General features: G+C 43.0%; 2 protein-coding genes across 3 annotated transcripts; both read right to left on the reverse strand.

The window, feature by feature from the left end:
• Window positions 1-16,986: 16,986 nt before the first annotated feature.
• FAM8A1 (family with sequence similarity 8 member A1) lies at window positions 16,987-29,110 on the reverse strand. Its single transcript, XM_075826603.1, has 5 exons — window positions 28,727-29,110; window positions 26,596-26,716; window positions 25,196-25,319; window positions 22,259-22,398; window positions 16,987-18,855 (listed from the first exon to the last, which is right to left on the reverse strand). The coding sequence occupies exons 1-5, from the start codon at window positions 29,052-29,054 to the stop codon at window positions 18,714-18,716; spliced, it is 855 nt and encodes a 284-aa protein (XP_075682718.1). The 5' UTR covers window positions 29,055-29,110; the 3' UTR covers window positions 16,987-18,713.
• A 45,207-nt stretch (window positions 29,111-74,317) lies between these two features.
• On the reverse strand, window positions 74,318-195,228 carry CAP2 (cyclase associated actin cytoskeleton regulatory protein 2). Of its 2 annotated transcripts, none has more exons than XM_075826605.1 (13): window positions 195,010-195,228; window positions 158,410-158,542; window positions 156,088-156,188; window positions 125,418-125,495; window positions 98,802-98,945; window positions 96,123-96,208; window positions 91,387-91,489; window positions 85,569-85,743; window positions 82,856-83,031; window positions 80,724-80,847; window positions 80,471-80,553; window positions 79,311-79,451; window positions 74,318-78,251 (listed from the first exon to the last, which is right to left on the reverse strand). In XM_075826605.1, the coding sequence occupies exons 2-13, from the start codon at window positions 158,531-158,533 to the stop codon at window positions 78,168-78,170; spliced, it is 1,419 nt and encodes a 472-aa protein (XP_075682720.1). In that variant the 5' UTR covers window positions 158,534-158,542; window positions 195,010-195,228; the 3' UTR covers window positions 74,318-78,167. The 2 variants fall into 2 exon arrangements, with proteins under 2 accessions (XP_075682720.1, XP_075682719.1); XM_075826604.1 differs by having other exon boundaries at window positions 85,569-85,755; window positions 195,010-195,226.
• Between the last annotated feature and the right edge of the window lie 93,130 nt (window positions 195,229-288,358).

Genomic DNA, 288,358 nt, shown 5'->3' on the forward strand with positions numbered 1-288,358 from the left:
CAGACTTTGCACCTCTTTTGACTTTTTCCCTTCTTGCCAGTTTGGGGAACTTCTCCTGGAAAGTGTTGCCGCCCTGGTACGATGCGTGTGGCCTGGCTTCCAGAAGTACTGGGTGCCCCCCCTTCTTGGTCCCTAAAGATTAGGTTCTTGATAATCACCTCTTGAAATTCCAGGAAAGTTCCCGTCTGGCCTGCACATCGACGTAGCACGTACGCATTGTACAAAGCCATCTGTATGATGTGCCCGGCCAGCTTGTTATGCCACACCGCATGGCGCTGTAGGGCTTCAGGATTTGATCTTACAAGTCCATCCCTCCCATGTACCTATTGTAGTCCAGGATGCAGTCTGGTTTGGGGGTGGCCTTTCCTTCATATATCCTAAACCTGTAGGTATACCCGGATGCACTCTCGCAGCTTATACATCTTCACGCCATACCTTGCCCTCTTACCCGGCAGGTACTCGCGGAATTGAACCCTCCCTTTAAAATGTACCAAGGACTCATCAATACAAATACACTTCTCGGGGTGTATGCTTGGGAAAACCGGGCACTGAAACGGTCTAATAGGGGTCTCCGTTTATACAAACGGTCAAAACTGGGGTCATCTCGGGGTGGGCATGGCTCATTATCAGTATAATGTAAGAAGCGAAGTATTGCCTCATTTATTTATTTTTTTAGGTTCCAGTTCAGTTCTGAAGTTGCTTTGAGGTACCCATATATTAGAAACCCCTATCAAATACCCAATTTTAGAAACTAGACCCCTCAAAGTATTCACAACAGCATTTAGAAAGTTTATGAACCCTTTAGGTGTTTCACAAAAATTTAGAGCAAAGTAGAGGTGAAATTTAAATTTGTTTTTTTGTCAGAAAATCCTCTTTATACCATTTTTTTTATAACACAAAAGGATTTATCAGTGAAACGCAACTTAATATTTATTGCCCAGATTCTGCAGTTTTGAGAAATATCCCACATGTGGCCCTAGTGCGGTAATGGACTGAAGCATCGGCCTCCGAAGCAAAGGAGCACCTAGTGTATTTTGAGGGCTCTTTTTTATTAGGTACCATGTCCGGTTTGAAGAGGTCTTGTGGTGCCAAAACATTGGGAACCCCCCAAAAGTGACCCCATTTTGGAAACTAGACCCCTTGAGGAATTCATTGTAGTTTTCTTGGGGTGCATGCGGCTTTTTGATCAGTTTTTATTCTATTTTTAGGTGGCGTGGTGACTAAAAAACAGCAATTCTACTATAGTTTTTTTATTCTTTTTTTTTTACAGCGTTCACCGTGCGCTATAAATGACATATTCACTTTATTCTGCGGGGCGATACGATTACGGCGATACCAGATGTTTATAGTTTTTTTTAATGTCTTATGGCGTTTGCACAATAAAATAAGTTTTGTAAACAATCATTCACTTTTTGTGTTACCTTATTCTAAGAGCAAGAACTTTTTTATTTTTCAATCAATAAAGCCGTGCGAGGACTTTTTTTTTGCGTAACGAACTGTAGTTTCGATCAGTACCATTTTTCAGTACATGCGACTTTTTGATCTCTTTTTATTCCATTTTTTGGGAGGTGAAGTGACCAAACAATTGTCATTGTGGTACGGTTTATTATTATTTTATTTTACGGCGTTCATCGTGCGGGATAAATAATGAAATAATTTTGTAGTTCAGGCCGTTACGGACGTGGCGATACCAATTATGTATAGTTTATTTGTTTGTTTATATATTTTTATTAATAATAAAGGACTGATAAGGGAAAAGGGGGGATTTTTACTTTTATTACTTTTAAATCTTTTATTTTCTTATTTTTACACATCTTTTTTTAACTTTTTTTTTTTCTTTATTACTTTGTCCCACTAGGGGACATGAGGGCAGGGGGCCCTGATCGCTATTCTAATACACTGCACTACATGCGTAGTGCAGTGTATTAGAACTGTCAGCTACTCACTGACAGCAAGCATAGTGGGTCCTGACGTTGTCACCATCGCCGGCCGCTATCGTGTAGCAGGCCGGCGATGGCAGCTTAACCCCTAAAAAGCCGCGATCTCTATAGAACGCGGCTTTTAAGGGGTTAATCAGCGGGGACACAGCGATCGGTCCCCGCTGTAGGAGCTGTGACAGCTGCTGAACAAGACAGCAGCGTCACAGCTCCTGTATGTGTCGGGAGGACGGCCGAAACGGCCGTTACTCCCGTGACGTACTATTACGGCATGGAGCGCGAACGATACAGCTGCCATGACGTAATAGTACGTCAAGGAGCGGGAAGGGGTTAAGGCTCAGAGCCCATTTTTCAAATCTGACATATTTCCCTTTATGTGGTAAAAACGTCGGAATGCTTAAACCTATCCAAGCGATTCTGAGATAGTTTTCTCGTGACACATTGGGCTTTATGTTAGTGGTAAAATTTCGACGATATATTCAGTGTTTATTGGTGAAAAATTGCAAAATTTATAAAAAATAGCATTTTTCAGAATATAAATGCATCTGCTTGTAAAACAGATGGTTATACCACCCAAAATTGTTACTAGTTCACATTTCCCATATGTCTACTTTAGATTGGCATCGTTTTTGGAACATTCTTTTATTTTTCTTGGACGTTACAAGGCTTAGAACATAAACAGCAATTTCTCATATTTTGAAGAAAATTTCAAAAGCCTTTTTTTTAAGGTACCTGTTCGGTTTCGAAGTGGCTTTGAGGGGCCTATGTATTAGAAACCCCCATAAAACACCCCATTTTGAAAACTAGACCCCTCAAAGTATTCAAAACAGCATTTAGAAAGTTTATTTAACCCTTCAGGCATTTTAAAGAAATTAAAGCAAAGTAGTAAATTTTTCTTGCTGAATTTCAATTGTATTCAATTTTTTTCTGTAACACAGAAGGTTTTACCAGAGAAACACTACTAAATATGTATTGTCCAGATTCTGCAGTTTTTAGAAATGTCCCACATGTGTCTCTAGTGTGCTCGTGGAATAAAACACAAGCCCCAGAAGCAAAGAAGGACCTAGTACATTTTGAGGCCTCTTTTATATTAGAATATATTGTAGGCAGCATGCCAGGTTTGAAGAGGTGTTGAGGTGCCAAAACAGTAGGAATCCCCCAAAAGTTACCCCATTTCGGAAACTACACCCCTCAAGGAATTAATTTATTGTTGTTGTTACCATTTTGACCGCACAGTTTTTACACAGCACGTATTTGAATTGGGCTGTGAAATTTAAAAAATGAAATTTTTTCCAATAAGATGTCATTTTTCATTAAAATGTCTTATTTTCACAGGGAACAAAATACCCCATTTTGTTGCCCAATTTCTCCTAAGTGCAGCAATACCCCATTTGTGGTGATAAACTGCCGTTTGGGCCCATGGGAGGCCTCAGAAGGGAAGGAGCGCTGTGTGTTCTTTGGAGTCCAGATTTTGCTGGATTGGTTTTCGGGTGCCATGTTGCATTTGCAAAGCCCCAGAGGTATCAAAGTCATGGAAACCCACCAGAAGTTATCCCATTTTGGAAACTACACCCCTCAAGGAATTCATGTATGGGTAATGTGACCATTTAGACCCCATAGTTTCTTCACAGAACTTATTTGAATTGGGCTGGGAATTAGGAAAAAAAATAGTTGTTCCAATAATATGTAGTTTTAGCTCAAAATTTCTTAGTTTCACAAGAAATAAAATACTCCATTTTGTTGGCCAATTTTTCCTGAGTGCAGCAATACCCCATTTGTGGTGATAAAATGTCGTTTGGGCCCATGGGAGGGCTCAGAAGGAAAGGAGTGCTATTTGTTCTTTGGAGTCCAGATTTTGCTGCATTGGTTTTCGGGTGCCATGTCGCATTTGCACTTATTTGAATTGGGCTGGGAATTGAAACAAAATTAATTTTTTCCAATAATATGTAGTTTTGGCTGAAAATGTCTTATTTTCACAAGAAATAAAATACCCCATTTTGTTGCCCAATTTGTCCTGAGTGCGGCAATACCCCATTTGTGGTGATAACCTTACGTTTGGGCCCATGGGAGGGCTCATAAGGAAAGGACCACCATTTGGCCTGCTGGAGATTTTCTGGTGCGAAGTCATGTATGCTGAAGCCCCTGAGGTACCAGTACAATTGAAACCCCCTAGAAGTGACCCCATTTTAAAAACTACACCCTTAAGGCATTTATCTAGAGGTGTAGTGAGCATTTTGACCAGAGACATACACCCCATGAACTGTAATATGGGTTCTCACGGGTATGGCAATATCCTCAATGTGGCTGTTATCAGCTGCCTGGGCATGCAGCAGGGCTCAGAAGGGAAAGATGAGGGGGGATAAGCTGTGCGGAGGGCATCAGGGTAAGTAAAATTGGGGTAGATTAAAAATCAAGGGATGTATGATACATTTTTAAACACTCTTTCATACAGAGCATTAGTTTTTCAGGACACGTGTCACATTGATATATTGTGTCCTCCCTTATCCCCCTCTTATAGCAGACTTTGTACCTCTTTTGACTTTTTCCTTTCTTGCCAGTTTGGGGAACTTCTCCTGGAAAGTGTTGCCCTGGTACGATGCGTGTGGCCTCGCTTCCAGAAGTACTGGGTGACCCCCCTTCTTGGTCCCTAAAAATAAGTTTCTTGATAACCACCTCTTTAAATTCCAGGAACGTTCCCCTCTGGCCTGCACATCGAGGTTGCACGTACGCATTGTACAATGCCATCTGTATGATGTGCACGGCCAGCTTCTTATACCACACTGCATGGCGCTGTAGGGCTTCAGGACTTGATCTGACATGTCCACCCCTCCCATGTACCTATTGTAGTCCAGGAGGCAGTCTTGTTCGGGGGTCTCTGTACTGGTACCTCGTACAGGTACATGGGTACTGGTGTGGCCATGTATTTTTGTCAATACAAGAACATCTCTCTTGTCCTTGTACTTGACACACAATATGTTGCTGCTAGAATGTGCCCTGCTCTCACCCCTTCTTGTTTGCGCAAGCAGAGTCTTAGGGAGCCCTCTCACATTTCTTCTAGCAGTGCCGCATGCCGCAGTACTTCTGGAAGCGAGGCACTTGAAGAGTGGGACGCTGGTATAAAAATTATCCAGGTAGAGGTGGTAGCCCTGGTCCAGCAGTGGGTGCACCAAATCCCACACAATTTTTGCATTAACTCCCAGTAAGGGGGGCATTCTGGGTGCTGAATACTAGTGTCCTTCCCTTCATATATCCTAAATTTGTAGGTATACCCTTATGCACTCTCGCACAGCTTATACATCTTCACCCTCTTACTCGGAAGGTACTTGCAGAATTGAAGCCTCCCTTTAAAATGTACCAAGGACTCATCAATAGAAATACAATTCTCGGGGGTGTATGCTTGGGAAAACCGGGCACTGAAACGGTCTAATAGGGGTCTCCGTTTATACAAACGGTCAAAACTGGGGTCATGTCGGAGTGGGCGCTGCTCATTAGGAGAAGCGAAGTATTGCCTTGTTTGTTTTTTTTTAGGTTCCAGTTCTGAAGTTGCTTTGAGGGGCCCATATATTAGACACCCCTATGAAACACCCCATTTTAGAAACTAGACCCCTCAAAGTATTCACAACAGCATTTAGATAGTTTATGAACTTTACATATTTATTTATTTTTGTCAGAAAATCCTTTTTATACCATTTTTTTCTATAACACAAAAGGTTTTACCAGAGAAATGCAACTTAATATTTATTGCCCAGATTCTGCAGTTTTGAGAAATATCCCACATGTGGCCCTAGTGCGGTAATGGACTGAAACACCGGCCTCCAAATCAAAGGAGCACCTAGTGGATTTTGAGCCCTCTTTTTTATTAGGCACCATGTCCGGTTTGAAGAGGTCTTGTGGTGCCAAAACAGTGGAAACCCCCCAACAGTGACCCCATTTTGGAAACTAGACCCCTTGAGGAATTCATTGTAGTTTTCTTGGGGTGCATGCGGCTTTTTGATCAGTTTTTATTCTATTTTTAAGTGGTGTGGTGCCTAAAAAACAGCAATTCTACTATTGTTTTTTATTCAATTTTTTTTACAGCGTTCACTGTGCGCTATAATTTACATATTCACTTTATTCTGTGGGGCGATACGATTACGGCGATACCATATGTCTAAAGTTTTTTTATGTCTTATGGCATTTACGGAATAAAAATACTTTTTGTGTTACCTTATTCGAACTTTTTTATTTTTCCATCAAGAAAGCCGTGGGAGGACTTGTTTTTTGCGTAACGAACTGTAGTTTCGATCAGTACCATTTACATGCGACTTTTTGATCTCTTTTTATTCCATTTTTTGGGAGGTGAAGTGACCAAACAATTGTGATTCTGGTACGGTTTATTATTATTTTCTTTTACGGCGTTCACCGCGCGGTATAAATAACAAAATAACAAAATATTCTAATACACTGCACTACATGAATAGCGCAGTGTATTAGAGCTGTCAGCTACTCACTGACAGCAAGCATAGTGGGTCCTTACTTTGTGGACACTTTTTCAGCACCCTCCCCACCTATACCTCACACTCTAAAGAAACGCGTGAATCTGCTACGCTCGTGTGAATGTAGCCTCAACATATTTAAGCAACTGAAATATAATCAATATTGAGCTTAACTTTGCGATCAGGAGATCACAGTAAAGGCTGCAGACTGAGCCAACACTGAACACATCAAGCAGCTTGTAATGTATTCTAGAAGCAAACAGTGTAACATTTGTAAATAAAACCAATTACAGAAATGTGTGTGTTGTTGTTTTTTTTACATAATAATTTTAATGTAATAACAAAATAAGCTGCAAAGGTGTACACAGACTTTATGTCTTCCTTTGGAACTCAAAAATATTTATTACAGTGATAAGTACTATATATTACATCCAATCTATCATCTTATCACAGATCCTCTGATAATGGGTTTGGTCAGATAGAACTATAATAATATGGAAGACAAGGATCATGGTCACGAAGTAGATCCAAATAATATGGCCACATACAGCTCAAATATACAGGGCCCTATTTCCCAGTGTGTACTGTTTTATTGTTTACTCATTGCCAGAAGTTCGTCATCTCTCAGAGCTTTTGCAGGATCTCTTCAGAGTGAACGCTAGGCTTTCTGTGTGTCAAGTTTTGCGAAGATGAGTTATGGCTGGAATAAGTCGTCACAGTAGTGTGGGCTGGATGGAGAAAAAAAGGGAACTACTCTAATCAGAGAAAACATCACCTGTGAGTCACTAGATATAAACATGCTGCAATTACTTATATCTTCTGCAGAGCTCCTGTGTATAGCTGGCATCTACCACTGTATGGCCACTATGGTCTTTGTATAGTGTGTTTTTATTCAGTAAAATATATATGTGTATATATATATATATATATATACATATATATATATATATATATATATATATATATATCTTCAACGGTTACATTTTTGTTTTTTTAATAGTCCCACTCGGGGACTTTACAATGCGATCTTCTACCAAAGCATTATTGCCTGTCTGGCACGGCCTAATAGACATACAGCCAGGGATAGCCTGGGGGATCACATCTGTGCTAGGGCTCCGTTCCGACGTTCCATCAAATCTTTCCGTCGGGACCGGGCACTGATAGACATAAACAGAAACCATAGGTTTCCGTTTCCATCACCATTGATTTCAATGGTGACTGATCCGGTGCCAATGGATTCCGTTTGTCTCCGCTGTGCAAGGGTTCCGTCGTTTTGACGGAATCAATAGCGTAGTCGACTAGATGGATAGACTTAGTAGATGGATGGATGGAGGGAATAGAAGGACTGACCATGGATATATGACATGGGTATAGGACAGTGCATTTTAAATCATACTACTATAAAATACTTTAGTCATTTATGGACAAGTTCTTATTTACCAGATGAAGTGCAGGTTACATATAATATTTCCTATATAAATCTGTATGCAGGAGAGAAGCATGGACGTGTCATTGTGTCCTGGCATTATCAAAACTGTCTAATAAATAAAACAATAAAACTGCCGTTCTTGCCCATAGCAACAAATCATTCCTTAAGCTGCTCCAGAAAAAATTAGCGCTGAGATGGGATTTATTGCTATGAGCAAAATGGACAGTTTCATTCTTTCTCAGGTATTATATACTATAGACTAGTGTACTGAGTGGTCCCATAGATTCATTTTTACAGTAATTTTAGAATATTCCATATAAGACCCTATATAGTCAAACTCCAATAATCCGGTATGTTTAGCAGCACTAAGGCTCTGGATTTGTAGCAAATATGGAACTGTTGGAAGTTATGATACAGTAGATGCTGATATACAATCTGTGCAGGCTTTAGATTCTGTGTAGGCCGCAGCATTGATTTTACGACTTCAGTGGCATAAATGGCCTTGTGCTACAATATTGCATAGGTTTCAGACAGGGCAGAAATTCACAACCGTGTTTTCTATTGATGATTAATAAGAGTCCTTACTGTATGTCCATAATTTGCGACTCATAGTGGAACTTCCCCCTCCTTGACTGGTCAGGTAATCATGGTTTATGTTCTTTGCAGTACAGAATACCCCCCAATTGTAATGATTTTTATCTATACTTTTCATAACATACTGTTGACTGTTAGAGCCGATACCTCACTGAAACGGCAAGGGCGCCCCCCCTTCAGAGCGATCGCTAAGTGCCGATGGTTGTCATAGCAGCCTAGGGGCCCGATGAAGGTCCCCAGGTCTGCCATGTTTCTGCTCCTAATAATAGGAGCCGGTTAAAAGTATCATACACTGCATTACATAAATATTGCAGTGCATGGTAGCGGCAATCAAATGATCGCTTGCTTAAGGCCCCTAGGGGGACGAAAATAAAAGAATAAAACTTAGATAAAGGGTTCTTTTAATATACAATAAAATATATTAATTTTATATGGTGCGCACTTGCTCTGCCAGATAAACCCGTTCTCGGGATCGGTGGGGGTGCCAGCGGTCAGACCCCACCAATGAGATATTTATCTCTTATCCTTTGGATATATGATAAATATTGATTATGGGAAAAAACACTGAAAGGCTATGTTCACACTGAGTATTTTGCCGAGTTTTTTTACGCGGAAACCGCGTCGCAAAACTCGGCAAAAACGGCCCTAAAATGCCTCCCATTGATTTCAATGGGAGGCATCGGCGTCTTTTTCCCGCGAGCAGTAAAACTGCCTCGCGGGAAAAAGAAGCGACATGCCCTATCTTCGGGCGTTTACGCCTCTGACCTCCCATTGACTTCAATGGGAGGCAGAGAAAGCGTATTTCGCTGTGTTTTATGCCCGCGGCGCTCAATGGCCGCGGGCGAAAAACGGCGTGAAAATCGGCGTGCAGGGAGAGGAATATCTGCCTCAAACTTCCAAACAATTTTGAGGCAGATATTCCTCCTGCAAAATACTCCGTGTGAACATAGCCTAAGGCTATGTTCACACGGGGTCTTTTGCCGAGTTTATTGACGCGGAAACCGCGTCGCAAAACTCGGCAGAAACGGCCCGAGAACGCCTCCCATTGATTTCAATGGGAGGCGTCGGCGTCTTTTTCCCGCGAGCAGTAAAACTGCCTCGCGGGAAAAAGAAGCGACATGCCCGATCTTCGGGCGCTTCCGCCTCCGACCTCCCATTGACTTCAATGGGAGGCAGGAGAAAGCGTGTTTTCTGCCCGCGGCGCTCAATGGCCGCGGGCGAAAAACGGCGCGATCATTGCTATTCACACGGAGTATTTTGGGGGAGGAATATCTGCCTCAAAATTCCGTTTGGAGCTTTGAGGCAGATATTCCTCCCCCAAAATACTCCGTGTGAACATAGCCTAAAGAGTAACTGTCTTTTAAAGTGAGGCCCTTTTCCCACTGTGTTTGCAGTGTATATTTGCACTGGGAAAGCTCCCGGCGAATATATTTTAAACAAGCATCACACAAAATATGAAATCGAATCTAAAATATTGTTTGTATAAAATAGATAAGCGCAAACAGACCAATAGTCAAATATCTGAACTTGCCATTTGTGCTGGTAGATATTTTTATATGTGGAGATTTTAATTGTTTGATATCTTGAAATTCTATGACTTTTTCTCTCCATTTTATATTTTCTTTTAGCAAGGTTGGTATTTTTTTACGTTATAATCTTGAGTCCATACCGGAAGGGCCGTGTGGTGGACACATCATCATCATATTTACAATTGCTGTGTTGTCCATAATGTATTTTAGTTGGATCCTTCTAGTAATAAGTGTATGTTAGTTTGTTATTATAAGTATGGATTGAATACTAACCAAACAAATCAACCGTTATATCAATACAATATTTTACATACGATTCATATTTTGTGTGACGCCTGTGTGCCGCTACCAGTTTGTATTTTTTCTAATCTGATTAAGATTTCCATGGAATATAGGAAATCCCCAGTGCACTCATACACACAACCATTGCAATTTAACAAGTAAGTCACCCTCCAAAGATTTGTATACGTTAAACATATTCATGGCCCCCCACTCACCAGACGTAGACAAAAAGGGTGATACAGTGATACATCAGAGATGCCTTTTTTTTTTTTTGCTGAATGGAATAGCGCAAAATACAGCGCTATTCCATAAAATGGCATCCAGTAAAGATATGTATACCGTATGGTACACGTTTTTCTCAAAGGTTTCCATCAGGGAATCCACCCAAAGGAAATAGACAGGCACTGCAAACACAGTGTGAAAAGGGCCTAACTTTTCATAAATCATTAGTTTAAGGCTAGATAAGGAACTTTGTAATAGATCTTATTACAAAACAATGCCTTTATCTCCACTTTATAGTCGACTCTTCCCCCTTTTCTGCTTCATGCATTGATCATTCATTCTCAATTCACTGGTAAACAATTTCATCAGTCAGGCAGTGATGAATACAGATGATCAGTCCCACTGAGAGATCAGGTTACAGTTTCTTTCTATAGATGTCTATGGAGAGGGGAGGGGGAATAGGGAGCTGAGGCTGAGAGAAAGGCTGAGATACACACTTCTATTCAGTGTCCTACCACCTCTCCCCGTTGCTCGCTAATCAGGTGTGTGTGTGTGTGTGTGTGTGTGTTAGGAGAGCAGGATCTCTGTGATGTGTATGGGAGACATCATTGCAGCTACTCTCCATCCCTTCTGTAGCTCAGTTCAGGAACAACTGACAATTAGATGAGGAGACTGCAGAGGGGGGAAAAAATGCAAAATACAATTCATATAATGGTCAGGAGTAATGTTATTCCTCATGCACACACACATCACGGCATATAGCGGCTTATCTTGAAAAGTCAATTGAAACGACAGTTATTATATGACATTCTCACAATAGATATATATTAATAAATTGCTATAAATGCAATCCCCTACTGTAGAAGTGTAGGGTCACCTTTCATTGTAACACAGGCTTTCATAGAATTTTGGTCATGCCACTTTCTTTAGCGTTTTCCATGGATAGTGATTTATCTTGTTTTGTGGCTTATTCTGTGGCAGATTGAAGGAATTTTATTGTAGTTGTGTAAAATAAGAGACCGCACTAATGGATCATTTATTAACAAAGTGTTCAAGAGATTTTATAAAAGACACAGACACAATGCAAAAAATAGAATAGTTTCTTATTACTATTTATTATTACATTTTTTCAAATTTTACCCATCCAGGACAATTTTTAAGATTTACGGCTTAATAACGGTGTGAACCAGGGGAAGGCGAAACATAATCCCCATGTGGGGAAAAAATTCCAAGTATTGGCGATCGGCATAAACTGGATGGGGCCCTGTTACTGTTTATTTATTAATGAAATCTTATATATAATCTATCTTATATATCTAATGCATTATATCTATGTTACTTATATAGATATTTATATAATAAACTTTTGTTTCTTATTTATCTTTTCTTCCTTATATTTCTTCCTAACAAATATACAAACTTTGTTGACTACGCTATTGATTCCGTCAAAACGACAGAACCCTTGCACAACGGAGACAACGGATTCTTTTCTACCTCAATACTAATAGCTTGTGGAACTAAACAGGTTTCCCCTTTCTGTTTATTTTAACAATGGAACCCTTGGCCCACTTGATCAGGATGAATGATGATACCAAGGAAATCCACATATGGGGACATTCCCATAAATGAACACTTTTTGCCAACGACATCTTATTTGTCCTGTCGTCTAACTTCTTTCCCTTATCTATATCACATTCTTAAGAAGTTCTCTAATATAGTCAGATCTTAAATAAATCAAGACAAATCTTCTATACTAGAAAATGCATTGTAAAACGTTGTATTGTAGTTATCGCTCGATCAATTGACGAAGATTACTCTGCAAAAAAAAGCGTTCTTTTGACTAGAGGTAAATTGTCAAAATGAAGCACAAAACTGGGAAATATGGTGACACAAAGCTGGAATATGGTGGAAGAAGAACTTGCCATCTTTAAAGGATAACCAGTTTGAGGAGAAGGAAGTTGGTCTATTTTTTTCTCTGTCTTTTGTTTTTAGGTGAATATATTGTTTTTATATAGTAAAGGATATATCTTACTTATATAATACCATATAATTAATAAAATATTTAGCTGAAAAAATGTATTCTGGAAAATGGTAATGCTTGAACATGCTTTAAACATCAATATCCCACACAATATGGCTAGAGTTAGTTAAACAAGTTGCGATGGAGGGAAGACCAGATACAATTTCTGGGAATCCATTAAACTCCTTCTATTCAATCTCTTTTAAAAGCCAATTTCATACCCTTCTAAGAAACGAATGATGGACAATTTGACTGTATAGGCATCAATAAACCTGGCATGGTTAGGTCATATAGCAGCCATAAAAATGACCTTCCTATCGTTACTTCTTCCGTACTCTGCCAACTGATGTACCGGACACTTACTTGAAACCACGACCCAAAGTCTCTGGTGGACTGGGTCTCCCAAAATGGACTACATATTATTTATATATTAGTAAATGTTATTATGTGTCTCGCTTGGCTCCTGTAGTGTTCTTGCATAAACGTTCTGCATTACCATGATAGATTCCTATAGAGCAAGCTGATACTCCTTTTACACCAATTGATTGGCTCCTGTGGATGAAGCCCAGGACTCGGCAGGTTATCATGCGCTCATTCCTATCTTCTTCACTTGCCTTGGAATACACTTAGAAACAGGTTCTATTTTGTATCCCAGCATACTCCTAATGCTAATACTGTATATTCCAAAATCCTAATTTTGAGCCTTGTACGCAACCCCAAACTTTTAAATGATGGTTAGATAAGAATCTGTATTGAATAAGTAACTTCTTTGATTGTTTCGTCATTCGGCCCTGACATGATAATTTCAGGCTACACATACAATACCATACAATTTACCACTTTTTACTCTCATTAAAGACATGGTCTGCAGATGTTACAGTTTATACCCCTTTTGAAGGTCTCTGCTTGCATAATCCTAATGGTCACCATGTCCTGCCAGTATTTCATTTTTATTGGTGTCTCCTGTGAATAAGTTGACTTATAGGACTATGGAAAATTGAGACGTCTCGATCTTTTTCTACACGTGAGTGGCAAGATATGGCTTAAAGAACAACCAAGATATCAAACCATATGCACTTAGTTGAAGCTAATTACTGTATAAAGTGCTTTTGACACGGTACTTAGTGCCTGCAAGATTGGATAAGATATTCCCTTCGTCTTCTCCATTAGGTTTTAGGAATTATGGGGGGTGGGAACTCCCCTACATATCTGGTGGGAGTGTCCTAAAATACGTTGATTTGGAGGCGATTATGTAACATGCTATCTTCCATTTCTTTAATAATTTATGATTGTGACCCACTCAAGCTTTACTAAATGAGACCGTCCAGTGGACATCAAAACATGACCATCAGTTTGTTTCTCTTCTGTTCTTAGCGGCTAATATTGCTATTGCCACTTCATGGAGGAAGGCCGTGGTCCCACTGGATCTAGTCAAAGTCAAATTAAACTGGATAATGATCCCTTACACAGAACGGCTTCCGACAGGGAATATTTGTTCCTTTAAGTTTGCCAACCCTGGTGGGATTACTTAAGGACGGTCCTGCAATATGATGCCGGGTGGGGTAGAGATGGGGTTGGGGAGAGGTAGTTGTTTTTAAATGTCCTTTTAATTCTGCTTTGTTTTTTTTTTTAATGCTATGACACTGACTAGGCTATTATCGTGTCTGCGAGTTATTGGTTTCTGTAACATCATTATTTTTCTATTGAAAAATTTAAATAAAACTTATTGCAAACAAAGCAGATTTAATGATTTTATTTCACATTTTGAAAGGATAAAATTACAAACTCTGCAATGATGTGTATATTAATGTGTAGTTTAACAGTACATGTTTTTGTTTTTTTTATACCAAAATACTGCACATGGTAAATTATTAAAGAATACCAATAATGCCAAACAAACTTCTTCAACATCCTGGAACATTCATGCAAAAAAACTCTAAAAACATTTGAAGGAATTGTAGCCTGTGTAAATTAATTATTTCCCTTATTAAGTGAAAAACAGGAAAAAGCAGAATCCTACACAACAGTTCAGTGATGCTGGTGGCTGTATATAAGTAATGCTTGTGGAGTGTGTCTTATGGAAAGAAATAAGATGCACAAATCCCTGCCCTCCACAACAAAACATTTTTGCAAATTTACAATTACTATTTTTTTTTTAGCAGTGTAGTGGGAATGCCGCATTTTTTTATGCAGTGGTTTCCATCCAAGGCATTCCAGCTGTTGCGCAACAGCTGGAGAGCCACTGGTATAGTGTTATTTATATGTGTAAGACAGATATCTATATATATTATGGATATCGCATAGAGGCAGGTCTACGAACACTTCTTCAAATGTTTATTGGCAAAAAAATAAACAACTTCCTCCCCTCCCATTTCCTAAAATCAGTTTAGAACATTACCCATTGCAGTAATGTGCCAAATCCAAATCAATGGCACACATTTACTAAGAATGGTGTTTTTTTACACAACTCTAAGTTAAAGTGGCTCGGTCACCACATTAGAAGTGCCCTATAATGTGATCAGCGCTGTAATGTAGATTCCAGCAGTGTTTTTTATTTAGAAAAACTATCATTTTTGACTGAGTTATGACCTATATTAGCTTTATGCTAATGAGTTTCTCAATGGACAACTGGGCGTGTTTTACTTTTTGGCCAAGTGGGCGTTGTACAGAGGAGTGTATGACGCTGACCAATCAGTGACCAATCCGCATCATACACTTCTCTCCATTCATTTACACAGCAGATAGTGTTCTTACTAGATCACTATGTGCAGCCACATACGCACACATTAACGTTAATCAAGTGTCCTGACAATGAATATACAGTACATTACCTCCAGCCAGGACGTGATGTCTATTCAGAATCCTGTCACTTCTGTAGCGTCTCTGTGATATTTATAGCAAGGCAAGCGTAATCTTGCGAGATTACGAAGTAACCTGTCATTTCAAACGAGATTACGCTTGCCTTGCTGTAAATATCACAGAGACGCTGCAGAAGTGACAGGATTCTGAATAGACATCATGTCCTGGCTGGAGGTAATGTATATTCACTGTCAGGACACTTCAGTAAAGTTATAGTGTGTTTATGTCGCTGCACATAGAGATGTAATAAGATCACTATATGCTGTGTAAATGAATGGAGAGAAGTGTATGAGGCTGATTGGTCAGAGTCATACACTTCTCTCCACAACGCCCACTTGGCCAAAAAGTCAAAATCAAACTACATTTATAATAGTTACATAAATGTAGTTTTTACAAAATAGCTCCTCCCGAAAAAGAAAACGGTCTCTCTAGTGCCACCTAAAAGTAGCCTTTCAGTAAGTCAAAGTCCAACCTTTTAAAGAGCCCTAAAACATGAAACAGGCTATCCGCCAAACCAGGCACACCCATCCGTAGACAACACTGTTTCAGAGTAGCTGCTCCTCATCAGTACAGAGTAGGAATCTGGTTGGCTATGTGAGATGCCATATGTACGGACTGCAAATATGTCAATGTTGTCTGCATCTCCAAATACAGTAGGGGAGATATATGAATACAGACACCAGGTTTCTGATGTAATTAAATAAAATTATTCCACATAACATATGTATGGAGAGGGCCCCTCTTTCCAGTCTAAACCAATTTGACTGATTAGTTTATCAACTATCAAGTTTTTGTTCATAAGGGTGGTGGTGGTGGTGCGGAGTGCCAGGTACAACATGGTATTGCTGTAAAATAATAATTAATGCCCCATTGTACTTTGGCATAGTGCATCTGGCTCCTTATTAATGTCATTGCAGGTGTGGACCACATTGACCTGTATTTGCAGCGATGTTTGTACGCTACACACCCCTGAGGTTTGTCAGTACTAAACGTGCCGTTTGTAGTATATAAAATTGTTGATTATCCACCAACAATCTAATGTGAATAGGCCAGTCTGGCTGTCTTCTTCAGCAGGATCCAGGATCAATATGTTGCTTTCTTTCCCAGGTTGTTAGGGGTCTAGTTGCCACTTAGCCACCACCGAGGCAAATTACATCCAAGCAAGCATGTTAATAAGTGGGGTGGGGGGGGGGGGGTGAGTATTAGAGTCAGGGCAGATAGCAGTCAGGGTCGAGCTTATGTAAGGGAAAGAAGTTATACACATAAGAAAGAAATGATCTGTTCTTGACTTTAGTCTCTAAGACAGATCAAGTTTTCTAATAGTACAATTACTTTTCAAGCTCTGCAGCTCCTCTGCAGCGCAGCTTCAGTTCACCTTCTGTGCTTGGAATTGCAGCACAGCTCCATTTACTTCAAAGTTCCCCTGCACAGCAATTACACCAGAACGGCTTCAGCACTTTAGTTCTTGGGATCGGTCGGGGTCCCAGAGTTTGGACCCCATTAATCACTTCTTAAACTGGCACTACCCCTTTAATTGACACATTATATTGGCTTTTACCTCTTTCCTTTCCAAGCACAGATATCTTTCTGCTCAGTCCCTTATAAAACTATGAAAAAATTAAAAAAAATGTAAATAGCGTTTGATAAACTGACCAAATAACATGTGTAATTTACTTCTAATTTGACCAAAATACATTATTTTCATATCTCGGTGGCTTTGGGACACTTTAATAGAGCCTGTCACCTTTTCCAACAAGTCTGTTTTTAGTAAATAATTGTATTTCCCAAAGAATAAAAACTTCTGGAACATCTTTTCTTAGAACTCTGCGTTGTGCCATTTCACGGTTATTTCTCCTACAATTTTATGGTCCTCTTTAAACTAGACAGACTTCATAATCCACTTACATACCTTACCAGACACGCTAAAGTGCAATGCAAAATCGTGAACCTTAAAACTACAAACACGTCACAGCGACCTCCAACGTACAACCTCATAAAAGGCTTGCAGGGGTTTATCTGATCAGAAATATTGTATAAGCATGTGTATATCTCACATATATATTTTTTAACACATACTCCCCTAACATAGGTCTCTGCATCACATGGATCTTACTGTTTTATAGTTCTGCATAAAATATCTAATTATTTTTTTTCATGGTGTATTTAGAGCCGTATCCACTAGAGATATTTGTTTGCAGCGACATACAGATAATTTCAGCCAGTTACATAATCTGTGTCAAATAAAATCTGATGCAATGAAAGGAAAATCTGAAAGAACACCAACTGGAGTTACATGATTATCACTGGCCACAGGGGATGGAATAGGTTAGAATGATTAACATCGATTATAAAGCATGCCACCGTTTCAGAATAAGAGTTTGACAATCTGTCCCGATATCTTTAAAGGGTTAAACTAAGTTCCCACTAGACGCCTCCCAGAACCAGAGCTTGGGGGTCTTGGTATCCAGCTGATACCTTGGGAGGAGTATGGTGAGGTACGTCAGTCATTCAGAATTGTGGGAGAAGGGTCTCCTCAGACTGCGGCATCCAAATGTCCCTTTCAGCTGGATGCCAGACACCGCATACAGCCCCGCACCCAAGCTCAGCGCTTTCACTAGCTTAACTCTATATGGGCACACTATATGACCTAGTTTAATTTATCTCTGCCGGATGAGGGGCTTTAACGCCGAGTTCACAGCGGGTGCAGTGCAGCTCCTAATATCATACACAAGTTTTTCCTACATTTGTATCCCACATTTTTTATTACTCAAAGAAGATGAATAGCGAGAAAATGCCAAGGATAGGTCATGCTTTAAATTTAAGAGGCAGTGTCAACCCGGCCTTGCTGCCAACAAGGTTTAAAAATGGTAAAATTGTGCTTTTGCCTGCAGATAAGTTACACACATGTGCTAAAAATAATCTTTATTATATCATTTACACTTTAATATTATTGTCTTGTTGTGGATGTTACATATTACATATATGTGCATCATTTCTAAAAAGAAGCATCAGGAGGTTTTGGTGTTTGTTTTTTTTACAAAAGTCAGACTGTGCAGGATTTTCTGCTCCATACTATATGCCCTCTGTAAAAACCCTGAGATGGTCCTTCATTAGAAAGCATTAGAAGTACATTGTATTTTTCCACTTAACAATACTGATCATCTGAAGAGATTGGTGACAATGAATAAGATCATTCTTCAAGTAGTTGTATGAAGATTACCTTAGGTATGACCAATCAATAACACCTCTTGTGGTTAGCAAAGATTTAGAAAAGCCCTTGACAATAAATAGCCTCTCAGAGGAATCGAGAAGTAAATGATCCAATCACACACAGTGTTTTGAACACACGTTTTTCACACGTTTGCATCATCTTATGTTCCGTCTTACAACTATGGTGCCTGCTACAATGTCGTAGGCTGTTCTGTTATGCTGAAAGAATAGCAAGGTAATGAATGCAGGGAAAAAGAACGCTATGGAGAAGTTCTTGATCACAGCTCGCACAGTCGACCTAGGGAAAAATATAATAAAGACATATCAAAGAAAAATTCTAAATTTCCAAAGCAAATGTTGATATATGTTCAAAGACTTTAGTACTTGAACCCTCAGTAAGGCTATGTTCACATATGCGCCGTGGCATCCGTTCATAAGAGGCCACGATACTACGCTGGATCTGTTGTGTGATGGATACCAATGGACCCCATTGACTTAAATTGGGACCTGCCAAGATTCAAATCGTTTTTATGGCATGAAAAGCATTGTATGCTGCGCTATTCTTGCCATCAAAATGTGACAGCACAATGTTATCTCTGTATGGGGAGATTGACAATCAATGAGGATATCGGTTGCATCTGTATAACGTACTACTCTCTGGAGTTTTTGTTTTGGACTTTGGGTAAGGGTGGGGGTTGGTATGGGATTGTTTAAAGAGTCTCTGTCACCACATTATAAGTGTCCTATCTCCTACATAAGGAGATCGGCGCTATAATGTAGATGACAGCAGTGCTTTTTATTTTAAAAAAAACGATCTATTTTTACCACTTTATGAGCGATTTTAGCTTTATGCTAATGAGTTTCTCAGTGGACAACTGGGCGTGTTTTACTATTGACCAAGTGGGCGTTGTACAGAGGAGTGTATGACGCTGACCAACCAGTGACCAATCAGCGTCATGCACTTCTCTCCATTCATTTAGGCAGCGCATAGGGATCCTTTTAGATAACTATGTGCTGTCTTATACTAACACATAACGATACCGAAGTGTTTAGACAGTGAATAGACATTCCACGGGATGTCTATTCACAATCCCTGCACTTCGTTACCGTTTCTGTGCTAGTTACAGCAGAGGAAGCGTAATCTCGCGAGATTACGCTGTAGATGACAGGTTACAGCGAGATTACGCTTTGTTCTGCTGTAACTACCACAGAAACGTTAACGAAGTGCAGGGATTGTGAATAGACATCCCGTGGAATGTCTATTCACTGTCTAAACACTTCGGTATCGTTATGTGTTAGTATAAGACAGCACATACTTATCTAAAAGGATCCCTATGCGCTGCCTAAATGAATGGAGAGAAGTGCATGACACTGATTGGTCAGCGTCATACACTCCTCTGTACAACGCCCAGTTGGTCTAAAGTAATACACGCCCAGTTGTCCATTGAGAAACTCATTAGCATAAAGCTAAAATTGCTAATAACGTAATGAAAATGGATGTGTTTTTAATAAAAAGCACTGCTGTCACCTACATTATAGCGCCCATCACATTATGTAGGAGATAGGGCACTTATAATGTGGTGACAGAGCCTCTTTAAATGTTTGTAACATAAGAACCGATGCAAAACACTGATCCAATCAAAGGGATATGTTTAGGATATCACAGGTCAAAAGAACCACGTATAAATCAAAATATAGCACCAATAGAGAAACTGCATGCTTAACCCATAGGAATAAAAGTAACATGAATTTTATTGGTATACATTAAAAGCCAAATACAAATAGTATATAAAAAATACACCGTACAAATCACATAAGACAATGGTGAGTATGCAGGGCAAAAAATATGGTTGAAAACCAAAAGGGAATGAATTTTTCACAAACCACCAGACAGTTAAATAACTCAAATCAGCAAATCAAGACAGATGAAGCGGAGAAGTGCATATAGTATAGGATACAGGGTAAATAAGCTGGTATTCCTGAATGAATAAAGAGAACCAAAAATCCAGTGACCATGCATACCCACCCAACCCGACGCACGTTTCACTCAGAAAGCTTCGCCTGGGGTCCCTCCCCTTTTGTTTGTGACCATATTTTTGCCCCGCATACTCACCATTGTCTTTTATGTAATTTCTACGGTGTCATTTTTTATATAATTTGTATTTGGCTTCTAATGTATACCAATAAAATTCATGTAACTTTTATTCCTATGGGTTAAACATGCGGTTTCTCTATTGGTGCTATATAATGTTTGTAACATGTAACATAATTTTTGATAAAATAAAAATGTGCATATATGAAAAAAATCAATAAAATACAAATAAAAATTTGATGCCAAAAAAAAGCTACAGTGCAAACAGAACCTTAGAAAAATGGCAATGCAATTAAAGTGTATTACACACGAGGCATTAGTCAGTGTTTTTGAATATATTGGCGCATTGAGAAATCACAAAAGCGTTAATGCCAAAAATGCATGTATTTCACAGCCGCTCTAATCTCAACGTACTACCCCAGAAAAGGCTTGGGTGGGCCTATTTAAATTGGGCAATTATCTTTACGATTCATTTTCGAGTGAAAAGAAAATCAACAATTGACATTGATCGTGCATACATAAAAATAGTAGTCGGTGGTATTAGTAAACATAGGTCACTAAGTAGCGACATTTCTGAGCGCACATGTCTAGGCAACAATTACGCTTCCCTCCGGCCAGAAAAGAAGGACATCACTGTTGATTGTTCTGATGGAACTTTAGGTACTATCTGGTATGGAAAATCATTCCGATCATTGGAAAATTGCATGTAAACATGCCTTAAATTAGGATTAAAGACAGGCTGGAAAGGTTGGATGCCTTATGTTGTTAAAATATAGGACCGGTGCAATAGTTGTGATTCCACCCTATATCTTGAGTTCTTTTGGAATTCTAGTGCCCCACAGGGGTGTAAATAGATTGTTACCTTCCAAATAGTACAGTGACTTAACTGCAACCCATACTAGAAAAGTGTGACAAAGTTGGGTGGGAATGAAGGTTTAAAGCTATGCTACAAGTTTCAACAAAAAAATAAATTTAAAAAAAATAAATAAATTCGAGATGGAGACATTACGTTTTGTCTTTAGGTTTTGGGAGCAGTATCAGGTGAGATTATGAGGTTAGGAAGCGGAGCAGCTCAACAGTATAAATTAGGATATGCAATCGCGAATCCACACCTATCTCAAGACATGTAAAGGCCTTCTGGCAGAGAAAAATCAAACAGCACAAATGACAGTAAAAAGTTTGACTTTTGTACCATTTCTTTCTAAAAAGTGGGCGGCGCTTAGAAGGGTCGGGGCAATTTATATATTAGGCGCATTTTACTCCAAGTCTCTTTATAGTACGACAGGCACTAAATCCCCCTTGCGCCTTTATACTGATGGCTGAATCTTTTCGAGGAGTTCCCTGCACCAACGTTACCAATGTGGGCACATTTTAAATGTCACTAATGTGATTCCATCTAAATATTGATCCATAGTGTCTGCAAAACCTTTACCTCACACCAGTATATTTTCACTCAACAGGTTACCCAATAAGCCACAATTCTTTACATTACCTCAATATTCATTTGCATTGATGACAAAACTCTTCAGACGAATCTTCTTTATAAAAACCAACCACAAAATCAGTGTAATAACGTACTAAGAAACAAAAGATCCCAGCGAGTACTTACGCAGTCATATTTACATTTGTGGAAGGGATCACTAACACTCTGTTTGGTGCAACCAGCACAGAGCTATCACATGTCACAACTCGAAGACCAAGAAGGAACTTTCCCGGAGTTGCTCCACCAGCTCCCCAAATGCAAATAATCTTACAAATAAAACGAAACAAAAAAAAGGAATTGTAAGCACAGGTTTCCACACTGTAAAAACTATCATCTCAGCCTAGTCTTAATATTTGCACTATAGTAAATTATGGTAGAGCATGATAACTTTGACTTTGTGTCTATACCTGGTTGTTCTGTTAATGCCATTGACCTAAAGGGAACTTGTCACCAGCATTTCACCTATTAAACCAGCAATACCTGGTGGAAGTGGGTGAAAAATCATTTTTATGTAGCCTATAATTACCTTGTAAATAGGCTCTGTAACTTTAGTATTCCGTTTTTTGGTGTCCCCGTTCCACATGCTAATGAGCATAAGAGTCATATTTGTTTGAAAAAATAATTTCTTCATTCCTCAAGCCTGAGTTAACTCCACCGCCTTACTTTTGATTGACCGCTCCTCGCCTCCCCCCAGCACACACAAAATCCCACGCTTGCGCAGTAACTAGATTTGAGACCCGGGCAAAGCAGGGACGGGCGTCAGACCATACATGATGGGTGCACGTGCTATCTGCTATGTCAGCCGGGCTTTCAGTGCAGGTCAGTTTTTGGCGGTAGACGGGCATAAGAAGAGGAACGAACGAACGAGACTGATGGATTATTACCATAAAAGGCACTAAATGTTTGCAGACCGTTATTTACGGCCGGAGGAGGAGTTTAGGAGAGGGGATAACCGTAATGAACTTTTGACAGCAACGGCCAGCGAGGGGTGAGAAGAGTTCAATAGGTGAAATGCTGATGACAGGTTCCCTTTAAGACACTTAAAGTGTGCTTGCTCCATTTACGAACATTCCACATTTTGACACTACACCATATCTTTGTAGATTTGAGGATATTTAGTGGTCGCAGTAGGTACGGATTTAGAAGATGCCTTTATTTTATAGCTTATCGATGGGTTTGCCTTAAACGTTTACATTGTTTGGTGTTGGAAGGGTAGTTAGCTATTGCTTGTGACCACTGTAGCAACCAAAAAGGCCAATGGAGTACTTTTTCAACCCCTCTTACAAATATTAAAAGTGCAGTCTGATAGGCTCTGCTATATTTGTAATGTAGTTTTTGTCTTCTAATGGTCTTTATAAAACAACTCCAACTTTATATTTTACAAGAAATCCTTTTGTTACGAGGACTTAAATTCACACGTCCTTATCACAAATGCTAAAGTGCCCGGGACCTCAGCAGTTAACAGAGCAAAAATAATAATGTTGGATGCAACAACTGTAGAACTAGATGCTTCTTTATATATCAATTACAAAACAGGAGAAATGAGAGATTTAAATTGGATCAGAGAGCTGAATATGCCGCCCTAGGTAAGGGCAGCATATAACCGAGACAGGTCCATTCTCTTATTAGCCAAAACTGCACAAAAAATATTGTTTCGTTTGGCAAATGGGAGCGTTCAAAGAATACACCGGACTTCTAGTTATAAATGGTATATTCATGAGAGGAGTGCTCCAGCCTCTCTCAGCAGTGATTGACAGCCAGCTATGTATGGACAGCAGCCCATCACTCACTGTGGAGGGCAGGGAGAAAAACCTTCCTCATGAATATACCGGATTCATAACTTTAATTTAGGTGCATTCTTTGATTGCTGCTCTTAGCCAAACAGATAGGAGAATGGATTTGTCTTTGTAATATGTAGCCCTTTAATAGGGCAGCATATTCAGCTGACAGACCTGCTTTAAAGAGGCTCTGTAACCAGATTTTGCAACCCCTATCTGCTATTGCAGCAGATAGGCGCTGCAATGTAGATTACAGTAACGTTTTTATTTTTAAAAAACGAGCATTTTTGGCCAAGTTATGACCATTTTCGTATTTATGCAAATGAGGCTTGCAAAAGTACAACTGGGCGTGTTGAAAAGTTAAAGTACAACTGGGCGTGTATTATGTGTGTACATCGGGGCGTGTTTACTACTTTTACTAGCTGGGCTTTCTGATGAGAAGTATCATCCACTTCTCTTCAGAACGCCCAGCTTCTGGCAGTGCAGATCTGTGACGTCACTCACAGGTCCTGCATCGTGTCGGCACCAGAGGCTACAGTTGATTCTGCAGCAGCATCAGCGTTTGCAGGTAAGTAGCTACATGGACTTACCTGCAAACGCCGATGCTGCTGCAGAATCATCTGTAGCCTCTGGTGCCGGTGTCCTCGCTCGTCTGACACGATGCAGGACCTGTGAGTGACGACACAGCGTGATCTCTGGAGAACACGGCTGTGTCTGCACTGCCAGAAGCTGGGCGTTGTGAAGAGAAGTGGATGATACTTCTATACACAACGCCCAGCTAGTAAAAGTAGTAAACACGCCCCGATGTACGCACATAATACACGCCCAGTTGTACTTTTACTTTTCAACACGCCCAGTTGTACTTTTGCAAGCCTCATTTGCATAACTACGAAAATGGTCATAACTTGGCCAAAAATGCTCGTTTTTTAAAAATAAAAACGTTACTGTAATCTACATTGCAGCGCCGATCTGCTGCAATAGCAGATAGGGGTTGCAAAATCTGGTGACAGAGCCTCTTTAAGGCTCTGTTCACACTTTCAAGGCTTCCCGTCAAAACAGAGTAATGACAGCTGCGACTGACTTATGATGGGGTCCGTCAGGTGCCTTATTTTTAACTACAAAAATAGTGCTGCAGATTATGCAATTCTTGCCGTCTGAAGTAACGGGAAGGGCATAAACTAGTAATGTGAACATAGTCTAATATGATTTCAGCAGCTGACTAGTCAATTCTATTGTACACCCATAGCCTATGTACAACAGTTGAAATACACAATAAGTGACTCACTTCATAGAAACAGACCAGTAGCCTATATATGAGTGCTACAACCATCATTTTCTGTAAGTCTTCCATTGATGTATCTTCATCAACTTCTTCAATTATGTAGTGCATAGCAAACTTAGAAATATCTCTGAGGATTTAAAAATAAATAAATATAAAAAAATACATAAAAAAAAAAAAAAGTTAGAATTAACATATTAAAAAAAAACCTAAACAAAACAATTATATGTTTTCATTAACTGGTTCCAGTATATTAAAAGGAGTTGTCCACTTTGGACAATCCCTTTTTGTAAGAAGGGTCCCTCGAGAATATGCCGATCACAGTGTCCAGCAGCACCACCGCAGTGGAAATGAAGCATTACACTGTTCCCATTGAAACTAATTGGATGTCCATGTAATGCATAGCTGTGCCTGGTCCTCCAGAGTGAGAGACCCTCTCTGTAGCCGCTCTTCCTCTGGTTAAAGGAGTCAGAATTCAATAATTGGTTTAGAATAGCCATTTATTTATTTTTAAATACCCAGGCAACCCCTGTAATGATGGGCAATCTCCATATGGTTTAGGGGTGGGACTGTTTGTATTTGCTCTTCTGTCTTTCTAAAAGTGTTCAATATCTATATTAAATCAAGAAAAACAATCTACTTACTCGACTTTCTTGAACTCTTTTTTTCCATTATTTTCATAGTATTATCACAATCTGACAGCAAGAAATAGAGGTTCAGGGAGGGATCAATTAAGCAAATATAGGTTGGAGAATGTAAAATAATGCATTTCTCCTTGTTCTAAACAGTTCATAATGCATACCCTCCCCCACTCAGTCCACAGGCTATTGGCTAAGCACAGCTACAGGGAGAGAGATTGATTCACCCATCCGCTATTTCACCTAGCATACTGGCAGAGAGATTAATTGTATATTATGTGGGAGACCAGTATTATAAAGTTATTTGTCCGACACATCGGAGTGTATACAAACTCCACCTACAAATAATTATTTGTTCTTACGAAGCCTTAGAATGTTTCTTAGAGATAAAACGTTTTTTTTTGTTTGTTTTTTTTCATAACAGTCAACCTAACCCCTACAGACTACCAGAGTGAGAGGCGCTGCATGTTCGCAGTTCTCCACCCTGGTTGATAGAGGGTGGGGTCCCGAGAAGGGACTCCTCCCCCCCCCCACTATAATGTCCTTATGCCCTATTAAATGAGGCAGCCTCTTTGCTTAAGAGAACGGGTGATAAATCTGCTGTGATCCATTGACAATCTAATATGCGGCATGAAATAAATCAGTTCCATCAAGGGAATTGTTCCATTATAACAAACCACTAGTGTGAACAAGCTCCGAGCTGTAGAATCATGTTTGTCATGCTGCTCTTGAGTTCCTAGTACTAATTTGCCTATAAAACACACTTACTTGATGCCACTGAAGTGCATTATGGTTAAAATAACAGCTGCTTTGATGAAAAACAGAATGAAGAAATCCACCATTTCCGCACGGAACCTTTGTGCCAAGGATGGAATAATATATTCACGGCCTACAACGAGAGATCAACAGCTCTAGTTAATGAGATTTAAAGTGATAAGCATTCAAATACCATACTAATGTGAATACTTGTAGATGTGAATGTTATTTCAAGCAAAAGGTGTCAATTTCTGACCTATCAGAACACGAGTGTAACAGACAGGGGTACCTCAGTCAGAACCCCCATTAGTCAGGGTGAAGAGCCACTGCAACAAGTGTAACCTGGAAAAAGTCCTGGACTCCCTGCGACCGGCCCAATGCGGGGGACTTTCTGGACCGCTGCTCTATTCATTGTCCTCCTTACTGCAGTCGAGCAGTGAAGAGAATCTAGGGGTTCGGGACTCACGATCGGTGGGGGTCCCAGCGATGAGAAAATTATCACAGGATTTTGGAATACCCCTTTAAATTTTCCCTTCCTCGTTCCTATTTTATCCGCCAGAGACAAGTGGCACTAGAGTGGTTTGTCAACGTCTTATCTCACCCTGCTCTATAGTAATAACATACACGTTCTGCTGTTAATGTGGGAGTCAGATATCGAAAAAAGATTTTGTCACCAGAAAGATCTCTTCAGAGCAGGGCAGCGGGTTCTATTGGTGAGCTCTTTGGGACAACACACTTATTGACGGAGACAAATCATCTGCCCGGCTTCCATGACTTATTTTTAGAGCCATGCTGAGGGGCACATGCTCCGTACCATAGAGCACGGACTCCTATAACACCCGAAGGGAATTTTGGGGGCAGTTCAGTGGATCCAGGAGCAACTTCTAAATTCTGCTCATTAGGGCCCCTAAAACAAAGAGGTATTCTCATCTTAAACATTTATGGTAGATCTGCAAGATGCATGATAGGTCAGGGGCCCAGAGGTGAAACCTGCACCTGTCCGGAGAACGGGATAGGATATGCCGTAAATGTTTAAGATGGGAATACCCCTTTAATCAGCAGAGGTAAAGAAAATCATGTAGACTTTAGAAACAGATATGACTTTTTTACTGAACTGATAACACAGAGACGAATACCAAACCACCCAAAAAGTTAGACACCAGAAGCAAATTTTTTTTTTAGTCCTGTTAAAGAGTTATTACAGTGCTAAAAGACATTTCCGACATTGACAACAGACTGACATAAGAATAGGGGGGGGGGGGGGGACGACAAAAAACAGTACATGCACAATACTAGCTAGCAGTCACTAAAACTCATGCTGGCCGTAGATAGGAGCTAGAAACAGCCATCAGATGGATGACCAAATAATAGCACAATATACACAACCATACACAGAGAAAGATGGTCAAATCCAGAAATGAAACAGGAAGTGCAGTTTTGTATGGTCTGATCGCCCACATCCTAGCCTTTTATTACATAAACTTCAGCTTAGGACTACCAGACAAAGCCTTTCATGACTACGACCAGCATATAGCTCCCTATGGACATTACATTGTCAGCAGAACGATCTCAGACCTTTCCATAGAGGAATAGATATAGCAGATATAAATTTGTTCTTAAAGGGCTTGCCCTGTTTGGACAAGCCCTTTAAAGCAGCTAGCTCTCATAGAGTACTGCCGATCACAGGATCCTGACCCGAAGAGAGGAAAGAGCAGCCACAGCATTACACAGCACCCAATGGAATCACTGATCTGCGGCTAAAAGAGGGGGTTCCTATCCCCCTGGAAAGAAGTGGTTTGAACCAGACAACACAGAACACGTCTGCTCAGGATTCCTGAACTGCATAGTGCAAATAAACAATGCACTCGTGATGTTTCACATCCTGAACGTCCCTAGAAAGCCATGTCTATAGTGTGTGCAGTGACATACCCCTGCAACCAATGTCCTGGGGACGGGTCCTATTAGCAAGCGCACCCCCTAAGTATACGCCATTATCTGAGCCCGATGTGCATCAATGTATAGCGGTTGTGGCACTGCCAGTCTTATGCTGGCACAGCGCCACCGATAATCAGTGCCGCGTCTATCAGCACTACATTCCCACTGACAGCTTGTAGTGAGCGCGCTCTGTGGAGTGACAGGTCACCTGCAGCTGGCGGTGCAGTCGTCGTAGAATTGGTATTGACAGGAGCTGTGCTGGGGGCACCTCTTCCGGCCGTACCGCTGGCCACCCTGCTGTGATCCCCGGAGTTGCCTGCGTTCATCATAACCAGTGCCGCTGCGGTAGCGCAACTGTTCTGCCAGCACATAGAGCCGCAGTAACACTGCCATAGCCATTCCTGGAGCCTCCGAGAATACTCCGCCGCGCTCATGCTGGTGCTACTAGTCGCAGGGTTTCCTCCTGCAGAAGCTTCACCCGCACTGTGAATCTTCCTTCCCCGCAGCTCTGCAGCTACTTGTGGAGCCTCCGCCATGACTCGACTATGCAGAATCCATCCACAGCTGCGTCATCAGCACTGACTGAGGAACCTGCCTGCGCACAATGATGACGTCAATGACTAGTGAGGACTGTGAGCCTGTCAGGCCGCCTTCACTGGTACTGAGGGCGATTGGGGACTCTGTGTGGTCGCTGTATAACACGGAGTTGCTGACTTTTAAATGGCTAATAAATAAAGTACAAACCTTCCAAAACAAAAGCCAATACCAAACACACATAGTATAGAAATGCAGATATAGTGGTCATGGGGCAGACGGTTTTCCGGACTTCATGCCATATGTATAGTTGCCAACATTTGAAAGATTTTTCCAGGACCCTCTTGGCTTTGACAGGGCATCTTTTACCGGGGTGTGGCTTGTAATGGGGTGGGGTTTAGTTGGGCGTGGTTTGTCAGAATGTCAATTTTTTTCCCCAAATATTGCCTGTATATTGTCCTTACCACAGGGAAACGGAAAAAAAATTCTGGAATTGGAAAATACTTTGATTCCTCCATTTCTTTTGGTGTTTTTTTTTAACATCTTTCACCGTGAGGTAAAAAGGACAAATTAATGTTATTCTGCTGGTCAACACGATTACGGTTATACCAAAGTGATATCGTTTTTTTAAAATATTTTAAAAAACTAATTGTTAAAAAAAATATATTTTGTGTTGCCATATTTTGAAAGCCATAACTTTTTCATTTTTTCGTTGATTGAGTGGTGTCATGGCTTATTTTTTGCAGGACAAGCTGCAGTTTGTATTGGTAGAATTTTTTTGATACGTACGACTTTTTGATCACTTTTTCTTAAAAAATTTTTACATTAAGATTCGGGGATTTTATTTTTTTAAGCCGTTCACCGTGCGAGTTACATAATGTTATATTGTAATAGTTCAGACTTTTATGGACGCTGCAATACCAATTTTGTTTATTTTTTACATTACTTTAGAGGAAAAAGTTGTTCTAACGGCTTAGATGCCGTGATTGCTGTTCCTGGCCGTTAGTGCAGGGTGTCAGCTGTAATGCACAGCTCACACCCGCAGCGTATGGCGCGGGCTCAGCGCGTGAGCATGCTCCTTCTCCCCTGCACCATGACGTAGCGGCACGTCATTGTGCGTCAAGGGGTTAATCCACACTAGACCAAAACCCATAGTTCAGATTCCGAACCAGACCCCATTATTCAGACCCCAGGCCAGCCCCTAGATCCCAAAATTCAGACCCTTTAATCACTTCTCATCACTCCTGGCTTCTCTTCTGCAGGTTACTTTCCTCTCGGCTCTGGGCACCCCCGATGGGCAGCGTCAGGACATCATGTGCGCATCGAGCCGTAATGTGTTGTCATATGTATTCCTTATTGGCAAGTTCATCCTTCTTTCCCACCTATTTTTCATGCAGTCCGGCTGATAATCGGCCCATGTAAATGAACAGAGCTATCACACATCATAAAATGTTATTTGTGCACTATGGGTAGATCCCCCCCCCCCCCCCCCTTTGCTCTGAGAACAGATTGAATTCCTCATGGTATTTATTTAGAAAGGTGCGAGAAACATTCCGAGATTATGGTCCACATTGACACGATAATTTTATACAATTGCGCTCGGCTGTTTCCGTTATTCCCATAGACTTTGTATGAAGCTCCATTCAATGTCCTGTGGTCAAGCAGTGAGGAGTATCTGGGGCTTCAGGACCTTTGTGATTGGTGCAGGGTCTATGCGGTGGGGCCCCCAGCAATCAAATGATCACCCATCCTGTGGATAGGTGATCATTTATGATTTTGGGACTACCCATTCAATGCTCTCACTCCACCAAATCCAAAGGGATTTAGATCTGCTGACTTTGCCGGCCATGGTAGTAGACGGAACTCATTGTCATGTTTGTACAACCAGCTGGAGATGATTATTTGTGGGTGAAATGGGCAAAATACAGCAACACCGCCATTGATTTTTGAGTTTTGTTTTTACCGCACAAAACCCAAAAATCAATGGCGGTATTGCTGTATTTTGCCCATTTCACCCACAAATAATGTTTACTTTATTCTACAAGTTGACACGATTATGGCGATACCAAATTTATATATATATATTTTTTATGTTTTACCATTTTTACAAATAAAAAAACTTATTTTTTTACAGCGTTCACCGTGCAGGTTAAATAACGTTTTCATGTAATCGTTTGGCCTTTAACAGATGTGGGAATACCTGTTTTGTTAATTTTACATTTTTTGAACATTGCTGTAGGGAAAAATGGTAAAAGGTCTTATTTTAAAACTTTGAATATTTTTTTTAGTATTCATTTTTTCTTATGTGACTGCTTTTTATTTTTGTATAAGTCCCCCAAGGGGACTTAAGCCCCCTAAGGGACTTAAACTTAGATTGCTAGCACTATATACTTCAAAACTAAAGTAATGTAGTATATTGTGATTTTGAGAGGCTTCTATTAAAGGGGCTTTATTTCAAAAATTGTCCACGGTAGGGGAGGATGCAAAAAAAACCCAAAAAACATTGCTCACCTCACAGATCCACGTCGCTCCAGCGCCACTGCTTCCAGTCCTCCCAGCCACTGTGTATTGACGTAACTGCAGCGATGATGTGCTTGTATACCCACATGATCTCTGCAGCCAATCACTGGTCTCAGTGGGTATATCGCACAGGATCGCTAAGGCCAGTGCTTGGCTGTTGCGATCACATGGGTATACTCAGGGGTGGGATTCAAATTTTTAACAACAGGTTCCCTGTTTTGCAGACAAAGACATATGCGGGGGGGGGGGGGTCGCGGTGTTTTGCGGTATATCGCGCCATGGAAAATAATTCTAATAATATAGTAAAACAATGACAATATTCCAAATACACCCTATTTTAAAGTGGACTCTAAATAAAGAAATTCGCTGTCCAGAATGTTTAACTGGATTTCCACAGTATGTATATACAGTGAAGGAAATAAGTATTTGATCCCTTGCTGATTTTGTAAGTTTGCCCACTGTCAAAGACATGAACAGTCTAGAATTTTTAGGCTAGGTTAATTTTACCAGTGAGAGATAGATTATATAAAAAAAAAACAGAAAATCACATTGTCAAAATTATATATATTTATTTGCATTGGGCACAGAGAAATAAGTATTTGATCCCCTACCAACCATTAAGAGTTCAGCCTCCTCCAGACCAGTTACACGCTCCAAATCAACATAGTGTCTGCATTAAAACAGCTGTCTTACATGGTCACCTGTATAAAAGACTCCTGTCCACAGACTCAATTAATCAGTCTGACTCTAACCTGTACAACATGGGCAAGACCAAAGAGCTTTCTAAGGATGTCAGGGACAAGATCATAGACCTGCACAAGGCTGGAATGGGCTACAAAGCCATAAGTAAGACGCTAGGTGAGAAGGAGACAACTGTTGGTGCAATAGTAAGAAAATGGAAGACATACAAAATGACTGTCAATCGACATCGATCTGGGGCTCCATGCAAAATCTCACCTCGTGGGGTATCCTTGATCCTGAGGAAGGTGAGAGCTCAGCCAAAAACTACACGGGGGGAACTTGTTAATGATCTCAAGGCAGCTGGGACCACAGTCACCAAGAAAACCATTGGTAACACATTACGCCGTAATGGATTAAAATCCTGCAGAGCCCGCAAGGTCCCCCTGCTCAAGAAGGCACATGTACAGGCCCGTCTGAAGTTTGCAAATGAACATCTGGATGATTCTGTGATTGGGAGAAGGTGCTGTGGTCAGATGAGACTAAAATTGGGCTCTTTGGCATTAACTCAACTCGCCGTGCTTGGAGGAAGAGAAATGCTGCCTATGACCCAAAGAACACCGTCCCCACTGTCAAGCATGGAGGTGGAAACATTATGTTTTGGGGGTGTTTCTCTGCTAAGGGCACAGGACTACTTCACCGCATCAATGGGAGAATGGATGGAGCCATATGCCGTCAAATCCTGAGTGACAACCTCCTTCCCTCCACCAGGACTTTAAAAATGGCTCGTGGCTGGGTCTTCCAGCACGACAATGACCCGAAACATACAGCCAAGGCAACAAAGGAGTGGCTCAAAAAGAAGCACATTAAGGTCATGGAGTGGCCTAGCCAGTCTCCAGACCTGAATCCCATCGAAAACTTATGGAGGGAGCTGAAGATCCGAGTTGCCAAGCGACAGCCTCGAAATCTTAATGATTTACAGATGATCTGCAAAGAGGAGTGGGCCAAAATTACATCTAACATATGTGCAGACCTCATCATCAACTACAAAAAATGTCTGACTGCTGTGCTTGCCAACAAGGGTTTAGCCACCAAGTATTAAGTCTTGTTTGCCAAAGGGATCAAATACTTATTTCTCTGTGCACAATGCAAATAAATATATATAATTTTGACAATGTGATTTTCTGTTTTTTTTTTTTTTTTTTAGATAATCTATCTCTCACTGGTAAAATTAACCTAGCCTAAAAATTCTAGACTGTTCATGTCTTTGACAGTGGGCAAACTTACAAAATCAGCAAGGGACAAAATACTTATTTCCTTCACTGTATCTACATAAGCGAACGTACCTACCTAGCCACACATTATATTAAATGCACCCATTACGTATAGACCTACATGCGCACATTCAATATCCTTAGCGTGCTCAGCCCATTTAGTTAGGCTGTGCACTGTGAGAAGGGTGGAGGACAGTGCGGCGTGAGCAGTAAGCCGCGACAAATTCTCCGGGCTAATACACAGATACGGTGCTAGAACCCAGCTCATTACATATATGCAGTACCAGATTCAAGCTAAGTACATATATACAGCAACAGAACCACGCTCACTACATAAATACAGCACCAGAACAAAGCTCAGTACATATATACAGCACCAGATTCAAGCTCAGCACATATATACAGCACCAGAACCATGCTCACTACATAAATACAACACCACAACCAAGATCAGTACATAAGTACAACACCACAACCAAGATCAGTACATAAGTACAACACCACAACCAAGCTTAGTACATATATATAGCACCAAAACCAAGCTCAGTACATATATATAGCACCAGAACTAAGATCAGTACATATATACAACACCAAAACAAAGCTCAGTACATGTATACAGCACAAGAACCAAGCTCAGTACATAAATACAGCTCCAGAACCAAGCTCAGTACATAAATACAGCACCAGAACCAAGCCCAGTGTTACGTCCATGGCCGGGGATCGCCGTTCTAACTCACCCCCTGACGATCCCGGCCATGGACACCTCTCTGCTCTGCGTCCTCCTCCCTCTGGCAGACGCTGGCACTGTCTTTCGGGTCCTCGCGCCGTTCCCTGCAGGGCGGGCGCGCCCGCGCGTGCACGGCCTTAAAGGGCCAGTACGCGTCCAGCTGCCAGTAATCAGTTATCAGCCCAAATGGCTGCTGGACTATAAAATGGGGCTCTGCCCAATGGTTCCTTGCCTGAGCGTTGTTGTATACCCTAGTCTGTCTTGCTAAAGGTCTCCCAGTGTTTTCCAGTTCCCAGTGTTGCCCGTTCCTGCTGCCTGTACCCTGTATCCCATACTATCGTTACCTGCTGTAAAAGCCAAGTCGTGTCTTCTGCCTCATCCGCGGCGTCTCCTGCTGCGAAAGTCAAGTCGTGTCTTCCGCCGCATCCGCGGCGTCACCTGCTGTGAAAGCCAAGTCGTGCCTTCCTGCTGCATCCGCGGCGTCACCTGCTGTGAAAGCCAAGTCGTGCCTTCCCGCTGCATCCGCGGCGTCACCTGCTGTGAGAGCCAAGTCGTGATCCTGCCACTGTCTACATTGCCTCAGGTACCCGTTTTGAACTATAGACATTGTTTTGTACCTAGTTGGCCAGCTGCTACCCCGCTACGCGGCAGTAGACTCCATGGCGCAGCATCTTGGTGCACTAGTTTCTTCCGTCATCGCCCCTCGTGAGGCTCCTCCGATCGACCCTCCAGCTACACCTCCTGGCAGCTCCAGTTCGGACTCTCGGTTCTCGCTGCCATTGCCACCACGGTTTCATGGTTTCAAGTTCGTGCAGGGGGTTCCTGAACCCTCGTCAAGCCAGATGGTCATTGTTTTTTGCACGGTTCCGGTTCGAACTCCACTACCGACCTGCCGACAAGAATGTGAGGGCCAAAGCCTTGTCCAGGTCTTTTGAAACAGAGGACACTGTGGAGTCCCCACAGAATATTATCGATCCCTCCTGCATCTACTCTGTCAACCCTCTGCAGGTTAGAGGCATTCCCCCAGGAAAAACTTTCGTACGGCTGGCAGACAGAGGAAGAATCCTTCGCTGGGGTCACTGTTCCAAGCTGGCAGGACATGCGGGTGCCCGTAAGACCCGAGACCTGATTGCCCGTCAGTTCTGGTGGACCACGCTGCCCAAAGATGTCATAGACTTTGTCTCCTCCTGTACGGTGTGTGCAGCCAACAAGGGTGCCCACTCCAGACCAGCCGGTCTGCTCCAACCACTGCCGGTGCCCGAGGCCCCCTGGCGGCATATTGCTATGGATTTTGTTACGGATCTGCCTCCCTCTGCAGGATGCAGCGTGATCTGGGTGGTGGTGGATCGTTTTTCAAAGATGTCTCATTTTGTTCCCCTGACTGGCCTGCCTTCTGCCGCTCGACTGGCTGACCTCTTCATGCAACACATCTTCCGTCTGCATGGATTACCTCTGCATATTGTCTCGGATCGAGGGGTCCAGTTCACCTCTAAGTTCTGGAGAGCACTCTGCGGCCTACTCGGGGTAAAGTTGGACTTCTCCTCAACTTATCACCCTCAGTCCAATGGGCAAGTTGAGAGGATTAATCAAATTATGGAGAACTACCTACGGCACTTTGTTTCCAGAAGACATGATGACTGGGTGCAGCTGCTTCCGTGGGCGGAGTTCTCTTATAATAACCATACCAGTGAGTCCACCACTTCCAGTCCGTTCTTTATAGTCTATGGCCAACACCCTCAAATACCCCTGCCCGGCTCTACTATGTCTCAGGTGCCTGCAGCCGATTCTACCTTCAGGAACTTTCTGCAAATATGGCAGCAGACCCGGTCTTCTATTCTGCTGGCGGTGGACCGCATGAAGAGAAAGGCAGACACTAGAAGACGAGAACCTCCCCAGTTTCTTCCAGGTACAAAGGTCTGGCTGTCTTCCAGGAATATCCGGCTGAGGGTGCCATCTTGCAAGTTTGCCCCCAGGTTCCTTGGACCCTTCGAGATTCTGCTGCAGATCAATCCTGTGTCGTACAAGCTTCGACTGCCTCCTACCCTCAAGATCCCTAACTCCTTCCACATCTCCTTGCTAAAACCCGTGGTTCTAAACCGCTACTCCAGGACTCCTAGTTCCGCAGTGGCTCCTGGCAGTTCATACGGAACTTTCGAAGTGAGGGAGATCCTGGCCACCAAGAAAGTAGGAGGCAGGACATTTTACTTGGTGGATTGGAGGGGATTTGGTCCAGAGGAGAGGTCCTGGGAGCCAGAGGAGAATATCGATGCCCCTGTCCTCGTGAAGAAATGTCTTTCCCGCTCTGGTTGCAAGAGGAGGGGGCATAAGAGGGGGGATACTGTTACGTCCATGGCCGGGGATCGCCGTTCTAACTCACACCCTGACGATCCCGGCCATGGACACCTCTCTGCTCGGTGTCCTCCTCCCTCTGGCAGACGCCGGCACTCTCTTCTGGGTCCTCGCGCCATTACCCGCAGGGCGCGCGCGCCCGCGCGTGCACGGCCTTAAAGGGCCAGTACGCGTTTAGCTGCCAGTAATCAGTTATCAGCCCAAATGGCTGCTGGACTATAAAATGGGGCTCTGCACACTGGTTCCTTGCCTGAGCGTTGTTGTATACCCTAGTCTGTCTTGCTAAAGGTCTCCCAGTGTTTTCCAGTTCCCAGTGTTGGCCATTCCTGCTGCCTGTACCCTGTATCCCGTACTATCGTTACCTGCTGTAAAATCCAAGTCGTGTCTTCTGCCTCATCCGCGGCGTCTCCTGCTGCGAAAGTCAAGTCGTGTCTTCCGCCGCATCCGCGGCGTCACCTGCTGTGAAAGCCAAGTCGTGCCTTCCCGCTGCATCCGCGGCATCACCTGCTGTGAAAGCCAAGTCGTGCCTTCCCGCTGCATCCGCGGCGTCACCTGCTGTGAAAGCCAAGACGTGATCCTGCCACTGTCTACATTGCCTCAGGTACCCGTTTTGAACTATAGACATTGTTTTGTACCTAGTTGGCCAGCTGCTACCCCGCTACGCGGTAAGGCCCAGTGGGTCCACACTCCGCGCCGTGACACCCAGTACATGTATATATGTTTTGAGCTTGGTTGTTATGATGTATATATGTAAATACAGCAACAGAACCAAGCTCAATACATATCTACAGCATCAGAACCAAGCTCAGTACATAAATACAACACCAGAACCAAGCTGAGTACATATACACACCTCCAAAACCAAGCTCAGTACATAAATACAGCTCCAGAACCAAGCTCAGTACATAAATACAGCACCAGAACCAAACTGAGTACATGTATATATGTTTTGAGCTTGGTTGTTATGATGTATATATGTAATGAGCTTCGTTCCGGTATTGTATTTATGTACTGAGCTTTGTTTATGTACTGAAATTTGTTCTGGTGATGTATATATGTACTGAGCTTAGTTCTGATGCTGTATATATGTACTGAGCTTTGTTCTGGTGATGTATTTATGTAATGAGCTTTGTTGTGGTGTGTGTATATATATGTACTGGGCTTGGTTCTGAAGCTGTATATATGTACTGAGCTTTGTTGTGGTGCTGTATTTATATGCTGAGCTTGGTTCTGGAGTTGTATATATGTTCTGAGCTTCTCTTTGGTGCTGTATATATGTATTGCGCCTGGTTTTTATGATGTATATTACTCCAAAACCAAGCTCAGTACATATATACAGCACCAGAACAAAGCTCAGTACGTAACTACAGCACAAATACAGCTCAGTACAGAGATCATTTGCAAATTCAGTGTAACTCTTGCCATATAAATTTGTACGACATAAAACTACAGTTTACAGTCTAGCGAGAACGATGGTAATGATATGCTGGGAGTTGCTGTTTCGCAAAAAGGAACCATACACCCATCATCAATTGATTAGTGGTAAAGATTCAATTGATTTTATATATATGTATGTATATATATATATATATATATATATATATATATATATATATACACACACACATTTAGATACAATTATTTTTCCCTATATTTTACACTTCTATTAATTCTAAATGGTAACTAATTGATTCATTGTTAGGGTTGTTCATAAATTTATTGATCAATTAATTAGTGGACTTTTTCTTTGTTACTTTTATTAAAATTGTTATAAAAAAAGGTAAAAAAAAATACATTAAAAAATGTCACGCAAGTTATATACTGCTGAAGAGGCATTTGCTCTCTTTTATTCTGACAGTGAAAGTGCTGTATCAGATGATAGTCCCTTCCAGGGTTTTGACGATTGTGACACAGACAGCACTGAAAGCGGTGGGAAATCTGGTCCATCCGTTTAACATCTGAGATGCAGTGACAGCCCACCACAAGGAACTAGAAGAAATGCACATCAGGATATTGATACGTCTGATATGCCAAGTACAAGTGAGGGAGCGCAAAACATTTCACAGAATCTAGCAGGCCAAATTATTATTCCAACAGAAATAGCATCTCTCAGATGGGAGCCTCCAAATTCTGCCACCCCATTTGTGTCAGATTTTAGTGCCGTCGCTGGAATTAATGTCAATGTTGAGGGCTTTGGCCCAATTAATTTTTGATTCAGTATTTAGACAAAAAAAACCCTCAGTCATCTTCTGCCAAACGAAATGCGTGGACCCCAACTAATATTTATGAAAAAAAAGGATTTTTTAGGTCTAACGTTGGCAATGGGTCTGGTTAGAAAATCGACCATCAGATAATACTGGGCCTCATGCTCCGTGCTCTGTACTCCCACCTTTTCCGCAGTGATGAGCAGAAATCATTATGAAATCTTTTTCAAATTCTCAATTTCAATGATCATAGTAATTGCCCACAAAACAATGCTGCAGACTTTGACCGGCTCAATAAATTCAGACCTCTTCTCAGCATGTTTTCAGATAAATGTTTGACCCACTTTACCCCCACACAAAACATCTCAATTGACAAATCCCTGGTTAAGTTCAAAAGGAGGATATTTCAATATCTCTCTGGAAAGCGGGCTCGATACGGAGTAAAATTATATAAGATGTGCGAAAGCTCATCAGGCTATACATCTGCTTTCAGGATCAATGAGGGCAAGGATCGAAAGCTAAGGTCCCATGCACACGAAACTGCTTTTGCGGCCGAAATTCCCCCAAAAATCCACGGGAGGATTGCGGCCCCATTCATTCCTATGGGGCCATGCACACGACCGTGGTTTCCACGGTCCGTGCATGGCCCCGGAGCTCGGACCGCAGAAAGAACGGACAAGCCTTATTACGGCCATGTTCTGTGGTCCGGGCTCATTGAAAATAATGGCCACGGCCATGTGCACATCCCACGATTTGCGGGCAGCTCGCGGCTGACACTCCGTGGCCGGCCGACCCGAAAATCACGGCCGTGCACATGGCTACGGTCGTGTGCATGAGGCCTAAGTCCACTCCTCATATGGGGACAAACTGCAAAATTGTGTGGGAGCTACACAGCCTATTTCTGCAAAAGGGGTATAAACTATACATTTTTTAAAAGTCTGTAGGCACAAAATACGGGGGCTTGTGGGACCATTCGAAAAAAATTGCCTGGGGTTCCCACAAACACTTGGGAGCCTTAATTTAAAAAAGGGGAAGTCAAGTTGCCTCCGCAGTTGTGAGCTTCTTGCAGTCAGGTACAAAAACAAAAAACATGTTTTTGTTTTAAGTACCATACACTCAGATGCCGCCATGGGAGTAACAGAAAGGGGTTCCACCACTCAAAAGAAAAAACCTGTTTTTATTTTAGATTATAACAAGTACATTGGTGGTGTGGATCTGGCTAACCAAGCTATCCAGCCCTACCTAGTAATGAGGAAGTCGTACACTTGGTACAAAAGAAATTGCAATCTACCATTTTCAATTAGCCCTATACAAATCCTTTGTGCTGCCAAAAAAGTCTGGCACTACTGACACATTCCTCGTTTACCAAAAGAAACTGATTGAGGACCTCTTGTTTAAAAAAATTTCCCCCTTACATCCACTAGATTGTGAAGATGCTAAAAGACTCACAGAGAGGCATTTTGTGTCCACTATTTCCTCAACGGACACCAGAAAATATCCCCAAAGAGCGTGCCGTGTGTGCTCCAAGAGGGGCAAAAGAAGTGACACTCGCTATTTTTTGTCCAGACTGCCCATCAAAACCAGTATCTAAGAATGCTATAAAATTGACCACACAATGCATAATTTTTAATACCTTTTCCTTTTGATCTTTGATGTCACTGTGAAATATTAAGCCAGCCACGTAAATGAAGACTTTTTTTTATTTTTTGCCACAGATATATAACCCTTTATATATATATATATATATGGTTCCTTCACAACTATGGACCCCCGTGAGACCCTGGCTCAGCAAATGCAGGGTCTCTCCCTATGGGTCCAAGCCCTGGCTCAGAGGTGCAACCAGCGTGATGCTAACCAGGTAGTGCCCTCCACTTCACCTCTTGAACCCCACCTCAAGTTGCCTGACCGGTTCTCAGGGGACCGGAAGACTTTTTTCTCCTTTCGGGAGAGTTGTAGGCTCTATTTCCGATTAAGACCCCACTCCTCAGGTTCTGAGAGCCAGCGAGTGGGTATAATTATGTCCCGGCTCCAGGACGGCCCCCAAGAATGGGCCTTCTCCTTGGCCCCTGACGCCCCTGAACTTTCTTCTGTTGACCTTTTTTTTTTTCTGCTCTCGGGCTTATCTATGACGAGACTGACAAGACTGCCTTTGCCGAGAGTCAGCTGGTGACCTTACGTCAGGGTAAGAGACCCGTTGAGGAGTACTGTTCTGACTTTAGGAAGTGGTGCGTAGCTTCTCGGTGGAATGACCCTGCCTTGAGGTGCCAGTTTAGATTGGGTCTGTCGAACACCCTGAAAGACGTATTAGTTAGCTTCTGACTCTCTAGATCAGGTTATGGCTTTAGCGGTACGTCTTGACCGACGTCTCAGGGAACGAAGACTTGAACGTTTTTGTGCCTTCTCCTCTGGCTTCCCCATGATGGCTCCAGAGGTTCCGTTGCTTCGTTCTTCCACGGGAATCTCGGATGAACCAATGCAACTCGGGGCCTCCGTGTCTCCCCAACAACGTAGAGAGATCCGCAGGAAGAATGGTCTCTGCTTCTACTGTGGGGATGATAAGCATCAAGTGAACAACTGTCCAAGGCGTAAGAATAAGCAGCCGGAAAACTTCCGCGCCTAAGTGACCATCGGGGAGGTCGCTTGGGCGCACAGGTATTTCCCGTAAATATGAAACCTAATAAGATCGTGCTTCCCTTTCAGGACTCTTTTGAGGGTAGGTCTGCCACCGGCAGTGCCTTCGTGGATTCAGGGTCTTCTGCTAATATTATGTCTGTGGAACTTGCTATGTCTCTAGCTATGACATTGATTGATTTGCCTAAACCTGTCCCGGTAGTGGGTATCGACTCCACTCCACTTACTAATGGTTATTTTACGCAGCATACCCCTGTTTTTGAACTCATTGTTGGCTCCATTCATTTGGAGCAGTGCTCTGTACTGGTGATGCAGGGATTATCGTCCAATTTGGTTTTAGGCCTTCCCTGGTTGCAGATGCATAATCCCACGTTTAACTGGAATACTGGGGATCTTATCAAATGGTGTAATGAATGCATGATGTCCTGTTTTTCTGTTAATTTTATCTCTCTCCCTGAGGAGCAGAACACTCTACCTGAGTTTATTCAGGACTTCGCTGATGTTTTTTCTAAAAAGGCCTCCGAAGTGTTACCTCCTCATAGAGAATACGATTGCGCAATCGATTTGGTACCAGGAGCTAAGCTCCCTAAGGGTAGGATTTTTAATCTCTCTTGTCACGAACGTGAGGCCATGAGAGAATATATCCAGGAAAGCCTAGCCAAGGGTTACATTCGCCCCTCTACTTTTCCGGTAGGTGCTGGCTTCTTCTTCGTAGGGAAGAAGGATGGTGGTCTTAGGCCGTGCATCGATTACCGAAACTTGAATAAGGTTAAATTGCGGCTGATCAAGGTTCAGCTCCCGGGAACCTTCCTGAGAACAAGCTGTTTGTTCCCCTGCAATTCCGGCTAAGGGTACTCAGGGAAAATCATGACTCTGCACTATCTGGCCATCCAGGCATCCTGGGCACCAAGCACCTCATTGCTAGAAACTATTGGTGGCCTGGGTTGTAGCTTGTGAAATTTGTGCTAGATCCAAGACTCCCAGGTCCCGACCAGCGGGCTTACTATGTTCTTTGCTCATTCCCCAGAGACCTTGGACCCATATCTCCATGGATTTTATCACCGATCTGCCTCCATCTCAAGGCAAGTCGGTGGTGTGGGTTGTAGTAGACCGCTTCAGTAAGATGTGCCACTTTGTGCCCCTCAAGAAACTACCCAATGCCAAGACGTTAGCTACCTTGTTTGTCAAACACATCCTGGGTTTTCATGGGGTTCCTGTCAATATTGTTTCTGACAGAGGGGTACAATTTGTTTCATTGTTTTGGAGAGCTTTCTGTAAAAAGTTGGAGATTGATCTGTCCTCCTCCTCGGCCTGCCATCCTGAAACTAATGGCCAAACTCAGAGGACTAATCAGTCTCTAGAACAATATTTAAGGTGTTTTATCTCCGACTGTCAATATGATTGGGTCTCCTTCATTCCCCTCGCCGAATTTTCCCTTAATAACCGGGTCAGTAACTCGTCAGGGGTCTCCCCCTTTTTCTGTAATTTTGGGTTTAATCCACGGTTCTCCTCCGTTTCACCTGGTGGTTCCAACAATCCCGAGGTAGATGTAGTTCATCGGGAACTGTGCACAGTCTGGGCCCAGGTTCAGAAGAACCTAGAGGCGTCCCAGAACATACAAAAGACTCAGGCAGATAGAAGACGTTCTGCTAACCCCTTGTTTGTGGTCGGGGATCTGGTGTGGCTATCTTCAAAAATGTGCGTCTTAAAGTTCCATCCAAAAAATTTGCTCCCCGGTATATAGGGACGAACAAGGTCATTGAGGTCCTTAACCCTGTCTTCTTCCAGGTGGAGTTACCCCCGTCTTTTCAAATACACAACGGGTTTCATGCCTCCCTCCTGAAATGCTGCTCGACGTCCTTGGCTACCTCGAGGAAACCTCCGGTCCCTGTTCTCACCCCTGAAGGGGTAGAATTCGAGGTGGCCAAGATTGTGGATAGCAGGATGGTCCAAGGCTCCCTCCAGTACCTGGTCCATTGGAGAGGATACGGGCCTGAGGAGAGGACTTGGGTACCCGCCCGGGATGTTCACGCTGGGGTATTGCTCAGGAGGTTCCATCTTCGGTTCCCCAATAAGTCAGGCCCACCTAGGAAGGGTCCAGTGGCCCCTCATAAAAGGGGGGGGGTACTGTAAAGGATCTGCCAGACACAGCTTCTGTGTAGACGTCCATGGTTAATCAGTCTGCATCTGCTCCTAGGTCTGATAGAGTGACAAGATCTGCTACCACTCATGCTGGTAGACTAAGGAGTTGGAGAACCTATCACAGCCTGGCCAGACGGAGCTAGCTCCCGCCCTCGGTCTATTTATACCTTCATTTCCTGCTCTTCCTTTGTCTGTGATTCTGTCTGGTTTCCTGGCTCTGCTGTTCCTGCTAGTGCTATTGACCTCTGCTTCAAATTGACCCTGGCTTTACTGACTACTCTCCTGCTCTGCGTTTGGTACCTCATACACTCCTGGTTTGACTCGGCTCGTTCACTACTCTTGTTGCTCACTGTGTTGCCATGGGAAACTGCTCCATTTCCCTTCGCTTTTGTGTACCCTTGTCTGTTTGTCTGTCGTGCACTTATTGAGCGTAGGGACCGTCGCCCAGTTGTACGCCGTCGTCTAGGATGGGCCGTGCAAGTAGGCAGGGACTGAGTGGCGGGTATATTAGGGCTCACCTGTCTGTCTCCCTACCCCGACATTACAGGCACTCCTTCCCTTCTGAGCCCTGCCGTGGGACCAAAGAGCAGTTTATTACCACATATGGGGTATTGCCGTAATTGGGAGAAATCGCTTTACAAATGTTGGGGTGCTTTTTCACCTTTATTCCTTGTAAAGATTAAAAGTGTCTATGTTTTTCCAGAAAAAACTTTCGATTTTTAATTTCCCAGACTAATTCCAATAAATTCAGCAAAAAAACATGTGGGGTCAAAATGCTAACTATACCCCTAGATAAAATCCTTGAGGGGTGTAGTTTTCAAAATGGGGTCACTTTTTGGGAGCTTCCACTGTTTTGGCACCACGAGACCTCATGACATGGTGCCTAAAATGTATTGTAATAAAAAGGAGTCCCCAAAATCCTCTAGGTTCTCCTTTGCTTCTGAGGCCTGTGTTTCAGCCCATTAGCACGCTAGGGCCACATGTGGGATATTTCTAAAAGCTGAAGAATATGGGCAATAAATATTGAGTTGCGTTTTTAATGTAAAACCCTCTGTGGTACAGAATTTTTTTTTATTAAAACCGGTTTTCCAAAAAAAAAAAAAAAAAGAAATGTATAAATATCACCTCCACTTTGCTGTAATTCCTGTGAAACGCCTAAAGGTTTAAGACACTTTCTAAATGCTTTTTTGTGGGGTGCAGTTTTTAAAATGACGTGATTTATCGGGAGTCTCTAATATATAAGGCCCTTAAAGCCACTTCAGAACTGAACTGGTCCATCAAAAAAGTAGGTTTTGGAAATGTTCTTGAAAATGAGAGAAATTGCTGCTAAACTTATAAGCCTCGTAACGTCCTGGAAAAATAAAAGAACGTTTAAAATATGATGCAAACAAAAGGTAGACATGTGAAATGTTAACTAGTAAGTATTTTGTGTGCTATTACTATCTGTTTTACAAGCAGATACATTCAAATTTATAAAAAAGCAAATTTTTGCACATTTTCTCAAAATGTTGTTTTTTTTCACAAATAAATACTGAATTCATCAACCATATTTTTTCATTAACTTAAAGTACAATATGTCAAGAGAAAACAATCTCAGAATCGCATGGATAGGTAAAAGCATTCCAAAGTTATTACCACATAAAGTAACATGTCAAATTTGAAAAAAATTGACTGTGTCCACAAGGCCAAAACAGTGTCCTGAAGGGGTTAAAGAGACTCTGTCACTACATTATAAGTGGCCTATCTTCTACATAATGTGATCGGCCCTGTAATGTAGATTACAGCAGTGTTTTTTTATTAGAAAAACGATCATTTTTGATGGAGTTATGACCTATTTTAGCTTTATGCTAATGAGTTTCTTAATAGACAACTGGGCGTGTTTTACTTTTTGACCAAGTGGGCGTTGTGGAGAGAAGTGCATGACGCTGACCAATCAGCGTAATACACTTCTCTCCATTCATTTACACAGCACATAGTAGTCTTACTAGATCACTATTAGACGCCTAATGGGTAAATTAAGGACTATAGGTTTAGAAAATATAGTTTGTAATTGGATTGAGAATTGGCTCAAGGACCGTATCCAGAGAGTTGTGGTCAATGATTCCTACTCTGAATGGTCCCCGGTAATAAGTGGTGTACCCCAGGGTTCAGTGCTGGGACCACTATTATTCAACTTATTTATTAATGATATAGAGGAAGGGATTAATAGCACTATTTCTATTTTTGCAGATGACACCAAGCTATGTAATATAGTTCAGACTATGGAAGATGTTCATGAATTACAGGCAGATTTAAACAAACTAAGTGTTTGGGCATCCACTTGGCAGATGAAGTTTAATGTAGATAAATGTAAAGTTATGCATCTGGGTACCAACAACCTGCATGCATCATATGTCCTAGGGGGAGCTACACTGGCGGATTCACTTGTTGAGAAGGATCTGGGTGTACTTGTAAATCATAAACTCAATAACAGCATGCAGTGTCAATCAGCTGCTTCAAAGGCCAGCAGGATATTGTGGTGTATTAAAAGAGGCATGGACTCGCGGGACAGGGATGTAATATTACCACTTTACAAAGCATTAGTGAGGCCTCATCTAGAATATGCAGTCCAGTTCTGGGCTCCAGTTCATAGAAAGGATGCCCTGGAGTTGGAAAAAATACAAAGAAGAGCAACGAAGCTAATTAGGGGCATGGAGAATTTAAGTTATGAGGAAAGATTGAAAGAATTAAACCTATTTAGCCTTGAAAAAAGACGACTAAGGGGGGATATGATTAACTTATATAAATATATTAATGGCACATACAAAAAATATGGTGAAATCCTGTTCCTTGTAAAACCCCCTCAAAAAACAAGGGGGCACTCCCTCCGTCTGGAGAAAAAAAGGTTCAAGCTGCAGAGGCGACAAGGCTTCTTTACAGTGAGAACTGTGAATCTATGGAATAGTCTACCGCAGGAGCTGGTCACAGCAGGGACAGTAGATGGCTTTAAAAAAGGGTTAGATAATTTCCTAGAACAAAAAAATATTCGCTCCTATGTGTAGAAATTTTTCCTTCCCTTTTCCCTTCCCTTGGTTGAACTTGATGGACATGTGTCTTTTTTCAGCCGTACTAACTATGTAACTATGTAACTATGTAACTATGTAACTATGTGCAGCCACATACACACACATTAACGCTACTGAAGTCTCCTGAGAATTAATAGACATCACTTCCAGCCAGGACGTGATGTCTATTCAGAATCCTGACACTTCGGTAACGCTTGTGTGAGATTTGCAGCAAGGCAAGCGTAATTTTTTTTGTGTTCTACTACTTGCACAATAATAGCACATTTCATGGGAAAAAATATATATTTTTTATATTGCTGTAGCTGGTCATTAAGGTCCTTTTAGGCATGGTCATTAAGGGGTTCAAGGGAATGTCTTATATATTTAATGCTAGTTTAATTAATTAGATTAAATATGTAGAAGAGCAATAATGTTTTTGTTCATTTTTTTCAAATGTAGTCATTTATTTATTTTTGAAAGACTTCCTGGGGGCGACTATATTGGAGACACGCACTTCCTCCCTGTCTGTGTATATATAGTATAGCAGGGGTGTGTGTTTTATGGCAGTTGCATTGAGTAGGATTAAATTTAATTAAAAATGTAATAGATTATTACTGTCTCCAGGAAGTGATGGGGTGCAGCGCCCCCAGAGACCAAGGACTGACAGGAAAAATGTATACAGAGTCTTACTTCTGTGTATACTGATGCTATCTTTATCTAGGCCTCCAGCAGTACAATTAAGCTGTCACTAAGCCCTTTGCCCTCTAATGATAATGAGATGACTCATTCTCTCCCAGTTTATACAGCAATTCAGAAAAGAGGAAGCATCAGCCGATTGTGTTTGCTCTAGTGGCCAGTGTGAAAACTGTAAGGTTAAAAAAAGTAAAATACCATAAAAATAAGTACAAAAATATGTTTCTAATAAAAGCCTAATTAAAAAAAATATTTTTAATAAAATTTTATGATGGTACATTCCCTGTAATGTTGTAAAGGTTTTCAACTCCTTGTGGCACTATGACATATATGTACGTCATGTATTGCCATAACTTAAGTCTCCATGACGTACATGTATGTCATGATAATCGCGTGCGCACAGGAACTGTGCCCATGCAATTATCAGCAGGAGCCCAGCTGTTAATTACAGCCTGGATCAATAGCAACTGGGGTAACTAAGGAGCTTGACAGAGGAAAGGGACTCCCTCTGTCTGTCCATCGGCGCCCCGGACGTAAATGCGGGGTAACAAAGGCCCCAAGGTCTGCCATAGGCATAAGCTTATTTTGACATGACTCATTTTCTGGGAACCCTCACTGAAAAATCTCAGAATGAGTATAGCGTGTCCTCAAACCATTGGAAAGAAATCCAGCCAGCTGTCCCCAGGATACCACCGACCTACTGAACAAACTATCTACTAGAGGTCCCCTCCCCAATGGTGCCATCCCAGTCACCATGGATATGGAATCCTTGCATTCCAACATCCCATACAGGAATGGACTAACCACCTGCCAGGTGTATCTTGAGGCTAATGGGATTGCTTCTGAGTTTGTACTACAACTCACTAAGTTTATCGTTATGCACAATTATTTCTCTTTTGGCAAATAAATATATCTAAAAAGCCCCGAAACCGCCATGGACAGTAAAATGGCACCGCAATACACCAAGCTTTCCATTGGAAGACTGGAAAGTGACTTCTTGGTCTCCTGCTTCATCAAATCCTTGGCCTACTTTTGCTGCATAGATGATATCCTAATCATCTGGACTAACTCGGGACAAGAATTAATACAATTCTATGAAATTCAATCATTTTCATCCCACCATAAACCTAACATTGAACCATTCATGTGCGGAAATTAACTTACTCGACACCACCATATAAATTCAAAACAGCTCAATACAGACATCGCTGTATCAAAAAACTATTGATCGGCCTACATACCTCAGATGAGACAACTTCCATCACAAACACATCAAAAAGTCCATTGTCTACAGCCAGGCTATCAGGTATAAACATATCTGTCCTAGCCCAACAGACAGGGATGAACATTTAAACAATCTTAAAGGGGTTATCCACTACTGAACAACTGATGACCCCTCCACCGGATAGGTCTTCAGTATATGATCGGTGGGGGTCCGACACCCGGACCCCGCACCTATCAGCTTCTCCGGCTGCCTCCGGGCACTGGACGTTCATGCCGAGAGCAGATGGCTCCAGTCACGGAATAGTGACCGAGCTGCAGTACTGCAGCTCTGTTCCTATTCATGTGAATAGGAGCAGAGCTGCAGTTCGGCAGCATGGCCGCTATGCATTGGATGGAGCCAACTGCTATCGGCTTCGTATATTGCATACTGTGCAATGACATTCGGTGCCTGCAGGCAGTTGAAGCAGCTGGTCAGTGTGGGGTCCGAGTGAGTCCGATGATGATATACTGATGACCTATCCGATGGATAGGTCATCAGTTGTCCGGTAGTGGTGAACCCCTTTAAAAGGACATATTTAAATGAGGATTACCATCTGACTTTTTTTGATGGCCAAATCATCAGAGCCTCCAAGATACCCAGAAGTCAACTTCTCCGATACAGAGAAAAAGAAGATATTAATCGTGTACCTCTGGTAGTGACCTACAATCCACAGCTAGAGGTACTAAGGAAAACTGCTAGAAAACTTCATCATATCTGAGTCAGTATTTGAAACCAGAAACTCCTGTGTCCCAGGCAGCAGCTCTTCTCACTGAACTAACAGGTGCTGCTGGACAATTCACTCCACTGCTGAATCTGCTCTCTAGTTTCTCTTGATTCTTGCCTCTTGAGATTCCTTGCCTCAATTGCCTAATTAATCCTCACCCTTTTGGCTTCTTATCTAAGCCTGGACCTTGCACTTCCGCCTTGTCAGGCTATTGAGCTATTATCTGTAGTCTTGTTCTTCTATGCCTCATGCTACAACCTATTGCTTCTCATCTGTGTAATGAACTTTTATCATTTACTGACGATGTCTCTGTTTCACGCTTCAACCTATTGCTGCTTATCTGTCTGTCAGGCTTGGATCGCCTCCTGACCATGTCTCTGTCTCATGTTACAACCTGTTGCTCCTTATCCGTGTACCAAACCTGGACTGTTATTTGACTACTATTGCTATTTTCACACCCCGGCCAGATTGTTTTAGTCTCCGGACTCTGAATCTGCTACAGACCTTGATAGAATAGTCTATTCCAAATATGGAGTCTGCTGGAATAAGTCTTTTTACAACTATGAGGCAACAAATTGCCAAACTACAAGCATTTGCCGCAACCTATCAAGAAATTCAAGATATAATCTAGACATAGAGCTTACAGAAATATCCACATATCATTGACTTGCCCTTGGAACCTCTCTGGAAGAGGAGTACACCAGCACCGAGAGAGGAGGCGTCCACCTCCAACGAGAACTGTAGAGAAACATCTGGATGATGGAGGATAGAGGCTGACGTGAAGGCACTCTTCAAGCTATTGAATGCGGAATCTGCCTCAGGAGTCCACACCTTGGAGTTCATGCCCTTCTTGGTGAGGTTAGAGATAGGAGAAGTCAGTGAGGAGAAGTTTCGGATGAACTGTCTGTAAAAATTGGCGAATCCCAGAAAGCGCTGTATGGCCCTTAAGCCTTGAGGGTGTGGCCATTCCAGGACGGACTTTACCTTTTCAGAATCCATCTCGAGACCCCGAATCGAGACGATGTAGCCCAGGAAGGGTAGAGCATCTTTCTCAAACACGCACTTTTCCAACTTAGCGTACAGACGATTCTCCCTTAACCGCAGAAAAACTTGATGGACATGTCTCTGAGGAGTCATAGGATCTGGAGAAAAAATAAAGATGTCATCTAGATAGACCACAACACAAACATAGAGGAGGTCACGGAAGATGTCATTACCGAACTCCTGGAAGACCGCGGGCGCATTACACAGGCCTAAGGGCATTACTAGATATTCATAGTGTCCGTCAGAGGTGTTAAATGCAGTCTTCCATTTGTCACCCCGGTGAATCCGGATTAGGTTGTAAACGCAGGTCTAGTTTGGAAAAAATCTTGGCACCTCGTATACGATCAAACAGTTCTGAGATTAATGGCAACGGGTACTTATTTTTCACCGTGATCTGGTTGAGACCCCGGTAGTCGATACAAGGATGCAGGGAACCATCCTTTTTCTCGACGAATAAAATAACCCGGCTCCTGCCGTGGAGGAAGACTTCCGTATGAAGCCCATCTCCAAGTTCTCTTTAACATAGGCGGACATGGACAGAGTTTCTGGCAAGGAGAGAGGATATACCCTACCACGGGGAAGGGATGCACCAGGAATCGGCTCAATAGGACAGTCATACGCCCGGTGTAGGAGCAGCGTCTCCGCCTTCCTCTTGCTGAAGACGTCGAAAATGCAGCATAATGACCAGGTAATCCTGCCAATGACTGAGACAGACGAGGCTGAGCCGAACAAATCTGTACCAGGCAATGGTTGTGACACTCGGTGTGCAACTGGAGAACCTCTCCAGAGTTCCAGTCCGGGACTGGGGCATGTAGTCGGAGCCAAGGCAGGCCCAGCAGCACGGGGTTAATTGCTTTGGACAAGACAAAGAACGAGAGGAGCTTGGAGTGGAGAGCTCCTACTTGGGGCCTCAGCGGCTTGGTCACAGCAATAACTGGGTCTGGCAGAGGTAGTCCATTCACAGATGCAACCACCAATGGCCTCTCACGAGGGGTATTGGGCAATTGGAGACGATCCACCAGGTCTCTACGAATGAAATTAGCAGCGGATCCAGAGTCCAGATACGCAGAGACCCCATGCGTTTTCTCGCCGGACACTATGGTCACGGGGATGGATATTTCAGACGGAAGTCCTTCTTTACCTAAGGTTGGCTCTCCTATCAACCCTAGGCTTTGGGGCTTTTGTGGACACAGACGCACAAGATGGCCTCCGAGGCTGCAATATAGACAGAGTCCCAAAGTGCGTCTGCGTTGTCCCTCCTGGGTAAAAAGCTTACACTGGTCCATCCTCACAGACTCCTTAGGAGGGTCGGCATCAGAGGACAGCAGGGGTCGCTGCAAGGTAGAGACCGGACTAGGGAGGCCTCCCTCCCGACGAGCTTCTTGGAGCGGTTCTCGGATCCTTATATCAATCCGGGCGGCCAGAAGGATGAGGTCATCCAGGGTAGACGGTAGATCTCGTGCGGCAAGTTCGTCCTTAATCTTAGGAGACCGTCCCTGCCAGAATGTAGCCACCAGGGCCTCATTGTTCCACAACAGTTCTCCCGCCAGGGTGCGGAAGTGGATGGCGTACTCGCCCATGGAGGTGTCTCCTTGGCGTAGGTTCAGCAAGGAGGCCACGGCAGACGAGACTCGTCCATGCTCCTCAAACACAATGCGAAATGTCCGGAGGAACCCCTGGAAGTCACGGGTCTCTGGTCCTTGTCTCTCCCAGATAGGATTCGCTCATGCAAGAGCCTTGCCAGTGAGGAGAGAGATGATGAAAGCGACCCTTGCACCATCAGACGAAAATGCCCTTGCATGCAGACTGAAGTGAATATGGCACTGGTTCAAAAATCCACGACAGGTCCCTGCGTCTCCATCATAGCGGTAAGGAAGTGGCAAAGAAAAACGGGGATCAACACTGCCAGGAGGAGTAGTAGGAGGAACGGCAGCTAGCGCCTCCTGCCGACGTGCGATAATGTTCAAAGCCTGGAGGAGTTGGTCCTGTCGAGACCGGAGGTCTAGCATATCCGTCCGCATCTCTTGCGACGTCATCTTGGTCTTGGATCGATCAGCGGGGTCCATGGCCTGAGCGTACTGTCACGTTGGGTTCTTGGACCCACTGGGCTGTACCGCCTTGACGGTATGGCAGCTGGCCAACAGGGCGCAGGTCACAGTCTATAGTTCGTATAGTGTACCTGTGGCAGCTCGGACAGTAGCAAGGCAGGCTCGGCTGGGACTAGGCAGCAGGTAGACGTCAGGCGTGGAGTAGCAGGACAGGCGTGGAATACAGCACAGCACGACTACAGCTCAGCACGGCACTTGACCAGCATAGCAAGGGATACAGGATACAGGTACGGGGAACACTGGGAACTGGAAAACACTAGGACCATTTGCATAGACAAACTTTGGATACGACTTTGGATACGACAAACAACGCTCAGGCATTGCAGGGAGGGGCTGAGCGTTGGACTGAGCTCGCAAGCGCACCCTGGTTGTCACTGTGGAACAGGACAGCCATATGTGCAGACATCTCTGGAGAGAAGGGCGTTGACTGGATGGAAGGAGTTCGTGGTCAGTGACCACGGACGTTACAGCAGGAAGTTATAAATAAACTTCAAACTCATGGTTTTGCATTAAACATTGCATGTGTCTGGGTTATTCTCCAGACGTATATTGAAATGTATACATGTATACTTGGAAATTTATCAACCTATGAGAGCAACTCTAATACTTGTTATATACGTTAAGTGTGCGGTAGTCTGCTGCTATTCTATAATGTGCTCACATAGCTACTTGTCCTAATGCTAGAGGATCCATAAGAAAACTATAATTGTTCAGGGAGCATATCTCCAGTAATTTGTGGTCGATCTATACCAATGAAATCTGAAAGTAATCAGTGATTCTTTGGCTAAATTATTAGTGATGCAGTTACATCAAAATGTTAATTTTGAAACATTTTTAGGCACTACTAGTTATTAATTAAAAGTTATATTTTAGAGAACTTAGAAATATAGGGATCTTTCTCTTTCCCCAGTGGCTTCCTGTTAATATACGGTCTAAAAATCCTTGTCTAATCTCAAGGCAATTTGTTGTTTGTGAAACTGCTGTTTGGGCAAACTGCCAGGCTCAGAAGTACCACCATTTGGCATTTGGAGTCCAGATTTTGCTTGGTAGTAGTTTTGTTTGGATTTGACTGGTATTTCAATTTATAATGTGGGGACATATGTAAGCTGGGCTGGGGTATATCAGGGCATAATAAGGTGTTATAATAATAGGGGAAATGAATAATAAAATAAATAATCCATGGATGTTGTGGTACGCTTTGAAGTAATCCTTTATGCACAGGCCAGGATTTTCAGGTCAGGTGTCGCACTTATAAACGTCCATTCTTATCCCTTTTTTGGGTCCTTCCCCTCTTTGCAGTTTGAGGAACTTTGCTAGGAAAATGTTGCTCTGGTACAATATGGACGACCTTGCTTACAGCGGAGATGATGAAGTTTTGAGGTAGATGTGCTTAGGACCTCCCCTACTGGTTCCCAATTATTGACAACCACAAATTGAAACTGAAGGAAAGTTCCTGCATATCAGGATAGCACGACGTCAATGTTATACAATACTATATGTACAATGTCCACGGCCATCTTTTTGCACCATGGGACATGGCTATGCAGTAGTTTCTAGGGTAAACAGCACTCCAGAATTTAAATTGAATTTTCATGCTTTATTCCAAACTTAACAGTCCGAAAAATGCGTCGTTTCGTACCAATCAATGGTGCTTCATCCGGCTATTAACAGTACAGTGGACAACATTAAGTATGGGTAAGTATAATACAAATCTATCTATCTATCTATCTATCTATCTATCTATCTATCTATCTATCTATCTATCTATCTATCTATCTATCTATCTATCTATCTATCTATCTATCTATCTATCTATCTATCTATCTATCGAAAAATACACTTTATTAAACCATATCTATAGAGATGCCAAAGGTGGGGAAGTAGGTGAGCAAGATCAGATAATACAAAAAATATTTATATGGCTATGAAGTAAATTGGGTATTGTACAAAGTATCCACGCTCTAGTATTGCCTAATCTTTGGGTTCTTCACTAGCCCCATATGGAGCACAAGGCCCCAAAACGTCATCATCTCCGCTGCATCTACCGGGTCTACTAGCAAATAATGACATGGGGTTTTGGGTGAAAAACTGCTGGGAGTATAAATTACTGTGGGCCATCATTTGGGATCATCGCGTTCCGCGAGTCATAATGTTTTAATTTTTCCATCGACATCGCCATATGAAGGCTCTTTCTTGTTTTTTCGTGAGATGTGTTGTAATTTTTAATACCATCGTTTTGGGGTACATATACTGTTTTGAAAATGTTTTATTCACTTGTTTTGGGGGGGAATTGAAAATAAACAGAAATTCTGCAATAGATTTTTGGGTTTAGTTTTTATGGCATTCAACATGCGATATAAAGTAAATGTTAAATTTATTATCACCAAAACAAAGTTATAAAGTTTTTTTTATGTTTTATCACTTTTACACAATAAATTTTCTTTAAATAAATGTTTTTGTGTCGCCATATTTTGAGAGCCATAACTTTTAGATAGCTCCACACACAGCCCCCCTGTAGGTAGCGCCACACACAGCCCCCCTTTTGTACATAGCGCCACACACAGCCCCCCTGTAGATAGCGCCACACAACCCCCTCCCCCTTGTACATAGTGCCACACAACCCCCCTCCCCCTTGTACTTAGTGCCACACAACCCCCCTCCCCCATATACTTTGTGCCACAATGCCTCCAGAGCACAGAGCGGTAGAGGTAGCCTACTGCTGCCAGTCTCCTCTCTGCTTTGATGTCACTCACCGTCAGAAGAAGGCAGGAGTCCTGCAACGGCGTTCTCACTGGTGTCGATGCCGGCCTGGGAGTGGACCAGTCCACTCCCGGGCAGGCATCGATCCCAGTCAGAACACCGCCGCAAGACACCTGTCTTCTTCTGATCGCTGCTGCAGACGTCTGGCATGCAGGGTGCCTGTCAGCAGCAATCAGCTGTTTTGATACAGCTGCAGCGCCCAGCGGGACAATTTTCAGACCGCCCGGGACTGCGGTGAGAAACCAAGACTGTCCCGCCGGATCTGGGACGGTTGGGAGGTATACCTTAGCAATAATTTTAATATCTACTGGTAGTAAAGATATTGGCCTATAAGAGTCTGGTAACAAGAGGTCTTTACCAGGTTTCAAAAGAACCACTATCACCGCCTCTCTCATAGTGTCAGGTAAACTCTGGTCTCTAACAGCAGATGTAAAAACATCCAAAAGATGTGGCAGGAGTATGTTACCTAGTTGTTTTTACAAATTTCTGCCGGCAGGCCATCCGATCCTGGAGCCTTGCCATTGGCTAAGGATGCCGCCGCCGCCTCCTGCAGCTCCTCCAGCGCCAGAGGTGTCTCTAAAAATTCTTTATCGCTAGAAGCTAAACATGGTAAGGAGATAGCCGACAGATATGTATCCAACTGAGTCTCAGACACATGAACATGCGAACTGTATAGAGATGCGTAATAAAATCGAAATACCTCCGCTATCTTCGCATTACCATATACCAGGGTCCCATCCTTATTCTGTATCGTTGCAATATATGTTTGACCAAACTGTGCTCTTGCCACCATTGCAAGCATATGTCCCGCCTTCTCCCCTTCTGCATAAGAACGCTGTTGCTATCCTCTTATTTGCCGCCATGTCCAGTAGATGCTTCCGCAGTAATTCCTGAGCTTCACGCCAATCAGCCAGAGATTGGGTGGTATTATTCAAAACATGAATCACTTCAGTCTGTTGCACTCTACTCCTAAGAGTATCACCCAGCTGTCTAGTCTTCCTCTTGACCCGACTTATTAACTGAATCAAGCACCCTCGTAGCGTAGCTTTCATAGCGTTCCAGACAGGGGTGTAACTAGGAAAGAATGGGCCCCATAGCAAACTTTTGACTGGGGCCCCCCTCCCCTGGGTATTACACAACCCCCCTTTGTAGATAGTGCCTCCCTGTAGATTCCGCCACACAGCGCCCCTGTAGATAACGCCATACAGCCCCCCCTGTAGATAACGCCATACAGCCCCAAACACCCCCTGTAGATAACGCCATACAGCCCCAAACCCCCCCTGTAGATAACGGCATACAGCCCCCCCTGTAGATAATGCCATACAGCCCCAAACCCCCCTGTAGATAACGCCATACAGCCCCAAACCCCCCTGTAGATAACGCCATACAGCCCCCCTGTAGATAACGCCATACAGCCCCCCTGTAGGTAACGCCATACAGCCCCCCTGTAGATAACGCCATACAGCCCCCCCTGTAGATCACGCCATACAGCCCCCCTGTAGATAACACCATAGATCCCCCTGTAGATAACGCCATACAGCCCCAAACCCCCCTGTAATAACGCCATACAGCCCCCCTGTAGGTAACGCCATACAGCCCCCAACCCCCCCCCCCCAAAAAAAAGGCCTATAGTTTGTCCTATAAAAGAGATACATGTGTGATCAGTGATCACTGGCAGCGATAAGGAGTACAGGGGCCAGAAAGTCCCCCGAAGTTCTCCATGACAAACCTCGGACTTCCGGAGTCTGCGCAGTTCAATAAAAATGAAAGGAGCGCTGGTCACGCATGCGCACAGGCACGACCGGTGCACAATTCATTTCTATGGAGCTGCCGACAGACCCCGGAAGTCCGAGGTTTGTCATGGAGAACTTCATTATCGCTGCCAGCGATCACACATGTATCCCCTATCTGGGATGCATGTCTTTTGTAGGAACAAACCCTTAAGTGGTGTCGCGCTGTAGCAGCCATAGCGGCTGCTAGCGGAGCCTCCGGCCATGTGGGGGGCCTGTGCCGGCGGGCGGCGTGGGCCCCTCATGTTGCGGGCCCCGTAGCAGCCGCTACGGCTGCTACAGCGGTAGTTACACCACTGGTTCCAGACCATACCCATGTCCGCCGTACCCACATTCTCCAAGAAATAGTCTCCCAACACCTTAGAGATAACAGAAGCATCAATAATAGTTAACCAAAAGGCATTCAACCACCATAGTGTTCTATGAGTAGTAGGACCTTGAGATATTGCGATAGCCATCAATAGGGGAGAATGATCAGAAAGCGCCCTAGGTAAGAATTCAATAGTCATAACCGCTCTGCCTACAGTTTCAGGACCCAGACCAAGATCTATACGGGACAGGCTGTTATGTGAGCTTGAAAAACATGAATAATGCCTATCGTGTGTATGCTTCAGTCTCCACAGATCTAACAACTGTACCTCCTGAAGGAAAGATCTGAAAGCAGTAACCGGGCCATCCACGCCTACTCCAGCATTATTAAATTTGTCCCAATAAGGATGTACATAATTATTAAAATCCCCCAGCAATACAAACGGTGTACCTGGCCTAGCACCAGTGAAATTTAAAACCTGTCTAAGCACTTCATAGTTAAAGGGAGGCGGAATATAAACTCCAACAAATATATATTGTATAGAATAGTGCAATGTAGACAGACATATCTCCCCTCAGCATCAATATCCGCCTGAAGACACTGGAAAGGTATCAGACGATGTATCATCAGGCTGATACCCCTCGAATAACTGGTGTGAACACAGTGATATTCATGGCCCATCCATGCACGGTGTATAATGGAACGTTTTTCCCTGGAGAGGTGAGTTTCTTGCAGACATAGTATAACAGGAAAGTGTGACTTAATATATTCAAAGATAGCTGTACGCTTTATAGGGTCCCCAAGGCCCCGCACATTCCAGGATATAATCTTGATATTAAAGAGAAGGTGTCATGAATTATTATTTTTTTTTTATAATATTGCTTTTAGTATGATATTAAAATAAATGTTATTTATTTGTGTTCTTGTGTTCTACTTATTTTTTTTTCTTACTTTTACTTCTCTATGGAGGATGCGATTTTTTTTTCATCTCTGTATGTGTCGATTAACGACACATACAGAGATGGAATACGGCACATACATCCCCATAGAGAATGCGAACAGGAGCCGTTCCATTCCCTGCAGCATGCGCCGCTCCCACACAGACCAAAACTAAGCTCGTTAGCAGAGCGAAATCCGGCGCCATTTTCATGTGGACCGGAAGCTGCTGCCGGACAGTCAGATGACGATTTCCGGCAGCGGCTTCCGGCCATATGTTCAAGGAAGCGAAGACGCAAAGAATAGGAGCAGAGGCGGCAGCGGCGCCAGGAGCAGGTAAGTTATGTTTGTGTATGTGATGTTTGTATTATGTTCGTATATGTTCGTGTTATACTGTCTGATTAGCACTGTATCTAATCCTCCTACACTGTGCATTCGCTCAGAAAATGGCGGCACACAGTGTAGGAGGTTTGAAGATTCAACCCCCTCCTTCTCCTGGCACTAGCCAGAATAAGGGAGGGGGGATTGTGTGAGGACACTAAAGCGAGTGTGTCTAACCCAAATTTGCAGCATAAAGCAATGAGGTTGCTTTACCACATTGTCACTATGACATGTGAAACGTTTTTTAAAAGTTTAGTTACACTTTAAATATATATTAATCAACCCCAACACCTCCGCGAAGCTACAGCAAAATTTGTGCCGAGGTGTTGTAGTAGTCAGTGTTCCGTATAAGGTGCGCGGCCGCGCACCTTCCACAGTCTGCCCGCTCACTAACGTTTCAAGCTTGCGCACTGTCACGGGTGGCTGGCGGATGCAGTGGCTTCGCTAGCACCGGAGGGGGCTCCGATGCTAGCAACAGCCACATTCACTTGTATGTGCATCCCCAGAACGCAGATACAAATGAATACTATAGGCTGCAGGCCACGTTAGGCCTGCAGCCTACGAGGCACTTGGAAGACTCCCTGCGCAGGCTGGCGTGATGACGTCACATCATCACGCCGGTCTGCACATGCGTCCCGCCCGAGAGGCAGTGCAGTGCTCCATCCGTCGTGGGGTAAAATAAGTACAATCTTTTGTTTTTTGAGGAGGCTGTGTGGTAATATACAGGGGGGGGGGATTGCTGTGTGGCAGTATATACAAGGGGAGAGGGGGGCTGTGTAGCATTATATACAAGGGGAGGGGTATTGCTGTGGTGTGGCAGTATATACAGGGGGGATTGCTGTGTAGCACTACACCGTGTTCCAAATTATTATGCACATTGGATTTAAGTGTCATAAACATTTAATTATTAGTTTTTCAATTAAACTCATGGATGGTATTGCGTCTTATGGCTCTTTGGATCAATGTAATCAATCTCAGACACCTGTGATAATTCGTTAGCCAGGTGTGCTCAATCAAAGGAAAACTACTTAAGAAGGACGTTCCACATTATTAAGCAGGCCACAGGTTTCAAGCAATATGGGAAAGAAAAAGGATCTCTCTGCTGCCGAAAAGCGTGAAATAGTGCAATACCTTGGTCAAGGTATGAAAACATTGGATATTTCAAGAAAACTTAAGCGTGATCATCGTACTGTGAAAAGATTTGTGGCTGATTCAGAGCACAGACGGGTTCGTTCAGATAAAGGCATAATGAGGAAGGTTTCTACCAGACAAATTAATAGGATTAGGAGAGCAGCTGCTAAAATGCCATTGCAAAGCATCAAACAGGTATTTGAAGCCGCTGGTGCCTCTGGAGTCCCGCGAACCTCAAGGTGTAGGATCCTCCAGAGGTTTGCAAGTGTGCATAAAGCTATTATTCGGCCACCCCTAAACAATGCTCACAAGCAGAAACGGTTGCAGTGGGCTCAGAAATACATGAAGACTAATTTTCAAACCGTGTTGTTTACTGATGAGTGCCGTGCAACCCTGGATGCTCCAGATGGATGGAGTAGTGGATGGTTGGTGAATGGCCACCATGTCCCAACAAGGCTGCGACGTCAGCAAGGAGGTGGCGGAGTCATGTTTTGGGCTGGAATCATGGGGAGAGAACTGGTAGGCCCCTTTAGGGTCCCTGACGGTGTGAAAATGACCTCTGCAAAGTACGTAGAGTTTATCACAGACCACTTTCTTCCGTGGTACAAAAAGAAGAACCGTGCCTTCCGTAGCAAAATTATCTTCATGCATGACAATGCACCATCTCATGCTGCAAAGAATACCTCTGTGTCATTGGCTGCTATGGGCATAAAAGGAGAGAAACTCATGGTGTGGCCCCCATGTTCCCCTGACCTCAACCCTATTGAGAACCTTTGGAGCATCCTCAAGCAAAATATCTATGAGGGTGGGAGGCAGTTCACATCAAAACAGAAGCTCTGGGAGGCTATTCTGACATCCTGCAAAGATATTCAAGCAGAAACTGTCCAAATACTCACAAATTCCATGGATGTAAGAATTGTGAAGGTGATATGAAAGAAGGGGTCCTATGTTAACATGTAACTTGGCCTGCTAAGTTTTTTTTTTGATTGAAAGAGCTTTTGATTTCTGTAAATATGACCTCCTGATGCTGCAAATTCAACAAATTAGCATTTTAGTTCTCTTTACAACCTTTACAATGTTTTGATCTCTGTTGTGCATAATAATTTGAAACAGTGCATTTTGAGTTTTTTACTTTAAAAAAAAATAAGTTTATCATTAGGAGATTTGTTCAATAAAGTTCGCATTATACTCCAACGGTTGATGGCTTGAAGATTATACTGACTGTCATTTGCATCGACTATTTAGGAAAATCAGCGAAAAATAACATTTGCATAATAATTTGGAACGCGGTGTATATGCAAGGGGAAGGGGGGCTGTGTAGCAGTATATACACAAGAGGAGAGGGGGGCTGTGAAGCACTATATACAGGGGGAGATTGCTGTGTAGTACCATATACAAGGGGAGGGGGATTGCTGTGTGGCAGTATATACAAGGGGAGGGGGGATTGCTGTGTGACAGTATATACAAGGTGATGGGGGATTGCTGTGTGACAGTATATACAAGGGGAGGAAGGATTGCTGTGTGACAGTATATACAAGGGGAAGGGGGATTGCTGTGTGGCAGTATATACAAGGACAGGGGGGATTGCTGTGTGGCAGTATATACAAGGGGAGAGGGGGGCTGTGTAGCACTATATACAAGAGGAGGGGGATTGCTGTGTGGCAGTATATACAAGGGGGGGGGGGAATTGCTGTGTAGCACTATATACAAGGGGAAGGGGGGGGCTGTGTAGCAGTATATACAAGGGGAGAGGGGGGCTTTGTAGCACTACATAAAGGGAGGATTGCTGTGTAGCACCATATACAAGGGGAGGGGGATTGCTGTGTGGCAGTATATACAAGGGGGCTGTATGACATTATCTAAAGGGGGTTGCATGGCGCTATCTATAGGGGGGGGGGCTGTGTGGTGCTATCTACAGGGAGGGATGTGTGGCGCTATCTACAAGGGGGCTGTGTGGCACTATCCTCAGGGAGGCTGTGTGGAGCTATCTACAGGGGGCTGTGTGTGGTTCTATCTATGGGGTGGGGGGCTGTGTGGCACTATCTACAGGGGGCTGTGTGGCAGTAGCTACAGAGAGGGGGTGTGACGCTATCTACAGGGGGTCTGTGTGGCGCCTTCTACAGGAGTCTGTGGTGCTATCTACAGGGTGGTGGTGTGTTGCTATCTACAGGGGGTCTGTGTGGCGCTATCTACAGGGGTCTGTGTGGCGCTATCTATAGGGACAGTGGTGTAATGAAGGATTCTTTCATTGATGCTTATAATTGGTGTTTATAACTGTCTATTTTACTGCTGTACTTGTAATATTATAGTATTTAAAAAAAGTAATTAAAACTAATTTAAAATAAGTTTTCTTATTCTCTTATTTAGTCGCTATATTAGCATTTACTGGAGGTATTACGTTTTGATCGTCAGATCGCCCAACTAAGCAGTAGATGGAGACATGCGCTGCTCCCCAACTGCCCCGCTCAGTAGCTGCCAAGACTTAGAGGGAACATTGGTTGTAGTGACAGCTTGTTCTTCATCCCCAGCAGTTTGTTATCTCAGGGTATATAACACTATCGATACAAACATGTTTTTTTATTTGTCACTTTTTGGGTATTCCGGGTTTTCCTCTAGATACTATTGCATGTTTTAGTATATTATATGTACTGCTTAGTTGGTATGATACTGCCATCTAGTGCTTGGTATTAATAATTACATCTTATGCTATTAGTGCTGCATATAATTAATTGATGCCTTTTTACCATTATTATTTATACAAATAATAACATTGATTATGGTTCTATTCATACTTCCATCATTACCTAAATGTGAACCAAACCTTATTGAAATTATACATTGTATTTATTGATTTGGTGGAATTATACAAATTACTTACAGTTAGTTTCTGATATCTGACTATGCAAGATGTTTCTGTGTTCTATATATAATACCGTGAGACTATATAATTTGGATGTTATAATACGTTTGTATTGTATTTAAATAAAAATAAAATAAACAATTGAATTTCAAATTACTTACTGTTAGATTTTCCTGGATGGCTATCACCCTGCTCTATTTTGAAACTTCTTTAAATATCCCTTATGATGATTATTTTGTAGGTAGGATTTTAAAACATGTCAATAAAGATGTTGTTTTATGGATTTGGAGTGCTGATTTACATGACACAAACCAAGATGAAACCGCTCCAACAGCATAGGAGTGGAACGGATGTGATGGATGTAAATTTGTCAAACCAGGATGGTTCCTTAATTCGGGAAAATGAACAAGAAAAGAGAAGAGAACGACAATTCATCTTTAGTAGATCGGCCTTTTTCTCAAGCTTCCATTGCTGTCTGAGAACTTGACATTTCCATCCTTTCCCCTGTGAATCCGTCAGACTATAGCTTCCCATTGAATTCAACCTTATGCAGAGCTGCCCAGTCCTAAATGAACCCTTTCTGCTATGATGAAGTCCTGGAAATGGGGTGCGGAAATGGTAGAAAGCCACAAGTTCAAATTTTGAGTACTGAGAATTGGTTTATGATTTACTTGCAGGCACCTACTGCCCTAGGACCCCATAGTGGTGACCTGTCCCATCAGTATAACTGGTACCCAACTAATTATGGAATAATTGCTAGACGGAACAAGAACATCTATCTGTTAGGCTGTGTTCATATCACGTATCATTGATCCTGTAAAACCAAGTCCACTACGCTGGTGTTAACACGTCAAATGATGGACAAATGTGATGTCAAGATAGCTTAAAGGGAACCTGTCACCAGCAATTCACCTATTGAACTTTACTTATCCCTCACTGGCCGCTGCTATCAAAAGTTCATTGCCGCTATCCCCTCTCCTAAACTCCTTCTCCGACTGTAAATAACGGTCTGCAAACATTTTGTGCCTTTTATCATAATAATCCGGTGTCCCGTTGTACACACCCCAGAAGAGGACATCAATGCACAAGCGTGGGATTTTGTGTGCTGGGGGAAGGCGAGGAGCTGTCAATCAAAAGTAAGGAGGCGGGGGAAACTTGGAAAGACTCGAGGAATGAAGATTTGATTCTTTTCAACTGAAGATCTGACTCTTTTGTCCCCATTAGCATAAGGTGTGGGAACACTAAAAAGCTGAATACTAAAGCTACAGAACCGACAATTATAGGTTATATAGAAATGATTTTTCCCCCACTACCACCAGGTATTGCTGGTTTAATAGGTGAAATGCTGGTGACAGGTTCCCTTTAAGGCCAGGATCACACACAGTTTTGATGCAGTTTTTGTTTCAGGTTTTTTTTAGCCAAACATAGGCGCGGATACAAAATAAAGGAGATGAATCAGTCTTTTCTTTATACCTTTCCTTCCTTTTGGATCCACTTTTGGCTTTGGCTAAAAAAAACTGAGCCAATATCTGCATCAAAACTGTGTGTGTGATCTTGGCCTTAGACGTAAAACAAAAAAGAACCACAACCGATAAAAGCGCATATTTTTATTTAATCTTTGACAGACATAATTCAGATTTTTAAAGTAACTATTTTATTAACAAATTAATTCACAAACAGGCATTTACAAGTCACATGAGTACATTACTGTAACATGACACTAGAAAGGCCAAAGGTGCTTGTATATAAAACAATCAGAACCTTTCATTAAATACCCCTGGGTTCAATCTGCATTATGACGGAATGATGTATTCGGCTTATCTGCATTAAGTACAGAAGATCTACACGTTCAGTCTTCCTAGTTTAAGTAATCTCATAGCATTCATAAATGTATATGGAAAAATTAGATTTTCAACTTATGGCACTCAGCTATTATTCTAGTTTATCAACCATTAAGTTTAAAGGGTAAAAACCATTTGCTAATGAGAAAAGTATTAGAGTCGTCCTTGTTCCTTAAAAATGAGGGGTCGGCTATTTCATGCATGTTCATAGATCTCACAGCTGGGGGGCACTGTTGCATTTGTGTCTATGAGCAGGACTTAAAATGCACTCATATAACAATGCTTTTGAATCTGCACGCCACAGGTTAAAAACAAATTCTTTATTACTTTAGTGGTACATCTAATATTAATATATCAATAATACTAGTCATAAATGTAATTGTTTCCCCCCAATTTTATGAGTGTTCTAAACAGAATGTCTTTTTCCCATATCATCCCATAAGTAAATGCAACAATTGTAGCATAAAATGTTCGAGAAAAAACATGAACGTTAGGGTATATTCACATGCAAACTCAAAAACGTCTGAAAATAGGAAGATGTTTTCAAGGGAAAACAGCTCCTGATTTTCAGACGTTTTTTAAGCCACGTTTTTGGAGCTGTTTTCAATAGAGTCTATGAAAAACGGCTCCAAAAATGTCCCAAGAAGTGACCTGCACTTCTTTTTCGCGGCCGCGTACAAAAACGGCCTGTCGGAACAGAACGCCAATTTTCCCATTGCAATCAATGGGCAGATATTTGGAGGCGTTCTGCTTCCGATTTGTTGGCCGTGTGTACATACCCTAAGGGTAATGTGGCATGTGCACTTCATCCGTTACAGCATTTTTTGCCACTTTTTTTTTTCATTTACTTTTGTAAAAATGTCAGGAAAATATTTGTATATTTTTTAACACGTTAAAAAAATGCAATAACTGTTACATGTAAACATACCCTAAATATTTCAACCAACAGAGCAAATTTCTATCAGTCGGCACAAGAGACTTATAGATTATTATTAACAATTATAAAAACGTCTCCTCTCGACAACTATTTTCCATGTGCCTTATTAGAGCATATGATGGAAGTGATGGGGGGTGTGATATGAATAAATGGCCACATGCAGGGGAACGGAGCAGCCAACTGCAACTTTCTGGGGGCTCGGATAGACGGACCTCATATTAAAGGGGCTGTCTGTGATTAGACATCAATAATAATATTTATAATGTCTATGACCAGTTAAGGAAATGCCAGATCCCTTTATTTGATATCCAAACGAATCATACACAAAGATATAGCATATTGTATAAGATATGCATCTTTAATAATGGTTCTAGTGCCGTGTGAAATCTGCGTAAGATGTCTTTATTAATGCACATTTTTTTATGTTGAAGATTTGACTTTTGGGGTGCTCAACTAAAATACACAGGAGACGGTAAGAACCTGACTAAACGCTTAAAGTGAACCTATCACCAGCATTTCACCTATTGAACTCCACTCACCCCTCACTGGCCGCTGCTGTGAAAAGTTTATTGCCGTTATCCCATCTCCTAAACTCTTCCTCCGACCGTAAATACCATCTGCAAACATTTGCGCATTGTTTACGGTAATAATCCAGTAGTCTCGATCGTTCTTCTTATGCCCGCCCACAGCCGAAAACTACCCGCCCTGAATGCCAAAATCTCGTCTAAGATAGCGTGCATGCACCCGGCATGTATAGTCCAATACCCTTCCCTGCTTCGTTACTGTATATAGTTACTGCACATGCGCCGCTATGGAGTCCAGTTGTGCGCATGCACCAAAAAAGGACATCAATGCACAAGCGCGGGATTGCGTGTCTACTGGGGGGGGGGGCGGAGTTAACTCGGAAAGGCTTGAGGACTTTTTTCTAACGAAAATATGACTCTTATGTTCATTAGCATACGGCATGTGAATGCTAAAAAACTGAATACTAAGGCTGGGTTCACACACACACTATTTACGGACGTAATTCGGGCGTTTTAGCCCCGAATTACGTCCGAAAATATGGCTCCAAAGCGTCGGCACACATCTGCCCATTCATTTGAATGGGTTTTACGATGTTCTGTGCCGACGGTCATTTTTTTTACGCGCCGCTGTCAAAAGACGGCACCTAAAAAAGACGCCCGCGTCAAAGAAGTGCCTGTCACTTCTTGAGACGTAATTGGAGCCGTTTTCCATTGACACCATGGAAAAACAGCTCCAATTACGTCCGTAATGGACGCAGCGAAAAGCGGCTGCACTTGCTATTACGTCTGAAATTGCGGAGCTGTTTTCTCCTGAAAACAGCTCCGTGATTTCAGCCGTTACGGACGTGTATGTGTGAACATACCCTGAAAGGTACAGAGCCGACTTAGAAGTTAATTATAGGCTACATAAAAATTATTTTTCACCCACTTCCAATAGGTTTTGCTGGTTTAATGGGTGAAATGCCGGTGACAGGTTCCCTTTAACTGGCAATCCACTATTTATTCCGACATCTTCGCAGCACGCAGTAATTCATACATTTTCTTCACTTACATGAACAACTCACTTCTCTATTATATTTTACAGCAGCAAAAAAAAAAAGAGAATGTCCGACCATTCGTAGAATTTTCAGCTTAAAAGAAAACTTTTCAAAAACCTTTAATAAAATGTGGTATTTGCTTCATGCCCTATAACGGGAGTGAGCATGTGAAGATTCACTTTGGCTAATCTTTAGATTATATTTTATAGTGTATTTGTTCTTCATAGCAGCCATTGAAGGGAGCTAGCTTGTCACTCCGATATTAATGTTGGCGTTTTACCAATGAGAGTTGTGAATGAACATCATACGGATTATCATAACAATTTGACATCTAGACTGAGGTGCGTATAAAATATTGACGTAGGATAGTTGCAGTTTACGCTGTGTAACTATGGCTATGCTATCCACGGTCCACCGAGACATGGGCAGTCGACCAGCTGGGATGCTGGCTCAGGCACATTGAATTGGGTTCCATTATAGTCCTGTGGGTACATCCAGAGCTATGGAAGTTATGATTTGATAATATAGTTAAAGATATTATGAACTTTGATATATGTTGTGGAATTATCGTAGAGCCACCACTTTTAGAATATTGTTTGACACTGTTGTGGTCACTTGAATAATAGATTTATTACTCACATGTTATATACCCAGAGATTAGGTGTTTTTATTTGCTCTTGAAAAAGACCCCTTTGATAGCATGGCGTGAGATGTGTCGGTTATAATAAAAGGCACTCTTTTCTACTGAATGCTAACTGTCATAGGCTGTCCCCCAATATCTCCAGTGAGAGAAAATGTTGATTGGATATGTTGCATTTTTACCGGTCTATTCCTTCGTTTCCCGTGAGATATGCAGCGTGAGAGGTTTCTGGCCGCTTCCTATAACACGATAACATAATTATCATTCAACTGACGGCTATTTTAGGTCTATGGCGCTGAAGCCTGGGATTTTTGGGAAGGTTTTTTTTTCTGTAACAACTGTCGGACTCTATCTTTGAGTGAATAGATCAACTTTTAGATATTTTGACTTTAGTGGGGCCTAAATTTATGCATGTAACCCCTAGCCTAATAGTGCTAACTATACAGGCCAAGACTTCCCGGTCAGATCCAAGGGTCAAAGAACACCATAACTGTCTAATTTGGCTATTAAGTGTACTATATCCTCAAATATATCTATAGAAAGTCATCCTCCAACCACATTTACCATCAAATCTAATAATTATCCTATAGATGGGATCTCACACTTTAATAACTGGTGTAATGTTATCGTATACGTTGGGAAAATCTCCCGACATACGCACCAACACGTCCAACGACATTACTGGCCAAAGTATGCCAAAAGGATATCCTTTTGGCATAACCTTGGCCGATATACAGTACATAGATTTTCCACAGCCCCACTTGTATACGACAGGCCATATGTTTAGCCAGAACGATTACAAATGGTCCCACTCAACGTAGTTGACAAACCTTTAGTTTCATGACTTGAAATAGTAAAGAATCCTATAAAAAGAAAATGTTAAAATGTCCAGCAAACCGTTCCTTTTTTTTTCTTCACTTCATATATTAAAGATCGTCAATCATATGATATTTATCATATTAATCCAGTCTAATAAACACATAATTGTATGATAATATATACACAACCTGGTAATTAGTGTATTTCTCTGAGTATTCAGAAGATATTGTGCTTGATATAGAAGTCAGTAGGGTCTGTCTACGTCATAGTAAGGCTGGTTTCACACGACCTATTTTCAGGCGTAAACGAGGCGTATTATGCCTCGATTTACGCCTGAAAATACGGCTCCAATACGTCAGCAAACATCTGCCCATTCATTTGAATGGGTTTGCCGACGTACTGTGCCGACAACCTGTAATTTACGCGTCGTCGTTTGACAGCTGTCAAAAGACGACGCGTAAAATTACAGCCTCGTCAAAAGAAGTGCAGGACACTTCTTGGGACGTTTTTGGAGCCGTTTTCTCATAGACTCTATTGAAAACAGCTCCAAAAACGGCCGGAAAAACGTGAGTTGCTCAAAAAACGTCTGAAAATCAGGTGCTGTTTTCCCTTGAAAACAGCTCCGTATTTTCAGACGTTTTTGGCTCAGCGTGTGAACATACCCTAATGAAGTAAGTCAATGTAACTACCAATACTACATGTGCACCAACTCACCAGGGCTAGTAATGACTTGCATGTAAAGGGTTGTCATCGTCTTAATAACCTAGGAAATAGGCTACACACTGCTCCATACAACCCCTATATAGGTTGGTAAAGCCTGGAGTAATGTGACACCATCACCAAAACCCCTTTTTAGGGCATGACCACACGTGGCGGAATTTCACTTAAATTCCGCTGCGGACACTCCGCAGCGTTAATCCGCAGCGGAGCCGTTTGTCCATTGACTTACACTTTAATTTAGCAGTGTTCGTTTAGACGAGGCGTAAAATTCCGCTGCGGAGCATAGGCTGCGGAGCGGAATTTGGTGTCCGCAGCATGCTCTGTCTGTTGCGGAGCAGTGGCGGACTCATGGCGGAATTTCTCCATTGACTTCAATGGAGATTCAAAGTTCCGCAATGAAGTCCGCAGCTGTCATGCACATGTCATGTGTGCTGCGGATGCGTCTTGCTTTTTTGCCATGACATTTCTTCATTCTGGCTGGACCTATGTATTTCTAGGTCTACAGCCAGACTGAGGAAGTCAATGGGGCTCCCGTAATGACGGGAGCGTTGCTAGGAGACGTCAGTAAATAGTCACTGTCCAGGGTGCTGAAAGAGTTAAGCGATCGGCAGTAACTGTTTCTGCACCCGGGACAGTGACTACCGATCCCAATATAGATGTATCTGTAAAAAAAAATGAAGTTCGTACTTACCGAGAACTCCCTGCTTCTGTCTCCAGTCCGGCCTCCCAGGATGACGTTTGAGTCTAAGTGACGGCTGCAGCCAATCACAGGCCAAGCACAGGCTGCAGCGGTCACATGGACTGGCGCGTCATCCAGGGAGGTCGGGCTGGATGCCGAAAGAGGGACGCGTCACCAAGACAACGGCCGGTAAGTATGAAATTCGTTCACTTTCACTAGGGAAAGTGCTGTCCCTTCTCTCTATCCTGCACTGATAGGGAGAAGGGAAGCACTTTTCCCGCAGTCCGCAGCAGCTAGTCCGCATCAATTTTCTGCACATTTTGTGCAGATCCGCAGCCGTAATCCGCAACCCGGATTAGGTGCGGCATTGATGCGGACAGTTGCGGAGGAAATCCGCCACGTGTGGTCATGCCCTTATGGCTAGTAAATATCTGGATGTGATGGTGCTTCAATAGAGCAGGGTTACCTATATCTTTCATATGGCAAACATAATGTTCTGTGTGTGTAGACTCTAGTTTGAGGGCATATTGTTAGGAAGAATCTACCAGTGACTCTGCCCTGTTGTATAATTCAGTACATACTCTGCAGTATCTCATATAACATGGTGATAACAGTATCTCACCTGTACACGAGGTTAATGTAAAACTCAATGACCACCCAAAAAGAAGTTCATTGCTAGTTGTCTACCTCTCCACCAATTTCATTGTTCTCCTCATTGTGCACCAATAACACAATACACTGCAGTAAACGCCAGTAGCACATTTGTATTTTAGTAATGTTCAGAACAATAGAAATACAAATATTTATTTAAACGTGAAACAGAATTATAGAAGACGTCCATCACTGTAATATATGGCAAGTCACGATACCTGAAGGCCGCATTATATAGTGACATATGAATGTTCATAGAATAAATACCCTGTAAACTACCTGGTCAGATTGTCCAAGCTGCTATTGATGTAAAATGAGAGGACGTTCACCTTACTACAAGTACGTTTTCTACAGTATGGTCTAGTTCACATTGAGTATTTTGCAGGCAGAAAAAAACTGACCTTGACCTGCCTGCGCTTTTTTTGCTGCGTTATTCACTCGTGGCCATTGAGGACCGCGGGAAAAAATGTAGCGTTTTCTGCCTCCTATTGACTTAAATGGGAGGTCAGAGGCGGAACCGTGGCAAGAAAGGACATGCCGCTCTTTTTTCCCGTGAGCAGCTAAAATCCGCCCGGGAAAAAAAACCCACGACTCCGCCTCCCGTTAAAAACAATAAACAATAGCGATTTCGGCCGGTTTTTGACTTCCGCGTCAAAATCAGCGCCAAAGAACTCTGTGTGAACTGGGTCTTATAAATGGTTTACTAATGGTATAAAGAACACTATAAGGGTATGTGCACACACACTAATTACGTCCGTAAATGACGGACGTATTTCGACCGCAAGTCCCGGACCGAACACAGTGCAGGGAGCCGGGCTCCTAGCATCATAGTTATGTACGATGCTAGGAGTCCCTGCCTCGCTGCCGGACTACTGTCCCGTACTGAAAACATGATTACAGCACGGGACAGTTGTCCTGCAGCGAGGCAGGGACTCCTAGCATCGTATATAACTATGATGCTAGGAGCCCGGCTACCTGCACTGCGTTTGGTCCGGGACTTGCGGCCGAAATACGTCCGTCATTTACGGACGTAATTAGTGTGTGTGCACATACCTTTACAGTTTCTATAAAGTACATAATACAATGAGGAGCTTATAGGCTTAGCTGCTTTTTACGCTGTTCACAATGTTCATTAAAGAGCACCTGTCACCTCTCCTGACATGTCTGTTTTAGTAAATACTTTTATTCCCCATTGAATAACAATTCTGGAGCATCTTTTTTAGAACTCTTCATTGTGCTGTTCCTCCGTTTCATCCTGGAAATGTATAAATAAATTGACAGGGTGTTACTATTAGCTTTGTCAATAGGGTGTGTTACTGCACAATCTGATACTTTCAGCACTGTTTGGACAATGTCAGGGTGTGTAGACACACCCTATTGACAAGGGGAATGGTAACACCCATCCGTTTCCAGGAGGAATAACAGAGGAATGACACAATGAAGAGTTCTAAGAAAAGATAGTTTAGAGTTGTTATTTCCTGGGGAATACAAGCATTTTGAGTAGATTTCACTTTCTTAAGAAACGTAAGAATTTGCAAGATTAAACCTTTGTATTTCTGCAAAGAAGAGAAGGTCTCTGTGACTCAGAATGCCTGGTCAGCAGCCCATTTTGCTTCCATAAACATTCCCACAAGATTTTCTAACAAGACTTTGATTATCTTGCCTTATTTCCTTATCTCTACTGACTAGAATTGCCCTAGAGAGGAAACTGCACATGCCAAAATGGAGACACTCATATTATATTTGCATTAGAATACAAAATTATGATTACTGTAATAAACATAAAAAGTAGTTCTCTTTAAAGGCTATGTAAACCTTTGAAAGTGAATTCTTAAAAAAAATTAAAATGTCAGTGTTTTGTGAAACTTTCAAATTAGTTTTTATAAAAAAAATATTTTTACTTTTTTAGATACAGATGCTCTGTATTCTCTATACAGAGCAACTGTATCTTTAGCTATGACCTGAATCCATCAGTCCACTTAGATGTAATGGATAACAGGTGGATACTGCGTGTCAGAGACACAGGACCCGCTTTCACCGAACCCGTCAGGTCCGCGGGACTGACTGGTTTGGGATTCAGCGAACGATACAGCTGCTCTGTATAGAGGATACAGAGCAGCTATATCTAAAAAAGTAAAAATTCTTTTTAAAAACTAATTTGAAAGTTGCACAAATCACACTGACTGACATTTTTATTTGAAAAACATTCACTTTCAAAGGTTTACATAGCCTTTAAGCTCATAGCAGCTAAATCAATGCTTTATAGTGTAATAAAAATGAGTGAAAAGGTATTGTAGGATGATGCAGGTTTCTGCATATTTGTGCGGTTATCAAATAAACTGCTCGTCTGAATGAGCCCTAAGCAGCTAACGTATAAAAGGAGGCTCGAGACTAATGCTTAAAGGGGTTGTACAGGATTAGAAAGACAAACCTGCCTTCTTAAAAAAGTGTCACACCTGTCCACAGGTTGTATGTGGCATCGCAGCTCCGCTCCATTCACTTCAATGGAGCCAAGCTACAATATCAGACACAGTCCATGGACAGGCGTGACGCTGTTTCGGGAAATAAAGCAGCCATGTTTTTCTAGTCGTGTACAGCCCCTTTTATATTGTCCACCAGTAATAGCAAATACAAAAAAGTACGCGGCACAGTTGTTTAACATTCTGAATGCTACAGTGTGAATACATGCCAAAAATGGAATGCACTTAGAAGATGTAATCATAACACTTGAAAAATTTGATGTCTTCAGTGCAAGCTGGATTTGCATTTTACATTCTTTGTAATTAATTTTATATACATGAAGAAAAAGAAAGCATAACATGGAAAAAGACATGTGGGATAAAATCTAAACTCTGCTGACTTTTACAAAACATAGGCCTAAGTAACAATTTCACAGGTAACAATGAGAACAGTAATAATTAGGTCTATGGTATTAAAACAATTTCTGAAGATAAATACCTGTCTATGCCTCTTTCCCAATGATGTCCTGATTGGAGGGAATATTCATGTCTTGCTAGCTGTAGTATATATTCCCTATTTCACCATATTTTTAAAAGGGTTGTCACATTAGGACGCCCCCTGTTTATATGCCGCAAACAGCAGCCAAATACTCCGGAGGACTCAGCGCGATCATGTATAACATGGTCACCCACTCATTAGAATGGGCACCATGTAATACCACATTACTCCTGCGGTGGCTGCTGCAGGAGAAATGTGCAGTCACCCACAGCAACAACAGATGATCACTTTCAATCCCCTATTGGCTTGGCAGAACAAGCATGTTAATTCCTATAGTGGAGTTAGGGGCTACCTGGCACCACTTATATCTGGAAGGGAACAAGATTGGCTGTGACACATGGCTGATCGTCAGTCTACAGGAATCCAATGTGTATGAACAGCTTGGTTTCGACTTCTAGTAAATTACTCACCATGACATCCTTCCTCTCAAAGTAAAGTTTCACTAGTTCATTCAAAAAGATCAGACCATATAAACATTGAATTTATTTTTTGCAGAGTTGGAGTGGTAAAGGATTCCCTTTATCGCGTGAATATTTCAATTCTTTATTGGTATGAGCCCGCAATACCAGGTCAGATTTGAAGATCCCTATAAAAACACTTCTCATGGTTAGGTGTTGATCATGTGTATTGTAATGGCCTCATTCTGTCAAATCTTCCTCAACGCAAATTACATAGATGAAATTATATCAGCAAGAAAAGTACATCAATACTTAGACCCCAGAGTGCAATAAAAAGTTCTAGAATGACTCTACTTTGTATTGTGAGCATTTAGCTGCAGTGTAAAGCATCTCCTCCTACAAACAATTTAGAATAAATACATATTGAATAAATGCAAGCGGTGATCTTTATTTAAAGTTACTACGGTGTTATTAATTATCGTTAATAAAGAAATTAACTGAAATGGAATTGGTCTTAAGCAGTGAAATGGATCCCACCATATGATAAAAACCTTTAGATAGACATCTTGATATCGGTTTGTCACATTTGTCATATTTCCTCAAGAATTTAGTAAACTCTATGTGATTTTAAATAATGATTATTTAGAAAATCCAATTCTGCAAATAGAACGCCCAAAAAATACTAGGGATAAGCAAATCATGGTTTATTACATCATATTACATTGTATAAATAATTATAGTTCCAGCTCCGGAGACCATGACAATCCTCTTTAGACAGCGCTCTCAAACTGGCACCCCAGTAGACCAGTTCGGAGGCCGGAATATAGCATAGCACATGTGTTAGTACGTATACCTGGCAGCCAGGACTGGCTGGTGCTCTATACAGTATCTTCTGTTAGCGCCCCTTCTATATGGTGTATGGTAACACAGTGCTTTATTAACAACATGCTCGAGTATAGTGTCCAAAACACAGTGCAAATAACACTACAACCATACAGTTGCCTATATAACAATGCTAAACATTGCCGCTACCGCCATACACTGAAAAAATAATATACTGAAGTAGAAGTGCCACACAATGCCTAAGTAAATACCAACATACAGTGCTCAAATAACAACTCCATACAAAATCTAACAACAGGTGCATTACAATGTCTAAATAAAATTGCTATACAATTAATATTAAGATTCTTCACTGGTGGCAGGTCACCCCCTGCAGAACCTCTTTGTCACAGAATAAAAAAAGCTCACAAAACCAGTTCTTACAAAGCTAAAGAATAGCAAGGTTTTTGGTTAGGGGTGAAGGTGGTGCGCTATATTCCACCCACTGACTTTGGGTCAGAATATAGCATAGCACATGTGTTAGTGGGTATATGTGGCAGCCAGGACCGGCCCTAGGTTAAAAGGTGCTCTGTGCAGTACCTTCTATTAGCGCCCCCACCTTCATATGATGTATGATAACACAGTGGCTTATTAACATCATCATAAATTATGGTGCCCAAATAACAGTGCCATACGTTGGCTAAATAACACTCCCATACAGTTACCTAAACAACAATGCTATACAGTGCCGCTACCACCATACACTGCAAAAATAATATACTGTACAGTGCCACAGTAAAAGTGCCACACTGCCTACGTAAATATCAATGTACAGTGCTCACATAATACCACATACAGTGACCAAATAGCGCCATACATAATCTAATAACACTGCGTTACTATGTCTAAGTAATATTGCTATACAATTACTATTAAGATTCTCCCCTAGTGGCAGGTCACCCCCTGCAGAACCTCTTTGTCACAGAATAAAAAAAGCTCACAAAACCATTTGGACTCAAGAGTACTCACAAGGCTAAAGAATGGCAAGGTTTTTGGTTAGGGGTGAATGTGGTGCGCTATATTCCTCTCCCTGTCTGGAACTTTGGGTCAGAATATAGCATAGCACGTGTGTTAGTGGGTATATGTGGCAGCAAGGACCGACCCTATGTTGCAATGTGCTCTGTGCGGTACCATCTGTTAGCGCCCACCCCATATGGTGTACGGTAATATAATGGCTTATTAACATCATCTTATATTACGGCGCCCAATAACAGTGCCACACGTTGGCCAAATACCACTACCATACGGTTACCTAAACAATAATGCTATACAGTGCAGCTACCACCATACACTGCAAAAATAATATACTGTACAGTGCCACAGTAGAGGTGTCACACTGCCACGGGCATATCAACATACAGTGCTCAAATAATACCAACATACAGTGACCAAATAGCTCCATACATAGTCTAATAACACTGCGTTACTATGTCTAAATAATATTACTATTAAGATTCTTCCCTGGTGGCAGCTCACCCCCTGCAGATCCTTCTGCATAAAAAAAGCTCACATAACCATTTGGACTCGAGTTCTCACAGAGCTGAATAGATTTGGGTAGGGTGATGGTGGTCCGCTATATTGCATCCCCTGCCCGGAACTTTGGGTTGATTCCTAGTAATATAGATAATAGTATAATAGTGCTTTAATAGTCTTCCTTTGCTTCTGTGGTTTAGGGAGTTTGAAAAAGTCAGGGTTTTAAATTTAGACAAAGTTCTATGTCCCAAGGCAACTGCTAATGCTTATTACGTACCAATGAAACGTGTAATTCAGCTATGAAAATGTGACGCCCTCCCTGAGGCCTGGAGATGGCCAAAGTGCAGGAATGGACTCTATATATGCTAAAACACTGCCCCCTGCTTGAGGCAAAGTTCTCACGTCTTACGTTGTACTGCGGGCAATAGATCTGCTTTGATAACTGCCGATGAGATGATGGATTTGAATAATTCTTAACTTAGCAAATAAATAAATAATAGTATCCTAGTGCTTAAAAGGCAATGCAATCTATTGCTTCTACTGCAAACAGTAAGGCCTTGTTCACACCAAGTTTTTTGGTGTGGTTTTTGATGCCGAAACCGCGTCGGAAAAACCCAGCCAAAACGCCTCCCATTGATTTCAATGGGAGGTGGAGGCGGTTTTTTTCCCGCGAGCAGAAAAAAAACGCTAGCGGGAAAAAGAAGCATAATGACCTTTCTGCAGGCGTTCTGTCTCTAACCTCCCATTGACATCAATGGGGGGCATAGAAAGCGGTTTTCGCTGCATTTTTTGCCTGTGGTGGCAAAAAACACGGCAAGTGTTCTGCCGGCAGGTCAAAATCTGCCTCAAATTTCGTGAAGTTTTACTCGGTGTGAACAGGGCCTAAGGGTGCAACAGTATTTTTGTAGACCGTAGCAGTCAAGCCGAGCATTGTATTGTTCATTGATCAGTGCCACATTCTGCAGCATGCTGTACTGCATCTTTATCTAGTCAAGAGAACCCAAACAATGACTGCCCCTATGTGACTATGCGGTTACTAATATGGAGAATGGTAAAAGCCACACATTAAGAGATTTTTAGCCTCCACAATGTAATTGTATTGAATGTTAAAAAGTCAAAAATGGAATATTGAAGGTTAAAAAAAGAAAAGCAATAGCTTGATTGATTTCTATGGGCAACACCTCTGCTTATATGAGACATAGATGTATCTCACTATGCCAATGCAGGTTCGCCTTGTCTGGTGTTGGGACCACCTGTGAACAATGACAAATATAAATGTAGGACCAACCTAAAGGGGTTTTACACTGGGCGATTATCGGGCAGACGAGCATTCATAGAACGCTCATTGCCGATAATTTCCCAGTGTAAACAGGGCAGCGATCAGCAGATGAACGAGCAAATGCTCCATCATGTGCTGGTCTTATCGTTTTATAAAGTAAAATATTATCGTTGTTGGCAGCGCATCTCCCTGTGTAAACAGGAAGACGCACTGCCGGCATGATAATAATGGATGGGGACGAGCGATCCGAATAAAAAATGCTCGTCCCCATCCATAGCTCCGCCGAAAGGAGTAAAGGAGCGCCGATCAACGATGTCTCGTTGATCGGCGCTCGCTGCACCGGCTGAGTGTCGGCAGGTGTAAAAGGCCCTTAAGACAGATCCTAGAAGTCCTAATAGGTAGTAACACTTGACAACCTGATAAGAAATCTGTGTTTTCAAATAGGTCATATTGTTAAAATTGTGAACATTCATCTCAGATATCAGATTTATTATAAATTGCTTCTTGTCGGATTTGATGCTCTAATAAATGCCCACTAGAGATTTTTGTTTTGCATACTCCATGGGTACATGCAACGTGCCAGAAGTGCAGTCAGCGGTCTCCATCTGATGAGGCTGACGCATGTCCACAATTCCAGCATTACATTAGCCCATCATTTCTGCGGGTTCAGTGACCAGCTTGGAGCCATCCCATGATGTCTTGAACTGTTCAGGAACAGGAAATTCCTTCTGCGGAGACAAAACCAACATAGGAGATTCCATAAACCCAGGGATACAATACAAAAAAAAAAAAAGGGAGAATGTGAATGAAACGGTATGAATGACTAGGTCTTTACAAGGCAGACAAGCCGGGATTATGAACTTTTGGCCATCGCATCTCCCAGGAAGTTGTTGTTCTAGCGCACGGCTATAAATCACACTGGGTTCACACACAGTACACACTAAGAGATGCCATGCTCAGGGCCGGCCCTACAAAATGACTTTCCCTATCTAAACAGAAGCAATTCTTGTGGTTTCAGCACTAGTGAGTGACATTGTTCTGTGCAGAATATCAGATCAGAGGATAGAAGTTTGAATCCAAAATATATAAAAAGTCAGATAAATAGGTGGGCTGGGTTCATTTCATACTTCATTTTCTGATGTTTTTTTTTTTATTTGTCAATTTTTGTGTGTTGTAAATAGAAATGTATGCATTAGAAAATTGCAACATGGCCTTTTTCCCGTATTGACTTTAGTAGTGAGGTCAGAAGTAGGGGAAAAAAAAAAGTTATTTTGTTTTGATACAAAAGAGAAGAGACGGATCAGTCTTTTTACACTTTTCCTTCTTTTTGGATTGGTGATTGTGATTCCAGCCTTGGGCCTCCTTCACACACACTTTTTTTTTTTGTGTTTTGAAATGCATGTAAAAAACACCATGCATTTCAAGCATATATATATATATTTTTTTTAATTCTGTTGTTATTAGCCAAGGTAATAGGGGAGCCAAAGACGAGTTCACAACTTAGTGATATACAAATGTAGTATGAAAAACAAAAAACACGAAAAACAACAAAAATGAGAGTAGTAGTCAATGTAAATCAGCTTAATAGTCCATTCAGAGAAATCTCAAGGTGAAATGAAGAGGTAGAGGGGGAAGAGGAGTAGAGCGGAGGAAGACGGGGGTTCTTCCTCAGCAGCAGTTAATTGTCTTTATTGCAATTGCCTATAGATCATTACATAAAACAAACAAAATGCAGCATCACATAGAAAAAGGGTTTATTCTAAAAGACACAAAGCTTTTTGACTTACATAATCGCCATTGTGTGGGACGAGGATATTCATCTCTGATGATTTGGCACTTACGATCTCACAGTCTATTGAACTTTCACTCAGGTAAACATGGCAGCCATCTGTCTTGTTAATGGAAATGGTTGGCACTTTGCCCATGACCTTTGTAGTAGCAGAAAGATAGAACATAAGACGTTTTGAAGAGCAAGGCCACTTGACGTGTGAATATTATTAAAAAATAACAGGAACCCATATTTAGAGTCATTTAAAAATTTAAAGGAGCTGCGCAAAAAGATCCCACCAGTTTATATGACGAATTACTATATAAGATTGAGTTCCTTTGATGGGTGGTCATTATAGTTTGCGAAATTGGTTCAACACAAATAGGTTCACAGGTGACAATAGGTGACAATTATATTTTATTTCTCTCTGGTTACAGCAATTGTGTTTATTATAAGTACAAGGAATGGGTTACTTTTATGTATTTTGTCCTTCGTACACAGTTTTAGGTGTACCATGAATATAAATAGCTCTTATGAGAAATCATTCTAAGAGTGCATTATTTCCTCTAAGCCAAAACGTAGTCCATAAATAAAAGAATAAAAGTTATAGCAAAGTAGGAGCATTCTGAAAGAGTGCTTTTGATGATCAAAGATAGTAAAAGCATTCAACAATGCCCCAAATAACTAAATAAATGTGTTGTGATCAGGGGCAAACACAAAAATCACAGGATCCCATAGTAAAGCTCAGAATGGCGCCCACTGAGAGCTCCGCCAAATGTAATATACCTTTATTAAATTATTGTCCACCATTTGTAGGTCCAAAATTCTGTGCTGATTTCAGAAACTATATAATTCTGGCTACATGCAGTCACCACTAGGGGGAGCTTACGGACATATACAGCTAGTATTCAACTCAATGGGAGCTATATAAATCTGTATGCAGTAAGCTCCCCCTAGTGGCAGCTGTGGGTAGCCACTAGGACCGTGTCACAGCAAACAGGGGAAGCAATTCAGTGCTGGGCCCCCTACCACCAAGGGCCCCTATAACAGCTGAGTCATCTGGCTGGATAACCGGTAGGCCACTGTATTCAATCCAATTGCTGACATAGCCAAAGCTTAAATGTAAATGTCATAAAATGAAAGATTTATTCTACATCAGCACTGCAGCCTGATCCTTACCTGTATCTGAACATCTTTAGAATTAATAACTTCCACAATGCCCACAACATCATCAAACACCAGACCGAGTTTTGTGCAGTTGTCTGAAACACAATACAAGGGAATCAGAGAAAATTGTTACACAACATGATTCACTGCCAGTCAGGTAAATGAACTGCATTTTATATAGAGCACTCACTGGTGTCACAGAAGTCATCCAATAGAGTCAGCACTTATCAAAGCCATGCCAGTCTCGCTCTATAGGTACCCTTACCTATTATTATGGAATTTATTTTCCCTTTAATTTGCAGCGTTGTTTTCTTGCACTTGAAAATGTAAGCCACTTGCTTCAGCTCAGTTTCAGAAATCACTAAATTGTTTAATCCTTCCTGGTACTCCTAAATGTGAAAGATATCATGAATAAAATAGAGGCATTCACCAGTACATCATTCCTATAACATGCAGAAAATGATGTGGGCTCGGAGTTTTACATAACAGAGCGCATGAATAAAAAGAGTAGATTGCCTTGGGTTTTAGGTTGACAAAAATGAAGAATATTTTATAGCAATGGATCAGACATATATTTGGCACAAGTAGTATACCCATTTATTAAAGCAATGGACATAGAACGTTGCAACAAAGGGCACCAGTAACATGGAAAGCCCTTGGATAAATGTTCCAGCAAGTATAAAATGTATACACTATCTTGACAAAGTATTTGTTGCCATGATCATCGCCTATATGAGCTTGTTGGACATCTCATTCCAAACCATATATATTGAGCTCCGTTTTACAGCTATAACAGCCTCCCATCTTCTGGGAATACTTGACGCATGATTTTGGAGTGTGTCTGTGGGAATTTGTGTCCATTTGTGAGGTCAGACACTGATATTTGACAAGGTCCCGCTCACAATCGGTGTTTCAATTCATCCCAAATGTGATTGATATTGAGCTCTGTGTAGCCACACGGGTTCCTCCACACAAAACTCACCCAATCATGTCTGTGCACAGGGGCATGGTCATGCTGGAAAGGGCCTTCCCCAAACGGTTGCCATAAAGTTGGAAGCATACAATTGTGTCACATATCTTTGTATGCTGTAGCATGAACATTACCCTTTACTGGATAGAAATTAGCCTAGCCCAAACCCTGAAAAACAGCCCCAGACCAATATCCCTCCTCCACCACATTTTACAGTAGCCATATTGCATTCCGGTAGGTAGCGTTCTCCTGGCATCTGCCAAACTAAGATTCATCCATCATAGCTCCGAGTCCGTGTGCTTTACAGCTGCTGAATCACGGAAACCCATTTCAATAACAGACAGTTCATGAGGGGATGTCACTTTCAGAGGCAGTTTGGACTGTAGCGAGTAATGCAACAGAGGACAGTGGATTTTTACATGCCGGGGTGATTCAGGACTTGGCGGCCGCACTCTGTGAGTTTGCGTGGTCTCCTGCTTCATTGCTAAGCTGGTGTTACTCCTAGATGCTTCCACTACACAATAATAGTACGTGATTGAATATACTTGTGGTAAAAGGTGGCATTCTAGGACCAAAGCTCTTCAGTACGATCCATACTACAAGCTACTACATAGCGTCACTCCTACCTGCACTCTCTTCACTTTTTTCTTTTTTAGTCAGTTGTATAAAGTTATATTTTTATATGGATGTACTGGAAAAACGTCTTCTTATTCTCGTGCATTATCCTTGAACGCCTACAAGCCCTCGTCTGTGCACTCCTAATGTGAAGGACTCCAAGCACCGACAAGACAAGTGTGGTGAGCCCGCTGATTGAATTTCTTTTATTTTTACATACTACAAGCATGTCTTGTCTATGGAGATTGCTTGACTTTATGCACCCTTTTGCAATGGGTGAGGCTGAAACACCCAAACTCAATAATTAGAAGTGGTATCCACGTACTTTTGGCCATAGAGTGTATGTAAACACTTTCTTGTTTACATGAAGGAAAATTTGGTATAATATTAGTAAGTTAAAAAGAACAGCAGTCATACGTTACCGAAGAGAAAATGGTGATAAAAAATAAAAACAAATTCCCCCACAATCACAGCAGTAGTTAATATTGGGGGCAATAGTTATATATTGAACTCAATGGAAGCTGTATAAATCTGTTCACAGTGAGCTCCCCCTAGTGTTGGCTGCGGGAAGCCGCTATTACAATGTCATAGCAAGCAAGGGAACCAGTTCAATACTGGGCCCCTACCATCAAGTGCCCACTTATTAATTTTAATTAGTATAGTCTAAATCGGTACTCCCCAACCTGAAGCCCTCTAGCTATTGCAGAACTACAACTCCCAGCATGCTAGGAGTTATCGCTTTGTAAACAAAACTAAGAGTTACTTCAATGGATAAATGTCTGATTGACAATAATATAAGAACACTAACTTACCACTCTCCATTTCTTTCCTTCCAGCTCTATAAGAGGGGGATAGGACTGATGTGAAGCAGATTTGCTTGAGGTCGAGTCTAAAACATGACTTTTTGTAGGTGACCGAACTGGAGCTCCTTGCCCACGCAGCTTAGGGTTCTTATGAGTCTTCTGATCATCAGAAACATGTTTTAGCCCTATATGACACAATGAAGAATACAATGTAGTTTTGCATGCAACTTTTTATGCATTTTTTTTCTCTTTTTTTATGTCTTAAGCTGAGAATATACTCAATGTATGCATCCTATAACACATGGTGGAAGTCTCAGCACATGAATAGGAACTACGAGCAATGTCTGATAACTGTTGGTCTATGGGCCAAATTATTTATTAAAACCAGATAAATGTAATAAACTGCTTCGAACGAAGAAACCGACAAAACCTATCGCAGTGTAATGGGAAGCAGTTTAATACTGGACCCTCTCCCATCAAGAGCCCCCTTATTCATTTTAATTAGTATAGTCTAAATCCCAAACCTGTATCTTCCCCGCTTTGGTCATGTCACATACTGACAGTATGTGTCACAGCCACAACAGGGAAAGCCTCTCTGTATAATGTCCCATACATAGCACACACATTTGGGGGGGTGGGGGGGGGGTGTACCGACTTCAGTCCCACTGCAATGTTTGCATGCAGTGATGCTATGTTCAGTGGACGCTCTAGGGAAGGGATTTTTTTAAAACATAAAATTGATGAATAAGGGTATGTGCACACACACTAATTACGTCCGTAATTGACGGACGTATTTCGGCCGCAAGTAGTGGACCGAACACAGTGCAGGGAGCCGGGCTCCTAGCATCATACTTATGTACGATGCTAGGAGTCCCTGCCTCTCCGTGGAACTACTGTCCCGTACTGAAAACATGATTACAGTACGGGACAGTTGTCCTGCAGAGAGGCAGGGACTCCTAGCATCGTATATAACTATGATGCTAGGAGCCCTGCTCCCTGCACTGTGTTCGGTCCGGGACTTGCGGCCGAAATACGTCCGTCAATTACGGACGTAATTAGTGTGTGTGCACATACCCTAAGAGGGCTAAATATATATCTAATAAAAGCCCTATAAATTATAGAGAGTTTAGTAGATCTATCTTTAGTAAATGTTAAAATGATATATTTACTATACATAATTATTCCATACGAATGTTTAGCCAAGTTCAAACTCAGAGATAGTGGTGCTATACAAAGCTGCACCAAAAAAAACACAGTATTAAAACATATATTTTTTTATTTTGCCACAATCAGTGCTGGTACTGCATGCAAGCGTATGTTCACCCAGTGTTTTTACATGCAGATTCAGACGCAGGTTATCTCTGCTCTGGATAAAATCCATTGATTTTCAGCATAGAATCACCGTCAGAACTGCTTTGGCCGGGAACTCTGGCCCTGGGGAAACGTACAATTCTGGAGTCGCCGGGTAGAGCATCAGAAGAGATCTTCCCCAGGACTCTGGCCCCGGGGAAGCTCCTAAAGTAACCGTCCATTTATGGACCTTGACGTCAGGGGCTTCCCCGAGTCTTGAATCCTTGGGCAGAGCAATACCGAATGCTCTTCTCGGGGCTCTGGCCTCGGGGAAGCTCCTAAAGTCACTGTCCATATAAGGAAGCTCTTTGACGAATACATTTAGAGTATACATCTGATGGATGCCATACAGAGGCAACCTTCACACATAGGCTGCCATGTTAAAAAAACGTATACCGCATGGTTTACATTTTTTTTTGCAAGATCCCACAGGATGGAATAGCATATAAGGACAGCGACGTCAAGGGCAACCCCAAGTCTTGAATCCTTGGGCAGAGCGATACCTGATGCTCTTCTGGGGGACTCTGGCCCTGGGGAAGCTCTTTGACGAATACATTTAGAGTATACCGCTGATGGATGCTATACCGAGGCAACCTTCACACATATGCTGCCATGTTAAAAAACGTATACCGCATGGTGTACGTTTTTTTTGCAAGATCCCACAGGATGGAATAGCATATAAGGACAGTGACGTCAAGGGCAACCCCAAGTCTTGAATCCTTGGGCAGAGCGATACCTGATGCTCTTCTGGGGGACTCTGGCCCTGGGGAAGCTCTTTGACGAATACATTTAGAGTATACCGCTGATGGATGCTATACCGAGGCAACCTTCACACATATGCTGCCATGTTAAAAAAACATATACCGCATGGTGTACGTTTTTTTTGCAAGATCCCACAGGATGGAATAGCATAGTCTATTATGCTATTCCATTCTTTAAAAAAAAAAAAAAAAAATTATACTGATGTAGCAGCCTACCAGAGGCCTGTGTCGGGCTAATGGAACCCTATGGACACATTTAGCGTGTACGTCGGGTCCGGACTTACATGCTGAATGTAAAGTCAAAGTGTGATGTGAACTAGGCCTTAGTATGCTTACAAGTTATAGTGAATTTTTATTTTAAATGAATTCACTGTAATGATAATTTTGGCGAATGCGATTTTTCTTACAGAGCCACGTGAATGATCTCTTCGTCCTCATGCACATGGTCGTATTACGAATTCGCATTGTACTGTCCACTATTGCTTACATGGTCTTCATACTTGTACCTCCCTGAATCTAACACTTATGTATTAAAAGTAAATGTAACAGCAATAGAATTTACATTTTGGAGGAGACAAGATTATATACATATCATTCTCATATTATTTCACCTCTTGTAATGTCTTCTCCTTGGTTGAGCTGAGCATACAATGCAGATCGGTCTTGAGAAATATCATCTTTGGGTTTAGTATTAAATATATCACAACTGGGAGGAGGTCCTGGAGGTGGAGGAGGTGGTGGAGGATGACTTGGTCCAGATGTCATGTTCTTATGCTGAAATTCATCCTTTGAAAACAACTAAATAGATAAATAAGAAATGAACTATGTCAAGAGGTACTATAGAACAAAAACTTGTTATCATGAAGCAGAAGCAAATATGTGTATGTACATGTGAAATCCTGCAATAACTAATACATACCTAAGTAGGTTAAGACATGACAAATATTAGGTGGCGATTCCACAGCAAGCTACTATGGGTGCTGAATGCTGCTCGACACTGATATGGATTCCTGTATGATGACCCACCAGTGCACGGTTCTTAGATATCACCTATTACTATATACAGTGAGTCTTAAGGGGGTTTTAAATTATAGGGCAATCAAAGAAAGGCTCGTTGGCGATAATTGCCCTGTCTAACCAAAGCAGCGATTGTATAGTTTTAAAAAAGTAGAATATTGTCGTTGTCGGCAGCACATACCCCTGTGTAAACAGGGAGACGCGCTGCCGGCATGATGATAATGTATGGGGACGAGCGATTGGAGTGACGACCACTTGTCCCCATCCATAGCTCCATGTGACAGGAGCGCCGATCAACGAGCTGTCTCGATGATCGGCGCTCGGTGTAATAGGGCTGGTGTAATAGGGCCTTTAGGGTGGCCATAAAGATAATCATAAACAATCTGGCCAGAAACAATGATGGTAAAGCGATGTTATGTCTACGGTACTAAAGTGATTAACTGATGTAAATCAGTCATTTACATTAAAATACTCTAAAGTTGCATCGTTTTTGCAGGCGTTCAGCACCTTTAGGATTAAAGTACTTTACACAAAATACTAGGTCACTGCCTACAGTATTTATTGCGTTATTGAAAGGTTCATTCCCATTCATAGATATTATCCCCTTCCTGCCGCAGCCATTTTCCGGATTTTCACTTTAGTTTTTTCCTCCCCAAATTCCAAAAGCCATAACTTTTTTATTTTTTCCTCGCTATAGCCATATGAGGGTTTGTTTTTTGTGGGACGAGTTGTTTATTTTCACGGCACCATTGATTGTACCATATAATTTAATGGGAAACAAATTCTTTATGCGGTGGAATGGGAAAAAAAATCCAGCGATTCCTTAATATTTTGGGGGGTTTAGTCTTTACAGCGTTCATTCAGCGTGCAGTAAAAACGGAATTTTAACTTTATTCTGCCGGTCAATACAATTACGGAGTAAATTTATATATTTTTTTCATGTTTCCCTACTTTTACAAGTAAAAAAAAAATTGTGTTTTGTCGGCATATTCTGAGAGCAATAACTTTTTTTCCGTCGATTGAGCGGTATGAGGGCTTATTTTTTGTGGGGCGAGTGGTAGTTTCTATTGATCCAATTTTGGGGTACATGAGCCTTTTTGATCACTTTTTATTCAATTTTTTGTGTTTCTGGCGTTTACATTTTTTCTTTTCTACGGCGTGCACAGTGTGGGTTAACTAATGTTATATTGTAATAGTTCGGACATTTATGGACTCAACGATACCAGTTCTGTAAATTGGTTTTACATTGTGCTTGAGGAAAAATGAGGGTTTTGTGAACTTTTAATATTAAATTTTTTTTCTATATTAAAAAAACTTTTTTTTTAACGGTATTTAACTTTTTCTACTAGTCCCTCTAGGGGACTTGAACCAATGATTGCTGGATCGCTTACATGAAGTACGGCAATACTAATATATTGCAGCATATGGTTATAGTAACAGTCACCTATGAAAACAAAGTACAAAGATGGTAGACCTGTAGGCTTTCATCTGGCCCCGTTTCTAACCATTTAGATGCCGCGGACGCTTTTGACCGCGGTATCTAGGGGATTAAACTAGCTTGTTACACTGAAGTGTCAGCTGTCACAAACAGCTGACACGCTCGTTCTATGGAGTGGGCTATGCACGAGAGCCCGCTACATAATCCCTTGCCCGCTGTATACATACAGTCTATAGTATGCTGCAGGACTGGCATGAAAGCTGCACTTCCTAACAGCGGTAAGCTTTATGCCGCAGTGCGGCGCATCGTCATGCTTGTGGTATTTTTTGTTGTTGTTGCAGTGAGAGGTACAATGTTTTCCTTTATAACTTCTTCCCTGCAGGATTCAATCTTAAATTTGAAAAAATGTAACTATAGTCCTCATCATACAAACTTGAGATTATTATTATCCTCTGAGCTGGCCAGTGTTAATAATTTTCAACTTTTATAACCTGTCAAATTTTTAATAATACTTTACAAAGAAGCCCTAATATACGTTACATGCTTGTATGAGTTTTATGTATAAAATAAGGGATGACTTTTTATGAACATACTGTGTCTACTATACTAGGCTAATAGATGTTCTATGTTGCCGGAGCACATGGTAAAGCCACCATATATCACATGTCACCCGAGGAGAACAGGTGGGTAGTCGCCCAGACACTGATCCTTTGTTAAGGTGCTTCTTCTGTAAATGTAGATGTTTGTCTTATTGAGCTGGAACTTACAGCCACCTGTCAGCCCGCCGCCCTCATGTGCATTCATGTATAGAAATTACAAGATGAAGCAGCTGATGTTCACGCACTTCTGTTATGGTCATTGAAAAAGACTGATCTCTGGTTTTCTGTTTGGCCAACCTTGCTTGTTTTACTAGAGCTGGCGCTGCTTACTTGTGTTATTCTTTATATCCACACCAATCTCATCGCTAGCCTGGCTGTAGCCACTATATTTTATCCCACTACAGAAAAGTTCTAGAATTCTATAATGGGTAAAAGATTCTTCAATGTCTGTGAACATAAAAGGATCACCTGGGTTACCCATAACCTGGCACCACCTTTCCTTGGCCAAAATATTCAAACATATTATACCCAGCAACTTTACTGGCACACTTGACATCAAACAACGCAGTATTATGCTTGGCACCAACGCCATTATAGATGGCATGCGTCATGACATTAATATACTTGGCATCCTATGAGCCCCAATACATGTGTCATTTGACTTGGCCCGAGACTTTTTTCACTATTCGATCCGGCACGAGAGAATCGCAACAAACCACAACAAAAATAGGACTATGCTTCATAGCAAACTTTCAAGGGCTCTTAAGCTCCATCCTGAAGTTCCATAAACCCTGCATGCCCATCATAACCAGGATGTTATAGGACCCGGTTGCCAGAGCAAAAAAGCAAGTCCCTGTAGCAACTTAACTTATATGCAATAGATCAAAAAGCCAGAGAGACCTTTTTATTTTTATTTAAACCTACAGACAAACTTTTTTTCTTTTTGAAATAGAAGCTACCCCCCCTCAACTCCATAATGGGCTACGCTGTGCTATCAGTTTTCTACATATTAATGGAACGTGTAAGTATCACATGGCACACGTGCCCACACTAGCTAAGCCTTAGTTTTTGTATAGCTTTTTTGTTTCATTGAAATGTACACAATTGCTATTCACAAAACCACTCTATGCTTCTACCACTAAGACCTGCTACTGACTACCATTCACTTAACACATGCCTTATGGCCGACACGTGTTAAATGCCATTAAGAACCACCAGTTGTCTTCTGACCGGCGCTGAACTTTTTCTTCTTGTTAGGATGTGGCACAGCTGTTGGGTTTCTTCCTCTCCTCACTTAGCAGTGAAGTAAAGCACAATTCAAGAACATCACTAAAGGAAGTCTTATACTTTTTTTGGCAGGTGCTAATAATATAAAAGGAACAGTTGCACTTTCCAGCTGTTGGTGTCTTAGGGAGGTCGGCTATGGTCAACTATCCAGTGTAGGTTTCCATCTCTTTATTTCACTGCCTGACATGTATAAACAATTCAAGCTGGGGCATGAAACATGTAATTGATGGGCGTTATGCAGTTTGTCATGACATACAAACAATAGGATTTTTAATATGGTGATACCTGCTGAATAAAAAAAAAGGTAAAAAGTCTAAATATGTTATAGAATGTTTGTCTACAACGAAAATAAATCCACTATAAACATAAGTTCTCGGGTCACGATGTCTAGTCAGGTGTTTCTTAGGTCTGTGTCAGGATAAGTGGGTGATAACCGATATGAGCAATGCCATTACAGGCCACAAGGGGGGTGGCACAATTTCTACCTTTTAAGGTCCAAGCTCCCCAGTGATTTTACATGCTACAATTATTTCTCTTTGCAATAACAGTAAATCGCAGTATGATATCGCGCATTATTTCATGTTAACTGATGGGGGTTGCATGAAATCACGTGTACATGATTTTCAGATCCGCAGCATGCCCTAAATGAATTGGATTCTTCTGGATTTATGAGGCCGATTTTATACTTTGCAATGCGAAGGGTGAAATCCCCTGCAAACGCTGCATGTAACAGGTATCCTGCCCAACCCTCACCCTATAGTAACCTAAATACACACAAGAATACCTACTCCAATACTAGGTCATCTTCGGGCTATACAACAGGTCACCTACACACCCTCCCCATAGGGCACCATAGAACTTCCTTCCTTATTTCCCCTCTGGAAAAGGGTGAGGTTATAGTGCAAACAAAATGACAATTCTGCATTCTGTATATTAACTGTGAAAATACTGCCACTATGTCATCTATTAACCCCTTTAGACCCGAGCCTCTTTGGCTTCAGGACCGGAGGATTTTTTTTTTTCATTTTTGCGTCGCTTCTTTCCGAGAGCCATAACCTTTTTTTTTATTCCGTCAACTGTATGGGGGCTTGTTGTTTTATGGGATAAGTTGTCATTTTCAATGGCACCATCTTGGGGTACATATAACTTATTAATTAACTCTTTCTGGGGAGTAAAGGAAAAAACAGCAATCTGCTATTGTTTTTTTGGCATTTAACATTTTTGCATTGTTCACTGTTCAGGATAAATAACACGTTAAGTTAATTCTAATCAGTACGATTACGGTGATACCAAACATGTACAGCTTTTTGGTTTCCGACGAGTTTTCCGACTTTTGCACAATATTGCCACAATTCATGAAAAAATGGTTTTACCGCATTCCAAGATCCATAACTTTTTTATTTTTCAGTCAATGTAGTCATACAATGTAGCCAATGTAGTCATACAACGTAGCCTATGTAATCATACAATGTAGCCAATGTAGTCATGCAAGGGCTTTTTTTTTTTTTGCAGGACGAGTCATATTTTTTACTAGAACCATTTTGGGGTACATATAAATTATTGCTTAAGCTTTATTATTATATTTTTTGGAGAAGAATAAAAATAAACAAAATACCGCCATTGTCTTTTGCGTTTTTGTTTCACCCCATTAAACGTGCGGTTCAAATAATGTGTTGTAATCATTTAGATGCCGCGGTTGTTATTGACTGTGGCATCTAAGTGGTATACTGGCCAGGATTAGATGAAACTCTGATCTCGGCCATTGCAGGAGGATGTCGGCTGCATACTGCAGCCGGCACCTGTTACAGATCGCATGATCACAGCTCCTGTTGTTGCGCCATCCAGTGGACCTAACCGTACGCATATTTGCGGGAAGGTACTGCTAAAATGGACGTACAGTTCATGTCCGAATGCGGGAAGGGGTTAACATACCTATCTGGCGTAAGGAGGAGGAGTAGCTGCTACCTGGTACATGGGGAGCCAATTACATAAACTGTGGTTTCAAGTGCCCCATGCTAATACACGCCTGCTAGTCAGGAACAGACATTGGATATATATAAGAAAAGGAAGTGCTTGGTATGTACTTACACTGCTCCATGAAGTACCAGTAGTATGATGCTCCTTAATGTATGCTTGAAGATCATTCCAAATACTCAGGTATGACTTCACCCAGTCAACATGACGCACATCACTATGGTAAAATAAAAGCCAAATAATTCTATTTACTGACGCTCTAAATCAACATTATACTTCAACATCATGGCATTAAAGGGGTGCTCCTCTTTGGACAATCCCTACTTGTTAGAAGGGTCCCTTGACAATAAGCAGATCACAAAGTGTCCACCTGCTGGGAGCTGTGAGAAAACCTGGCAATAATTGTTTCATTTCCCTGCAGCGCCACCACAGGGGAAAAATTAACAGCAATGTACACCTTTGAATGTATTTTTTTTTTAAATAACGGGTATTGTGATTTTAAGCACCCTTTTAATTGACTTTTATGACACCATTCCAAGGTGTCATACATTACACAATACCTATTCACATCAATGTGTTTGTCTAATGCAGGACAGGACAGTTCATGTCCTCCAAAGCGAGACACACTCTTTGTAAGGGCCCTTTTACACTTGCCAATTATCGGGCAAACGAGTGTTCACAGAACGCTTGTTCCCGATAATTACCCTGTAAACAGGGCAACGATGAGCCGATGGAAGAGCAAACGCTCGTTCATCGGCTGATTGTATAGTTTTAAATGCCGAAAATATTATCGTTAGCATATCTCCCTGTTTAAACAGGGAGAAGTGCTGCCAACATGATAGAAATGAGCGTTCGGAGTAACGAGCGCTCGTCCTCATACTAGCGCCTTGTGAGAGGAGCAAACAAGCGCTGATCATCAATCCATCTTGTTGATTGGCACTCGTTGTACCAGCCAAAATGGGCCGGTGTAAAAGGACCTTAACTTCTCTCTACTCTGGCCAAGAGATGAGGATCCTGAACATGGCACCCGATCTATTAACGCAGAATTCCCTAATAGGGTATATGAATTTGGTTTTCTAAACCAGACAACCCCTTTATGAATCACTTCTAGAAAGGTCTTGGTGCAAATCCATCTAACCCACATCGACCTTATGCTTCATTATGTCACTATGTGAATCTGGAAGATAAAAGAATCGTCCGGTTTAGGTTTAGATTGTGAGGAACACACACAGTTCAATTCCCTTTCTGAAATGTATTTCAAGAAAACAAATGTCTTATTTGTTTGCCAGAAGATAATAGAAATTGCTTACATTTTTTTATGGTGTGCGGTCTGAAAAACGTTAAAAACGGCTGATTGAAATGCATTTTATTTGACAGTAGGTTTAGGGTTGTACTGAAATGCCCTGTGTTTTTTTTCTTAAGTATTATTTTTATCCACAGTTTAACTAAGAACATTACCAGGCTAGTGATAAATGGCCATCACAATGTTTCTATATTGAAGTCGCCTGGATACAACTAACATGCTACTATGATTACTGTCTCAAACTACTTGTACTGGGAAAGTGACACTGTTGGCTTCACCTCAAAGCTTTAGTTATATACAAAGAATAAATCTTAAATTACAGTTAACCTGCGTCCTCCATAACAACCTATTTACAAAGAGCGAGTATACGAGGGGCGAGTGTCAACCAATATGGCTGCCATTACAGCTCTCTCAGCCATATTCAGCAAGGTTTGTCCGACTTATGAATGGTAAATTTACCTATGTATGATGCCATCTATCGGGGTGGGTTGTTACTGTATAATTAAGCAAATTTGTCATTCAAGAGTCTGGGAAAGCTGGGTGACAACTTGATGGCCCTGTTGACTGCCACTCATCTTTCCCAAAAATTAGTATTACCAAGAGATAACGGAATACAGTATTTTACAACTTCACATAAGAGGACAGTACAATTACATGTGATTTTTTTTGTTGTATTTTAGATAGCTATAAGAACAGGTCATTGGTGTTGACTGGATTAGTGTTGGTGAAGATCTCAAAAGTCGGACCCCTCTGGTCATAATGTTATGGCATATCCTAGGGATACGCCATAACATTATAAAATAGAATTACCCCTCTGAAGCTGTAGGAAGACATGATATTTTTTGTTGGGGGACATATAGTCTGTAGATCTTTTGGTGTTCTCTACTATAAATATGACTCCATAAATCATGGATGGATTCCGTATACATTAAAGGCTGCACTGCACTAACTACCCAGCAGTTGGCGCTATAGTGCTCCCAAAGCAGATAATTTGTGCAATAAAAAAGCTCAAACTTGAATGACTTTGGGTACTTGCCTAACAGCTGAAGCTACAGTACACAGGTAACACCTCATGATCTGCAGAAACAGGTGGTGTTACTTGCTATTTATTCAGTGATACAAGCCACCAGCTCTTCTGGATACTGCAGCTAAACCAAGAACAAGACCCACTGTTTCCCAGTGATTAAGGAAGGATTTCTGGGTATTTTTTTTATTAATGTGCTTATTCTGCTGGAGCTCCTTCTTTTTTTTTTCTTCTTTAAAGGGGTTGTTCACTTTATACAATCCCTACTTGTTAGAAGGGTCCCTTGACAATAAGCTGATCACAAAGCGTCCCATGGTTGGGATCCAAAGTGATTAGCTGTAATTTGTGGGGAAACTTGGAAGTAAGTGTTTAATTTCCCTGCAGTGCCACCACAGGGGAAATTAAGCATTACACAGTGCCCATTCAAATCAATGGGTTGTCTGTCTAAAGAGATTAGGATCCTAAACTAGTGACCCACCTCTGTTCATTTTGAATTCCCCCATAGGGTATATGAAAATATATTTTTGGACAACTCCTTTAAGGTCTTTTTTAATTATGGACAGTAAACGCAGGCAAATCTGTAGAAGTAAATGCAAGCCAATTCTTTGTTTATTTAAATGAGTGAAAAAGATTCAGGGTTATAAACTTCGAACATTGAAATGTTGTAAAGCTCCACTTTTGAGTCTTTTGTGGTTTGGGTATGTATTTTCTATGCAGGAAATGTAAAAAATTTTAAATTTCCATTCACCGCAATACAGATTTTGCACAGATATTTATTGAAAAAGGAAATCATTACTTGGATCCAAGCTACATGCAGATTGACAAGGAGGATATTATACCTGTCTAGTTGAATTCTTCTGCAGACATCCACAACATATAACCATATTACCTAAATAATATATTAGGCAATGGCATTAAACGTGTTGTCCACTACCGGACAACTGATGACCTATCCACTGGATAGGTCATCAGTGTATGATCGGTGCGGGTCCGACATCCGGACCGGTCAGCTGCTCCGGCTGCCTCTGGGCACCGAACATCCATGCCGGTAGCAGATGGCTCCGGTCATGGAATACCAGCCGAGCTGCAGTACTGCAGCTCTGCTCCTATTCAAGCGAATCGGAGCAGAGCTGTACTTCTGAAGCATGGCCGCTATGTAGTGTACAGAGCCAACTGCTTCCAGCTCCGTACACTGCACACTGTGCAAGAACATATGGTGCCTGCAGGCAGCTGGAGCAGCTGATCGGTACGGGTTCCAGTTGCCGGTCCCGCACCGATCATATACCGATGACCTATCCGGTGGATAGGTCATCAGTTGTCCGGTAGTGGAAAACCCCATTAACAGCAAAAGTTCTCAAAAATTGAATTCTACTTTAATGTACAAGAGTGTAAATTAAACTGGATCTATGCAGGGATCTCATCACATTGTAGTATTTAAATATAGAACTGTAAGGTGGAGCCTGGGTAGTGTACGGCTTTCGCACGTGTGTCGCTGAAGAAATGGTATGAAGAAGGAGATTTGTGTCAAACTAAACTTTATTTGACCGGTTCTAATGGTGCACATGATCAAGCAGGAAAACTCAAGACATCTTAATATGAGAGGCACCAGTCTTAGACACGGCTCAGGCAAGTGGACGATGGCTGGCTAGCTTGCTTGTCTGTCGCGGACAAGGCCAAGGGCGCCCCTCCGTGATGGAGGGGTTGATCCGGCAATGTAAGGCCTAGTAGCCTGCAATTGGCTGAATGTTTGCTTCTAATTTGCTGGGTTGTGGAATTTGCTGCCCGTACCCACCACTGCTCACACAACTCATGCACAGGGGAGGCTCCTGTCCATCACCCACAACTCGTTTCAGGACCACAGACTCTCAGGCACAACGAAGGTGCCGTCGTTCACATGCAGCTTGTCACAGCTTTCACACGCCTAGTTCTGTAGCAGTTCTCTCTCCTGGTAGCGCAGAAAAACAGCCCAGGTTCACTACCAATCTTCCAACCTGAACACTAAATGCATTCTTGGTGGGTACACCGTCGTTTTAGAACGCAAGCACCACCCCCAGTGTGACAACATGGCGTAGCCGGCTCTGACATCATCACCCTGTTAGGGCACAGCAAATGCAGTTAAAATGTCGTAGGAGTTGTTCGCCAAACAATTTAGTCACTAGCAAGCAAACAACATAGTGCAGTAAGTGAGCTGATTATGCCAGACTGGGCACTCCGCCTTCAGAACGCCACCTTGGGGAGATAAAGGCATATAACAGTAGAAACAGCACATGTTACAGAACAGTGCATCATCAAAGATGTAACCATAATTGCATATGCATAAGTACAAAGCCAATACTGCTCAAAACTACAATAATGTCCTCTTTAAGGGTTGGGGTTTTCCCCCACATCTTACATCACTGCTTATTATTCCAATACAGTATTGTATATTCTGTAGAGAGGCCAAATAAATGCAAAATCACAATTTTTGTTATTTATTTGATTGGATGTTACCAGCATTAGAAATGATAAAGGTGAATAGTTTACCTATTTTTGTAGTCCTTCAATACCCGGTTTGTGTAAAATGCAGCAGCGTCGGCCATCTCCTTTACAAAGGGACCTGGTGCTGGAGTCTAAACAACACAAGATTAGAATGACCTAATTCTCAAATATAATAGAAAATTAAAAACTATACAAAAACAGTCGTAATCTGAGTATACAAATGTAATCTGCTTCTATTATTTGACAGTTTCAGACAGAAATGGCTTTATTTAAAGGGTAACTAAATGTTCAAACTTCTGACATGTCATAGTGACATGTCAGAGGTTTTGATTGGTGGGGGTCCGAGCACTGAGACCTCCACCACTCGCTAAAACGAAACAGCAGAAGTGCCCGTGTGAGCGCTCAGCCGCTTAGTTTCTGTTCTGCTTTTTCCGGAAACCATAGCGAAGTGGCTGAGTGCTCACACAAACACTTCAGCTGCTTCGTTTTAGCGATTGGTGGGGGTCTCAGTGCTCGGACCCCCACCAATCAAAGCTTCTGACATGTCACTATGACATGTCAGAAATTTGTTGAACATTTAGTTACCCTTTAATTGTCTTTTCTTCTTTTTACTACAGACACCAGACCATCGCATTATTAGGCTATGTTCACACGGAGTATTTTGGGGGAGGAATATCTGCCTCAAAATTCCGTTTGGAACTTTGAGGCAGATTTTCCTCTCCCTGCACGCCGATTTTTGCGGCGATTTTCGCCCGCGCCCATTGAGCGCCGCGGGCATAAAACAGCGCGAAATACGCTTTCTCTGCCTCCCATTGAAGTCAATGGGAGGTCAGAGGCGGAAGCGCCCGAAGATCGGGCATGTCGCTTCTTTTTCCCGCGAGGCAGTTTTACTGCTCGCGGGAAAAAGACGCCGACACCTCCCATTGAAATCAATGGGAGGCGTTCTCGGGCCGTTTTTGCCGAGCTTTGCGACGCGGTTTCCGCGTCAAAAAACTCGGCAAAATACCCCGTGTGAACATAGCCTTAGGGGCCTTACAAGCAAAAATGTTTAAATGCATTTCACTTTTAATAAAATGTTTCCTATAATAAATCATGAAGTTCACATAGTGGAAGAATTTAATAAACACTCGGCGCCAGTTTCCTGGTACAACTTGAACAAAAAGCCTCTTTTTTACGCCGCCTCCCCCACATTTAAACCAATTGGTTTTATTTTGGTGAGGGATAGGGAAACCCACGGCCAGCAAATTTATTATGATTTATGCCAGAATTTACTGTAAAAGATAGCGCAAGTCTACATACAGTAGCTTTGACTTTCTGGCGCACGGATGGCCAAAGATGGGCCTAATTTATTAAGAAGCGTGTGACTCTCAACAAATGAGGTGCACCTTACTTTAACACTCTTTAGATTAAGACTGGTGTATGAAACGCCAGTCTTAATAAATTCCCCCTATTGTCTGGTTTGGAGGACAGCCTCATTGTTATTTTTTTTTACATTTTCTTCAATCAATTAGGCATAAAAAACATATTTAGATTTTGAGGTTTCTATAATGGACATTAAGAACGAACAGCCAAAATCCTTTTCTGGTTAATGTCAGTGGGGTGAGACTATAGGATCATCTAAACTTTTTGCATTTCAGCTGTGAACTCCATAAAGCAACATAGTGAATGCCATAAAACAACATAGACGGCATAAAAGACATATTATGTTCTTCTATCCATGGCGGGTAGACTACTATGTGCTTATGAGCTGGTAACACTGCACACGCTTCCATCTACACAACCATCATATACATGTCTAATCAGGTTTATGCTGGATTCACACACATAGTTTTTCTTGTTTTGTGTGGTGCTTTTAAATGCGTTTTTTTGGGGGAAATATAAAATGTACTACATTGAATTGCATTTTGGTTTGTAGTGGTTTTAAGCCAATGTTGTGGGCATTGGCGTTTTTTTTTTCCAAACTCAGCATGCTTTCTAAATGGCGTTTTCTTCAAGCGGTCTTCCCATAGGCTTCTCTATAAGAGTTCAAAAACGCTGGGGAAAAAAAAGCCACTAAATGAAAAATGCCACTAAAAAGACCTCTAAAAAGGCTAATAAAAAACGCTGTAACATTTTACAAAATGCTGGCATTTTTATATAATTTTTTTTCATGCAGTTTAAATTGGCAGAAAAAAATAAATCTGTGTGTGAAGGAGTCCTAAACGTCATGTTATGAATGTGGGTGGACAGCATAAAGACACATTATTTGATGGGCTAAAGGGAGGCACAATATTTAAAAGCTTGTAATTCTACTTTTATCATCAATCCTGTCATATCTCCAAATGCATGAACTCGGGACCTGTACACATTGGACTTCACTGTGTTTCTTATCCTTTTGTCAATCTTGGAGGTGCCTGGTGTAGTTTTATATTCTTTACTATAAGAAGGATCTTTCTAGATCCCTGTAGAAGATCAGTGTTAAACATTAAAACATAATTTCTTATTTTAATATTGATTAGAAGCATTATCGACCGATATAACCATAACTCGATAGTGGATACACCATGTCCAATTGACATACAAAGCAAGCAGGCAATTATTTGGTGTCTAATGTGTCCTATATCTTTTTAATTCACTTTTTTAAAGATGAAGATACAGTACATTGTCCAAAGGTCAGACCACTTTTTAACCAGTGGCCATTTACAATTTCTTATACAGAACGTGAATAAAATGAATATAACTCACCACTGCAATCCAGCCAAGTGCTGGAATACTTTCACTTATTGCAGAAAGATGGTTGAACATTTGACTTCCTCTGTTCTTCTCTCGGAATGTTTGTACTTCAAGAATCTTTTCTGATATAGGTTTAAGGATCAATGCCATTTCAGCCTATGAAAATACAAATATATAGATTATGGCTAAACCATTGAGTCATTCCTTTTTCCTTGACCAACATCTGAGACCATATCCATAAGAAAATAAACCCATACTGAACTTAGACCCTTAGTAGAGATCCACAGGGGACATAAATATTGGAAGTCAAGCTTTATCAGTGTTTGAGCAATAATGTATGGACTAATGTGTGCACTACATCTCCCGACATGTACGACCCTATACTGCTCAGCATACAGGCAGGCAGCCAATATTTCCTTCTTCCTCTCATGTAAGTAGGAACCTAGCAGTTTCCACTCACATCAAAATATATCAGTAAAGGCTACCTGGAAACTTTTTTTTTCTGAAGATATTTTGCAGCCTAACACCTCGCCTACAAAAAAAATAAATAACAAAATAGTGTATTTTCATAATACAATTGCCTTATGCGCTACTGGATGGGCACATCTTGTCCAAAAGAGGATCTTCAAATATAGCTTCATTATTTTAATCGCATATTGTTGTTAGACCTGAGGCAAGCAACCTCAATGAGCTAGAAATCTACTGTAATAATATAAGAGGTAAATGGTACTTCCCATGATATAAAATGAAGCAAAGATACAGCATATTTGCAGCATACCCACATCATCATCAGGGGCGTAGCTAGGGGGGGCAGGCAGGCGCAACTAGGATGGAAGAAAAGGGGGGGGGGGGCGCACTGGTACAGTCTGCCAAAAACAGGTGTTTTTTTTTTTTCAAATTCTTCCAGACCATTGCACTGCGCATGTGCCAAAAAGCACATGCGCAGTGCAAAGGGGAGAGTAAGCAGCCGTGGGCATATTTTCAATCTGAAAAAAAGCAGGCCGTGGCCAAGTGAGTAAATTTGAGTGAGGTCGATGTCGGGAGTGGACCACTCCAGTCACCTAACCTGAGTCTCCTAACATCACGTCACAGACGTGAGGTCAGGTGACTGACTCAGGTCAGGTGACTGGACTGGTTCATTCCCGACACTGACCTCACTCAGACCTTCTCCTAAAATGGGAGTCAAGTCAGGGAAAGCGGTAGTGGTAAGCTACTGCTCTCCGCCCTGGGGCCTATGTGCCATTGTCTACAAGGGGGGCTGTGTGCCACTATCTACAAGGGGGGCCTGTGTGCCACTATCTACAAGGGGGGCCTGTGTGCCACTATCTACAAGGGGGGGCTGTGTGCCACTATCTACAAGGGGGGGCGGTGTGCCACGATCTACAAGGGGGGGCGGTGTGCCACTATCTACAAGGGGGGGCTGTATATCACCATCTACAAGGGGTGATGTATGCCACCATCTACAGGGGGGCTGTGTGGCACCATCTACAAGGGGGGGCTGTGTGGCACCACCTACAAGGGGGGGGCTGAGGGGCACCATCTACAGGGGGGGCTGTGTGGCAATCTACAGGGGGGCTGTGTGGCACCATATACAAATGGGTCTGTGTGGCACCATATACAAGGGGGGTCTGTGTGGCACCATATACAAGGGGATCTGTGTGGCACCATATACAAGGGGCATGGTACCATCTACAAGGGGGACTGTATGCAGTATCTACAAGGGGGGCTGTGTGGCACTATCTACAAGGGGGGGGTGTGGCACCATCTACAAGGGGGGGGTGTGGCACCATCTACAAGGGGGTCTGTGTGGCACCATACACATGGGTGTGTGGTACCATCTACAAGGGTTGCTGTATGCAGTATCTGTGTGGTACCATCTACAAGGGGGGGTGTGGCACCATCTATAAGGGGGCTGTATGCAATATCTACAGGGTGCTGTGTGTGGCATTAGCTACATGGGGCTGAGTGCACCACTATCTATAAGGGGGGGGGCTGTGTGCACCACTATCTACAAGGGGGGGGTGTGGCACCATCTACAAGGGGGGCTGTATGCCACTATCTACAAGGGGGGCTGTGTGACAAAATCTACAAGGGGGGGGGGGCTATGTGGCACCATCTACAAGGGTGGCTGTGTGGCACAATCTACAAGGGGGGCTGTGAGGCACATTTTACAGGGGGCTGTGTGGCACCATATACAAGCGGGTCTGTGTGGTACCATCTACAAGGGGGGCTGTGTGGCACCATCTACAAAGGTAGGGTTGTGTGGCACCATCTACAACGGGGGGGGGGATGTGTGGCAAAATATACAAGGGGGGCTGTATGCAATATCTACAAGGGGGGCTATGTGGCACCATCCACAAGGGTTGGGCTGTGTGGCACCATCTATAAGGGGGGTTGTGGCCCCATCTATAAGGGGGCTGTATGCAATATCTACAGGGGGCTGTGTGTGGCATTATCTACAGGGGGCTTTGTGTGTTTGTGTGGCCTCTAATTTATTTTCTTTTAACTTCGTGTTATATAACTATATTCCTTGTGAAATGTACAAATAGTTTTATGTTAGAGTTACAGTAAAAAAATTACACCTCATTGATTGGTAGAGAAAGCAAACATGGCGGGGAGTGGGAAAGTGATGTCGGGGAATAAATGGGGGGGGGGGGGGGGCGCCGATCTGAATCGTTGCCCCAGGTGAGGGAGAACCTAGCTACAACTCTGTCATCATAACAGAAGAAGGGAAAAATGTGTCAGTCAGAATGCTAACAAAAAACAGAGTGGACTTTGGGAAAAACAATTAATAGTGCAACCAGTCAGTCAAACACATTGAGCTCCTCTTTGCCTTCAGTTCAAAGCTATAGACTGGACAGTCCTCATTGTTGAACTTAGGCAGTACCTGTTAGATATGTATCAGTAGATCTTGAGTATTAGCCATAAGTAAGGACGCAGTTGGCGTCTGAAACCCGTAGGCATCGCCTATATCCCTAACCACCTCTTTTATACTTGGAACATGCCTTGTTAATTTTAACCTAAGTATGGAATAAAACTTGGAAGAAGTTTCCTTTTTACTACGACTTTTGTCTCAACGCTGGATCCACCTTCTGCTTTTTCCTTTTGTACTGATGCTGTGTGCCGACACGGGAATCCGAGCGCTACAAGCGGTGTGAATCTGCACTAAGGTGAGCTGGAGGATTTCTCCCATTTTCCCTAGATCTTGATCTACTGGTTCCCTACCGGAGGCCTCTTGACAAGACCGTAATTTTTATCTGCAATTACAAATCCATAATTGCGGATTAAATACTGACCCATTAATTTCTATCAGCCACGGGCACCTTCCCATACATTTATGGGTGTGTGTCCGGGACATAGAAATTACCTGCAAAAATGCATTTACGAACCGTGCTCCTGTACTTATTACTGTAAGCACGATCCGCAAATACGGTCGACACTCCGCAGCCCTTTTGTGCAGTATTTACTGACCGTAAATACTGCACAGTCGTGCGCATGAGGCCTAAGTGTTAGATAGAAGTATCCATATTAATACATTTTTATATTTTATTTTTGTAAATCTAATAAAGCTGTAATGACAGGGATAGGGAAAGAGACAAGTGAGCCCTAATCTACCCGCCACTCAGTCCCTGCCTACTTGCAACGACCCGCCCTAGGCGACGGGGTACAACTGGGCGACGGTCCCTACACTCAATAAGTGCACGACAGACAACCAGACAAGGAAACACAGAACAAAGGGAAACGGGGCAGTTGCCCACGGCAACACCGTGAGCAACAAGAGTAGTAAACGAGCCGAGTCAAACCAGGATAGTACGAGGTACCAAACGCAGAGCAGAAGAGTAGTCAGTAAGCCAGGGTCAATACGAAGCAGGGACAAGTAGTTCAAGAAGCTGCAGCAGGGCCAGGAAACCAACAGAGAAGAGTCACAAGCAAGGAGGAACAGGAGAGGCAGGTATAAATAGACAGAGGGCGGGAGCTAGCTCCGTCTGGCCAGGCTGTGATAGGCTCTCCCACTCCTAAGCCTGCCATCCTGAGTGGTGGAAGATGGAGTCAGTCTCACAGACATAGAAGCAGGTGCAGACTGATTACCTATGGGCGTGGATACAGAAGCTGTGCCTGGCAGATCCTTAACAGTACCCCCCTTTTATGAGGGGCCACCGGACCCTTTCTAGATGGACCTGGTTTATTGGGGAAACGAAGGTGGAACCTCCTGACCAATACCCCAGCGTGAACATCCCGGCGGGTACCCACGTCCTCTCCTCAGGCCCGTATCTTCTCCAATGGACCAGGTACTGGAGGGAGCCTTGGACCATCTTGCTGTCCACAATCTTGGCTACCTCGAATTCTAACCCCTCAGAGGTGAGAACAGGGACAGGAGGTTTCCTCGAGGGAGCCAAGGACGGGGAGCAGCGTTTAAGGAGGGAGGCATGAAACACGTCGTACTCGAAAAGATGGGGTCAACTCCAGTCGGAAGGAGACAGGATTGAGGACTTCAATGACCTTGTACGGCCCTATAAACCGGGGAGCAAACTTCTTGGACGGGACTTTAAGGCGCAAGTTCTTAGACGATAGCCATACCAGATCCCCGACCATAAACAGGTTAGCAGAACGTCTTCTATCTGCCTGAGTTTTTTGTATGCTCTGGGATGCCTCTAGGTTCTTCTGAACCTGGGCCCAGACTGTGCACAGTTCCCGATGAACGACGTCTACCTCGGGATTGTTGGAACTACCAGGTGAAACGGAGGAGAACCGTGGATTAAACCCAAAATTACACAAAACAGGGGGAGACCCCTGACGAGTTACTGACCCGGTTATTAAGGGAAAATTCGGCAAGGGGAATGAATGAGACCCAATCATATTGACAGTCAGAGATAAAACACCTTAAATATTGTTCTAGAGACTGATTAGTCCTCTCGGTTTGGCCATTAGTTTCAGGATGGAAGGCAGAGGAGAAGGACAGATCAAATCTCCAACTTTTTACAGAAGGCTCTCCAAAACAAAGAAACAAATTGTACCCCTCTGTCAGAAACAATATTGACAGGGACCCCATGGAGACGCAGGATGTGTTTGACAAACAAGGTAGCTAACGTCTTAGCATTGGGTCGTTTTTTGAGGGGCACAAAGTGGCACATCTTACTGAAGCGGTCTACTACAAGCCACACCACCGACTTGCCTTGAGATGGAGGCAAATCGGTGATCAAATCCATGGAGATATGGGTCCAAGGTCTCTGGGGAATGGGCAAAGAACGTAGTAAGCCCGCTGGTCGGGACCTGGGAGTCTTGGACCTAGCACAAACCTCACAAGCGGCGACGTAGGCCTTAACGTCTTTAGGCAACCCAGGCCACCAATAGTTTCTGGCAATGAGGTGCTTGGTACCCAGGATGCCTGGATGACAAGATAGTGCGGAGTCATGATTTTCCCTAAGTACCCTTAGCCGGAATTGCAGGGGAACAAACATCTTGTTCTCAGGAAGGTTCCCGGGAGCTGAACCTTGATCAGCAGCAATTTCGGAGACTAAATCAGAATCAATAGAGGAAATGATTATACCTGGAGGCAAAATACAAGCAGGATCTTCCTCCGAAGGAGGGCTGGCCATGAAGCTACGCGACAGTGCATCAGCCTTAATATTTTTAGACCCAGCCCTATAGGTAACCAAAAAATTGAATCTGGTAAAAAATAAAACGCCCATCGAGCTTGTCTCGGGTTTAGCCTCCGGGCCGATTCTAGGAAAACCAGATTCTTGTGGTCGGTAAGGACCGTTACCTGGTGCCTAGCCCCCTCCAGGAAGTGGCGCCACTCTTCAAATGCCCATTTAATGGCTAAGAGTTCGCGGTTGCCAATATCATAGTTACTCTCAGTGGGCGAAAACTTCCTGGAGAAGTAGGCACAGGGACGGAGATGGGTGAGGGACCTGGTACCCTGGGACAAGACAGCCCCCACTCCCACCTCGGACGCGTCAACCTCCACGATAAATGGCTCCATTTGGTTGGGCTGAACCAACACCGGGGCCGAGATAAAGCACTTCTTAAGGGCCTCAAAAGCCTGGACAGCCTCAGGAGGCCAGTGGATGAGATCAGCACCATTGCGAGTGAGGTCCGTAAGAGGCTTAGCGATGACCGAGAAGTTAGCAATAAATCTCCTGTAATAATTAGCGAACCCCAAGAAGCACTGTAACGCCTTCAGGGAGGCAGGTTGGACCCATTCCGCCACAGCCTGGACCTTGGCGGGGTCCATGCGGAATTCATGAGGAGTGAGGATTTGACCCAAAAATTGTATCTCCTGCACCCCAAACACACATTTTTCGGTCTTCGCAAACAGTTTGTTTTCCCGAAGGACCTGGAGCACCTTCCTGAGATGCTCAATGTGGGAGGACCAGTCCTTGGAAAACACAAGTATGTCATCAAGGTACACTACAAGAAATACCCCCAGGTAATCTCTTAAAATCTCATTTATGAAATTCTGGAAGACCGCGGGAGCATTACACAACCCAAAGGGCATGACGAGGTATTCGAAATGACCTTCGGGCGTGTTAAACGCAGTCTTCCACTCATCCCCCTCTTTGATGCGGATAAGGTTATACGCCCCCCGTAGATCAAACTTAGAGAACCATTGGGCCCCCTGAACCTGATTAAAGAGATTAGGAATCAAAGGAAGGGGATACTGGTTCCTTACAGTGACCTTATTCAAGTTACGGTAGTCAATGCATGGCTTAAGACCACCATCCTTCTTCCCTATGAAGAAGAAGCCAGCACCTACCGGAGAAGTAGAAGGGTGAATGTAACCCTTGGCCAGGCATTCCTGGATATACTCTCTCATGGCTTCACGTTCGGAACAAGAGAGATTAAATATCCTACCCTTAGGAAGCTTAGCTCCTGGTACTAAATCGATAGCGCAATCGTATTCTCTATGAGGAGGTAACACTTCGGAGGCCTCCTTAGAGAAAACATCAGCGAAGTCCTGAACAAACTCAGGTAGCGTGTTCACCTCCTCAGGGGGAGAAATAGAATTAACAGAAAAACATGACTTCAAGCATTCATTACCCCATTTGGTAAGATCCCCAGTATTCCAGTCAAACGTGGGATTATGCAACTGCAACCAGGGAAGGCCTAAAACCAAATCGGAGGATAATCCCTGCATCAACAGTACAGAGCACTGCTCCAAATGCATGGAGCCAACAAGGAGTTCAAAAACAGGGGTATGCTGTGTAAAATAACCATTAGCAAGAGGAGTGGAGTCGATACCCACTACCGGGACAGGTTTAGGCAAATCAATCAAAGGCATAGCTAGAGACATAGCAAATTCCACAGACATGATATTAGCAGACGACCCTGAATCCACAAAGGCACTGCCGGTAGCAGACCTACCACCAAAAGAGACCTGAAAGGGAAGCAAGATTTTATTACGTTTCATATTTACGGGAAATACCTGTGCGCCCAAGTGACCTCCCTGATGATCACTTAGGCGCGGAAGAGGGATAGCTAACTAGCAGGTCTTTCAGGGCGTTCGACAGACCCAACCTAAACTGGCACCTTAAGGCAGGGTCATTCCACCGAGAAGCTACGCACCACTTCCTAAAGTCAGAGCAATACTCCTCAACAGGTCTCTTACCCTGACGTAAGGTCACCAGCTGACTCTCGGCAAAGGCAGTCCTGTCAGTCTCGTCATAAATGAGTCCGAGAGCAGAAAATAAAAGATCAACGGAGGAAAGTTCAGGGGCGTCAGGAGCCAAGGAGAAGGCCCATTCTTGGGGCCCTTCCTGGAGCCGGGACATAATTATACCCACCCGCTGGCTCTCAGAACCTGAGGAGTGGGGCTTTAAACGAAAATAGAGCCTACAACTCTCCCAAAACGAGAGAAAAGTCTTCCGGTCCCCTGAGAACCGGTCAGGCAACTTGAGGTGGGGTTCAAGAGGTGAGGGGCACTACCATGGTAGCATTAGGCTGGTTGACCCTCTGAGCCAGGGCCTGGACCTGTAGGGAGAGACCCTGCATTTGCTGAACCAGGGTCTCAAGGTGGTCCATAGTAGTGTGAGGGACCAGGGTAGACTAGGTATATAGGCTTGTGATTATGTAATGATGGGGGTAGGGAAACAGACAAGTGAGCCCTAATCTACCCGCCACTCAGTCCCTGCCTACTTGCAACGACCCGCCCTAGGCGACGGGGTACAACTGGGCGACGGTCCCTACACTCAATAAGTGCACGACAGACAACCAGACAAGGAAACACAGAACAAAGGGAAACGGGGCAGTTGCCCACGGCAACACCGTGAGAAACAAGAGTAGTAAACGAGCCGAGTCAAACCAGGAGTGTACGAGGTACCAAACGCAGAGCAGAAGAGTAGTCAGTAAGCCAGGGTCAATACTAAGCAGGGACAAGTAGTTCAAGAAGCTGCAGCAGGGCCAGGAAACCAACAGAGAAGAGTCACAAGCAAGGAGGAACAGGAGAGGCAGGTATAAATAGACAGAGGGCGGGAGCTAGCTCCATCTGGCCAGGCTGTGATAGGCTCTCCCACTCCTAAGCCTGCCATCCTGAGTGGTGGAAGATGGAGTCAGTCTCACAGACATAGAAGCAGGTGCAGACTGATTACCTATGGGCGTGGATACAGAAGCTGTGCCTGGCAGATCCTTAACAAAAGCATGATTTTATTATATAGGGCACATTAAACATAAAAGGTGCGTCCCAAAAGTAATGAGAATGATTTTTTACGCTCCCCACGAGGGCTGCGTGAGGAAAGTGGGGATAGAGGTATCTGTTTTTTCATTTTCCATGGTTGCAGTAGGAGCGCCTTTTTCCTTTAGGCCCCTGTGCTGCTGAATAGAATGCACAGGCAATATGTCGGAGCATGACTAAATCAGTGGGACATTAGTACAGAATTCTATATTTCTGACAGTACGGCTCTGTTCACACAATATCGTCATGGCTTCTGTTTATAATGGAAGCCATGGCACTGTGACTGATCCGTCATACAACAGATCTAAAGGATGACCATTAGACCCCATTGATTTATAGGGTAACATCAGGGCTCCATCAAGTTTTAAAAAATTATCATTGCATGCTGCACTATTCTTGCTGCTAAAAGTGACGGAAACCCCAATATGAATAGAGCCTTATTTGCCAGGGGCTTCAAACCCTTTTTTGTAGTTAACGGACTTTTACTTTTTTTTTAATATTTGCATGTAGAAGCCAAAAAAAAAAAAAGCATAATATCCTTACAAGCATGTAAACGACGTAAGACCCGTTAAATTTACTCTGAAGCTTTTAATATTGATCATGAAGTTACACAGATATGATCATGTTTTATTGCCCAGCACATAATACTAAATTACATTTCAGTTTCAGTGCATTTTTCAAGAAGTACAAAGTTACCATTAAGGTTTTCCAGACAATGCAATGATTTAAATCCTCTAATGATGACAATGTCATGACCAAGAATTTATGTTACTACTGTTTTTTCTTCTGTTTGCATATATTCACTGTGCCAGGGCCAGACTATTTGTCTGAATAGTTGGACCAGAGAGAGGCATGTAGTGGTAATTGTGTACACTATCCCCCCAGGTTCATTTTTAAAGAGTTTATTTGCAGCCTTAACTATATTAGGGTTCCCTGCTTTTAAACAACCAAAAAGCAATAATATTTTGGTAGTGTTGTCAATTTGATGAAGACCAAAGCCATAAAAATGATGGTGACTCTGGCCTTGAGCCACAGATCCTGGAGGAAAATTGAAAGTCTTGAAAGCCTGTGCAGAAGATGAGCTCAACATGGTGTTGCAGGTTTCCCATTGTAAAGAGAGAAAGGAGACTTTATTTTCCAGAGGCCGAGAGACAGCATTTATGAACTATGATAGCACAGAAGACTTATTAGAACGTCCATATAGTTTTCAAAAACTATAGAAGAAAACTCTCAGCAGTTCTTAATGAAATAAGGGAAACTTCAGTTTCCTAAATAAGGATGCCTCCTATTCTATCCATTTCCGGTGATTTCAGACGCTTATGAACCTATTATAGTATATACTTACAACTACAAATTATAACAGTTATGCCGGTTCCTTGTGACCCAGTGAAAAAAAAAATTGACCTCAGTTTTATGCAATAGGTCCACTGGTAATGCATTGCCTTACCCGAATAACACAATTGTATATATGATATAATGGCCCTAATGCAATGATTCCCAACCCTAAAATCATAGAGGTACCCTTATAAAATGTTTTCACTTCCAAGGAACCCATATTTGGTTAGTATCCCAAAGAAGCTTTGGGTAACGCATTTTATAATTTAATATTCTGGCTAGAATGTGTTTACTGCTTTGCCTGCCCCCATGCCAAAGATCTTTAGGCAATCTAAATCCATGTTCTATCCTTATTGTAAGGCTACATGCACACGTTTTGTAATTTGGTGCGGAAAACGCGCATCAAAACTGCAGATAAATGCAGGTAAAATTCACACTTAATGTTTTTTTTTTTTTCATTTTTACATAGTTACATAGTTCGTACAGTTGAAAAAAAAGACACATGCCCATCAAGTTCAACCGGTTTTGATCCGGAAACATTTGCAGATTTTATACTGTGCCTTTTGGTGCGTTATTTTTTTTAATAAACTTGTTAGATACAATTCTGAGACCGATATGCAAGATATATTGACATGCTGTGGATTTTAAAATACGCACCGCAGGTCAATTCACATGTGGAAATACGTACGTAAATTTATTATAGAATGGGAAGACATAAAAAAAGTTCCCTAGTTTACTAGGATGTATTGCTTGAAGCTTGATAAAACTGTGATGTTACTTAGTTCAGTATTTAGACACTAGATGGCAGAATTATCTTTATGCTCAGGCCACGTGTTGTTGTTGACACAGCCACTTTAGCAATGCCAAACATACTGTATGGGTGGATGAAAGAGGAAGCCTATTTTAGTTTTTTTCGTGCCCAAAAAGCACTGTGATAACGGTGACAACTGTGTTTAGGGATATTGTCCGTGGGCTTTGGTGAAATTCATTCCTCATAATTTAACAGTCAATGCTGCTGCAGATAAGGATACGTTTAAGAAACTGAAGAAGGTTGTGTGCTACAAGAGGCGGGATATGCTAACCGGTGCTTCCCCTGCTTGCCAATGCCCAATAATGTAACCCCAACTTTGTCATTTTTTTCCGTAGCTGAAGAAACATCTGTCTTGCTTACACTTTGGGAAAAAGTGTGATAATGGCTACGTGATCAGCACAAATGTATGTGCCAATTCTTGTTCAACTACTTAAAATAGTACCTCAACAGGGAAGGAGATTTATATAAGTGAGGAGTGCTACAGTTAAAAAGGAAGGTTCCCTGCTAATGATTTTTCTCATTTCATCAAGTCAGATCGAATTGTTTTCTCAACTACTGTACCAATAGACCTCTACATACAGATGACCTAATAAGAGGTAACAACCAGATATTACAGACTGAGGTCATGTATAAAAATAAAAAAAACTTGTTTGTGACTGCAGACATACACGTACACAGAAGCACGGTGCTCATGCCTAAAATAGGATGCTCGCTGTCACAAATACCTAAACTTTCTCATAACTGCTGAGATCAGAGAAAGTTCTGCGCCACACTGCTTGTCATGCCCATGGCCACGGGCCGTCAGGCTCACTCACCTCCTGACGCCCGCAGCCATGGATCTGCGAGCGCTGGCCCCAGTCTCATCCTCAGGAGACGCCAGCGCTCACTTCCGCTCACCTCGGACGGGTCCCGTAGGGTTCGCGCGCACACTCATGCCCACTCTTAAAAGGGCAGCGCGGGCACCAGACTTTCATGTTTAATTAGCCCATAGCACCCTGAACTATAAGACGGGCTCAGTCCCTTCCTCCCACACCTGAGCGTTGTTGTCGTACCCTAAGTTTGTCTATGCAAATAATCTCCTAGTGTTTTACCAGTTCCCAGTGTTCCCTGCTCCTGTATCCTGTATCCCGTGCTATCCTGGTCAAGTGCCGTGCTCAGCTGAAGTCGTGCTATGCTGTATACCACGCCTGTCCTGCTTCACCACGCCGGACGTCTGCCTGCTGCCTAGTCCCAGCCGAGCTTGCCTTGCTACTGTCCGAGCTGCCACAGGTACCCTATACGAACTATAGACTGTAACCTGCGCCCTGTTGGGCAGCTGCCATACAGCCAAGGCGGTACGGCCCAGTGGGTCACACTTTAAGAATATGTTCATACATGGCAGATTTGTTGCAGAAATTTCTGCTACTGAAAATTGCCATTTAGACATAAGTAAATTGCTGCAACAAATTGGCCATGTGTGAACATACCATAAGTCATAGCACATAGTATGACCGAATATTAGCTTACCAATTCTATAAAGGGTCAAATTAAAATGTAAAATATGAAAAAATATATAAAAATAGAGAAAACAACACACATCATTATTAGTGAAAAACAAAGTTATTAAGTATATGTCACTATAGCAGTAAATGAAAATACACACACAACCTGTACCAACTATCAGATTATATATTTTTTTACAATGTTATACAATTTCTCCTTCGTAATATAAGTATGTAAATGCACTTCAAATTTCTGCCTAAAGCATCATTTGTCTGTAAAAAAGTGATGCATCATACAGCATAGTTCACATCGCATTTGGTGATAACATTTGGTGGGTTTTGAGCAGGATACTTTTTTCCCAAAATAGTTGAGGCAGTGGTACATTTTTCTATGTACATCGAATGTAGTCTAAGCAGATTGAAAAATAATAATGTTTTTAATGCTGGTTTGGCCTGGGTGTAAACAGAAACAAGAAATTTTTGACGTAAAGGCCAACATTAGGCTGAAGTCACACCACATCTTTGCTGCACGGTCTGTGTATACACCAGGAAAATCTCATATGCGCCAACTTGTCCATAGTCTTTAATAGCTAAACGTATGCCAATAGGGTGTCCTTTTGACATCCACCATTAACTGCACCACCGGGCTATAAAATTCCTGGCCACAGATGTAAATGAGCCTCATTGTTACACAACTATAACTGGCTTTCATGTCATTGTCATATAATAGCATAATGGCCCTTGTTATGAACTTGAGTTTGGAAATGTTATTTACTTAAGGATCTTGGTAAAAGTCAAAGAAGTAGGTTTTAAAAGGGTAGAACATACAGTTAGGTCCAGAATTATTTGGATAGTGACACAATCTTCATGATTTGAACTCGGCTGCCACCACATTGGATTTGAAATGAAACAACTGAGATGCAATTGAAGTGTAAACTTTCAGGTTTAATTCAAAGGGTTGAACAAAAAATATCCTGTGAAACGTTTAGGAATTGCAGCTATTTTTCTACACATCCTCCTCATTCCAGGGGCTCAAAAGTAATTAGACAAATTAACATTACCATAAATAAAATGGTTTTTTTAATACTTTGTAGAGAATCCTTTGCAGGCAATGACTGCCTGAAGTCTAGAACCCATGGACATCACCAAGCGCTGGGTTTCCTCCTTTGTGATGCTTTGCCAGGCCTTTACTGCAGATGTCTTCAGTTATTGCTTGTTTGGTGGTCTGTCTGCCTTAAGTTTTGACTTAAGCAAGTGAAATGCAGCTCGATCGGGTTGAGATCTGGAGATTGACTTGGACATTGCAGAATATTCCACTTCTTTGCCTTAAAAAACTCCTGGGTTGCTTTCGCAGTATGTTTTGGGTCATTGTCTATGTGTACTGTGAAGCGACGTCCAATTAATCTTGCAGTATTTGGTTGAATCTGAGCAGAAAGCATATCCCTGAACACTTCAGAATTCATCCGGCTGCTTCGGTCTTCAGTCACATCATCAATAAACACTAGTGACCCAGTGCCTTTGGCAGCCATGCATGCCCATGCCATCACACTGCCTCCACCATGTTTTACAGAGGATGTGGTGTGCTTTGGATCATGAGCCGTTCCAAGCAGTCTCCATACTTTCTTCCTCCCATCATTCTGGTACAGGTGGATCTTAGTTTCATCTGTCCAAAGAATGCTGTTCGAGAACTGGGCTGGCTTCTTTAGATGTTGTTTGGCAAAGTCTAATCTGGCCTTTCTATTTTTGAGGCGGATTAATGGTTTGCACCTTGTGGTGGACCCTCTGTATTTGCTCTCATGAAGTCTTGTCTTTATGGTTGACTTAGATACTGATACATCTACTTCCAGGAGAGTGTTCTTCACTTGGGTAGATGTCGTGAAGGGGTTTTTTTTCACCATGGAAAGGATTCTGCGATCATCCATCACTGTTGTCTTCCGTGGACGTCCAGGCCTTTTGGATTTCACAAGATCACCAGTGCACTCTTTTTGAAGAATGTATCAAACTGTTGATTTGGTCACTACTAACATTTGTGCTCTCTCTCTGCTGGATTTCTTAATTTTTTTCGGCCCAACGATGGTCTGTTTCACTTGGATTGAGATTTCCTTTGACCTCATGTTGTGGGTTCACAGCAACAGCTTCCAAATTCAAATGCCTCACCTGGAATCAACTCCAGACCTTTTACCTGCTTAATTGATTATGGGTATGTGCACACACACTAATTACGTCCGTAATTGACGGACGTATTTCGGCCGCAAGTACCGGACCGAACACAGTGCAGGGAGCCGGGCTCCTAGAATCATACTTCTGTACGATGCTAGGAGTCCCTGCCTCGCTGCAGGACAACTGTCCCGTACTGTAATCATGTTTTCAGTATGGGACAGTTGTCCTGCAGCGAGGCAGGGACTCCTAGCATCGTACATAAGTATGATGCTAGGAGCCCGGCTCCCTGCACTGTGTTCGGTCCGGGTCTTCCGGCCGAAATACGTTCCGTACGTTACGGACGTAACATGGTCGTGTGAACCCAGCCTATGGGTTAACGGGGGAATAGCCAATTAAATAGCTTTTGAGATAATTGTCCAATTACCTTTGGTCCCTTGAAAAAGAGGCAGCTACATATTAAAGAGCTGTAATTCCTAAACGCTTCCTCAAATTAGGATCTGAATACCCTCAAATTAAAGCGGAGAGTCTGCACTTAAAAGCCCATATTGATTCTATAACTGAATATTCAATATGTTTTGGTAAACAGCTAAAATGACAAAACTTGTGTCACTGTCCAAATAATTCTGGACCTAACTGTATATCCTGACAGGCAGCATCAGAATGTTATAGTGTGCCCATGCATTTTGTTGCAGTTTTACCCTGGCAAATTCATGTTGATGGCCACGTGGTATCTGTGTCATGACATAAGTGAACTACAGAGATAAAGAATAAGAGGTTGTATCCATTAATGCACTGCGGGACAGCAGCCACTTATAGATAAGAGTACAGTGACAACTGACAATCCCAAGTCACCAGCAGACAGTGTAGCCCTGTACAACTACAGGAGACCAGCAACTGTGACTCCAGAATGAGCCTGACTATCAGTCATTGATAATGAAGTGCTACTCGGCTCAATATATTTGAGTTGTAGTTGAGAAATCCCAGCTGCTGCTCTTTTTATCGCTGTGTCGTCTGTCTTTTACATTCTTTGCACCTGTCTCACAGTCTAAGTTTTATAGCTTTCATACCCTGGTCCTAGATTCTTTACTTAAAATAGCATGACTACAAGTGACATGGCAATTTCAGCCGGTGTGCCCTGCAAGAAAACATCCATCAGTGCTTCAGAATATGGAACATTTTGAAAACACAACATTTTAATGCACTGAGATAAATTTGCACCAAAAAATGATGTCCGGAATACATAAACAATACATACAGTCATGTAATATATATATAAAAAGTCTCACAATTTATGAAAATTTATCACACAATAGACCACTATTTCTTACTTTCTGCATATTAGAAAAACATAGCGCGCTGTTCGTACTTACAAATCCCATACCAACCAATCATATTCCAACTTTTTTTTTCCAGAAGACATTTTGATTGGTTGCTATGGACAAGTCCTCCACTTTTCATTTTCCCAAGTTTTGATAAATCTCTCCGGGTATTTTTTAAATAACCATGTATGACAATCTAGACGTTACAGAGGCTTATCTTCAATTTGATAAAAACAAACGTGCCATAGAAAAGACGCTATTGATACATAATCCCATTTCATGTTGACGTGATTGAGTGTGTGCATGACTAGTCGGACGTACCTTGGGTTTGTACTTTTAGAATAATCTTTTAGTATTAGAGGGATACGTACTAGCAACTTCAGCAATGTATGCACTAGCATTCACTAAAGCAGTGGTATCCAGCCTGTGGCTCTCTAGCTGTTGCTTTTTCGACCACTGCACGAAAGTATACCGTAAAACACAGAAACTAAAAAGTTACATTCAGGTATTACAAGGAGGTCAATTGTGTGGGAAAAGGTTTCTTTTTTAAATATCTTTTTATTAAGAATACATATACTGAAGATTGCCTGAGCTCCAGCTTATCTCAGAAGCAAACCATTCCAGTCAGCAGAAAGATGGATATTTCCCCCGAGATGACAAAGCAAACAGTCTTTTACAAGTTTTTCTGACCAATTCAAATCCTTTAAATGCAAATTTGCACCTTCAGGCCAGGATCACACACACCGTTTTGATGCAGTTTTTGGAGAAGTTTTCGGCTCAGTATATTGAGCCAAACACAGGAGTGGACACACAAAAGGAGATGCATCAGTCTTTTTTTTATAGCCTTCCTTCCATATGGATCCACTTATGGCTTTGGCTCAACAAACTGAGCCAAAAACTGCATCAAAAGGGTGATCCTGGCCTTAGTCCACCGGAGTGGCTGCATCAGTCTTTTCTTTTATACCTTTTCTTCCTTTTGGATCCTCTCCTGGCTTTGGCTCAAAAAATGGAGCCAAAAACTGCACAAAAAAACGACACCAAAACGGAGTGTGTGATCTTGTCGTAAAGCAATAAAGAAGTTTCCAGATGCATCACCCGTTTTAGGCAACGATATATTGTTATTATAGGTAGCGAGTATGGCCTCATGAACAAAGCGTGTTACAGCTCCCATTTTAGTGCATGGGGCCTTTATTGTACCTCCAATTTAATAAGGTAGCATACGGAGGTTCTCTTTGTCGAATTCCATGTGAATCCCATGATGCAGATGTAGTGGGCCTCCTCGCACTGCTGTACAGCATCCATGCACACACTTCGCCTTAATCCCATTTATTATACAATTTTTTTATCATCTCATAAACCACCATATACATGCTTGGAATGCTACAGCATATATTTTATTTAAAACAGTGAAAATTTTCATTTACACTATAGCTAATCTCAAGAAAAAACACCATCGTAGAGGAGATGCAGAAGTGATCTGGAAAAGACCTCCTGCCTGACTGAGCTATGTGCTCTATGAAATGTCTTGTCATTTTAGACAGGGTACAGTTGCTTCAGATTACTTTAGGATTCTTTCAGTAAACACTTCTGCTTTATTACAGAGTTTCTTAAGATTGTTTAGAACATGAGGTAAGTGCTGGTCCACATGATGACTCATCTCAAACCATCCATCAATGTTTTACTAATTAACCCCGTCTTTACTGTTAGCATCAGGACAAATGACAAGTCATCTCATTTCTGCTTTATGAACTAAAAAAACATTTAAAGACCCTGAATCAGGGACAGGATGGAATATAATCACTGGTGTCCGCAACTCCTATGTAAACGGACTATTATGATGTTTGGCCATATGACTACTGGGGGGGGGGATACACATCTTCCTCCCCGTGCATATCAGCATCAGTAGAATAAGCAGCATCAGTAGAATAAGCAGCATCAGTATACTTGAGATGTGGCATCACATCATAATGGCATTATATATAGCAAAAGGATTATGAAATTATTGCTAAATTATCATTTTTTACTAACAAGCCAAACCTCAAACTTTTATTGTGAGGATTTTGATACAAAGCCTAAATGGTCACACTTTATTGGGAACTTTGTATATAGTTCTCTGTTATTTTCTATAACATGCTATATGTGAGTCTATGCTTCTCACGTACCATCCACGTCTAGGGCCTATGTGCCCTCTCTACCTTATCTGACGTTAGGATGTTTTTCTTCTGCAAGATAGAATATCCTGAAGGAGGTAAATGAACTATGGGAAGCTCACACAATACTGAAAAAAACAGCTATGGAAACCATTGAAAGTTTTATTATTATTATTATTATTATTATTATTATTATTATTATTATTATTAATAAATCAAAGTATTTTTTTTATTTAAGCACATTTTACTTTTTTTTTTTTAAACTTTTTACGATACAGCTTCTATGTGTCCTGTATACATAGATGCTGTATCGTTCTCTCTCAGCCGAATCCATCAGTTAATCTGAACTGACGGCTCAGCTGAGAGCGGGTCCTGCGTGTAAAAAAAGAAAAATAATTTTAAACAGTCAATTAAAAAAGAGATTTGAATCAAAATATACATTGATTTAATAAAAATAAAAAAAAAAAACACATTCAAAGTTGTACCTATAACAATAATATTTCAAATGTTTCCTTTAACGAGGGAATACAAATGAACAAATGAGAAGCCTGGACTACAAACATAGCTAAAGAAATGAACCAGTAATATACCTTCTCCATCCCAAATACAGAGGTGTTCGAAACACAATTAACAGGTATTTTCTATAATCCCACTTCTAGACCCTCATTACTCCTGGATCGACAATGTTTGCAGTTTTTAATATCAAGATCACATAAATGACTCAAACACAGAAATCAGACCCTGGGCTATTAATTCCGTCAAAATGACGGAACACTTGCACAACTGAGACAAACGAAAGCCATTGGCACCAGATCCGTCACCATTGAAATAAACGATGATGGAAATGGAAACCTATGGTTTCTGTTTGTGTCAGTCAGAGTCCTGATCCAACGGAAAACTCCAATGGAACGTCGGAACGGGACCCTAACGCAGATGTGAACGAAGCCTAAACTCTGTAAATAAATGTCTGAGCAGACAAGACACACTGACAACTACATTGCCTGACACTAAACACTACAACAAGCAATACTTGAGATTCAGACCTCATTTCTTTCGTACATTCTGATGGCATTTCCGGGTGGTCTGAATCCTAATAGCAGATAGAAGTATCTCGGACATTATTTGGTGACACTCTTCCATCACTACCAGCAGAATATATTTTTTTTTGTATACTTTGCAGACACTAAAGGGTGTATACAAGAATTCTAAATGGTTTGTAAAAAAGGAGCTAACAATCTAATATGGCTGTGAGTGATAAGTGATAAAGGATTTGTGTATTAGCCAGCAGGTCACATTAGGATCTAACCAATGTTTCTACAAAGTGGCCTTCCTCTTCTATTTATAAAACGCTGCGGGCTAATAATGAAGGGAGATTATTCCATATTAAAATGTTCTCGTCAGGAATGTCTGCCGTTAATTGTAATGGCCGGGAGTATCTCTGCTTTGTACTTCAAGTAACCACTAGTTGGTACACACAAACATTTGTATCAGGTAAGAAAGCCATCGGACTGTTCCCATCGCACATACAAATATAGAACATGACCATAAAAAGTCACAGAGCAGGTCGTCTGCACAGTAACTTATTACACTTGCTGCGGGATTGGTATGCCAACTGGAATTATATCAGCAGCACAACTTCATTTAGCAATGTATGCAGGACACATGAGGAGGGGGCTACACACAGGGGCACAGTGGACTCTTTATGCGAACAGGCATATAAACATGCTGTATGTTTTATTTCTTTATGAATGAATCAATGCATGAGAACAATGGCTGCAAAAAAAACCCAAAAACATTCAATGGAAAAAACTAGGCTATTTTCACACTGCGTTTGAAGTACGGTATACCTTCGGCGTGAACTTGTATCCTTAGGACTCCATTGAACTGATATATATACCAAAAGAGTGTCCTTGTAACATAACGCAGCATTTTTTTTTTTTACTGTATAGAATAGCGTAGTTGACTATGCTATTCAATACAGGGGCTACTGGTAAAAAAACGGAAACCACGTGGTTTATTCTTTTATTTTATTTTATATAATCGGTCCCTATGAGTGATGCATTCCACTGTGTGACACTACAGCCAAGTCTAAGGACGCTGAAGCCGTCCGAAACGCGTAGGCTCCGAGGATAATATTCCCCTACTTTCTTCACACCAGGACTCCACACATTTGGACCTTTTTAACCAGGACTATTAAACTTGGAAATCGCTTCCATTTTACCTCATTCACAGCGCTGGATCCAACCTTTTGCTACCCGTTTCCTATATCGTGTGCAGACACGAGGACCCGGGCGCTATCAACGACACGTCCCATTGTGTCAGGTGAGCTGGAGGATTCCTCCCCCCCCCTTTTTTTCTATGCCTATACAGTGTCATATGTCAGAGGCTTCTGTAAGAGATACTGCAGATGCAAGACTTAAACACAGTGTGAACTCCGCCTAAAATGGGTTCCATACTATAGCAAATATTTTATACATGCTCAGCACATCATATATACAATTGGGTTATAATTGGTCTCTGCAAGCAGCTACAAAATGTATATGAAAGCAGAGAGCGGTCAGAGCAGATGCAGGTCTTTCCTTTTGGGCAGCTGCACGAACAAACTGCCTTTATTACAACTCAATGCACCTAGGCTTGTCCGTGCAGCAGCTCATAAGGACAGGCCTGCAGCCTCTCTAGAAAGCGGTCTGCACACATGTAGATTTTCTGTTTTCAGCCTCTGTGTTAGTATGGGCCGTGGAAACAAGCGCCGATCAATGAGCACATCGATGGGTTGCAGACTAGCGACCATTAACGGTCACTCAGGACCAAGGTGGGCAGGGAGAGGCGGGTCAGCACTCTCCTCATGAATACAGTGAGCTGCCAGTGCCGAGGGCGCCATCAAGCACTCTGCCAGATCATAGGGAGAACTGTGCAATTGATTACTCACAGCAGCACAGACAAGGCCGGCATTAGGGGGGGGGGCAAACTGGGCAATTGCCCAGGGCCCCCAGCCCACTATAGCAGCCAAAGCGGCTGCTACGGGGCCCACGGCACGGTCCCCCTCATGCCGGGTGGCGTCGCTGCCACCGGGTAGGCACCCGCAACTGAATACTATAAGCTGAAGGCCACGTTAGGCCTGCAGCCTATAAGAAGCTGGGACAGAGGCCTACACAAGGGTCCCATCTGGAGGCTGTGGAGCGCTCCGTCCATCGTGGGAACGGGGCTAGGAAAGCAATTTTTTTTGGGGGTGGTCGGTGTATATAAAACGGGGTGGGAGGGGGAAGGCTGGGTGGCGCCATCTAGAGGGGGGCTGTGTGGAGCTATCTACTAGGGGGAGCGATGTGGTGCTATCTACTAGGGAGGGCTGTGTGGCACTATCTATTAGGGGGGCTGTGTGGCACTATAAAGGGGGAGGGCTGTGTGGCACTATCTATTAGGGGGGCTGTGTGGCACTATACAGGTGGAGGGCTGTGTGGCCCTATCTACAAGGACAGCACGGTGGCTCAGTGGTTAGCACTGTTGCCTTGCAGCGCTGGGGTCCTGGGTTCAAATCCAACCAAGGACAACATCTGCATGGAGTTTGCGTGGGTTTCCTCTGGGTACTCCGCTTTCCTCCCACACCCCAAAAACATACCATTAGGGAGTTTAGATTGTGAGCCCCAATGGGGACAGTGAAAGAGGACCTCTGTACAGCGCTGCGTAATATGTTGGCGCTATATAAGTAACTGAAATAAATAAATAATAAGGAGGGGCTGTGTGGCACGATACAGGGGATGAGCGGAGGGGCTGTGTGGCACGATACAGGGGATGAGCTGTGTGCCACTATCTAATGGGGGAGGCTGTGTGGCACAATACAGGTGGGGTGTGGCACTATACAGGGGGAGGGCTGTGTGGTACTATGAGAAATGGTTGTAATAACCACACATGCAAACCTCTCATTGTTTGTGACCTCTATTTTTTAGAAATGGAGACTAAACATACTCCTAAACATACTTCATGGTCTACTTAGTAATGCCAGATCTAGTTACACCATTTAATATAGAAATATGCAATACGACAGGGATGTATTCATGGTTTATCTTATATTAGTAGGATATATGTCATGTTTAACTGCTATCATGTTTATTATTATAGCAATAGTCGTCCAAAGTGGTCAAATAGATAGGAGATGACATCTGCTTTCTGTAGGATAGATAAGACATAACTCCCAACATATCCCATGGTCAAAAGGGACATTTAAGGTGGCCATACACATTATACTTATGTGTATGGCCGAAACGGCTGGATTGTTCGGCAAACTTCAGGAATAAAAAGGATCGGCATGTTAAATTACAACATGCTTTATTCTTTGTGCTCAAGGGAGATGGCAGTAGCTTATTCCCCTGTCCTCATTGAGAACACATTCATGCTTGACCGAACCGAGCGTGTATGTGTATGGGGAGTTCGGGAGAAATAGCTGTTGGCTGAACAAGCGACCGCAGGCATTTTTCGATTTATCATTTTCGTTTTTTCTTCCCCAGGAGTTGTAGTTCTGGGAAACTTTTAAAAATAATTTTTGGGGGTGGAATGGAAAAAAAACAGCAATTCCTCCATTGTTTTGGGGTTTTAGGTTTACGGGGGTTCGCCAAGCGGTAAAAGTTACATGTTGGCTTTATTCTGTGATTTTCAGCCGTTTATTTAGCAACTTGCGTTTTTCGCTGCGGTTTTTACGTCCGTTTTTCTATAGTCAATGAAAAACGGCTCCAAAAAAATCTCAAGAAGTGACATGCACTTCTGTTTCGCGGCCGTTTTTCAAAACGGACGTGCAAAAAAACGGCCCTTCGAAACAGAACACCGTTTTTCCCATTGAAATCAATGGGCAGATGTTTGGAGGCGTTCTGCTTCCGATTTTTCATCAGTTTACGGCCGAAAAAAAAATGACAATAAGCCGTGTGAACATAACCTTCATTTTTATTGGTAACATTTTTGGGTACAATTTTTTTTGTGGGAGGTAAGGAAAGCAAAAAACAGCAATTGTGGTGTTTTTGATATTCTTTTTGTAAAGAATACTATATTATAATAGTTCAGATTTTTACGTTCGCGATGATACCAATTATTTTATTTATGTAAAAAAAATAATTATTGAGTCATTTTTACTGTATTTTTACTGTATTTTCTTCAATATCAAAGACAAGCATACAAAAATATAGGAATAACAAAGCAGGACAATTATCGTACACAATGTAACTATGAAAACAAAAACATGGCACCAAATATCCCCTTGCAGAGCATAAAATCCCTTCTCCCCAAATCGAAACCGCGGCCTCATTATTTTTTTTTATTATTACTTTTGGGGAAAATGGGAAAAGGCAGGTTTTCAAACATATTTTTTGTTGAAAAAGTCTTCTGCATTGGACTGCACTCTTATGGCATATCCTGTGGATAGATCATAAATGTCTAAGATGGAATTAAACCAATTGTCTACAACAGATGCGTTTCTGACTGTTGTCAAAGTACAACTCCCAGTATACCGCTGGTAGCCATAGATTATTAAGGCATAGTCGAAGTAGGGATGCACGATGCATCGAAACTTCGATACTGTGCATCCCCAAACGGTTCGATACCGTTGTTTCATGTATTTCGATACCAAGCTGTACGGCCGCACAGCTCAGTATAGTAACACATGAATGTATGAGAGCGGGGCTGCGGTTGAGTGATACAGTCATTGCCCTGCTCCTGAGTCCTGACAAGTGCACGCCGTCAGGATGATGCGATGCGGCCAGCGCTGCACTAATGATTGGTGGCACTGAAGACAGAACATGGCGGCCACACTGCAAAACACCCCCATGTTCTGTCTTCAGTGCCTGAACCGCCTCTCATTACTGCAGCGCCGGCCGCTTCACCTCATGCTGACCGCGCGCGCACTTAATGTCAGGAGCGGGACAAGGACTGTATTACACAGCCGCAGCCCCGCTCTATAACGGCGGAGATCAGAGAAACCTCTCATCTCCACCGCTATTCCCCTTAATGATGCGATCAAAGCTGACTGCAACATTCAGGGGAAAATAAGAAGGGGGGATGCCCCTGGATTGCGTCACAGGGAATTCCTGTGACGCGATTGAGGGACATACCATATATGGGCAGACAGCGCAGGGTCTATTGAAGGACCCCAGGGCTGTCTTACCATATTTCCTGTTAGGGAATACTTCGGTATGTCCTAACAACTGCCTGTGTACTATATGTACACAGGCTAAAGTACTGGCATATATCTGATATATGCCAGTACATTAAAGTTTAAAAATAAAGTAAAATTAAATAATATTAAATTTAAAAAAATACACATACACTTTTTTTTTTACAATAAACATTAAAATAAGTCTCAATACATAAAATATTCACATATTCGGTATTGGTTCGGCCGTAATAACCTGCACAACAAATTTTTTTTTTGCGTCATTTATGATGTGCACGCTGTAAAAAAAAAATAAAAAAAAATACTTCTTTCACTTATTAATGTAAGGCACGTGGTATGATGAATTTAACCTCCATCTGCCTCACATTAATAGTAATTAACCCCATCATGTACCTCACACATTAACCCATTATGACTGAGAAACATGATGGGATTAATTACTATTAATGTGAGGCACATGGAGGTTAATTAAATTCATCATCACACCACGTACCTCACATCAGAACATGGAAGAACTTTTTTTTTTTATTACGGTTGGCAAAGTATCGTTTTGGTATCGAAATCGCAATACTAAACAAAGTATCGATATGAAAGTCCAAATTCTGGTATCGTGACATCCCTAAGTGGAAGTTCATGTTTCACAACATCTGAAGAGTAATAGCTTGCAGGCTACACTGAGCTTTATATTGTACACGTCTACCTCCCTGTGTTGTGTCTGAAGCGTGTGATTCCCGACCATGAAGAAGAACACAGGGTAGCTCGCTGAGTTACGCTGTTTCCGTAAGTCCCATAGAACTGAATAGTAGTTACAGAAACCGCGTAGCTCACATGCTACGCTGCTTCGGTAACTGCCATTCACTACTATGGGAGTTACGGAAACAGCGTAGCTCAGCGAGCTACGCTGTGTTCTTCTTCATTGTCGGGAATCACACGCTTCAGACACAACGAAGAGGAGTAGAACGGGGTTTAGGGGGCCCCGTTCTAGAGATGGGTGCGGGTGGACCCGCATCTGACATTTATGACATCCTGTCGATATGTCATAATTGTCTCTGATGGGAAAACCCCTTTAAGAAGAAGTCACCTTGTGTGACTTTGAACAGCAGAGCAAATCCTCTTAGTCTCCACTCCGCTGTCTATGAATCTGTGCAAAGCTTCCATGCCTTAGCTGTGACTCAATGGTTCATTCACAGCTTTACATTACTAAAGCAAACAGTCTAGACAGCTGAATGACAGAATTACCCTTCTCTCTGGCATTCGCACATATGCTGTCATCTTCATTAGCTTTCCTCATCTCGCTGCATTTTGATAAACTTAGGACTTATCCAGACGAACGTATAATACGTCCGTGCTACGCGCATGATTTTCACGCGCGTCGCACGAACCTATGTTAGTCAATGGGGCCGTGCAGACTGTCAGTGATTTTCACGCAGCGCATGTCCGCTGCGTGAAACGCACGACATGTCCTATATTTGGCCATTTTTCGCGCATTAGGCACCCATTGAAGTCAATGGGTGCGTGAAAACCGCGCACGGCACACGGACGCCCTTTCGTGTGCCGCGCGTGATGCGCGCTACAGTAGTCAAAACTATGGATGAAAACAGAAAAGCCCCACGTCCTTTTCTGTTTACAAACATAAAAACAGAGTGTCATAATGATGGCGGCTGCGCGAAAATCATGCAGCCACGCATCATATGCTGCTGACACACGGAGCGGTTATGTACCTTTTGCGCGGAAAGCTGATCGCTGTTGGCCTGGCTACCGAGAACCCCCGGCAAACCGTTGATTATACTGGGGTAAGATATGATCAGCTATATACTTCCCTGCAGCGGCCACTACAGGCGAAGTATAGTATTACATGCAGCCCCTGTAATATATGGACAGCCCGGGTCTGCAAGAGAGAGCTGCTGCTTGTTAGCAACTCTCACTTCTGTCTAATATAGGGTTGTCTACAACATCCCTCTCTATGACATCCATATGCCCTAATAGGTCATATGGATCGGGTTGTCAGGATTATGTCCACCTTTGCAACCAGTTTTTTTTGTTATCGCTCCAGTGCATCTAAAATGAAAATTAAGAAATTAATTAAGAAACTATGTAAATAATCATGATTAATAATATCCTATTATTTTGTGTATAAAAGCTCCTATGCAGACTTCTAGGTTTCCATATAGTTACAGACTACCAAAAAACCCTTTGTAGTCTGTTCCTGAGATCATTATTTCACTACTTCTTGCTAACTAGTATTATATACATACCTTACAACATTCATAATATTCTTTGTAAAATAAAACCGTCCAGCCACATGATCTGTTCTATTATTTGAGCTTTTCGAACTTTAGATGACGAACAAGTTATGCTTTGGGTCCAAAATTGTTTATCAACTGCAGTGCATTATGGTTTCATTTGTCGTAGTATAGTCACAGGGTATAACTTCTGACCCAAGATAACTGCGTCAACCATCAACAGTCACTGGGAGCCCCAGTGAACTGGTTAAAATCCTCAAACATTGCTAATTGCAGCACACTTGAACATATCATTGTATCTTACCTCTGGGGGTTGCTGGTGCTGGGAAGCATAACCCAAAAATACTCTTTCAGATTTAAAGGCATTTTCCACTAGCTTAGCCTAAAAGAGATAGGAGAAGAAATCAATCAACAGTGCTATAATGGGACGTGTAATCTTTAATTTCAGGAGACCATTTGCATCACATTCCTTTAGTGCACTGATAGACAGGCTAATACACTATATGGATCTCCCATTTGGCTATATATATATATATATATATATATATATATATATATATATATATATACATATATATATACACACACATACACACACACACACTACCGTTCAAAAGTTTAGGGTCACTTAGAAATTTCCTTATTTTTGAAAGAAAAGCACAGCTTTTTTTAATGAAGATAACATTAAATTAATCAGAAATACACTCTATACATTGTTAATGTGCTAAATGACTATTCTAGCTGCAAACGTCTGGTTTTTAATGCAATATCTACATAGGTATATAGAGGCCCATTTCCAGCAACCATCACTCCAGTGTTCTAATGGTACATTGTGTTTGCTAACTGTGTTAGAAGGCTAATGGATGATTAGAAAACACTTGAAAACCCTTGTGCAATTATGTTAGCACCGCTGTAAACAGTTTTGCTGTTTTAGAGGAGCTATAAAACTGACCTTCCTTTGAGCTAGTTGAGAATCTGGAGCATTACATTTGTGGGTTCGATTAAACTCTCAAAATGGCTAGAAAAAGAGAGCTTTCATGTGAAACTCGACAGTCTATTCTTGTTCTTAGAAATGAAGGCTATTCAAAGCAAGAAATTGCCAAGAAACTGAAGATTTCCTACAACGGTGTGTACTACTCCCTTCAGAGGACAGCACAAACAGGCTCTAACCAGAGTAGAAAGAGAAGTGGGAGGCCCCGCTGCACAACTGAGCAACAAGACAAGTACATAAGAGTCTCTAGTTTGAGAAATAGACGCCTCACAGGTCCTCAACTGGCAGCTTCATTAAATAGTACCCGCAAAACGCCAGTGTCAACGTCTACAGTGAAGAGGCGACTCCGGGATGCTGGCCTTCAGGGCAGAGTGGCAAAGAAAAAGCCATATTTGAGACTGGCTAATAAAAGGAAAAGCTTAATATGGGCAAAAGCACACAGACATTGGACAGAGGAAGATTGGAAAAAAGTGTTATGGACAGACTAATCGAAGTTTGAGGTGTTTGTATCACACAGAAGAACATTTGTGAGACGCAGAACAACTGAAAAGATGCTGGAAGCGTGCCTGACTCCATCTGGCAAGCATGGTGGAGGTAATGTGATGGTCTGGGGTTGCTTTGGTGCTGGTAAAGTGGGAGATTTGTACAAGGTAAAAGGGATTTTGAATAAGGAAGGGGTTGCTTTGGTGCTGGTAAAGTGGGAGATTTGTACAAGTTAAAAGGGATTTTGGATAAGGAAGGCTATTACTCCATTTTGCAACGCCATGCCATACCCTGTGGACAGCGCTTGATTGTAGCTAATTTCATCCTACAACAGGACAATGACCCAAAGCACACCTCCAAATTATGCAAGAACTATTTAGGGAAGAAGCAGGCAGCTGGTATTCTATCTGTGATGGAGTGGCCAGCGCATTCACCAGATCTCAACCCCATAGAGCTGTTGTGGGAGCAGCTTGACCGTATGGTACGCAAGAAGTGCCCATCAAGCCAATCCAACTTGTGGCAGGGCCTTCTGGAAGTATGGTGTGAAATTTCTCCCGATTACCTCAGCAAATTAACAGCTACAATGCCAAAGGTCTGCAATGCTGTAATTGCTGCAAATGGAGCATTCTTTGACGAAAGCAAAGTTTGAAGGAGAAAATTATTATTTCAAATAAAAATCATTATTTCTAACCTTGTCAATGTCTTGACTATATTTTCTAGTCATTTTGCAACTCATTTGATAAATATAAGTGTGAGTTTTCATGGAAAACACAAAATTGTCTGGGTGACCGCAAACTTTTGAACGGTAGTGTATATACAGTGAAGGAAATAAGTATTTGATCCCTTGCTGATTTTGTAAGTTTGCCCACTGTCAAAGACATGAACAGTCTAGAATTTTTAGGCTAGGTTAATTTTACCAGTGAGAGATAGATTATATGAAAAAAAAAAAAACTGAAAATCACATTGTCAAAATTATATATATTTATTTGCATTGTGCACAGGGAAATATGTATTTGATCCCTTTGGCAAACAAGACTTAATACTTGGTGGCAAAACCCTTGTTGACAAGCACAGCAGTCAGACGTTTTTTGTAGTTGATGATGAGGTTTGCACACATGTTAGATGGAATTTTGGCCCACTCCTCTTTGCAGATCATCTGTAAATCATTAAGATTTCGAGGCTGTCGCTTAGCAACTCGGATCTTCAGCTCCCTCCATAAGTTTTCAATGGGATTAAGGTCTGGAGACTGGCTAGGCCACTCCATGACCTTAATGTGCTTCTTTTTGAGCCACTCCTTTGTTGCCTTGGCTGTATGTTTCGGGTCATTGTCGTGCTGGAAGACCCAGCCACGAGCCATTTTTAATGTCCTGGTGGAGGGAAGGAGGTTGTCACTCAGGATTTGACGGTACATGGCTCCATCCATTCTCCCATTGATGCGGTGAAGTAGTCCTGTGCCCTTAGCAGAGAAACACCCCCAAAACATAATGTTTCCACCTCCATGCTTGACAGTGGGGACCGTGTTCTTTGGGTCATAGGCAGCATTTCTCTTCCTCCAAAAACGGCGAGTTGAGTTAATGCCAAAGAGCTCCATTTTAGTCTCATCTGACCACAGCACCTTCTCCCAATCACTCTCAGAATCATCCAGATGTTCATTTGCAAACTTCAGACGGGCCTGTACATGTTGCTTCTTGAGCAGGGGGACCTTGCGGGCACTGCAGGATTTTTATCCATTACGGCGTAATGTGTTACCAATGGTTTTCTTGGTGACTGTGGGCCCAGCTGCCTTGAGATCATTAACAAGTTCCCCCGTGTAGTTTTCGGCTGAGCTCTCACCTTCCTCAGGATCAAGGATACCCCACGAGGTGAGATTTTGCATGGAGCCCCAGATCGATGTCGATTGACAGTCATTTTGTATGTCTTCCATTTTCTTACTAGTGAACCAACAGGTGTCTCCTTCTCACCCAGCGTCTTACTTATGGTTTTGTAGCCCATTCCAGCCTTGTGCAGGTCTATGATCTTGTCCCTGACATCCTTAGAAAGCTCTTTGGTCTTGCCCATGTTGTAGAGGTTAGAGTCAGACTGATTCATTGAGTCTGTGGACAGGAGTCTTTTATACAGGTGACCATGTAAGAGCTGTCTATAATGCAGGCACCAAGTTGATTTGGAGCGTGTAACTGGTCTGGAGGAGGCTGAACTCTTAATGTTTGGTAGGGGATCAAATACTTATTTCTCTGTGCACAATTCAAATAAATATATATAATTTTGGCTATGTGATTTTCTTTTTTTTTGTGAATATAATCTAATCTCTCACTGGTAGAATTAACCTAGCCTAAAAATTCTAGACTGTTCATGACTTTGACAGTGGGCAAACTTACAAAATCAGCAAGGGATCAAATACTTATTTCCTCCACTGTATATATATATATATATATATATATATATATATATATATATATATATAATATTTCGGTAAACATAAGGCTGGGAGAAACATACCAGACAAATTTAGCATGATGAAAGATGTAGTTGTTTGTTTATTTCCCAGGACAAGCTGTTCTCTTTTTAGGCAGAAAAGTGGTGAATATATAAAAAAAAAATCCTCATTTCTATTTTACTCTGTCAACAACATAAATAAGTTGGTGAAATTTATTGTACAGGTTATTATTGTTAATATTGCCAATGTTACCAATTTTTTTATATTGTTAAGGTGATGTTTGCTTAAAGGGGTTTTCCCTCTCCTGACAACTGATTACCTATCCACCGGATAGGTCATCACTATATGATCGGTGCGTGTCCGACACCCGGACCCCGCACCAATGCGCCGCTCCGGCAGCCTCCGTGCACCGGATGTTTGGAACAGTATGCAGAAGTTGGAACCGGAAGCAGATGGCTCCAACCACTGCATAGCGGCCGTTCGGCAGAACTGCAGCTCTGCTCCTATTCACTTGAATAGGAGAAGAGCTGCAGTACTGCAGCTCGGCCTCTATTCTTTGACCGGAGCCGTCTGCTACTGGCATGGACGTCAGGTGCCGGGAGGCAGCCGGAGTGGCGGATTGGTGCGGGTCTGGGTGTCGGACATGCACCGATCATATACTGATGACCTACAGTGAAGGAAATAAGTATTTGATCCCTTGCTGATTTTGGAAGTTTGCCCACTGTCAAAGACATCAACAGTCTAGAATTTTTAGGCTAGGTTAATTTTACCAGTGAGAGATAGATTATATAAAAAAAAAACAAACAGAAAATCACATAGTCAAAATTATATATATTTATTTGCATTGTGCACAGAGAAATATGTATTTGATCCCTTTGGCAAACAAAACTTAATACTTGGTGGCAAAACCCTTGTTGGCAAGCACAACAGTCAGACGTTTTTTATAGTTGATGATGAGGTTTACACACATGTTAGATGGAATTTTGGCCCACTCCTCTTTGCAGATCATCTGTAAATCATTAAGATTTCGAGGCTGTCGCTTGGCAACTCGGATCTTCAGCTCCCTCCATAAGTTTTCGATGGGATTAAGGTCTGGAGACTGGCTAGGCCACTCCATGACCTTAATGTGCTTCTTTTTGAGCCACTCCTTTGTTGCCTTGGCTGTATGTTTCGGGTCATTGTCGTGCTGGAAGACCCAGCCACGAGCCATTTTTAATGTCCTGGTGGAGGGAAGGAGGTTGTCACTCAGGATTTGACGGTGCATGGCTCCATCCATTCTCCCATTGATGCGGTGAAGTAGTCCTGTGCCCTTAGCAGAGAAACACCCCCAAAACAAAATGTTTCCACCTCCATGCTTGACAGTGGGGACGGTGTTCTTAGGGTCATAGGCAGCATTTCTCTTCTTCCAAACACGGCGAGTTGAGTTAATGCCAAAGAGCTCAATTTTAGTCTCATCTGACCACAGCACCTTCTCCCAATCACTCTCAGAATCATCCAGATGTTCATTTGCAAACTTCAGACGGGCCTGTACATGTGCCTTCTTGAGCAGGGGGACCTTGCGGGCACTGCAGGATTTTAATCCATTATGGCGTAATGTGTTACCAATGGTTTTCTTGGTGACTGTGGTCCCAGCTGCCTTGAGATCATTAACAAGTTCCCCCCGTGTAGTTTTCGGCTGAGCTCTCACCTTCCTCAGGATCAAAGGATACCCCACGAGGTGAGATTTTGCATGGAGCCCCAGATCGATGTCGATTGACAGTCATTTTGTATGTCTTCCATTTTCTTACTATTGCACCAACAGTTGTCTCCTTCTCACCCAGCGTCTCACTTATGGTTTTGTAGCCCATTCCAGCCTTGTGCAGGTCTATGATCTTGTCCCTGACATCCTTAGAAAGCTCTTTGGTCTTGCCCATGTTGTAGAGGTTAGAGTCAGACTGATTAATTGAGTCTGTGGACAAGAGTCTTTTATACAGGTGACCATTTAAGACAGCTGTCTTTAATGCAGGCACCAAGTTGATTTGGAGCGTGTAACTGGTCTGTAGGAGGCTGAACTCTTAATGGTTGGTAGGGGATCAAATACTTATTTCTCTGTGCACAATGCAAATAAATATATAGAATTTTGACTATGTGATTTTCAGTTTTTTTTTAAATATAATCTATCTCTCACTGGTAAAATTAACCTAGCCTAAACATTCTAGACTGTTCATGTCTTTGACAGTGGGCAAACTTACAAAATCAGCAAGGGATCAAATACTTATTTCCTTCACTGTATGTTATATCAAGTCCAGACTCATCGCAGCCGTCTACCAGGAACTTTTAGAGCACTCAATGCTTCCCTCTGCTGACAAGTTTTATGGAGATGTTGATTTAATTTTCCAGCAGGACTTGGCACCTGCCCACACTGCCAAAACTACCTGGTTTAATAACCACAGTATCACTGTGATTGATTGGCCTGCAAACTCGCCTGACCTAAACCCCATAGAGAATCTAAGGGGTATTGTCAAGAGGAAGATGAGAGACACCAGACCCAACAATGCAGACGAGCTGAAGGCCGCTATCAAAGCAACCTGGGCTTTCAGAACACCTCAGCAGTGCCACAGGCTGATCGCCTCCATGCCACGCCACATTGATAACACCTCAGCAGTGCCACAGGCTGATCGCCTCCATGCCACGCCACATTGATGCAGTAATTCATGCAAAAGGAGCCACGGCCAAGTATTGAGTGCATATACTGTATATACTTTTCAGTAGGCCAACATTTTGGTATTAAAAATCATTTTTGAAATTGGGCTTATATAATATTCTAATTTTCTGAGACACTAAATTTTGGGTTTTCATTAACTGTTAGTCATAATCATCAACATTAAAGGAAAAAAACTGCTGGAAATAGATCACTGTGTGTAATGAATCCTTATAATAAATGTGTTTCACTTTTTGAATTGAATTACTGAAATAAATTAACTTTTTGATGATATTCTAATTCATTGAGAAGGACTAGTATATGTGAAAAGATTAGTGCGAAGGGTGTTCTTTTTCTAATAGTTTTTTCTTTTATGTAGAGGTGGGAGTAGTACTGCTATTCCCCATATTTTGGGTCACTATTTACACATTCTGACTGTAGCGATAGCAATGATCTGCAGAAAAAGTAATCTGGTCATTTTCTGTCACTCAAAAGTAAAACGTCTGTGTGTGATGTCCCGATGAAACGACTGTGGCACCAAAATGAGGGACGACTGTACATGATCTCTTTTGCCACACATAGTAAGGCTGGTTTTACATACAGGGTTTTACTGCGTTTTTCATGCCGTTTTTATCCACGTTGTTGTGATCCATTTTTGGTGCGGCCAAATATTGCATTAAAGTCAATAGTAAAATATAAAATGCACCATATACACTGCATATTTGCTTGTGGTGTTTTTGTTGCGTTTTTGTGGTGAGTGTCCTTTTTTCTTCCAAAGCAGCATGCTCTGGGTATGGCGGTTTTTTTCTGCCAATATTTTCCATAGATTTCGCTACAGAACTTCAAAAACACCAGAAAAAAACCACATGTTTAAAATCATGCTAAATAAAAAGCACCACAAAAACGTTACTAAAAAGGCGATAGAAAGCAAATATTACATTTTTAATAATGATGGCTTTTTTGCATGCATTTTTTTTTTTACGGCACAAAAAAAATCTATGGGTGAAGGAATATATTAAGGGATGAGATACAAAGAGTGGCGGCACTGCATCAGTCAGAGAGCTTCATGTTATTATCATGACAAGCGTTCATTGTTAGATACAGAAAGCAGGCAGGATTTAGCTAGAACACAAACAGAACTGTATAAACTATGGATAGTGATGTCCCTGGAAATGTCACATTGGTGCATGTTGGCTGAGCCTTTTCATACTGTTATCTCACTGGGTCCTCCTGGTGGGGCACGGGTTCTTGTTTAGTACAATAGAGCAACAAGCTGTAGTTCAGACCTCATTGTTTACATTTCTGCTGACGACAAGCTATGAACTTATTCTTCTATATTCCAGTTCACTAGGTTCTAAGCTCTCACTGACACGTCTATCAGTCAGCAGGAGAAACAGAATGCACAGTAAGGCTTAACACCCTATGGGCGAGAGATGCAGTTTTTGGTGCAGTTTTTTTAGCCTAACACAGAGGTGAACACAAATGCATGGAGATACATCAATCTTTTCTTTATACCTTTTCTTTAAGAACTATCATTAGGGTAACGAAAACCAAGGAGCCTTGCAGGTGTTGATATGGCCCCTGCAGAGCCCTGATCTTAACATCAGCGAGTCTGTCTGGGATTACATGAAGAGACAGAAGGATTTGAGGAAGCCTACATCCACAGAAGATCTGTGGCTAGTTCTCCATGTTTGGAACAACCTTCCTACCGAGTTCCTTCAAAAACTATGTGCAAGTGTACCTAGAAGAATTGATGCTGTTTTGAAGGCAAAGGGTGGTCACACCAAATATTGATTTGATTTAGATTTCTCTTCTGTTCCTTCACTTTGCATTTTGTTAATCGATAAAAAAAAAAACACTTCTCTTTTTTAAAGCATTCTTAGGGCCAGTTCACACTAAGTTTTTTTTACACGTTTTTTGACGTGGAAACCGCGTCGGAAAAACGTGCCAAAAAACGGCCTAAAATGCCGCGAGTGGGAAAAAACGCTCACGGTAAAAAGAAGCGTGATGCCCTATCTTCGGTTGTTTACGCCTCTGACCTGCCATTGACATCAATGGGAGGCAGCGAAAGCGTATTTCGCAGAGTTTTTTGCCCGTAGCACTAAATGGGCGTGAGCGGCAAACGACGTGCAGGAAGGTCAAAATCTGCCTCAAAATCCCAAACTGAATTTTGAGGCAGAATTTTCCTCCTGCAAAAAACTCAGTGTGAACTCAGCCTTACTTTGCAGCATTTTTCCACAACTGCCTAAAATGTTTGGACAACACTGTATGTAAAACAAAATAGTCTTGTGTAGTGCTTTATGCTCACAATGTTCAATCCCTGAATTCACAGGCATAAAAGACTTTGTTCATTTTAATTAGGAAGATATATATGAAGCCAGTGTCCGATGGAAAATCACTCGGGCAATGTAGGGGTTTAGTAGGACTAGAAGATTCCATAGAAAGTTGATCAAATGAGGAGTATTGAGAAGAGATAGTGTCAGGGGAATGAATCCATCTGTCCCAAATCTTATGAAATGTAACTTCTTTATTTCTATATTTAAAAATCTATTTCTTTAGGGGTAGAGTAAGGTTATTAAATGTATTCAGTCACTAAGAGCAGAGGGAGTAGGAGGCCATACACTAGTGATTTTTAATGGCCAATACCCATCGTTTTGGATAGTGATCTATATGCCAAACAGTCTCTGAACATTCTGGATGACACTAGAGCACTGCTTCTCAATTTTGTTTCTACTGGGCTTCACCAGCCAGAACATGGTGAGCCTGGGCCCCACCACTGGTTGTAGTCCATGCCAAAATGTAAAAAACATTACATGAACTTATCTTAAAATTTGTCTCCTGAACCCAGAAGAGTGTTACAATAAGCACAAAAGGAGTCAGTTATGTTTCTGTGGAGGAGGGAATAGGCAGTGGCGTAACAATCATAGTCACAAGGGCTGTGACCGCCACCGGGCAAGGAGTAGGGGGCCCACAGGGTAGACCTTCCCAGATCCCCTCAGGCTGCCACATCAGGCCCGGCAAATGTCTGCACTGTGGCACATACAAGGTCCTGACGGCGGGCTGTATCAGGAACTTGCACGTTTACTTAGGCCTCATGCACACGACCGTATTTTTTCCCACCCGTAAATACTGGCGTAAATACGGGTCCGGTGTCACACGTATGCGACCCGTTTTGCACCAGTATTTACGAACCCGTGCCCGTAAATATGGGTCCGGTGTCACCCGTATTCCACCCGTATTTACGGGCACGTTTTTGGCGGCAAAATAGCACTGCACTAATCGGCAGCCCCTTCTCTCTATCAGTGCATGATAGAGAGAAGGGACAGCCCTTTCTGTAATAAAAGTTAAAGAAATTCATACTTACCCGGCCGTTGTCTTGGTGACGCGTCCCTCTCTTCACATCCAGCCCGACATCCCTGGATGACGCGGCAGTCCATGTGACCGCTGCAGCCTGTGATTGACCTGTGATTGGCTGCAGCGGTCACATGGCCTGAAACGTCATCCAGGACGTCGGGCCGGATGTCGAGAGGGACGCGTCACCAAGGCAACAGGCGGGAGACCGGACTGGAGGAAGCAGGAAGTTCTCGGTAAGTATGAACGTCTTTTATTTTTTACAGGTTTATACTGATCGGTAGTCACTGTCCAGGGTGCTGAAAGAGTTACTGCCGATCAGTTAACTCTTTCAGCTCCCTGGACAGTGACTATTTACTGACGTCGCTTAGCAACGCTGCCATAATGACGGGTGCACACATGTAGCCACCCGTCATTACGAGAGCTCCATAGACTTCTATGGACTGTCCGTGCCGTTATTACGGCCTGAAATAGGACATGTTCTATCTTTTTCAACGGCACGGGCACCTTCCCGTGAGAAAACAGGAAGGCACCCGTCGCCAATAGAAGTCTATGAGCCCGTTATTACGGGTCGTAATTACGACCCGTAATAACGGGAGTTTTTACGGTCGTGTGCATGAGGCCTTAAAGAGAGAAAAATACACAATGGCGCAGACATAGGGCTTTATCCCACGTTTGAAATGGCCAAGAATAAGAGACTATTGAATAGTGCTCACCTGGTGATGTCGAGCTAGGAGCACGGCATCCCTGTAGACATATTCTAGGGAATGTAGAGGTCCAGGAAACTAGGAAGCTGTACCTAAAAAGAAACCTTGGTGCGGCGCTGTTCCTTACTCGTGAAAATCCTTTGAGTGGTACCCAGTAATGAATATCCAAAAGCAACGTTGAGGTTATGCAAATAAAGGGTTTTAATTGTGATCATAAAAGCAACGCATTTCGGAGCCGTACCGGCTCCTTCATCAGGCAGTATCACAGAGATAGGTTAGTGTGTGAATAGTGCAAGTATTTGCACTTAAAAAAAACGGGAAGAAAAAGGGGGGGGGGGTGACATTGATAAAAAGTAAAAAAAATATAAAAAATTACCATGTCGAGGTATTTTGTTACATAATTAATATGTATTTAGTTATTTAAAAAGAATAATGTATAATTTGTCTCATTCACGTTGTGTTCCATATGATTGAAACTGTTTTAAGACAGATTGCTCTTTCTGAGCTTGGTGGTTTAAGTGGCTTGTGAACTAAGTGGAGTTCTAAAACCGGATTGTGTTGCTGTACTTCTGTATTGTGTTGCTGTATTTCTGTGTTTGTGAATCTGTTTTGATTGCTAGCAAATAGAAGATAGCAAAAACTCACACAATTTAAAAAAAAAAAAATTGTAAATTTTATTTTTTTTTTCCCTTGCAGATTCGTTCCAGCTCAGCAGTTGACGAGGGGGAAGGGGTTAACTGGACACAGGTGGTATAAATTAGTCATCAGACCTCATTTTGAGCTTGCTCTTTCTGAGCTTGGTGGTTTAAGTGGCTTGTGAACTAAGTGGAGTTCTAAAACCGGAGTTGAAAAGAGGAGTTGAAGCCCCAGTAAGTACTCTTCTTTTTCTTTGACAATTGTTCGCTGTTTTGGTGTAACTTGGATAATGGATAGCAAGATTGGAGGTTTTCTTCAGTGCACAGTTTGTCATATGTATACACGACTGGAGCCGGAGTTCCAGGGTGAATATCTCTGTGGCAGATGTGAGCATGTTGTTCACCTGGAAGCTCGTATTAGAGATCTGGAGGAGCAGAATGCAACACTGAGGAGGATAGACAATTTTGAGCGGAGCTTGCTGCTCACAGAGCATGCAGTTAGTGGGTTAGAACTGGAGGGTGAAGACATGGGTGAGCAGGATCAGGTAAGTAGCTGGGTTAATGTAGTTAGGGGCAGTAGAAAGGGGTCAAAGACAAGGAAGGCCGATCCGGTTTCTGGCATTCCAAGCAAAATTGCCAGGTTGGGTGATGATGCGAGGGTGTCAGTCTCAGAAAAGGCAGCCCTAGTGGATACTGATCTCCCTAACAGCCGGGAGAACAGCCCAGCTAGTAGTCGGCGGGATGGTAATGCAGGCAAGCCAAGACAATTGATAGTTGTAGGGGATTCTATAATCAGGAAGACGGATAGAATAATTTGTCGCCAAGACCGCCTCAACCGAATGGTTTGCTGTCTCCCTGGTGCCAGGGTTCGGCATGTGGTGGAACGGGTGGACAAATTGCTGGGAGGGGCTGGTGATGATCCAGCTGTCGTGGTCCATGTCGGTACCAACGACAGAATAAATGGTAGGTGGAGGAGCCTTAAGAATAATTTTAAAGAACTAGGCTACAAGCTGAAGGGAAGGACCTCCAAGGTTGTATTCTCAGGAATACTGCCTGTGCCATGCGCATCACAGGAAAGACAGCGGGAGCTTAGGGAGTTAAATGCATGGCTGAAGTCTTGGTGTAGAGGAGAAGGATTTGGGTTCCTAGAGCACTGGGCTGACTTTTCATTGGGGTACAAACTGTATTCTGCAGATGATTTGCACCTAAATGGAAGGGGGTCCGCTGTGCTGGGGGAGAGAATTCTAGCTGGGGTGGCGGAGTATTTAAACTAGGGCTGAGGAGGGAGGTCAATGTAGAAAAAAAAGGGGTAGCCAGGTTAGAGAGGGGTCAGACTATATTGGTGGGGGGAGAAACAGAATGTGGGGAGAGGACTAGACAACAAGATAAGGAGATCCTTTCGTTACAAAACATCAGTGTAAATAAAAAGGACCGATTAATGTCAAATCACATTTCTGATAATAAAAGTGAAAAACTGACAGGCAAGTTAAAGTGTATGTTCACAAATGCCAGAAGTCTAGCAAGCAAAATGGGGGAGCTGGAGGCCTTGATACTGGAAGAAAATATAGATATAGTTGGTGTTGCTGAAACATGGCTGGACTCTTCACATGACTGGGCTGTAAATCTACAGGGTTTTACACTTTTTCGTAAAGACAGGACAAATAGGAAAGGTGGTGGTGTATGTCTGTATGTGAGAAGTGATATGAAGGCGAGTGTGAAAGAGACAATAGTGGGTGAAGACTGTGAGGAGGTTGAAACCTTGTGGGTGGAACTAGAAAGGGAGGTAAACACTGAAAAAATTACTTTTGGTGTAATCTATAGACCCCCCAATATAACTGAGGAGATGGAAGGTCAGATATATAAACAGATGGAGCGGGCTGCACAGGCGGGTACTGTAGTGATAATGGGAGATTTTAATTTCCGGGATATTAATTGGTGTCATGGTTCGGCTTCAACTGCAAAGGGGAGACATTTCCTCAACCTGTTGCAGGAAAATTTTATGGGCCAGTTTGTGGAAGACCCGACTAGAGGTGAAGCTCTGTTGGATCTGGTCATTTCTAATAATGCAGATCTTGTTGGGAATGTCAATGTTCGTGAAAACCTCGGTAACAGTGATCATAATATAGTTACATTTTACCTATACTGTAAAAAACAAACGCAGGCTGGGAGGGCAAAAACATTTAATTTTAAGAAAGCCAATTTCCCCAGGATGAGGGCTGCAATTCAGGATATAGACTGGGAAGAACTAATGTCAAATAATGGAACAAATGATAAATGGGAGATTTTCAAATCTACTTTGAGTTATTATAGTGCAAAATTTATTCCTACAGGTAATAAGTATAAACGACTCAAATTAAACCCCACATGGCTTACACCTTCTGTGAAAGGGGCAATACATGACAAAAAAAGGGCATTTAAAAAATACAAATCTGAGGGTACAGCTGTAGCCTTTGTAAAATATAAAGAGCTTAATAAAATCTGTAAAAATGTAATAAAATTAGCAAAAATACAAAATGAAAGGCAGGTGGCCAAGGATAGTAAAACAAATCCTAAAAAATTCTTCAAGCATATAAATGCAAAAAAGCCAAGGTCTGAACATGTAGGACCCCTAGATAATGGTAATGGGGAGTTGATCACAGGGGATCAAGAGAAGGCAGAGTTACTAAATGGGTTCTTTAGCTCTGTATATACAACAGAAGAAAGAGCAGCTGATGTAGCCGGTGCCAGTGCTGTTAATATATCAGTTGATATACTGAATTGGATGAATGTAGAGATGGTCCAAGCTAAATTAAATAAAATAAATGTGCACAAGGCTCCGGGACCAGATGGGTTACACCCTAGAATTCTTAAAGAGCTTAGTTCAGTTATTTCTGTCCCCCTTTTCATAATATTCAGAGAATCTCTAGTGACAGGTATAGTGCCAAGGGACTGGCGCAGGGCAAATGTGGTGCCTATTTTCAAAAAGGGCTCTAGGTCTTCCCCGGGTAATTATAGACCAGTAAGCTTAACATCCATCGTGGGGAAAATGTTTGAGGGGCTATTGAGGGACTATATACAGGATTATGTGACAATAAATAGCATTATAAGTGACAGCCAGCACGGTTTTACTAAGGACAGAAGTTGTCAAACTAACCTAATCTGTTTTTATGAAGAGGTGAGCAGAAGTCTAGACAGAGGGGCCGCTGTGGATTTAGTGTTTTTGGACTTTGCAAAGGCATTTGACACTGTCCCCCATAGACGCCTAATGGGTAAATTAAGGACTATAGGTTTAGAAAATATAGTTTGTAATTGGATTGAGAATTGGCTCAAGGACCGTATCCAGAGGGTTGTGGTCAATGATTCCTTCTCTGAATGGTCCCCGGTTATAAGTGGTGTACCCCAGGGTTCAGTGCTGGGACCACTATTATTCAACTTATTTATTAATGATATAGAGGAAGGGATTAATAGCACTATTTCTATTTTTGCAGATGACACCAAGCTATGTAATATAGTTCAGACTATGGAAGATGTTCATGAATTACAGGCAGATTTAAACAAACTAAGTGTTTGGGCGTCCACTTGGCAAATGAAGTTTAATGTAGATAAATGTAAAGTTATGCATCTTGGTACCAACAACCTGCATGCATCATATGTCCTAGGGGGCGCTACACTGGCGGATTCACTTGTTGAGAAGGATCTGGGTGTACTTGTAAATCATAAACTCAATAACAGCATGCAGTGTCAATCAGCTGCTTCAAAGGCCAGCAGGATATTGTCGTGTATTAAAAGAGGCATGGACTCGCGGGACAGGGATGTAATAATGCCACTTTACAAAGCATTAGTGAGGCCTCATCTAGAATATGCAGTTCAGTTCTGGGCTCCAGTTCATAGAAAGGATGCCCTGGAGTTGGAAAAAATACAAAGAAGAGCAACGAAGCTAATAAGGGGCATGGAGAATTTAAGTTATGAGGAAAGATTGAAAGAATTAAACCTATTTAGCCTTGAAAAAAGACGACTAAGGGGGGACATGATTAACTTATATAAATATATTAATGGCACATACAAAAAATATGGTGAAATCCTGTTCCTTGTAAAACCCCCTCAAAAAACAAGGGGGCACTCCCTCCGTCTGGAGAAAAAAAGGTTCAAGCTGCAGAGGCGACAAGGCTTCTTTACAGTGAGAACTGTGAATTTATGGAATAGCCTACCGCAGGAGCTGGTCACAGCAGGGACAGTAGATGGCTTTAAAAAAGGGTTAGATAATTTCCTAGAACAAAAAAATATTAGCTCCTATGTGTAGAAATTTTTCCTTCCCTTTTCCCTTCCCTTGGTTGAACTTGATGGACATGTGTCTTTTTTCAGCCGTACTAACTATGTAACTATGTAACTATGTAACTATATTGACAAGGGGCTTTGTATGCGGATTCCAAGGGGTCACTAGATAGGGGGAGGGTTTGTTTGCGAAAGAGAATCCAGAGGGGTTTTTTGACGTGTATCCGATAATCCACGTTGGAGGATCATTGGTTGAGCGCCCTTGGTAACCTGCGATGTCTTTGTTAAGGCAGTTCTGCAAGCGCCGTAGTTTACTATGTACGTACCAATTTGTGGTGCTGATTGGTCAGCTCTATGGCGTGCTAAGTAACCAGTGCTGTAATGTTATAACGGCATCGCAGGCACTCCGGAGGATGTAAGTAAGTAGCAGATCACAAAGTTATTTGGCATTTTTGTTGTAACATGGTCTTCGTTGGTAGCAAGCTACTTATACGGATACACCAATATGTGGTATGATCCTGGGGATGCCAATATAAGATTTGATTCGGTCATGTTAGAGAAGGCAGTACTTAAAATATAGGCAAACATAAGTGAACAAGTTAGTATACCTTTAAATACATATGTTACCATGCAGAAGAGGTGACATACAAAAAAAAAGACGTGAAATTTACATTGCTGGAAGTGCCAAGTGACACGATATGTATATATATATAAAATTAAATTAAATTAAATTAAAAACAGCGATATGGGAGGAGGACGTTTTCTAAAAAATATAGAGTTTGTTTAACTGGTTTGTTGGAGGTTCACAGTTTTTAAATAATGGTTTCGGAAATCTCATTCAGGCCCGAAGGCACTAAAGTATTCAACCTATAGATCCAATAAACTTCTTGTCGACAAAGGTATTCAAATCTATTTGCTGTGTATCACTGTAGTCAATGGGCATAATTGTATAGCGCTTAAAATCCCCTCCATGTGTCAAGGTACAATGTTTCGAAATACTATGGATCCATAGTTTTTTATTTCAATTAGAGCGATGCTTATTCAGACGACTGTGTAATGGTTGGATAGTTCGCCCTACATATTGGACTCCACAGATGCAATTGATAAGGTAGACGACAAATTGGGATTGGCATGTTAGCCTGTGTTTGAGGGAAAAAACTTCCCGAGTACTGTTGCTAGTAAAAGAACTGCATTTGTGTTGTATGCTATTGCAGAAGACAGCGATTTTTACCACATTTGAAACTCCCCAAGGGTAGTAAAGGAAGGGTTTTCGTGTTATTGTTATTAGTTAATGTCCAATGTTTAACTCTACTTGGGGCTAATATATTCTTCAAATTCGGCGCTCTACGGTATGTGCATTTAGGCCTGGTAGGTAAAAGGGATTTTAGAAAAGGGTCATAAGTAAGAACATGCCAATGAGTACTTAGAATTTCACTCATTTTTTGAATTTTTTGTTAAAAGTGGGGATAAAATTTAATTTACTCAGGTGGTTGAGTTTGTCCTTTGAAATTCACCTAGATCTAGATCTAGTACAAAACGTAAGATCAATAACAGATTTAATTCTGCTAAACGTAGTACCGTACAGACCAGATCTAACACAAAATGTCAGTCCCACCCGATCCCCACCACCACCTCGCATTGGGCTCACTATCAGCTTCCTCTACATCAGCAGCCTCTGGTACTTCAACTGTCCCCTCAACCCCCCGTCCCATAGGTACGGGTCCCAGCCAAACAACTATGAGCACAAAGTGCCCGATTGGCACTATGAACAGCATAATCGTGCCCCCGAATACTTTTCCTTTTTTAGGACCAACCAACTCCCGTTGGAATCTGAACTAACAATGGTACAACCTATTTCTTCTGCAATAGAGAGTGGTGGTGAGATGCAGGTGTATAATATCTCTTCTATTCAACTAAATGATTCTGAACTTGCACTTCTACGTAGAGGTTTATCCTTCACTCCTACTCCTTTGTATGATGAATTCCTGTGGACGAAGGATGTTAATCTATTTGCCAGAAAAATGGCTCTGCATAAATATTTTAAAAACAACACTTCTGATGTGGCAAATATGGATAGAATTGAACAGAATACACTCAGAGATCTTGAAGCTCTGTTATATGAGAATGAAGAGGGTCCCACTGCTGCAGTTGGTCCTTTTTCCTCACTGCGTCCAAAATCTAAGCTAACCCCACCATTCTCTCAATTTGCCCATATAGATGAGTTTGTTAAACTGGTGTGTGCTGATCTCAAAAAGATCAGATCAGACGGAACGAGAGCGCTTGCTAATCTAAGCGAACAAGAAAGAGCAGCACTTACTGAACTCTGCCACAATGACTTAATCACTATAAAACCCTCTGACAAAGGAGGTAACATTGTCATTATGGACCAGGGCGATTATGTCGCCATGGCCCATAGATTCTTGGATGATACTACGACTTACATCATCCTGGACAGGAATCCTACTGATCTGTTCTTGGGTGAGCTGCACACACTACTTGAGGAAGCGAAGACACTTAGCCTCATTACCAACGAGGAATTTAAACGGATCTACAACCCTGTTCCAACTTTGGCGACTTTTTACGCCCTGCCAAAGATCCATAAGGAATCTCGCCCAGTGCCTGGTAGACCAATTGTGTCTGGCAATGATAGCCTGACCCAGGGTATCAGCATGTATCTGGACGAGATTCTTTCACCCTTTGTTACTTCTCTCCCTTCATTTCTGAGAGATACAAAGGACACCATTAACAGGATCCAGGAGATCCATGTTACCTCTTCTACACTCATTGCTAGTATTGACGTGGAATCACTCTACACTAACATTCAACATCAATTCGGCCTCACAGCAGTCGCACACTTCCTAGGCACTAAAGGCACCCAATTTCATGCACACAATACATTTCTATTATCACTACTTCAATTTCTTCTTACTCACAATTATTTCCTATTTGATCGTAAATTTTATCAACAAATAAAAGGAACGGCAATGGGCACCGTTTGTGCACCGACATATGCGAATTTATTTTTAGGTTGGTGGGAAGATACCATAGTCTTCACTGACACACTAGCCGCTTACACTTGTCACATCCTTTTCTGGGAGAGATATATAGACGATATTCTCCTCCTGTGGGTTGGTGACTTATCTTTATTCCACGAGTTTATGAACATAATCAATACTAATCAAGTGGGCATGAAATTTACCCACTGCATACATGAAAAATAAATTATTTTTTTGGACTTAAAAATCTCCCTGGATCCTGTTGGTGGTGTCCATACTGATATCTCCAGAAAACCAACATCTACTAACAGCCTTTTGCATTGGGACAGCTACCATCCTCCTGCCCTAAAAAGGGGAATCCCTATTGGGCAGTACCTCCGTGCAAAAAGGAACTGTTCGGATGAACGGTCCTTTCAACATGAATGTAATGGCCTCTTCTCCAAATTTGTGGAAAGAGGCTATCCCAGAAAGTGGCTGCACAGAGCCTATGCTAGGGCCAGAGCTACCAATAGGAGTGAATTACTATGCGAACATAAACCTCAAAATGTTCAGCGAACAGTGACTACAGCTAAACCCAAGGGACTAACCGGTATTAGATGCATTGGCACATTTGATGCTGGGTCCCAACAGGTTCGCAAAATCCTACACCGACATTGGCCAATTCTTTTGGCTGATCCGGATCTTCGCGATGCTATCCCCCCTACACCGAGCATCACTTATCGTAGAGGGAGGAACCTATGAGACTACCTGGTACACAGTCACCACTCCGGATCTAATGTGATATCAAAATGCTGGCTGAAGTCAAAGACCATTGGTTCACATCCTTGTGGTCGATGTTCCTTTTGCTATCTCATGCCCACCGTCAAACACTTTACGAATGCACTAGATGGTAGATCCTATCAGATCAGAGAATTCATCAATTGTCAAAGTAAGGGAGTGATCTATATTGCTAAATGCCCCTGTCCTAAACTATATGTCAGCAAGACCATACAGGAATTGAGGATGAGAATTTCAAAACACCTAAGTACTATCCATCACAAAGAAGATACACCACTCTCTAGGCACGTGCATTCTGCACATAATGGGGATGTCCGTGCCCTACAATTCTGGGGCATTACCCATATTAAACTTGGCCCTAGAGCAGGTAATCTGGATCGCAGGTTACTACAGGAAGAGGCACGTTGGATCCATCGTTTGGGCTCCCTCAGTCCAGGGGGCCTCAACGAGGGTTTTACGTTTGCGGCATTTTTGTGAATCCGCTTCCCTCTGTTCGGTTGCATGATGCCCCTTTGGGTATACATATTTTTTGTTATAAATTGCATTATTATATAGCATTATTATACAGCACTGTTATATAACTGACTCTGACTAGGTTTGTACCTTTCCACATTCCTTACCATTTATTGACATCAATATAATCCTGAATAACCATTCAGAATTTCCTAGTGACTATTGCGACGGTCTCCTTCAATTTCAACTTTAAAATTGGGCTATCACTACAGACCACAACTGGTGCCATTATTATGGGCACTTTATGGTTGGCATTATACATATGCCAATCATTTCTGCGATCTACTGTACTATGTACATGGCTATCTGCCTATTCATTGGTGAACTATCGTTCGTGCTGCCGGTCATGCACTAACTTAATAACTATTTCTACCTAACAGCTATATAGCACGTTATATGTATGCAATTCAATATGCATGCGTCGATACATTGTTGTTATCACCAGATTTTTTCTATCTCCGGTTTTTTCGTTACTGCACCTATTGGTGGCTTCTGTCTCACCAGCGATTGGTGCTGCTGACTGTCAGTCAGCCGTGCGGAGGCTTGTTCCTCCGCTCCTCTTTTGATTGGCTCTCAACTAATTGCAGCAACAGCTGCAGATAGTTTACTGCATATATAGGTATGTGGATTCCGCCGCCCGCTGTCACTAGCCCCTATACCCCTGAAGACGCTACGTCGGTAGTGAAACATGTCGGGGGGGCTCTTTTGAATTTTTAACTCTGGTCCTGCTGGTCTCTTAGTAATTTAACTTACAACGTGGTGCTGCGGTCTGCAGCCGTTAGCACCTTGCTTCTTTGAATAACCACACATTGCACTATGCTGATCTCTATCAGCAATGGACCAGGAATTTTAACTTCTATGTAGTCTGTTGATGGTCGTCTATACCAATTAAATCTTATATTTTAATTTTGGTGGTTGGGAAACAAGGGCTCTGTTTGCCGGTAGGCACTCTATACATTTTGAATCCTTTGAAATTGACTTGTCTGTGGTGGTTAAGCAGTCTATTTGCTTTAGCCTCGTAGTTTTTTGCTAAGCATCTGATAAAAGACGAGTGGGGTAGCCATTTTCTTTGAAACCTTTTCTTTTTTAAGAGTGCCAGCTTGTTTGAAGAAGTCACCTTCAGGGCTGCAGTTTTTACGTACCCTCTTATATTGACTATAGGGGATATTTTGTAACCATTTCTTATTGTGGCTACTGGTGTACTCACAATCGCTATTAGTATCTACCTTCTTGAAGAAGGTGCGTGTAATAAATTGAGAGTTATCATGGGAAATAATAAGATCGAGGAAATCAATTTCATTTGGGCTCGTCTTACTAGTGAAGGTTACGTTTTTTTAAAATTTTATTTTATTGAGGTGAAACATATAGGATGATCTTATGTAAAGTTTTTTTTGACCTTTTATCAATACCACCCCCCTTTTTCTTCCCGTTTTATTTAAGTACAAATACTTGCACTATTCACACACTAACCTATCTCTGTGATACTGCCTGATGAAGGAGCCGGTATGGCTCCAAGACGCGTTGCTTTTATGATCTCAATTAAAACCCTTTATTTGCATAACCTCGATGTTACTTTTGGATATTCATTACTCGGTACTACTCAAAGGATTTTCACGAGTAAGGAACAGCGCCGCACCAAGGTTTCTTTTTAGGTACAGTTTCCTAGGAATATACCTATACAACTTTTTTCAGGAACTTGTATGTGGCAGACTGAGGGGGGATCTGGGGCCGGCCCAATCAGCAGACAAGAGAAGAGGAACGGTGAGTGTATTTTTTTTTTATGTCCGATTGGTAGGTCAGTGGGGGTTAGGCTTTCTTTAGGAGTCCTGGCAGCATTTAAACAGTTTTTTACATTTTAATACTGAATCAAATAATAGAAAACTATATAAACCTGAGCTCAGCATCTCCCCCTTTATCCTATACTGCCCTAAAATATGGGAAGCATAGGGGACCTGACAGATTCTCTTTAAGAATCTGTTTTTACATTTATCACATCAGTCATATAGACACAGTGGATTTTAGGTTTACATGTAAATTAGGTGATGAGAAATCTATGGGGCAGATTTACTATAAAAATGCCCCAGAAGTCTGGCTGAAATTGAGCCAGAATTCTTGGGTACATGCCATACGCCACATTTATTAACTGTTTTAGACCCTTTTTGTTTCCCGACACGCTGGACAAGGTGGCGTGGTTTATCAGAAAAAGTGTGTGGTCTAGTGGAAAGGGACATGGCTTAAAATGTGACACCGTGCGCTAAAAATGGAAGGTACAGAAAAGTGTCTAACATGTCTAGCTAGATGCGCCAAATTTATCATACAGCATGCACCACTTTGATAAATTTGGCGCATTTTCTGACTGCCTGGTCTAAGTTTACACTGTTTAAAAAAAACTGCCCCAATGTTCTTGAGAATACAGTAAAATCTACAGAAGAATAAATATGCTGATTTAGTCTAGTAGTAACTGCTCCATCTGTTCATAATGGATTCAATACAAAATCCTAGTAAACGCATTCAATTATTATGTAAATGCTTTATAATGTATGGAGAAATAAACTGCTTCCAATAAAGCATACACTTTATTTTTCTAATATGCGACACAGCTATTTGTATTGTAGCAGACGGAGAGGCCGTTGGACGTGGAATTCCTTGATAACAGATGGTTACTGCATTTGCGCTATCACAGTAGGCTATGCTATAAGTGTAGTACAAGACGAGAGGATTGAACGTAGAATTGCGGTCTCCAATTATAATTTAAAAAAAATATATAAAAGCTGGGTAGATATCTTGCTAGGGTATTGCACTTGGGAAGTGAATAGGGTTAATAATTAGAGAAAGGGGGGCGTGGCCTGGACATGGAACTGGTGAGACGCGTGGTGTAAGAGCTCCTGCTCCCTGACTGCTCCCAAACCCGATTAACAGCGTCTATTTGCGACACACATCGCACTAATGCGAAGGGGATCACGCACCAAACCCCCGACACCCGCAAGAAGCGATCAGACAAGAACGAGGAGCGGCATACCTCATTATTTTGCGGACTCAGGCCTGCCTGTATCTCCGGCCCGGCTTTCCAAGATGGCGGACCGCACTGGCACCTCAGAGACGCCGCCTCGGGGAACGGCAACTCCTCCAGATCAGCCGCAGGATAGAGCGTTGGAACCTCAGAGGGGTGAGTCAGCCTCTAACCCGATATTACACCGTAGTATGAGCCCTGAGCTGCAGGCATTAACGACACAAATGGCGGCCATACCCACTAAAAAAGATATGGAGGGCTACATTTCCCGCCTTGAAGCGGTATGCAAAAACGAGATCCGTTCCCTAAAAGAGGACATTACACATATTAATGAATCGGTGGAAGCTATTGAAGTGCAAACACAGGAGCTGCAGCAGCATCAGGCCTCCCAACAAATTTTATTGGATCAACACTCTGCACATATACAAATGCTGTTTGATATGACGGATGATGCAGAGAATAGAAATAGGAGAAACAATATTAGAGTCAGGGGTATCCCAGAAGCTACGGGGCCCCAGGACCTCATTCACACGTTGCAGGGGATATTTAACATGCTGCTGGAAAGACCTGCAGATTCTCCGGTGGAAATTGATAGAGCGCACCGCACCCTGGGCCCAAAAAGCACGGATTTGGCCAGACCGCGTGATGTGGTGTGTAGAACCCACTATTTCCAACTTAAGGAATCTATCATGAGGCAAGCCCGTAACAGGGGTACACTGGACTTTGACGGGGCTCCGGTGCAATTACTGGCGGATCTTTCTCGTTCCACTTTAGCAAAAAGGAGAGCCCTACGACCCCTACTTATCGCACTTAGGGAAAAAGATATCCAGTATTCATGGGGATACACCTTCCAACTGCAAGTTCGCCGGGGATCTTCCTTGTACACAGTCTATTCACCGGAAGATATTCCTGATTTCCTCGCGGCACTAGATCTCCCACAGATTTCCATCCCAGAGTGGCCGTATTTTCCTCCTATGCCACAACGCACACCAAGACGAAATCACCGGATGGATCACTCCTCGACCCCTGCGAGACGCAGAAGAGTGCAGGGCCCAGGAGTTCCCGCTCAGGACTCTCAGGAATCTTGAGATTGCTCCGTTGATGCGTCGCCGGTGGCTTTTATGGAGTCTTACTGAGTTATACAGCGGTTAAGACAGCCATGGTCGTATATGTTGGACTCAGTTCCACGGGTCCCGAGAAATTGCCCCCCCTGCCAGACATATTACAAGCCTGGCCTGCCTGGCAGAAATGTTTCGATGAAGCACAGATGGTGGCCACCTCGACGTCGGGCCTGACCAGGTCAAGATTGCTGGAATAAGATGCTGGAACATTACGCTCCGCTGACAAGGAGTGGTTGGGGTTACTTTTTTATTGTTTTATGTTCTAACATGCTGCATTGGAGGGGTGGGGGAAGGGGGACTGCATTGGGGATTTATGTGTGCATTACAGATTAGAACAGGCAACAAGTAAGGGATCAGGGATGCATTCCTCCTCGCTGACAAGGGGTCAATTGGGACTATAGGGATCATATCGCATCATGTCCGCAGACCCCCGAGATGTGGTGGAGGGGAGATGATGGAGCTAATGGCATATAAATAGATCCAGCGTGATAGGTTCGGGAGTGACACACCAAGCCCCCCCCACCAGGATGAGAACCTGAGAATCTAGTCGGGATTATATAAATGGCGGTATAGTCGGAATGGCAGTGGATATATGTACCTCTATGGTAAGGAGAACCTTTTAGACACAATACAGGTTATAGTAACTAAGGGGCAGATTCCCTTAAAGAAGATCAATGACGCTAGGCCTATAAGAGTCAGTTACGGGTTGTTGGTTCATTGTTGTGTGATAAGGTGATAATTTACATGTGTGTCCATACAAGAAGTCGGGCATTTGGGAGTTGGTTGGGAGTTTCCTTCTTCCATAGTCCAGTCAAACCCACACTTAGGGCGTGTTCGGTTGAACACTTTACTTTAATTTCTTTCCTCTAAACAGAGTAGTTTTGGGGCCGGATCACTGTCTGTAGTGAATCCATTAGTTCATTTACTCTTTCTTTTCCTGTCTCCTCTTACCCTTCCTCCTCTTTCCCAGATGGAGCCTTTAAAATGTTGCTCATTAAATGTTCAGGGATTCAATACCCCGCAAAAACGCACGCAAATTCTACATCATATGCATAAACAACGTGTTCAGATTTTACTTTTGCAGGAGACTCATTTCAGGACCGACCATGTGCCCACTCTGAAACATCGATACTATACGCAGTGGTTCCATAGTACCAACCCCGACGCGAAATCCAGAGGAGTGAGTATAGCTATACATAAATCTCTTCCGGTCTCGGTTGTTGCTACCCAATACGATACTCAGGGGCGTTATGTATTTTTGAAGCTTCGAATATGTGAGCGACTGTTCACTGTGGCGAACTTGTATCTTTCTAATCATGACCAGGTGCGCGTATGCAGGAGTTACTTCACGGAACTCTCCAAATTTGCAGAAGGCTTATTGGTGACTGCAGGAGACTTTAATTTCACAATGGACAGGGTTGCAGACTCCTCCTCGGGCAGATCCTCGGTTCCCGCTTCTCAGTTGGCTTCCCTTAAAGGGAATGTGTTGCCAGAAAAACATGTTTTGTTTTTTTTAATTAAACATTTAGTGTGTAGGTGATTAAACATTGTTCAAATTTTTTTTCTTTTTTTCACGAGGCAGGAAATATTATAAATTAATTCTAATTTATAATATTTCCCATTGCTGGTCACTAGATGGAGCTAGTCCCAAAATTGCAGCATTGCAAAATTGGGTAAAAAGCCCTCGCTCTAGTGAGCTCTCAGCATCCCCCCCCCTCCTTTATCCTGGCTAGTGCCGGGATAAACGAGGGGTTTGAACGGTCTAACCTCCTACACTGTGTGACGCCATTTTTTGAGCTAACACACAGTGTAGTAGGTTTACATACAGTAGTAAACGTACACAAACATGAACATACATTGAAATCTCTTACCTGCTCCTGCCGCCGCGGCTCCCTCCGGCCCGTCCGCTCCGTCTGCTGCTGCTGGTCCAAGTGCACAAGTCCGGAAGCCGCGACCGGAAGTAGTAATATTACTGTCCGGCCGCGACTTCCGGTCCACAGGAAAATGGCGCCGGACGGCGCCAATTTCAAGTTGGACTGTGTGGGAGTGGCGCATGCGCAGTTCCCACACAGACGGCGTACACAGAAGTGGATGGGACGGGACCCGTTCGCAGTCTCTATGGGACTGTGGCTGCCGTATTCCATGTCTGTATGTGTCGTTAATCGACACATACAGAAATGGAACAAAAAATGGCAGCCCCCATAGAGAAGAAAAAGTGTAAAAATAAGAAAAAGTAAAACACAAACACACAAATAAATATAAACGTTTTTAATAAAGCACTAACATCTTTAACATATTAAAAAAAAAATTGTGATGACACTGTTCCTTTAAATCTAAACTGTTTGGTATGCAAATGGTGGACATTTGGCGGATCCTCAACCCCCAAACACGGGATTACACTTTCTATTCTCCAGTACATGACATGTACAGCAGGATAGATTTGTTTCTTATTAGTCACCATCTGCTTTCCTGGTCCCCGAAGTCTCAGATTGGAACTATGATTTGGGCGGATCATGCGCCGGTTTACTTGTCTCTTATCTTCCCAGATACTAAACAGCGGGAATGGCACTGGCGGTTGAACCCCCATCTTTTACGGGATGCGGTTTGCCAAACGGCAATTAACAAATCCATCTCAGAGTTTCTGGAGCATCATGAGGAAGACTCCACCCCTCTGCCGGTTCAGTGGGAGGCGTTGAAAAGTGTATTAAGAGGTATATTTATACAGCAAGGCTCGAGATTGAAGAGGGAACGGGCTTTCAAAATTGATAAGCTCTTGTCCCAGATACAGACATTAGAGACCACTCACAAGCAGTCCCAGCACCCCCAGACTTTAGCAGAGCTACTAGAAGCTCGAAATTCGTTGAGGAATTTATTAGATCAGGCGCATGCGTCGTTTCGAGACCGGATGAGGCGTTTCGCATATGAACATTCAAACAAATGCGGGAAGGCATTAGCTAATTCATTACACCCACGGGCCCCTCAATCCTTTATACCGGCGATTAAAACAACACAGGGTGAGGTCAAACATAAGCCAGAAGACATTGTTAACACATTTAAGGACTACTATCAGGCCCTATACAACCTCAGGGGGCCTTTGGCGGACATGTCTCCAAGTACCCTTCAACAGAGGATTGATTCCTATGTTGAACAGACGGCGCTGCCGACTTTGGAGGAGACCGAGACGGCCTCACTAGGGGAGGCCTTCTCGGAATCTGAAATACAGGCAATCATAAAGTCAGCTCCAGCGGGTAAAAGTCCGGGTCCGGATGTATTTCCGGCATCCTTTTACAAAACCTTTGTTAATAAACTTCTCCCCTATATGACTAAGGTTTATAATGCAGTTACAACCTCCGTGCCATTCACTCCGCAAACGTTGGCGGCAACCATCACTGTGATCCCCAAACCAGGGAAAGATCCCTCGGCATGTTCTAATTACCGTCCAATCTCCCTGATAAATGTAGATGTAAAACATTATTCTAAGGCTATTGCAAATAGACTAGCCCCACTTCTACCGCGTTGTATTCACGGAGATCAGGCGGGATTTGTTCGACATAGAGAGGCTAGGGATAACACCAATAAAACTACTCTTTTAATCTCCTACGTCCAGAAAAAGTTGCTACCCACATGCTTAATATCGGTTGATGCGGAAAAAGCCTTCGATCGGGTACACTGGGGGTTCCTGAAGTCGGCGTTGAGCCAGGTTGGGATCGGCCCCATTATGCTAGATAAGATACTGTCCCTTTACCAGACACCTACTGCAAGGGTTAGGGCAAACGGAATACTTTCCACAACATTCTCGATTGCTAACGGCACTAGACAGGGATGCCCCCTGTCACCATTACTTTATGTCATCACGATGGAGCACCTAGCTGTGGCTATACGTAATTCCCCAGACATAACAGGGATAGGAATAGGTAGAGATTGTCATAAATTGGCCCTATATGCGGATGATCTCTTGCTCTTCGTGACAAACCCGGTGATCTCCCTACCAGTACTTATTAGAGAATTTGAAGTATTTGGCCAGGTCAGCAACTTTAAAGTAAATTATACGAAAACTGAAGCACTCAACATCTCCTTATCTGCTGAGACACTAGAGCTACTAAAGTCATCCTTTAATTTTAAATGGCAGGCGAGGTCAATCAAATATTTGTGAGTTCAGATTCCCAGGGATCTGGTGGATCTATTCACTCTCAATTATCAGCCGTTACTACAAGCCACTCTCAAAAATCTACTGTCATATGATCGAGCGCAGCTCTCATGGTGTGGCCGCATCAATGCAATCAAAATGGACATCCTCCCTCGGTTTTTATATCTGTTTCAGGCTCTCCCAGTATTAATCCCCGGAACATTTTTTAAGTCATTGGAGAAAGCTTTTCGGAAATTTGTGTGGGGCACATTGAGGTCACGCCTTAATATGAAGTCACTATCCCGTCCAAAACTGAAGGGGGGAGCAGGACTCCCGAACTTGGTCACTTACCATCAGGCCGCAGTACTAGCAAGGGTGGTGGACTGGTTCCATAATGGACCCAAGAAACAATGGGTAGGGATTGAACAATCCATAGTCGCGCTCTCACTTAGATCACTGCCATGGATTCTTCCTGATTATAGGCCGGCACTTATGACCCTGCCCCTGCTGACCCAGCACTGCCTCACTCTATGGGACAGACTGATGGTTAGAAAGGGCCTTTCACATAGACCCGGACTCCTTAGCCCGTTGTTTGATAACCCAGAATTTTTACCAGCCGTCAATAAGAAAGAGTTTATGATTTGGTCCTCTTCTGAAAACACGAGACTATGTCAGGTAATGTCGGAGGGGGGGAAGCTCCCTTCCTGGTCTGAGTTGCGAGGGAATTGCCCGGGGAGGAAGCTTTCCTGGATGGAGCATGCCCAATTGCACACCTTTTTACGCTCGGCGCTACCGGGTGGGATACATATCGACACTAGCACTGCGCTTGAGTCGTTGTTGCTTCAAACTGAGCCTCCGGATCGGGTGATATCTAACCTGTATACCTTACTTTCAGAGGCCGGTGACGACCAGCCTCCTGCATACGTCAGCACATGGGAGCGAGAACTAGGAGTAGTCCTGTCACAGGCTGAGTGGGATCGAATATTTTTCTGTCTCACAAAATGCCGGTGGCATGTCAGGCACAGGAAAAAAACGTCAAAATCCTGACTAGATGGTACCGTTGCCCACAGAATCTGAACAGAATGTACCCTGAGGTGTCAGATTTGTGTTGGAGATGTGGGACCGAGACCGGAACAATGTTGCACATCTGGTGGTCATGTCACGTTTTGCAGACCTTCTGGAAAGCGATTTTTGAAATCTATACAGAAGTGGAAGGTACGCAGATAGTGCCCACTCCTCAGATGGCTTTGCTATCTCTAATTCCGGGCCCTCTGCCGAGTATTAGAAAGGGGCTGCTAAGGCATTTCCTGACTGCGGCACGAACAGTTATTCCTAGACATTGGAAGTCCACCGTGCCGCCCTCGGTTGTGGAATGGGTAGTGGAGATGGACTCTTTATGTCGAATGGAATCTCTGGTTGCAGAGGACAGTGATCGCATTGGTGCGGTTCTTTGTCTGTGGAGTACATGGTCGTCCTTCAAATCTGGTCCACACGTTGCTAAATGGCTAGGCGGAACCCCCCCATAGAGGGGTCGGTCAGATGCAGTCTGCTGAATTGGGGGCTCCTGTCTGGGAGAAGGGAACCTTCTCTTTCTATTTCCGGGTTTTTTCCCTATCTCTCTTCTTCCCTTTCTCCTTCCTCCCTCCTTTAGTGGGAATGGAAGGATAACACACACCTTACGCAAAGCTTTAATTATATTTTTATAAAGAAACTTTATCAAATAGAGATAATGCATATATTCTGAGAAGTGAATTTGGGGGTAAGGTGTGTGGGTAATATGTGGAAACATGTTAACATCTTACCTGAGAGAAATATAGATAATGCAAAATAACATGTATGTATACTGAAATGTTTTCCTTGAGTTTGTTTGCTCTGTACTTGTTGAAATTCTTAATAAAAAATTCAGATTATGAAAAAAAAAATTAGAGAAAGATATTTCATATGAAGATAAACTTTCTTGTAAGGGCTCTCTTCGTAACTCACATGTATTTCCATTGCGATCGAGACCACTGCCTCTGAATCTGTGAATGGTAGTCATGGGACCCCCATTTTCTGGATAGGTTTGTAGGGGAGGGACCAAGAGGTGGTACCTGAACCCATCACACTTTTACAGCATACCCTGTATTAGACATATTTATTTACGTTTCCCTATTCAGGTCTCATTTGACAGATGCACGCAGTCATGTGACAACTAAGATCCAGTCAAAATGATTTATCACGGCCTAGCTAAAATAATAAATAAGACATGTATATTTACATTCTGACCATCCTTGGAGTACTATAAGGGCTTAACCAATGTAAAATTGTGTACTTACTGATGTATTCATTTTCAATGGAAACTGTCAAAGGACTATATGGAGTTTCATTTGGTTCCCATATGCAATACAAACCAACTCAGTACAAAATTACTGTCGACCTCTAAGTATCATAAATTGTACGGTTAGGGGGAGTTCACACAGAGTTTTTTTATGCGGAAACCGCGTCGGAAAACGCGCCAAAAATGCCTCCCATCGATTTCAATGGGAGGCGGTTTTTTCCCGCGAGCAGAAAAACCGTCTTGCGGGAAAAAGAAGGGACATGCCCTATCTTCAGGCGTTTACGCCTCTGACATCAATGGGAGGCAGAGAAAGGTTTTTTTCACCTGCAAAAAACTCTATGTGAACCCAGCCTGATATTCAGCTTTTCTATTTTGAAAGGTACAGTGCTTAATTGTATTAAGTAGTTGGATACAATCTCTTTGCAGTTCATGACTGAGAAACTTCATATTATTATAATAGTAATCAAAATCGGTCATTGCTATGAGCAACACATGATAAACTGCAAAAAAAAAAAAAAGGTCAAGCAAATTTGTAATGCAAATATAGTTAAATCCCCCAAAAAATTAAAATAAAAGACTTACATGAGTTTCCACATCCCCACCAAGAATCTTGCTGTTTTTGATATACTGTTCCAAGGAACCAGCCAGCAGGGCATCAAATGCTTCTACATATGGAGCAACACCTGAAGGGCACACAAAAGCTTTAGAAGACACACAAAATGTGCACACACTACTAGTACCCCTAATGCGTACTGATATATACAACTGTGTAAGGATTTTTAGGTGGATTTGTTGTGACCAAATCTGTGGTAGAAAAATATGCTACGTGTGAGTCAAGCCTATGGGTATATTCACACACGGCTTATTTGTTGCAGACATTTCTGCAACTGAAAATCGATTTCATACATTTCAATGGTGTGGTTTCTGCAGCCTGTGCATGGACTTACATACAACCCTCGTTCAAATGAATGGAGCAGTCACAGAACTTTCTACAACAAATCTGTTGCCTTTGAATTCACCCTAAGCAACCTAAGGCTATGTTCACACGGAGTGTTTTGAAGGCACAAAATTCCGTCTGGAACTTTGTGGCAGATTTTGATCTGCCTACACACCGTTTGCTGCTTTTTTCGCCCATGGCTGTTGAGCGCAACGGGCAAAAAACTCCACGAAATATGCTTTTTCTGCCTCCCATTGATGTCAATGGGAGGTTAGAGACGTGAGCGCCCGAAGATGGGGCATGTCGCTTCTTTTTCCCACGAGAATGTTTTTCCACTAGCAGGAAAAAAGTGTGTGAACTGGCCCTAAGTGAACAACTTTCCTTTATTTTTGTAGTTTTTTTCTTATAGACTATGTCTTTCCTACTGCCGGCCACCCTCAAAAGCATCCAAATGCATAATAACTACAGAAACCTACGTCTTTAAACATACAGAACATTAACATTACAAATGACAAGCCTTTAAATTGTTTGAACAAGCAATTGGATGCTACGTCGGGATTTGAGGAGAACTTCCGATCAACGCTCATGTAAGGGGAAGCAGATGATTGAAAAGAGCAAGCGTTAGACAGGAATGAAAAAACGGTGTGGCTATTAAATCACAACCGCCTAGTCCTGTCTGTCTCCTGCTCTACACTGATATATATGGCGGTATTATGTGGGCTGGATATGCAGTATTACGTGGACACTGTCTGGAGGTATTATTTATGCATTGTATTAAATCACAACCTCCTACTCCTTTCTGTCTCCTGCTCTACACGGATATATATGGCGGTATTATGTGGGCTGGATATGCAGTATTACGTGGACACTGTCTGGAGGTATTATTTATGCACTGTAGGATAGAATTATTTGGACACTGTATGGCAGGTTTATTTTCTATAAAACCAGTCCATCTGTACTGTACATGTGTGAAGGATATAGGAATGGAGGAAAATGGGGAGTATGTAATAAAAATAAGAATGCTTGATAGGAAAGAGGGAGGATGGGCGGCAATGTAATGAATGATATTCACATGTGAATTCACACATGGCATAAGCACTGCATTTTTTTGTTGTGTAAAATTTCCATCGTGAAAAATGACTCCATGGTATTCTATGAAGAAAAAAAATCCAGAATTCATACCTGGGGTTATTTTCCGCATGTAATTTTGTCCTCTGCGGAATATCTTTACACTGCATACCCTATGTGTTGCAGATTTTTTAATTCAGAATATTATTTCAAATTCTGTACTCAAATCCGCATCGCAAATTTGCAGCGAAAACACCACAAATATTCAATGGTCATTCCGCAGGAAATTACGCAAAAAAAATCACACTGGCGGATTTTTTATGAAGTGTTTGTGGGGTATTATTATACCACGTGTGAATTCACTTTACAGCTATCAAGTTGAACTTCAAAGGTTATTGGGTGCATGTCAAACGCTCAGAAAATTAACCTTATAGGGGGGCCTTTTACTACTCTCACTGTGCATTAGTTTATCTACCTAAAGCCTAACCCCCCCCCCCCCCCCCCCCCAAAAAAAAACCTCCCCATTACTATCCTAAAACACCTAGCTCTATGCACATTGCTACCTTTAGACTCTGTGGTCACGAAGAAGGGATGTACTTTAATTGACAGATGCAGACAGGAGGCAAATATTTGGAGAGGACACCACACAGGAAAATGACTGCAATCATGTTATGTCTGTTAGACATGTTTTTTTGTCACTGAACTTAGGTTCTAAATTGTTAAAGGGTAACTAAACATTCAAGAAACTTCTGACATGTCATAGTGACATGTCAGAAGTTTTGATTGGTGAGGGTCCGAGCACGAGACCCCAACCAAATCGCTAAAACAAAGCGGCAGAATCGCTCGTGTGAGCCGCTTCGTTTCTGTTTGGCTTTAAATACAGGTCAATGATACCTTACCTCCATTAATTCCATTGACAACATCATTCTCTATTGACTTTGAAAAATAAGATGTTGACAAGACTGTTTCAAGCCGAATCACAGCGTTCTCCAACCTGTCCATTAATCCATGCACTTCTGCCATCTTGAACACCTGAGGTAGAAATGTACAGAGAGAGTAACTACAATAAAAACAATATTAATATTAAACTTGTACTTAGACACATCATCAAATATGTATGGGACCCAAGTATAACATTGATCGCATGGACATGCTGCGCGACATGATTTTTGAATTGATTGTTAATGGCCGTGTGATGTTGTGGGGGAAAACTGCTGATTACCCTCGAAATCGTGCGACCATAAGAGTCTATTAGGTAACGGCCGCACAATTTTGCAGGCAAACAGCAGTTTTACACGCGACACCGCAAAGCCATTAACAATCAAATTGAAAACCACCTCAAAAAGCACGTAAGCACAGTTTTTGAGTGCAAAGCAGGCCTGTCAATGCCACCCAGTGGGACCTTACACTAGAAATGAATGATAAAGTTAAATGGAAGAAAAACTTGTCCCCAGTGTTAGTCAGTCTACATGATTTTCTGTAAGGGTATGATCACATGCAGCGACTGAAAATTCTCTCCATACGGCCTGATTTACACGAGCGTGTGCGTTTTGCGCGCGCAAAAGGCATTTGACAGCTCCGTGTGTCATCCGTGTATGATGCGCGGCTGCGTGATTTTCGCGCAGCCGCCATCATAGAGATGAGGCTAGTCGACGCCCGTCACTGTCCAAGGTGCTGAAAGAGCTAACTGATCGGCAGTAACTCTTTCAGCACCCGCGACAGTGAGTTCCAAACACAATATACACCAACCTGTGAATCAAAAAAAGACGTTCATACTTACCATGAACTTCCTGCTTCCTCCAGTCCGGTCTCCCGGCCGTTGCCTTGGTGACGCGTCCCTCTCTTGTCATCCGGCCCCACCTCCCAGGATGACACGGCAGTCCATGAGACCGCTGCAGCCTGTGATTGTCTGCAGCTGTCACTTGGACAGAATTGTCATCCCGGGAGGTCAGACTGGAGGAAGAAGCCGGGAGTTCTCGGTAAGTCAGAACTTCTTTTTTTTTTTACACGTTCATGTATATTGTGATCGGAAGTCACTGTCCATGGTGCTGAACCAGTTTAACTCTTTCAGCACCGTGGACAGTGACTGTCTCCTGCCGTCGCGTACCCGAACATTTTTTGCCGGGTTCGGTCAAAACGAGTTCGGCCGAACCCGGTGAAGTTCGGTGCGCTCATCTCTAATTTGACACTCCGTTTGGATGTTTGTAAACAGAAAAGCACGTGGTTCTGTTTACATTCATCCTTTTGACAGCTCTTGCGCGAATGACGCAGTTCGCACGGAAGTGCTTCCGTGCGGCATGAGTGGTTTTCACGCACCCATTGACTTCAATGGGTGCGTGATGCGTGAAAAACGCACGATTATAGAACATGTCGTGAGTTTTACGCAACGCACTCACGCTGCGCAAAATTCACGCATCGTCTAAACTGCCCCATAGAGTAATATAGGTGCGTACGACACGCGTGAAAAGCACGCGCGTATATTACGCTCGTGTAAATGAGGCCTACATCTGTATAGGGCTTTTCCTCTACAGCAAGTACATAGACTTCTGTAAGCTCCATTCAGATGAATGGGACGGGTGCAAATATTTCTGTAAACCTGCTGGGTGTGAATGTAGCCTATATATAGGTTATATACAGTGGATATAAAAAAAGTCTACACACCCCTGTTAAAATGCCAGGTTTTTGCATGTTACAAACTCAGTACAAGATGAATCATTTCAGAACTTTTTCCATCTTTAATGTGACCCATAATCTGTACAATTCCATTGAAAACAAACTGAAATCATTTAGAGGGTAAAAATAAAAATAACAAAACTACAATAATGTGGTTGCATAAGTGTGAACACCCTCTTATAATTGGGGATGTGGTTGTGTTCAGAATTAGCCAATCTCATTTAAACTCATGTTAAATAGTTGTCAGTACACAGCTGCCAATTATTTAAAGTGATTCTGAGTAACCCCATATAAAGTTAAGCTGTTCTATTTGGATTTTCCTGACATTTTGTTTGTTGCATGTGACAGTTAAAGCCATGGCCCGTAAAGAGCTTACAACACATCAAAGGGATCTGATTGTTGAAAGGCATCAGTCAGGAGAAGGATACCAAAGAATTTCCAAGGCATTAGATATACCATGAAACACAGTGAAGACGGTCATCAAGAAGTGGATTACATTTGGCACAACAGTGACATTACCAAGAACTGGACTTCCCTCAAAACTTGATGGAAAGACAAGACGAACATTGGTCCGGGAGGCTACCAGGAGGCCTACAGCAACATTAACGGAGCTGCAGGACTTTCTGGCAGGTACTGGTTGTGTAGTGCATGTGACAACAATCTCCCGTTTTCTTCATATGTCTGGGCTGTGCGGTAGGGTGGCAAAACGGAAGACTTTTCGAACAAAAAATAAAAAAAGCCAGACTATGTTTTGCAAAGACCTACATCAAGTCTGCCAAAAGCACGCGGGAAAAAATGTTATGGTCTGAAGAGACCAAAGTTGAACTTTTTGCCCATAATTCCAAAAGGTTTGTTTGGCGTAAAGCCAACACTGCACATCACCAAAAGAACACCACACCCACAGTGAAGCATGGTGGAGGCAGCATTATGCTTTGGAGCTGTTTTTCTGCAGCTGGAACTGGGGCTTTAGTCAAGGTGGAGGGAATTATGAACAGTTCCAAATATCAGTCAATATTGGCACAAAACCTGCAGGCCTCTGCTAAAAAGCTGAAGATGAATTTCACCTTTCAGCATGACAACGACCCGAAGCATACCCCCAAATCAACAAAATAATGGCTTCACCAGAAGAAGATCAAAGTTTTGCAATGTCCCAGACCTGAATCCCATTGAAAATCTGTGGGATGACCTGAAGAGGGCTGTACACAGGAGATGCTATTGCAACCTGACCGATTTGGAGCGCTTTTGCCGGGAAAAAAATTGCCAAGTCAAGATATGCCATGCTGATAGACTTCTACCCAAAAAGACTGAATGCGGTCATAAACTCAAAAGGGTAATTCAACAAAGTATTAGTTTAAGGGTGTGCATATTTATGCAACCACATTATTCTTATTTTTTATTTTTCCACCCTAAATGACTTCAGTTTGTTTTCAATGGAATTGTACAGATTATAAGTGACATTTAGGCTGGGTTCACACAACCTATTTTCAGGCGTAAACGAGGCGTTTTACACCTCGAATTACGCCTGAAAACACGGCTCCAATACGTCGGAAAACATCTGCCCATTTATTTCAATAGGTTTGCCGACGTATTGTGCCAACGACCTGTAATTTTACGCGTCGCTGTCAAAAGACGGCGCGTAAAATGACAGCCTCGTCAAAGAAGTGCAGGACACTTCTTGGGACGTAATTGGAGCAGTTTTTTATTGAATCCAAAGAACAGCTCCAGATTACGACCGTAATTGACGCCTCGCAAAACGAGAGTACGAGCAATTACGTCTGAAATGCAGGAGCTGTTTTCTCCTGAAAACAGCTCCGTAATTTCAGCCGGAATTGTCGATATCGTGTGCACATACCCTAAAGGTGGAAAATGTTCTGAAATTATTCATCTTGTACTGCTTTTGTAACATCCAAAAACCTGGCATTTTAACAGGGGTGTGTAGACTTTTTATATCCACTGAATACATAGTCTTGTAAAATCTTGTAGAGAATACAGGTCTTAATTTTCCCCTGAACCCTGGTCCCTTCCAGTGGCAGCTGGCAGGCGGCTGATGGGGTGGTAATTCGCTAAGGAGTGGGAGTCTAAAAGCAGAACTAAAGGTTTCTTACCCTGAAGAAAGATTGTCTTCAAGAATTCTCTACGCCTTGTACTAGCTACATGGCATGTTATACCTGCACTTTCTCATGCAATCTCATGCTTGTCTATCAATTTAAATCTATATATAATTATATTTGCATGAACAATTGAAAAAAGCAGCATGTGCCTCGAAATCATGTGTCATTGTTAGACACCACAGCCATGTGACATGATATCACTGTGGACATTATAAACCTAGCAGGGTAAACCGTAGTGGGAAGCAGCACGCTATGGTGGTAAAGATATAGTATTTTTTAAGACTGTGATTATGTTTAAAAGATTGTGTTTTTCCTTAGAGCGGCCACAGGGCTTTTCTGAAATGCACACAAATGTTAGAAAATCACTTTTATTTGCAAAAGATAGGACAATCTCTTTAAGGGTTTATGTACACGGCTATATTATGGCTCCATTATGAGCCACAGGGCTGCCATAGTGGTACATGAGGCATCTACTGTACCTCTGTATAGTTCTAATTTCATACAGAGGTTTTTTCTGTCAGATTCCGTAACATATTGTGGCATTTTTCTTCAGATGCTGAATGCATAGTTGCCAACAGTCCCGAATTTGCCGGGACTGTCCCAAATTTACAGAGACAGTCCCGGTAAATTACTGTCCCAGACGTGTCCCGGCAACTGCCATATTGAATTGTATCGGTGTCCTTAATTGTTTTTGCGTCCTCAAGGGGGTCTCCTGACGTCCCTGTCCATATATGGACAGGGACGTCAGGGGCTCCTTCTGGAGCGGAATCCTCGGCCAGAGCGTTGCTGACCCTCTGGCCGGGGATTCCGCTACTGGAGGAGCCCCTGGCATCACTATCCTTATATGGACAGTGACATCAGTGGCACTATTCTGAGTAGCCCCATATACCATTTAGGGTGGAAAAATAAAAATGGAAAATAAAAATAATGTGGTTGCATAAATATGCACACTCTTAAGCTAATACTTTGTTGAATTACCCTTTGAGTTGATGACAGCATTCAGTCTTTTTGGGTAGAAGTCTATCAGCATGGCATATCTTGACTTGGCATTAGTTTTCCTGACAAAAGCGCTCCAAATCGGTCAGGTTGCAATAGCATCTCTTGTGTACAGCCCTCTTCAGGTCACCCCACAGATTTTCAATGGGATTCAGGGCTGGGCTCTGCCTGGGCCATTGCAAAACTTTGATCTTCTTCTGGTGAAGCCATTCTTTTGTTGATTTGGGGGTATGCTTTGGGTCGTTGTCATGCTGAAAGGTGAAATTCCTCTTCATCTTCAGCTTTTAAGCAGAGTCCGGCAGGTTTTGTGCCAATATTGACTGATATTTGGAAAACAGCCCCAAAGCATAATGCTGCCTCCACCATGCTTCATTGTGGGTGTGGTGTTCTTTTGGTGATGTGCAGTGTTGGCTTTGTGCCAAACAAACCTTTTGGAATTATGGCCAAAAAGTGCAACTTTGGTCTCCTCAGATCATAACATGTTTTCCTACATGTTTTTGGCAGGCTTGATGTAGGTCTTTGCAAAACATAGTCTGGATTTTTTTATTTTTTGTTAGAAAAGGCTTCCGTCTTGCCACCCTAGCCCACACATATGAAGAATACGGGAGATTGTTGTCACATGCACTACACAACCAGTACCTGCCAGAAAGTCCTGCAGCTCCTTTAATGTTTCTGTAGGCCTCTTGGTGGCCTCCCGGACCAATTTTCGTCGTCTTTTCATCAAGTTTTGAGGGACGTTCAGTTCTTGGTAATGTCACTGTTGTGCCAAATGTAATCCACTTCTTGATGACCGTCTTCACTGTGTTCCATGGTATATCTAATGCCTTGGAAATTCTTTGGTATCCTTCTCCTGACTGATGCCTTTCAACAATCAGATCCCTTTGATCTGTTGTAAGCTCTTTACGGACCATGGCTTTTACTGTCACATGCAACAAAGAAAATATCAGGAAAATCCTAATAGAAGAGCTGAACTTTATATGGGGTCACTCAGAATAGTGCCACTAATGTCACTGTCCATATATGGATAGTGTCCATATATGGACAAAGACTTCAGGGGCTCCTTCTGGAGCGGAATCCCAGGCCAGGGCATTGCTGACGCTTTGGACGGGGATTGCTCTGATATTACTTTTCATATATGGACAGCGACGTCAGGGGCTTCTCCAGGAGCAGAATCACCGGCCAGAGAAATGCCATATATGGACAGTGATGTCAGTGGTTCTTCCAGGAGTGGAATCCCTGGCCAGAGCGTCGGCATGCTCGGGCTGGGGATACCCCTCTTAGAGAGAGCCCTAATGGCGCCATCTACAAGGGGGCTTTTGTGGCACCATCCACAAGGGGGCTGTGTGGCACTATCTACAGAGGGCACTGAGGCATTATCTATAGAGGGCACTGTGGCACTATCTAAATAGGGGCCGTGTTGCACTATCTACTGGGGGCAGTGTGGAGCACCATCTACAAGAGAAACTGAGTGTGGCACTATCTACACTGTTTTTTTTAGCTACCAGTAGTGGCCATCACATATCCCCTAGCCCTAGTGATAAAGTGAGACATCACCTGCCTGTAAACAACTGGATAACCAGAGAGAGATACTAGCCACCATAGTAGTTGTCAGCCAAACTAGTGCAGAAATTTAGGTTAGTTTATTTGTACGCAGAAATTCTGGGAAGAAAGCCATGCCCAATTAAACACACCCACAAAATAAGCCACCCCATTAGCCACACCCACAAATAAGCCAGGCCCCATAAAACACAACAACCAATATCTCCACTAACCACAGAACCGTACAAAATTTGATCAAAGTGTTAGGCTATGGTCACACAAGTTGAATACGCTGCAAACGTCTGTGGCGTATATTCGGACAGGCCAATTTTCATCACTCCTAGCAGTAACCTAGTAACCATAGTAACGCGTCCCTGCTCGTGCTGCTGCTCTGTGTGCAGACAGCCCCTGTGATGACACTTCATTACATGTTACAGCTGCAGCCTATGATTGATTGGCTGCAGGGGTCACATGTGATGAAATACCACAACAGGGGATGGCCTGGACACAGAGCAGCTGGAAGAGCAGGGACATGTTGCAATGGCTGCGCTGCGAGTGGTATGTACAGACATTTTTTTTAACCTGCGGAATTTGCTGCAAATATGCAGTGTAATCGCAGCAAATGCCATAAACAATGACATTTATTGCGAAAATTGACTCTCATTGAACTCAACGGGGAAATTCTACAAGTGCGCAGCGAATCCACAGCATAAATTGACATGCTGCGGATCTATAATCCGCACTACAGGTCTGTTTATGCATATATTCGGTTTTCTCTGCAGTGTGTAGATGAGATTTGTTAACCGCTTCCTGACCGCCCACTGTATATTCACGTCGGCATTTGCTGGGCTCTGTGCAGTGCCGACGTGAATTCACTGTGGGTGTTAAAAGCACGATCCGGGTGTCTCAGAGTAGCGCTGACACCCGGATCGCGCTGTTAACCCCTGCCTCTGGTCCCGGAGACATGACCGGGACCTAATTGGTTCAGGTCCCGGTCATGTGATCGCAGGGAAAGCTTGTTGTAGCAACGAACTGGAAAGTTTGTTACTACAACAAACTGGAAAGTTTGTTGCTACAACAAACTTTTCCGGGGACCGATTGCAGCTGCTGCAATCGGTTATAAGGCAGAACCGGAGGCCATATAACGGCCCCCGGGTCTGCCATGCACGGCAGCCTATGAGAGCCAGCCGGAGGCCGGTCCTCATAAGCTTCCTGTCAGTGTGACTCTCAGCGTCACACTGAGAGCTTATAATACGCTACACTACCTAGGTAGTGTAATGTATTATAGCAGCGATCAGTGCTGCCAGTCTTCAAGTAAAACAAGTAAAAAATAAAGTAATAAAAATGTTTTATAAAAGTGTAAAAACAAGTTATAAAAGTTACAAAAACAAAAAATGCTTTTTTTCCTATAAGTCTTTTCTTATAGGAAAAAAAATGAAAATGTTAAAAAAATTACACATATTTGGTATCACCGCGTTCGTAACGACCCAAACGATAAAACTCTAGTATTATTTTTCACGCACGGTGAACAGCGCAAAAAAAATAATTAAAAAAACAATGTCAGAATCACTATTTTTTTGGTCATCAACCCTCCAAAAATATAGAATAAAAAGTGATCAAAAAGTCGCATGTACCCTAAAATAGTACCAATTAAAACGACAACCCGTCCCGCAAAAAACAAGCCCTTACACAGCTTTTTTGACTGAAAAATAAAAAAGTTATGGCTCTCAGAATATGGGGACACAAAAAATAAATCATTTTATCGAAAAGTGATTTTATTGCGCAAATGCCCCAAAACATAAAAAAACTATATACATCTGGTATCGCCGTAATCGTACCGACCCGCAGAATGAAGTAAAATGTCATTTATAGCGCACGGTGAAAAGGGTAAAAAGACAAAAAACATTGTCAGAATTTGTGTTTTTGTCACTTTGCTTGCCAAAAAAAAATCTAATAAAAAGTGATAAAAAAAATAAATCACATGTACCCTAAAATGGTACCAATGAAAACTACAGATTGTCCCACAACAAATAAGTCCTCGCACGGCTCCGGTGAAGAAAAAAATAAAAAAAAGTTCTGGCTCTCAGAATATAGCGACAGAAATTGTGCAGTGTCCAAAAGCTGATAAGATCGGGCACCATTTATCAGTGCGACATTCGCCACATATCTGCGGATTACTAATTTATTTACCGAATTATTATACCCTCTTATTATACCCTGATGTACTCTGTCCAATTTAAACATACCCCCACATCATAAACTGAAATACCAGCAAAACCCCAAACAGAACAGTTACCAAGTAAAATCTGCGCTCCAAAAGCCAAATGGCGCTCCCTCCCTTCTGAGCCCCACAGCGTGCCCAAACACCAGCTTACGTCCACATATATGATATTTTATATCCGGGAGAACCCGCTCAACATTGTATGAGGTATTTGTCTTCAGTGGCACAAACTGGGCACAGCATATTGTGCGTTAAAATGGCATATCAGTGGAAAATTAAAATTTTCACTTTGCACCATCCGCTGCGCATTAACGCCTTCGTGCACAACGACTTAATAGCATGTCGTGGTGCGCGGGGTTATATATGGGTTATCATGCGCTGCCCCCGCACCATATTCTGCAGGTGTCCACTGTGTATTACAGCTGACACCCGGGACTAATGGACAGGAACAGCGATCGCGCAGTTACAGGAGCCTGTAAAAATGATATTATACTGCAATACATTAGTATTGCAGTGTATTGTACCAGCGACCTAATGATCGCTCGTTCCAGTCCCCTAAAGGGACTTTTGGGAGGTTTCCACTGTTTTGGTACCTCAGGGGCTTTGCAAATGCGACATGACACCCGAAAACCATTCCAGCTTAATTTGAGCTCCAAAAGCCAAATATTGTTCCTTCCCTTCTGAGTCTTGCCGTGGGTCCAAACAGCAGTTTATTACCACATATGGCGTATTGCTGTAATCCGGACAAATTGCTTTACAAATTTTGGGATGATTTTTCTCCTTTATTCATTGTAAAAATTAAACATTTCTATGTTTTTTCAGAAAAAAGTAGATTTTCATTTTCACAGCCTAATTCCACTAAATTCAGCAAAAAAACTGTGGGGTCAAAATGCTAACTATACCCCTAGAAAAATTCCTTGAGGGGTGTAGTCTACAAAATAGGGTCACTTTTGGGGGGTTTCCACCGTTTTGCTCCCTCCAGGGCGTTGCAAACGCGATATGGAACTGAAAACCAATCCAGCAAAATCTGCGCTTCAAAATCCAAAATGGCGCTCCTTCCCTTCTGAGCTCTGCCGAGGGTCCAAACAGCAGTTTAGTTCCACATATGGGGTATTGCTGTAATCGGGACAAATTGCTTTACAAGTTTTGGGGTGCTTTTTATTCTTTATTCCTTGCAAATATCTTTTTTTTATATATTTTTTCAGAAAAAAAAGTAGATTTTCACTTTCACAGGCAAACTCCAATAAATATAGCAGAAGACCTGTGGGGTCAAGATGCTAACCATACCCCTAGATAAATTCCTTGAGGGGTGCAGTTTCCAAAACCGTGTCACTTTTGGGGGATTTCCACTGTTTTGGCACTACAAGACCTCTTCAAACCCGACATGGTGCCTAAAATATATTCTAAAAAATGGAAGCCCCAAAATACACTAGGTGCTCCTTTGCTTCTGAGGCCGGTATTTTAGTCCATTATCGCACTAGGGCCACATGTGGGATATTTCTAAAAACTGCAGAATCTGGGCAATAAATATTGTGTTGCGTTTCTCTGGTAAAACCTTCTGTGTTACAGAATTTTTTTTTATTACAAATGAATTGCAGCAAAAAAAAAAAAAAATGTGTTCATTTCCCCTCTACATTGTTTTAATTCCTGTGAAACGCCTAAAGGGTTAAGAAACTTTCTGAATGCTTTTTTTAATACTTTGAGGGGTGCAGTTTTTAATATGGGGTGATTTATGGGGTCTATCTAGTACATAAGGCCCTCAAAGCCGCTTTAGAACTGAACTGGTCCCTGTAAAAATCACCTTTTGAAATTTTCTTGAAAATGTGAGAAATTGCTGGTAAAGTACTAAGCCTTGTAACGTCCTAGAAAAATAAAATAATGTTCAAAAAACGATGCAAATATAAAGTAGACATATGGAATATGTGAAATAGTAACTATTTTGTGTGGTATTACTATTTGTTTTACAAGCAGATACATTTAAAATTAGAAAAATCATAATTTTTGCAAATTTTTGCAAAATTTTGGTGTTTTTCACAAATAAGCAATGAATTTATTGACCAAATGTTTCCACTAATATAAAGTACAATATGTCACGAGAATACAATCTCAGAATCGCTTGGATAGGCAAAAGCATTCCGGAGTTATTACTACATAAACTAACATGTCAGATTTGAAAAAATGGGGCTGGTCCTGAAGGCCAAAATGAGCTCGGTCTTGAAAGGGTTAAAATCTCATCCACTTTGCTACTACTGTAAAACGCTGCAGATTTTCCGCCTGGACGGAAAATCTGCAGTGAATATGCTGTATGTGAACATGCCCTTATAGAGCAAAACCATAGAACTTAAGCCAGAAGAGAATACCTCCCAACTTTTTGAAGGGTGAAACAGGGACACAGAGTTAATTGTGGAAAAGTTTCACTTTTTCATGCATACCTAGACTCTTTAGTTGTTTTTCTTTTACGCCTTAAAAATAATCTGAATATAATCATTTTCCAGGCCTAAATTGCATCAGATCATTTAATAATATACAATTTGGAGTCTAATAGCAGTTCGGAAACAGGTAGACTATTTTTTGAGCAATATAGTCAGAGGGGCTTTCCCATCTCAAAGATATGGCATCAATTTATGAGACAGGAAAATCCCTTTAGGGTGTATAACGGTTCTCACCAGTTTGTTCGTGGATCCTCGGTGTCGTCTAGGAGATGGTGCTTGGAACCAAGGCAACGTTTGGCACTACGGGTAGAGGCAGTCGGATGGATAGGCAAAAGTCAGGACAGGCGGCAGACGTCGTAACGAATATGGCAGCAATAGGTCAAGGCAGGCGGCAGACAAGAATAGTCAAGTTCAAGCAGAGGTCAGTAACGGGAAATCCAGTCAAAGGCAGTAGGAACGGAAAACCGGGAAACAGGGCACAGGGAACTCACGGGGAACTTGGTTGAACAAGCAGGGATGCAAGGGAGGAGGAACCTTAAATAAAAAGTTCTAAGGAATTAAGGCGCGTGCTGGCCCTTTAAGACAGGACGAGTCAGCGCGCGCGCCCTCTAGTGACTGCAGCCGCACATCGAGGATGACGACCGCGGAGGGAGGTAAGGGATGCACTCACCCGACGCCGTCCAGGGCCAGCAGAGCGTCCTGACTGGGTAAGTGGAGCTCGGGATGAGCAGCTGGAGATGGAGGACGCCGGAACCGGAGCAGAGGCCGTGGGGACGGCGGGGAATGGCGCGGCAGCCGTTACAGTACTCCCCTTTACGCCCCCTCTTTTTAGGCTTGCTTGGAAACCTTCGCTCAAGATCCTTGATGAGAGCTGGGGCGTTGATATTCTCCACGGGCTCCCATGATCTCTCCTCAGGACCATAATCTTTCCAGTCCACTAGGTACCATAATCTCCACCGTGATCGTTTGACATCCAGGATCTCTTGAATTTAAAATTCGGCATCAGACGCTGGCGCAGGATGGACAGGAGTTTTGTTAGAAAACCAGTTGAGTATAGTGGGTTTCAGCAGAGAAATGTGGAAGGAATTAGAGATCTTTAGAGACTGAGGAAGGCGAAGTTTGAAAGTTACGGGATTCATTTGTTTAGTTATTTCATAGGGGCCCAGAAACCGAGGAGCGAGCTTGTAACAAGGGGTCTACAGACATGGAGTCCTTGGCCGTCTGCCAAATCTGTACAAAGTCGCAGTGGACCGTGTTAGCAGCTGGAACCTCAGAAGGCACAGAGACTGGTAGGGGAATTCCTGGGTGCTGGCCATACACCAAGAAGGGAGAAGAGCGGGTAGATTCCCCCGAATGGTTGTTGTAGGCAAATTCGGCCCATGGAAGCAGACCTGCCCAGTTGTCTTGTCGCGGAGACATGAAATTCCTGAGGAAAGCTTCAAATATTTGGTTTATCCGCTCTACTTGACCATTGGATTGGGGATGGTACGCGGAAGAGAAGTCTAGTTTGACCTCCAGCAGTTTGCACAAGGCTCTCCAGAACTTGGATGTGAACTAAACTCCTCTGTCAGAAATAATATGCTTAGGACGACCATGCAGGCGAAAGATGTGCTCGACAAACAGCGTTGCCAGTCGGGAAGATGATGGAAGGCCTGGGAGAGGCACGAAGTGCGCCATCTTGGAAAAGCGATCCAGCACAACCCAGATCACGGTACACCCAGCAGAACTAGGCAGATCGGTGATGAAGTCCATGGCAATGTGTGACCAGGGAGAGTCAGGCACGGGCAAGGAGTGCAAAAGGCCAGCAAGTCTTGAATGGGAGACTTTAATTTGAGAGCAAGTGGAGCAGGCAGAAACAAAGTCTTCAGTGTCTTGGGACATTGACGGCCACCAGTACTGAATCAAATTGAGAGTCTTTTTGATGCCAGGGTGCACAGAAACCCTGGAGGCATGACCCCAACGAAGAACTCAATCCCTCTGTTTCGGGGGTACGTAGGTCTTTCCTCAGGGAATGTGTACCACTTAAGCAGGAGCAGCGATCACAATACGTTTCGGATCTATAATAAACTGTGGGCTTGGCTCTTGTTCTGTGGGATCAAAACAGCGAGATAAGGCGTCAGCCTTGATATTCTTTCCAACAGGTCTGTAATGAAGCTGAAAATCGAATCTGGAGAAGAATAATGCCCACCGAGCTTGGCGAGAGTTTAGGCGTTGAGCAGTTTGTAAGTATAGGAGGTTTTTATGATCTGTGTAAATGATGATGGGGTGCCGTACACCCTCAAGCAAATGTCTCCATTCCTCCAGGGCCAATTTAATAGCTAAAAGTTCTATATCTCCAATTCCATAATTTTTTTCAGCAGATGTGAACGATTTGGAGAGGAAAACGCAGGCCACCAGTCTCCCTCTACAAGTCTTTTGGGACAGAATAGCTCCAACTCCCACAGAAGAAGCATCAACCTCCAGAACAAAGGGTTTGGTGGAATCCGGTCTATGTAGGACTGAGGCAGAAGAGAAAGCAGCTTTGAGAACTTGGAATGCGGCTTCGGCCTCCGCAGTCCAGTCTTTAGCATTAACCCCTTTTTTGGTCAGAGCAGAAACAGGAGCCGTCATAGAGGAGAAATTAGGAATAAACTGGCGGTAATAATTTGCGAATCCTAGCAGGAGTTGGACCGCTTTGAGTCCTTGCGGATGAGGCCAGTTGAGAATTGAGGACAGCTTGGCTGGATCCATTTGAAGACCCTGGTCAGAAATGACATACCCCAAGAAAGGCAGGCTGGTTCTCTCGAAGAGGCATTTCTCTAGCTTGGCAAACAGAGAGTTCTCTCGCAGACGTTGTAACACTTGGCGCATATGCACACGATGAGTTTGAATATTGGGAGAAAAGATTAAAATGTCATCTAGGTATACCACCACACAGCTGTACAACAGATCTCGAAAAATTTCATTAACAAAGGCCTGGAAAACCGCAGGAGCATTACAAAGTCCAAAGGGCATGACAAGGTATTCAAAATGCCCATTACGAGTATTGAAGGCGGTTTTCCATTCGTCTCCCTCGCGGATACGGATGAGATTATAAACTCCACAAAGGTCTAGTTTGGTGAATATTCTTGCCCCCTGTAGACGGTCAAAGAGTTCTGAGATCAATGGTAACGGGTACTTGTTCTTTAACGTGATATTATTTAATCTCCAGTAATCAATACAAAGACGCAGGGAGCCGTGTTTTTTTAACACAAAGAAAAACCCTGCGCCAGCAGGAGAGGAGGACTTACGGATGAATCCTCTCTCCAGATTCTCCTGGACATACCGAGACATGGCCTCAGTCTCGGGCAAAGACAAAGGGTAGACTCGACCTCTGGGAGGCGTGGCGTTGGGGACCAGGTCTATGGCACAGTCGTATGGCCTGTGAGGAGGCAGCGATTCAGCTTGTTGTTTGCAGAAGACATCTGAGAAACTTTTGTATGGAGTAGGAAGTCCTGCTGAGTTAGGTTCTGTGGACTGAGGCGTAGGTGGGCGAATAGATTGTAGGCAATGTTGGTGACAGAAGTCACTCCAGCGAATAATTTGGCCTCCAGTCCAGTCAATAACAGGAGAGTGCTTCTGCAACCACGGTAGACCTAGAAGCAAAGGGTTCAGAGAGTTCTTTAACACATAGAAGGAGATACGTTCCTGGTGCAGCGCCCCAGTTAACAGGAGAATGGGCTCGGTGACGACATAGATAGTTTCCTGTAGGAGCCTCTCATCTACAGAAGCAATGGACAATGGTTTGGTTAGTCTTTGCACTGGGATTTAGTAGCGATTTACAAAGGACTGGCACAGAAAATTCCCAGCGGATCCGGAATCTAGGAAGGCTTGAACGCCGAAAGTGGTTCCTGCAAAGGACAGCTTCGCTGGTATGGTCATCTTCTGAGAGGAAGGTATTCCACCTAGGGTAGCCTCTCCTACTTGCCCTAGGCGTTGGGAGTTTTTCGGCCTCACTGGACAGTCTCTGAGGAAGTAAGTTTTTCCACCACAATACAGACATAAATTCAACTTGCGTCTATTCTGGCACTCCTCAGGCATGAGTCTTGTTCTCTCCACCTGAATGGGTTCGTCCAACCGGGAGGAAGAGGAGGCCAGAAGAGGTCTTTGGAAGGTTGGTGCCAATTGTGATGTCCGATTGCCTCGAGCAGATTCTTGTTGTCTCTCACGGAAACGTATATCTATACGCTTAGCTAGAGTGATCGAGTCATCCAAGGACGGTGGAAGGTCTCGGCCAGCAAGTTCATCCTTGATTCGGCCCGCCAGACCCTCCCAGACGGTCGATACCAAAGCCTCATTATTCCACTGGAGTTCAGTAGCCAGGGTGCGGAATTGAATGGCGTATTGGCCTACAGTGGAGGTTCCTTGTCGGAGCTTGAGTAGAGAGGAAGCTGCAGAAGAGGCTCGGCCCGGTTCTTCAAACACCCTTTTAAATGTGGAGAGAAAGTTCTGAATGTTGTACATGATCGGGTCGTTTCTCTCCCACAAGGGCGATGCCCAAGCCAGCGCTTCACCAGACAGCAGGGACAGGATATAGGCCACCTTAGCCCGGTCTGAGGAAAAATGATGTGCCATGACTTCAAAGTGGATGGTGCATTGGTTAACAAATCCCCTGCAGGTCTTGGGGTCTCCCTCATAGCGGGCAGGCGTAGGTAGGTGTAGTCCAGGACTGAAGACAGGAGCTTGCTGTGGTGGTGGTGGTAGTATCGGAGGTGCTAGTTCGTTCAAACGAGTGGACACATTCTGCAGTAGCTGAAACAGCTGATCTTGGCGGACTCGTTGTCTAGAGAGCTCCTGAGCCATATCAGCCGTGTCAGGCAGGGCTGTGTCAAGGGGATCCATGGCTTGTTCAACCTATAACGGTTATCACCGGTTTGTTCGTGGATCCTCAGTTTCGTCTGGGAGATGGTGCTTGGAACCCAGGCAACGCTTGGCACAGCGGGTAGAGGCAGTCGGATGGATAGGCAGAAGTCAGCACAAGCGGCAGACGTCGTAACGAGTATGGCAGCAATAGGTCAAGGCAAGCGGCAGACAAGGATAGTCAAGTTCAAGCAGAGGTTAGTAACGGGAAATCCAGACAAAGGCAGAAGGAATGGAAAACAGGGAACCAGGGCACAGGGAACTCACGGGGAACTTGGTTGAACAAGCAGGGATGCAAGGGAGGAGGAACCTTAAATAGGAAGTTCTTAGGAATTAAGGCTCGCGCTGGCCCGTTAAGACAGGACGAGTCAGCGCGCGCGCCCTCTAGTGACTGCAGCCACACATCGAGGATAACGACCGCGGAGGGAGGTAAGGGATGCACTCACCTGATGCCGTCCAGGGCCAGCAGAGCGTCCGGACCGGGTAAGTGGAGCTCGGGATGAGCAGCTGGAGGACGCCGGAACCGGAGCAGAGGCCGTGGGGATGGCGGGGAACGGCACGGCAGCCGTTACAGTGTGCAAGTCACACGTGACATATTTACCTCATATTGGTTAATGTAATCCTTTGGGAAAAATATTACACAACTGAGACATATTTCACAATTTCTTGCGTTGTGGAATATTTTATTGATAGGAATACATTGGAAAGTTTTTCAGAGTGTATTCCCATGCTGCGGAAATACGAGGTAAATACACCATGTGTGGCTGAAGCCTTAATTTAATACACATCTATTTATCAGTCGAATTTGGGTAGGAACTGTTCCTTCAATAGAGGGAGGTATGGTATAGGACACTTGAAACTAGCATAATTCAGTGGGATTATTCTGGAATACAGGGGTCCACATTGAGGTTTGTGTTGTGGATGGCACTATTATGACATTCTACATTTCTCTTTGGCATGATGCTAGTGTACACAGTACTAGACCAATAATATATATAATATAGATATTTGTGAATAGAAATAACATAGAATGGATCTACTAGTCACATATATTTATATTTTATAAGAAACCAGCTGAATTATTAGTAGTTATTATGCAGTCCAGATCTGTAACACAGCCAGCATCTATCTCAATCCCTTCCATATTGCCAACCATGCTTGCAAAGCCAGGAATGAGAGAAAAAATACCAGTGTGACAGATAATCACAGATGGCACCTGTCATCTGCTTGTATCACTTTGGATTCTCACATGTGCTTTGAATTTGGAAAATGTTTTACGTTTTTTAAACACCTTTTATATAATACAAAAGAAACGTGACTTTTCAAAAAACACAATAAAGGTATCTGAAAAATATCAACCAGCCACTATAATACTAAAGTGACTCCTAGTGGAGTGCAGCTCATATATTAATGATGGGTCTTACCCTATGGTGCTATTGGAAATGCATTATATCTTGGGATTTGCAGGAGTCATATTTCTCAAAATGTTGCACAAAGATTAAAAAAAACATACCACATACATGAATAATGTGACCTATACTGCAAGTATACATTTCCATCAGGTCTGCACAGGTGTACATACGCCAGTTTTCTAACACCAAAAACGTGTAGGTGTTGAAGAGATGATAATTGTCAATTCTTGTGGAAACCCCTTTAAATGTAATTTTATAAAATCTTGAAAAGAATATCAGCCTATGCTTTGCAGTACTGTCAAAAAATGTATTTCAATGAAAACCTGTAAAAAGACACACCATTGGCAAACATCTGCACACAAGAAATCTATAGGTACATTACAGTATATATTCAGTGATGACGTCACTGGACTGCGCCGGTCTACGCAAGGATCCTGTCACGGCACCTTATAGGCTGCTGGACTGAGAAAGGTTTGGAGGTCCTTTCATTGCGGGAACGGGGCTAGGGGAGTATAAGTTTTTTTTACTTGCTTGGAGGGCACCTGGGAATTATGTATGGGGGGATGGCACTATCTACAAGGGGGATGAGTGTGACACTATCTACAAAGGGTGGTGTGAGGCACTATCTACAAGGGGTGTGTTTGTGTGGAACTATGTACAAGGGGTGTGTGTCTGTGTGTGTGTGTGTGTGTGTGTGTGTGTGTGTGTGTGTGTGTGTGTGTGTGTGTGTGTCACTATGTACAAGGGGTGTGAGTGGCACTATGTACAAGGGGCAGTGTGCGGCACTATGTACAAGGGGCAGTGTGCGGCACTATGTACAAGGGGCAGTGTGCGGCTCTATGTACAAGGGACAGTGTGCGGCTCTATGTACAAGGGACAGTGTGCGGCTCTATGTACAAGGGGCAGTGTGCGGCTCTATGTACAAGGAGCAGTGTGCGGCTCTATGTACAAGGCCATGCTGCATTGATGCAGTAATTCATGCAAAAGGGGCCCCGACCAAGTATTGTGTGCATATACTGTACATACTTTTCAGTAGGACAAAATTTCAGTATTAAAAATCATTTTTGAAATTGGGCTAATATAATATTCAAATTTTCTGAGACACTAAATTTTGGATTTTCATTAGCCATAATCATCAATATTAAAAGAAAAAAATGCTGGAAATAGATCACTCTGTGTGTAATGAATTTATATAATAAAGGAGTCTCACTTTTTGAATTGAGTTACTGAAATAAATTAACTTTTTGATGATATTCTAATTAATTGAGAAGGACTAGTAAATGTATATATACACACACATACTATTTTTATTTATATGGCTATTTTTATTACAGAGAGAGAGACTGTAAGGCCCTATGAAACAATACCACCTCTAATATGTGTCAATGGACGCCACCTCAATGCGTTAGCTTCACAAGAGTAGCCAGAAAGGCAAGCATCCCTCCTCTGCATCCTTTATGCCACAAGGAATACTGCTCTAATAATTTGCATGGCAATCATAGTGAGATCTGCATTATAGCACTCCGCATTCAGCATTCATTCCCATACACTATTAGATGTAATCACCTTTTCTGAAGTGCGGTGCGCGCCATATAATTATATGTTACCAACAGCTAAATCCATTATGCAGTGTATGGTGCAGAACATAGAACATTTTCGGAAACATTATAAATCAGGAAAATCTAAAATTTTCTCAAAACACCATAAAAGAAATGACTAATTCAGAATTATAGGCACCACACAGTGTACAGTTATGGTTTATTGTCTAGGAGATTTAGCTGGATCACCCACACAAGTCTATAAAAATAATTTTCCGAATCTTTTGTTCATTTGTACAAGAATTTTCTATACATTTGATGGATGTTATTAAATGGACGAAACAGGTAGCGGTATCATTGAAGCTGGTATTTGTTTGTAATGCATTACAAAGGCAAAATTCACACGAACGTGTGCATTTTGCACGCGCAAAAAATGCTGCGTTTTGCGCGCGTTGCAGTTCCGTGTGTCATAAGTGTTTGGTGCGTGGCTGCGTGATTTTCACGCATATGCCATCCTTATGACACGTGGTTTTGATGCTTAGAAACTGCAATGAACTGTAGCGCGAATCACGCACGGCACACAGAAGTGCCTCCGTGTGTTGTGCGCGGTTTTCACGCACCCATTGACTATTGACTTCAATGGGTGCGTGATGCGCGAAAAACGCTCAAGTATAGGACATGTCGTGACTTTTACGCAACGGACACACGTTGTGTGAAAATCACGGACTGTCTGAACGCGGCCCCATTGAGTTACATAGGTCCGTGAGACGCGCGTGATTTTCACGCGCGTATCACGGACGTGAACTACGCTCGTGTAAATAAGGCCTAAATCAGTGTTCACCTATTGAACATCCTTCTAATATTTTGTTCTCTGACACCATGGTATATTTCCTGATCCGATGCCTCCAACTTCCACTTTGTATTTACAAGGAAGTCTTGAAATAAGTAGCAGACCTTTTCACATTGCATGCGTGAAGTGAACTTATATCAAGTATGAAATAGTTACATATAGAAGCATTAAAGAGCATCACAGTCTGAGGAACTAGGGAAACATTGAAAATCTTAGTTGCATTGAGCTTCAGTAGAAGCCTTAAAGCATTTTCCCATCTTAGACATTTATGGCATATCCACTGGATATGCCATAAATGTCTAATAGGTCAAGGTTGGAGGTCCAAACTCAAAGACCCCTACCTATAGTAAGAAGGGATGTCCCTGTGAGCCTTGTTGTGCCAGGTTCTGCAGCCAGCATCAGACAGAAAATGAATGGAGAGCTGGCTACTGATCGGTCGGGGGTCTGACTGCTGGGATCCCAAAAACAGGCTTACCTTGCCGTCCCTGTGAGCCCCATATGAATGGAGCACTACTGCGTATTCTTGGCCACTGCTCCATTCATTTCTATGGGGCTGCCGAAGATAGAGCTCGGCAACCCCAAAGAAATGAATGGTGCAATGCAAGAGCATGCCCAGTACTGCTAAATTCATATGAGGCTCACAAGGGTGGCATGGTAGGCCTGTTCTTAAGATCAATGGGGGTCCCAGCGGTGAGACCACCACCGATCAGATATTGATAAATATGGATTATGGGAAAATCCCTTTAAATCAAATAAGAGATCTGTAAAGATGTCAATAGCCTTTAAGACCAACAATTAATAGATTTTGTTTAAATCTGCATGTCTTCACATATGCCAATCTAAATTCAGGGTGACCTATGTGGCTGCCATCAGTTGGCTTCCATTTGTCTACATCTTCTTCCAGTTGTATTCTACTACACAATGGAAATTCAGAGCAAATCACAATACAAGCACCACCAAGACATGTCTCACTCTCTTAATGTATATGCCGAGCGATATCAGTAGAAAACCCTACCATTACAAGGGTATAGACAACTCATTACCGGCTTTCGCAGCTAAAGCACCCCATGAAAACACTGCAGATTAATTGTGGGAATCATTCTTTGGTTTAAATTGCAAATAATATCAGAGGTTCCAAGTGAATATTCGATGGAAGAGCAATTTCAATAGTTCCAACATTGAGGAATTCATTTCAGGGGAGCACTTTTCATCTACTTAGTAACACCTCACCGTAACGTTACGAAGAGGCTCTGTAAAGAAATGTGAATTCCCCATTGCATGAGCATACTGCATAATCCATGACCGCGGAGCATTAGATTTACTCACCCCGACGGCCGCAGCAATGGTCCTGTGAGCGCTGGCCCGCATCTCCTCCTCAGGAGATGCCAGCGCCCACTTCCGATTCGCTCTGCTGTGTCCCATAGGGTGCGTGCACACGCTCGTGCCCGGTCGTATAGGGCCAGCGTGCGCACCTGAATCTGTTAATTAATTAGCCCATGATCCTGGACTATAAAAATGGCTCTGCCCCTTTCTGCCTTGCCTGAGCTTTGTTGTCGTTACCTATGTTCATCTATGCAAATGGTCCCTTAAGTGTCTTCCAGCTCCCAGTGTCCCCGTTCCTGCTTCCTGTAACCTATATCCCGTGTTATCCTGCTGCCAAAGCCCCGTCTGAGCCTGTCCAGCTACTGTCTGAAAGTTACCAGTTACACCTATTGAACTATAGACGTTGTCCTGTTGGCCAGCTGCCATACAGTCAAGGCGGTACCGCCCAGTGAGTCCACGAACCCAACGTGTCACATACTTACCAACATTTAAATCTCCAAAATCGGGAAATTTAACCTCTGCCCCATCCCACCCGAGATTTCCCCTAAATGGCTGGAAACGCCCAAGTTTTAAGCAAATTTGCAGAAACCTTGCTCCTTCTTTGGTCTGGTTTGTGGGATTGTCCCGCCAAAATCAGGACTGTTAGATTGCCAGTTCAAGTTCAGCAGTTAAAGAGACTCTGTCACCACATTATAAGTGCCCTATCTCCTACATAAGGAGATCGGCGCTATAATGTAGGTGACAGCAGTGCTTTTTATTTTAAAAAAACGATCTGTTTTCACCACTTTATTAGCGATTTTTGATTTATGCTAATGAGTTGCTTAATGCCCAAGTGGGCGTATTTTTACTTTAGACCCGGTGGGCGTTGTACAGAGGATTGTATGACGCTGACCAATCAGCGTCATGCACTCCTCTCCATTCATTTAGTCAGCACATAGGGATCCTTTTAGATCACTATGTGCTGTCTTATACTAACACATTAACGATGCTGAAGTGTTTAGACCGTGAATAGACATTCCACGGGATGTCTATTCACAATCTCTGCACTTCGTTACTGTTTCTGTGGTAGTTACAGCAGAGCAAGCATAATCCCGCGAGATTACGCTGTAGATGACAGGTTACAACGAGATTACGCTTGCTTTGCTGTAACTACCACAGAAACAGTAACGAAGTGCAGAGATTGTGAATAGACATCCCGTGGAATGTCTATTCACTGTCTAAACACTTCAGCATCGTTAATGTGTTAGTATAAGACAGCACATAGTGATCTAAAATGATCCCTATGCGCTGCCTAAATGAATGGAGAGAAGTGCATGACGCTGATTGGTCAGTGTCATACAATCCTCTGTACAACGCCCACCGGGTCTAAAGTAAAAACACGCCCACTTGGGCATTAAGCAACTCATTAGCATAAATCTAAAATCGCTAATAAAGTGGTGAAAACAGATCGTTTTTTTAAAATAAAAAGCACTGCTGTCACCTACATTATAGCGCCAATCTCCTTATGTAGGAGATAGGGCACTTATAATGTGGTGACAGAGTCTCTTTAAGGAATCATTTACACGAGCGTAATATACGCGCGTGCGATGCGCATGCTTTTCACGCGTGTCGTACGCACCTATATTACTCTATGGGGCAGTGCAGACAATGCGTGAATTTTGCGCAGCGCGAGTGCGTTGCGTAAAACTCACGACATGTTCTATAATCGTGCGTTTTTCGCGCATCACGCACCCATTGAAGTCAATGGGTGCGTGAAAACCACGCATGCCGCACGGAAGCACTTCCGTGCGAACTGCGTGATTCGCGCAAGAGCTGTCAAAAGGATGAATGTAAACAGAAAAGCACCACGTGCTTTTCTGTTTACAAACATCCAAACGGAGTGTCAAATTAGAGATGAGCGCACCGAACTTCATCGGGTTCGGCCGAACTCGTTTTGACCGAACCCGGCAAAAAATGTTCCGGTACGCGACGTCAGGAGACAGTCACTGTCCACGGTGCTGAAAGAGTTAAACTGGTTCAGCACCCTGGACAGTGACTTCCGATCACAATATACATGAACGTGTAAAAAAAAAAAAAAAAGAAGTTCTGACTTACCGATAACTCCCGGCTTCTTCCTCCAGTCTGACCTCCCGGGATGACAATTCAGTCCAAGTGACAGCTGCAGCCAATCACAGGCCAAGCACAGGCTGCAACGGTCACATGGACTGCCGCGTCATCCAGGGACGTGGGGCCGGATGACAAGAGAGGGACGCGTCACCAAGGCAACGGCCGGGAGACCGGACTGGAGGAAGAAGGAAGTTCTTGGTAAGTATGAACGTCTTTTTTTTATTCACAGGTTGCTGTATATTGCTATCGGAATTCACTGTCGAGGGTGCTGAAAGAGTTACTGCCGATCAGTTAACTCTTTCAGCACCCTGGACAGTGACTGACGTAGACTAGCCTCATCTCTATGATGGCGGCTGCGCGAAAATCACGCAGCCGCGCATCATACCCTGATGACACACGGAGCTGTCAAGTGCCTTTTGCGCACGCAAAACGCTGCGTTTTTTTGCCTGCGCAAAACGCACACGCTCGTGTAAATGAGGCCTAAAGGGAATGTTTTATTTATTTATATATTAAATTTTACTTTCAGTATTTAGATGTAAATTATTGTTTCTTAAGGTGAAAGTATTTATTTTATATTTTTTTTACATATTCTGGGGGCTGCCATATTGGAGACACACACTTCCCTCCTGTGTTGTCTGTTCAGATAGCACAGCAGATGTGTGTGCTTTATGGCAGCTAAAATAAATGGGAGAAAATTTACAGAGAAATCTCATAGAATATTACAGTCTCCAGTGTCTTGCCTCCTACATATAAAATAGCTGACTCTTCAGAAAACATCAGTAAAACTATGATCTCAATCACACAATCTTTTTTTTACCCCCATTGCTGTATTCCACACCTTTAAGGTATGTTCACAAACAGAGTTTTAAGTCGTATTTCGGGGCGTAAATGCCTCAAAATACGCCTTGAAAAACGCTAGTGAAACACTGACAAAAACTTCCCATTGAAATCAATGGGAAAACCGGCGTTTAGTTCAGATGGGGCGTCTTTTTACCCGCTGTTTTAAAAACGCTGTGTAAAAAGACGTAACGTAAAAAGAAGGAGTATGTCACTTCTTGAGCCGATTTTCATAGAGTCAATTGAAAAACAGCTCCTAAAACGGCTAAAAAAAACAATGCGTCAAAAAACATTTTTTGCTTCGAAGATGGCTGAAAATCAGAGGCTGTTTTCCCTTAAAAACAGCGCTGTAATTTTCAGCCGTTTTTAATTGTGCCAGTGAACATACCTTTAGGGCATGACCACACATGGCGGAATTCCTCCGCAACTGTCCGCATCAATGCCGCACCTAATCCGGGTTGCGGATTACGGCTGCGGATCTGCACAAAATGTGCAGAAAATTGATGCGGACTAGCTGCTGCGGACTGCGGGAAAAGTGCTTCCCTTCTCCCTATCAGTGCAGGATAGAGAGAAGGGACAGCACTTTCCCTAGTGAAAGTAAACGAATTTCATACTTACCGGCCGTTGTCTTGGTGACGCGTCCCTCTTTCGGCATCCAGCCCGACCTCCCTGGATGACGCGCCAGTCCATGTGACCGCTGCAGCCTGTGCTTGGCCTGTGATTGGCTGCAGCCGTCACTTAGACTGAAACGTCATCCTGGGAGGCCGGACTGGAGACAGAAGCAGGGAGTTCTCGGTAAGTATGAACTTATATTTTTTTACAGGTTGCTGTATATTGGGATCGGTAGTCACTGTCCCGGGTGCAGAAACAGTTACTGCCGATCGCTTAACTCTTTCAGCACCCTGGACAGTGACTATTTACAGACGTCTCCTAGCAACGCTCCCGTCATTACGGGAGCCCCATTGACTTCCTCAGTCTGGCTGTAGACCTAGAAATACATAGGTCCAGCCAGAATGAAGAAATGTCAAGTTAAAAAAGCAAGACGCATCCGCAGCACACATGACATGTGCATGACAGCTGCGGACTTCATTGCGGAACTTTGAATCTCCATTGAAGTCAATGGAGAAATTCCGCCATGAGTCCGCCACTGCTCCGCAACAGACAGAGCATGCTGCGGACACCAAATTCCGCTCCGCAGCCTATGCTCCGCAGCGGAATTGTACGCATCGTGTAAACGAACACTGCTAAATTAAAGTGAAAGTCAATGTAGAAACGGCTCCGCTGCGGATTAACGCTGCGGAGTGTCCGCAGCGGAATTTAAGTGAAATTCCGCCATGTGTGAACCCGCCCTTATGCTAAATAAAATCACACATTCATTTTTTGAAGCAGCTTTTTTTTTTAAACAAAGCCGGACGCGGATCAAACAGGAAGGAAAGGTATCAGTTCCTCCTTTATAATTCTCCTACCTTTTGGATTCTCTACTGGCTCTGGTTAAAAAAAAAATCTTTAAAAACTGCACAAAAAACGACATCAAAAACTGCATATGTGATTCTAGCCTAAGGCCACTATCTCACGAACGTAATAGAAGTGCTTTTTTGCACCTGTATTACGGACGCAACACCTGGACCTCCCACCGTTTATGGTGCTTTAACTAGCTTCAACGAATGGCATGAGGTCTGAGTTGCTGCGTCCGTAACACAGGCGTAAAAAAGCCCCCGTAATACGCTTGAGTGAAAGTGTTTTACTTCTGGCATGGTCTAACCATCTGGATTTAAAGATCTGTTGGTTTCTTGATTCGTGGTTAGCGAACTGGATATATGGGAAAGTGATCTGCACCGGCAATTCCTTCATTGAAAATAAATTCCGTTGTCTTATGGGAGAATGCTAGTCTTTTCAGTCCCAACCTTTCGTTGTCTTCGTTGCTGTTAGGGTATGTTCACACGACCTCTTTTCAGGCGTAATGGAGGCGTTTTACACCTCGAATTACGCCTGAAAAGACGGCTCCAATACGTCAGCAAACATCTGCCCATTGCTTGCAATGGGTCTTACGATGTTCTGTGCAGACGAGCTGTCATTTTACTCGTCGCTGTCAAAAGACGGCGCGGAAAATTACGCCCGCGTCAAAGAAGTGCAGGACACTTCTTGGGACGTAATTGGAGCCATTTTTCATTGACTACAATGAAAACCAGCTCCAATTACGTCCGTAAAAGACGCCGCGAAAAACGCGTGCACTTGTAAAAACTTCTGAAATTCAGGAGCTGTTTTCACCAAGATGTGTGTGGTATTACTTAACTCTTTTATATTGACTCAGAAGAAACATTACACTACTACTCTGCTCCTCACTTTACTTTTGAGATGCGATCTACATACACATCACTGAATCTTGTATGAATCCTCTGAAGCTGAATTATTCATTGAGGAATGAGCTGCCCCTCTCCTTCAGCCACGCAGCACGCAGGGTTAATGTCCTCACCCATTGAATAAAGTACAGTGGCTTGCTGCGTAGGGCATATTATACAGTTGTATTAAATAGTATTTGACCCTTCCATGTGTCCACTTTTATTGCATATTTGTCATACTGAAATGGTATCTGATCTGTGAACAAAATGCACCTTACATAATAAAGTGTCATGGATTCAGCCCACGTGGTGGAACACAATGTACACGTATGTCATTTATACCTGGGTTTACTGCGGGTAAAAAAAAAAACACATTGAAAATCCACGTTCATTTGTGGTAAGTACATTGTTTTGCCACAGGGCAAACTAACGGCGCATAACGGCGTGTGTGAAAGGGTCATAAAGCTGCATTCACATTGGATTAGTTTACGTTTCTTTTAAGTAGTCTGTTACTGTAGATGTGTAATACTAGAGAATGGGGATTTATGAATTTCCCTTTAAAAAAAATGGAGGCACTTTTACTAATACTTGTATATCACCACGCAATACGCTAGTATGAAGTGACAGTGTAGCGTGACATACAGTATTCCTCCATACAAAAAAGTCCCTTTGTGACAAGTATGTTGGTACCTTTTAGGCCATTTGCACACGTGTGTCGGTATGCACTAGCCATCGTCACTACAGACAACATACGGCCAGGAAACACTGACTTAGGCCTCATGCACACTTCTGTTAGCCGTCGTACGGCCGCTAATGACGGAAAAGTAAAACACGGACCGCACATGGATGACTTCCGTGTGCAGTCCGTTGTTTCAACTGACCAAATGAATGAAGTGATAGCACACTGGAAAAAATAACTGAAGTGGGCATGAGGCCTTAGAGGCCTGTGTGGAGAGTAGTTATATAGCGCACAGTGACATCCAGAGTGCTAACTCTCCCGCTAAGGAAGAGGTACAACAGCTTGTGCTTCTTATCTGCAAGGAGAGGCGACCCAGTGTTCCCTGCATCCCAGACCTAGGACCTCCTGGAGAGCAGCAATTCCTGGGTGTGTTTTGTCAGCCGCTGTCCCAAACATACAAAGGAGCAATGATGGCGGTGGCTACTGCCCAGCAATGATCTGTACAGGGTCTGGCTAACTGCATTTTTGGAGCCACAATAATGACTAGCTACTATTCAGGTGTAGTAGTCATGGTAGCCTAAAGGCACCTGCAACATCAAACTTTTCCAAAGTATGCCCCTCCAGACTCAGTCCTTATTATTTTGGCCAGACTTCCAAAACCAACCTCAGTTATCATTTCAGGACAATTCTGTATTCTCAGCCAGTGCCCAGAGATAGTGACTGTAATAACCCCTGAACTGATCCAGATAGTAGTAGATTGTCCCTACACCAGGGTCACATAGTACCTACACAGTGGTGACCTCTTTCAGCTATTCCCCACTTTTGTGCCAATGAAGAAGTGTCAGAACAACACACTTCTACGAGGTCCCAGATTGCTGTTTACTCCACTAAGGCCTCAAACGTGTTTTTATGGCCGCAATTCACCCGCAAATCTGCGGGTGAATTGCGCTCCCATTCATTTCAATGGGCCTATGCACACGACCGTGGTTTCCACTGTCCATGCATTGCCCAGGAACCTGGACTGCAAAAAGATAAAACACGTCTTATTACGGCTGTGTTTTGTGGTCCAGGCTCATAGAAATAAATGCACGCGGCCATGAAAACTCCACGGCACTCCGAGCCGAAAATCATGACCGTGCACCCCACTACAGTCGTGTGCATGAGGCCTAAAATGTACATGCGCGCCAACCAACCAGCAGCCACTTAATTGGAGCTAAGGCTGTGTTCACATCTGTGTTGGAGGCTCCGTTCAGTGCGTCTGTTGCAGATTCCATCACCTTTGACGGAAAAGATGGAGCAGCATGAAGAACTATTTTTTTTTTTGACAAACAGGAGACATTATGACGGAACATGACGGACTATTTTAAGTCAATGGTGTCTGTTGGGCTCCGTTGATGTCCGTCGTGCGATGAATCCCTCACAGTTTGAATTCGGTTTTTCGGCTTGTGTGACGGAATAGAAAAACGGAATTCTCAGCGCAGATGTGAACTTAGCCTAGTTCTTTCTGTGAAAATCATTACGGACAGAGATCATAACCAAGGAAGACAAGTTGGGCAGAAAGGATCCCAAATGTGTTATGTTCCAGGACAGTACTAGAAATCCACCTGAGAAGTGTATTATTTCACAAAGCTGGTGTAGGATCCGAACATATTTAAAAGCAATATCGTTTTTATATTTTATCAAAGTCAGTATACTATGAGGAGCGGTCAGCACACCTCTGGCTGGAGGCCATGTCTATTCATCCTCCCGATACTAGAGTAAAATTAATGTGGGAGTAAGTGACAGCATAGCGTGATCTCGCGAGTACAGATGGACATGAATGGAGAGAAGTGTATGATGGTGATTGGTCAGCGTCATACACTTCCCTTTACTATGCCCACTTGGTGAAAAGTGAAAAAAAACACCCAGTTGGGCATTAAGAACAAATTTGCATAACACTTAAAATGCTCATAACTTGGTCAAAAATAAAACGTTTTTTTTTTTTGTTTGTTTTTTTTTTTAAATACACATTTGACTCTACTTCTATTATGTCCTGTATTATGATGTACAGGGTCTACATGCAGATCTAGGATATAGCGAGATTAAATAATTGTTGGATTAGGATGAGATTTCGCTGCATTTACAGCTTGTAGCACTGCAGAGGCTGATAACGCGGTTAACGTACCCGTTGATTTGGGTTGTCCAGACTACAAAATGCAACTTATCATGCACACGCGTGTTGGAATATGTGACACAATTCATTTTTAAGGACTGCAAAATCGCTGTCACAAAATCATCATCCGGATCGAGACAAAGGAGCAAATCAGAAAAATAGTAACACAAAACAAACCGTATACAATATATGCCTATAAAGCAATATACCGTATACAATATAAGCCTACAAAGCAATATACCGTATACAATATATGCCTATAAAGCAATATACCGTATACAATATAAGCCTACAAAGCAATATAACGTATACAATATAAACCTACAAAGCAATATACCGTATACAATATAAGCCTACAAAGCAATATAACGTACACAATATAAGCCTATAAAGCAATATAACGTATACAATATAAGCCTACAAAGCAATATACCGTATACAATATAAGCCTACAAAGCAATATAACGTATACAATATAAGCCTACAAAGCAATATACCGTATACAATATAAGCCTACAAAGCAATATAACGTACACAATATAAGCCTATAAAGCAATATAACGTATACAATATAAGCCTACAAAGCAATATACCGTATACAATATAAGCCTACAAAGCAATATAACGTATACAATATAAACCTACAAAGCAATATACCGTATACAATATAAGCCTACAAAGCAATATAACGTACACAATATAAGCCTATAAAGCAATATACCGTATACAATATAAGCCTACAAAGCAATATAACGTATACAATATAAGCCTACAAAGCAGTATACCGTATACAATATAAGCCTATAAAGCAATATAACGTATACAATATAAGCCTACAAAGCAATATACCGTATACAATATAAGCCTACAAAGCAGTATACCGTATACAATATAAGCCTACAAAGCAATATACCGTATACAATATAAGCCTACAAAGCAATATACCGTATACAATAGAAGCCTACAAAGCAATATAACGTATACAATATAAGCCTACAAAGCAATATACCGTATACAATATAAGCCTACAAAGCAATATACCGTATACAATATATGCCTACAAAGCAATATACCGTATACAATATAAGCCTACAAAGCAATATAACGTATACAATATAAGCCTACAAAGCAATATAACGTATACAATATAAGCCTATAAAGCAATATAACGTATACAATATAAGCCTATAAAGCAATATAACGTATACAATATAAGCCTACAAAGCAATATAAACGTATACAATATAAGCCTACAAAGCAATATAACGTATACAATATAAGCCTATAAAGCAATATACCGTATACAATATAAGCCTACAAAGCTATATACCGTATACAATATAAGCCTATAAAGCAATATAACGTATACAATATAAGCCTACAAAGCAATATACCGTATACAATATAAGCCTACAAAGCAATATACCGTATACAATATAAGCCTATAAAGCAATATACCGTATACAATATAAGCCTACAAAGCAATATAACGTATACAATATAAGCCTACAAAGCAATATACCGTATACAATAGAAGCCTACAAAGCAATATAACGTATACAATATAAGCCTACAAAGCAATATACCGTATACAATATAAGCCTACAAAGCAATATACCGTATACAATATATGCCTACAAAGCAATATACCGTATACAATATAAGCCTACAAAGCAATATAACGTATACAATATAAGCCTATAAAGCAATATAACGTATACAATATAAGCCTATAAAGCAATATAACGTATACAATATAAGCCTACAAAGCAATATAAACGTATACAATATAAGCCTACAAAGCAATATAACGTATACAATATAAGCCTATAAAGCAATATACCGTATACAATATAAGCCTACAAAGCTATATACCGTATACAATATAAGCCTATAAAGCAATATAACGTATACAATATAAGCCTACAAAGCAATATACCGTATACAATATAAGCCTACAAAGCAATATACCGTATACAATATAAGCCTATAAAGCAATATACCGTATACAATATAAGCCTACAAAGCAATATAACGTATACAATATAAGCCTACAAAGCAATATAACGTATACAATATAAGCCTACAAAGCAATATAACGTATACAATATAAGCCTACAAAGCAATATAACGTATACAATATAAGCCTATAAAGCAATATAACGTATACAATATAAGCCTACAAAGCAATATACCGAATACAATATAAGCCTATAAAGCAATATAACGTATACAATATAAGCCTACAAAGCAATATACCGAATACAATATAAGCCTATAAAGCAATATAACGTATACAATATAAGCCTACAAAGCAATATACCGTATACAATATAAGCCTACAAAGCAATATACCGTATACAATATAAGCCTATAAAGCAATATACCGTATACAATATAAGCCTACAAAGCAATACACCGTATACAATATAAGCCTACAAAGCAATATAACGTACACAATATAAGCCTACAAAGCAATATACCGTATACAATAGAAGCCTACAAAGCAATATACCGTACACAATATAAGCCTACAAAGCAATATAACGTACACAATATAAGCCTACAAAGCAATATACCGTACACAATATAAGCCTACAAAGCAATATACCGCATACAATATAAGTATACAAAGCAATATACCGTATACAATATAAGCCTACAAAGCAATATAACGTATACAATATAAGCCTACAAAGCAATATAACGTATACAATATAAGCCTACAAAGCAATATACCGTATACAATATAAGCCTACAAAGCAATATAACGTATACAATATAAGCCTACAAAGCAATATACCGTATACAATATAAGCCTACAAAGCAATATACCGTATACAATATAAGCCTATAAAGCAATATACCGTATACAATATAAGCCTACAAAGCAATATACCGTATACAATATAAGCCTACAAAGCAATATACCGTATACAATATAAGCCTATAAAGCAATATAACGTATACAATATAAGCCTATAAAGCAATATAACGTATACAATATAAGCCTATAAAGCAATATACCGTATACAATATAAGCCTACAAAGCAATATACCGTATACAATATAAGCCTACAAAGCAATATAACGTATACAATATAAGCCTATAAAGCAATATAACGTATACAATATAAGCCTACAAAGCAATATAACGTATACAATATAAGCCTATAAAGCAATATACCGTATACAATATAAGCCTACAAAGCAATATAACGTACACAATATAAGCCTACAAAGCAATATACCGTATACAATAGAAGCCTACAAAGCAATATACCGTACACAATATAAGCCTACAAAGCAATATAACGTACACAATATAAGCCTACAAAGCAATATACTGTATACAATATAAGCCTACAAAGCAATATACCGTATACAATATAAGCCTACAAAGCAATATACCGTATACAATATAAGCCTACAAAGCAATATAACGTATACAATATAAGCCTATAAAGCAATATAACGTATACAATATAAGCCTACAAAGCAATATAACGTATACAATATAAGCCTACAAAGCAATATAACGTATACAATATAAGCCTACAAAGCAGTATACCGTATACAATATAAGCCTACAAAGCAATATACCGTATACAATATAAGCCTATAAAGCAATATACCGTATACAATATAAGCCTACAAAGCAATATACCGTATACAATATAAGCCTACAAAGCAATATAACGTATACAATATAAGCCTATAAAGAAATATAACGTATACAATATAAGCCTACAAAGCAATATACCGTATACAATATAAGCCTACAAAGCAATATAACGTATACAATATAAGCCTACAAAGCAATATACCGTATACAATATAAGCCTACAAAGCAATATACCGTATACAATATAAGCCTATAAAGCAATATAACGTATACAATATAAGCCTACAAAGCAATATAACGTATACAATATAAGCCTACAAAGCAATATAACGTATACAATATAAGCCTACAAAGCAATATAACGTATACAATATAAGCCTACAAAGCAGTATAACGTATACAATATAAGCCTATAAAGCAATATACTGTATACAATATAAGCCTACAAAGCAATATAACGTATACAATATAAGCCTACAAAGCAATATAACGTATACAATATAAGCCTACAAAGCAATATAACGTATACAATATAAGCCTACAAAGCAATATAACGTATACAATATAAGCCTACAAAGCAATATACCGTATACAATATAAGCCTACAAAGCAATATAACGTATACAATATAAGCCTATAAAGCAATATAACGTATACAATATAACCCTACAAAGCAATATACTGTATACAATATAAGCCTACAAAGCAATATACAGTATACAATATAAGCCTACAAAGCAATATAACGTATACAATATAAGCCTACAAAGCAATATAACGTATACAATATAAGCCTACAAAGCAATATAACGTATACAATATAAGCCTACAAAGCAGTATACCGTATACAATATAAGCCTACAAAGCAATATACCGTATACAATATATGCCTATAAAGCAATATACCGTATACAATATAAGCCTATAAAGCAATATACCGTATACAATATAAGCCTACAAAGCAATATACCGTATACAATATAAGCCTACAAAGCAATATAACGTATACAATATAAGCCTACAAAGCAATATAACGTATACAATATAAGCCTACAAAGCAATATACCGTATACAATATAAGCCTACAAAGCAATATACCGTATACAATATAAGCCTACAAAGCAATATAACGTATACAATATAAGCCTACAAAGCAATATACCGTATACAATATAAGCCTACAAAGCAATATAACGTATACAATATAAGCCTACAAAGCAATATAACGTATACAATATAAGCCTACAAAGCAATATACCGTATACAATATAAGCCTACAAAGCAATATACCGTATACAATATAAGCCTACAAAGCAATATAACGTATACAATATAAGCCTATAAAGCAATATAACGTATACAATATAAGCCTACAAAGCAATATAACGTATACAATATAAGCCTACAAAGCAATATAACGTATACAATATAAGCCTACAAAGCAGTATACCGTATACAATATAAGCCTACAAAGCAATATACCGTATACAATATAAGCCTATAAAGCAATATACCGTATACAATATAAGCCTACAAAGCAATATACCGTATACAATATAAGCCTACAAAGCAATATACCGTATACAATATAAGCCTACAAAGCAATATAACGTATACAATATAAGCCTACAAAGCAATATACCGTATACAATATAAGCCTACAAAGCAATATACCGTATACAATATAAGCCTATAAAGCAATATAACGTATACAATATAAGCCTACAAAGCAATATAACGTATACAATATAAGCCTACAAAGCAATATAACGTATACAATATAAGCCTACAAAGCAGTATACCGTATACAATATAAGCCTACAAAGCAATATACCGTATACAATATAAGCCTATAAAGCAATATACCGTATACAATATAAGCCTACAAAGCAATATACCGTATACAATATAAGCCTACAAAGCAATATAACGTATACAATATAAGCCTATAAAGAAATATAACGTATACAATATAAGCCTACAAAGCAATATACCGTATACAATATAAGCCTACAAAGCAATATAACGTATACAATATAAGCCTACAAAGCAATATACCGTATACAATATAAGCCTACAAAGCAATATACCGTATACAATATAAGCCTATAAAGCAATATAACGTATACAATATAAGCCTACAAAGCAATATAACGTATACAATATAAGCCTACAAAGCAATATAACGTATACAATATAAGCCTACAAAGCAATATAACGTATACAATATAAGCCTACAAAGCAGTATAACGTATACAATATAAGCCTATAAAGCAATATACTGTATACAATATAAGCCTACAAAGCAATATAACGTATACAATATAAGCCTACAAAGCAATATAACGTATACAATATAAGCCTACAAAGCAATATAACGTATACAATATAAGCCTACAAAGCAATATAACGTATACAATATAAGCCTACAAAGCAATATACCGTATACAATATAAGCCTACAAAGCAATATAACGTATACAATATAAGCCTATAAAGCAATATAACGTATACAATATAACCCTACAAAGCAATATACTGTATACAATATAAGCCTACAAAGCAATATACAGTATACAATATAAGCCTACAAAGCAATATAACGTATACAATATAAGCCTACAAAGCAATATAACGTATACAATATAAGCCTACAAAGCAATATAACGTATACAATATAAGCCTACAAAGCAGTATACCGTATACAATATAAGCCTACAAAGCAATATACCGTATACAATATATGCCTATAAAGCAATATACCGTATACAATATAAGCCTATAAAGCAATATACCGTATACAATATAAGCCTACAAAGCAATATACCGTATACAATATAAGCCTACAAAGCAATATAACGTATACAATATAAGCCTACAAAGCAATATAACGTATACAATATAAGCCTACAAAGCAATATACCGTATACAATATAAGCCTACAAAGCAATATACCGTATACAATATAAGCCTACAAAGCAATATAACGTATACAATATAAGCCTACAAAGCAATATACCGTATACAATATAAGCCTACAAAGCAATATAACGTATACAATATAAGCCTACAAAGCAATATAACGTATACAATATAAGCCTACAAAGCAATATACCGTATACAATATAAGCCTACAAAGCAATATACCGTATACAATATAAGCCTACAAAGCAATATAACGTATACAATATAAGCCTATAAAGCAATATAACGTATACAATATAAGCCTACAAAGCAATATAACGTATACAATATAAGCCTACAAAGCAATATAACGTATACAATATAAGCCTACAAAGCAGTATACCGTATACAATATAAGCCTACAAAGCAATATACCGTATACAATATAAGCCTATAAAGCAATATACCGTATACAATATAAGCCTACAAAGCAATATACCGTATACAATATAAGCCTACAAAGCAATATACCGTATACAATATAAGCCTACAAAGCAATATAACGTATACAATATAAGCCTACAAAGCAATATACCGTATACAATATAAGCCTACAAAGCAATATACCGTATACAATATAAGCCTATAAAGCAATATAACGTATACAATATAAGCCTACAAAGCAATATAACGTATACAATATAAGCCTACAAAGCAATATAACGTATACGTATACGTATAACCCGTCAGTGTGATTGAACTTGAACATGAAGATAATGGACCTGGATGTGGGGATTGGGATTCCCGCGCTCTGACATGCAGCCCGCTCCTCTCCTCCACATGCCCGACATGACAATAACAAGTAGGAGAAGGAGCTGCCATTACCTGCTTTCTGAGGACGGGCTGGTACAGATCCGATGAAACCCAGTATTATCAATGGAGCAGTTATACGGCGGATGAGGGCGCGCACATAAACACCGGCTGCAGCTCAGTCCCTCTGTTTGTCAGTCATGAACGACAGAGGTGGCCGCGAGCTCCAAATAAAGACAAGTGTTGTGGAGGCTGCGGCTGAGGGACGGCTGAGGGGAGGGACGTACTAGAAAGAATGACAGCTCCAGTCTACTGAAGGCTAGGGACCGGCCAACCTCACACGTACACATGATATAGCCCACCTACTGCTGAAATGATGCCTTATATTTTACACACCGAATAAAAGCTGTTTGGGAACTTGAATGGCGGTGCAAATATGTATAGAAAAAGCTGCATGAAAATAGCCCTGTTTTTGCCACACTCATACAATGGATTTTTGGCATATGGACTCCCCCATACTTGAGCATCACTGTATTATTTGTAATAACAGCTGTTTTCTAAGAAATGACCGTTGTTTTATAGGGAATATCAGTACAAAAGATGTATAGAAAAGGCTGCACATGTTACATAATAGACCCAGCTTTTTTCAATACAGTAAAATAATTTGCATATAGACTCCCCTATACCTGAAAAAAATGGAACAGGCCCTCATAGTGGCAGCATTGCACATTCTATGTGAATGGAAATCATGGCCCCCTTAATGTTTTTTTCAATTCCTTTTCGAAAAAATTTATTTTTCCATAAGAATACATAAGAGACAACAAAATTTGATCAGCACGTTCCAACAAAATGAAACAAAACTTGTATACAGGTGCAAGGAAGCCTAAGGCTGGGTTCACACAGAGATTTTTGGCGTGGAAAACGCTCGCAAAACTCGCCAAAAAACGGTCGAAAATGCCTCCCATTGATTTCAATGGGAGGCGGGGGTGGTTTTCGTCCGCGAGCCGGAGAAAGAAGGGACATGCTCTATCTTCGTGCGATTATGCCTCTGACCTCCCATTGACATCAATAGGGGGCAGAGAAAGCGGATTTCGCTGCGTTTTATGCCCGCGGCGCTTCCAAACAAAATTTTGAGGCAGATTTTCCACCTGCAAAAAAACTGTGTGAACCCAGCCTAAGGCTGCAAACAATACAATATCCAAAAATGGCGGCAGCACTCCGCAAACACGAAAGCCAGCTAAACACTATAAATAAATAAATATGCTTTGCTGCTGAATCTACTTACAGTAGTGAGGTTCTTAGCGCATATTTTGATGGTTCCTACCATCTCCCGGTATATGTAGTCTTCAGTGGCGGATTAAGTAGACCATAGGCCCTGGGCTGTTACCCAAACTTGGGCCCCCCTTCTCCACCGCCGCACTGCCGCGCCGTAACTATTGCTAACACTACCTTTTTGCGCAAGCATTAACAAATAGGTGATTCCCCTTTCACAGGGCTGTGTCCCCACATACTGACAGAATCACACTGGGCAGGGACACGTCCTCCTGACAAGGGGAATGGTAACACACATTTGTCTATCAGTCCTGGACTGCACAAAGACTTTATGTGGAATACAAGGATTTCCTATAATAAACATGTCATAATTGTGTCACACACTGTAAAGTAAAGCACCACATACAAAGTGCCCCCTGTAGGTAGCGCCAACCCCCCATGTAGATAGCGCCACACACACACACACACACACACACACAAAACACACGTTTAGATAGCGCCACACACACATATCCCCCTGTAGATAGCGCCACACCCCCCCCCCCCTGTACATAGGGCCACACACACACACACACACACCTGTAGATAGCGCCACACACATACAGTCCTGTGGATAGCGCCACACACACAACCCCTGTAGATCGCTCCACACACAGCCCCCTGTAGATAGAGCCACACACAAAGAACGCCCTATAGATAGCGCCACACACAGCCCCCTATAGATAGTCACACAGCGCTCCCTTCCTTATATATAGTGCCACACAGCGCTCCCCCACTTGTATATAGTGCTACACAGCGTCGCTACACTGCAGCCCTGGGATGACATTTTATCCCATATGACTGCTGCAGCCTGTGATTGGCTGCAGCGTTCACATGGGGTGAAACGTCATCCCAGGAGGACGGCTCGGAGAAGAAACAGAATTCTGGGCACGTATAAGATTTTTATTTTTTCGAAATTGCGTTTATTTGTTGCGGGTTTTACCGCCCCATTGAATTAAATGGGGAAAACCCGAAACAAATAAGCAGCGTTTACGCAAATACAATTGGAATTAAAAAAACGCACCGCAGGTCAATTTCTGAGCTTTTTTTTCCCGCTAATCATTTACGCAGCGTGTGAAGAGAATTGTTCACATCTAATCTACTCTGCTGCTACGGTTTTAGGGCTTGTCCAGACTTAACGGAATTGCTGCAAATTTTCTGCCCGGAAAATACACAGAATACAGTAGCAGCAAAGTGAGTGAGACTTAACAAATCTCATTCAGACGCTGCGTAAAATTTCCGACCAGAAATTTTGTCCCGCGGTGCGCATTTTTCGTGCCGCATCATGTCAATTCCTGCTGCAGATAGTGGACTGAATTGCTGCGTTTTTCAGAGGAGACGTTACCATCCCACAACATTGTGAAAAACGCAACAAAATACGCACCATTTTCTCCAGTAAAAACTGCAGGAAATGGTGCTTTTTTTTCTGCAGTGGAATTTCTGCTAGTTTCCGCAGCATTGCTGCAGAAATATATATATATTATATATATATACACACACATACATACACTATATTTATATATATATATATATATATATATATATATACATAAACACATACATACACTGTATATATATATACATACATACGTACACACACACTACATATATATATGTATATATATACACACACACACACGTACATACACTATATACACACACACTATATAGATATATATATATACATATATATACACACACACACTATATATATATATATATATATATATATACAAACACACACACCATATATACACATACATACACACACTATATATACAGATACATACATACATACACACACTACACATGCACACACTATATATACATACGTACATACATACACGCACTATATATACATACACACATACATACACTATATATACATATACACATACACTATATATATATCTATATACATACACACACTATATATACATATATACATACATACATACACACACACTATATATATATATATATATATATATATACATACATACACACACATGTACACATCACAGACACACGAATATGCACATTATACACATATAAAGTACACATTGTAAACACACATACACTTACCTTTTATGTAGGATATTTGTGAAGGGCGTTCAGCAGCTTGATGGCCCGACACAGTGCCGCAGACAGTCTCCCCTCCCCCTCCGTCACGTCCCGACTAGTAACTGCAGGAGCAGGAGGAGAAGTGTGTAGAGCAGAGCAGGGGGGCTGGAGGGGGAGCTTCTAAAGCAGCACAGGGAGAGATCGCAGCACAGACCACGGCTGCTAATAGGTGGGAGTTGGGCAGAAACTCACTTCGCCTCTTGACAGGTGCCGACCTGGCACCGGGGTCCCCTCCTGTACTAGAGACGCCACTGGGCATGAGGGGGTCCGTGTGGTCATGTGCGGTTCAGGTGGCCATGGGAGCCTTGGGCCCCAGGCGGCCGCCCGAACCGCCCTAATGATGATCCACCACTGGTTAGTCCCAGTTCTGGGTGTATAGGGACCCACCTTATAGAGGTCGCCTTGTCGTGGCAGGTGGGCACACACAATTTGATCAAAATGTGCGCTAAGAACCTCCCTATTGTAAGTAGATTCAGCAGCATGTATATATATATATATATATATATATATATATTTAATATCCCAAAAAAAGTTTTATATATATATGCATATATACACACACAGGGGCGTAACTAGGAAACACTGGGCCCCATAGCAAACTTTTGACTGGGGCCCCTCCCCTGGGTGCTACCCACAGCCTGCCCTTGTAGTTAATTCCTCCCTGTCAATAGTGCCATATAGCCCCCTCCTGTAGACAGTGCTATACAGCCCGCCCTGTAGACAGTCCTATACAGCCCCCCTGTAGACAGTGCTATACAGCGCTCCCTGTAGACAGGGCTATACTTTCAAGTATCACAAAGAGGGTAAATCGATGCGCAGCGGCAATTTTTTAGGCCACTACCCTAATCCCACCCAGTCCCGCCCATACACACCCGGTTCAGCCCACACATTATCATGCTCCCATAGTGCCCCCCACACAGTATAATGCCCCCATAGCTGCCAAGATACAGTATAATGTCCACACAAATGCACTGCCATTAGGGAATACTGTTGCCATGAAGAGGTGTACTTGGTCTGCAACAATATCTAGGTAGGTGGTACGTGTGAAAGTAACATCCGCATCAATGCCAGGACCCAAGTTTTTCCCAGCAGTACATTGTCCAGAGAATCACACTGCCTCCGCCAATTTTCCAACTTCCCATAGTAAATCCTGGTGCCATCTTGTCCCCAGGTAAGCAACACACACATCTGGCCGTCCACGTGATAAAAAAAAATGTGATTCATCAAACCAGGCCACCTTCTTCAATTGCTTTATGGTCCAGTTCTGATGCTTATGTGCTCATTGTAGGCGCTTACGGCGGTTGACAGGGGTCAGCATGGGCACTACGCTGCCCCAAATGCAGAATGCTATGATACACTGTGAATTTTGACACCTTTCTATCATATCCAGCATTAACTTTTCCAGCAGTTTGTGCTACAGTAGCTCTTCTGTGGGATCGGACCAGAAGGGCTAGTCTTTGCTCACTACGTGCATCAATGAGCCTTGGTGTTGTGGCCGATTCAATAACACTGCCTACCAAGAACACACCATAATAACTGCTGAGATGATGTGACCCAGTCGTCTAGCCATCACAATTTGGCCCTTATCAAAGTTTCTCAAATCCTTACGCTTGCCCATTTTTCCTGCTTCCAACACATCAACTTCAAGAACTGGATGTTCACTTGCTGCCTAATATATCTCACCCCTTGACAAGTGCCGTGTAGCAAGATAATAAATGTTATTCATTGACATGTCAGTGTTCTTTAATGTGTGGGGCCTAGGTAGGCAAACAGTAAAATAAGATCTATTGCTAGATCTTTGAGAGGCTTTCAGTGGATCACTGATGGCTTAGTTCAACAATGAGGGCACTTCAGTCCACAAGATATGTGGACTGAAGTGTAGCAATTGTTATTACCATGGTACACAGGAAACCTCTGTTTTTGTTTGTTACCATACTTACCGACACATTCTTTCCTCTACTACTCAAACAAATTGGGCTCTATTCACACTGCGTATGCAACAAACGTATCCATAGGTCCCCAACATCCAACGGATGTAAACAATGTTCTTTTGGCATCCATCAGGCCGCTACACGTCCGATTTGCTGGTGTAAATTATAACAGATTTTACTCTGTGGTGCATAGCAATGTAGAGGCCCGTGCCAGGCCCCGCACCTTAACCCCTCGATCAGACTACCCCCCTTTACCCTACCACTTTCCTATCCCTATCGGACAATTTAAAAAAGTAGACTCATCTCACCGCTTCTCTCCTTCCCTCTGGGTCCCCTCAGACTCTCACTGCAGACTGCGGCTCATACAACATACTGACACCAAGCAGCCTCAGGACGTTGTATGAGAAACAGCACTAAGGACGTTGAGTGCTGCATCGCGTATAAAGCACGGACGCTGCTCGGTGTCACGACCTTGCATGAGCTGTGGCATGCCGAGGGAGCCTGAGGAGACCCGGAGGGGAGAAGCAAGAGGAGCGGTGAGGTGAGTATACTTATTTTGTATTTTATGTCCAATGGGAAGGGGGTTATGGATGTCACACGACTGTGGTCATTGCGCCACAATTGAAAGATGCAACACATTTATTAAGAGGCGTTTGCCACATAATAAAAATCTTGCTTCCTACACCAACTGAGTGTTTTTTAAGACTGGCATATAAAATGCTGGTCTTAATACATCTCCCCCATTAACTTGTTGACTTGTGCACAAATCCTAGAAGTCAGGTAGCCGTATGCCTAGAAAGTTAGCTCTAGCGGCAAACTTTTTTTGGCTGATTTTTGTTTATGTCGATAAGCGCCAGGCCACTAACAAAGTCCATCCCTGCATAAGTGTGTTGTATCTGTTCATAATTTGCTGCTAAGATCCTTGGTGTATGGCCATATAATATACATAAGCCATCAAAACAAGCATAAAGTTGACCAATGTTCTTCATAAGGTTCCTAACCGGTTCAGGACCGGGCTATTTTGAGCCATCAGGACCAGGCACTGTTTAGCCATTTTTAGCACGTTTTAGTTAGACGGCTATAACTTTTTTATTCGGGCTAGCGACATGATTTTTGCGACGTGTTTTTGTAGGTAGCCAACACAGGTTTCTTTTTTTATAATTTTATGCACGTCCATTTTGCATTTTTTTTTAGCATTTTTAGGCTTATAGTTTGAAAATTGTAGTAAAAAAAATATGCTTTTTTAATTTTCAGCTAATTGTTTATGGTAATAATATAGATTTACCCTAAAATATACTTTTTATTTATGATCGTCATTGTCTACCGTAAATTTTGATATATTACATGTATCTATTTTAGGGTAATTGCGTCTGGGCTAGCATTATAATAATAATTGGCGTGGGGAATGTTTTTTGGGTTGCTATTTTATGTGTATTCATTATTTTGTTTATTTGCACTTTATTTTGCTTTATTATTATGGTCTGTCCCTCAAAGGTTAGAAAATACTTTATTTATTTTCTTTTACACCTTGTTTTTCCACTGTAAGGCTGGGTTCACACGACCTATTTTCAGACGTAATGGAGGCGTTTTACGCCTCGCATTACGTCTGAAAAAACGGCTCCAAAACGTCGGCAAACATCTGCCCATTACTTTCAATGGGCTTTACGATGTACTGTGCCGACGACCTGTCATTTTACGCGTCGCTGTCAAAAGACAGCGCGTAAATTTACAGCCTCGTCAAAAGAAGTGCAGGACACTTCTTGGGACGTAAGAAGAATGAAGAACAGCTCCAAATTACGTTTGTAAAAGACGCCCCACAAAACGCGAGTACATGCAATTACGTCTGAAATTCAAGAGCTGTTTTCTCCTGAAAACAGCTCCGTCATTTCAGATGTAATTGCAGTTATCGTTTGCACATACCCTAACTGCCCCAGTTAGTCCTCATGCACACGACCATAAGGGTTTTTACTGCCTGCAAATACGGATCTGACGGCTAGGGATACACATCTGTAGCCGTCTGCAATTGTGGAAATGCCCATAGACTTCTATGGGAAAGTCCATGCTGCAATTGCGGACAAGAATAGGACATGTTCTAAATTTTGTGGATCATTTCTACGGCACAAACACACATCCGTAAATATACGGAGATGGTGACCGTGACCAATAAAAATGAATGGGTCTGCAATTTAATCTGTAATTACGATGAAAACTACAGTCGTGTGCATGGGGCCTTACAGGGGAAATCAGTCCTGTTATAGTGACTATTGTCACTAATAGGGCTGTGTTGGGTCTAGTTAGGCCCAGCAGCAGCCTCCCACTAAAGGCATCCCGGCGATCATGTGACCAGTTACATGATCTCCGGGACCAATAGAGGTAGCGGCGCTGCTGCTGCCTCCATTTTATACACAGCGCTCATTGATCGCTGTGCACAAGTGATCGGAGAAGATAGAAGCAGTGAAAGCTGCTATTATCTTCCCTTTAGTGTCCCTGGCAGTCACTGATTGCCGGGCACCCGACATTTAGCTATCATCTACTGTGGCGCGGGTTTTAAGGACCTGGACCGCCAGCCGTATAAACACAGCGGGCGGGCGGGAACCAGTCATGTGTGCACTCACAACACAGCAATGGAACTTATATGAATAACATCTTTTTTTAAGAATTCCTTTTTCCTTAAGACACATTACTGAAGCACATTGTTAACTTTTACATGTGCTGCATGCTTAGTTTGCCGTTTCCTTACTCTTCATGTTTTTTTTGTATATTTTTTTTACTAATAACCTTTAGCACCTAGACAGATGTTGTTCTATAGTTTTTAAAAATAGCATTAACTTAACCAAACATGTGCCGCATCTGTTGAGGGTGACAGCTGCACATCTTCATGAATATTAATGAGGGGTTGTCACAGCCTCCTTGACCTGGTTATCCACAAACTAAATAGGTTTATGCTATTTTTCTGCCGTAAAAAAGTTACACACTTTGGCACAAGCAATTTTAAGAGCAGGAAGTAGAAGACACCATTAGTACTGTATATAGAAGAATTTGACCGTTCTGCGCTAGAGCAGTGGGCCAATGTAATTATGGAGTTTTCTCTAATTGAGAGATTAAATCCTAATGTGAAATTATTGTGAAGGTTAACATTATCTACTAGTTTTTACAAGGTGTGATGCGGCTAATGGGTTAGATCATCTTTGGCCTCTCTTCTGGTGCCATCAGCAGAATACAGTATTACAAAATTCTGTCAATGTCACAATGTCCCTCTTCTTTTTGCCACATTTTCTCCTCTGTCTCTATTCACAGACCCAAGTCGATCCTGCTGGCACATGAAGTGATTGAGGTAATACAAGTATAATAGGAAATGGTTCATAATCCAGAAATGTGATTATTACCTTGGGGTTCATCCTTATAGAACACATTAAGCCTATAGTGCGTGAAGTTCCTATTAACCTATAGAGAACAATGAACTTAAGTACCATATTTTTCTACTTGGAATGACACCTAACATCCCAAAGTAATAACTGAGGAATAGTGCCTAATGCTACCAGTTGATGCAAATTGCCCTGGTCTACACTAAACTTCCATGTAAGGATGTAAACAGATGCTACAACAATGGCTCTACACCTGGCTTCCGTTCTGTAGATTCTTTCCCTCTGGGCTGAGTTTGATCTTACACTACATTTTATACTGTCTCTTCCCATAAATGGAAACACACATTCCTGTAGACCATATAATACAGGGAAAGGTTAGCACTAAATTCTTCAGCAGGAACAAATAGTGTTTGATTTTTTATTCCATAAAGTTCACCTAAGTTGAAATGACATGCATGAACAGAGATGAGATTGTGGTAGTAGATAAGAGTGGCTTAGCACACTCTCCAACAAATACAAAACTTAAAGTGAAACTCCAACTTTTATCATCATGTTGTTTTAAAGTCCAAAAATATGAGCTGCTTAATTTTTTTTTAAATGTCTTTTTAGTAGTCGCAGCTCTGTTTTTTGCTGATACAAAGTTTCAAATTACCTGCGCAGACATAGATTTAAAACATAACACGCTGGCTGCCTCCATTCACCACTAGAGGGAGGGGAGCTTGGGAGGTACTAGCATGCTGTGTTATTGAATTTGAAGTATAACAGTATGCAATAAGTTCATAAGCTCCCTCTAGTGGCGGCTGCAGGTAGCCAGAATGTTATCTTTTAAAGCTATATCTATGCATGGCATTTGGAGCTCTGTATTATAAAAACAGAGCAAAAAAAACGCTGTAAAAATATACTAAGACATTAATCAGCACAGTATTTTGGACCTATTTAGATTAAATAAACAAAATGGTATTCAAGGGTAATTCCTTAAGGTTTTTAAAATTGGGATCTTTTTCAGCTATTAAAATTGCAAGATACCATCTACCTTCATATTGATTTAAATGCTGTAATAAGTACATAACACCATCAATCTTACATGTAGTTTGGGAAGCAAAAGATGAAACAATTACATGTATTATACACCAGAGTGTAGTATGGTATTGCTAGGAAAATCTTTATAATTTTTTAGTGGCTGCTAAAATCTACTAAGACTAATGCATTGTATGCTGTCATTCGCAGTGTGGCATGCTCCAGGTCCACCAACAGGGTGTCTGTTTGCAGACAGAGAACGCTACTAAACAATGACACAGAACCATCATAAACATTTGTACTATTTTTTTTTTTTACCAGTAAAAATGGCTGTGGGCATTAATAAATAATTAGTAATGAACTCACGAGTCATTTACAGCGGTGAAAGCCACAATAAGAATATATCTGTTGAGGATTAGCGATATGTGAACAAGGTTCGAGAGGACTGAAAACTTCTGTTGTTATATCTCTATTCTCATCGCATGGAAAAACCAAGATTTCGGAACTTGTTTGCTTTCTTATAATGTAACAAGTTATTTTCTGCAACACAAATCTAATTTATGCCGTAGCATTTCTTCAAATTAACGCCACTCACAGATCCCTGATATCGTGCACATTAATTATCAGCTGATTGGATTTATTTTAATGGACGTGATTAATAGGCTGCAAACCAGCATGGTGCACTACACGTAACCATGGGACTGGACAACCTTGTTTAAAGAGACTCTGTCACCACATTATAAGTGCCCTATCTCCTACATAAGGAGATGGGCGCTATAATGTAGGTAACAGCAGTGCTTTTTATTTAGAAAAACGATCTATTTTTACCACGTTAGGAGCAATTTTTAGCTTTATGCTAATTCGTTTCTTAATGCCCAAGTGGGCGTGTTTTTACTTTAGACCAAGTGGGCGTTGTACAGAGGAGTGTATGACGCTGACCAATCAGCGTCATACACTTCTCTCCATTTATTTACACAGCAGATAGCGATATAGCTATGACGCTATGTGTAGCCACATAAACACACTATAACATTACTGCAGTGTCCTGACAATGAATATACATTACCTCCAGCCAGGACGGGATGTGTATTCATAATCCTGACACTTCTGAATCTTTTCTGTGAGATTTCCAGCAACCAACTGTTTGCAATGATAATCCTAAGCACCCACTTGAGTGTGGCTGTACAACAGTATATTGCACCTGTGTAACCTTCCTCCATGTAATATTGTGCTTGTCTGCATCCTGCTGGGAGCTGGCGATTGAGCTTGCCCTTGTATCAGTAAGTATGGCTTTTTTTATGTGATTTTCTGGCATTAATAAGTATGGCAGTAATAACCCAAAAATTCTCCTGAAAAAAAGATGTCCAGTCATTAGTCTGAGATATAGCTCAGTTGGGCTCTATATGAATCTATGCACCAGTGACTTAGACTTGATTGCTGGATCAACTACTGAGGCTTGTGAATCGGCGACTATGTGGGAATTGCCTCATTATTTTCTCATCATAGCTGAACAGAGACTACATTTGTTCTTGGATTTAGGGTATGTTCACACGGCCAAATTTCAGACGTATACGAGGCGTATTTTGCCTCATTTTACGTCTGGAAATACGTCTCAAATACGTCGGCAAACATCTGCCCATTCATTTGAATGGGTTTGCCGACGTACTGTGCAGACGACCTGTTATTTACGCGTCGTCGTTTGACAGCTGTCAAACGACGACGCGTAAAAATACAGCCTCGTCAAAAGAAGTGCAGGACACTTCTTTGGACGTTTTTGGAGCTGTTTTCTCATAGACTCCAATGAAAACAGCTCCAAAAACGGACGTAAAAAACGCAGCGAAAACGGCGTGAAAACGCCGCGAAAAATGCGAGTTGGTAAAAAAACGTCTGAAAAGCAGGGTCTGTTTTCCCTTGAAAACAGCTCTGGATTTTCAGACGTTTTTGTTGACTACGTGTGAACATACCCTAACACCTATTTGATGTGTAACAACCCTATATATATGCACTTCCAACCCTGTTGCCACAGGAGCCATTAGCTCAAGTAAGTGTGAGTGTTAACTTCTAATATAATGCTTTGTTTTGTGTTTTTAACGGGAAGCTGCATGATTTCTATCTTCCATTATATTTGCTCATGCTTCCTGTTATGTAAGTGGGAGGAACCAAAACAAGCCTGTGTACTATGGCGAGGCAGTGTATTGTATAGAAGAAATAATGCCCTGTGAAGTTACTAAATACTGCTTTGTAGTCAACCAGATAGATCAAGGCAACCTGACCTAACACATCATACAGACTGCACTAAGGGTGGAGCTTTAAAAAGGGGCAAATAAATAAAATGTTTGTAACACTAATTAAACTATATGCATGTAGTAACAGTAGTGGAATTAGGCTTTAAAGGGATGTTATTATTAAAATAAATTTTATTTATTTGTGTTTTTGTGTTTTACCTTTTGATTTTTTCTGTCTTTTACTTCTCTATGGGGGCTGCCATTTTTTTTTTCATCTTTGTATGTGTCGATTAACGACACATACAGAGATGGAATACGGCACATACATCCCCATAGTGAATGCGAACGGGAGCCGTTCCATTTACTATAGCGCACGCTGTCTGTGTGGGAACGGTGCATGCGCCGCTCCCACACAGTCCAAAAGGAAGGTCTCATGTGGACCGGAAGCCGCGGCCGGACAGTAAGATGACTACTTCCGGTCGCGGCTTCCGTCCATGTGTTCAGAAGCAAGGACTAGGAGCGGAGGGAGCGGCGGCAGCGGCGGCAGCGGCGGCGGCGGCAGGAGCAGGTAAGTTATGTTTGTGTATGTTCGTGTTATACTCTGAAGATTACCACTGTATCTAAGCCTACTACACTGTGCATTCGCTCAAAAAATGGCGGCACACAGTGTAGGAGGTTTGAACATTCTACCCCCTCCTTTCTCCTGGCACTAGCCAGGATAAAGGAGGGGGATTGTTTGAGCACACTAGAGCGAGTTTGTCTTCTTCAATTTTGCAGCATAAAGCAATGAGGTTGCTTTACCACATGCCAAAGCTGCAATTTTGGGAATTGCTCCCTCTAGTGACCAGCACATGGAAATGTTATAAATTAAAATCTAATTTATAATATTTCCTGACTTGTGAAAAAATTAAAAAAATTAGAACAATGTGTAATCATGTATAAACTAACTGTTTAACTAAAAAGAAAAAAAAAATTCTAGCGACACATTCCCTTTAATAACAGTAGCCATGCCTGTTTACATGGATACTGTCATGTCCGTGGCTGTGGGCCGTGAGGTTCACTCTACCCCTGATGGCCGCAGCCATGGGTCTGCGAGCGCTGGCCCCAGTCTCCTCCTCAGGAGACGCCAGCGCTCACTTCCACTCACCCCGGCCAGTTCCCGTAATGTGCGTGCACACGCTCGTGCGCGCTCTTAAAGGGGCAGCGCGCACACCGGACTTTAATGTATTAATCAGCCCATGAGTGCCCTGGACTATAAGAAGGGTCCAACCCCCTGCTTCGATGCCTGAGCATTGTTTGTCATATCCTAGTTTGTCTATGCAAATGGTCTCATAGTGTTTTCCAGTTCCAGTGTTCTCTGTTCCTGTATCCCGTATCCTGTATCCCGTGCTATCCTGTTCTAGTGCCATGCTGTGCTGTAATCATGCTGTGCTGTATCTACGCCTGTCCTGCTGCTCCATGCTTGACGTCTACCCACTGCCTATTTCCAGCCGAGCCTGCCTTGCTACTGTTCGAGCTGCCACAGGTACCTTATACGAACTGTGGACTCTGACCTGCACCCTGTTGGTCAGCTGCTATACCGCCAAGGCGGTACGGCTCAGTGGGTCCACGAACCCAATGTGACAGCACGCTCAGGCCATGGACCCCGCTGGTCGATCCAAGACCATGACGACTTCACAAGAGATGCGTGCGGATATGCTAGACCTCTGGTCTCGACAGAACCAACTCCTCCAGGCCTTGAACATTCTCGCACGTCTGCCGTTCCTCCTACTACACCTCCTGGCAGTACTGTTCCTCAGACTACACATCCTGGCAGTGTTGATCCTCGTTTTTCTTTGCCACTTGCTGACCGCTATGATGGAGGCTTATTAAAACATTAAAGTCCAGCTTACGGGACCCGACCGTGGTGAGTGTAAGTGTCGTGGATTGCGAGCTTGCGTCCTTTTGGCCAAAATGATCACTAATACCCCAGGTATTTTTCATTATTATGTATATTCGCTTCTCTTGGACACAGCCGGGTCTTTGATGCTGGGAGAGCATGGTGTGTTGTTGTTTGGCATAGCAAGCAGGGTAGCCCGCTCTATGAACTATCAAGGCGTCACAAATAGGCTTCTACCTGGCTATACACGTTGTGCCTCATGACGTACACACTATCCCTCCATGTTTCACTCACTTGCACCCCATTATCCATTTATTTCCATTGAGGCACTTCACTCATTACTGCCCCCTATATTTCACTTATAGTATTACACTTGCACACACACTATTCATTTATTATTTCTTACTACACATCCCATGCACCACACACCACTCCCCTCAAGACTAGTGGGAGTGGGTATTATTATTTAAAGCACCTGCTCACTCCTTCATCAGCGTCTCTGACCTGGCTGTGTCCATTTGCAAGTATGGCCTTTTTCGGTGCTTTTGTATATGTCCCCTTGTTTTTATCGGTTCTGTTTGTGCATCAGGAACATTCTGTTCCAGTTTAAGAGTTAGGGACTCGCAAGTCTGGGGATCCTTGTCGTGGATTGCGAGCTTGTGTCCTTTTGGCCAAAATGATCACTAATACCCCAGGTATTTTTCATTATTATGTATATTCGCTTCTCTTGGACACAGCCGGGTCTTTGATGCTGGGAGAGCATGGTGTGTTGTTGTTTGGCATAGCAAGCAGGGTAGCCCGCTCTATGAACTATCAAGGCGTCACAAATAGGCTTCTACCTGGCTATACACGTTGTGCCTCATGACGTACACACTATCCCTCCATGTTTCACTCACTTGCACTCCATTATCAATTTATTTCCATTGAGGCACTTCACTCATTACTGCCCCCTATATTTCACTTATAGTATTACACTTGCACACACACTATTCATTTATTATTTCTTACTACACATCCCATGCACCACACACCACTCCCCTCAAGACTAGTGGGAGTGGCTATTATTATTTAAAGCACCTGCTCACTCCTTCATCAGCGTCTCTGACCTGGCTGTGTCCATTTGCAAGTATGGCCTTTTTCGGTGTTTTAGTGTAAGTGAGCTCTGGCGTCTTCTGAGGAGGAAACAGGGGCCCACGCTCGCAGACCCATGGTTGCGGCCGACAGAGGGAGAGAGAACCTGACCACCCGCAGCCACAGACATGACATTATCCCCGCTCTTATGACCCCTCTTCTTGGGGACAGAGCGAGAGAGAAACTTCTTCAGAAAGGTAGGCGCACTGAGGTTCTCCTCTGGCTCCCAGGACCTCTCTTCAGGACCAAACCCCCTCCAATCCACCAAATAAAAAGTCTTTCCTCTCACTCTCCTGGTGTCCAAGATCTCCTTAACTTCGAAGGTGTCTGAAGGGCCGCTGGAAGCAACCGCAGGGCTAGGAGTCTTGGTAAAGTGGTTTAGAACCACTGGTTTCAGGAGAGAGACATGGAAGGAGTTGGGGATCCTGAGGGTAGGAGGCAACCGAAGCTTGTAGGCGACAGGGTTGACCTGCTGCAGGATCTTGAAGGATCCGAGGAACCTGGGAGCAAATTTGTACGACGGCACCCTCAGTCGAATATTCCTGGAGGACAGCCAGACCTTCGTGCCAGGAAGAAACTGAGGAGGTTCTCTTCTCCTTCTGTCCACCTTCCGTTTCATGTGGTCGACCGCCAGCAGGATGGAGGATCGAGTCTGCTGCCAGATCTGCAGAAATTCCCTAAAAGCCATGTCAGCAGCTGGTACCTCGGACGTATCAGGCACCGGGAGAGGAATTTGTGGGTGTTGGCGGTAGACAATGAAGAACGGTGTCTTCTGTGTGGACTCGCAGGTGGGATTGTTATATGAGAATTCAGCCTACAGAAGCAACTGCACCCAGTCATCATGCTGCTTGGAGATGAAGTGGCGTAAGTAGTTCTCCAAGATCTGATTGATCCTCTCGACCTGACCATTGGACTGAAGATACTAGGCCGAGGAAAAGTCCAACTTTACACCTAGGAGTCCGCAGAGGGCTGTCCAGAACATCGAGGTGACTGAAACCCCCGATCAGACACAATATGCTGCGGCAAGCCGTTCAGGCAGAAGATGTGTGGGATGAACAGCTTGGCCAGTAGGGGAACAGAAGGAAGAACGGTCAGTTGAACACTTTGGGCCATCTTCGAAAATCGATCCACCACCACTCAGACATAACTGCATCCAGCAGAGAGAGGCAGGTTAGTGATAAAGTCCATAGCTATATGGTACCAGGGAGCATCGGGCACAGGCAATGGCTGGAGCAGGCCAGCAGGTCTGGAGTGAGCGACCTTGTTAGCTGCACACACTGAGCAGGACGAAACAAAGTCGAAAATGTCCTTGGGCAGTGTGGGCCACCAGAAATGACGGGCAATCAGATCTCGGGTCTAACGGGTCCCCGCGTGACCTGCCAGTCTAGAGGAGTGTCCCCAGCAGACGATTCTCCCTCGGTCAGCCAGGCGCACAAAAGTTCTCCCTGGAGGAATATCCCCAACTTGCAGGGGATTGACAGAGACAATGCAAGACGGATCAATAATGTTCTGTGGAATCTCAATGGTGTCTTCTGTCTCGAAAGACCTGGACAAGGCATCGTCCCTCACATTCTTATCGGCCGTGCGATAATGGAGCTCAAACTGGAACCTGGTAAAGAACAGCCACCACCTGGCCTGACGAGGATTCAGCTGTTGGGCCGTCTGGAGATAGGTGAGGTTCTTGTGGTCCGTAAAAATCTGGATGGGATGATCTGCGCCCTCGAGTAGATGTCTCCACTACTTCAGGGCCAATTTGATGGCCAGTAACTCCCGATCCCCAATTGAGTAGTTGCGTTCTGCGGAAGAGAAGAGCTTAGAGAAATATCCACATACCATAGACTTGCCCTTGGAATGTCTCTGGAACAGGAGTGCACCAGCACCGACAGAGGATGTGTCCACCTCCAACGAGAACTGTAGAGAAACGTCTGGATGATGGAGGATAGAAGCTGACGTGAAGGCACTCTTCAGGCTAATGAATGCAGACTCTGCCTCAGGAGTCCACACCTTGGCGTCCATGCCCTTCTTAGTGAGGTCAGAGATAGGAGATGTCAGTGAGGAGAAGTTTAGAATAAACTGTCTGTAAAAATTAGAGAAACTCAGAAAGCTCTGTATGGCCCTCAAGCCTTGAGGGCGTGGCCATTCCAGAACGGACTTTAACTTTTCAGGATCCATCTTGAGACCTCTATTCGAGACAATGTAGCCGGGGAAGGTTAGAGCATCATTTTCAAGAGCGGGCACGAGCGTGCACGCGCACCGGACTTTAATGTTTTAATAAGTCCATTAGTGCCCTAGACTATAAGAGGGGTCCAGCCCCTTGCTTCGATGCCTTAGCATTGTTTGTCATATCATAGTTTTTCTAAGCAAATGGTCTCCTAGTGTTTTCCAGTTCCAGTGTTCCCTGTTCCTGTATCCGGTATCATGTATCCCGTGTTATCCTGTTCTAGTGCCATGCTGTGCTGTAGTCATGCTGTGCTGTATCTACGCCTGTCCTGCTGCTCCACACCTGACGTTTACACGCTGCCTTGTGCCAGCCGAGCCTGCCTTTCTACCATCTGAGCTGCCACAGGTACCTTATACGAACTGTGCCAAGGTGGTACGGCCCAGTGGGTCAACGAACCCAACGTGTCAGATACTAAGCAATAGGAGAGTGCACAATGATTATTCTTTGTAACCAATTCCACATGTGATTATTATTGTTGCTTTTTTCCAGTCTTTTGCCCCCCCCCTCTATAAAGAGAAATATAACTACGTTACCAAATTAGGAGTTTTCAAAAAAATAATTTTTATGGAAGGAAGAGGGGAAAATCAGTTATACATGTATAATTACATGCCCTGGAATACATCGGCAATGTACCAGCTATGATTCCCCGTTTCAATTTATCTGATGATAATTTCAGATTTAGGGATATTATATTTATAATACAATTAGACCTCATTTACACAGGAGTCATCAATGCTGAGAACTGCCTTACTATCACACTATGACAGGAGATTCTAGCTGCTATTGTAGGAGTTTACTTTAGTTTTTACTTAAAGAAACAATTCCCATAGGGAAAAACATGTTGTTTATTGCATTTATAAACTGTAAATGTGTATTTTACATCAGTGGGGACACAAAAATCACAAGTTGAACATACTGCAATAAAAATAATACATGCAGCATGATCTGAAATGGGAAAAAAAAAACTATTTCAATGTGTAGTAAGAGTAGGAACTTCCTGGATTCCCATTCAGTAAATTTTTTATGAATGTTGTCTAAATGCTGACATACAGTACTGTGCAAAAGTTTTAGGCAGTTGTGGAAAAATGCTGCAAAGTAAGAATGCTTTCAAAAATAGAAGTCTTAATAGTTTTTTTTCTATCAATTAACAAAATACAAAGTGAATGAACAGAAGAGAAATCTAATATTTGGTGTGACCACCCTTTGCCTTCAAAATAGCATCAATTCTTATAGGTACACTTGCACACAGTTTTTAAAGTAACTCGGCACGAAGGTTGTTCTAAACATCTTGGAGAACTAACCACAGATCTTCTGTTGATGTAGGCTTCCTCAAATCCTTCTGTCTCTTCATGTAATTCCAGACAGACTCGATGATGTTGAGATCAGGGCTCTGTGGGGGCCATATCATCACTGTCCAGTCTTCTCAGAACAGTAGAGTGGATGTACCTGGGTCCTACTGGTTTCTGCCAGTTCTGAGCTGATGGCACTCCTGGACATCTTTTGATTTCGAAGGGCAGTTAACATGATGTGTCTTTGATCTGCTGCACTAAGTTTCCTTTGGCGACCACTGCGTCTGCAGTCCTCAATGTTGCAGTTTCTTCAAAAGGGCCTGAACAGCACATCTTGAAACCCCAGTCTGCTTTGAAATCTATGCCTGGGAGAGACCTTGCTGATGCAGTGTTACTACCTTGTGTCTTGTTGCAATGCTCAATCTCGCCATGTTGGATCTATGACATGAAAATGTCTGCCACAACCTCACCATTGTAATAGAGTTTGGCTGTTCCTCACCCAGTCTTAAGCCTCTAACATAGCTGTTTCTTTTATAGTTAATCACTGTGTTTCAACCTACATATGAAAATGATCATCATTATTGGTTAATCATATACCTGATTATAATCCAACAAAATCCATGACTTTGTGCAAGTGTACCTAGAATAATTGATGCTGTTTTGGAGACAAAGGGTGGTCACACCAAATGTTGTTTGGTTTAGAGTTCTCTTCTGTTCATTCACTTTGTATTTTGTCAAATAATAAAAAAAACTATTAAAGGGTTATTCCCAAAACATTTTTAAATGCATCCTAAACCTAAATAAAATTGTAAATCTAATGATGTTAACATTTTTTAAAAATTCCTTCCCTAACTATCTTTTTTTCCAACTTGATAACTCAGCTAGCTCTGGTTATCTTTTACAAAAGGGGGCGTGAGCGGCTCGATGTCAATATCAAGCCACGCTGCACTGTGCGCTCTCCCGACGTTGCTAGATAATCTAGTTCTAGCAGCATCGGGAGAACGATCGTCTCAACCAGGCATAGTAAGCGTGGTTGAGACGACCCCCCATTCCCCAGATGGTTTTATATAGTTTTCTAGTACCACTTTGAATTTGACGGCAGACCCGTCACTCCTCCCTGCAAACCCCCGCCACCCTTCTCGGTAATCGACTTCCCCCCCTCGTGGAAAGCCACTTCCTCCAGTTACGGCACCACCCGCTGCCCACACTCACGGCAACCCTCCTGTCCCATCTCACGTCAACCCCCTGCCACCACGTCTTTACAAACCATTGCCCCCCCTTGGCAAACCCCTGTCCCCCCTCTCGAGGCACCATGCGGAGGGACATATTGAACTTACATCTTCTCTGGTGTACACCTGGCCTTGTGCTATATAAAGTGCACAATGTAAGTTCTAAATCTAGCTTACAGTGATTTCGGTGCTGTTTTCAATGAGAACATAAGATGTAAGACCATAAATGGTTGCAGGTCTACTATGCAGGACCTGGAGCCGACCACTGATGCATCCACCCAAGAAGTGGCCAGGCGAGCATCTAATGCGAATGCGCTGACATGCGCGTTCACGATAGCACTGACATCCTCTCCTAAGGATGGAGTGGATATCATTGCGCAAGCACAGACATTGCTAGAGGAAAGCACTGGTGCCCGGATCCCTAGACAACGGGCAATAAACATAGAAGCAATGAACAAGAGTTTCACAGGAAATAATAGGAAAAGTACATAATTTTGAAAAATAAAGGCAATTACAAAAATTCATATCTTTACAAGCTTCAGCAAAATAATTTTATTTATAAAGATGGGAATAACCCTTTAACACTTCTATTTTTTAAAACATTCTTGCTTTGCTGGATTTTTCCACAACTGCCTAAAACTTTTGCAAGTACTGTAAAATACCACAGTAGCAAAGCGACAAAATGTTCTTTGTGACTCAAGCCTTATAGAACCTATAGCAGACCAGAAGACATTTCTAAAGTGGAGATTTTCTAAGTAGCCCCCCAAAAAGTGAACTATCACCATTGAGCAACTTTAGCCAGATTACAGATTATACTCTGCATAGATCATAGCATCTGCCTAAAATAAAATGCTGTGAAGCTTTACAAAAGTAGACGCTCAAATTGACTGTGTAATTTTTGGCTTTCATCCTTCATCTTTTCCGTGGTTTATCTTTTTATCATTATAAAAACACAGCAATGCCAAAACATGCAGAGCATACAATTTACCCAAAAAAAGCACAATAAGAAAGGTATCAAGCAGACAAAGAATGGACAGAGGCAGCACTTCCAAAAAGAGCAAGAGCTATTTATTCACCCATGCGACGTTTCAGTCCAACTGGACTTTTTTCAAGCATAAAAACACACATCAAGTCATAAGTATATAAAGGCTTGCAAAGCCCAACTGAAATTAAACAGTGATTAAGACAAAATACAATATAAAATTGATGATACAAATACAAAATACAATATTAAAAAATGAATATGAATGCCAGTGTACATGTGAATATACAAAGTGATAAATAAGGGACTAGTACAGAAAAAAAGACAGTCCTAGGTACATTAAAGTGTTAATGACATAATGACTCACCCAGATGTATATAATAAAAACATTCAAAGTTGTCAATAGCAGAAAACCGAAACAAGGGCTCGTTCCTCTAGGTCTCAGCTGCCCAGAGTGTGTACAAATGTATTGCACACCTGTGTAATGAGACAATCATTACTACTTGCAATGCATAGCGAAATCCCGCGAGATCGCGGGTGGCTATTCCCGCGCATGCGCATTCGATAGCGCGGCGGCCATCTTGGCCAGAATTTGCTATCTTAATTTCGCGCATGCGCAGTATGAATTCCAGTACGCGGCGGCCATTTTACAGCCTGGAAGAAAAAATCACGTCCAGGAACGTAACTAGAATGGAACAACAGGTCAGAAAATGTTTCAAACAGAAGATTTTATCAGCAATAAACATTTAGTATGGGATTAATAATATGGCCATATATTGTTAGTTATATATATTTAATAGGTATGCATCCGGATAAATAGTCTGAAAATGTTTGAATAGGGGAGTTAATCCGCAGCAACACACATTGTGTAAAATAAGTGCTTTTACTATGTAATATTATTATATATATGCAATAAATATTGGAGGCGTAACACCTCAAGATATGAAATAAGCTATATGATAATGTCATAATGTGTGTACACCTGTGGATACTCCCCTAAATATAATATAAACCCACTATCGTAGTAGCTATCCCTGGAAGGATGTAAAAAAATGTCATATTATACTGCCCCCTTTATTGAAACAAGAAAACGGACCAAGTTGACCAGATGTAAATGGCCGCATATAGATGATGAACACAGTTCTATAAGGACTCCAGAACCCAGAGGAAAGAATCCAGCCCAATGTCGGAATCTGAAAAAATTACAAAGATTTAGAAAATTTATGGATATATTGATAAAAACAAAATGTATTATTTTATATTGCAATGACAATGTCGTCATATTGAATGTGTTCACAGATACATGTATAATAGTAGACGACAGTCAGGGACCATGCATGGCATAACAGAGAGAAAACAGAATCACTGTACCCATTTAGTTGAGAACCACCCCAACTTTAAAATCAACATTCAACCCCCTTGGATGTAAAGAATCTAATCTATGAATCCACTCCAGTTCTTTACGTTTTAATTTGGCAATTCTATCGCCGCCCCTCCTATGTAGGGGCACAAGGTCAACGATCCAAAATCTCAGATCGCTGACCCTGTGTCCCGCTGAAGAAAAGTGTGCTGGGACTGGAAGATCCAGTTTGTTGGTTTTAATGGTGGATCTATGCTTATTAATACGTAAGTGGCATTCCTTTGTGGTTTCACCCACGTATAGCAACTTACATGGACACTGCAGTACATATACAACAAATGTTGATGCACAAGTTAGAAATTGTTTAATATGGAATATTTTCCCATTCGTCGGGTGTCTAAATATATTGCCCTTCACCATGATATTGCAATTCACGCAATTCAAACATGGGAAGCATCCCAATTTTTTGGGGGCCAAAGTTAATTGGCGACTCAATTGCGAAGACCCCACATCCGCGTGTACCAGTTGATCCCTACGATTTTTTTGACGCCTAAAAGCCATCATAGGGGCATTGCTAAATTCGGGAACCTCACCCGATAAATTACCGAGGATATGCCATTCTTTACGTATAATATTAGAGATCCTATAGCTAATGTCACAAAAAGTTGAGACAAATGCTACTCTGTTTGGTGTATTTTTACTTTGTGATGTCAATAACTGATCCCTAGCGACAGATTCAACCCTATCTCTCTGTTTGCGTAGGAGTGTTCGGGGATATTTACGTTGAGCAAATTTCTCACCCATGTCATCCAAACGTGATGTAAGATGTTGGGGTTCTGTCACAATACGTTTGACCCTCAACATCTGACTGAAAGGTAAAGATTCTATCATCCGTCGGGGATGCTGACTATCAAATCGCAACAAACTGTTGCGATCTGTGGTTTTATGATATAGATCAGTGACTAGTTTATCATCAACCCTATATACCATAGTATCCGAAAAATTCAAATGTGTGGTAGAGAACTCCATTGTGAATTTTATGTCCTCATCAATAGAGTTGAGGAACTCAAAAAATTCCTCTAGCTGTGACCCAGTGCCGGTCCAAACAACAAACACATCATCTATGTATCGCCACAACCTCAGTACATGCCTGAAGTGGTGGGATACATATACATGATGTTCTTCAGGGGCCGCCATGAACATGTTGGCGTAAGTGGGAGCCACATTCGAGCCCATGGCCGTTCCTCTTTTTTGAATGTAGAAGGAATCAACAAGCAGAAAATAATTCTCTGTGAGTATTAATTCCAACAGATCCATGAGGAATAATATACCAGCTTCAGAGTATTCAGACGTGTCCAACGCTTCCCTCACTACATTAAGTCCTCTATCATGATTGATGGATGTGTAAAGACTGCAGACGTCAAAAGACGCTAAAATAATGTCTCCAGTCAAGGTTACTTGTGTTAATTTAACCAGAAACTCTATGGTGTCTTGAATGTAAGATGTTGCAGAAATGGCAAAATCCCTCAGTGTTTTGTCAAGAAATACTGCTATAGGATTAAAAATGGAGTCCCTCCCAGACACAATAGGGCGTCCCGGCGGTCTATGTAAACATTTATGTATCTTGGGGAGGCATTATATCACAGGGGTAACTGGATGTGTAACAACAAGAAAATCAAACAAATCTTTATCAATGATACCCCCAGCTAACGCATTCTGAAGAATACAAATAATCTTGCGCTGGATTCTAAACTTGGGATCCCCAGACACTTTGGCATAGACATTAGTGTCGTTTACTTGACTACTAATTTCCTCAAGATATAGCGATGTATCCATGACGACCAAGGCTCCCCCTTTGTCGGCTGGCTTGATCGTCAGGGATACATCACCAGCTAATTATTTTAGGACAACCAACTCCCCACTAGTCAAATTGGGATGTAATAGAGATGTATCGCCAATTTCTTCTCTTAACCGACATACTTTTTCTTTGACAATGCTAATAAAAGCCTCTATAATCGGATCACCCTGATTTTTTGAATAGACCTACTTTGCTAAGAGCAAATTCACAGGACCCTCTATTATCTTGACCCACAATGTGATCGCAAAAAAACTTTTTTAATTTTATCCTGCGAAAAAAGGAATGTAGGTCTAATTCTAGTTGGAACCAGTCGACTTTAGAGGCCGGACAGAATGAAAGTCCCTTGTTCAGTAATTTCAATTGAGTGTCGGATAAAGGACGTGAGGATATATTTACCGCCAATTGCTCTAGTTGTTTTTCCTCTCTTTGCCTCGTGTTGCTTGCCAATGTCGTCTGGTTCTCTCCGGTCTTGGGTTTAAACCGCCTTCTGTGCTTGCGGCCTCCACGCCTAGGGCATCGAAAGTCCCCCCTAAAAAAGCGGGATCAGAGAGATCTGTGGGGACATTCACTGTAGATTGCAGACGTCTCTTGCTGTTCACTGCACCCTTGCCATGTGCAACTCCTTTCACAATATGGGGTTCTTTTTGCCAATTGTAAATGCGGCCATCCATGTAATTCTCGACATCACGTACCCATTTTTGACGTTTGGTATTCTCCAGCAGTATCCTAAATTTGTCAAAGGACTCCTTGGCACTTTCCTTGTATTTCTGTAACTCATCAACAGGTAACAAAGCCATGAGTGATCCCTCAAGATCCTGTATGCGAGCGTTCACACTCTGCAATTCAACCTATAGGAATTCCACATTCAACAGAATGATGTCACGAGCGTACCTGTTTGAAATTTGACAGAAGCGTTGACAGAATTCGGAGTTGTTCGGAAACAAGTTAGGCGTAAGACTTGATCTCATACCACGTGGGATACGGTCCACCTTGAAGTATTCCCCCAAGGTGACTAGATGTAAATATACGGTGATGGCTCGCTTGGATTCCATCTCCCATTTCCTTTTGACGTGGTCAACAGATGGAACACTGAGAAAAGATGCATCTCCAGAAATGCCATGCAAAGTTTTTTTGCGATCACATTGTGGGTCAAGATAATAGAGGGTCCTGTGAATTTGCTCTTAGCAAAGTAGGTCTATTCAAAAAATCAGGGTGGCAGCCGCATATTAGTGATCCAATTATAGAGGCTTTTATTAGCATTGTCAAAGAAAAAGTCGGTTAAGAGAAGAAATTGGCGATACATCTCTATTACATCCCAATTTGACTAGTGGGGAGTTGGTTGCCCTAAAAGAATTAGCTGGTGATGTATCCCTGACGATCAAGCCAGCCGACAAAGGGGGAGCCTTGGTCGTCATGGATACATCGCTATATCTTGAGGAAATTAGTAGTCAAGTCAACGACACTAATGTCTATGCCAAAGTGTCTGGGGATCCCAAGTTTAGAATCCAGCGCAAGATTATTTGTATTCTTCAGAATGCGTTAGCTGGGGGTATCATTGATAAAGATTTGTTTGATTTTCTTGTTGTTACACATCCAGTTACCCCTGTGATATACTGCCTCCCCACGATACATAAATGTTTACATAGACCGCCGGGACGCCCTATTGTGTCTGGGCGGGACTCCATTTTTAATCCTATAGCAGTATTTCTTGACAAAACACTGAGGGATTTTGCCATTTCTGCAACATCTTACATTCAAGACACCACAGAGTTTCTGGTTAAATTAACACAAGTAACCTTGACTGGAGACATTATTTTAGCGTCTTTTGACGTCTGCAGTCTTTACACGTCCATCAATCACGATAGAGGACTTAATGTAGTGAGGGAAGCCTTGGACACGTCTGAATACTCTGAAGCTGGTACATTATTCCTCATGGATCTGTTGGAATTAATACTCACAGAGAATTATTTTCTGTTCGTTGATTCCTTCTACATTCAAAAAAGAGGAACGGCCATGGGCTTGAATGTGGCTCCCACTTACGCCAACATGTTCATGGCGGCCCTTGAAGAACGTCACGTATATGTATCCCACCACTTCAGGCATGTACTGAGGTTGTGGCGATACATAGATGATGTGTTTGTTGTTTGGACCTGCACTGGGTCACAGCTAGAGGAATTTTTTGAGTTCCTCAACTCTATTGATGAGGACATTAAATTCACAATGGAGTTCTCTACCACACATTTGAATTTTTTGGATACTATGGTATATAGGGTTGATGATAAACTAGTCACTGATCTATATCATAAAACCACAGATCGCAACAGTTTGTTGCGATTTGATAGTCAGCATCCCCGACGGATGATAGAATCTTTACCTTTCAGTCAGATGTTGAGGGTCAAACGTATTGTGACAGAACCCCAACATCTTACATCACGTTTGGATGACATGGGTGAGAAATTTGCCCAACGTAAATATCCCCAAACACTCCTACGCAAACAGAGAGATAGGGTTGAATCTGTCGCTAGGGATCAGTTATTGACATCACAAAGTAAAAATACACCAAACAGAGTAGCATTTGTCTCAACTTTTTGTGACATTAGCTATAGGATCTCTAATATTATACGTAAAGAATGGCATATCCTCGGTAATTTATCGGGTGAGGTTCCCGAATTTAGCAATCCCCCTATGATGGCTTTTAGGCGTCAAAAAAATCTTAGGGATCAACTGGTACACGCGGATGTGGGGTCTTCGCAATTGAGTCGCCAATTAACTTTGGCCCCCAAAAAATTGGGATGCTTCCCATGTTTGAATTGCGTGAATTGCAATATCATGGTGAAGGGCAATATATTTAGACACCCGACGAATGGGAAAATATTCCATATTAAACAATTTCTAACTTGTGCATCAACATTTGTTGTATATGTACTGCAGTGTCCATGTAAGTTGCTATACGTGGGTGAAACCACACAGGAATGCCGCTTACGTATTAATAAGCATAGATCCACCATTAAAACCAACAAACTGGATCTTCCAGTCCCAGCACACTTTTCTTCAGCGGGACACAGGGTCAGCGATCTGAGATTTTGGATCGTTGACCATGTGCCCCTACATAGGAGGGGCGGCGATAGAATTGCCAAATTAAAACGTAAAGAACTGGATTCATAGATTAGATTCTTTACATCCAAGGGGGTTGAATGTTGATTTTAAAGTTGGGGTGGTTCTCAACTAAATGGGTACAGTGATTCTGTTTTCTCTCTGTTATGCCATGCATGGTCCCTGACTGTCGTCTACTATTATACATGTATCTGTGAACACATTCAATATGACGACATTGTCATTGCAATATAAAATAATAAATTTTGTTTTTATCAATATATCCATAAATTTTCTAAATCTTTGTCATTTTTTCAGATTCCGACATTGGGCTGGATTCTTTCCTCTGGGTTCTGGAGTCCTAATAGAACTGTTTTCATCATCTATATGCGGCCATTTACATCTGGTCAACTTGGTCCGTTTTCTTGTTTCAATAAAGGGGGCAGTATAATATGACATTTTTTGACATCCTTCCAGGGATAGCTACTACGGTAGTGGGCTTATAGTATATTTAGGGGAGTATCTACATGTGTACACACATTATGACATTATCATATAGCTTATTTCATATCTTGAGGCATTACGCCTCCAATACTTATACATTTAGATTGATACATATTTATTGCATATATATATATAATAATATTACATAGTAAAAGCACTTATTTTACACAATGTGTGTTGCTGCGGATTAACTCCCCTATTCAAACATTTTCAGACTGTTTATCCGGATGCAAACCTATTAAATATATATAACTAACAATATATGGCCATATTATTAATCCCATACTAAATGTTTATTGCTGATAAAATCCTCTGTTTGAAACATTTTCTGACCTGTTGTTCCATTCTAGTTACGTTCCTGGACGTGATTTTTTCTTCCAGGCTGTAAAATGGCCGCCGCGTACTGGAATTCATACTGCGCATGCGCGAAATTAAGATAGCAAATTCTGGCCAAGATGGCCGCCGCGCTATCGAATGCGCATGCGCGGGAATAGCCACCCGCGATCTCGCGGGATTTCGCTATGCATTGCAAGTAGTAATGATTGTCTCATTACACAGGTGTGCAATACATTTGTACACACTCTGGGCAGCTGAGACCTAGAGGAACGAGCCCTTGTTTCGGTTTTCTGCTATTGACAACTTTGAATGTTTTTATTATATACATCTGGGTGAGTCATTATGTCATTAACACTTTAATGTACCTAGGACTGTCTTTTTTTCTGTACTAGTCCCTTATTTATCACTTTGTATATTCACATGTACACTGGCATTCATATTCATTTTTTAATATTGTATTTTGTTTTTGTATCATCAATTTTATATTGTATTTTGTCTTAATCACTGTTTAATTTCAATTGGGCTTTGCAAGCCTTTATATACTTATGACTTGATGTGTGTTTTTATGCTTGAAAAAAGTCCAGTTGGACTGAAACGTCGCATGGGTGAATAAATAGCTCTTGCTCTTTTTGGAAGTGCTGCCTCTGTCCATTCTTTGTCTGCTTGATATCCAGGACCGCGGACCAGGTCTTATTGAGGCGTGCACCCACTTGCAGTCCAGTGCTGTGGAATTTTTTCGTTTTGCAATAAGAAAGGTAGACGCAGGAAAGGTTAAATGGTAAAGCTTGCATCTTTCTATTTTTCTCAAAATCTTAAAGGGTCACTATCATTTAAATAATTTTTTCACAATTGAACTGCATATTTGCAGAATGCTAACTTACAAATATAGTATATTCGCAAATTATGGCTTGGTGCCTACATTCTTTTACTCTCTACACCGCATTCCAAATTATTATGCAAATCTTATTTTTCGCTGATTTTCCTAAATAGTTGATGCAAATGACAGTCAGTATAATCTTCAAGCCATCAACCGTTGGAGTATAATGCAAATTTTATTGAACAAATCTCCTAATGATAACAGATTTTTTTTTTTGAAGTAAAAAACTCAAAATGCACTGTTCAAATTATTATGCACAACAGAGATCAAAACATTTTAAAGGTTGTAAAGAGAACTAAAATGGTAATTTGTTGAATTTGCAGCATCAGGAGGTCATATTTACAGAAATCAAAAGCTCTTTCAATCAAAAAAAACTTAGCAGGCCAAGTTACATGTTAACATAGGGCCCCTTCTTTGATATCACCTTCACAATTCTTGCATCCATTGAATTTGTGAGTATTTGGACAGTCTCTGCTTGAATATCTTTGCAGGATGTCAGAATAGCCTCCCAGAGCTTCTGTTTTGATGTGAACTGCCTCCCACCCTCATAGATATTTTGCTTGAGGATGCTCCAAAGGTTCTCAATAGGGTTGAGGTCAGGGGAACATGGGGGCCACACCATGAGTTTCTCTCCTTTTATGCCCATAGCAGCCAATGACACAGAGGTATTCTTTGCAGCATGAGATGGTGCATTGTCATGCATGAAGATAATTTTGCTACGGAAGGCACGGTTCTTGTTTTTGTACCATGGAAGAAAGTGATCAGTCATAAACTCTACGTACTTTGCAGAGGTCATTTTCACACCGTCAGGGACCCTAAAGGGGCCTACCAGCTCTCTCCCCATTATTCCAGCCCAAAACATGACTCCGCCACCTCCTTGCTAACGTCGCAGCCTTGTTGGGACAGCCTTGTTGGGACTACTCCATCCATCTGGACCATCCAGGGTTGCACGGCACTCATCAGTAAACAACAAAATTAGTCTTCATGTATTTCTGAGCCCACTGCAACTGTTTCTGCTTGTGAGCATTGTTTAGGGGTGGCCGAATAATAGCTTTATGCACACTTGCAAACCTCTGGAGGATCCTACACCTTGAGGTTCGCGGGACTCCAGAGGCACCAGCGGCTTCAAATACCTGTTTGCTGCTTTGCAATGGCATTTTAGCAGCTGCTCTCCTAATCCTATTAATTTTTCTGGCAGAAACCTTCCTCATTATGCCTTTATCTGAACGAACCCGTCTGTGCTCTGAATCAGCCACAAATCTTTTCACAGTACGATGATCACGCTTAAGTTTTCTTGAAATATCCAATGTTTTCATACCTTGTCGCTGACCACTAACTCCTTCCATCCAGTCAACGCCCTTCTCTCAAGAGATGTCTGCCCATACGGCCGTCCTGCTCTACAGTGACCACAAGGGTGCGGTCACAAGCTCAGTCCAGACTTAAGAAGCCAGAGCACGCGCATGTTAGGTGATTGAGCTAATTGCTCAAGAGCACCCTGGGCTATAAGAGGGTCCCAGCCCCATCCTCCCATGCCTGGGCTTTGTTGTTGTATTCCAAGTCTGTCTTGCAAATGGTCCCCTAGTGTTTCCTGCTCCCAGTGTTCCCTGTTCTGTTATACTGTAAACTGTATCCTGATCTAGTGCCGTTCTTAGTTGTAGCCGTGCTGTGCTGTATACCATGCCTGTCCTACTTCTCCACGCCTGACGTCTACCTGCTGCCTAGTTCCTGCCAAGCCTGCCTTGCTACTGTCCGAGCTGCGACAGTTACCCTATATAAAATATAGACTCTGACCTGCGCCCCAAGGCGGTACGGCCCAGTGGGTCCACAAACCCTATGTGACAGTAAGCTCAGGCCCAGTTCCCCGCTGGTCGATCCAAGACCATGGCGACGTCACGAGAGATGCAGGCGGATATGCTAGATCTCCGGTCTCGACAGGACCAACTCCTCCAGGCTTTGAACATTCTCGCACGTCGGCAGGAGGCACGAGCTGCCGTTCCTCCTACTACACCTCCTGGCAATGTTGATCCTCAGACTACACCTCCTGGCAGTGTCGACCCGCGTTTTTCTTTGCCACTTCCGGACTGCTATTATGGAGAAACAGGTACCTGTCATGGATTTTTGAACCAGTGCCAGATCCACTTCAACCTGTATAATTGGACATATTCGTCTGACGCTGCAAGGGTCGCTTTCATCATCTCTCTCCTCACTGGCAAGGCTCTTGCATGGGCGAACCCTATCTGGGAGAGACATGGACCAGAGACCCGTGACTTCCAGAGCTTCCACCGGGCTTTTCGCATGGTGTGTGAGGAACCTGGACGGGTCCCATCTGCAGCGGCTTCCTTGATTAACCTACGCCAAGGAGACACCTCCGTGAGCAAGTACGCCATCCACTTACGCACCCTGGGGGAGAACTGTTATGGAACAATGAGGCCCTGGTAGCTGCATTCTGGCATGGACTGCCTCCTAAAATTAAGGACGAACTTGCCGCTCGAGTCCTGCCATCTACCCTGGATAACCACATCCTTCTGTCAGCCCGGATTGATATGGGGATCCGAGAATGCCTCCAAGAGGTTAGTCGGGAGGGAGGCCTTCCTAGTCTGGTCCCTACTTTGCAGCAACCCCTGTTGTCCTCAGATGTCGATCCTCCTAAGGAGTCTGTGATGATGGACCAGTGTAAGCTATCCACCCAGAAGAGACAACGCAGACGCACTTCGGGACTCTGTCTATATTGCGGACTCGGTGGCCATCTTGTGCACCTGTGTCCCCAAAAATCCCAAAGCCTAGGGTTGCTAGGAGAGGCAACCTTGGGTAAGAAAGAACTTCTGTCTAAATTGTTCATACCAGTGACCATAGTGTCCGGCGAGAGAACGCATCAAGTCTCTGCGTATCTGGACTCTGGATCCGCTGCTAATTTCATCCGTAGAGACCTGATGGATCTTCTTCAATTACCCACCACCCCCCTGGAGAGGCCGTTGACGGTTGCATCAGTGAATGGACTACCTCTGCCAGACCCAGATATAGCTGTGACCAAGCCACTGAGGCTCCAAGTAGGGGCTCTTCACGCCAAACTCCTGTCGTTCTATGTCCTATCCAAAGCCGTTAACCCTGTGTTGCTGGGCCTGCCTTGGCTCAGACTACATGCCCCAGCCCTGGACTGGAATTCTGGAGAGGTTCTCCAGTGGGGGCCTGAGTTTCAAAGCCTATGCCTGGTGCAGATTGGTTCGGCTCAGCCTTTGCTGCCTCGGTCATTGGCGGGATTATTATGCTGCATTTTCGGACGTCCTCAGCAAGAGGGAGGCGGAGACATTGCCTCCACACCGGGCGTATGACTGCCCTATCGAGCTGACTACTGGTGCATCCCTTCCTCGTGGTAGGGTATATCCTCTCTCCTTGCCAGAGACTCTGTCCATATCCGCCTATGTGAAAGAGAACTTGAAGAGGAACTTCATACGGAAGTCTTCCTCCCCGGCAGGAGCTGGGTTCTTTTTCGTCAAAAAGAAAGATGGTTCTCTCTGTCCCTGTATTGACTACCGAGGTCTCAACCAGATCACGGTGAAGAATAAATATCCGTTGCCACTGATCTCAGAACTGTTTGATCGTATACGTGGTACCAAGGTTTTTTCCAAACTAGACCTGCATGGGGCTTACAACCTAGTCCGGATTCGCCAGGATGATGAATGGAAGACTGCATTTAACACCCGTGATGGACACTATGAGTATCTAGCAATGCCCTTCGGCCTGTGTAATGCTCCCGCGGTCTTCCATGAGTTTGTTAATTACATATTCCGTGACCTCCTCTATGTTTGTGTAGTAGTTTACCTTGATGATATCTTGATTTTTTTCTCCAGATCCTATGACGCATCAGAGACATGTTCGTCAAGTTTTGCTGCGGTTAAGGGAGAATCGTCTGTACACTAAGTTGGAAAAGTGCGTGTTTGAAAAAGATGCTCTAACCTTCCTGGGCTATATCGTCTCGAATCAAGGTCTCGAGATGGATCCTGAAAAGGTAAAGTCTGTCCTGGAATGGACACGCCCTCAAGGCTTGAGGGCCATCCACGCCATCTTCGCCAATTTTTACAGACAGTTTATTCCAAACTTCTCCTCACTGACTTCTCCTATCTCTAACCTCACTAAGAAGGGCATGAACGCCAAGGCGTAGACTCAGGAGGCAGAGTCCGCATTAAATAGCCTGAAGAGTGCCTTCACGTCTGCCTCTATCCTCCATCATCCAGATTTCTCTCTACAGTTCTCGTTGGAGGTGGACGCATCCTCTGTCGGTGCTGGTGCACACCTGTTCCAGAGAGGCTCCAAGGGCATGTCAATGGTATGTGGATATTTTTCTAAGCTCTTCTCTTCTGCAGAACGCAACTACTCGATTAGGGATCGGGAGTTACTGGCCATCAAATTGGCTCTGGAGGAGTGGAGACATCTACTAGAGGGCGCAGCTCATCCCATGCTGATTTTTACGGACCATAAAAACCTTTCATATCTTCAACGGCTGAACCCTCGTCAGGCCAGGTGGTCACTGTTCTTTACCAGGTTCCAGTTTGAGCTCCATTATCGCCCGGCCGACAAGAATGTGCAGGCCGATGCCTTGTCCAGGTTTTTCAAGACAGAAGACACCATGGAGATTCCACAGAACATCATTGATCCGTCTAGCATTGTTTCTGTCAGTCCCCTGCAAGTTGGGGACATTTCTCCAGGGAGGACTTTTGTGCGCCTGGCTGACCGTGGAAAAATCCTCCGGTGGGGACACTCCTCTAGACTGGCAGGTCACGCGGGGCCCCGTAAGACTCGGGATCTGATTGCTTGTCATTTCTAGTGGCCCACGCTGCCCAAGGACATTATGGACTTTGTTTCTTCCTGTTCAGTATGTGCAGCCAAGAAGGTCGCTCACTCCAGACCTGCTGGTCTGCTCCAGACATTGCCTGTGCCCAATTCCCCCTGGCAGCATATAGCTATGGACTTTATTACGGACCTGCCTCTCTCTGCCGGATGCAGTACTGTTTGGGTAGTGGTGGATCGATTTTCGAAGATGGCCCACTTCGTTCCTCTAACCAGTCTTCTTTCTGCTCCTCTGCTGGCCAAGCTGTTAATCCAACACATCTTCCGCCTGCACGCCTTGCCGCAACATATTGTGTCTAATTGGGGGGGTTCAGTTCACCTCGAAGTTCTGAAGAGCCCTCTGCGGACTCCTAGGTATAAAGTTAGACTTTTCCTCAGCCTACCATCCTCAGTCCAATGGTCAGGTCGAGAGGATCAATCAGATCTAGGAGAACTACCTACGCCACTTCATCTCCAAGCAGCATGATGACTGTTTGCAGTTGCTTCCGTGGGCTGAGGTCTCTTACAACAATCATACCAGCGAGTCCACACAGAAGACACTGTTCCTTATTGTTTATGGCCAGCACCCACGAATTCCTTTCCCGGTCCCTGTTACGTCCGAGGTGCCAGCTGCTGACACGGCCTTTGGGGACTTTCTACAGATCTGGCAGCAGACTCAATCCTCCATCCTGCTGGCGGTCGACCGCATGAAGCGGAAGGCGGACACAAGGAGAAGAGAACCCCTCAGTTTCTTCCTGGCACGAAGGTCTGGTTGTACTCCAGGAATATTCGACTGAGGGTGCTGTCGTACAAATTTGCTTCCAGGTTCCTTGGTCCCTTCGAGATCCTGCAGCAGGTCAACCCTGTCGCCTACAAGCTTCGGCTGCCTCCTACCCTCAAGATCCCCAACCACTTCCATGTTTCTCTCCTGAAGCCAGTGGTTCTGAACTGCTTTAACAAGACTCCAAGCCCTGCGGTTGCCTCCTTTCAGACATTTTCGAGGTTAAGGATATCTTGGACATTAAAAAAGTAAGAGGAAGAACCTTTTATTTAGTAGATTCGAAAAGGGTTGGTCCAGAAGAGAGGTCCTGGGAGCCAGAGAAGAATCTCAATGCTCCTACCCTCATTAACAGGTTTCTCTCTTCTCTTTCTGGTCCCAAGAGGAGGGGGCGTAAGAGGGGGGATACTGTAACGTCCATGGTCGCTGACCACGAACTCCTTCTATCTAGTCGATGCCATTCTCTAAAGAGATGTCTGCACATACGGCCGTCCTGCTCCACAGTGACCACCAGGGTGCGCTCACGAGCTCAGTCCAGACTTAAGAAGCCAGAGTGCACGCATGTTGGGGATTGAGCTCATTGACGAGCACCCTGTGCTATAAGAAGGTCCTAGCCCCATCCTCCCACGCCTGAGCTTTGTTGTTGTATTCGAAGTCTGTCTTGCAAATTGTCCCCTAGTGTTTCCTGCTCCCAGTGTTCCCTGTTCCTGTATCCTGTAACCTGTATCCTGATCTAGTGCCGTGCCTAGCTGTAGCCGTGCTGTGCTGTATACCACGTCTGTTTTGCTTCTCCACGCCTGACGTCTACCTGCTGCCTAGTTCCTGCCAAGCCTGCCTTGCTACTGTCCGAGCTGCCACAGGTACCCTATATAAACTATAGACTCTAACCTGTGCCCTGTTGGCCAGCTGCCATACCGCCAAGGTGGTACGGCCCAGTGGGTCCACGAATTTTACGTGACAGTTGCTTCTTTGGATACTAGGAGAGGACGGCTCCATGTTATATTTCTGGTACACCGTGTACTGTACAGGATCCTGAAGAAACTCCTGTCCTCAAGTGATTTACAGCTTCCAGCAGCTGCATTATCTCTGACTTTTTTTTTCCAATTAAAGTTTTTATTTTTTGAGAAAAAAAAACAAAACATGAGCGTTTACAACAATCCTCACACCCTTAATCCAAAGGATAATGAGGTACATCATTAGTACAGAATTACAGAAGAACAATAAGAAACAAACAGACAGTAAAAAGGAAACCGTGACTGCTGAAGAGAATTATCTCTGACTTTTATATGTCAGAACTTGCTTTATCTGTATTCATTATCTGCTTAATCATAATTTTGTCTTATCTGTGTTTGACATTTTGGGGGCTTTGGTACCAATTACTAGTTTTTCATAGAGTTATAGTCTCAACTTACTGTATTTTCAACTTACAATCGTCACCTCGAAACAAAATAATATTGTAACTTGAGGGACCACTGTATAAGATACTGCTCTCTTTTGGTTTTCATCTTACCTCTCTGTGTTGGCCTTCTCAAAAATAATCTCAGTATAATGGTGGAGGAGGATGAAGAAAAGTCCAATCTATTAAACTTATTTTTATCTACTGTATTTACACTTGAAAATCCAATGTCAGATGACATTGCAAGGGATAAAGTACACTCTACATTAAATGTCACTTGCTTAAAGAGGCTCTGTCACCAGATTTTGCAACCCCTATCTGCTATTGCAGCAGATAGGCGCTGCAATGTAGATTACAGTAACGTTTTTATTTTTAAAAAACTAGCATTTTTGGCCAAGTTATGACCATTTTTGTAGTTATGCAAATGAGGCTTGCAAAAGTCCAAGTGGGTGTGTTTAAAAGTAAAAGTCCAAGTGGGCGTGTATTATGTGCGTACATCGGGGCGTTTTTAATACTTTTACTAGCTGGGCGTTCTGATGAGAAGTATCATCCACTTCTCTTCAGAACGCCCAGCTTCTGGCAGTGCAGATCTGTGACGTCACTCACAGGTCCTGCATCGTGTCGGACACATCGGCACCAGAGGCTACAGTTGATTCTGCAGCAGCATCAGCGTTTGCAGGTAAGTAGCTACATCGACTTACCTGCTAACGCCGATGCTGCTGCAGAATCATCTGTAGCCTCTGGTGCCGATGTGTCCTCGCTCGTCTGACACGATGCAGGACCTGTGAGTGACGTCACAGCGTGATCTGGCAGAAGCTGGGCGTTCTGAAGAGAAGTGGATGATACTTCTCGTCAGAGCGCCCAGCTAGTAAAAGTATTAAAAACGCCCCGATGTACGCACATAATACACGCCCACTTGGACTTTTACTTTTAAACACACCCACTTGGACTTTTGCAAGCCTCATTTGCATAACTACAAAAATGGTCATAACTTGGCCAAAAATGCTCGTTTTTTAAAAATAAAAATGTTACTGTAATCTACATTGCAGCGCCTATCTGCTGCAATAGCAGATAGGGGTTGCAAAATCTGGTGACAGAGCCTCTTTAACCTAGCAAGAAGTGCAGCGCCGCCTTAAAAACACTAAAATAGACAAATCACCAGGTTCGGATGGTATACACCCCCGCATTCTGAAGGAATTTAGTACCGTGATAGACAGACCCTTATTTCTGTTATTTAAGGATTCTATCATGATGGGGTCTGTTCCACAGGACTGGCGCATAGCAAATGTGGTGCCAATATTAAAAAAGGGTTCAAAAAGTGAGCCTGGAAACTATAGACCTGTAGGTTTAACAATTGTGGGTGAAATATTTGAGGGTTTTCTAAGAGATGCTATTCTCAAGTATCATAATACACATAAACTGTTAACGCAGTATCAGCATGGGTTTATGAAGCATCGGTCCTGTCAAGCTAATCTGATTAGCTTCTATGAGGAGGTACGTTCTAGACTGGACCTGGGTAAGGCTGTGGATGTGATGTATTTAGACTTTGCAAAGGCGTTTGATACTATGCTGCATAAAAGGTTGGTTTATAAAATGAAAATGCCCCCATGGGACTGGTGGAAAATATGTGTAATTGGGTTAACAACTGGCTCAGTGATAGAAGACAGAGGGTGGTTATTAATGGAACATCCTCAGAGTGGGTCACAGTAACCAGTGGGGTTCCACAGGGGTCAGTACTGGGTCCACTTCTTTTAAATAGGTTTATAAATGAGCTTGTAACCTTGTAGAGGGTTTACAAAGTATAATTTCAGTATTTGCAGATGATCCTAGGCTCTGTATAGTAATCAACACAGAGGAGGATAATGTAATATTACAGAGGGATTTGGGGAAACTGGAGGTTTGGGCAGAGAGATGGCAAAAAAGTTTAATGTCGATAAATGAAGATTACGCACTTGGGCGGAGGAAATAAATTTTACAATCTTGCATTGAATGATAAAACACTGGGTAAAACTGCTACTGAATGAGGTTTTGGAATATTGGTGGACAGTACATTTACCTTTAGCAACCAAGGCAAATAAAATCATGGGATGCATCAAAAGAGGCAAAGATGCTCATGTCAAGAACATAGTTTTCCTTTTTACAAATCACAGGTCAGACCACATATGAAATATTGTGTACAATTTTAGGCACCTGTGTATAGGAAGGACATGGCTGAACTAGAACGGGTGCAAAGAAGGGTGACCAAGGTAATTAAGGAAATGGGTGGATTGTAGTACCAAGAATGGTGTCACAGCTATAGGCTATGTGGACCCACTAGGCCGCTCCGCCATAGCGGAGTAGCAACTGGCCAAACAAAAAGTCAATAACAGTCTCTCGGACAAGAGTACCTGGATAGATGATTTGGCAAACACTCAGCGTGGCAGACACTAGGCGTAGCAACACGTGGTGTAGCAGACACTTGACACAGATGACACTGGGCACAGATGACACTGGGCACAGATGTCACTTGGCACAGATGATACTTGGCACAGATGATATTTGGCACAGATGATATTCTCGACACCGACACTATATAAGGCACTTGAACAAATACAATTATTGGATACGGGATACAGGAAACGGCAACACGGGATACATGATACAACTAATGGACCATTTGCAAAGACTAACATGGGCAGACACAACAACTCAGGCAAGGAGAGGAAGGGCAGAGCCCTTTTAAAAGTCCAGGGTGTAAAGGGATTGGCTGGGGAACTTTGCACGCTCACTCCTGGTCTTAAAGGGCCAGCACACGCGCTCCCTACAGGACACAGAGGGGAGCTGCAGCCGCATGTGCCGGCATCTTTGGGGATGGAGAAGCTGGCATATAGAAAGTGTCCTGTGGTCACGGCTGCCGATAAGTAGGACGGGCCGGCGGTCAGTGTCCGCGGGTACAACAAATGGTTATCAAACTTGGGGCTATTCAGTTTAGAAAAAAGCTGGTTTAGGAGTGATCTAATTACAATGTACAAATATATAATTGGGCAATATACAGATCTTTCTAATGATCTTTTTACACCTAGGCCTGTAACAAGGACAAGGAGGCATCCTCTACGTCTAGAGGAAAAAAGGTTTCACCATCATCGTAGACAGGGATTTTTTTTACTGTAAGAGCGGTGGGACTATGTAACTCCGCCACAGGATGTTGTGATGGTTGATTCTTTGAATAAGTTCAAGAAGGGCCTTGAAGCTTTTCTTGAAAAATATAATATTACAGGTTATGTGTACTAGATTCTCGAGATGGGATGTTGATCCAGGGATTTATTCTGATTGCCATATTTGGTCAGGGAGAAATGTATCCCCTAATGAAGCAATTGGCATCAACCTCATAGGGGCTTTGCCTTCCTCTGGATACAAATGCTGGGATTATAGGTTGGACTTAATGGACCTGTGTCTTTTTTCAACCTTATCAACTATGTAACTATGTAACTGTCACGTTGGGTGCGTGGACCCACTATGCCGTACCACCTTAGTGGTATGGCAGCTGACCAACAGGGCACAGGTCAAAGTCTATAGTTCGTATATGTGTACCTGTGGTAGCTTCAGAAAGTAGCAAGACAGGCTCGGATGGGAGTAGGCAGCAGGCAGACAGCAGGCGTGGTGTAGCAGGACAGGCATAGTACTCAGCGCAGCACGACTCCAACTCAATATGGCACTTGGACCAGGATAACACGGGTTACAGGTTACAGGTTACAGGTTACAGGTAGCAAGAATTGGAAACACTGGGAACTGGAAGACAATTAGGAGACCACTTGCAGAGACAAAGTAGGGATAACGACAACAACGCTCAGGCAATGCAGGAAGGGGCAGAGCTCTTCTTATAGTCCAGGGTGCTCATGGGCTAATTTGGTCTTTAATTCAGGTGCGCACTGGCCCTTTAAGAGCGGGCACGAGCAGGGCACAGGACACAGCAGGGCGAAGCGGAAGTGAGCGCTGGCGTCTCCTGAGGAGGAGATGGGGACCAGCGCTCACTGATCCATGGCTGCGGCCGTTAGGAGGTAAGCAAACCTGGCGGCCCGCGGCCATGGGCATGACAGTATCCCCCCTCTTACGCCCCTCCTCTTGGGGCCAGAGCGAGAGAGAAACTTCTTCAGGAGGGTAGGAGCATTGAGATTCTCTTCTGGCTCCCAGGACCTCTCTTCAGGACCAAACCCCCTCCAATCCACCAAATAAAAGTTTTTTCCACCCACTCTTTTGGTGTCCAGAATCTCCTTAACCTCAAAAGTATCTGATGAACCGCGGGGAGCCACTGCAGGAGTAGAAATCTTGGAGAAGCGGTTCAAGTCCACAGGCTTCAGAAGAGAGACATGGAAGAAGTTGGGGATCTTGAGGGTAGGAGGCAGCGGAAACTTGTAGGAGACTGGGTTGATCTGTTGCAAGATCTTGAAGTGTCCGAGGAACCTGGGAGCAAATTTGTAAGACGGCACCTTCAGCCGGATATTTCTGGAGGACAGCCAGACCTTGGTACCTGGAGAAAACTGGGGAGGTTCTCTTCTCCTTGTGTCTGCCTTATGTTTCATGCGTTCCACTGCCAGCAGGATGGAGGATTGGGTTTGCTACCAAATCCGCAGGAAGTCCCTAAAAGCGGTATCAGCTACGGGCACTTCAAACATAACGGACACCAGAGGAGGAATTTTTGGGCGTTGGCCGTAGACGATGAAGAACGGTGTATTTCTTGTGGACTCGCTAGTATGATTATTATATGAGAACTCGGCCCAAGGAAGAAGCTGCACCCAGTCATCATGCTGCTTGGAGATGAGGTGTCGTAGGTAGTTCTCAATGATTTGGTTGATCCTCTCTACTTGACCATTGGACTGAGGATGGTAGGCTGAGGAAAAGTCCAACTTTACATTGAGGAGTTTACAGAGGGCTCTCCAGAACTTTGAGGTGAACTGAACCCCCGATCAGTCACGATATGCCAAAGCAAGACGTGCAAGCGGAAGATGTATTGGATGAAGACGGCGGCCAGTCGAGAAGCAGAAGGTAGACCAGTCAGCGCAACAAAGTCAGCCATCTTCAAAAATCCACCACCACCCAGACCGCACTGCATCCCGCAGAGGGAGGCAGGCCCGTAACAAAGTCCATTGCTATATGCTGCCAGGGAGCATCGGGCACAGGCAGCGGCAGGAGCAGGCCAGCAGGTTTGGAGTGAGCAACCTTGTTAGCTGCGCACACCAAGCAGAATGAAACAAAGTCCATGATGTCTTTGGGCAGCGTGGGCCAACAAAAATGATGGGCAATCAAGTCTCGGGTTTTACGGGTACCCGTGTGACCTGCCAGTTTGGAGCTATGTCCCCAGCGGAGGATTCTCACTCTGCCAGGCGCACAAAAGTCCTCCCCGGAGGGATGTCTCTAACCTGCAGAGGGTTGACCGAGACAATGCAAGACGTGTCAATAATACTTTGTGGAGACTCCATGGTGTGCTCTGTCTCGAACGACCTGGACAAGGCATCGGCCCTCACATTCTTGTCGGCTAGACGGTAGTGGAGCTCAAACTGGAACCGGGCAAGGAACAGCGACCACCTGGCCTGACGGGGATTCAGTCATTGGGCCGTCTGGAGATAGGTGAGGTTCTTGTGGTCCGTGAATATCAAGATGGGATGAACTGCGCCCTCTAGAAGATGTCTCCACTCCTCCAGGGCCAATTTGATGGCTAATAACTTCCGATCCCCAATCGAGTAGTTGCGTTCTGCAGAAGAGAAGAGATTAGAATAATAGCCACATACCATTGTCTTGCCCTTGGACCCTTTCTGGAACAGGAGTGCACCAGCACCAACAGAGGATGCGTCCACCTCCAACGAAAACTGTCGAGATACATCTGGATGATGGAGGATAGAGACTGACATGAAGGCACTCTTCAGGCTATTAAATGCGGATTCCGCCTCTGGAGTACACACCTTGGCGTTCATGCCTTTCTTGGTGAGGGTAGAGATAGCAGATGTCAGTGAGGAGAAGTTTGGAATGAACTGTCTGTAGAAATTAGCGAATCCCAGGAAGCTCTTGGAGCTTCAGCGGCTTGGTCACAGCTACAACCGGGTCTGGCAGAGGCAGAGGTAGTCCATTCATAGATACAACCATCAAAGGCCTCTCCAGAGGGGTTGGGGGCAACTGGAGAAGATCCACCAGGCCTCTCCAAATGAAGTTAGCTGCGGATCCAGTCCAGATAAGCAGAGACCTGGTGCGTTTTTTTCACCGGACATTATGGTCACGGGAATGGACAATTTAGAAGAAAGACCTTCTTCACTCAGGGTTGTCTCTCCAACCAACACCAGGCTCTGGGGCTTTTGGGGGCACAGACGCTCAAGATGGCCTCCGAGGCCACAATACAGTCAGTCCTGAAGTGCGTCTGCATTGTCTATACAGGGTAGACAGATTTGGGGGAACATCTGATGAGGTTGCTGCAAAGTAGGAAAAGGGGCTAGGGATTGATTACTGTAACTCATTACTAATCGGTCTTTTCCTAATTAAACTCTCTCCTCTCTAGTCTTTCGTGAATCCAGCAGCCAGGCCCATCTTTCTGTCCAACCGCTACAACAATAACTGTATTTTGTGCCATTCACTGCACTGGTTGCACATTGACGCTAGAGTTCAATTTCAATTTACTACTCTCACCCAGGGCTGGCCCTAGGATAGATGGCGTCCTGTGCGAAATGATCTTACGGCGCCCCATCCCATCATTAAAAAAAAATGCCCCATAAAAAAATTATAATGCCCCTTTAGTGCCCCCATACAGTATAATAATAATATTTAATAATATAATATATTACAACCCCTTCAAGGACACAGTATTTTGTCCTCTAATTGTGCCCACAGTATTATGCCATCTGTAGTACCCCTACACAGTATAATATCCGCTTAGTGGCCCCCACACAGTATAGTGCCCCCTGTAGATTTTGCCATACAGCTTCCCTGTAGACAGTGCCATAATTCCCCACCTCCTTTTTGTAGATCGTGCCATACAGCCCCCCACCTCCCCCTTGTAGACAGTGCCATACAGCCCCCACCTCCCCCTTTGTAGACAGTGCCATACAGTCCCCCACCTTCCCCTTGTAGACAGTGCCATACAGTCGCCCACCTCCCCCTTGTAGATCGTGCCATACAGTCCCCGCACCTCCCCCTTGTAGACAGTGCCCCCAAACAAAAACAAAAATTGTACTCACCTAGGCCCCGTTCCCATGAAGAACGGAGCTGCTCCATGACGGGACCCTGTAGCCTAGTACAGAATTTACCAACCTTTTCGGACTCGAGGCAGCACTGGAAAAGCAAAATTTCCTCAGGTCCCCCCTACCAAAAATTGTTTTGAGAAAGACAGAAAACGGCTAAGAACAAGCACTACACTCGTAGGGTATGTTCACACACGTTTTTTGTAAGGCAAAAAAAATCTGCCTCAAAATTCCTTCAGCAACTGACAGCGTTGGGTGACCTTTATTTTGTTTTTTCTTAAGCTGTTGAAGCGAATGCAAAAGACGCTGGAAAAAAAAAGCTCCAAACGGGCGCCGCAGGTTTTTTCTGCCTCCTATTAATTTCAATTGGAGGTCAGAGGTGGAAACCACTTGAAGACCATCAGCCCCCCACTTACAGTAAAAGGACCATCAGCCCACCACTCACAGTAAAATGACCATCAGCCCCCCACTCACAGTAAAATGACCATCAACCCCCCACTTACAGTAAAATGACCATCAGCCCACCACTCACAGTAAAATGACCATCAGCCCCCCACTCACAGATTCCCCCTGTAGGTAGCGCCACACAGCCCCTTGTAGGTAGCGCCACACAGCCCCTTGTAGGTAGCGCCACACAGCCCCTTGTAGGTAGCGCCACACTGTCCCTTGTGGGTAGCGCCACACAGCCCCCTTGTGGGTAGCACCACATAGACCCTTGTGGGTAGCGTCAGACAGCCCCCTTGTAGGTAGCGCCAGAAAGCCCCCTTGTAGGCAGCGCCAGACAGCCCCCTTGTAGGTAGCGCCAGACAGCCCCCTTGTAGGTAGCGCCAGACAGCCCCCTTGTAGATAGCGCCACACATCCCCCTTGTAGATAGCGCCGCACAGCCCCCTTGTAGATAGTGCCGCAGAGCCCCCTTGTAGATAGCGCCGCACAGCCCCCTGTAGGGAGGGCCGCACAGCCCCCTGTAGGGAGGGCCGCACAGCCCCCTCGTTGGTAGTGCCACACAGCCCACAGCCCCCTGGTTGGTAGTGCCACACAGCCCACTGCCCCCTGGTTGGTAGTGCCACACAGCCCACTGCCCCCTGGTTGGTAGAGACACACAGCCCCCTGGTAGGTAGTGCCACACAGCTCCCTGGTAGGTAGTGCCACACAGCCCACAGCCCCCTGGTTGGTAGTGCCACACAGCCCACTGCCCCCTGGTTGGTAGTGCCACACAGCCCACTGCCCCCTGGTTGGTAGAGCCACACAGCCCCCTGGTAGGTAGTGCCACACAGCCCCCTGGTTGGTAGTGCCACACAGCCCCCTGGTTGGTAGTGCCACACAGCCCACAGCCACCTGGTTGGTAGTGCCACACAGCCCACAGCCCCCTGGTTGGTAGTGCCACACTGCCCACAGCTCCCTTGTAGGTAGTGCAAGGACTACGAAATGACCCTGATAGCTGGCGGGCAATAGACATTCAAAAAAGGACAACTGTGCAGGAGCACACAAAATACCCAGCTTTCCTAGCTATCAAATAAATGTGTGGAAATAAACTAAGATATAACTTTTATTTAGTCTGAGTAAAGGATTAATCCTTTTAGCTAGATTAAATAAAAGTTATATCTTAGTTTATTTCCACACTTTTTTTTGATACCCGGGAAAGCTGGGTATTTTGTGTGCTCCTGCACAGTTGTCCTTTGTAGGTAGTGCCACACAGCCCACAGCCTCCCTGTAGATAGCAACCCCCCCTTCCAGTAAATATAACACCACTGTAGCTCCCTGAAGGAGTGGAATCCCCGTGTGGCCGGGGGATTCCGCTCCTGGAGCGCTGCTTGATGCCTCTGTCCATATATGGACAGTGACATCAGGGAAAACTCCTGAAGCGGAATCCCCGGTCACAGCGTTGCAGACGCTATGACCGTCAATTCCACTCCAGGAGAAGCTCTTGTTGTCTGTGTCCATGACGTCATTGGCTTCTCCTGGAGTGGAATCCCCAGTCAAAGAGTCTGCAATGCTGTGACCGGGGATTCCGCTTCAGGAGTTCCCCCTGATGTCACTGTCCATATATGGACAGAAACATCAAGCAGCACTCCAGGAGCGGAATCCCCGGCGGAATCCCCGGCGGTGGCGCCGCTAGCAGCTGCTGCGGCTGCTATAGCGGTAGCGACGGCACTATAGCAGAGCAGGGAGATATCTCCCTGCTCTGCTGTCTACTAGCGCCACTGTAGCTCCCTGAAGGAGTGGAATCCCCATGTGGCCGTGGATTCCGCTCCTGGAGCGCTGCTTGATGTCACTGTCCATATATGGACAGAAACATCAAGAAGCGCTCCAGGAGCGGAATCCCCGGCCACATGGGGATTCCACTCCTTCAGGGAGCTACAGTGGCGCTAGTAGACAGCAGAGCAGGGAGATATCTCCCTGCTCTGCTATAGTGCCGTCGCTACCGCTATAGCAGCCGCAGCAGCTGCTAGCGGCGCCACCGCCCTCATGCTCGGTGTCACCGCTAGCAGCCGCTATGGTTACTACAGCGGCAGCGACGGCCACTAAGTGAAGAAGCGCCAGGATGGAAAGGCGACTGCAGTTAGTGTGTGTATCCCCGCTGGTAGTTGAAACGGCGCACACACACCCGCTGGCGCCCCACTTGTCGTGTGGCGGCTGGCGCCCTGTGCGACCGCACTGGTCGAACATAGCTAAGGCCGGCCATGCAAAACTCTCCAAAGTGCTGCACCTTCTTACATCTTCTTCCTCATCTCTATCTACCACCCTACTCATGCTCTATGTTCTGCCAATGATCTAAGATTAATAGCCTCCATAATCCGAACCTCCCACTCCTGTCTCCAAGACATTTCTCCTGCCGCACCAGTCCTCTGGAATGCGCTACCCCAGACAATCAGATTAATTCCCATCTTCCACAGATTTAATCCCTTCCATTCGTAAACAACTTTCAGATTTTAATTTTCCTTTTTTCCTCCCCACCTTCCAAAAGCCATAACGTCTTTATTTTTCCGTCGATATAGTACTATGAGGGCTTGATTTTTGATGGACGAGTTGTAGTTTTTCGTAGCACTATTTATTTTGCCATATACAGTAATGTACTAGGAAGCAGGAAAAAAATTATTTGTGGGGTAGAAAATTAAAAAAACAGCGATTCCTCCATGGTTTTTTGCGCGCCGTTTTTACGGAATTCACTGTGCAATTAAAACAACATGTTAACTTTATTCTGTGGGTCAATACGATTACGGCCATACCAAATATATACAGTTTTTTCTATATTTTACTACTTTTACCAGTAAAAACCTAAGTGTAAAAAAGAAATGTTATTTTGTCTCCAAATTCTGAGAGCCATGACTTTTTTATTTTTCCGTCGATTAAAGGGTATGAGGACGTATTTTTTGCGGGATAAGCTGTAGTTTTTAATAATACCATTTTGGTGTACATGCGACGGTTTGATCACTTTTTATTACATTTTTTTGTGAGAGATTAGGTGACCAAAAAACAAAGATTCTGGCGTTTACAATTTATTTTTTTTACGGCGTTCACCGTGCGGGTTAAATAATGATATATTGTAATAGTTCCGACTTTTGCGGACAGTGCGATACCAATTATGTTTATTTATTTTTTACTTTATTTAACTCATTTTTACTTTTTTTTATTAGTCCCCCTAGGGAACTTCAACCAGCGATCGTTAGATCGCTTGCACGATATACTGCAATACTAATGTATTGCAGTATATCGTGATTCTGACAGGCATCTACTAAGCCCTGTGATTAATAGGTGCACAAAGCTGGCGGACCTGGGGGCCCCAGGCAGCCATAGCAACCATCGCCCCCCCCCCCCACGATTGCGTTGTGGGGGGTGTGATGAGCTGTTAGAGGGGGCCGCCCCTCTCTTTCTAACGATTTAAATGCTGCGGTCGCTATTGACCGCATTTAACGAGTTAAACGAGCGGGATCACGCTAAAAACTAGATGCCGCTCGTTACTCTGAAGTGTCGGCTGTAATAAACAGCCGACACCCGCATCGTATGGAGCGGGTTCACTTCGTGAGCACGCTCCATACTTCCCCTGCCCGGCTATGACGTAACTGTATGTCATATGTCGGGAAGGGGTTAGGCATGGCCTGAAAACACATCTTTTCAGACAGGCCTTTCACCTTCCCTAATCTGACTCCTTCCGTTTATCCCCCCGCCACCTACATTAGTTTTAATAACCTGGTCCCTTCATTTAACAGTATCCCCCACAATCCTTGCACCCTAATGCACTTTAGGTCTGTCATACACAGACACTGACTGGTGACCGGCTCATGCTGCTTTATGTGTACTACCCCATATGTATAAAAGATGACTGGACCATTGCACTTAAGGCCCCATGCCCACTTCAGTTTTTTTCCTTCAGGGTGCTAGCCGTTTTTCTGACGGCTAGCACACTGACCCATTCATTTCAATGGGGCCATGCACACTTCAGTTTTTTTGACGGTCTCGTTGCTCCGTTCCGATCCAAAGTAGAGCATGTCCTACTTTGGTTCGAGATTCCGTGACCGTGAGGCCCATGCAAGTAAATGGGGCCATCAAAAAAACTGAAGGCACACGGAAGGCATCCGTGTGCCGTCCGTGTGTGACGGAGCCGTTGCCTTGCAACGGCCGGGCGGTCAGAAAAACATTACAGAAATATTACACTAATCGGCAGCCACTTGTCTCTATCAATCACTGATAGAGAAAAGAGGCTTCTGATTAAAAATGAAATAAAAAACAGTTCATACATACCCGGTCATTGTCTTGGTGACGAGTCCCTCTTCTTCCTCCAGTCCAGCCTTCCTTTCTGACGTGGCAGCCTGTGATTGGCTGCAGAGGCCGCTGCAGCCTGTGGTTGGCTGCAGAGGCCACTGCAGCCTGTGATTGGCTGCAGAGGCGGTCACGTGGGATGAAGCGTCATCCTGTCGTGTGTGACCACCACTACAGCCTGTGATTGGCAGCGGCGACATGGATGAAACGTCATCGCTGGAGCCCAGACAGGAGGAAAGTAAGTATGAAATTTTTTTAAATTTTTTTTTTATTACATTAAAATTGTATTTTCCGAGCTCCAAGCATAATACTGTCCAGGGTGCTGAAAGAGTTACCGCCGATCAGTGCAGCCCATTAACTCTTTCAGCACCCTCGACAGCACCATGCTTGGCGCACGGAAACGGAAACACGGAGTGCACACGGCCTCTAAAACGACCACACGGATCCGTCACAAACGGCCGTGAAAAATGTCTCAGAAGTGTGCACGAGGCCTTAGCATTTTTTACATTTTGTGTCTCCCTTATTTCCTCATAGATTGTAAGCTCTTGTGAGCAGGCTCCTCACTCCCCTTGTTTGAATTGTTTATTAGTTTGTCACTATGTAATGTCTGATTTTGTCATACATTTTCCCTTTTGAATGTCGGCGCTATATAAAGATTATTATATTATTATTTTTTACATGACCGGCTTCTTACCTCTCTGTGATCTGACGTCATAAATATCTGTGGAATAATTACTTTACATTAGATGTTCTACTGGTCATGATAAACTGGCCACTATGTCTATGTTTTATGTTAAAGTTACCTTCCACTTATAAAAGTATATTTTGGCAATTTCTCCTGTAAAATGTTTTGATACGCCTTAGAATAAACTGATCCCTTAAAGGGAATGTGTTGCCAGCAAAACATGTTTGTTTTTTTTTTAGTTAAACAATTAGTGTGTAGGTGATTAAACATTGTTCTAATTTTTTTTATTTTTTTCACGAGTCCGGAAATATTATAAATTGGATTCAATTTATAATATTTCCCAGCACTGGTCACTAGATGGAGCAATTCCCAAAATTGCAGCATTGCATGTGGTAAAGCAACCACATTGCTTTATGCTGCAAAATTGGGAAAAAATCCCTCGCTCTAGTGAGCTCTCAGAATCCCCCCTCCTTTATCCTGGCTAGTGCCGGGAGAAACGAGGGGTTTGAACGGTCTAACCTCCTACACTGTGTGTCGCCATTTTTTGAGCTAACACACAGTGTAGAAGGTTTACATACACTAGTAAAACACACTGAAACATGAACATACATAGAAATCACTTACCTGCTCCAGTCGTCGCCGCTCCCTCCGGTCCGTCCGCTCCGTCTGCTGCCCCTGCTCCATGTGCACAAGTCCGGAAGCCGTGACCGGAAGTAGTAATCTTACTGCCCGGCCGCGACTTCCGGTCCACAGGAAAATGGCGTCGGGCGGCGCGCATTTCAAATCAGACTGTGTGGGAGCGGCGCATGCGCCGTTCCCACACACACGGCGTACACCATAGTGGATGGAACGGGCCCCGTTCGCAGTCCCTATGGGACTGGAGCTGCCGTATTCCATGTCTGTATGTGTCGTTAATCGACACATACAGAAATGGAAAAAAAAATGGCAGCCCCCATAGGGAAGAAAAAGTGTAAAAATAGAAAAAAGTAACACACAAACAAATAAATATAAACGTTTTTAATAAAACCCTAACATAAAACTGATATAAAAAAAATAAATTTTGGTGACACTGTTCCTTTAATGAACGCAAGAGAGCCAGGTGTTGAGTCAGCAAAGATGATGCTCCCTCCACCATGCATTACAGTTGGGATGAAGTTTTAGTGTTGCTGTGCAGTTTTCTTTTCCCTCCAAAGATAGTGTTATGTGCTGGCACAAAAAAAATCCAATTTTGTCTCATATGTCCATAGAATATTATCCTAAAAGCATTGTGGAACATCTGGGTGGTCTCGGGCGAGCTTGAGACTGGCCACAATGTTTTTCGACAGCAACGGCTTTTTTCTTTGTGTCCTTCTATGAACACCATACAGAGTTTTTCGAATAGTGGGCACATGAACAGAGATTTTTGCAGTTTTTAGAGTCTTCAGTAGATCTTTTGCTGTTACCCTTGGGTTCTTTCTCACCTCTTTCAGGATTGCCCTTTGTGCTCTTGGAGTGATCTTCACTCCTAGGGAGAGTAGCAACAGTCCTGAATTTTCTCCATTTGTAGACGATTTGTCTAACAGTGGATTGTTGTACACCCAGGTCTTTAGCATTGCATTTGCAGCCTTTTCCATCTTCATGCCTATAAGAAGTCTTCTGAGGTCTTCTGGAAGTCATTTGCCTCAAGGCATGGTTCACACTAATTAATCTATCTTGAGAAGAACAGATTTGCCAGTAATCAGGCTTTGTGTGCCTTTATTTAAAAGCATCTTCCGGTTTCTACAACTTATCACCTAGTAATTACCAGCAGAGGAGGGTTGACCATGAGAAGGTGAGAGTGATAATTGTGAAGTCTAGTGCTTGACTAAAGAAAAGGCAGGTGATAGAATAGGTTCATGGCAGTAAGGAACGATATCATTCAGATTCCTGGAATTTCATCAAATCTCACAAGGTAATGGCATAACGCGTCACAGCACCTGGCATATAAGTACTTCCATCTATGTAAGAAAGATATTTCTGAGATCCACTCCTCTAAGGTTGGTGGTCCTGAAGGAACATATTTAGCTGCATGGGAATGCTTGTTGCTAGGAATGACAAGTAGGTATAATAAAAAAGAGGAGGGCCTCTGGTGCATTAGGGATGTGTGTTTGTATCACTTCTATCGTATGTTTAACCCCTTAATGACCAGGCCTTTTTTGGCCTTAATGACCAAGGATTATTTTTTGTTTCTTCACTGTCCCATTCCAAGTCATAACTTTTTTTTTTATTCCATCATCATAGCCGTATTTGGACTTGTTGTTTGCGGGAGGAGTTGTATTTTTCAATTGCACTGCATTGTTTTTTGCATTATAAATTTACGATGTTTACTATATGGCGTAAATAACATGTTACCTTTATTCTATTGGTTGGCTTGATTACGAGCATACCAAATATGTAAAGGTTTTATATGTTTTCCTACATTTGCACAGTAAAAACCCCTTTAAAAAAAAATTACTTGTTTTTGCATCGCCGCATTCCAAGAACTTTTTTATTTTTCCGATGTAGCCATATGTGGGCTTATTTTTTGTGGGACAAGGTGTAGTTTTCATTTGTACTATTTTAGGGTACATGGGAATTATTGATCAACTTTTATTTTATTTTATATGGGGGGAATGGGGGAAAAAAATAATTTTGCCATTGTTTTTTGCGTTTTTTTTCAGACACCGTTCACCCGGCAGTTTAATTAATTTGTTAACTTTATTGTTTGAGTCATTATGATCGCGGTGATATCATATATGAGTGTTTTATTTTTATTTTACACTTTTACCAAATAAAACCATTTTTTATGGAAAAAAGTTGTTTTATTTTATCTGTAATTTTTTTCATTTCTTTTTCATAAACTTTATTTGATTGTTTTACTTTTTTTTTTTTTTGTCCCACTAGGGGACTTCACTTTGCGATCATCTGATCTCAGATATAATGCTTTGGTATACTAAGGGTATGTTCACACGTGCACGTCCGTTACGGCTGAAATTACGGAGCTGTTTTCAGGAGAAAATAGCTTCTGAATTTCAGACGTAATGACAAGTGCAGGCGTTTTTCGCAGCGTCCATTACGGACATAATTGGAGCTGTTTTTCTATGGAGTCAATGGAAAACGGCTCTAATTACGTCCCAAGAAGTGACAGGCACTTCTTAGACGCGGGCGTCTTTTTTACACGCCGTCTTTTGACAGTGGCACGTAAAACAAATGACCGTCGGCACAGTACATCGTAAAACCCATTCAAATGAATGAGCAGATGTTTGCGACGCTTTCTAGCAGTATTTTCGGCCATAATTCCAGGCGTAAAATGCCTGAATTACGTCCGTAAATAGTGCGTGTGATCATACCCTTAGGCTTCATGCCCACTTCAGTGTTTTCCTTCAGGGTGCTAGCCGTTTTTCAGATGGCTAGCACCCTGACCCATTCATTTCAATGGGTCCATGTACACTTCAGTTTTTTTGACGGTCTCGTTGCTCCGTTCCGACAAAAGTAGAGCATGTCCTACTTTGGTCCGAGATTCCGTGACCGTGAGACCCATGCAAGTCAATGGGGCCATCAAAAATACTGAAGGCACACGGAAGGCATCCGTGTGCCGTCCGTGTGTGATGGAGCCGTTGCCTAGCAGAGGTACACATACAGACAGATACTGCACTGCACTAATCGGCAGCCCCTTCTCTCTGTCAGCACTGATAGAGAGAAGAGGCTGCTGATCAGTGCTGGAACGCAGCGATATTAAGAAAAATAAGTTCATACGTACCCCGGCCGTTGTCTTGGTGACGCGTCCCTCCTCTGATATCCAGTCCGACCTCCCTGAATGACGCAGCAGTCCATTTGACCACTGCAGCCTGTGATTGGCTGCAGCGGTCACATGGTCTGAAACGTCATCTCAGGAGGCCGGACTTGAGGAAGAAGCAGGCAAGCAGGGAGTTCTGGGCAAGTAGTAACTTTTTTTTTGTTGCTGTTTTTTTTAAATGAACCATTAATCTATATTGTGAGCGCCGCACATGGTATTCCCTGTCCAGCGGTAGTCTCTGTCCAGGGTGCTGAAAGAGTTAAGGGGCTGCACTGATCGGCAGTAACTCTTTCAGCACCCTGGACAGTGAGTACCGCTGGACAGGGAATAGCATGTGCGGTGCTCACAATATCGTGTACATAGTGTGAACGGGTTTCAGTTTCCTCTCGGAAACTGAAACACGGAAGTGTACACGGAGTACATATGGGAAGCACACGGTTCCAATCACGGACACACGGATCTGTGAAAAACGGCCGTGAAAACGGTGATGAAAGTGTGCATGAGGCGTTAGTATACCAAAGCATTATTGCCTGTCAGTGTAAAACTGACAGCCAATCTATTAGGCCATGCCTCTGGCCTAATAGGCAGTTGCTGAAGGCAGACCTGGGGGCCTTTGTTAGGAACCCAGCTGCCATAGAAACCCATCGGCGCCGCGCGATGTTGTCGCGGGTGTGCCAATGGGGCGACAGAGGATGACATTTTAGTCACTGAGAGTCTTCAAAACAGAGTCTTGGAAACAGCGCCAAAAACCGTCCAAAATCACCTCCCATTGATTTCAATGGGAGGCAGAGTTTTTTTTTCCCGTGAGCGGAAAAAACACTTGCGGGATAAAAAGCGTCATGCTCTTTCTTCCCGCGTTTCCGTCTCTAACCTCCCATTGACAATGGGAGGCAGAGAAAGCGCTTTTTGCTGCGTTTTTTGCCCGCGACGCCCAATGGCCGTGGCCGAAAAATTACGCAAAAATCGTAGAAAAGGTTGTGCAGGCAGGTCAAAATCTGCTTCAAAAGTGCCTCTGTGTGAACATATTGATAAAAACTGCCGTTTTGTTCTGTCTTTCTCAGCCATTTTGCATCCATTCAATTTTTGATCCGGGTGGTGTTTGCGTTTTTAGTTTCAAAAGGTATTTATTGGTATATATTGTTAGATGTTGAATATACAATTATATCAAGAGAAAAAAAAAAAGAAAACACAAAGAAAAAAAAAAAAACAGTCCCCACGCAGGAGGAAATAGTGAAGAGCAAATGCACCAAATGGGGATACGGAAAAGGGATGTGGAGGGACATAGGGCGGGAAATAGAAACCAAACATCAGAGCCATTAAATTAAAATGTACATATTAGCCACATAAATCTAGAAAGAGCAAAGTATCTCTTTAGGAAACCACATATCATAATGTAATGGTATATTGTAAGTCAGGCGAATGAGGGGAGGAGAGAGACGGGTCCCACACCGCACGATAAAGGTGAAGGGAGTCAGTTCTCATCGCCTCTAATTTTTCACATGGCCGAATATCCTTGTCGTGTGAATGGCGCCTAACCTAGTTTTACTTTCACATAGCAGAGGGTTTGTTACAATGTATCAATGTAGAGAGCTATCAGAATGGAGTCGAGGGCAGGAGAGAGATTCTGGGTCTTGAGCTTGGTCCTTTGTACAGCACTTTCTGCATGAGATTAGTATGTTTTTATTATGTTTATGCGGGCTTCTCTACGGATGCCAGTGCAAAACAAAAACCTATGTGTTTACCATCTATGTATATAATATAGGTTAATGCCTGGTACTGAAAATAAGTTCCAGCAAGAAAGAAACCTAATAGGACAAGTTCTGTGCATAGTACAATATAATATGCCAAGTCTAATACAATGTCATTTTTTGTCTTTGTATTATATTTAAAAAAAATGCATTTCAGAACTGCAAACATAATCTTACGCCATTATACTGTAGGCAGTTTTCGCCCCCGGCATTAGCCAGGGGTGGTCCTATAATTAGGTATACTAAGTGAGTTGCTTCAGGCAATAGAAGGTAGGAAACAGCTAATTGTATGGTAAAACTGTAACTATTTAGAGCAAATGTAAATATTACCAATATTTTATGAATCTGGGATTGTACTCTTTGAGATATATTCAGATAGAAATCTATTGATTTCTTAAGACACTAGACAAGTGAAAGAAAAATAAAACAATAACAACCTAAAAACAAACACCTATTTGTCATTAAAGGGGTATTAACACATAAAGTGATGGCATGGATCTTGAGAATGATGCAGCCCCTTCACTGCAGTGTCCTGTGCAGCTGGATGGTCGGGAGTGCCACTATGCAGGTTTGTTCAGCGCTGTGACACCTTTATTCTCAGGATCAGTGTGGGTCCCAATGGTCGGACTCCCACCGATCATAAAGTGATGGCATATCCTAGCAAATTGCCGTCACTTTATAAGATGGCTATAACATTTTGACTTCTGTAAGCTCCTGAAACAATCAGTCTTGAAGAAATTTGGCCAAGATAGGCTGGAGTCTTAAAAGAGACAGGGTTTAGTTAAACACATAAAACTCATTGGTCTTGTCTGTACTCCATTGCAGACAAAAGCAGTAGGGCAGAGGCATAGCTAGGGTTTTAGCACAGGGGGGTGAAACACATTTGAGTGAGCCCCAATGCAGGGCCCCCCTACACAGTATAATGACCACAGTATGCTCCACATATTAGAATGCCCCTATAGCTGCCCCCACACAGGATAATGCCCCTGTGGTTACCCCCACACAGAATAATTCTCCCATAGCTGCTCCCACAAAGAATAATGACCCCCTTAGTGCCCACCACGAGACGAGAGCAGACACCTACAGCCTAGCCTGCCATATTTAGCTTAGCTGTAGGATAGGTCTTTTTTACTTTATTAAAAATAAAGTCTTTGGCTGTCAGGAAATGCTTGGAGTTGTAGTTTCACAACAGCTGGAGCGCAACAGGTTTCTGTGCACTTCTGCTGTCCGTAAAGAATTGCGCCATTGGCCTTGCTCAACAGAGTAGGCCCTTCAGGTGCACACTTGGAGATTTGACCTGACTCAGCAGGTACAATAGCCTGGACAGTTTTGGCGATAGCCATATAATTTTGGAGGAGGACCTCACTGCTTAAGTGTAGCTCATCCAAAGGAAACATGGACCGTATTCAAGATGTTTCCTCTTCTGTCATCATAGCTTTATTCCAAAGCTTCATCCACTTAGAAGGCCGTCTAGAAATGGAGACAAGAGCTTCCCCTTGGTCAACATCCTGGTCCCTTGACCAGATGGACTTCCACAATTTCCATTAGAATAATAAATTGACTTGAGGCATTGCCCCTGGCAACGCTTAGAATGTCCTGAAGAAGGAATCCCAATTCTTCTATTCCGTATGGATCTTTGAATTGTCCTTAAGTCACCGGGTCTCCCATAAAGGAGCTCGCCAGGTCTTAAAGAGGCTCTGTCACCACATTATAAGTGCCCTATCTCCTACATAAGGAGATGGGCGCTGTAATGTAGGTGACAGCAGTGCTTTTTATTTAAAAAAAAACGATCTATTTTTACCACTTTATTAACGTTTTTAGATTTATGCTAATGAGTTGCTTAATGCCCAAGTGGGCGTATTTTCATTGTACAGGGGAGTGTATGACGCTGACCAATCAGCATCATGCACTCCTCTCCATTCATTTACACAGCGCATAGGGATCCTGTTAGATCCTTATGTGCTGTCTTATACTTACACATTAACAATACTGAAGTGTTTAGACAGTGAATAGACATTCCACGGGATGTCTATTCACAATCTCTGCACTTCGTTACTGTTTCTATGGTAGTTACAGCCGAGGAAGCGTGATCTCATTGTAACCTGTCATTTACCGCGTAATCTCGCGAGATTAGGTGTCCTCTGCTGTAACTGCCACAGACAGAGTAACGAAGTGCAGAAATTGTGAATAGACATTCCGTGGAATGTCTATTCACTGTCTAAACACTTCAGTATTGTTAATGTGTTAGTATAAGACAGCACATAGCGATCTAACAGGATCCCTATGCGCTGTGTAAATGAATGGAGAGGAGTGCATGATGCTGATTGGTCAGCGTCATACACTCCCCTGTACAACGCCCACTTGGTCTAAAGTGAAAATACGCCCACTTGGGCATTAAGCAACTCATTAGTATAAATCTAAAAACGCTAATAAAGTGGTAAAAATAGATCGTTTTTTTAAATAAAAAGCATTACTGTCACCTACATTATAGCGCCGATCTCCTTATATAGGAGATAGGGCACTTCTAATGTGGTGACAGAGCCCCTTTAAGCTGCATAGCTTCTGCACCTTGACACAGGTGGGCATATTAGACTAAGGCTGGGTTCACACGACCTATTTTCAGGCGTAACCGAGGCGTATTATGCCTCGATTTACGCCTGAAAATACTGCTCCAATACGTCGGCAAACATCTGCCCATTCATTTGAATGGGTTTGCCGGCATACTGTGCCGACGACCTGTAATTTACGCGTTGTCGTTTGACAGCTGTCAAACGACGACGCGTAAAATGACTGCCTCGTCAAAGAAGTGCAGTACACTTCTTTGGACGTTTTTGGAGCCGTTTTCTCATAGACTCCAATGAAAACAGTTCCAAAAACGGACGTAAAAAACACCGTGAAAAACGCGAGTTGCTCAAAAAACATCTGAAAATCAGGGGCTGTTTTCCCTTGAAAAAAGCTCCGTATTTTCAGACGAAATAGCAGTTATCGTGTGCACATACCCTAACATAGACACAGACATCATCTTGCAGAGATAGTTCATCAGCAAGGATGAAAGGACGACGCTCTTGGCACCTAAAAGTTCTTAGCTACAGGCAGGGGAATATCAGTCCCTGCAGCTACAGTGCTCTCAATTGGAGGTTGTTTTTCCTTTAAAGAGGCTCTGTCACCAGATTTTGCAGCCCCTATCTGCTATTGCAGCAGATAGGCGCTGCAATGTAGATTACAGTAACGTCTTTATTTTTAAAAAACTAGCATTTTTGGCCAAGTTATGACCATTTTTGCAGTTATGCAAATGAGGCTTGCAAAAGTCCAAGTGGGTGTGTTTAAAAGTAAAAGTCCAAGTGGGCGTGTATTATGTGCGTACATCGGGGCGTTTTTAATACTTTTACTAGCTGGCCGTTCTGATGAGAAGTATCATCCACTTCTCTTCAGAACGCCCAGCTTCTGGCAGTGCAGATCTGTGACGTCACTCACAGGTCCTGCATCGTGTCAGACGAGCGGGGACACATCGGCACCAGATGATTCTGCAGCAGCATCGGCGTTTGCAGGTAAGTAGCTACATCGACTTACCTGCTAACGCCGATGCTGCTGCAGAATCAACTGAAGCCTCTGGTGCCGATGTGTCCGACACGATGCAGGACCTGTGAGTGACGTCACAGATCTGCACTGCCAGAAGCTGGGCGTTCTGAAGAGAAGTGGATGATACTTCTCGTCAGAACGCCCAGCTAGTAAAAGTATTAAAAACGCCCCGATGTAGGCACATAATACACGCCCACTTGGACTTTTACTTTTAAACACACCCACTTGGACTTTTGCAAGCCTCATTTGCATAACTACAAAAATGGTCATAACTTGGCCAAAAATGCTTGTTTTTTAAAAATAAAAACGTTACTGTAATCTACATTGCAGCGCCTATCTGCTGCAATAGCAGATAGGGGTTGCAAAATCTGGTGACAGAGCCTCTTTAAGAAGGACGTTCCACATTATTAAGCAGGCCACAGGTTTCAAGCAATATGGGAAAGAAAAAGGATCTCTATGCTGCCGAAAAGCGTGAAATAGTGCAATACCTTGGACAAGGTATGAAAACATTGGATATTTCAAGAAAACTTAAGCGTGATCATCGTACTGTGAAAAGATTTGTGGCTGATTCAGAGCACAGACGGGTTCGTTCAGATAAAGGCATAATGAGGAAGGTTTCTGCCAGACAAATTAATAGGATTAGGAGAGCAGCTGCTAAAATGCCATTGCAAAGCAGCAAACGGGTATTTGAAGCCGCTGGTGCCTCTGGAGTCCCGCAAACCTCAAGGATAGGATCCTCGAGAGGTTTGCAAGTGTGCATAAAGCTATTATTCGGCCACCCCTAAACAATGATCACAAGCAGAAACGGTTGCGGTGGGCTCAGAAATACAAGAAGACTAATTTTCAAACCGTGTTGTTTACTGATGAGTGCAGTGCAACCCTGGATGGTCCAGATGGATGGAGTAGTGGATGGTTGGTGAATGGCCACCATGTCCCAACAAGGCTGCGACGTCAGCAAGGAGGTGGCGTAGTCATGTTTTGGGCTGGAATCATGGGGAGAGAGCTTGTAGGCCCCTTTAGGGTCCCTGACGGTGTGAAAATGGCCTCTGCAAAGTACGTAGAGTTTATGACTGACCACTTTCTTCCGTGGTACAAAAAGAAGAACCATGCCTTCCGTAGCAAAATTATCTTCATGCATGACAATCTCATGCTGCAAAGAATACCTCTGTGTCATTGGCTGCTATGGGCATAAAAGGAGAGAAACTCATGGTGTGGCCCGCATGTTCCCCTGACCTCAACCCTATTGAGAACCTTTGGAGCATCCTCAAGCAAAATATCTATGAGGGTGGGAGACAGTTCACATCAAAACAGAAGCTTGGGGAGGCTATTCTGACATCCTGCAAAGATATTCAAGCAGAAACTGTCCAAATACTCACAAATTCAATGGATGCAAGAATTGTGAAGGTGATATCAAAGAAGGGGCCCTATGTTAACATGTAACTTGGCCTGCTAAGTTTTTTTTGATTGAAAGAGCTTTTGATTTCTGTAAATATGACCTTCTGATGCTGCAAATTCAACAAATTACCATTTTAGTTTTCTTTACAACCTTTAAAATGTTTTGATCTCTGTTGTGCATAATAATTTGAAACAGTGCATTTTGAGTTTTTTACTTCTAAAAAAAAGTCTGTTATCATTAGGAGATTTGTTCAATAAAATTTGCATTATACTCCATCGGCTGATGGCTTGAATATTATACTGACTGTCATTTGCATCGACTATTTAGGAAAATCAGCGAAAAATAATATTTGCATAATAATTTGGAATGCGGTGTATAAAATTTTTTTTCTGTCCTCAAGGCCAAAATTGGCCGTGTCCTTAAGGGGTTAAACCTACTGCTTTATAATAAACACATGGTAGGAGGGGCTAGACGTCCTTATGTAGGGAGGAGACTCTAGTTAATTAGTTTGATTAAATAAAAAATTCCATCTGTCCTACTAGTTCACAGGGGCAGAGATGTCCCATTATTGTGCTGCTGCTAGGACTAAGGGAAAACAGATTAACGTTAGAAATCTACTCTTATGTTTTTCAATCACAGGAAAGATGGCAGCACAGTAGAAACAATCTTTTTATTTTAGCATATTTGAATCATATATGTATAATGTGACAACATGCACCTCTGCTCGGCACTCTATTCATGAGAAAATGCCATGAGGTTTTGAATGCTCTGTAGGCTCTGCAGACGTAGCCACGATAATTCAATTGTGTCACAAGTAAAGCTTGGCTCAGTATCAAGCTTTATAGCAGATCACCCAAATAAGGACACACTCTGACTTCTTGCATGTGTCAGGAAGGGATCACTTCACAGTGAACAATGCTGACATTGTAAAGACTCCTTTGTGTAAACCTATACCTGATACAATAGCAACATTTCTTTTCAGCCTTTTATGTCAAACATGACTATGGCTTTTACCAATGAGCCCCATTTTTTTAAATTTGAATGTCATTGTGGTGCTGCAGCTGCCATTCTACTTACTGCCATGATACAGTGCTTTGTTTTTCCATACGGAGTTAAAAAGATTTTGTTTCACTTTAAAGGGACACTGCGGTCAGAAAGGGGTATTTTTTTTTTTAACTTGATATTCATAGAGAACTATTTTTTAACCCCTTCCCTCCACAGCTATTTTTCATTTTTTCATTTTCGATTTTACATCCCCACCAGCCTTATCTTTTTTATTTTTGGTGTCGATGTAGCTGTATCAGGTCTTGTTTTTTGCGAAACGAGATGTAGTTTTTCATGGCACCATTTATTGTCTTATTTAATGTACTGGGAAACTGGGAAAAAACTATTTGAGATGGAATGGGAAAAAAAGAGTGATTCCTCATTTGTCTACGGCGTTCACCGTCCAATAAAAACAACATGTTAACTTTATTTTGCGGGCCAATACGATTATGGCGATACCAAATTTATTGAGTTTTTTTATGTTTTACTACTTTTACAGGGGAAACTAATTGTTAAAAATAAAATTTGTTTTGTGTCACCATATTCTGGGAGCCAAAACGTTTTTATTTTTCCATTGATCGAGCGATGTGAGGGCTTATTTTTTTGCCATTTTGATATACATAAACTTTTTGATCACTTTTTATTCCATTTTTTGTGGGAGATTCTGGCTTTTGATTTTTTTTTTTTACTGTGTTCACCGTGCGGTTTAAAGAGGCTCTGTCACCAGTTTATAACTGCCCTATCTGCAACCTAATTTAATAGGCGCTTTAATGTAGATAACAACTTTTTTTTGTTGTTTTTTTACAAACTTTTATTTTTGACCAAGTTATCAACATTTTAAGATTTATGCAAATTTGCTCTTACCGAGCTTCAGTACTGCAGTTTCTTTACTTTTCACCAAATGGGCGTTGTAAAGAAAAGTGTATGACGCTGACCAATCAGTAGATAAAGCATAGTTGAACAGCAGCACACGTCTCCCAAATTTCAATCAATATATTATTTTATTGGTCAAACATCCAGTAAAAAGTGGCAACGTTTCGACCCATGACAAATGGAGGGTCTTTCTCAAGCCTGAGAGTGTCTGGTCATTCTCCCATTGCTCCGGTGAAGAAACTGCGGGAGTAAGTGACGTCACTCGCGAGATCACGCTGTGCTGTGGATCAAGCTAGGCTGGAATGAAGAGAAGTATATGACACTGATTGGTCAGCATCATACACTTTTCTTTACAACGCCCACTTGGTGAAAAAGTAAAAAAAACGCCCAGTTGGGTATTAAAAACAAATATGCATAAATCTTAAAATGTTCATAACTTGGTCAAGAACAAACCTTTCTTTAAAAAGCAAAACAGTAGTTATCTACATTAAAGCACCTATTAGATTAGGTAGAAGACTTTTACGAACACGGTGAGAATAGCATTTGGCAAATATGGAAAATTGTGTTTTTTTAAAGGGAATGTGTTGCCAGCAAAACATGTTTTTTTAATTAAACAGTTAGTGTATAGGTGATTAAACATTGTTCTAATTTTTTTTATTTTTTCACGAGTCAGGAAATATTATAAATTGGATTCAATTTATAATATTTCCCAGCACTGGTCACTAGATGGAGCCATTCCCAAAATTGCAGCATTGCATGTGGTAAAGCAACCACATTGCTTTATGCTGCAAAATTGGGTAAAAATCCCTCGCTCTAGTGAGCTCTCAGAATCCCCCCCTCCTTTATCCTGGCTAGTGCCGGGATAAATGAGGGGTTTGAACGGTCTAACCTCCTACACTGTGTGTCGCCATTTTTTGAGCTAACACACAGTGTAGAAGGTTAACATACAGTAGTAAACACACTGAAACACGAACATACATAGAAATAACTTACCTGCTCCAGTCGCCGCCGCTCCCTCCGGTCCATCTGCTCCGTCTGCTGCCGCTGCTCCATGTGCACAAGCCGCGACCGGAAGTAGTAATCTTACTGTCCGGCCGCGACTTCCGGTCCACAGGAAAATGGCGCCGGACGGCGCGCATTTCAAATTGAACTGTGTGGGAGCGGCGCATGCGCCGTTCCCACACAGCGGCGTACACGAAAGTGGATGGAACTGGCCCCGTTCGCAGTCCCTATGGGACTGGAGCTGCCGTATTCCATGTCTGTATGTGTCGTTAATCGACACATACAGAAATGTAAAAAAAAATGGCAGCCCCCATAGGGAAGAAAAAGTGTAAAAATAAAAAAAAGTAACACACAAACACACAAATTAATCCGAACGTTTTTAATAAAGCACTAACATCTTTAACATATTAAAAAAAAAATTGTGGTGACACTGTTCCTTTAAGCTTTTAATATGTATATAGTCCCTCTAGAGAAATTGAATCAGTGATCACTTGCACTATATACTGCAATACTAATGTATTGCAGTTTATTGTGAATTTTAAAGGCTCCTATTAAACCTTGTCTCTTGCAGGGCTTAATGGAGCACAAAGATGGCGGACCTGGGGACCTTCACTAGGCCCCCAGGCTACCATGACAACCATCGGCACCCTGCGATCGTGCCCTGTTTCTAACGGCATAGATGCCAGAGTCACTATTGACTGTGGCATCTAAGGGGTTAAACGAGAGGGATTGTTTTATACAGCCGACATGCTGAACACATGGAGCGGGCTCAGCCCGTGACCCCACTCCATACCCCCCCCCCCCCCCGGGCCACTTCTGTATATATCCTTCAAATGCTGGAAAGGGGTTAAAGAGGCTCTGTCACCAGATTTTGCAACCCCTATCTGCTATTGCAGCAGATAGGCGCTGCAATGTAGATTACAGTAACGTTTTTATTTTTTAAAAACGAGCATTTTTGGCCAAGTTATGGCCATTTTTGTATTTATGCAAATGAGGCTTGCAAAAGTACAACTGGGCGTGTTGAAAAGTAAAAGTACAACTGGGCGTGTATTATGTGCGTACATCGGGGCGTTTTTAATACTTTTACTAGCTGGGCGTTCTGATGAGAAGTATCATCCACTTCTCTTCAGAACGCCCAGCTTCTGGCAGTGCAGATCTGTGACGTCACTCACAGGTCCTGCATCGTGTCGGCCACATCGGCACCAGAGGCTACAGTTGATTCTGCAGCAGCATCAGCGTTTGCAGGTAAGTAGCTACATCGATTTACCTGCAAACGCCGATGCTGCTGCAGAATCATCTGTAGCCTCTGGTGCCGATGTGTCCTCGCTCGTCCGATATGATGCAGGACCTGGGGCAGGAAGTGAGTGACGTCACAGCGTGATCTCTCGAGAACACGGCTGTGTCTGCACTGCCAGAAGCTGGGTTGCAAAATCTGGTGACAGAGCCTCTTTAAAGAATATTCGGCAGTGTTTTTCAATTTCGGCAATACTATGCAATTAAAAATTAATTACAAAATGTTGTCTTTCTCTAGCAGTAAGCACACAGTGTTAAACCTTCTGAATGGTAGGGCAGACTATTGTCAGTTTACAACCTGCTGCAAGGTAATCACATTAGAATACAAGGTGAAGGATTGAAATGATAGATAACAGCTCTATTGTTTTCTTGATAGGCCTAGACCGACAGAGGCAACGACCAATGCAAAAACGAAATGAAAAAAGGATAAAAGCTACAGCGCAGTGTCAAAGGGAGACAAATCTAGAAATGTATTCCAAAGTTCAATCAATTAGAAAAATTAAAGGGATTGTCCACACACGGACAACCGATGACCTATCCACATGATAGGTCATCAATATATGATCGGTGGGGGTCCAAGACCCGGACCCCGCACACATCAGCTGCACCGGCTGCCTCCGGCTGCCAACTTCACGATAAAGTTTTAGCCCATTCCCACTTGCTGGTTCAAGTTTATAAGCAGTGCTCTTTGTTGTTAGGGTATGTTCACACGCTAAAGTAAAAACGGCTGTAAAATACTGAGCTGTTTTCAAGGGAAAATAGCCTCTGACTTTCCACCGTTTTTAAAGCATCAAACGTTTTTCGGAGCCGCTTTTAGTGCTGTTTTTCTATTGACACAATGAAAAACGGCTCCAAAAACAGATGAGTAAAAAAACGCCCCATCTGAGTGAAACGCCGTTTTTTTCACATTGAAATCAATAGGTAGATGTTTGGAGGGGTACAGCTTCCGTGTTTTTCAGGCATTTTTGAGGCGTTTATGCCCCGAAAAACGCGCGAAAAAAATGCGTGTGAACATACCCTTAAAGTGATGATTTAACAGCCTATGGGAGGTCATGTTACATGATCGCGATGAACGATTACATCTGGCCATTGTGACATTCTGTCCACAGTGATATCACCCCTGTCAGCTGTGATTATCTGCTATGGCCATATCATCCATTAGCACAGATGGGGGAATCGGTGGAAATTTTAAAAGGTATATACAGTGAAGGAAATAAGTATTTGATCCCTTGCTGATTTTATAAGTTTGCCCACTGTCAAAGACATGAACAGTGTAGAATTTTTAGGCTAGGTTAATTTTACCAGTGAGAGATAGATTATATAAAAAAAAAAAACTGAAAATCACATTGTCAAAATTATATATATTTATTTGCATTGTGCACAGAGAAATAAGTATTTGATCCCTTTGGCAAACAAGACTTAATACTTGGTGGCAAAACCCTTGTTGGCAAGCACAGCAGTCAGACGTTTTTTGTAGTTGATGATGACGTTTGCACACACGTTAGATGGAATTTTGGCCCACTCCTCTTTGCAGATCATCTGTAAATCATTAAGATTTCGAGGCTGTCGCTTGGCAACTCGGATCTTCAGCTCCCTCCATAAGTTTTTGATGGGATTAAGGTCTGGAGACTGGCTAGGCCACTCCATGACCTTAATGTGCTTCTTTTTGAGCCACTCCTTTGTTGCCTTGGCTGTATGTTTCGGGTCATTGTCGTGCTGGAAGACCCAGCCACGAGCCATTTTTAATGTCCTTGTGGAGGGAAGGAGGTTGTCACTCAGGATTTGATGGTACATGGCTCCATCCATTCTCCCATTGATGCGGTGAAGTAGTCCTGTGCCCTTAGCAGAGAAACACCCCCAAAACATAATGTTTCCACCTCCATGCTTGACAGTGGGGACGGTGTTCTTTGGGTCATAGGCAGCATTTCTCTTCCTCCAAACACGGCGAGTTGAGTTATTGCCAAAGAGCTCAATTTTAGTCTCATCTGACCACAGCACCTTCTCCCAATCACTCTCAGAATCATCCAGATGTTCATTTGCAAACTTCAGACGGGCCTGTACATGTGCCCTCTTGAGCAGGGGGACCTTGCGGGCACTGCAGGATTTTAATCCATTACGGCGTAATGTGTTACTAATGGTTTTCTTGGTGACTGTGGTCCCAGCTGCCTTGAGATCATTAACAAGTTCCCCCCGTGTAGTTTTCGGCTGAGCTCTCACCTTCCTCAGGATCAAGGATACCCCACGAGGTGAGATTTTGCATGGAGCCCCAGATCGATGTCGATTAACAGTCATTTTGTATGTCTTCCATTTTCTTACTATTGCACCAACGGTTGTCTCCTTCTCACCCAGCGTCTTACTTATGGTTTTGTAGCCCATTCCAGCCTTGTGCAGGTCTATGATATTGTCCCTGACATCCTTAGAAAGCTCTTTGGTCTTGCCCATGTTGTAGAGGTTAGAGTCAGACTGATTAATTGAGTCTGTGGACAGGAGTCTTTTATACAGGTGACCATGTAAGACAGCTGTCTTTAATGCAGGCACCAAGTTGATTTGGAGCGTGTAACTGGTCTGGAGGAGGCTGAACTCTTAAGGGTATGTTCACACGCCCCGAATTACGTCCGAAAATAGCGCCTCAATAGCGTTGACAAACATCTGCCCATTGAAAGCAATGGGCAGACGTTTGTCTGTTCACACGAGGCGTAATTTACGCGCCGCTGTCAAAAGACGGCGCGTAAATAGACGCCCGCGTCAAAGAAGTGACCTGTCACTTCTTTGGCCGTAATTGGAGCCGTTATTCATTGACTCCAATGAATAGCAGCGCTAATTACGCCCGTAATGGACGCGGCGTTCAAGCACCTGCACATGCCGTTACGGCTGAAATTACGGGGATGTTTTCAGGCTGAAACATCCCCGTAATTTCAGCCGTTACGGACGCCCTCGTGTGAACATACCCTAATGGTTGGTAGGGGATCAAATACTTATTTCTCTGTGCACAATGCAAATAAATATATAGAATTTTGACTATGTGATTTTCTTTTTTTTTTCATATATATAATCTATCTCTCACTGGTAAAATTAACCTAGCCTAAAAATTCTAGACTGTTCATGACTTTGACAGTGGGCAAACTTACAAAATCAGCAAGGGATCAAATACTTATTTCCTTCACTGTATATTGTAGTTAACGCTTTTTTTTTGGGGGGGGGTTTATGGGGCTGCATTTTAGAGCGTTTTTAAAAAAAAATACCAAATTTGAACAATCCCTTTCACAATGCTGTCACCCCAATGGCACAATTTAAGGTGAAAACTCTCTATACTGTAAGTCTACGTTCACACAGATTGGATATGCTGCGTAAAGGTACACAGCATATTTGCCCTGGCAGCCGGAGGAAATTCCGGCCAAAAAACTGCATCAAATTGTGGTGCAGTTTTTTGGCCGGCATGTCAGCTGCGGAAATCCTGCAATGAAAAGAAACAAAATGGATATACTTACCATGGGGACGCGTCCCTCTGACATCCTGATGTTCTGCAGCCCTGGGATGACGTTTCTTCCCATGTGACCGCTGCAGCCTGTAATTGGCTGTAGCAGTGTCACATGGGATGAAACGTCACCCCAGGAGGCCGGCCTGGAAGAAAAAGCACAGAATTCTGGGTAAGTATAAATTGTATTTATTTTTTCTTGAGTTGCGATTTTTGCAGTGGAATGGCAGCTTTTCCGCCTCAGAAATCTCAACATCTGCTGTTTATTACTGGTTTTACTTCCTCATTGAATTCAATGGCCAAAACCCGCAACAGAAAAGTATCGATTACATAAATACAATTGACATGCTGCGGATTAAGAAACCTCACCGCAGGTCAATTTCTGAGCGGTTTTTCCGCTTATCATTTGAGATTTGAACAAATCTCATCCACTCTTCTGCTACTGTATTACGCTGTGGAGTTTCCGCTTCAAAATCCATTGCGGAAAATCCGCAGTATTTACGCTACCTGTGAACTTACTAGAAGTGAATTCCCTTTTAGACTAATGCAAGTGGGCATATAGGACACAGGCTCTGATCTGACAAATATGGAGAGAGGAGAGGAGAGGAAGGAGGAGAGAACAGGGAAATCTCTGTGTATACTCTGTGTATGTACCTGCTGACTGTGTAACTAGACTCCAAAATGACCTCATGCTCAGTGTGCACAGAGGCATCACAGGGAAGTACACGAATTGTATTATGGATCCATGCAGTTCAAAGCTGTAGTGTAGTCTGTGTCCCGCCATGTTTTGTTTGTGTCTGAGGGTCAGCATGCTTGTGGGGGGGGGGGGGGGGGGGGGGCGACGACTCTGTAATATGGAGTGTTTTGGAGCATGCTAAAAAAATTTCATGGTATCTGCAAGACAAACCCTAATATGCTTCCCAACTAAAATTGGTTGGATGTACATGGCAGTACATAAGCGTGTTGGCTGTATGTTATAGCTGACACCTCACATCAATGGGCGGAATCAAAGATGACGTTGATTCCACCCGTTTAACCCCTTAGATGCCACAGTCAATAGCGACCGTGGCATCTAGGCAGTTAGAAAGAGGGGGGTGGCTCCCTCCGACGTGCCATTGGCCGATGGTTGTTATGGCAGTCTGCGTGCCTAATGAAGGCCCCTGGGTCTGCCATCTTTGTACTCCTATGAAGCCCTGTCTCCAACGATTGCTGGTTCAAGTTATCTATAAAAAACTGTTGAATACATTTTTTTTAATGAGCAAAAAAAAAACACTAAAAGTAAAAAAAAAAAACATTTTCCATTTTTTCCTAAAGCATTCGTAAAAGTCAGAAATATTACAATATATCGTTATTTAACCCACATGGTGAACGCTGTAAAAAAAAAAACATACCACTCAATCGACGGAATAATAAAAAATTTATGGCTCTCAGAATGTGGCGACAAAACAGAATTATTTTTTTTAACAAATTGTTTTTTCTTTGTAAAAATAAAAAAAACTATAAATTTGGTATCGCTGTATTTGTTTCAACAGGTAGAATAAAGTTAACATGTCATTTTTACTGCATGATGAACCCCATAAAAATGAAACCCAAAAAACAATGGCGGAATCGCTGTTTTTTGCCCATTTCACCCCACAAAGAAGTGGTGATATGCGGTTTAAGGGAGATTCTGCATGGAAACACTACCTGTGTATTAAGATCCTTATTACTATCTTGTAAGATCTACGTCTTGACCCTCATCAGTGGCGTAACTACCGCAGTAGCAGCCGTAGAGCCGGCACAGCCCCCCCTCCCATGGCCGTAGGCTCCGCTAGCAGCCGCTATGGCTGCTACAGCGCGACGCTACTGAAGGTGTTGTTTCTACAAAAGACATGCATCCCCTATCCACAGGATAGGGGATACATGTGTGATCGCTGACCGAAAGTCCCCCGAAGTTCTCCATGACAAACCTCGGACTTCCGGGGGTCTGTCTGCAGCTCCATAGAAATGACTTGTGCGCCGGTCGTGCTTGTGCGCATGCGTGACCAGCTCGCCTTTAATTTTTATTGAACTGCGCAGACGCCGGAAGTCCAAGGTTTGTCATGGAGAACTTCGGTCCCCCGTTCTCCTTATCGCTGCCAGCGATCACACATGTATCCCCTATCCTGTGGATAAGGGATGCATGTCTTTTGTAGGACAAACTATAGGCCGTTTTATGTTGGGGGCTGCATTGCGTTACCTACAGGGGGGGTTTAGGGCTGTATGGCGTTATCTGCAGGGGGGCTGTCTGGCATGATCTACAGGGGGGGCTATCTGGCGTTATCTACAGGGGGGCTGTCTGGCGTTATCTACAGGGTGGCTGTCTGGCGTTATCTACAGGGGGGAGTATGGCGTTATCTATAGGGGGGTGTGTGGCTTTATCTACAGGGAGGTGTATGGCGTTATCTACAGGGGGGGATGTCTGGCATTATCTACAGGGGGAGGGCTGTATGGCATTATCTACAGGGGGCTGTATGGCGTTATCTACAGGGGGGCTGTCTGGAGTTATCTACAGGGGGGAGTATGGCGTTATCTACAAGGGGTGTATGGTGTTATCTACAGGGGGGCTGTATGGAGTTATCTACAGGGGAGGGCTGTATGGCGTTATCTACAGGGGGGCTGTATGGCGTTATCTACAGGGGGAGGGCTGTATAGCGTTATCTACAGGTGGAGGGCTGTATGACATTATCTACAGGGGGAGGGCTGTATGACGTTATGTACAGGGGGCTGTATGGCGTTATCTACAGGGGGAGGGCTGTATAGCGTTATCTACAGGGGGAGGGCTGTATAGCGTTATCTACAGGGGGAGGGCTGTATGACGTTATCTACAGGGGAGGGCTGTATTGCGTTATCTACAGGGGGAGGGCTGTATAGCGTTATCTACAAGGGGAGGGCTGTATAGCGTTATCTACAGCGGGAGGGCTGTATGATGTTATCTACAGGGGAGGGCTGTATGACGTTATCTACAGGGGGGCTGTATGATGTTATCTACAGGGGGCTGTATGGTGCTATCTATAGGGGGCACGGTGTGGCGGAATCTATAGGGAGGCACTATCTACAAGGGGGAGTTGAGTGATACCCAGGGGAGGGGGGCCCCAGTCAAAAGTTTGCTATGGGGCCCAGTCTTTCCTAGTTACGCCCCTGACCCTCACCTTAGCCTTGTCTCTGGATTGTGGCATCACCTTGTGCTTATAGCTTGACCTTCTTGTTTTTAATACTTGGCTCGTCTCCTGGTTATGTATATGTCTTAAGCTCTCCTGACATTGACCCCCAGCTTCGTTCTGACTCTGCTCCTGCTCCAGACATTCCTGCAGTCAGACCAATTGCAGCATAGTATTCACTTCTCTAGTGAGAGTCGTAACAGTCCATGGAACCCAGAGGCGCTGCATTGTCTACCACTTTGCGAATGACCGTGTAAAGGATTTGCCAGACACAGGTTCTGTGTCGACGCCCGTGGGCAATCAGTATGCACCTGCTCCTATGTCTGTGAGACTGATTCCATCTTCCACCACTCAGGATGGCAGGCTTAGGAGTGGGAGAGCCTATCACAGCCTGGCCAGACGGAGCTAGTTCCCGCCCACTGTCTATTTATACCTTAGTACCTTAGATACCTTAGTATCACAGAAAAAGGTCATACTTACTGATACATGTCATGTCCGTGGCACTTTCCCCATGACAGCCGCAGCCACGAGTCGGCAAGCGCTGGCCCCAGTCTCCTCCTCAGGAGACGTCAGCGCTCGCTTCCACTCACCTCAGAAGGATCCCGTAGAGTGCATGCGCACGCTCTTGCCCGCTCTTAAAGGGGCAGCTCGCACACCGGACTTTGATGAACCATCAGCCCATTAGTCCCTGGACTATAAAAGGGGCTCAGCCCCTTGCTACTATGCCTGAGTGTTGTTGTTCCCTAAGTTTGTCTATGCAATGGTTTCCTAGTGTGTTCCTGTTCCTGTTAACTGCATTCCGTACTATCCTGGTCGAGTACTGTGCTGAGCCGAAGTCGTGCTGTATACCACGCCTTACCTGCTTCACCACGCCTGACGTCTGCCTGCTGCCTAGTCCCAGCCGAGCCTGCCTTCCTACTATCCGAGCTGCCACAGGTACCCTATATGAACTATAGACTTTGATCTGTGCCCTGTTGGCCAGCTGCCACACCGCCAAGGCGGTACGGCCCAGTGGGTCCACCACTGGCGTAGCTATAGGGGTCGCTGCGGTCGCAATTGCGACCGGGTCCTGAAGCCAGGGGGGCCCACGGCCCCCGCACCACATCAATAAAAAGTTACTATAGTAACTCCTGGTTCCGGATCACAGCGGAGGTCCTGACGTCAAGCGCTGTGCGCAGCGCATGACGTCACAGCGCTATGCGCCGCGCACAGCATCGAGACGACAGAACTCCCGCCGCGGCCGAAGAGGAAGGTAAGGTTAGCCCTGACTGGCGGGGTCTGACTCCCGGGACCCGCCAATCAGCTGTTTTGAAGGGGCCGCAGCACTCGTACGAGAGCTGCTCCCCTTCATTCCTGTCACTTCATTCCGGTCACACTGTGAATCCGTGTCGGCGATTCACAGTGTGGGCGAGTAGTGAAATGAAGGGGAAGCAGCTCTCGTACGAGTGCTGCGGCCCCTTCAAAACAGCTGATTGGCGGGCCCGGGAGTCACATCAGCTATTGATGGCCTATCCTGTGGATAGGCCATCAATGTTTAGGGACTGTACAACCCCTAAGCCTACGATGTAGCAGGCTTAGGGGGCCCATGAGACAGGATCACAGATTGTGTGATCCTGTCTGCTGGGCCCTGTATCTAAGCCAATCACATGGTAGGCTTAGATACATGGCCCATGCGTGATCCTGTCTGCTGGGCCCTGTATCTAAGCCAATCACATGGTAGGCTTAGATACATGGCCCATGCGTGATCCTGTCTGCTGGGCCCTGTATCTAAGCCAATCACATGGTAGGCTTAGATACATGGCCCATGCGTGATCCTGTCTGATGGGCCCTGTATATAAGCCTACCACACTGTAGGTTTAGATACAGGGCCCCAGCACACAGTAATCTTATACTGTATAAGATTACTGTCTGCTGGACCCTGTATCTAAGCCTATGTTGTGGTAGGCTTAGATACAGGGTCCCACAGACAGTATCACACATGGGCCCTGTATCTAAGCCTAACACATGTGTTACTAATCATTTTTTGTGTGTTTTCTTACAGGTTCGGTCGTTGGACTATGTCGGATTCCAGGACCACTTCGATGACAGCTTTTTTTTTATTATCAATAAAATGGTTAATGAGGGCTGTGTGGGTTTTTTTTTTTATTTCAATAAAATATTTTTTCTATGTCTTTGTGTTTTTTTTTAAACTATATTACTACCGCCTTAGTAATGGCCGCCGGCTGATTGACAGCATCCATTGCTAAGGCGGGGCTTAGTGTTAGCCGATGCAGAGGCTAACACTAACCCCCTTTATTACCCCGGTACCCACCGCCACCAGGGGTGCTGGGAAGAGCCGGGTACGATCCAGTACCTGACCATCTGTAGTTATGGTCGGCCACTGGGGTGGCCGCAGGCTGGTATTATCGGGAGGGGAAAGGCCAAAAACAGTGGCCCTTCCTACCCTGGTGATGCTAGGCTGCTGCTGCTTTATTGCATCTGGCTGGTTATGAAAAATGGGGGGGACCCCACGTCATTTAAAAAAAAAATAATAATAATTGGAAAGAACGATGTGGGGTCCCCCCCAATTTTCATAACCAGCCAGATACAACACAGTAGCAGCAGGCAGCATTACAAGGGTGGGAAGGGCCACTGTTTTTGGCCTTCCCCAGCCTAATACTACCAGCCTGCGGCCACCCCGGTGCCTGCCCGTCGCTACAGATGGTCGGGTACTGGTTCGTAATTGGCTCTTCCCAGTACTCCTGGTGGCGGTGGGTACCGGGGTAATAATGGGGGTTAGTGTAGCCTCTGCACCGGCTAAAATTAAGCCTCGCCTTAGTAATGGAGGTTGTCAATCAGCCAGCGACCATTACTAAGGCGGTGATAATAAAGTTTAAAAAGATACAAGCACATAGAAAAAATATTTTATTGAAATAAAAAAACACAACCCTCATTAACCATTTTATTGAGAATAAAAAAAACGCCGTCATTGAAGTCCTCGAATCCGAAGTCCAACAACCGAACCTGTAAAAAAAACACAAACACACAAAAATAATCAGTAACACATAAAGAAGCAAAATGATTATTCTTACCTATCCTGGGTCCAGCGCTGGAGACGCAATGTCAGAAAAAAAATGACCGTCGGCACAGAACATCGTAAGACCCATTCAAATGAATGGCCAGATGTTTGCCAACGCTTTTGAGCCGCATTTTTGGACGTAATTCAATGCTAAAACACCCGAATTACGTCCGTAAATAGGGTATGTGAACCCAGCCTTAGTGACGCCCCCGGCTGCAAATGCTGCATTGTTGGGTCACTTAGGAGACCCAGCGATGCAGCTGAAAGCTGCGGACCGTCGGCCATGAGAAGTCTGCGGGGGGGCCCAGTAAGAATTTTTGCATCGGGGCCAATGAGCCTTTAGCTACGCCCCTGGGGTCCACAAACCCTTCGTGACAATACGAGGGCATGTTAAAAACATAGTTTGAACCAAAGTTGCCCATATAATTTTATTACATTTGGGAGAGACTCTAACTCAGGCATCTCCTATGGGACCCTTTCCAGAGAGTCTTCGAGGATCCAGGTAGTGCTTCTTCATCTTCTTTGGACCTTTTATGCCTGAAACAGGTTACTTCCATGGTCAGTCAGTGCACCATTAAAGAAGGACTCCCACAATTAGCTTATTTTACACTTTCTATTTCTAAATTCAAATGCATACCTGACACTGTGGTAAAAAAATATGTTCAGTCCCTTCGTCAGACTTCGTGACCCCTGCTCTGACTAACCGAATCCTACAGCGTCTGCTGTGTGGACCGTAAGTCAGTCCCGCTATTCAATCAAATAAGAGCCTTGATGTGAGCCTGTCATCAGAACTCACTTGGAATAAAGAGGTTATGGTGGTGGCCTTCATGAAGGACTGTCAGGGCATATAAAAGATGAATAGGTGGGTCAAGACCTCCCTTTAGTATTAGATGATCTACCAAGAAGATAACTATTTCCAGGAGATATCAGAAGAAAGGGAATCTGCTTGTTGTTATCCTTGTCTGGCCCTAACCTACCAGCTATGGTTCCATATGAAACCAAATCAATTGGGTTTACACGGCTAAGGAGAGGCCCTGTTGTCTCTATTTTGGACAAATAACTGGTGGGGTGAAGACTAGTGATATAAAGCAGAACCATCAATATAGGTAGGTGAGTAAACAGTTATAGCAGTAAATATTTGAAGCAGTTCATAGCTAAGGAGTGTGAACATTTTATTGTTTTCTGATTGATATCTGGTCCAAGGTTGAGATGCCCCCACAAGGTCTGAGGGGCACATTCCTTAAGTGATTTAGAAAGACATAAATCCATGCGACACATTTATTCCTGTTTTAAGGGTGTCAAAGGTTGTCACGTTTTTGTACTCCCAAATTCTCCAGTTCCTCTGAAATTTGAAGTTACATTTAAAAGCCTGCACGGTCTTGGCACTAAATCTGTTGTGGAGAATATCAAATTCATCCACACCCATAATAACTTCTCATTTGGCGACAACTTACTGTATACTTACAACAGACCAGAACAGCAACAGGAAGTAAAGTGGCACCACAGTATGCAAATGTTTTTATGGCCAAGCTCGAAAGTGACTTCTTGTCCTCCTGTCTTATCAGACCTACTATCAGGCCTACTATCATTAAAATTACAATATCTTAATTATTTAGAGTCTAAGGCTACGTTCAAATCTGCGCTAGGGCTCCGTTCCGACGCTCCGTCAGAACGGAGCCCTGACAGACACAAACGGAAACCATAGGTTTCCGCTTCCATCACCATTGATTTCAATGGTGACGGATCCGGTGCCAATGGTTTCCATTTGTCTCCATTGTGCAAGGGTTCCGTCGTTTTGACGGAATCAATAGCGTACAATGACGCTGATTGGCGGGGCCCCGCCAATCAGTGCCTTTCAACGACTGTAGCGGCGCAATGACGTAATCGCGCCACTTCCATTGTTAAAAGGCGCTGATTGATGGGGCAAGTCATTCTGCCCTGCCAATCAGCGCCTTTCACTAAACTTTAGCAAACCTGCTCAGAAGAGAGCAGATCTGCATTGCCACCGGATGGCGTGGATCATGTGAGTATGTCAAGTTTTTTGTTTTTTTTCTAATAAAACTGTGAGTGCTATTATCTACAGGGGGGCTCTAGCTACAAGGGGGGGGTCTATATGTGGGGATGTGGAGCACTATATACAGGGGGAGCTATATGTAGGGCATTATCTACAGGGGTGGGCTATATGTGGGACACTATATACAGGGGTGGACTATTTGTGGAGAATTATCTATAGGGGGAGCTATTTGTAGGGCACTATCTATAGGGTGGGCTATATGTGGGACACTATATACAGGGGTGGGCTATATGTGGAGAACGATCTATAGGGGGAGCTCCTTGTAAGGCACTATCTATAGGGGTTGGGCTATATGTTGGACACTATATACAGGGGTGGGTTATCTGTGGGGCACTATCTACAGGGGGCTGTATGTAGGGCACTGTCTACAGGGGTGGGCTATATGTGAGGCACTATCTATAGGGGAAGCTATATGAAGGGCAGCACGGTGGCTCAGTAGTTAGCACTATTGCCTTACAGCTCTGGAGTCCATATGTGGGCACTATCTACAGGGGACAGTATGTGGGGCACTATCTACATGGGCTTCTATGTAGGGCACTATCTACAGAGGCTCTACGGGGGTCACTATCTACAGGGGGGCTAAGAGGGCACTATCCACAGGGGGCACGGTGTGTGTGTGGGACACAGTGTATGGTACTATTATAATCAGGGACACAGTATATGGTGCTATTATAATTAGAGGTGCATTGTATGGCGCTATTATATTTAGAAGAGTTAAGAATTTTATCTTCGTTTATAGGTGCAGAAATATTTTAAAAGTGAGAAGCTGAAGACATCTGAGTGGAAAACTGCAGAAATGGGTCGTGGCCGGGAGAAATCCATCATAGTTGTCTGGGCCGGGGGGGAGAAAAAAATGAAAAAGAACTAGAATCTGAGACGTCACCAGTGAGTCACTTAATGTAAATGTTTATTCTGCCTCTAATCATTAATGTAGTCACTGTATGATCTGCAGCGAGATTATGGGTGGCATGATTTTTTTTTTGGGTGAAACAGCATCTCTAAGCCTATCCTTGCCGTTGTTCAGGCCATGCTGGGAGCTGTAGTTTTACGCCGTACAAACCTATACGGCTGGGGTAGCACTAAATTAAGTTGTATTTGTTCTGGTGCTGTATACAGTGAAGGAAATAAGTATTTGATCCCTTGCTGATTTTGTAAGTTTGCCCACTGTCAAAGACATGAACAGTCTAGAATTTTTAGGCTAGGTTAATTTTACCAGTGAGAGATAGATTATATAAAAAAAAAAAAAGAAAATCAAATTGTCAAAATTATATAAATTTATTTGCATTGTGCACAGAGAAATAAGTATTTGATCCCTTTGGCAAACAAGACTTAATACTTGGTGGCAAAACCCTTGTTGGCAAGCACAGCAGTCAGACGTTTTTTGTAGTTGATGATGAGGTTTGCACACATGTTAGATGGAATTTTGGCCCACTCCTCTTTGCAGATCATCTGTAAATCATTAAGATTTCGAGGCTGTCGCTTGGCAACTCGGATCTTCAGCTCCCTCCATAAGTTTTCGATGGGATTAAGGTCTGGAGACTGGCTAGGCCACTCCATGACCTTAATGTGCTTCTTTTTGAGCCACTCCTTTGTTGCCTTGGCTGTATGTTTCGGGTCATTGTCGTGCTGGAAGACCCAGCCACGAGCCATTTTTAATGTCCTGGTGGAGGGAAGGAGGTTGTCACTCAGGATTTGACGGTACATGGCTCCATCCATTCTCCCATTGATGCGGTGAAGTAGTCCTGTGCCCTTAGCAGAGAAACACCCCCAAAACATAATGTTTCCACCTCCATGCTTGACAGTGGGGATGGTGTTCTTTGGGTCATAGGCAGCATTTCTCTTCCTCCAAACACGGCGAGTAGAGTTAATGCCAAAGAGCTCAATTTTAGTCTCATCTGACCACAGCACCTTCTCCCAATCACTCTCAGAATCATCCAGATGTTCATTTGCAAACTTCAGATGGGCCTGTACATGTGCCTTCTTGAGCAGGGGGACCTTGCGGGCACTGCAGGATTTTAATCCATTACGGCGTAATGTGTTACCAATGGTTTTCTTGGTGACTGTGGTCCCAGCTGCCTTGAGATCATTAACAAGTTCTCCCCGTGTAGTTTTCGGCTGAGCTCTCACTTTCCTCAGGATCAAGGATACCCCACGAGGTGAGATTTTGCATGGAGCCCCAGATCGATGTCGATTGACAGTCATTTTGTATGTCTTCCATTTTCTTACTATTGCACCAACAGTTGTCTCCTTCTCACCCAGCGTCTTACTTATGGTTTTGTAGCCCATTCCAGCCTTGTGCAGGTCTATGATCTTGTCCCTGACATCCTTAGAAAGCTCTTTGGTCTTGCCCATGTTGTAGAGGTTAGAGTCAGACTGATTAATTGAGTCTGTGGACAGGAGTCTTTTATACAGGTGACCATGTAAGAGCTGTCTATAATGCAGGCACCAAGTTGATTTGGAGCGTGTAACTGGTCTGGAGGAGGCTGAACTCTTAATGGTTGGTAGGGGATCAAATACTTATTTCTCTGTGCATAATGCAAATAAATATATATAATTTTGACAATGTGATTTTCCTTATTTTTTTTTATATAATCTATCTTTCACTGGTAAAATTAACCTAGCCTAAAAATTCTAGACTGTTCATGTCTTTGACAGTGGGCAAACTTACAAAATCAGCAAGGGATCAAATACTTATTTCCTCCACTGTATATGTACTGAGCTTGGTTCTGGGGCTGTATATATGTACTGAGCTTGGTTCTGGGGCTGTATATATGTACTGAGCTTGGTTCTGGGGCTGTATATATGTGCTGAGCTTGATTATGGGGCTGTATAATGTACTGATCTTGGTTCTGGTGCTGCATATATGTCAGTGCTTGGTTCTAGTGCTGTATTTATGTACTGAGGTTTGTTCTGGTGCTGTATATCTGTACTGAGCTTGGTTTTGATGCTGTAATTATAAAGGATCTATTTATAATAACAAAATTGCAGGGCAGATACATGACGTGACAATATTTCCAAATGTATGTTTTTCCCAGATGCAGCAAAACGGCGCACACTATATGCTAATTACTCATTAAAGAGTCATGGGGCAGTGCCGCTATCCTGAAGAGTCACATAGTCCTGTCCCCAAACCCACCTTTCCATGTTTGATTGACATCCCCCTGGCTGATACAACTTTCTCGGATGCGCCATTGCCTTGTACAATTTGGACACACACCGTGCAGCGGGGTGTACTCTGCCTGGCTTCATCGCTGCACTGCGCATGCCAGGGCAGTACAAGGCAACGGCGTAGCCGCAAGAGTTTGAGGAGGCTGGTAGTGATATAGAATAGCCAGGGGTATGTCACTTAAAATCTGGGGGGTGCCATTTCAAATTTTCGCCTCAGGCAGCAGAAAAGCTAGAATCGGCCCTGAGGCTGCAGGCTACTTCAGGCCTGCAGCCTATATGGTGCTGGAAAGACTCCCTGCACAGGCCAGTGTGATGCATCATGCTAGTCTGCGCATGTGTCCCGACCGGAGCCTGTGCAGCGCTCCGTCCGTCACAAGAACGGGGCAAGGTAAGAACAACATATTTTTTGGGGGGGCTGTGTGCCACTATATACAAGAGGGAGCAGAGTTTCACTATATGCAAGGGGGGAGCAGGGTGGCACTCTATACAAGGGCGGAGCAGGGTGGCACTATATTCAAGGGGGAGCAGGGTGGAACTATATACAAGGGGGGAAGCAGGGTGGCACTATATACTAGGGAGGGAAGCAGGGTGGCACTATATACTAGGGGGGCTGTGTGGCACTATATACAAGGATGCCCTTATATACCCATGTAGACGGCGCCAAGAACGACCTCACCAACGGGACTAGCTGTGATCCAGCAGCCTCCACAAGGAGTCCGGGCATCTGGCCCCCACGAGATCCTCCTGCGGGCAAAGGGAACGAAAGACCTGCCAATTAAAACGAGATAAAGAATCAGCAACAACATTATGGACTCCTGGAATGTGGCGGGCCCGAAACGGAATGTTACATTGTAAACAACGCAACACCATGCAGCGAAGCAAAGCTAGAACCGGAACTGAGGAGCAAGTAAGACGATTAAACGCAAAAACAAATCTCATATTATCAGACCAAACCGCAACCAAAAACTGACACTGCTCAGGAGAAGGACGCACAAACCAAAATCATCTAGATAATGGGTAACAGCGCCACAACCCGTAACCTCCCGCACCGTCCATTCATAAAAACAGCTAAAAACCTCAAAATAATAACAAGAAATCGAGCATTTCATGGGAAAACACGTCATAATAGAAAAAAAACCTCCAAATAGCAGCCCAACAAATGAAAACAATCCACATGAACAGGCAACAAACGAAAAGCGGATGCAATAACAGACTTAGCCATAAGGGCGCTTGCCCCCGCCCGACACACCAAATCAACAGCCCTATCAAAAGAAACATACGACACTGCCGCAATTTCGCTGCTAATACCATCATTCACCCTCCTTCCTCTAGGATAAGAAAGATGATAAATGAGGCGAAACTTACCAGGCTCCTTCTTAGGAGCCACGGCGAGCGGGGACACATGAAGGTTAGAAAAACGCAAGACCGAAAACGGGCCGGCCATCCGGCCTAGCTCGACTTCCTCCACCACCTTATCCCCAAGCGCATCAGGAAACTCAAAAACCGATTTCAAATTCCGCAACAAAACCGGGGCACCCTGAGCCACAAACGGAATGAAAAAATCATAACAAAAACTGACCCTAAGCAGGGCAGCCTCCACCTTCTTGGGGTGCCAGTCTAACCACGGGAGCATCAAAGACCCGCGCGCCGGCGTCCTCACCCTGACCAACACCCACAGGGCGGGCAACACCCCCGACCCTCCGGGAGCATCTAACGGCAGAATGTGTTCCACCACAAGTGGAGAACTCGTGCTTAAACTTACAAGAGGCGTAAAACCGGCAATGTCCTTCGTTAAAGAGCCAACACGTGCCCGCTCTGCGCACAACCCTGACCCTGCTAGTTCACAACCCAGCGGGAGATGAGGAGGCAGGGGGCGGCCGGCTGAAAGGGCCGCTGAGACATCATTAAACGCAACCATACGTCGGTGGCTTTGGTGTCCCACCCGACATCCGGCCTCTGACCCAGCCGCCGGAACTCCTCATCGTACTACCACCAAGCAGTTCCGCCATGCGATTTATACGCACTGAAAATAATGTCCAAATACACAAACAACTGACCCGCACAATCAGGTCGAAACTGACTAAACACACCCCCTAAAATCGCAAAGGCCTGCAGCCAATTATTAAACGACTTCATAACCCCAGGCTTGCTCAGAACGCCCCGCTCAAAACGGCGCTCCTTATCTAGAGTCGACGAATCGACCGACAAAAGGGAACAAATATCAATATATTGATTTTTACCAATTTTATCACGAACCTCATCAGATACTTGAGCCCCCAAAGGCGAAACACTACAAAAATACGTATCTCTGAAAGAGGGCACCGCAGGTGTCGACATGGACGTAGAAGCCTCAACCATGGCCTTAGCAACCACAACCTGAGGCGATGGAGTAATGATGGAGTGATGAAGCGGCACCAGCTAACAGAGATCGCACGACAGACAACAAATTAGCATCAGACATGTTATTAGCATTCCATGCCCGGAGGCAGTCACTCTCACCATGTCCAGGAGAAGGCGTAGCAACCGGAACAGCTGGAGCCGCCACCGCGGGTGCTGGCACTGGAACCGCAGGGGGCCCAGCCAAAACAGGCAACGAGGACCTCCGAGTCTCCACTGAAGTGCGGCGACTATGAATCCCCCGGTCAGAACCCCCGAGAAACATCCAAGGAGTAGGAGACAAAAGGAGACCTCCGAGCCCACCGCCTGCTTGAACGGTGGGACCGACTGCGATGCGAACCTCGGCGATGACGGGACAAGTACCTACCACCTCCACTCCTACCGGAAGGAACCCCAGACCGAGCTCCACCATTCCGTGACAAAGAACCCGGGCTCCCGGACGGAAGCACTGGCAAAGGGGTAACCACTAAAGCAGGAGGGCCCACCGCCTGATGAACCGGCGACCTATAGGGACCCTGTGGGAAAAAGAACTCCGACCCCACCTCTGACCCTTCATCCTCGGGCGGTGAATGATCCAACCACGCCCCACTAAACTCCCCTACCTCTCTATCCCCCTGGGCAGAAACACCTACGCCCCGCTCCCTCCCATCTTCAGCAGCCAGCAGGAATGGGACACGTCCGGAAGGGAAAGCAGCTGCAGACACCGAGGCCGAGGCTAAGGTCCGCATCACAGAGCTCCGTCCAGACGAAGGGCGGGGCCTAATCCTCCCCAACCCGGAGGACACATGGGCAGAAGGGGTAGGAGGAATGACATCCCCCGCGACGGACCCCGGCGCCGCCGAGGTCTGAGGCGCCGGCTCCGGAGGAGAGTGTACAGCCAGTGGGGGAGGGGCGGAACTACATGCGACCCTGGAGCTCAATGCCCGACACCGCAAACTACCTGCGTCTGAAGGAGATAGACGGGCAGGCGGCCTAGACGTCCTAGCCGAGCGCCACCTGCCAGATGATGAAGGGGGAGCTGTGACAGTCGCATCCCGAAGCAGCGACTGCAACCGCTCACTCCCTTCCGCCGCCAGGGTGCTCTGAAGGGCCCTCACAAGCTCCTGCCGGTCCATAAAAATTTCAGCCAAAGAGGTAAGTGAGGTGGGGAAGGGAACCTATATACCATCCCTAATTAACCTAACACCCCACATTCCCAACCCTCCGCCCACCTCAAAATAGATGACCCTACACAAAAAAGGAGGGAAGGAAAGCCCTTCCCCCCTGCTAACTACCTCACCTTTTCTCTTAACTCTTTATACCTGCAACAGTCCCAGTCTCAACGGCTAATACGCCTGTGAGCCTTTAAAAATTAGTAACACATAAAAATGCAATACAATTATATATACTCAGCTTTCCTGGGTTGCTAGAGCCGGAATGTCAGCCAGCTGAGCTGTTTCTGTAACTTTAGGAGTTACTTCAGGGGGAATCAGCACTAAAAGTGCCTAGGGCAGCATCATATCTAAATATGTTTGTATCTGCATTTATCTAAGTATATTATGTGTGATACTGTCCGCTGGGCCCAATATGTAATCCTATCATATGTGATATAGTCAGCTGAGCTACTGTATCTAATCGTATCATGTGTGATACTGTCTGCTGAGCCCCTGTATCTAATCCTATCCATAGCTAGTGCTATAGATATTCTGTCATATATATATATATATATATATATATATATACACACACACTCACACATTATGGGGGGGGCATATGTATTATTGCACCTGACGTTTTAAGACCTTAGCACCGCCCCTGGGTGTTAGTGCTGCATCGTTGGGTCACTTAAGGCCTTATAACACCGGCAGATTTTGGCCAGTGCAGCGAGCACGAATCAACGAGACATCGTTGATCGGCGCTCGTTTGCTCCTGTCACTGGGAGCTATGCATTGGAACGAGCGGTCGTTATTCCGAATGTTCGTCCCCATACATCATTATCATGTCGGCAGCGTGTCCCCCTATTTACACAGGGAGATGTGCTGCCGACAATGATAATATTTCACTTTTTTAAAACTATACGATCAACAGATGAACGAGCGTTCATCTGCTGATCGCTGCCCTTTTTACACAGGGCAATTATCGGCAATGAGCGTTCTATGAACGTTTGTCTGCATGATAATAGCCTAGTGTAAAGTCCCCTTTAGGAGATCCAGCGATGCAGCTAAAAGCTGCAGGCCGTCAGCCATGAAGAGTAGTTGAGGGGGGGGGGGGGGACTTTTGCATCGGGGCCCATGAGCCCATAGCTATGCCCCTGGAGATAGGTGCCGGTCCCTCAGCTGGGATATCCTGATGTCCTGTGGCTATGTCATTAACATCTGATATGGGAATACCCCTTTATGGAATATTCTACTCAGAGGTTGTGGGGGCATCACAGCCATAGATCAGAGCTCAATCAGAGGACAATAAGACTTTCACGTTCCTTATCTAAGAACTGCTACAAATATTTACTGCTGCAACTGTTTACTCATCTACTTATATTGATGGTTTTGGTTTATAACATTTGTCTCATTTATCAAATTAGTTAATTGTCCTTTTGTCAGGGGCGTAGCTAGGGGGGGGGGGGCAAGCGGGGCATGTGCCCCGGGCGCAGTTCAGAGGGGGGCGCCAGCGCCACCTCCTCCTGCACTATAATTGTACCTGTGTCGCAAGGACACAGGTACAATTAGAAGCAATGAATGACCGGGCACGTTCCGTGCCCGGCCATTCAGCGCCTTTCCACGAATGAAGCGACTGGTACCTTTTGTACCAGTGGCTTCCGTCGATGAAAGGCGCTGACTGACTGACAGGGAAAGTCATCCTGCCCAGCCAATCAGCGCCTTTCATAGACGCTGTGTTCAACCCCCTGGAGACCTGCGCAGAAGAGAGCAGGTCTCCATGGCTGCCGGACGGCGTGGGAGCGGGAATAAGGTGAGTTTGAATTTTTTTTAAAATTGTAATAGAAGTGTGTCTGTATCTGCTGGGGGGACTTTGTCTACACGGGGGACTTTATCTACGGGGGGGGGGGGGGTGTCTATCTACAGGGGGACTATATCTACAGGTCTGGGCTATATACAGGGGGACTATATCTACAGGGCTGGGCTATATACAGGGGGACTATATCTACAGGGCTGGGCTATATACAGGGGGACTATATCTGCTGGGCTATATACAGGGGGACTATATCTACAGGGGGGCTATATACAGGGGGACTATATCTACAGGGGGGGGCTATATACAGGGGGACTATATCTACAGGGGGGCTATATACAGGGGGACTATATCTACAGGGCTGGGCTATATACAGGGGGACTATATCTACAGGGGGGCTATATACAGGGGGACTATATCTACAGGGGGGCTATATACAGGGGGACTATATCTACAGGGGGGCTATATCTACAGGGGGCTATATACAGGGGGACTATATCTACAGGGCTGGGCTATATACAGGGGGACTATATCTACAGGGGGACTATATCTACAGGGGGGCTATATCTACAGGGGGGCTATATACTGGAGTGGGCTGTCTATAGCCCCCTGTAGATATAGCCCACCCCAGTATATAGCCCCCCCTGTAGATATAGTCGCCCTGTATATAGCCCAGCCCTGTAGATATAGCCCCCTGTAGATATATTCCCCCTGTATATAGCCCACCCCTGTATATAGCCCCCCTATGTATAGCCCCCCCTGTAGATATAGCCCCCCTGTTTATAGCCCACCCCTGTATATAGCCCCCCTCTGTAGATATAGCCCCCCTGTGTATAGCTCACCCCTGTAGATATAGCCCCCCTGTGTATATCCCAGCCCTGTGTATAGCCCAGCCCTGTAGATATGGTCCCCCTGTAGATATGGTCCCCCTGTAGATATGGTCCCCCTATAGATATGGTCCCCCTATAGATAGCCCACCCCTGTATATAGTCCCCCTGTAGATATAGTCCCCCTGTAGATATAGCCCACCCCTGTATATAGTCCCCCTGTAGATATAGCCCACCCCTGTATATAGTATCCCACAAATAGCTCCCCCTATAGTGCTCCACAGAAAGCCCACCCCTGTATATAGCCCCCTTGTATATATAGTCCACCCCTGTATATAGTGCTCCACAGATAGCCCACCCTTGTATATAGCTTGGTTCTGTTGTTGTGTATACAACCATATTGCTTGTGAAATGTACAAATAATTTTATGCTCGCGTTACATAAAAAGAAATGACACGTCGATTGGTAGAGAAAACAAACACGGCGAGGGGGAAGGAGATGTCGGGAAAGAGGTTGGGGGGGGGGGGGGCGCCGAACTGAATCTTTGCCCCGGGTGCTGGAGAACCTAGCTACGCCTCTGCTTTTGTGTATAAATATGTGACTCTTCAGATTTTGTGTTAAACCATGCCTGATGAAGAGACCTAAGTAGTCATGAAAGCTTTCTATTTGTCATCCTCTTTTTAGTTAGCCATTAAAAGGTATCTACTGAGGACTCTTAATTTTCATCTTTTCCATCTACCACTACCCGACAACTGATGACCTATCCATCGGAAAGGTCATCAGTATATCATCTGTGCGGGGTCCGGTTATCAGCCGCTCCAGTGGCCTGCGGGCACCGGATGTTATTGCTCATTATGCGATGTACGGATCCAGAAGTAGTTGACTCCATACATAGCATAGCGGCCATGCTGCAGAGCTGCAGCTCTGCTCCTATTCACTTAAATAGGAGCAGGGCTGCAGTACTGCAGCTCGGCCGCTATTCCGTGGCTGGAGCCAACTCATGCACTGATGACCTATCCAGTAGGGAACAACCCCTTAATCCATGCCAGAAACGCTGGGACTTTTCTTTTTACAATTTAATTCTCTCCTTACCCTTCGTCCGGCTGTGAAAAATGGCAGAGCGGATACTTTCTCTAGGTCCTTTGATTTCTCTGACTGTCTTCCTTAAGATACGGCATATAAAAACCCAAACTGCATTTTTGTGAACAATAAATTCCTCTGAAGATTCTGAGAGGACAGGTTCTTTGTTTCTCCTGCTTAATGCCACAAAATATTGTCTTGGGCTCATTCATTAATGTTGACTGGTCAATCTAGGGTCCAGAACACACGCGAGCTTCTTTCCGACCACTATTAGTGGCCAGATTGGTACTGGGTTCCCAGTTCAAACCCTCCAGACAGACACCTTCTAGTCGTTTTCAGCCACTGCCTATATCTAGGGTTTGTATGATGAGGCCTAGGTGGCATACAGCCCTCGAAGGAATGTCGCTACAAAGATGGTATGGTGGGTATTTTATGGTTGGCTTGTGGCGCTGTCGCAGACAGAGCCAAGGACTCCCCTCCCCGTTGCAAGGGTTTGGTTTCGCAGTTCGGCCTAGTAGGCTGCTAAATGGCTCACTTGCTGTTCCTGGGCCAGTACACACCACTACTCACACGATTGGGGACACACACAGTGGGGAAACTTCTGCATACCACCCACAGCTCGCTCCAAAACCTCTGCCACAGGCCTAATGAGGATACCGTCGTTATCAGGAGCATCTCCAACAGCTTCTCCCACTCTCTCTTGCAGCAGCTCTCTCTCTCAACTCACTCTCTTTCTTGTGTGCAAGTCCAAGTCACTTCAACTTCCACCTGACAGCGTTTGGCGGACTCACCACCGTTTTATACAAGAAGAGCAGCCTCCAGCATAATAATGCAGCGTAGCCATGCTGCATGTCATTACTCTGTTATGGCGCAGTGACACCAGCCAAAATCGCATCCGGGCTGTTCAGCTCAGCACCTATAATTCTAAGAGCCAGCAAGCCAGCCACCAATTGTCGTACCTGCCAATGGACAACGTTAAGTGTAACACAGGAAAAACAGTAGCATAACATAATGTACACAGGCTGGACTGGCCACATAACAAACGCCATGACACAGTGACCGGACTGTCCACTCTCCTGGAAAGTAGGGGAAGCAAAGGTACATAACAAGCAGCACATGTTATATACATCACAGTAAGATGTTGCCTATATAAAACCATAGTCCCTTGGAGGTACGATCTGGATGCAATTTTTCAAATAATGTAATGTCTCCTTTGGACTTGGGGATACTATACCCACACTTTACAAGTTTACTGCCATCTGGTGGATTGATTGGTGGATTGATTTTCTAAAATAGCTCACTTTCTACCATTAGCCATATTACTCTCGGCCGGCGGCTAGCTCAGATATTTTGCCCATCGGATCTGTTACCTTGGGCTGAATTTGCTCACAACAAGCATGTCTCAGGATCTTTGGGTAAATCTCCCTTCCAAACTGTCTATAGTCATCTTTCCCCTTCTGTGCAACCTCAGGTACATGCTGAAATCTGTAATATCCTCAGGAAATCTGGACAGAGATCCATAGGAGCTTGCAGTTCTCTGCTGCCAAAGTGAAGAGGTCCGCTGACAAACATTGAAGGGAGACACAACTTATTAAACAATTCTACTTGAAGCATCTGCTCAAGTCTCCCAGATTGCCCTCCAGGGATGGGAAGGGGGCTTTGGGGAGGGGGTACTTTTACCACATCCAGCTCCACTCTCCCACTTTTGCGATTGCTGGCTCCCTGCTCTGCCACCAGCCGTGTTGGATTACGTCACATTTAAAGGGAGATTATACATGAAACCAATGACTATGTATTGAGGTACATTACCTATAACTAGGTGGTTAGTCAAATGTCTTAGCCCTGATCCTGACCCTAGCCTTGTCTTTGTATAACCCCATTGTCTTACTCCTTCTGGTTTTGTCGCCTGGTACTTGTTGTTCTACCTCCTTGATATTGAACCCTGGTTCGTCACTTGGTTACATCTCTGTCTTTTCCTCTGTATTATCACATCATTGTTCGCTCTCCCAGTATTGAACCCTGGCTACACCACCAATCATTATCTACTCTGAAGAACGTAACCTGGGAATCCTACTGGGAAAATACATTCCTCTTTTCGAGGTTCTAGGGTGAAGAATGCGGAGATTTTCTTAAGACTCTGCACCTTAGTGTAGCCAACATCGAACAATTTGCGGCATACGATCCACTTCAACGGTGAGAGTCGTAATTCAATTGAAATGTGAAATTCTACTTAAAAAGCCCTGCATATTATTTTTGTACTCAGATAGCATTATATTAGGACATTCTATCATATATTATTTACAGGGGCTTCAAGGGTGGAGCTTGACTTTAAAACTGAAGTGATAAATTTGACAATAGTTTACATGTTGTTAAGAATTCAGCAAATATATTTTACACACCGTTTCTGCATTTATGAGCTATAACAGAAATATAAATTGTTACATATAAATCTTTCTGTGTAGAAAAAAATATCTGCTTTGTTTTATTTAGAAGCCAATATTTGCATATGTCTATCATATGCAAAGCTCTTATTCACTAGTAGCTTTCCAACAGCTGCCGTCAGTGCTGTGATTTACATGCAATCTGTATCTGAGTACAGAAGGAATCATTATGTCACGTTCCCATAATCTGTAAACCATCAGGTCATATTAATAAAAATAAGCATCAAGTGATTTCCAGAAACCTGTTTTTATGATTTTGGTCAGATGCTATAAGTACGTTAAGATATTCAATTAAAAATAGCAAGTGCAAAGATTGTCAGATTAACCAGAGGAATTAGTGTTTTATTTTTGAACTATTGGTTTATGTATCATCGTAACCCCTGATGTCCAAAGCAAAATTTTACCTTTTGGAAAGCTGTATTCTAAAGGTGATTTTTTTTTAAATTTATTTATTAAAAAGTCCTATTCAGTCAATAATTAATATAAATACATTTTGGCATAATTTTTTCACATTGTACCCTAAAAGTTTGTTCAATCAATAATATTTACCCCAAAATGTAATCCTCTAATCCTCCATTGCATAACCATGCGAACAGTGCTGGATTAATATGATCTTGGGCCCTGGGCTATACACAAACTAGGGGCCCCCATCCCACATGTAAGTCTTATGTACATGTCAACGTGCATCACGTGGCGCTAGAGGGCTGTCTTAGCCTGATCACATGCTGCCACACTCACACCTCCCCACAGTCCACACACCAGTAATTTGTATAGAGTGTAAGACCAACATTACCAATAATACCACTATACAAGGACCAAATAATACAGTCACACCATGACTACATATTACCACCACATAGTGACTAAATAATACCACCAATCTGTTACTAAATAATACCTCCACATCATGATCACATATTACTACCACATAGTGGCTGAATAATACCACCATACTGTTACTTTATAATACTGCCACACAATGATCACATATTACCACCACATAGTGACTGAAAAATACCACCGTACTGTTACTGAATAAGAAGGCCACTCCATGACCACATATTACCACCACATATTGACTAAATAATGCCACTATGCTGTTACTGAATAATACCTCCACATCAACACCTCATATTACCACTACCTAGTGGCTGAATAATACCACCATACTGTTACTTAATAATACTGCCACACGATGATCACATATTACCACCACATAGTGACTGAAAAATACCACCATACTGTGACTGAATAAAACACACTATACATAGACCAATATTACAACCATACAGTGACCATATAGTGGTAGATACCAATTATACACAGGAGCTATGCAGTCTCCAAATTTTCATCCATTTCAAGACCGTCTGATCGTTTTTAATGGCCGTTTGTCAACCATTTTTCATGATCATTAGAAAAAATCGGGTGGATTTAATTTGTCCGTTTTTTGTTTGTCCCAACCCACTGAAAACACCACAGTGCCTATCTAGATATTGAAATCTTTATATTTTCAGGCTCCACATATCCCCTTCTATCCTATGCTGTCCACAGTTAAGGTAGCATAAGAGACCTGACAGATCCATTTTAAAGCATTTTTATTTCAGGAATATGTCCTCACAAGATATACAAGATATTCTACTGGGATGCAAACATTCCTCTGTAAATGCATTATAGGTTCTTAAAAAAATTATTTCAAACTCAGCAAACTGATTGTAAAATGTTGAATGCAAACACTTTCTAGATTATGCATAAAGAGAAAAACGCAGAAAAATGACCTTTTCAAAAAGCTGTGTGTAAATAGAAAAGAATTATTATTAGACATTCACTCAAATAATTTATTCATATGAAACGCATGGGAGAAGACTGTAATACTGAGAACTTCCGCTACAAGTGTGTCAGCATTTCACAGTACAGAGCAGTGACAGGAATGAACGGGAAGCAGTGCAATTAGGTCCCGAGTTTTACGGACGCCAGAGTGCCGGGCTAGTTTGGAACTGTGTTCCCAGCAGAGAATCTTTCACCAATCTGCAAGACGGACGAAGGTCTTCCTCGGAGGAATGTCTCTAATTTGCAAAAGATTGACGGGAATAACACTGGAAGGGTCTATAATAAATTGAGGGGTCTCTTCAGAGTCTTTCCTCTCAACTGTCCGGGACAGGGCATCAGCCCACACATTCTTGTCTGCGGGACAGAAGTAGAGCACAAACTGGACTCGGGCGAAGAACAGCGACCATCTGGGTTGACGAGGATGGAGATAGGTAAGATTCTTGTGGTCGGTAAAGAAGATGATAGGATGTATGGCGCTCTCCAGCAAATGTTTCCACTCCTCCAAGGCCAATTACTCCCGATCCGCAATGGAGTAATTCTGCTCTGCGCGGGAAAAAATTCTCAAGTAGTAGCCACACACCATTGCCTTACCCTTGGAGTTTCTTTGGAACAGAAGTGCACCTGCACCGAGAGGAAACATCAACCTCCAAAGAGAACTTTCGGGATATGTCCTGATAATGGAGAATCGAGGCTGAAGTGAAGGCATCCTTGAGGCTGTTAAATGCTGACTCTTCCTCCGGGGTCCATACTTTAGTGTTCACACCCTTCTAGGTAAGGGTAGAGATAGGAGCAGTCAGCGACGAGAAGTTTGGGATAAACTGCAGGTAGAAATTTGCGAATCCCAGAAATTGCTGTATGGTCCGAAGACCCTGAGGACGTGGCCACACTAAGACGGACTTCACCTTCTCTGGATCCATTTTGAGACCTCGATCGGAGACAATGTAGCCCAACAAAGTCAAAGAATTTTTCTCAAAGAGAGGATATACCCGTTCACGAGGAGGTGAGGTGTCTGGAAGCAGTTCTATTGGCCAATAATAGGATCGGTGAGGGGGGAAGAACCTCAGCTTCCTTTTTGCTGAAGACGTCCACGAGTCCAGCATAATATCAAGGTAGTTCAGAAAGTGATGGAAACAGAGAAGGCTGGTCAGGATGAACCTGTGGCAAGCAGGAGCCCCATTGGAGGACCTCTCTGGAGTTCCAGTCGAGAATTGGAGCATGTAAACGAAGCCAAGGCAGGCACAGCAAAATAGGATTTAGGCAGGACAAACAAGACAATTTGTTCCGCATGGAGGATTCCGACTTGAAGTCTCAGCGGTTCAGTCCTGAAAAATATGGGATCGGGCAGAGGTTGTCCATTCACCTAGGCAACAGCCAGGGGTCCCTCTAGAGGAACCGTGGGCAATTGGAGATGATCTACTAGATCCTGTTCAATGAAGTTTGCCGTGGATCTGGAATCCAGGTAGGCAGAGACATTATGCGTTTTTCACGACAAACAATTGTCAAAGGAATGGACAGTTTGGGAGAGGATTTGGCAACTGGCACTGTTCCACCTAGGATTGTCTGTCCAACCAACCCTAGGTGCTAAAGTTTCCCAGCTTCTGAGGACATTGACGCACAAAATGGCCTCCGAGGCTGCAATACAAACAAATTCCAGACGTGCGTCTACGCTGTTTTTCCTGAACGGACAATTTGAGTCGATCCACCTGCATGGGCTCCTCAGGTGGAACAACAGTAGAGGGTAGCAGGGTGTCGCTGAAACTTGGGTGCCAGTTTAGGGTACTTCTGTCTCGACAAACCTCCTGAACCCGTTCCTGGATTTTCATGTCGATCCGGGTTGCTAACAAAATAAGAGCATCCGGGGTGGATTGAAGATCACGGGCAACAAGTTCATCTTTTATTGCGACTGCGAAGACAGTCCTTGCGAAAAGGTCGCAACTAAGGCCTTATTGTTCCACTCCAGTTCTGCTGCCAGGGTGCGGAACTGGATTGCATATTCTCCAACCGTGGCCTCACCTTGACGGAGGGTAAGAAGGGATGCAGCTGCGGAAGTTGACCGACCAGCTTCCTCAAAAACAGTACGGAAAGTCTGTAGAAACAATTGCAAGTTGGAGATTTCAGGACCCTCACGTTCCCAATTAGGATTAGCCCATGCCAGGGCCTTGCCAGTAAGGAGAGAGATGATAAAAGTGATCTTGGTCTCATCAGAGGGAAACAAACTTCTGTGCAGCATAAAGTGGATCTGGCATTGATTAATAAATCCTCTGCAGCTCTTCGCATCCCCGTCTTAGCGAGGTGGTAGCGGCAGGGAGATTCTGGAGTCAGCACTGACAGGAGGAGCAGCAGGGGGAGGTAGTGTGGCGATTGCAGCAGGAGCATCCACTCGATGCGAGTTGGAGTTCACTGCCTGTAGGAGCTGATTCTGCTGTGACCGAAGGTCTCGCATGCCCGCTTGCATCCCTTGTAATGCCATTGCAGTCTTGGGCTGACCAGCGGGTTCCATGACCTGAGCGTACTGTCATGGCTGTGGGGTATGTGGACCCTTTAGTCTTCTCCACCGTAGTGGAGAAGCAGTTGGCCAAACAATAGTCATTAACAGTCTCTCGGACAAGAGTACCTGGGAGGATGTTCAGGCAGATGCTCGGAGTAGCAGACATGTGGCACAGGTAATGCTTGGCGTGGCAGATGACACCCGACGTGGCAGATGATACCAGACGTGGCAGATGATACACACATGACTCCAACAATAGGCTTATGAACAGGAACTAAACACAGGAATAGGATACGGGAAGCAGAAAACGGGAACACTGGGAGCAGGATAGAACTAAGGGATCGTTTGCATAGACGAACACAGGAAGACTAACAACGCTCAGGCAAGGAGAGGAAGAGCAGAGCCCTTTTTAAAGTCCTGGGGTTACTGGGTTGATTGGGCATAACAGCTATACTCTGAGACCCAGAACTTTTTTATTTTTTTTCTCCACCGGAGCTGTGTTAATGCTATTTTTTGCGAGATAATCTGTAGTTTTCATTGGTACCATTTTGGTGTACATGCGATTTTCCGATCACCTTTTATTTCATTTTTTGGCAAGCAAGGCGACCAAAAACCAGCAACTCTGGCAATGTTTTTTTATTCTTTTTTTTTTACGGCGTTCAACGTGCAATACAAATGACATACTTACTTTATTATGCGGGTTGTCCAAATATATATCTATATATACACATATATTCCGTCGTTTTGACGGAATCAATAGAGCAGTCGACTGTACTATTGGTTCCGTCAAGAACAACAGAACCCTGTCACAACGGTAACAGTTGGAAAGCATTAGCTAGGTTTCTGTCACCATTGATATCAATGGTGAGGGAAACGGAAGCTTAGGTTTCCGTTTGCTTTTCCGTTGTGGGGTTAACCTGATGGAAACCTCAGACGGAACCCCTCAACGGAAGGGCAATGATGATTTGAACAGGCCCTTAGAATTAATGTATTTCACCAATATTACAATGTTAGATGCATATTGTGTCTTGTATTTAAAACATAGACCCACCCGTTCAAGGTCAAACAGCATTTTTGTGTAATAGATCACAAGCTATGAATATTAGGAGTGTTATCTGTCACTTTCTATTTAGTACAATGTATTGAATTTAATATGTTGATCTCCGCACCAAATGAACAACATATTCTTAAGCAGAGTGACTCAGTGACTTATATTAAACTTCCTCTAATAAACAAGATATGAGTAAGCACATTTCTTCTTAATCCACTGAACCAAAGAAATAGGATGCCAGTTATATGTGGCTTCAATGAAGTCATATTATATTTATGTATTAGCAGCAGTGCTTGTTGTAAAATCAGT

Source organism: Rhinoderma darwinii, chromosome 5, assembly GCF_050947455.1.
Source record: "Rhinoderma darwinii isolate aRhiDar2 chromosome 5, aRhiDar2.hap1, whole genome shotgun sequence".
NCBI lineage: Eukaryota > Metazoa > Chordata > Amphibia > Anura > Rhinodermatidae > Rhinoderma > Rhinoderma darwinii.

Bases quoted from the DNA above. Each gene is read 5' to 3' on its own strand.
- CAP2 (XM_075826604.1), bottom strand. From the start codon at position 158,533: ATGGCAGAAGTGCATGGATTAATGGACAGGTTGGAGAACGCTGTGATT. The intron at 125,496-156,087 runs GTAAGTCTTTTA...TATCTCTTTTAG, and splicing joins GTGGGGATGTGGAAACTCAT to GCTAAGCTAGTGGAAAATGC. The intron at 98,946-125,417 runs GTAAGATACAAT...GTATTTTCATAG, and splicing joins AGCACCAGCAACCCCCAGAG to GCTGAAATGGCATTGATCCT.
- FAM8A1 (XM_075826603.1), bottom strand. From the start codon at position 29,054: ATGGCGGAGGCTCCACAAGTAGCTGCAGAGCTGCGGGGAAGGAAGATT. The intron at 26,717-28,726 runs GTGACCTGTCAC...CTCTCGTTGTAG, and splicing joins GACTGCACCGCCAGCTGCAG to GCCGTGAATATATTATTCCA. The intron at 18,856-22,258 runs GTAAGTACTCGC...ATTTTTCCCTAG, and splicing joins ACAAATGTAAATATGACTGC to GTCGACTGTGCGAGCTGTGA.